Below are 288,358 nucleotides of genomic sequence, written 5' to 3' on the forward strand. Positions count from 1 at the left end.
AATCCAGTAACTGACACCAAAACATTCAGACCACCAAACAGATGTCAGATTATGTTAGCAAAACGATGGTTTCTGTTAAATGGAGATGCATTTTTTCAGTTTTCTACATTAAATCTCTTCCTTTATCTATGAAAAAACCATGCAGACCCTTCAAACACTGGCCATTTTTTTTGGTCTCAGATCAGATCCTGCAGCAGTGAGCATAGACAGGTCTGACTCAGCCTGAAGAGAAGTGTTTTTCAAATTCTTTGCACATTTTTGCGCTCCTCCAACTCTGCCATACATCATTCTGAATGCATACTGCAGTAATGTTATGACTTCTCTGTAAAATGTAAGCCTTTCATGCCAATATTTATCATATCAGACGATAGACAGCGCCGTGTTTAGCCATGTTTAGCTGGAATACTTGTTCAGGTTCAGAGGAATACTTTCATACGCACGAAAATTGAGCTCTAATTTAGTAATTACATTTGTGCCGCCAAAATACACCAAATCCTGATGATAGAGTAAACATTGACTTCACTGCAAGCGTATGGAGAATAGAACGCATATGTTTCGTTGTGTACCGAGACGCAGCTTGTTTCAGTTCCAATAAATCTTGTTTGTTCAGCCATTCTTCCAGGGTTTGCAGCCAAAAGATGATCAAAAGAGATTTTTAAATGTATTTTTTAATTTAGTTTAGTCAGGTTGTTTTTTTTCCCTACAACCCTCAGTCATTTAGAGCACCAATATTGCCCATAATCAGTATTGGAAAGTGTTCAATTGTGAAGCATTTAAAAATGATTCAAACACATGTAAACACATTTATTTATTTATTTTTATTTTATTATGTATTTTCTATTTTATTTTATTTTTATTGCCACTTAGAATCGCACTAATTAGCAAATATTTCCATTATTAATTTAATATGGTGAAATGTGATCATTTTCAACTCACACCCTAAACAGATTTTATACTATGTTTTTTTATATTTATATGTTTGCAATATTTTAGATGTTTACAACAATAATAATAATAAAATAATAATAATAACAATAGTAGTACTAGTACTACTAGTAATAATAATAATAATAATAAATAATCAATGAATCTATAAAGTAACCAAAGCTATTCTATAGAAATGATCAGTTGATAATATAACAAAGTGATTCTTTCCAATGCAGAATAATTAATTCCCTTTTATGATATTTCCAGTTTTCAGAATCCACCATTGAAACTCTCCAAAAATTCTAATAAAATTAATAAATAAAATGTATATATTTTTTCCTCTCTAGTTGTTCAGTTATGAACAGCTATCACTGAAAAGCAATGCTTTCTTAAGACCTGTGATGGCTCTTAAACGCTGTAATTAAGACCAGTAATTATGTATATAGCATGGTTTCAAACATCACCACATACTGGATGATGAGGGTGTATGCGGGCACTCCGGGCCTCATCCTTATGCTCTGCAGCGCTCCAGCTCAGTTTACTGCCACACTTTATTACAATCAGCCCAGTGATTAGAACACAGCAAGCCAGATATTATCAATCTTGTAAATTGTGGTGCTTCTGCAAAGCCAGGCCGGCTCTCTTTTGATGCTCTGACATGAGGTGCAACAGCAGGAATATGAAACAGAATGGTAAGACAATAACCTGTGAAAAATGAGCCAGCTGAAGATTCAATATGAGGAAAGGAAGCTCAAAATATATTTTCTATATATCTGTCAGTATACATTTTTGAATGTATTTTTTATATTTGTGGTTTGTCATTTGTTGTTTCACAATTATGTGGTAAACCTGCAGCTTTGAGTCTCATAATCAACATTCGACATTGACGAGAATCAAAAATTCACAGCTTAAGTTTATAATGTGCACCATTTTGTTGCACACAAGTCATTATCTCTCCATTTGAGTACAGCCAAAATGGGAATCAAAAATTGGGAATGTTTTTGCATCAAACTTGCAATCAGCAATTTTTTTAAGTTTACTCTGACCTGCATGTGCTGTAATTTAATGGTGTAAATAGCATGAGGCAGGTAAGTGCACTCACATGGAATCTGAATGCTCCTCTACACCTGTACCAAAATGTGCAAAAACAAAACTGGAACATTGTGCAAAATACTTTTAATGTAGCACTCTAAATGATTCAGGTTATCTGGCTTGTTAAAAAACAAATAATGTTATATCCAGTACTGTGCAAAAGTCAGTGAACACCCTTCATGCACAATATATATATATATATATATATATATATATATATATTGCTGCTGTTGGAGCAAAACCTTGTATCTCCATTTCTGTTATTTTTTCAGTTTTTTTACATAATTTGAAAACGTCTGTGGCTCAGAATTACTTCCACACAGTGGAAGGATGGGCAGCTGAAGCAAGAGTGGAGCCTGATTGTCTTCTCTCTCTCAAAGAAAAGCATTAATGTCTGTTTATCTGATGGCAACAGTTTTGGTGGTCTACCAGACCTTGCAGAATTTATATCACCCAAAAAAATACCAAAAATCCATAGACGTCTACTAGTTGTCTGAATAATCCGTGGATATATAACAACTTCGATGTGTACACCATTACAGGATTCAGGATTTTCATGCAGTGAAACTATGTGGATGTAATCTAATTCATATGAAAGGTCCACTCTCACCGCTCAGACCAGTAGCTGTCTCTCAGGATCTTTCTGATAGAAAACTTTTCTTTTCTGAGCTGCGTTTTTGGAGAGGTATCATGGCGCTAGCTATGTGACACATTTTGTCTGGAGGATCTTGCTCTGCCTCTAATGACAAGCTGCTGGTGAGATGTGATGAGACAGCATGAGACCACTCAGCAGAGATGGATGTGAGATATTAAGCTCGTGTCCCCACTGCTCCTGCCTCACCTTCCTTCATCTCTTTGTTTCTCATGCCAGTGTGCAGGGCTCATGCTCCACAGATCAGCTGAGAGGAATGGCTTCTGCGATTTCCTGCACTGTGGGACGGTAGATAATTTCCATTTGTGTAGCTGTAGAGGTGGAGCGCTGACCCTTCGTAAAACCATTCTGACCACTGCTGGTTTGCACTTGGGTTATATACAAAAACATAATGTGGATTAAGATCGAACAGTACATTGTTGCTGATTTAGCTCTATAGTGAAATACTGACTCAATTGAAAAGGAAAAAACACTCAGTAATCCAGCATCTGTCAACCCATCAACTGGAAACGTGTTTGACTCTGTTCTCTTTGTCTCTTTGTCAAGCAATATATATATATATATATATACACACACACAATATTCTTTCATTTTCATCAAGGCCCTGGGCTACTCAGCTATGCCATTATTTGACGTTTAGATGCTAAAAGATTTTAGATATCTTTGAAAATTTGGCTAATTTGCACCTCCTATTTTTTGCACATTTTGGTCAATACAGAAAAAACAAGCGTCACCTCTGATTCTGATTCTCTTTCTGGGAATTGTTTGTCTAGAGTGTCTGTTTATCGATTGTAAGAATTTTGATGGGGGCTCATTCTATTGCTTATTACTGAATAATGACACATAATTAGCATAAGGTAATCATGATTTTTGTTGATTTTTTTTGTCCTCTTGGAATAATGCTGAGTGCTAAAACTCACACAATAACACAGGCTTTACTTTTAATTTCACACTGAGCTGCATATTTACTATCATGACTGTCAATATCATGAGTACATGAGTTACTATAATGGTAGCAAGTCACAGTCAGATGGCATTGCTCTGGTTAGTGAGGTCAGAGTCTGCTGAGTGATCTGATATATGAATCATATTGAGGAGATATTTTATTACTATATGAACTTGCTGAAAAGACATTGTTGATTGTACAGTGTTGTCTCACATTTTTATTGTTGTTGTTGTTGCTGTTATCACTTCAAACAAACACAAAAAAATCAGAAGTGCAGACTTAAAGTTGCTGATACAAAATGTACAGAGAATGTAAATGTAATTCATTGTGATTTACAATGTAATTAAATATGACGTAATACCATAAGTTGTATTAAATATTATGAAGGCTAATTGCATGACTACTTTAGCAATAACGGCACGTTGATAAATGGAAATTCAGCTGTTTCAAATACACAAAACCCAACACATTCATATGCATTCACCAATAAAACCTACATTTGTTAAGCCCCGCCCACTCAAGTTAAAGTTCTATTGCATGTACCAGCCTGGACTGCTTTTTTAATGAGGTGCAATACAGGGCAACCAGTCAAACAGAGCTCATTTACATATGTCAGCCTCAAAGACGCAGTAACATAACCAGCCTGTTTAATTCTAAGGGATATAGAGAGGCTGGGAAGTGGTCATGTGAATGAATTATGAGTGTTTTTCATATATAAAACCACACGAATTTCATAAGTGGGCATCAGGGGAAAAATAAAACTACAAGAAAAATGTAGGAAGTAAAAATTCTCAACTTCTAAGGGTTAAAGTTGGTGGTAACACTTATTTCAGCTTATACACTTTCTGCAATGCTGGATTTCTTAAGCAGACCCAGTGATGATGCACCGCTCTGCCAGGACACTTCTTTTTCATTACATTACTCGTAAAATCACATTAATTATGAGCCACTTTGCTTCAAAAAGAGGTGCAGGCTTCTAAAAGTTCATAGACACATAAACTTTAGGGGGAACATGCAGCCAAGTATAAAATATTAACTACGGTAATTTTGAAAACAGTTAGAACTTTAGACCACTAAAGTGTGGTCGGTAATGCTTTACAGTAACTACATGTACATGAAACATTCATAATTTATAAACAGAACAGCAACCTTCCATTACGCTTACATAATGATTTTTGAATGTTATTACATAAATGTCTTGATATATAATAAGCATATAATGTAATATATAATGTAGTATGATTTGAAGCACACAATATTCAAAAGACCTCCATATTGTGTTCATTATTGTGCCTTAATTTTGTTCAGAAGGTGTTCATGATGATGCAAAAAGGTGCAACTAAATGACATTTCTTATACATGAACCAGTGTATGAGTTTAACATATTAATATTCATGATCATTTTGGAAACATGACATGCAAGAATAATTATTCTACTCCCCTATTTACATGATGATTTTAGTGCTAATTTGGCAAGAATAGATTTAATATATTCATGAACAGACAGTACTGCGCAAAAGTTGGTCAAATGACACATTTTGTTGATCTAAGTGAAATTAAGTTAACACATCATCTAAACATTTTTAAGTTCTTCAGTTTTCTGCAAAGTATGTATGTATTTGCTGAAAGATCAACTTTTGCACAGGTTACTTTTTCTGTTGAATTTATTTATTTCTTTTTTGTCATGTTACTTTCAGCAAATAAACAGTAATCTTGCATTAAAATGTGCAGAGGTGTGTTCTCTGTAGAGGATGTGACATCTTATATTCACTTAGAAAATCAACAAAACATTGGGCCCCATTCACCAACTGTTGTTAAGAAGAAATTTCCTCTTAAAACCCACTTACACAGTTTCCACAAAGATTCTGACCTCCACCAATGGGAACAGTTCTGGGGTTTAAGAACATAGACTTAAGAACGTAGACTTTTTCTTAGAACTTTTCTCGAAAACAAATTTAGGAAAAAACACATGAAGATATTGGTGAATGATGCCCAATTCCTTTTGGGGTGTGCAAACTTTTGTACGAAACAAGTGTATCTCAAATTATATGCAAAGCATCACTGAGTGTGATTTCAAATCATTACATTATCTGCTCACTGCTCATCAGTGAGTGTATTTACTGATTTACAATGTGTAACAGTAATGGAGAGTTATTATTGCACTGTTTCTGAATATGCCATTAAGGCTGCACATATAGCTCCTGTAAAGCAGTACTGCATGTTCATGTGACTGAATGACAACAATAGTGAGGTGTGTTTGCCCACAGCTTTGTGCATTTTCATGCTGACCCCAAAACACTGAACCCTTAACCCTTTATTGAATATAACAGAGTGGAGGATATTAGCTGGATCTGTAGTTATCTGAGACACTCATTTGTACCCCAAACATGAACACAAAGTTATACAGAAGCAGTAAAATGTGATCATCTACTGACCTTGACGCTGATGCTTGGAATAAATCTCTGGCAGCGGTTTACTATAGCGTTGGCCCTTCATTTGCATCTTCTTACCGCAGGCTAAACAAGATATGACTAAGGCTGTGTTGTTTGGCTAAAGCTGGGATCAGTTGTTCATGTCATAAAAATTGTTCTTCGGTTGCTGCCACAGCTGCTAGGCATCAGTGCGAAACACAAAGCGGCAAGCAGGTGGCAGACAATTAGAGACCGGGTAGTAACGTGGAGATAATGAAGACATACTGTCGAATGAAGAACTAATGGTATCTCCTCAGTTGTGGCCTTTAATGTGAGATTCCACCTGTACTTTCTGTGGAAATGTAGTGGCTTCCCATTTCTCCATTTCATGACTGACAATTGAACCGTAGGCCTCCTTATTTCCCCTTTTACTGATTCAGCCTCCAGACGAAAAGCAAGCATGCTAGCTACTGTGCTAGCCAAAAAAGAAAAGTCTATTAAAAATTCAGGGAAAAAAACAACTACTTAAAAAACAGTTTAAATGCATTCAGATAATTCTGTGATAGTTAACCCAGAAGAGCTCTAAAACAGATGTTGCATGAAATGCCACGTCGACTATCCGTGATCTGTTTTTAAGTGCCCAACCCCCCCAGCCCCCCCAACCCCACCTCCTCCAAGGCTCCTTTAGCTTTAGCCATGGCCTCCTCTAGAAGCATCACGGCTAATTTGAAGCCAGAGCACCGTGTTTTCCTTCCTAATTGTGATGACATAGCATTAGAGCCCCTTTTATCATCGGGGAAAAAACAATAAGCGGATCCACCGCCGTCAGGGCTGTGGAGATCTCTGCCTCCTCCACTTTCATCAGAGTAACCATCTCTGGCCTCACTAGATGACATGGAACATATGCTACTCCCTTTAGTTTTGGGCTGCTGAGGGCCTCTGGCTACAGGACCAAGGGTCAGCGGCGTACATGTGCTAGCCCTCGTTTGGCATGCGCACGCTCGGCTCCCTTCAGTTGTTTAAGTAAGCTGAGAAGAAGCCCCTGAGGTGATTAGTTCATTAGTGCGCAAGCCGCCATAGCAACCTGCTCGAACCTCGCGAGAGAAGAGCATGTGAGAAAAGTGCGCGCGCTCTGCTAGATGCTGATTGGCTGGTCGCTTCATCTCCTCTTTTTTGTGGTTGTTTGTTTGTGCTCACCAAAGACTGCAGAGAAAAAGAAGAAGAAGAAGAAGAAGAACCCAGTAAAAACTGTGGGGCAGCGAAGGGGGCGATATTAAGCTAGCAAATTATTTTCACCTTGATTAAAATCTGGAGCGGCTCAAATTCAGCTGGCCGCAGACCCAGGCTGGAAATTGGACGTCGCTGAGTGATGGTTGAATTGGAGGGAGTGTGAGGGTCGCTGTTGAAAAAGAAGGGGGGGTGATGGCAACATCTGTAATCCAGAGGGAACAAAGTAACACACATCATCCACATCATACGTAGCACCAAATGAAGGGTCAACTTACAGAAAAGTACAGCGAAGTCACTACAGTCCTGTTAGTGTAGTAGCTGTGAAGAATACAGCTTTAAATATGTTGACCTTTATTAATTTTTTTACATAATGAGACTTCTTTCCATAATATTATTCAGTAACTATTCTTAGGTTATAGAAGTGTGTAATAAAGCTTTGGACCCACTGGTAGGCGCTGGCAATTTAAGGGGTTAAAGCAAAAGGGGGACATACTGTGCCAAATACTAAAATTCCAAAATTCATATAAACATTCAAGCTTACTACTTTTCATTTGTTTTGCAGATAAGATCTTTTGGAAAAAATACTTTGTATACTGTACATGGACCACAGTGCAAGAGTTCTTCATACATTACAGCAGTGTATTATAAAAGTGCGTGTACTTTTTCCACAGTAGCCACAGTCTGTTTTGAGGGAGGTCCATCATGCAACTATGTATTTTATAGTAATTTCCAAGACCATAAGCAAACATTTTATATTGTGTTTACATTTTTTTATTGTGGCAGTTTTTTATATATAGGACACATCAGTTGACCATTTTGTCTCATCATGGCTGTGAACAATGTGAATTGTTTTCACAGCAGGGAGTTCTCATCCCTCTTCTTCTGTCCCTCATTGCTTGCTAACAGCTCAACACCACATTTCACACACAGACAGCTCCCAGGGAAAATGATTCTGATTATATGAATAAAAAATGTCCAGTCTATTTTCATTCCACTTGCAGACAGACCACTAGGGGGGCTGGTGAAGAAGGATAAGCACACCATTTACAGGGGCTCCCTGGTGGCATAGCACTATCATAGAGGTTTCCAGGATTCAAACTCATGATCTGCTGAGGCAGTTTGGGGCAGCTGGACACACTGGTGTCATAAAGTTGCCAAAGGAAAGAATAAAATCATTGAAATATTTAAAAACAATGCATGGTGGACCGTTTTATTCTTTCTTGGATAGGAAAATCATCAGGAGATCATAAGTTTGAATACTCAAATGCCACAGTTGGGAGCCCAGGAGAAGGAGTCCAAGCTCCTGGGTGGGAATTAGCATGGATGGCACTGATGGGAGTAGGAAAACAGTAAAATCCAACAAAAACTTAAGTAATTCAACTTTATAAGGCAGTCACATTTTTGAGTAAGCTCAAACTGTACTGTTTACATAACTACTTAAAATCCAGTTCTAAAAAATGTAACTTATTTTGACTCCATTTAGTTGAGATGAGTATAAGTCATTCTTCTTTGTACTTCTCTGTACGGTATAGATAATGTTCTCTGATTGTCAAAAGAGAAGATGCTATCACCATAGCTCTGCTTGACATCACTTCCAAATGGCCAGCATATCAATCACGAGAAAGTCCCCTGACGGAGCACCACTGGACAGACCTCCGTCTCGGCAGGGCCGCGCTGTATCTGCAATCATGTCTCGGGCCAAAGTCCATCTGTTCCCCATTAATGCGGTAATTCCAGCCTAGCTTGATTCCCCCTGTTTGGCTGTTCTCCATCTCGCCCTTACTCCAAACCCAGCAGACCTCCGCAGAGAGAAAGAGAGAGTGAGCGAGAGAGAGACAGAGAGTAACTACAGGCTCTGCGGTTGCTACCTCCCTGCGCTTTCCTCTCCTAGAAGCCAGGCTCTTCTGTAACACATCATTGTTGTCACTACAATCATTGCCAGAACTTGGCCATTCCTTAAGCCTTTCTCCTTTTTTAAGCTAATGATAAAATCAGCAGGCGTAATAAAAAACCATATTGCAAAGCATCTCAATGTTTCTCTAGGTGACTATGAGAGCCGGGGAAAGTTATTATGCTTTTGATCACCTGCCGTGAAGGGGGCACGGTATGGATAGTTAAGACACAGCATGACACGCCGTGTTTGTTGTTATTATTTTGCTCATTTTTTAAATCCCCCCCGACCTGATTTATGGCGCGATAAGGCGGCCGAACTTTTTTTGAAGGGCTAATTTCAATACGGCTCTTAGGCAGACTGTCTCAGTCTCAAGGCCCATTTCTTTATTGCCTCCTCTTGCCGTGGAGTTCATGAGTTGTGGCGTGTGCTTCTCGGGCAGCGGTGGGTCTCATATGTTTTCCACATTCTTCTTCTTTTTCTATTTTCTTTTTTTTTTTAAATGTGGTCTCTTTTCAAATGGAATTAAAGTAAGTTGCTCAAATCATCCTGTCATTGGTTTCAACAGAGAGGCCTCTGTAATGAAAAAATCAACAGCACCACATAAAGATCATTACAGGTTAAGATGTTTTTTGGATTTTGCCTCTGAATTATAGCAGCATTAAACAGAGACAGGCTTAAGTTTTTCCACAGACAACTTATATCTTTAACCCGTAAATGCTGAAAATGATTTTTGTCTTTTTCCTGCACTATTCATATGTAATTACATATTTAGGTGACTTATTACCTATTCATTACATAGTGAATTACATTCACATTTGATTACATTCTGTATCGACAGGTTTGAGTCTCCACAAGTTTTTTTATGTTTGCTTAAGTGTCAACAAATATGAAAACATTGCAAAAATTAAAAAAAAGTTTTTTCCCTGTCAAAGAAGACTGAAAGTATCAAAATATACCATTCACTCCCCAGTTCACACAGAAACTAACCTGTAAGAATGGCCTAAAACGAATAGTTTTTGTAATTCAATTACATACCGTGCAAAATTTCAAGGCACCTAAGCATATATATATATATATATATATATATATATATATATATATATATATATATATATATATATGCTTATATATATGTGCTTATATATATGCTTATATATATATATATATATATATATATATATATATATATATATATATATATATATATATATGTGTGTGTGTGTGTGTGTGTGTGTGTGTGTACACTGCATCTCCAAAATGATAACGAAGGAAAAAACACACTTTACTTTTAATGTAAGTCAATGGAACCAGAGTGTTTTCCAAGTAATTTTGGGATGTTTCTTTTAGTCCATTGATCATGAAATTTACACACAATGTACAGAACAACAGGCATTTTCAAATAATCTCAAAAACTGAAAAATGACCAAAATGGAGATATGAGGTTTTGTTCTGACAGCAACGATATCTCACTCTAACTCACTGGAACTTTAACACAAAGTACTAATCCGATAAACCCGGTGTTGAATGATAACCACAAACTTGAAAAGTGCTGTTCCAGAAGAAAGTGTAAAGTGACTGTGCAGCTTAAGCTTGTTGCTAGGCAGTTGCTAAAGTGTTGCTAGGTAGTTGCTATGGTGTGAGGAGTGTTCACTGGGTGGTTGTTAGGGGGTCATCTAGTGGTTGCTAAGTGTTGTTGAAAATGAACAGAAGTTAATTGGAGGAACCAGGGATGAAAAAACAACACATTGAGGAGTGCAGGATGGCTGTGGATTAGAGCTCGGAGACCTGCCCTGAGCAAGAACATGCTGTTTTGTTGCTCTCGGGCAAAAAAATAATAGGGCTTGTGTGGGGGCAAAAAGGAATGGGTATCGGTGGATGGAATGAGGGATGAAAAAATAACAGATGAGTGCCGGTCAGAACAACATTGAAATCATGCTCAACAACATGAAATGATGTCTTTCAGTCAATCAGAAGATTGTACAAAATGCATATGATCAAAAAACTATACAGTCACATCTTTCCCGATCAGACCGAATATTCCAGAGTTGTAACAGTGTTGATATCTTGAAATCCAGCAGAAAAAATTAAAGAAATAAATTCACTAAGTGCCCTGCGATGGACTGGCGACCTGTCCAGGGTGTATCCTGCCTTCCGCCCGAAGACTCCATCACCCCCCCCTCCGCGACCCTGACGGAGAAGCGGCTTAGAAAATGGATGGATGGATGGATGGATGGATGGATGGATGGAAATTCATTAAGTGTAATAAGTGTTCACTAATAATACTGGGCTTCCAAAGGAGAGGTCTGGAAATTGTTAAATGATCACAGCAACAAATGTAAAATCAATACTTATTGTATTATTGTTATTTGCATTAATTCTAATATGTTTTTAACAAGCTATGCTTACATACCAGATAAACAGCTTTTCATTCTAATCTTCTACACTGAAAAAAAATGGCTCATCAATTCAACCTAAAATCTTTTGCTAACAAGTAAGTTAACTAGTTTTATTCAACCTCAATACTTTGAATGAACGATTTGTTCAGGCAATGTCATTTTTTTAATTGAAAAGAAAAAAAACTAGTTCACTTGCTTATTACTACATGACGTCATTTTTAAGTTAATCTTATGAGCCCTTTTTCTCACTGTAGGGCGGCTAAAACTTTCATGAAGTACTATATATCTATCTCTTCACCCTCCAGTAGTTCAACTCCACCCATTCACACTGAAGTTATAAGAAGTGTTTCAGCCTGGGGTGCATTCAAATGAAGTGTAATACAGGATAGCCAATCAGAACACACAGAAGTCTTAAAGACACAGTAATAAAAAATCCTGTTTAATTCTGAGACATAACAAGAGGCTTGAAAATGCAGGACTGTTTTTGGTGCGCAAACCTTATAAGGGAAGAAACTAAATATAGGATATAGCCCATGTAAATAAGAAATACCCAAAGATTCAAAGACTTGAACCTGAATATGTACTTTTCTCTCGCTTCAGTATCCCTAGCTTTATTTACAACAGTAGAGCCACTGCTGGACGACTCGCAATGTTTACTACTATGTCATTTATTTCATCTGTTTCAAGTGAGCCGTGACTGCCTGACAGTCCGTCTGTATAATTGAAATGACCTTTACATGAGTTCCAACAGGCTTTTTTCGATATCTCTGCCTGTTTGCTATTCCCACGGCAATGTCAACTCTTGTCCTAAGCTTTCTGACATGGCACAACACAAAGAGACGGCTTTTTTAGTTGTTAATTACAGAAGATGCTCAGCTTTTTCATTGTTTCCATTTCCTGACAGAATTCAGCCTGTCAGGCTGTCAAGGAGTATGCGTGAAATCCAAGTCCGTGGCCAGCATGCAGATAGTCAACCTGGAGAAATCAACTCAATGCCTTGGTAATTAGGCACAATATATCTGATTAGAAGATGCACGGCTTTGATTCGCGCTCTGAGGAGAGGAGGAATGTGATATATCTGATCTTGTAGAGCTAATTAGGTTACTTCTTTTCCTGTAATGGCCATTTTGATACAGGAGAACTGGCGTGTCCTCCACCTAAAATGTCAGGATGGAGGCAGAAGCCAAGCTTTTATTTGAATTAGTGTAACATTAGATGTTACAGGCAAAACTAGACCTTCATTAGCAAGCCAACATGCAAATACTTTCAATTAGGTTGGAAAGGGGGCCATACAAAGCGAGTGCACAAAGATGAGAGCGGAACTTTTAACTGTTTTCCTGCAGCTTCAATCACGCTGTGGTAACCACGTTCATTAACATATACATATTTTCTTTTCTTTTCATATGTAAGGTGAAAGATATAGGTGCTTAATGACTGTAATTTGGGAAAATCCAGTGCTTCCTCATCATAACCCACAATGAGGCTGCGCTGACTATTACTTTGGTCATCAAATATGTGTAATTTCACATTATTCTGGTCGTTTCTTTTGCATTCTAAGAGTATTGCATGATATCATGTCCGGAAAAGATCTGCTCACTATAAATTGCCGGTTTAAACAGCATCTGCTTCATTTGAACCTCCCTCACTGGAATTGTGCCGAGCTCACCAGCGTATTCACAATAGTGATTATGCCGCTCGAACAGCTCTGAAAACAGTGATTTCTAGAAGTCCAAACAGACACAAAATCCACTGCTTCATCATAATGAGGCTGTGCTGACCGCTAACGAGGCCCTGCGTTTCCCAGCCAACCATTGATCTTACATATGGAACAAGTTTACAGACACAACAAACACAAGCACATAAACATAAGAAAAACAAGCCTGATGCATCCCACCCAGCTATCAGACGGTGGGATCATAGCACCAGGCAGTGCCTGACTACAGCTGAAGCAGCCAGTGGTGCTGCTAATGTGGCGGCAGCTAAACAAACTCTCAGTAAAACAGTGAAGTAATTAAGCATCGGGAGAACAACAGCGAGTATCCACAGCAGAATTATTACCTTATTAAAGTCAGAGGATCAGACATGGCTAATGGACGGTTGGCAAGGTTCAGGACCTTCCTTTAATGATCATTGCTGCTCTCTAACAACGTCCTGTTGATACCAATTAAAAGGCACAAGAAGTGAGAACTCTTGCTTTCATTTCGGAAAATCAGGCTTCGCTGATCATGCTTAGATAGGCTGCTCTTTGGCTTCATTGCTCTTTGCCTGTTTGCTTGTTTTTAGATATTCAGTTAGCTAGCAGTTAGTTAGTATTATTGAATTGCTGTATGACCTTTTTTTCCGAGCTGGTTTAGAAAGTGCAAATTAATTTCACACACTGAGACCTCACAAGCTCCTGTCTGGTGGTCAAAACAGGCTTGCATGCTTAGTTAACCTTTTATGAAAGCTTATTAATCAGGAACTACAGTGGAGTCCAAAAGCCTGAGACTGCACTGATAATCTGTCTTTGTTTTTTTTTTTTACCTTCAGGCCTGGAAATAAGCACGTTTTAAAATCATGAACAATGTTAACACAAAGAAACATTCAAAAACCTGCCCTTTTCTAGGTCACTATTAAACTGAAGTAAATTTGTGAAATTGAGCATGTTAAGGCCTTTGAGCACACAAGGCAGATGTTTTTAGTTGTATCCCTTCCATTGAAACAGGTGTTCAGACTCTTAGGTGGATTTGCTGTCATTAACCCTTTAACATCCCAGGCTTATTACACACTAAGGCTTATTGTTCAGTACCTACAGGGACTTCAGTGCAAACTAGCTGAGCTATTGTTATGTTATAGAAGTGTGTAATAAAACTCAGGGCCACTGGTGAGCTCTGGCCACTTCTAGGTGGCCAGAAGGTGGATATACTGTATCACATACTGAAAATGTTAAATTCAACTAAACATTCAAGGTTTCTACTTTTCACTCAAATTGTAATGCAGATCATATCTTTTGTGACAACACATTTTGTATAAGAAGGAATTTGAATTAGAAGCATTTTCACCAGTGGTCTCAGACTTTTGAACCCCACTGCACATGGACCACAATGCAGTTATTCTTACAGAAGTGTAGAATACAAGTCCTGGCCATTTAAGGGGCTACAAAATCAAGAAATCAAGAAATAGTTGTTCAAGTTTGTTTAAACTTTATAATAAAATGAATATTACACTGTTAATGGTTTCAAACTATAAAAATATTAGCCTTTTAAATTCTCAGACTTACATTAACATTACATTCTATTTGTCCTACTACAGGCTTATTATTCAGTAATTATAAGAAAAACAGTGCCTAGTGGCTGAGTTGAGACAAAGGTTAAGGCATTTATCCAGATCTCAAGACGTTAAACAGAACGCATGCATATCTGATGCCAAACACAATTTCCAGAGAGTGAAAATGTGGCATTTTATGTTACAAGCAACATGAGCTCACTTCACCAAACACTGTTGTCTCTGGCATTGACATGCTAACAATCCAGATGATCCACAACTAGAACATTTTCTGAGGAGCAAAACATTTTTGTCATTGCATTTTGCTTTTTCATGGTTCGAATGACACAATTGTCTTAACATGGTCTTGTGCATTGTGTATAACTTTGATGCCAAAAATATCTCAAATGATTTTGTTTTGTATTTCTCTCAGTTATTTGCTTCATGTTCACTGCAATGGCCTTTATCCTTCATAGGTGTGGAATAAAGGTTTGAACCTGCCAGGAGCCAAATGGTTAAAAGAAAGCAAATCAAATGAGTGACTAGCCTTTTAAATAGCCCTTATTATGGTTCAGTAAGCTTGATTAGGGGTCACAAAGCTACACCAGATCAAAATAATACCAAAAAGCTTCTTCTTACTATTGTACACTCTACTGAGCACTGCAGTTAGACCCCATTAACAAGCAGTAGAGCATTCAGACTATAGCACTCTTTACCTCTATTACAGCTTCAACATTCAACATTCTTCTCAGGAGACTTGCTTTCATTTTTTCAAAGAAATCTGTAGGGCTATTTTTCCACACCTCAAAAAGTTCAGTCTGTTTTTTCTGCTTCTCAGAACGCCAATTACAAATTTGTCCATAAAGCCTTACTGCACATCTGAAATGTCCAGCTGCATCCAAGTTCTAGAGCAAAGAGGTTTTCTTCTGTTTTGTCCATTTCCTTGTCTCAGTGAGGGCTTCTTGACAGCTACACCTCCTTTCCGACTCATAGCACTGAGTTGTCTTCTCACAGTGGAAGGATGGGCAGAAACACTTGTGGATGTGTGTTTTCAGATCTGAACCGAGAGTTGAGCTTGATTTTTTTTTTCCTTGGCTCAAAGACGAAAGCTTTAAGTGCTGTTTATCTGAAAGTGACAGTGGTCTACCTGTGTTGCTGTCTCTTATGGCAGTGGAGGGCCTCATATGGCTTCTACATTCTTTTTGTTTTTTTTGTCCATATGTGGTCTCTGTTCAAATGGAATTGGTCACAATAGACCAGGCCTATGTAATTGAAATATAAACCATTGAAATATGGTGATCGTCACCATATAAATATCATCAAAGGTTAAGATTTGAGGTGTTTTGATGGTTTTGTCATTGAGATATTAGCCGTTTTGTTATTTGGTATCGGTTTGTGAAAGAAAATCACTGGCATCGTCCATCCCTAGCGTGGAATTAAAACTCCACCTGGACCATGCCTGATTATTCAGCACTTGCACCCCACCTCTCTGTGTGTAATTTCCTGTAGCTCAGCTTCGGAAGGGATCCCAATAAACCAGCCCTGCCTCATGCATTTCCGCGCATAAGTGAACAACGCAAGCGGGCCACCAAGCAAAATGGCTTTAGCTGTTATCGCTATCTGGGCTGTTAGCACTACTGTTTTGGGCCATAACCCTTCGAAAACGTTGTATTGTGCTGTGACTAAACAGGGGTTTGACTGTGCGAATGGCTTCAGGACTGAAATGGCTTGGTAATATCAGAAATAAGGGGAGACATGCCTATTTAAGTCAAATCAAAACAAAGGTAGCTCCTGTTGCCTGAGTGCCGCTCTTGGGTGCAGTTTTCCCGCCTGCCAAAGCATTCGTGCCCCCCGTTATTTGCTGCAAATGAGAACGAGATGTAGTCGCTCCCCTACCGTGAGTGAATGCCTGTCGAGATGAGGAATAATCCGAGCGTCTCTCAGAGACTAACACGGCAGGCCACATGACATCACTTAGCGAAAATGCCTCACCTGCCAAAACACAGAACAATTCACTCAGTGTTTGTTGCCCCTCGCGAAATGGAGGCGATTCTTTCCCTGACATTTTTAATATCGAGTGCACTTTGTTTGTGTTGCTGAAGTGCAGAAGCTTTTTGAGTTTTGCGACCAGTGTTTTCCTTTTTTTTCTAGTTGCATTCCTCTAATTCGTGTGTTGGTTCCATTTGCTGATTATCTGCTAGCAGGGAAAGCAAGACTGGGTGCTTTCCTTTGCCTGTGGAAATTGGAAAAGGCTGCAGAAGTTTAGTACGTCATATCGGTACACTCGCTTTGTGTCAGGTTTTTTTGAGTCATGTTTTAGAGCAAATGAAACTATAGAAGGCTTCCATCCTCATCTCCACAACTCTGCTCCACTCGATTCCCCTTTATTATACACTGCAGTTCAAATGTTTGGAATCACTGTTTTCATTCATATCAAATCAACTGTGCAGGTACATGCATAAAACGACTCTATTAAGGTTCTCATATTATTGGAAAACTTTTCTCACGTGGTTTTTAATGAATAGATATAGCACATGGTTAAAGTTTTAAACCCACCATTCACTTAGTTCCATCCTTATGGAAACTAAGCTGGTTTTAATTCATTGTTTTTGTGATGTGATGAAAATCAATGCATTTAGCTGCACCCTTACTGCCCTGCCTGAACACTTAGGTCTTCCAGCATCATGGCCCCCAAACTATGGAACACATTGTCGCAATGTTGCTTCTTTAAAGCTTAACTTGACACCCACCTCTTTTCTCTGCACTTTCATTCTTCACCTCACTGATGTGTCCCATACCCCCATCAGCCCCTCCCCCTGGTTTGAGAAAGGTACTATATAACTGTGCTTAATATATTATTATTATTATTATCATGAGCATTATTATTATTGTAGTAGTAGCATTACTATTATTAGTACAAATATTCAGCCTGTATCAGTTTAGCTCCACCCTCAGCTCTACAACTTCAGAGCTCCCAACTGCTTTTTAGGAAGGTATAAAACGAGACTTGTTTGATGGGGTGCTTTTTAGCATTTATTTATTACGTATATAATAAAATCTAAAAAGATATATATTGCTACTTAAACTATGAATATGTATGTGTGTGTGTGTGTGTGTGTGTGTGTGTGTGTGTGTGTGTGTGTGTGTGTGTGTGTTTGTGTGTGTGTGTGTGTGACAGAGAGGCAGTTGTGGGCTGGAGGTTAGGGAACTGGCCCTGTGACTGGAAGGTCACTGGTTCGATCCCCAAGAGCTGACTTTACGTGACTGAGGTGCCCTTGAGCAAGGCACCTAACCCCCAACTGCTCCCCGGGTGCTGCGGATAGGGCTGCCCACCGCTCCGGGCAGGTGTGCTCATTGCCCCCTAGTGTGTGTGTTCACTAGTATGTATGTTTCACTTCATGGATAGGTTGAATGTCCCCATCGTGGGAATAATATGGGTCACTTAATAAAAAACTGAATAATAATAATGGTATGAGGCCATAAAGAACATTCCAAGGATTTACTTTTATATATCCATCCATCCATCCATCCATCCATCCATTTTCTAAGCCGCTTCTCTGTCAGGGGGGGGTGCTGGAGCCTATCCCAGCAGTCTTCGGGCGAAAGGTATATATATATATATATATATATATATATATATATATATATATATATATATATATATATATACATATATACTTTAACTTTGCTTTTTTAACTTAACTTTAACAAAAAGCAAAATTTTAACAAAATGAAAATATATATATATATATATATATATATATATATTTTTTTTTATTTTTTTTTTTTTTTCATTTTGTTAAAATTTTGTTGTTTGTTAAAGTTTTTTTTTTTTAATTCAATAACTTACTTTCAGACTTAAGAGGACTGAAAATTTTAAGAGGACTATAAAGAAAGCATCACTGAAATTCCTGGATGACTAACTGGTTCCAAATTTATGCTCTGTGTTGTTGAATGATGCGCAGGACCACAGGACCAGGCCTCTCAAGCAGCGTTGTGTTTTTTTCTTTCTCTTTTTATCTCGGCCCTTATGGGATTGTTATTAGTGGGGTGTCAGAGGTGGCTCAGGCTGGAGTGTGCGATTGGAGCGTGAGGGTGTGTGACCCCTTTGGTGAGCCGTCTGTGCAGCATACTGAGTGTGTTTGTTCTGGGTGTATTGCCTGACCCTGTACTTCATGCACACCCTGAGGCCATGAGGGAATCCCCCCATACCCCAATCTCCCCAACCTCTTGCTCTTTTGCTTTGAGGTAGCTGCTCCATTCCCAACCCCCATTCACTTTTTCTGGATCTTCTGCTTTAGATGGCTTCCAGAGCGCTTCTGCATCGTGGGACGTGAAGGTAGCCACACTGACATTTCTCATAAGGTGGGAAAGGTAACAAGAAAGAGCATTTTGCTTCTGTGTGTGCACCGCGGCTGCCAGAAGAGCTGAAACCTGATCGGCGAGGAGCTCCATCCGCATGTATATGAAAGGCAGAAAGGGGTTCCCTCCTCCTCCTCCTTCCCCCCAGAGTCAGCCTCAAAGCTGACCGCTATTCCTACTTGGTATGTGCCAGGTTGTTTCCTCCTATAAGCACTACAAGGTCAGAGCAATTTCCCAAAGTCAGAGCCAGGGTCGACAACACACTTCCCTCTCATATCATTTTCAGATGGCAAGAAAACAAGCCATGGCTGTTTGGAAATTATTGGCAGAGGAGGACGGGGAGGTATTAGAATTTGTTTGCGGTCTGCAGATGATTTTTCGCAGTGGGGAATGTGAATGCTTCTGCCAGAAGCACTGAAGTTGGTAGTTGATGGTTAAGATTGTAGTATATAGTCTATGATTTGCCTTCATTTATACATCTGTATGGTTTTATGTCACTGTATTTTCAAAGGTGTTCAAGAGGGTGTCTTGGCTATTCGTAAAACTGACAGAAATTACTACATGTTGGCAGCATTCCAGAGCTTTAGAGTTTCCAAGTATCTAAAAGTTCAGTGACACATTTAAAGCAGGAGATCTGAACATTCTACAACCCATTTCCAAATAAGTGGTGCACAGAATGTAAATATAAATAAATGTAATGATATGCAAAACGTGTTATCATATCTTTAGGAAAAAGACTACAAAGACAACACATCAAATGTTGAAACTGAGAAATTTTATCGTTTTTTTGAAAAATATATATTTAGAATTTGATGCTGATGACACATTTTTAAAAAGTGGAATGGGGGAATATTTACCTCTGTGTTCTATCACCTATTCTTTTCGAATTTCGAATGTTGATTTGTCGGACCACAGGACACTTTTCCAATTCCTCTCAGTCCATTTTAAATTAGCTCAGACCCAGAGAAGGTAGCAGCATTTCTGGATCCTGTTCATAAATGGTTTCTTCTTTTCTCTCCTTTTCTTCTGCGTTTTAGAGTTTCAACTTGCATTTGTGGATGAAACAACAAACTGAGACAAATAGACAGCGTTTTTCAGAAGTGTTTCTGAGCCCATGCAGTGATTTCCACTAGAGACTCCTGTCTGCTTTTAATGCAGTGCCATCTGAGGGCCCGAAGGTCATGACCAGAAAATACAGTTTTTTGGCCTTGTCCCTTGCATAAAAAAAATTCTCCAGGTTCTCTCTATCTGTTAATGATACTGTGTATTGTAGATGATGGAAAGCAAAAGTTTTACATTGAGAAACATTATTCTTGATTTGTTGCTCTATTTGCTCATGCAGCCTTTCACAGAGTGATGAACCCCTCATTACCTTTACTTCTGAAAGACTCAGCCTTTTTACACCCAATCATGCTACTGACCTGTTGTCAATCAACCACCAGGCATTACACAACTTTAACAGTCTTGTGTTGCCCCATCCCGACTTTTTTGGCACATGTTGTTGGCATCAAATTCAAAATGCAAATATTTTTCAAAAAACAAGAAATTTTCTGTTTCAACATTTGATTTATTGTCTTTGTAATGTTTTCAGTCAATATAGGGTTTAAGTGATTTGCACATCATCAAATTTAGTTTTTATTTACATTTTGCACAGCATCCCACCTTTTTTTTGGAAATGGGGTTGTAGATCATAGCTTCATACTGTATAAGACAATGAATGACTGAAATCCGTGACCCGTAGATCTTATAAGATGCTATCTTCTCTTATGACATTTTATTTAGCAACCATTTTCAGTTGCTTGTTACTTGCTTGTGTCTATTTTGCTTTATAGTGAGGGAAAACAACTCTTCAGATATTTTTGTTTTTGTCGTTTATTATGCAGCCACTTTAAATTTACACACATGTCTTTTGACTTAGTACTTAAAATATAAGTAAAAATATTTATTTTTAAGCACAAACATAGAAATACAATAGACAGGAATAGGAAAAAGTATTCAGGCACTATGTTATGTACACCTATATGTAAAAGTTTAAAAATAAAGAAAATGTAGAAAAGCTGTAGCAAAAATATTAACATTTTCTTGTAAATTGTACCTGGTGTCATTATTAAAGATGTTGCCATTGGCTGGGAAGATTTCACGCAACAAGTAACAATCATGACTAAGGTGAAGGAGCTTTCTAAAGTCCTGAGAAATAACATTAGAAAACAACACTCAAATAGAACAAGCTACCAAACTTGTCATTATAATTGGTTAAATTATTTGCATTTGGAAAGTTCATGGAACCACAAATCATCATCCATGGACAGGAGCACCATACAAGATTTTTCTCAGGGTAATAAAAAAGATGGTAAGAGAGAACAAGAAGAGTTGCAGGACAACCAGAGAGCAGCAGGAACAACAGTTATACAGAGAACACAATGCTCTGTACTCATCTCCATTCCTACAACACCCCCCCCCCCCCCGAACTCCTGAAAAGGAAGGTTGAAAATTCAAATTCGAACTCTTTTGGAACACTGTGTTCTGGACAAATGAAACAAAATAGAACTGTTTGGCAGTAATTCAGCTCACTGTGAAAGAAGGGTTGTGCTTATCATCCCAAGAACACCACAACTGCCATGAAGCATGGTGGTGGGAATATCAGGGTTTGGGGCTGCTGCTCTGCAAACTGTACAGGGACATTACACTTATTAGCAGACTTAAATCCCTATGAAAATGGATGGAAGACTTTGAAATTACAAGTCCATCAGAGGGACCCTTGTAACCTTGTGATTTGAAGATGAATTGTTAAGATGAATGTGCTAAAATTGAACCACAACATTGCAAAAAGTTAATTATTTCTTACCGTAGACGTTTCAGAGCTGTGACTGCAAACAACAGCTTTGCAACTACTAATGTTACTAATGCTATTAATTAGTTGGGTCTGAATACGTTTGCTTTTTAAACTTTTCTCTGCTTATGCTCATGAATACATACTTTTGTTGTCCATATTTTAAAAAAACTAAGTCAAAAGACATTATGAGTGTACATTTAAAGTGTATATACATGCACTGGAAGTATATTAAACAACAAAAAGTGTCTGAATACTTTTTTGCAGGTGTGGCCTTCAGTAAGTGAAATGCACGCTCAAGTATTTTTGAGCCTTGGAATATTTTGGAACATTCTATTTTTTGTCCCTGAAAAACTAACCAGTGTTTTTTTGCAGTATGTTTTGGGGCTTTACAATAAGGCAAAGAACCATCCATAGAATTCATTCTTCACTTTAGTGCACATTCCTGGAAGATGATCTCAATGTTTTCAGCAGGTTTTTTTTTTGGATTGATAGTTTGGTTATGTTTTTTGTGGTGGTCCTCTGCTGCAAGGCCGTTTGCTGTTGCTCAGCATACTAGTGTGTCCTCACTCTTTGACAGTGTAGCAAAGAACTCAATGTGATTTATGAATCTGACTTTTCATCTTCACGATGTCTTGCTTAACTGAGTATAATAATAATAATAATAATAATAATAATAATAATAATCTTTATTTGTATAGCACCTTTCATACATACATGCAACTCAAAGTGCTTTACAGAATAAATAAAAAGAAAACAAAGATAAGCAAAACACATTAAAAGAAATAAAGATAGAAGGAAACAAAATAAAATAATGAAATAAACTGAAAAAGATAAAATGAAAGAGATAGAACAGACAAAAGTTTCTTAACTAAAAGCAGATCTAAACAGGAAGGTTTTAAGATTACTCTTGAAGCTGTACAGGGATGTAATGCCTCTTAGCTCCTCGGGAAGAGAGTTCCAAAGCTTTGGGCCGTAGTGGCTAAAAGCACCCTCGCCAATCTTTAACCGGGTTTTAGGAATCACCAGTAGATTACTGTTTGAAGACCTGAGAGACCTGACAGGAAGTACACTGTTAATAATATTAGTAGACTTTATAGCAAAGTTTCAAGCAAATTTACAAATGTCTGAACAAATGTGATATTTTTCTCACATAATTTAAGTTGCCAGAAACTAAATGTGATTAAATGCCAAATATTAGCACAAAAATTGGGGTTTCCAAAACTGAAACTCAAAAAAAGATGAGAAAATGAGACTCCTAGCAACCACCTGCAAGACCTGGTAGAGTTTTCATCTTTGAAAAACAGGAGAAAAATATTTTGAATATTAAATGTGTTCTGACTTTTACAGAATACTGAACTTTATAATCATTCATGGTAATCAGGTCAACCTAAAAATGTGCTGCTGTCGGAAGAAAACCTTCTCCATTTTTGTCATTTTTCAGTTTTTAACAGAATTTCTAAAGGTCTGTTGTAAATTTAATGACTGGACCAAAAGAAACATCCCAAAATGTCTTGGAAAAAAACATCTGGTTCCATCGACTTACATTGAAAGTAAAGTATGTATTTTCCTTTTCCTGTAAAGTTATAATTTTGGAGATGTGAGGTTTTCTTCTGACCAGAGCAAATTATAAGACAAGTTCTATGGGTTTTGTGCCCTCACAAGCTGAGTTAGTTCAAAAGATATGCAATACTTATAATATTAAAACAACAATTCTAATTTTAAAACTAAAAAACTGTCCAAAAATGATGTCCAAACACTTTGCATTTTACTAAATACATATTCTTATTGCCATGTTGCACAATGCTGTATTAGCATCATGTGTACCTAATTGACTGTGCTCACTGAGATGGAACATAGTATATATTTATTGGCAGCCATATTAGCTCTACAATTTATGGACTAGTCTGACCGCTCTGATTTATTAGCTGAAGGTGTTCATCCAAAGCTGCCATGAGCAATGTCAAGAGACTTCATTTGGAGGATTACCGTGCTAATAAGTAGTCTGATCCCTCAGTTCTTATCTCTCTTTTGGAATGCAAAGTCTAGTTGAGGCTTTGCACATATTTCTGCAGACCAGGATATAATTAACAGATTATGATAGAAGAAGAAAAAAAAATCCTATGGGGTCAATCCAGCTCGGGGCCTCAAGCTTAGCAACCCTTAGGCATGCCAGCTTTGGGGTGAACTCAATAGGTTTATTGGAATTTGCAAGTAATTTGGGCTAAATCTTGAGGTGCTAAAAGTGCCACTGCAGTGAGTCGGTGGATATTGTAGTGCCTGTGTTATGACTGGATTCTGCATTATGTGACGTCAGCTCACTTCTTTGTTCTGCGGAGATAAAACTTCAGCAGATACGTGTGACCCACACACGTTTTCAAAGGCAAAAGTTTGAAGCATCCTAAATGACTCTTAAATTATTACTTGCTCCATTTGAAGGCTTCAGCAGAAAGTGTTTGCCGAGCTCTGCAATTAGCCGTGCCGTGAGTTTCTGAGGAGGTGCATGAATTTATGAGGCTATGTATAACATGCTATAAAATTAGACTGACAAAGCTCTCCAGCTGTGCTGAGTAATAGAGTGAGGCAGTGGCATGAAATGTGGTTTAGTTTATGTGTTTTCCTTTACATTCTATTCAGTATATATATATATATATATATATATATATATATATATATATATATATATATATATACGTGTGTGTGTGTGTGTGTGTGTGTGTGTGTGTGTGTGGTTACACAGGCCTGTGTAACCACACACACACACACACACACGTATATATATATATATATATATATATATATATATATATATATATATATACGTGTGTGTGTGTGTGTGTGTGTGGTTACACAGGCCTGTAACTATGTAGTTAAGCCTGTGTAACCACACACACACACACACACACACACACACACACGTATATATATATATATATATATATATATATATATATATATATATACGTGTGTGTGTGTGTGTGTGTGTGTGTGTGGTTACACAGGCTTAACTACATAGTTATTCCATTTACCTGCAATTGACATTCGGTATTGTCAGGTTTAAGTCTGGTCTTCTGATTTCTGTACTAAAATTCAAGTTATTGCTGAAGTTTTGCTACGCCATTCAAATCTCATTCCATTTACACTTAATTTACATTCTGCAACGTCAACTTCTGTTTTGATTGTTTGATGATCCAAAAAACTTTATTACCTACATTTTGCTATACTATTCAAATGTAATTACATATTTAATTACATGGAGAGTTTAATTAAATTACATTTACACTTAATTTACATTCTGTATCGGCCAAATTTCAGCAATTATAAATTTTTATGTTGATCACAAAAATGTACTTTGTTATATACGTTTTGCAACTCTATTCAAACATAAGTACATATTTAATTACACAGTGAGCTACTCAATGAATTACATTTACATTTAATTTACATTCTGTATCGTCAACGTGGCCAGGGTCTCTTTTTCGTTTGTTTGAAAAAAAATTCGTAATTAACTTTCTTAAAATTTCTTAATTTCTATTAACTACGTTTTGCTGTTCTGCTCTAATGTAATTACATAATTAATTACACAGTGATTTATACAATTATTTACATTAACATTTCATTTATATTCTGTATCAAAAGTTGTGATATGTTGTGATTTCAGGCATTTTTTTATTGAGTTTTTACTGAAAAGTTAGTACTAAAGTACTAAAGCTACACAATTTCAATGTAATAACTCATGTAATTACATAGTTAAGTACTGAGTTGCATCTGACTTGTGTTCTTTATTGAAAGATTTAAGTTTGTAGTTTTCTTTTTCAGTTTCATTCAATGCCACAAAATGACAAATGTATAGGAAAAATGTGAAGGATGGTTTTTCTTTCTGCAAAACGAGACCGAGCACCACAACAACGTTATCATATTTAAATAATAATAAAATACGTCACTTACAAATATGAATGTGGCATTGAAGTAAGTTTGAATCCACACTTTCGATGGAATGTTATAGCTGTTTCAATAAACTGCGAGTGAGAAATTACACATTAGCATGTCTCATATCTCTATTACTTATGCACAGTTTCATAACAGTCAATTAAACTCGTTTGTAATTTACAGCACCCTCTTAAAAACAAGGCAAACCGGTTTGGGTTCAGTAGGGAACCTTTCAAACTTTTAAATGAGATATGCACATGTGAAGAACCTTTTTAAAATGTAAAGTTTTAAGTTCTATTCAAATGAAAGGTTCTCTGTAGACCTGCATGTCCAGACAAGAACTAATTAGGAACTTCTCAGCTGTAATAACTGAACACTCAGCCTACGGTTTAAGGGTTAGTGAGTAAGTCAGCATGAACTGCTGGGACGTGTAAAGAGCTTTAGATTTTTTGGGCTGTTCTTTCAGTGATAACTCGTCCACCAGCCCCACCCCCTCCACTTCCCCCCGTCTCAGGGTCTCAGAGCCCCAGTGTGCTGGTGTCAGAGCTGGAATGTGACGTGGTAGTAGAGCTGGAGGTGTGTTGACAGGCGAGACGGAGGTGGCAGATGGCTGTGGGACCAGCTCAAGGTCATCTGGCCCTGTCACTGTCTAAGCACTGGATCTGAAACCCAACACTCTTCTCACTCATCTACCTCTCTCCCTCTTTACTCGCTTGCCTGTCTCTCTACCTCTTTCTCTCCCCCTTCTTCCTCTCTTTCTTCACTCTAACTTTTTTTTATCTCTTTTTTTTCTCTTTATGACTGTCTGTACTCTCTCCTTTTTGATCTCTTTCTCCCACTTTTTTACTTCTTCCACTCTTCCTTTCCTCTCTTTCTCTCTCTCTCGAAAACTTTTATCTTATATTTTTTACTTTCTATTGCTCTTCACCTCTCCATTTACTTTTTCTCTATATTGTCTCTCTTAAGCCTTTTCCTCACTTTCTCCCTCTCTTTCTCCTCCTTCATGCTCTCTGCTCTTTTCTTTCTCATGCTCAGTCTTTACTCTCTTCCTCCAACTCGTTTTTTGTCTTTTTCGACTCACTCTAGCGCTCTCACTCTCTTTATACCTATTTATTCTATTTACTCTCTTTCCTCTGTATTCCTCTCTCCCTCTCTTTTTCGCTCTCAACCCCTTCCTTTTTCTCTTTACTCTGTCCTTTCACTCTTTCTCCCTCTTTCTCTCTACTCTCTCCTCTTTCTTAGTTACAGAGACTGAAGAGTGTAAAGAGAATTACTCTTTCTCTCTATTCTCCTTCTGCTCTTTCGTTGTTCACTCTCTCTCACTCACTTTTTTCTCCTTGTCTCTCCACTCACTCTCTCTTTCTCTTTCCTCTCTTTTTCTTTCATCTGTGACACTCCTCTCCTGCTTCTCTCTCTCCCACTCATTTCATTCCTAACTGGTAATCTAGGTCAGAGAGAAGCAGCTGTACGGACCTCCTATCCTCACTTTAACTCCTCACTACTGCCCCCCCAAACTGCTACACACACACACACACACACACACACACACAGTCAGCGATGAGTCTGTGTAAATACTGTATTCTGCTGAAACGCGCTGCATGGCTGTGGAGGAATGCGCACAGGGCTGGAGAAAGATTGCTTTAATTACCTCTTGCAGGCACGTCTATGGGGTATAATAGTGAAAATCCCAGCCATGCTGTCGGAGCTGCAGCACACGATTCATATTCATATTTATATTCATGTGGTTGTGTGTCTTCCTGTCCTGAGAGACAAGAGAGACAGATGGACAAACACACACAGACAAATAGACAGAGATGACAGGAGGGCAGTGAGGAGAGAATGATCTGATCAAGAGATAGAGACGCAGAATGAGAGAGAGAGAGAGAGAGAGAGAGAGAGAGAGCGAATAAGATAGAGAGAAAAAAGAGGGAAAGAAAGAGAGAGAAGAAAAATAGAATATACGCAATAGAAAGAGAGATCTATACGCAGTAGAAAGAGAGATCAAGGTAGAGAGAAAAAGAGAACAAGGTAGAGAATAAGACAGACAGGAAGCAAACAAAATAGTGAGAAAGAGGAAGAATGAGACAGAGAGAGAGAATGAAATGGAGAGAAAGAGAGAGAACATCAGTGAGAGAGAGAGAGAGAGAGAGAGAGAGAACAAGACAGACAGAGAGAAAGAGCAAGAGTGAGACACATGGAATGAGAAAGAGGGAGAGAAAGAAAGAGAAAGAGAGGCAGAGAACAAAATAGTGAGACAGAGAGAGAAACAACACGACAGAGAGAAAGACAATGAAATAGAGAGAAAGAGAGGAAAGAGGAGAAAAAGACAACAAGACAGAAAAAATAACAGAAAGTGCAAGAGTGAGACACAGAATGGGAAAGAAAGAGAGAGAGAGAGAGAGAGAGAGTGAGAGAGAGAGAGAACACGATAGAGAGACAAAGAGAGAAAGAGAAGAAAAATAGAATGCAAGAGAGAGATCAAGAAAGAATGAGAGAGAACAAGATAGAAAAAGAGAACAAGACAGAAAGAATGAAAGGGAGGAGAAGAGAGAGAGAGGAAGAGAAACAGGATAAAAGAGAAGGAGAGAGAGAGAACAAGACGGAGAGCGAGAGAGCGATAGAGAGAGCGATGACTGCATGGGCCGACTGCATTAGCGTTTGGAGTGCGGTGCTGGAGCAGCGTCAGGCTTTGTAGTAAAATCCTTGGAAAATACTGACTCACCTAATAAGCAGCAGTGCGACCTGCCTGTCTTCCAGCAGCAGCTTCTACTCAAGCAGCTCCGCTTTGAACCAAACCCAGATCTACATCCACTTTTCTCACACGAAATCAAGCAAACGCTGGGAAAATCGCAAAACAGCAAACCTCTGGAGACATGGGGGTACATGGGGATGTTTTTTTGTTTTTTTTTTAAAAAACAGGTGAATTCAAGCCAAAAAACCCCCCAAAAAACAAAAACAACAAAAAAAAAAAAAAAACAGAGAAATAGCTGCTCTTATTGTGTCTGTTTAATGAACAGTTGTTGAATATAGACCTCCACAATATGGCACTGCTATATTCCTTTATAAACACATCTGTAAAAGTGCATTACAATAAATAATATATGCCATGTTTAGCCAGACAACATATTTAGAAAATTATGGCACTAAAATATAACATCACATATTGTATTCAACACTAGTTTTAGTTGTATTTTGATTGATTTATTCATCATTTTGTTTTGCTTTATTTTTTTCATATTTGTCAACCCACCAGCTTCAGCTAACATTATAAATACCTCCAGGAAAACAAGAACAGCAGCGTAAGCTTTGGTCAAGGATCGTCAACGTCCACCGATGAAATCTGTCAATCCTTCATTCAACACAAAGCCGTGCACATGAAAACAAAAAGAAAAGAAGAAAAGAAAAAGAAAAACAACCCAAACATCTCTCCAATCTTCCATCTATAAACATAGTTTCTGAAAAGAAAGTATTTCAGCAAAACCACATTTATTGCCTTGTATAGAAATATGCATGCCCACAACAGAAAGCATCTGGAAGCGTTTAGCCGCGCGCGCTCTTGTTATAGTGTTGAACACGTCCTGTTAAGTTCTAAAATTCCCTTTTCATGTGTTTTGGACTCACAGCTGGGTTTAGTATGGCGCACTGTACAATGAAATCGTGGATCGGCGTAATTTGTTATAATTTTAGAGGCTATAGGGCGTCTTTTGAAACTGAAGACTCCTGATTCACTCGCGCTGGAGCTCAATATAAAATCTCGTTGTTCATACTCACTTAATTAAAAAGCAGGCAGGAGTGGTTTAATCTTCAACAGGAACATTTTCAGGCACTGCACCAGTGACTTTTCTGCGAGTTTGCCACAACTTCGCATCTATTTATATCCTTTCCTGGAGGGGTTGGAATAAAGTTTAGACCGCTCATTGTTGCCGGCTGGAGCGGTGTGGAGCAGGCTGGTGCATGCCCTGCCAAAGACACCATTTTGTTTCTATGTGTATTCAGCGACTTATTCTTGAAAGTAGAGTGACACCTAAAGGCTACAGCCTTTCTCTCTCCTCCGTAGTGTGGACTTGAGTTAGTGAGTTTGTTCAAGGACGTGCTGATTTGCTGAGAAAGTGATGAGGTTTTGTTTTTTTTTACTGTAGGCCTACTTGATAGTGCTGGTAAGGGGCATCAAATTCCCCTCTTAATGACATGCCTCAGGCAGGCCTGAGGAAAAGCGGAAGTTTCATCTCCCAGTAGCGCGACCTGATTGGCCGGTGGGAATAAGGGTTATGTGGATTTCCTCTCCAATGTAGTCTCACTCGTGCCGCTATTGTGCTGCACGTTTGGGTTGAAAAAGAGAAATATGATGCATTTCACTGGGAAAGCCGGCAGCCTGTGGGACGGTAATATCGTAGGATGCGCGTGTGTCTAAGAGACGGTACTTTCCAGCTGGAATGTGGCTTTTTGAGTCACGGTAGAAATGCTCCTTTTGTGGTCTAAGGGTCTAAAGGGCTGCTCATGCTCAGGTATGACTAGCCTGTTAGTATTCGAGGTCATGTGAGCACCTAAAGGATGGTATACACTGAGATAATTTCTCTACCAGCCGGTTGGAAACATAAACCTTTCCACTGTTGTCGCTTTTTTTTTGTTTGTTACTTCTTTTACATCATTTGAAAACAGCTGACCTTTAAACTTTAAAAGGACGATGAACAGACCAATACGAATGAGCTTCCATTATACATTAAGAATGATTTTCTTTTTCCTGCATAGTTGCAATCTGCAACATGAGTATTGATATTTCATGGTTATGTAAGTGTCATAAAGAAGATGTAGATTTTCCTCTTTCCTGTCTGGGCTATGAGTATTTGAGTCACAGTAGGCATGTTGGTCTTTTTATATTAACTTCCATTATAAGTTAACCCCCTTAAAATCCCAGGGTTAGTATTACATACTAAGGCTTATTGTTCAGTAACTATGGGGACTTCAATGCAAACTGCTTGAGCTATTCTTTGGTTATAGAAGCATATAATAAAACTTTGGGAACAGGCCTTTTTAAGGGGTTAAGTGATGTTTTTTTTCCTTTTCCTGTAAAGTTATAATTGTGGAGATATGAGACGGTCATGTGACAGTGACAATATGCAACATAATTATTGGTATATCAAGGTCATATAGGTGAGTAAAAGATGCTGCATATTGGGCTGTTTTTCACCTTTTCCATCTGTAGCATGTCTATTTGTGGTTCAGTAGCGTTGCTGCTCCTATGTTGGAAAAGGGTCGAAATAGCAGCTTGTGTTCATATATTTGCATATATTGACATTTGTTGCCTACTCAGTGTCTGAAAGACAATATGTACTATGATATTTTTCCTTAACATAAGTATGGATATCTGTGGCTATATAAGTGTCTTGAAGATGCTGTGTGTTTTTTGTTCTTTTCCGTTTGTCACTTGGCTATTTGAGTCGTGGACGAAATGCTGTACTTTTTGTGGTGTTAAGTGTCTAAAGGGCAGCTTGGGTAAAGGTACTTTAACCTTTAACATGTGTAACATGACTAGCCTGTTGGTATTTGTGGTCATGTGAGTGTCTAGAGGACAATATATGCGGAGTTATTCCCTCTGCTGTCGGACCAAAATCTCATTTTTCAGTTTTTACATAATTTAAACTTACCTGTTGCCCTTTATTTTATGTGTATATTTTATGATAAAATGACCAAAAGAAACAGCCCGTAATTACTTCTGGTTACATTGACTTACATTCCAAATGAATTATGTTTTTTTCTTCTCCTGTAAACATAACATTTTGGTGATATGAGGTTTTGTTCTGACAGCAGTGATCTATAACATGATTACTGATATTTCATGGCCATATAGGTGGCTAAAAGACGCTGTATATTGGGCTATTTTTCCCCTTTCCTGTGTGTAACATGGCTATTTGTGGCTCAGTAGTGTTTCTACTTCTTTTGTGCTAAAAGGATCTAAAGGGCACCTTGTGTTCATATATTTCCATATATTAACATGCGACATATAACTTTTGATATCTGTGCCTACATGAGTGTCTTAAAGATGCTGTATATTGTGGTATTTTCCCTCTTCCCTATTTTTATTAACATGGCTATTTGCGTCGTGGTAGAAATGCGGTACCTTTTGCGGTGTAGGTGTCTAAAGGGCAGCGTGTGTAAAGGTACTTTAACCTTTAACATGTGTAACATGACTAGCCTGTTGGTATTCATGGTCATGTGAGTGTCTAAAGGGTGATATACTCTCCTTGTACAAATAAGTGCTATTAGTACAAAACCTTGTATATCCACTTCAGTTTTTTTTCCTTTTTGTATATTTTAAAAAGACCAGCCAAACGTCGTTTGTATTTTTATAATTCAAAAATTTAGATTGTGTGAAAAGTTCCTAATGAACAGAGGAACAGAAGTGGTTCAAAATAACCTGAAAAAGATATTTTTACATTAGCTTCCATTGTGAGATGAGAATGTTTTTCCTTCTCCTGTAAGTTACAACATGACTACTGATATTTGTGGCCATATGAGTGTCTAAAAATGCCATAGTAGTTAAAGGGGGAAACCTGTGACAGTATATATCAATTTTTTTCCCTAACTCTCGATGTTCATGGCCATATGAATGTATAAGAGATGTTGTATATTGTATTTTCCTTTAATATATGTGCAATATTACTATAAATGTTCTTCAAGGTCTTATATCCATATTGAGTATTTTCTATATTGAGTATTTTCCTTTGATGAGTATAAGATGGCTATTTTGGGTTCTACCATAGAAATGCTGCTTCTTCCGTTGCCAGGCAGACAGCGTTTGATGTAAGCGATTTCCGTTGCATGCACACGCGCATGCGCACTCTTCACTGAGGCCTTGTGCAGTCCTCAACAGCAAAGTTGAACTGAACTGTCATCGAGTGTTAATCAGCAGGATTACAGCAACACAACATGGGGCTTCATGGCAATTAGAGCTGTGGTGAAAAAGGTAAACAGGGAGAGGATACGTATCGGCCAGCCTCTCTTTGAACACCTCGGGTTTCCCTTTGTGCTCTTAATCTCATTTCATCACTTCCAAATATGTGATGCTGGGAGAAAACAGCTCCCGCTGCTTCAGGGCACTCAGACTAACGTGTGGGATTTTGTGCTGCCGCCTTGCTAAGGAACGATGTAGCGAGAAACGGCGGCCATTCCACACTGTGAACAGTGGTCAGTGTGGTGCAGGCGCTGCCCAGACTGTTCACAATGTCTAACTACTTCATTCCATGTAATTTTACACTGATATATTCTCCTTATATCACAGCTTTAATAATTAAGTGAATGGACCAGATTTAGCAATAATAATAATAATAATATGAATAATAATATAGAAAAGCTGCATATATTTCACGTGTGAAGTGTCTAAAAACCACATGATCACAAGTAAACATGCAACTTCTTGTGAATAATGTGATGATGTGACTTCATTACCTGGAAGAGCCAAAAAAGTGCTCAAATATGAAAAAAAGGTGTGATCTTGGCAAAAAAAGTGTGATCACACATTTATTCAGATTGGAGCACACGTTTTTCACGTTATTCACAAGAGCACAATTTTTCACAATATCTTTTATTTAAAGGGCCACATATTTTCCACATGTAAGCAGGCATTTTTGTCATGAGGTCACACGTTTTTTTCACCTGAGTGCATGTTTTCACGAGCACGCTTTTTTTTTTTCATGTGAGCACACGTTTTTTTTCACGTGAGCTCAAGTTTTCACATGATCTGTTTTTTTAAGGGGCCACACTTTATTCACATGTGAGCTCACATTTTTTGACAGTGTCTAAAGTGTTTTTTTTTCCTAACATTTTTATTCATATTGTTAGGGCTTGTTACAATTTTTTGTTGCTGTTATTAATTTATTTATTGATTTGCTTAATTAGTTTTAATTGGTCACAGGGGTGGTGTTAGTTCATAGTCTGTCAAATTCATTTATATTTTTATAGCTTTCAAATGACTAAATCAAAATTCTTGGTGGTGAGTCAGTGGGTATGATTCAGTGTGTGGTCAGATGTGAAGGATGGTATGCAATATAGCCTGAAAACATTTAGCATTAGGGGCATTTAAGGCTCATTTAGAGATGCCTGCCACATTTTAGGTTTCCGTCTTAGAGCTTTGTGTGCAGTTTATTTTCCCCTTTTAATTAAAGTGAAATTTGCAGATGGAGCTGGCCTTGTACATCTGCCAAGTAAAATTGAAATGATGATGCTGAATAATTAAGGAACCTTGTCAGCATTCACTGACTGTCAAAACTTAACCTCCGCACTTTGGGAAAATTTCATAGTTGTGCCCTAAAATTTCACTTTGCTCATCTTCATCTGAGCAGCTCCGGCTGCACCTCGGAACAGGCCATAATGAATATTTGAGTGGAAGACTGGATTTTTGAACCATTTTTACTATCAGTCAGCTGTGTAACTGATAACCTAATATACTGTCTCTGTGTCATTTTACTTGCTGGCACAGTAAGACATTCTTTTCAAATATGCCCATTACGGGTGTGAAAATGAGGTGGGAGTTGCATCTAATTGAAAATGGAACAATGCCTTTTTCCATGCTTCTTTAACACTGGAATAGTGACAGGTTTTCAAAACTATGAAGGAAAAATGCCTTAAAATGCCTTAATTCTCCAAACCTAGGGACTGTTAGGTTGTCCTAATGAGATAATTTCCATCTTTGATTTTAATTACAGACGTGTTTCTGCTCAGGGAAAAAAAACATTTCCCCTTATTTCAGGCAATTGCTCCTAGTTTCCAAATTTGTAAGTGATAGCTGAGGAGAACGTGAAATAATTTGCCTGTGTCGGAACAAAAACACCTAATCAACGTTAGCACTGGAGTGGTTTTGTGTCGGCATGAGGAATAAACAACAAACAGTCAGTGTAATGCATGAAAGCATCCAGAACAGGGTCTGTGGGATCTGCTTTCAGTGAAGAAAGAATCATTATCACAGTACTGAAGGGCTCTGTCAGCATGGATATGTGAGCACACGGAATACGTGAATGAATAGGTGCTTTATATTAACATTGTTAAGATGGGATGAGCCAAACTATTACAATGTCAATTACGCTACCTGCAAAAAAATCACAAGTTCTACAAAACTGAACCACTAAGATGTGACCAAAGTCATTCAGAGTGGGTTGACATGAAATACTCCATTCTATAGAAAGGATTGTTCACAGTGGTGGTGATGGGAACCAGATGTCTGAAGTTCTATGCTTCTAAACGCATGCTTACAAAATGTTATTAGATAAAACAAATATGCTGCCTGATGTCTGAGACATTGTTTTGTGATAGTTCTGAAGTAAGCTTGTGGCCTAGAAAGTATTTTTTTAAATGCATTTATAGTTGAGCGGTATATAAGATAAGAAAAGATGAGATAGACTTTTATTATCCCAGTGGGGGAAATTTACATTGTTACAGCAGAAGACACAGTAGTATTGTACACAGTACTATGTACTGTTAACATTGCATATCGCTGTTGTCGGGATAAAACATTGAATCTACATTTTTGGTGTTTTTCAGCCTGTTGCCTGTTGGCATTCATGAAGAATGGACCAAAAGAAATGGTCAAAAATGACCTGGAAAAATGTCTGGTTCCATTGACTTACATTCAAAGTAAAGGTTTTTTTCTTCTCCTGTAAAGTTACCATTTTGGAGATATGAGGTTTTGTTCCGAGAACAGTGATATATTATTACCACTGTAAAGAAATATTCATTTTAGAGAACTGCTGAAAAATCAGCAGACCATAAATTACAGGTTAATTACTCTGTTATTATTCGTGAATCATTTTTTAGCTTATTATTTCATAACATAAAACTAATATGTGTTGTGTCCTTATGAGTGAGGGACTGAAATATGGAATTAAATGCAATTTAAAGCTTAAGTACAGTAAAAAAAAAAATTAAAGCTATATCTCTTACACTGTGACTGACAGCTAATCTTATTAAAAGAATCCCCTAAAAAAAAGAGCAAAAACGTCCAATGTGGTGAACCTTGCAAGCTCATTTTGCTGGATTAAACTCAATTGAAAGTTTTTAAGTGGGCCACGACAGCAGCATTAAGGAGTCTAGACTGGAGGGGGACAGTCGAGTGTCTGCGGAATAAACACGGGATCAATTAATAATGCAATTTTCAGACCTCATCTGGCACGTACCAAATGGCTGGTATATCTACAGCTGTGCGCAACACAGCATTCGGCAGTCTCCAGCCACAGTCAGTGATGCTTGTGTTTGTGCTTTGTGAGACAAGCCTCAAGCTGTGTTCATATAAGGGAGTGGGTGGGGGGGGTATGGGGGGGTGTGCTGGCTGCTGCTTATGGTCTTAATAGGCCTCCGAAATTTGACGATGTGTTATCGATATCATGATAAAGTATGTTGTGATATGCTTTTATAAGTACTTTTAGAGCACAAGCAATTGCATGTCTTAGAAAATGGATTAATTTAGATCAATTATGGAGACTAAACAACAACAATCAGTGTATACAGTAACTGCATTAACTGCATAGTGACAAGAAGCTGATTGGATGTCAGGCCAACATGACATCATCTCATTTTCTCCATTCGTTCTCACCAGCTGTTCGATTTTGCTCATGTTGCATAGTTTATTTTTGCGAGGGTTGAATTTATGAATTACATTTTTACATTTTCCGCTTTTTTCGCATTTTTGTCCAGTCTAACTCGTCCTCAAACATCAAATTTGTGATACAACTTGTAGTTTTGCCCACCCTTACATTTGAGCTCTGATAATTCCGTAGGCATACTGTTTTCAGCAGCCCACGCAAATACAGGCATCTTTTCAAACAGACAGGCTTGATACAAACACTTTGTTTTCATGGACCCACTTTTAAGCCCACCTGTGTTATCTCTTACTAGTCTTAATGTAAACACCGACTTTAGTAAAAGTGACATGTTTTTATGACATGAGGTTGATAATATTCAAAGCAGCAGCCGTGTTTACACTGTACACAGCGTCTGTCTGTTGCGCGTCTAGCATATGCTCAGCCGACTACTTACTGTTTGTCTGCGCTGCCGCAGCTTTGAGGAGGTGATTGTCTTTGGTAGCGACATCAAAAAAAAAAAAAAGAAGAGATAAAAAGAAAAAGTGCATGTGGATTTGATCTGCAAATGAAATCTGCACTCCATACAAACAGGCCTCATAAGGAGATTAAAGCTCAGCCTCCAAAAAAATAAAAATAAGAAAAAAAATTTGTTATTTCATCTCATCAGCTAAAATGAAAAAGAAACGAGAGAAGACTCTGATAGACTGAACACTTTCTCCTTTCCTCCTCTATTGCACTCTCTCTCTCTCTCTCTCTCTTTTCCACATTCTCTCTCTCTCTCTCTGTGTCTCCCTCCCTCCCCATCCTTTTTTGTCATTGAGTGTTTAAAATTCTGGGCAGGGTGTGTGTGATTTTCACATCTGCATAAGCTCAAACTGTATGTTTCGTCTTACCAAAAAACACTGAACACAGAAACTCATCTGGCTGCCACACATTTTATATATATATATATATATATATATATATATATATTACTGATATCCCTTCATGTAATTTAATTTCCAGTTCAATTGTTATTAATTTCTTAGTGTAAGGAAAAAAGGAGAAACCATGTATTTGTATTAAGATTACATGGAATATCATTTTTACTGTACTGAGAGTGTCCATTGTTTACCTTTATTACAGCTTCCAATCTTTTCAGGAGACGCACTCTCAGAGCTATTTTTCCACACCTCCAAAGTTCAGTGTCAGAAGTTGGTTGCACTTTCAGCTTCATTCTGTGATGTTAAGAGGTGGACAGTCCATTTTTTCTGAGAACAACAGCAGCTTCATAGTTTTATTTGCAAATTTCCTTTTCTTAGTAACAGCTTCTTGACAGCTACACGTTGTTTTAGTATTGAGTTGTCTTCTCACAATGGAAGGTTGAATCTCAACACCAGTGGATGTTTTCAGATCATAAGCAGCTTGATTTCTCCTCTCTCTGAAAGATGAAAGCTTTAAGTACTTTTTATCTGATAAAGGGAGTTTTGGTGTCTACCAGGTCTTGCAGGTGGATGGTGGGAGTTCCATTGTTTCTATGTCTTTTCCATTTTTTTGATCTCCAGTTTCACTTTGACGTTACTTTTTTTTTAATCTGCTCAGAAAAAATATCTCTTTAAAAATGAATAACTTGCACTCCTTTGGCCATTTTGATATATATATATATATATATATATATATATATATATATATATATATATATATATATATATATATATACTGCCTGTGGAAATTGCTGGCTTTTAAGCATGCTGCTATGCATGTTTAATGTGTTTGCGACATAGTAGTCTGTATTTTTAGCCATAAATAGTTTGCATACATTCAGAAAAAGCAAGTCGTAGGAGTTGGGGCATCCCTGTCACGCTAAAGCATGTTAAATGGTGTAATTATAGTCATGCAATGAGCTGTGCAGTGTGTAAGGAAGCTGTGTGATCAAGGCTTTGACTAAGCGCAATTCACATTTTGTGCCGGCGCATAGAGCAAAACAAGAATATGTTAATGCATGTTTACCTCATTCACTGCAAGCCTATGTCTGTGTGTGTATGAAAGAGAAGGAGAGACAGAGAGCAGGAAAGGGAGATTAAGAGGGCTCACTAACCACTACAGCTTTTGGAGGACGTGCAGAGGCAGCAGGGAGAAGAGAGAATCGGGGGGGAGAGCTAGAGAGAAAGAGAGAGAGAGTAGGAAGGAGAAAGGGAGGGGATAAAATATATACATTATTAACTATGGCTTCATCACATGTTCCCCAGTTTCTTAGGGACTTATTATTCCAGGCCGCTTTAATGAATAACAAGAGAGAGAGAGAGAGAGAGAGATAGAGAGAGAGAGGGCAGATGAGTGGGTGATTTATGGAGCGAGAGCAGAGACCACCACCATCTGGTCCTCCCCAGTACTACATCAACACATGCACACACCCCAACCCTCTGCCCAAAAACTAAAAGCAGCCACAGCTCTCAACCTCCAGTGCTAGCAGCCCCAGTGTTAGCAGCTAAGTCTTCAGGCCATGACGGCACACACAGATCACCCCTCCTTTTGTCAAGGGTACATGTCAGACTCATGACAGCCTGGACGTCTCAGAAAGAAGAACACCATTAGGACCTTCTAGGCCCACATTCCTCCCTTTGCGCATTTTTGTTCCTCCCTGCGCTTTCTGTTCACTGTTATGAGCTGCCCTAGTTTCTTCTTGCGTGATCGGAATAGGCCTCTCATTCGAATTCTATAGCGCCGTGTCGAATCTCTCTCCTTTCCCTCTTTTTCTTCTGCCATGGTCCACCTTGACCTGTCACTTTGCGCATTTCCTTCCTGGCAAAGTCAGTCATTTCTATGAGCGAAAGCAGTCTGAGGGCTGTGCAGTTGCTAGCACCGGCGTCCTTGCCTTTCAGGGCTAGCCAGAACCATGGTCTTCAGGGGGAGTTGATGCAATATCAGAGGTTGTCAGGTCCATTTACGGAACAGAATGATTTGTGCTCGCGCTCTCTGTTTCCCTCTCTTTCATTTCTAGGAGGAGAGCAATAGGTAGTGAATGGGGGAGCCAAAGGGGAGGCTCGGAACACAATGGTGGTTTTAGCCATTCCCTGCTATTCTCTTTATCATACTCAGTAGGGTCCTAAGATGTCTTGCTTAGGCCATCCATGGCAAATAAATACAGGATTTCTCACTGTTAAGGTCCCGAGCCTGCCGAAAGGCCTAATGCTGAATTAATTGAACTGAATAATGCTGCTCCAACAACTGAAGTCTGATGTTTGATCTCGTAACAAATTTTGCAAGCGCTTATAAATTGCGGTGCTCCTTGACCACAATGTGAAGATTAATTTGAGAATTCATTCCACCATCAATATTTTTTCAATAGCTGACTCAGGGAGCGCTGGCTGGTTTCAAAATTGTTATTTTCATGCCTAAGGCTGTTTATGCTTATTGATCTTTGTGTACTGGAATCCAAAATTTGGACATTTTCTAACACCTGCAACTCTAAAAAAATCTTTGTAAATATCTATGCATTTGAAAGAATTGGAGGGAATGAGGAGAGCTTTTTTTTTTTTTTGCACATGGAGCACACTGTAAGATTCTCATTAATTTTTCTGGAAACATAAGCTCCCTATTGATGTTTTCTGTCATTCTGGGTCGGTTCATACTTTGTAACACAAAACCCATTTGCAGTTGTTTTTCAAGCTCTTTGATATTTCCCAAGGATCCTGCCAACTGCTCGCCAAATGTCTCGTGCGCCATTGCATGTCCAATCTCTGGATGACAGCTTAACTATTTCTTTAGCCCTGCCAGGCCTCCAGGGAATGCTAAGGACCATGTAAGTTGCAGGAACTGGGGACGAGCAAGCCGAACAAAAACTTTGCTAGTGAGCCTGGCAAATGTTTATCAACACAGTCTAAGGTTATGCCTTGCGATAATCTCGGACAAAGAAGCCCTGGTATTTTGCAGCTGATTGAGGGGGCAAGGTGGTATGCAGGGAGGCAGCTGTTTCTCCCTTTGTTGAGAGGAAGCGGCCGAAAGGGCAGTGGTGGGGGGAGGGTTGCACACCTGTAACTTGTCATTTAGAGTCTGTCATCACAAATCAGACTCATTAATCATGTTTAGAAAACCATTAATCTCATTCCTGACTCCGAGCGCAACTGCTAGGAAAGCCTGGAGAGAAGCCCTAAACAGGTTGGTGTAGATTTGGTAGTGAATTCTGTGGCTTTACTTAATGACCATGCTAATTTGAACAGTTTCTGTATTTTCTTTTTTCTTTTTAAAAAGTCAGATTGTCTTGTGTGTGAGTGTGTGTGTGTGTGTGTGTGTGTGTGTGTGTGTGTGTGTGTGTGTGTGTGTGTGTGAGACTTTTAGTCCTGGAGAATTTGTGGACGCGTCCTGACAGCCACATCACAACCGTAGACATTTAAAATCACTTGTGTTAAATTAACACTTACAGTGTACACTGAAGACCAGCTTAACTGCATAGTGTACCTCAGAGAGCAGTTTAACACCGTAGGCGTTATATTAACTCGGGTAATTTTGGTATGTACTAGCAATGAAAGACAAGCACTTTGCTATTGCTGGGAGGTATTTCTATATTTTATCACATGCCATCATGGCCTATCCCCATTTGTCAGAGCAGTAATCCTAGATAAAATTTCTTTCTCGCAGGATTACTATTTAGCAGGCTCTACTTTAGATCTAAAACAAATACTTTGGGCATTTTGGACATACCTGTCAAAAAGGAAAAAGTGAAACTATATCATGTTCCAGGCAGGATGCTGGTAAATACACTGCAATGAAATGGCCAGACGCATTAAAGTCAGTGTTTGTATACTGGGCTATCTCACTCACTGATCTCGAGTCGGCTTTATTACCCCTGGCAACTAATGAAGTTAGTTCTTCCAGTCCTTCACTTTATTGTCTCTTCCCTTTGCGAATGTGGATCTAGCTAAAAGGAGCGTGTAATATTGCTCTGGCTGAGTAAATATTTCTCTTCATAATTCAAACCTTATCTCCACACAAGTCCTGTAACAAAGTAATCTGCTCTATGGTTCAGGAGAAAAACAGAAGGGTCCTGTCTCTGAAGTAATAAAACTATTTTCAGAGTAGTTCTTAACATGTCACTGTTTGTCCTGCAGTATCGAATGAACAATGAAATTACAATGAACAATGAAAGATTTTAGTTTAGTAAAAACTGGTACGTCTGATGGTTTCTTAATTCTTGCGCATTCAAAGACTTTGGTGGCCTTTAAGAAACATGTAAGTTCAGGTCCAGAGTTCATATCTCCACCTCGCGAACTGGAGTTCCTTAAACTCTCGAAAACGTTGGTGGCCCACTTTTCTCCGGGGCCAAAAGAGAACTTAAACGGAATAACAAATATCCCAGTATGGATCCCTCCCCACATCGGGCCGTGGTGACCCTTCTCAGGACCCTCGAAGGAAGCAGGAAGTCGGCACGAGGGGAGTTGGCCCTCAGCACTCAGGTGACCAGGAAATGCCTGGCCAGTGTTTGTGACCATCTGTCCACCATGGTGGAGCTGAGCAACAGCAGAGCAGCCGGGCCACATAATGAGCACTGTGTTCAGCTCATTTGGTTTGCAATTTTTTGGCAGCCAAGTTCCCCGATTTCTCTGGAAAAGCTGTCAAATGGGATATATCAATCAAAAAAGAGTGAAATACTGTGAGCGCATAATTACAGCCCACTTCTTGTAGCCATGGCCTTGGTAAATGTTAAGCTGAAAAGCGTGTTTGCTTTTAAGTGTCAGTGGTAGAACAATTCAGAGGCAATGTTTCATTTCAGACGATAATTACTTAGCAACATCGAAGTGAGGAATGTCTTGCTCTCATGTTCACGGCATGCTGCTTTTTGGTGCTGGAAGTACAGATTAGGAAACAGTTGAAGCATGACGCTAACAGAAAACAGTCCTTGGAGCATGCAGTAAAGTGTATAACGGATCATCTAATGAGCTGACCTTGAGTTCCAGAGGCTTTTGGAGTTCGCTTAAAAAAACCTGCAACTGTAAGTGGATCTGGAGTGAAGTATTTAGTGAACTAAGTTAATGCCCATTATGAAGACAAGTATTTGATTTTGCAGGATATAAACATTGGCGTTCACTGTCCTTGCTGTAAAAGAGGCTAAGTCAAAGAGTGACGTCTCTGCTGTCCTTGACATCAAGCCGGTTTGAGTTCTTTTGATCTTTGGATGGGAAAAGGGCAATGCCAATACTCTTTCATTAAACAGTGCTTCAGCCACTGCTAGGTTGATAGCTTGAACAATTTGCTAAGCCTAGTGAAAACAATCCATGCGCAGACCAGCCGGACCCCGGAGGTTAATGAGAAGCGTAGGGGTGGGTGGGGTAAGAGAGGAGGCAGGGTGGGCTTGCAGCTGGGATCTTCTCAGGTTCTCTTTGACTTCGCCTGCACTTCTCTCACTCTTGCGCCGAGATCACAGCAGACTCTCTTTCCCTCCTCTGCTTTCTCTTGCTCCATCTCTCTGTGTGGGGTGTAGCAGCCCATGACCTGTCCACATCCCCAGCGCTCTCGCTGTGGGACATCTCGAGGTCGGACACAGCTGACCGCATCTCCAAACACCCTGTCTACAGGGGGGTTGTTTGTTTTACCGGATTTGTAGGAGGCTGAGCGCGAGTCAACTAGGGTCAAGGGAATATGAGTCAATTTCTGTACTGAGCCCCGCATGGCAGAACATCTGGACAAAGGCACAGTTGGATCAAACCATTTGTTTACATTAACACAGAATATGTGGGGATATACATATCATTTAACATGAGGTCTTTAGTGAAACACCATTTTGTAAATACTCTCCGTGAAATATGTGATATTAGCAGTGCAAAGCACTTCACTTTGGACTTAGATTGCGGATAATATCACTTCTCTTTTTTGCCCCAGGAGAGCATTAGGTTTTATAGCATTTCTAGACAGCGATGGCAGATGTGGGCAGCTGTGTTCTTGAAAAGGTCTGCAAAAAAAAGGGTCTTCCTGGTGTTGTAATCAGGATTTTAAAATCCTCTCTCCTTGCCTTAATCAGACCCTCGGCTATTTTTACCAACCCCAGGGGCTCTTGAGCCATTTCTCTTTGATTGCAAAGGAAGGTGTGCTTACCTCTCATACCGGCTGATAGCCTTTCCAAACTTCAAGCTGAACTAACCTTTACCTCGACTGTGGAAAATATTGCGCCCTGATTGAACATTAGGGATGTAATAATTATTGAACAGGATGTTTTCCTTTTTACCCTGCATTATGTATAGTGGCATGGAAAATGATCTGTGGATCTGTGGTTTGCTTTCTTTTTTAAAATCTATAATCCCCATACAGTGTTAGCACTGTGTACATGCATGATTGTTTTACTGTAAAATCACAGGTAAAACACCTTTGTGTGTAAATCATGAACTTCTGCCCGAAAGCTTTCGATCGTTTCAGGTTATTTTACAAGTCTCCTTTTAACGGCGTCTCTTCGGTGTTGGCTTAATTGATATGGCAGACTATCCGACTGTAGAGCTGGAGACAGAGCGGCATAAAAAATGGCTGCCTGGGTGCTTAGCTTCAGACAGACTTGCTTTCATGTGAGCAGGCGGGAGGCCACCTGACTGTCTCAACACTGTCGCAGCCCAGCGTCATTCTGCCACAGGGACTAGTGAATGCTTGACCGTCTGTTCCTTTACTGTCTCCTTACGCACACACATATATACCCCGAGTCAGAGAGTCAAGAACTCTTATTCCTTCTTCTTTTCTTATGTTTGGGCATGACATTCCCTCAGGCCTATGACTCGACATAGACAAAATTTTGAATTGGAGTCAGTGAGAGACGGCAGTATTTTTGTGCTGGAAGCGGAAGGAACATTTGTTCTCTGGTGGGACTTACTCCGAAGAACGATGAGATCAATTAAACATCAGTGGATGCCTTTAAAAATAATTTTCTCAACTCAAACAAATCCCCTCCCCCCTGCTTGTCCACTGAGCACTAGATTTGCGTTAGAAATGTGAGATTCTCTTCAGCATTTATGTCAGTGCATGGCTGAATGAACTTCTTGGCTTTACAGAACAAATGATGTGCACAGATTAAATGATTCTTCTTGCGCAGTGGTTTGTCTTTCGCAGCCTCAGTGTTTGGAGTTGTTTTCATCATGATCTCTCTGATGATTCTCCATCAAGGACAGGACTGCATCTGAGAGATATGTCAATACTGTACAAAAGAGAGGAGGTAGCTTAAGAAGAAAAAAGCTGAGATGGCTTTCACTGATGAATCGTCTTACATAATTACCACAAAAAAAAAACTGTTGGTATCTCTCATTTCATCAGAGAAAGAGCAGCTCTGAGACGTTTATTTGTACCTCGACAAAACTAGCATGTTCAGACTAAGCTGGCATATGCTCCTTACCTCGGTATAGCTGATTAGTTTAACATCTACAGCTGAAAGGAATAAACACTTCACGTTCTGTCCAAATATGTAAAATCCAAAGTCGGAAAGGTCCCTCTGAGAAACCTGCACAATATAACCAAAAATAGTAGAAAAGCCTCATAAAGCAACAGAATGCCATGGGACTGCATATCTCTTATAGCTAATGACAGTGTTGCGAGAAATATGGGCCCAGAGAATGTTAAGTGAACGTTAGCAAAGGTTGCAGGGAAAGAGTAATGTCCCCCTGTGGAAACATGAAAACATGTTTAGATGTTCTCTCCAGCAGGTTTAAAGCTTCTCAGTATAATTCCATCAGCATCAAGTATTTCTGCAGAGCTTTGAATACAGCCATAGTCTTATGGCGAAACCACAAGTGTCAAGGGACGAGGTTTTCCCCTCGTTTTGTGTCTGAACCCATTTTTGAACTCATTTTGAACAATTAGGGGTCTCGATGAAATCTACCCTTCGCAGCATATCAAATAATCCAGGATTAGTCTGACTGATGGGCATTCATTTAGTAAAATTCCAACATTTTAAGCACCCCAGAAGACCAAAATATCCAAGGAGTGAAAGGTAAGCATCTTCTAATCAAATTTCTGCAGACAACAACTATGATTTGCTTCAAAATCTAGTGTCTGAATGCAGCAAGAAATTAAATTACGATCGAAACTCTTCCTAAGGCATGTACTTATGCAGTATTTTGATCCAACTTTGCCCAGCCTGTGGCTCAAATGAAGTGAAGAAGAGAATGGTGGTCTGAGGGCACGTAGAGGGAAACCATTCATATCCTCCTCAGGCAACTCTCCCCAGAACGATTCCTTTTAAATCCTTCTCCCTCTGACTCATCAAATGGTAAAAGATAACAGACAGCTGTATTTACCAAACTGATTTCATGCTACATTACTGCACTACCCCTGTCATCAGAAAATTCTGGATGCCTTGGCCTCACCACCACACTAACATTTTCTATTCTGGGGAGACCGTCTGCTATATACCATTGCATAACTAAAGACATGAGGTGATCATAAGTGTTTGGCCCCATGTGAGAACGTATAAAAACAGAGCAGGCTTGAACGTTGAGCTGGGGCCCTAAAAAGTCATGCCAGGTTATGACATTTTTATGCTAAAATAATTTCGGTGAACAGCCAAGATTTATGTTTGGGTAGGTTTTTTATGCATTAAGCTATACATACATTAGGTAATACCACAACATTGAGAAATCAAAACTCATTGATTTTTTTTGTGGTCTTGCTTGTCAAAGGACCTCTGTTCTCCAGTGAAATGAGGTCACACACACACACACACACACACACCTGTTAAGCTAAGTCACATTTCCAAACTCTCGAATCTCCGGTTGGCACTGTTGAACTATGGCTCAAAAAGCCTCAAATCTTCTGTTTCTGGCAGACACTGAGCCCAGCTTAACCTATATTTCTGACTTCCAGTAGAGGCTGGCCAGATTAACCGATTGGCGCGAGTTCCAAAAGACAACCATGCAATGATCAGTGCTAAGGGGTTACCTCAGGTTAATGGAAAGAATAAATATCAGAAAGACCAGACTGTCCTAGTTTAACTTTAATATTTTTCCCTGTGTGTGGCTTAGATCTTTCTTCCCATATTGCATGAAGATCAGAGACAGACAAATAAAAGAAAATCAAAACAGATTAGAACAGACTGTGCTCTGCAAAATCTACAAGGTATTTGAGTCTTGTCTGGGCTAGAAGAAATGAAAGTAAAAAGGGAGAAAAATCAGTGTATATTTTGATAATAGTTTTGTTTGTGTTAAGATCACTGAAGATAATCTCTGCCTCTCTGTGTATCTTGATTTCAATAAAACCGAAATTGCAAAGAAGAATCATGACAGTCCATTAGAGGTTGTGCTTTTGAACAAGTCAAACATAAGAAGCTGGAGATTCTGATCACTAGCTCACCAAGCTCACTAGCTCACCAAGAAGAGTTTGCTTTAGTAAGATAGCAAGGTCTGTAGATGAATCAGTTTCTGACCAAAGTTTACACTGCAAGCACATGTTTGACCTTCCAACAGGGTCTACATTTTAGATATGAGGGTAAAGGGTCACAAAGGGGAATGAGCTCCAGCAAAGAAGCGAAGGTGTAAACGCTGGTTATATATTGTTTGTTTATGCTTCAGCCTTGCCCTTCTTATTGCGCTGACCTTGCAATTCCACTCACCTTCTTTGGAGATCCAGAGAACAGTATGACAGCCTCCATTGTGTATCGCTAGGTGAACAGAAGAAAGCAGGCGAGCTGCTGTGAATGACCGGTCAACTTAAGAAAGCATTTGGACTTTGGGCATCCTGCAGCTTTGAAAGAGTGAAAAAGACCATCTGGACTTGATTTCCATTACTGAGACTGATACAATACCAGTTTTGTATTTGGAAAATGTAATGTTTTTTCTCCGTAACTCTCATGTCGAACAGACCGACATGAAACCTTACAGAGCAAACACTGTAGTGTTCAACTTGAGTTATAATCATAATAACTATCAAAATAATTAACCCACAGTTAATTGCACTCAAAAGCAGAGAGCTACATGAAACAAACTAAGCTAATGAGTAGTCAGCAGAGCAAGCGTTTCGTAGCTCACGTAATCTAATCTTGAAGCTTTGAAAAGAAGTAGGCTTTATGAGACTATTTGGCAGGACTTTTAAGTTTATAGAAGTAGGACTTTTTCAAGTCATAAATACTGCATTCAGGTGAATGGAAAGAAGTGTCGACACCACAACTAAATGACGTTCTTGACACGCCGACAAGCATCCAATGGGTTGGTGGGATTGTTTTGCATCTTCAATAATTGAGTACTCCAGCTCGCAATCTGTCCTAGGCCTCTGGAGGTTAACTGATCATTGTGAGGTGGGGGAGACTCCTCACACTGAGGCTATTTGTGATCTTTAGATCAATACCTGCAGGTGGGTCAACATCAGCTGGATAGGAAACAGGCCAGAAAGTCTCGCGTTCTCTTGACAGCATGAACGGCACACCGCGAGGTGAAGTGGAGTAGTTGGTCAATGGATCAATCTATTTCTATTTAGGGAACTGTCCCTCATGTTGACACTGGAGCCAAAGGTACGCAGGCAAAATTACACACTCGAAAAACACCTAGCACTTCTAATTAGCCAAGATGGGTAAGCATTGTTCATTGGCATGCGACATCAGAGAGTGGGAGAGACAGGGTCTGTCTGGGGTCTGAGTAAGCAGACAGCTGTTTCAGTAGTCTCTGAGCTCAGCAGTAGACTAATGGGCAGAGCAGCCCTGTCTCATGTCTCCGAGCCTGGCTGGAGGGGATGTATTGATAATCTCCACCAGGATATCTCAATCCCCATAAGAACTACCAGACCAGTCCCCTGAGAGTTGTTTGGCTTTCTACTCTGACACTGTCACACAGCTGAGAAGGAAGAAGGCTCCATCTCACCCATTTGAGAGAGGCTCGAGTTGTGGCATGAGAGAAAGAGGAAGAGAGGCTTGCTGCTCTGTGGGTCCGAGCCTCGGCTCTGTCAGAAGTGCTAATCTGGCCCAGAGAAGGAGCTTACGAATTTGTGATTCTTCTTGTTACAGGGCAAAAGCAGGCAGGCTCAATCTTTAAACTATCACTTTTATTGAAAGCATGGTACATGAAGGTAGCTATTTCTGTGCTGCCATTGTCTCAGTGCACTCAGGAGAGGGTCTTTAGATGTCAGCGGTTCAGTGGCTGAAGCTCCATGCTGCCTGTCAGCCTGCTTGTGGAACAAAGGGCTGATGGCTCTTTGTGAGCTGAAACCCAGGGCACAGCGGTCCGTTCATGAGCGGGAATATTACTGTGTCGTGGATCACAGGGCCAACACAGTGCACATTCGCTTACAATACCCTCATAGATCTTATTCAGACAGAATCTGCACATTGCTGGATCCAGACGAGTGAGGTTAATGTTAAAGGTCGCCGCCACTCATACCACGAGAATTCGCTCACGCTTTCTATACCACGCTTTCTATACCATACCATTTCTATCCCATTCTTTTAATGCTGGTAAACAAAACTACATGATGACAAGAGGTGGAAATGTGTTGTAGGGGGTATGTGCTATGCTTGTTGCATAAAGCATATTTGTCTATTCATCTTCATTTTCAATATATTGAAGACAGGATCAAGGTCTTCTGGATCACAGAAGTCAATCAAAACTTTCCTGATCACAGGAAATCAGCAACTTTTTACCGAACAGTAGTTAAAAGAATATCTGTGGTAGATTGCATCACTACCACCAACAGCAAGAAAAGCTGTCTTGTTTCAGGATTTGATAAGTTGCTCATTTTATTCAGATTTCAGAAAACAGACTGGCTTGTTAACATCTGTTACCATCACATCTGTTTTGTTCTAACAAGCAGTGTCACATCCTGTCGCTCTTCTGTCTCAAATGTGGTACTCTATGTGAAGGCGATGATCAAGGACATGCATGCTAAAATCTCTCTCAATATCAAAATGTTATTAAGTCAGGCAAGTAACTGATTATGCTAAAAGGTTCTTTCTCTAATTTCACTCGTCTGCACTGGAAGTTGCAGTATTTCACCCGGTGAACAGACTTTAATAAGGCACGTGAGAAGGAAGGGAGAAATCAAGACTTGGCCAACAAGACCATTTCAAGGCCATGCGTAGGGATATGTGGACAACAGAGATGGCATAATATCAGCAGAAAATGCTGGACTGGATACAGGGAAGAATGAATTCGATCTAACGCTGTAACAAATCTAGCCTGAAACAGCATACTCACATTGTATCATCCCATTGTCAGCTGTGCATTCCTTGTAGATTTTGGAAGGTTTGAGTGTGACAACCTTTCTTTTGGGTACTTACCTTCAGTGAAGCATTGATTGGTGCCAGTACTCAATGTTTCAATACTGATAATGGAAAAGAGAAAGTGGGATCATGTCACCTCTTGAGGACAAACATGAAGGACAAATTCTACATTTTACTAGCTATAAGAAAGTCTTACATCACAGGCAGGGGACAGGGTTCCTTGTATGCTTTAGCCGGAAACCACACAGGACAGTGGATAGAGATGCTGAAAGTGTCTGTAGCCGATAATGGCATGTGAAGGATGTTATTTTCTAACATAAGCACGCTTCACGCACGCACACGGAATCGTCTTTCATGGCAGTAATCCAAAGTCACTGGCCACACTGTATATAGAGGCCAGGGTATATGCTGGAGTAACTAAACTCTTCAAAAACCACTCGGGCATGACTTTAAAATGTTTTTGTGTTTTCTTCTTTTTAAATAAACAACAGACATTCGATGGAGCTTGCTTAAATTAGGGCACTGATGGCTTATTTTGACAGTCCCTGATTAAAGCCCCTTGATTTCGTTCGTTTTGAAATGGAGGATTAAGACAAATAGGTTCTTTGAGAGCAGCCATCCCTTTGGCTTCTTCCAGAGTGAGTCAAAGACGTTATCACAGACAGACAGAGCTCGATGCCCATGGTGTTAGCCTGAAACTGTAAGTGGGTCAACTGCAGGGACCTATGTAGATGCACCTCTGTGACCACTGCAAGTGAAACTGGCCTCAGCGTCCACTAGATGACCACGCTGGGTGACAAGGATTTAACTGAGAAGGGCAGGGGTTAGACCTCAACTTTCCAAGTGTACTGGCTTGGAAGGCGCGAGCTTTGTTTAAGGAGGAATTTCAAGGTCATGCTCTACACCTCCACACTTGACAGATAGTAGAAGGGAGGGAGGAGGAGGGGAAAAGAGAAGAGGCTGAGACAAGAGGAAGCTGGCTGGCAGCCTGAAATGGAGAGAGGGAGTGTAAATAAGGGATAGGATCATCTCTATTCCCCCAGCCTTGGGTCAGGACAAGACACGACAAGGTTACCGAGGTTACACCTTTGAGTCTCACATGAGACAGGGTGGAATGACATGGAGTGTCACTTCTATACAGGTTGAGCTGCGTGCGTGTGTGTGTATGTGTGTGTATGTGTGTATTATCCATCGAGTCTCAAGACACCTCATGTTAAAACAACCTTTGAAGAAAGCTACTTACATTAATCAGAAAAAAGAAAGTGATGGCTTAATGATAAAAAAACAGATAAAATATATACAACCACCTGGGATGTTTTAAGTATTTTATTGCTATTAAACTTAAAAATCATTACCCAGAATGAAAATCCAGGCAAAAAAATAATATTTGGCATTGTGAAATGACACTAAAGGAAAAAAATGGTTTCTTAGCATAGAGTTATCATCATATTCATTAGAAAAAAAATTGTTGCATGGCAGAGAACACTGTTTCTGAGCCTGAAAAAAAAGCTTGCAGATTAGCATTTACAGGGACATATTCTACCTGAACATGAACTACTGGGAGCTTTCTCCAATTACAATTCTAACACTACCTACTGTGATATGGCGCATTCTGGTTAATTAGAAACCTCAAATAACAAATCATTAACACTTTACTGGTTGTGCTTAGTGTTGGCACGCCATGGTCTGCACTGGCACTTGCAAGTGGGCCAAAGAAATACAGGGGTATAGCTGCTAAAACACAAACATGGCAGTTTGGTTTTTTTTTCTTTTCTATTTAGATACAAAGCAAAGCTCTGCAGTTCATTTCCATACCTTTAAATGTAAGACTCTTTAATATATTACAAATAAAAAGTACTATTTCATAATAATTAATGAACACAAATTATAATAGATGTTTTAAAATCTTAAATTAGTAGTGTAAACCGAAACACATTTAAATAAAATAAATACAGCAGTATAAATAAATTCAAGTATTTCTGATGTGCAGTCATTCCCTCTTTGTCAGCTGTGACAGCGCGCAAGTTTCAAGGACTGTATCTAAGCATGCACAAACAAATGCTATCGGCTGCCGTGCTGGAGGACTGAAGGTGTCTGACTGCAGGGATGCATATCAAACACGACATTCACTGAGGTTAGGACTGGCTCATTATTACATGGCTAAAAAGCCAACTTGTAGAACAACAAGGGAAGCTTTACTCTCCTCAAAATACCAGACATAAAAAAATGCTTGAGCTGAGCTTTTGGCCTTTCAGAAAGAGACAAAATATTCCTCTACAGGTACTGTTTTCTGGACAAAACTGCATAAAACTATAAGAATAAAGTGACTAAGGAACAAAGATTAAAGCTCCACTATGCCAAACTTAAACGTATTTCAAGAAAAACTGAAATGTTTGCAAGTATCATAAGCCGCAGTGAAAAAAGAAAAAAACAGCATTTCAGGTTGGCTTTCATTAACAAACAGCATACGCACTAATCCCATTCCATCTAAATTTCACTGAAGCATTCACTTATTTATTCATGGAATTATTTTTCAGTCCTGGACTTGAGCCCAAATATGGTGAATAGGTATTTTACAGTATCAATAAGGGCGATCACTGTACGGCAGACAGCTATTTTACAGCAGCTCCACGGGGACGAACCGAGCTGGAGGGAGAGAGACTGCCTAATCGTCTGCATCAGATGCGCCAACAAACGCGAGCTAACGGGGCGGACTGGCAAATCCCTTTTCATATGCTTCCAGAGTTAGCGTGGCCCCCGTGGGGGAAGGGGTGGGGGTTAGGTGTGGAGGGAGGGATCCGGTCCCCTTTTCCTCCTCAGGAGGCAGTGAGAGGTCCAGCGGAGGATCAGAAGTGGCCCATGCGGGTGGTGAAGAGGCTGCGTGAGCGTGGCGCGGCAGAGGCCACACTCCGGCCAAAGCTGGAGGAAGGCCACTTGATGATGAACTGGGAGGTCACTGGCAGCAGATACCTGCACAGACGGAGATGGGGAAGAGGGACAAGGGGTTTGGACGGGAGACCGCGGGAGGAGGCAGGATTAGAGCCACAAAGGTCGTGCAAAGAGATCAGGCAGCATTAACCCGGCCTTGCAATCTGACACACAAAACAAACCTGCCCGCCCAGCCCACTCTTCCTTGCAACTACCCTCTCAGCCCCATACTGTCCAACATCAGTTAGGACACCCTCCCACCCCTTCCAGCCCACTCCAGCCCCTCTGCTTCCCCTCCTTGATCCCTTCTTGTAAACGCCGTCTGTTTTTAACGATGAGTGACACTTTGCATTTTCACTTGAGCAGCTAAACAAGGCCTTGCTTTGACAGATGGGTGAAGGAAGCTGTTTACAGCTGACACTGCTTAAATCTATCTGATAGGTTCAGGATGTCCGAGAGTGGATACAGGCTAAGATAATTAGGACCTAGAATGGAGACAAGAAGGTTAACCATTTAAGACAACGGATGACCCACATAAGATAATTGTAGGATATTCAGATCACAATACGGTTTACTAATGAGCGCTCTTAAACAGGTTATTCATTAGCTGCAAGCTAGCTAACACTATACCTTGCTTTAAACAAATGACCTGTTCTTGGTACAGAAAATGAACTGCAACAAAAAAAGAGACCTTTTGAACAGAATAACTGTAAAATAACCCTTGGGTTTGTGGGCATAACATGGTACTTGTGACAGTCTTCCTTGTACAATATCCCCAGGACAAATTAGTCGTGCTGCTTCTTCTAAGTATACTAAAAAAGATTTGCTCTGAGGGCTTCTGCTGCAATGCTGCTGTACCCAGGAGACTTGTGAAAAGTCAAATTAACTTCATTTAGTTCAAGAAGAATGTCCTTGAAACTGCTCAAGTGTACCATTGGTACTTGTCAAGCAGATATCTTAGAATGTAGATTAACTACCCACTGTACATTCAAACCGTTCACCAGAGTGCAGCAATGAAAGGAGGGAGGGGGAGGCCATTTTTTTTCCTGGATGCTCCTGCACAAGTGAAATGCTACAGCATTGTGAAAATACCAAGATATGAGCCAGATCCAACTCTCAACCTTCGCACATAAGCATGCATATTGAGTCATCTTCAAACTTATCCACATCTGATCTTTTATCATGTTCCTTTCATAGCAGCTTCCACTTTTTTGGTAGTTTTATTGGCTTATTCTTGGGGATCCATACTGGGGTTGGAGTTTTGCCTCATTACCATATTTCCCACTATATACTGCTCAGTTTGGTCAACGAAAGCAAATGTCATGGGAATATGAAATTCAAATATGAACCTATATGGAGAAGGATGACTCTCCTTTTAAATTATTCACAGAGGAAGTTTTGTCCATATGAGGAAGCCTGTAAAGAGGCTCCATCACTCAGGGTCCAATCAGGCTGCAGGCAATGTTTAATTGGACCTCTGTACCACTTCCACCAGGTCTTTAGCTTTTGATCATTGAGAAGTTCTTAGAAAAACCTGCCAGCGCAAAGCCCCCTGAGAGCCAGCAGCTGTCTAACTGCCGTTCCATTCGAGAATGTGTGGGCCTTACTAATTATACACAATCACTGGGAGATCTGCACACATCTCCAGTCAGTTTGCATGTTCAAAGTATACATTCAATAACCAAACTGCCACGCTGTGCCGTAAAACGTCTGGAGGAAATTGCCCCTCCTTCATGCAACAGCAGTGTTCCTTCTCAGAGCAGCATCATGCATTTAAAAAGTTTATTTCATTGAGCAGAAGGTTGATTGCATCAGTTTGAGGGGTTAAACTACTTCGACCACAAGAGTCCACATAATCTAAAAGTCCAGGGTTACACAATTCAGGGCCTGGTAACTTTTTTTTTTTTTTTAACAAATCTTAACTTTTGTTTGTGACATTAGTTGGCTCATAATTCGCAAGTTGAGTAGGGGAGATTTAGGGGAGCTATCTCCAACCCGGGCTGGACTGTGGCCTTCCAGATCCAGAGTTGGGTACCCCTTCATTAGTCTAAGCTAGTCCTGGAATAACAGTATTAGCTTGGCTATAACTTTAGTAGGTAAAAATCAGCTTTTACAGCTTGTGTGCATTTAGAAATGTTTCTGACACACTTGAGAGAGAGTGCTTGAGAGAGAGTGTCACTGGTACCCTGATGGCTCTCGACCCCGTGCCTCTCCACTGGCCAAGAGTGGCGGGTGGAGGTGGATGGAGGACATGCAGTGTATGGGTGCAGGTAGGGGGGCCAGACACATGCCAGAGAGGAGGATGAGTGGCTGTCAAAAGGGAAGGGGGGGTCACCGGCAATATGGTGCCTCGTTCCTACTCAGACATCATTTTCCTAACGAGGTAAAGCATACGCCGGCAGATTGAAAAGTCTAATCTGTCATCCCCCTGCTCCATTCTGCCACTGAGTCTGCAATGAGGCATGTCCCGGGAAAGATGTGGAAGCGAGTGTCATGCACCATGCAGTGAAACTGTTGTGATTCACTGTGACGAATGAGTGGGTGCTTGTTGCTGTGGTAAGTGGAAGGGAGATGGAGAAAATGGCTGGCGTCCTTGGAAACAGCTTTTTTTTTTTTTCCACAGTCAGTGCACCCTCCAGGACGCCATGTTCAGAGACAGAGAGCAAAAGTAGCAAGCAGGTGTACGAGGGTGGGTGGCTACAGTCTGGACAGACTGGAGACATGGGAGAGAGGGGTTTAATCCAAAATCGAGAGGAGAAAAGACCTGCTTCAAGGAGCGAGAGGGTAGAAGAAGAGGGGGTCGAGCCTCGAGAAGAGACTGGTCCAGCAGCCAAGGGAGCACTTCATCACGGATCCGGAAGTCAAAGTAGAGAGACAGGGTCATAGTTTAATGGAAGAGGAGAAACCACTACTTTTGGGCCCTGCCCACACAAAGCTACAGCAAGTTTAGTTACGAGGTCAGATGAGGATATGGATTTGCCAAGTCACTGACCATCTTTAATGCCTTAGCCTAAATAATAAGAGGGAGAAAATCAGGTTTTAGCCCCAATTTGGAATCAGAGATGTTTGGGGTTAGGCTGATTTGAGAAAGGCAAATTCATCTAATTGATACAGACATACAGTCATATGCAAAAGTTTGAAAACACTCCTTTCTGGTCACTCTTTATTTTGATGGCCCCCTATAGATAATGTACAGATGCTTAAATTATTACAAACTTTCTGGTGATATTTAGGACAAGGATTAGCTTTAGGAGAATGTGTAGGTTTTGTGCTGAAGTTAAGGTAAGGGTCAGGTTTAAGCTTAGGGTTAGACTATCACACTCAACTTCAAATTCAATTGCATCAAATGGATATTTAGTTGAATGTTAGTTAAAGACAGACTGATCATCTACAAAACATCTACAGTGAAAATAATTTTACACATCCTCTACAGGGAACAAACATCAATACAGCGTTTTACTGCAAATAATTTTTGTCTATAATTATATTATATTATCTATTTATGTGCCAAGTAAAGCATATTGGGGGGGGCAGGGGGCATAAAATATAAAATGTGCCACAACATTTGCAGAAGACACGTTTTATGTTTTTTCCTTCCCAATATGTTAAAATAAACTAATAAATTGTAACTGTGCATTAAAATGTGCTTCTTTTAGAGAATGTGTACTTATTTTCACTTAGAAAATCAACTAAAGACATAATTTTACCAGGGGTGCCAAAATGTTTGCATATTACTGTATGTATTTTAATGTAGTAAATAAATGTAATTCAGTGTTTTAACTAGGGATGCACTGATATAGGAATTGAAGGAACAACACAAACATTTATAAAATGTAGTAACTGAGACTACATCCACCTGGATTAGCATTACAGAGAAATATAACATTTGCTTTTGAGGGTTACAAATGCAAAAAAAATGATACTTTAATGTAATAGTCCAGTGTCAGCTAAATATTCTGCTATCCTACAATAAAGAGATAATCCATTATTGGTTTGAAATATCAGTCACATTAAAATATCTGTCCAGTGCCATATTTTTTAAAACAAATATTTGAATATAGAACACTGATATGAATCCGATATCATCGTGCATCACTAGTATTAACTAATTACATTTGAAGTCTGTGTTTTTTCTTCACATTGACTATCTAGTCATTTCAGAATGCAGGTGGATAGTATGGGCAGGGCCTTGGTGTAGACTTGAGTCAAGTACAGTGTACCAAATGTACAAGCTGGAATGCCCCCGTGTTCTTAAGAAATAAATGCATCTGACAATACCTATTTATTTATATGTAAACACTCAAAAATACTTCAAGTAACCCAGGTGACATCTAGATTACATCTAAAATATGCATTAGTCACAGTGCTGTTAGATAGATGATGCTGAAACCACATGCAAATGTCTCATTCTACAAGAATGAAACAAATGAAATGATCCTAAGTTGTTGACGCCCTAACACTATATCCTAAGAAATTTTCCTACAAGACAAAAACAATGTTCTATTTCTATATTACAACCAAATTCCTGTTTTCATATGTTGGGTCTATTGAATATTCTGCAGTTATGAATCATGGCTAGCAGGTTCTGCACAAGCTCCTAGGATCATTTAGCTCTGGCTCATCTCTTTTATAATTAAATTAAGCTGGGCCTCAGGGGGGCTACTAACCTATGCAATAAGCTGAGGGTCATCCTTTCCTGTTCACGGCTTCCCCTGTGCGTCCGAAAAGTCAAATATGCCCCTAACCAGCAACCTCCCACTGAACTATAAGAGAGCGCGCTGACGCGCAGGGAGTCGGAAGCCGAACAGAAGGAGCGGAGAGGTGTGGAGAAATGGGGGAGGGAGTTTACCTGGTGTCGTCCCACTCAGGGCTCAGGCCGGTCAGTGAACCGCGCGAGTCGGACACAAACTTGTAGACCACGAGCAAGCAGTCACGGCACAGCTGCACCAAACGCTGGCAGCACTGCAGCTCCTGTGCCGTCACCACCTCAGCGCTCTTGCTGAAGATGCTCTCCCATGATGACCTGCTACTAGCCCAGGCACACACACAAAAAAAATGGAATTACAAATATTAATTGGGCTGTATTCTGCATTTTTCATATTTTATTTAGATTACATATTTTTATTTTATTCTTTTCAGATATGAAAGGTGAAGTGTGAGTAATCATGTTATGGTTAATGACAATTAATTGCATTTGTCTTTTTCAGACTTGACCCTAGAGAAAGGTGTTTTTCATTTAAAAAGCAGTTTTGTTATAGCTTCATCAATATGTATTTATATATTTAATAATCATAGGAACACAGAGTACACATGAACCTTTCCACTAAAATCATGTGATTTCCATATTTCCAGTTTTTGTCACCAAGGCTCAGTGTGTGCAGGAGTGGCTGCGTTGTTTAAAAAAGCGTACATGCATGTCATATAGTGGATTTCAAGCCATCCTCCAGCCCCCACAGATGGTCCAACCCAACTCGCAGCACATAGGGATGAAGGAAAAATGTGGACCGTCTAGGGGGGCCCAAAGGACCGAGGCTGGGAACGACTGATATATATATAATGATTCCAACTCCTCTGTGGTTGTAGCATCTCGCTCTCATTCATAGAGCTCATGGACTCTTGTTACAATGGAGGCTCTCGAGGGGAAACTGTACCACTTTTCATTTTCCGTTTTTTTTAATTTGCAGCTCATGTTTCAGTTATATGACTTTTCATGTGCCATATTAATGACCGTGTCTAAAAGTGATTATCAGCACTGCAATAAACAGTGATATCATCAAAAAACTATAAAAAATAATTGGTCTTGATTCACTAGAGATTTGAACATCAGTCTTAATCATCACAGTGAACATACCATGCAACACACAAGAGAACAAATTTTCTTCCCTATTGAGACTCTAATGTTAATGTTACCGTTACAGCAATACAAGCCCTTTCGCACATTACATTCTCATAAGATTTTAAATCTCTATACATGGATAAAGGCATCTGCTAAGTGTAATGTGAGAGTGGGAATATATGACATTACATATGAATAAAATTCAAAACTATCACCATTCTCTTAGTTATCTAACATAAGGTAGATGTTATGCACAGCAAGTTGGTCAGTCAGATGAATTTAGAAGGCTTTTGAACAGTAAATGTTAATGATGTTCCTGCATAAACACTAATTAAACACTGTCATGTAAGCTTACAGAGGAAAGCAGTTCAACATTTAATTTCAATTTAATTTAAGGCTGTTCTTGCATTAATCTGTAAAGCATATGCAATATATTTTGATTTTGCTAATCATTCAAATAGCAGAGTGGTTATACAATGATGTCACATGAACATGAACGAACAGGTCTCTCGTGAGCACTGTCCAAGGTACTGCCATACAGTCTCCTGAAGGTACTGAAGGTGTCCTTTTAAAGGCCTTTTAAAATATGTATTTGATTGAGAGGGTGACAAGGGGATTCTATAATAGCAAGATACAGGGCATGCAGGTAGTTTGGCTGATGACCGCACTATTGTGTTAGTTTGAAGGGGCAAAACAAAAAAAAAATAAATAAATAAACAATTTACCATAAGATTTATAGCCCTAATCTTTTCTCCCTGGAGGTCCACGTATAACATCTGTGTGGGTTTATCTACTAAAAATAATTCATAACTCATTTTAACACAAACACTTTACAAACTCTCTTTATCTCTCGAAATTAACCATGTTGTTTTTGATAGTTTGCCTTTAAGCATCATATACACTTTCAGTGAACTGTTTAGACATCTACATCTCATCACAAATGTCTAGATATATCATAGCAAAGTTTTCCTTATTTTTAGCTTACTATTTTATTTATTTTAGAATAAAATTAACATATCAAACTATGAAATATCACACTTAGAATTATGCAGTTAAAATTCAAAATGGTCTTATATTTTATATACTCATATTCAAAATGGTCTTATATTTTATATACTCATATTCAAAACGGTCTTATATTTTATATACTCATATTCAAAACGGTCTTATATTTTATACTCTTAAAAGAAGTCCTTTTTGCACTGAAATCAGTTTTACATACTCTTGGGATTCTCTCCAGCAGCTTCATGTGTAGCTACATGGAATACTTTTCCATCAGGCCCGAAGAAGTTGTGAGATATTTTTGGAGGGAATTTCAAAAAGTAAACATTCAGAAATATTACTTTGAGGAATAAATTTGTACACAGATAACACATAAGCCTTAAAATACACTATATTTCCAAAAGTATTCAGTCACCCTTCCAAATCACTGAATTCCGGTGCATTGAATCCAGCGTGGTACCGTGATAGGACGCCACATGCAACAAGTCCAGTCATGAAAGTACAGTCAACTGTCAGTGGTATTATAACAAAGGGGATGCGTTTGGGAGCACGCCACGGATCAGCGGATGCTGAGGCGTATAGTGAGCAGAGGTTGCCAACTTTCTGCAGAGTCACTCACTACAGACCTCCAAACTTCATGTGGCCTTCAGATCAGCTCAAGAACAGTGTGTAGAGAGCTTCATGGAATGGGTTTCCATGGCCGAGCAGCTGCAACCAAGCCTTACATCACCAAGTGCAATGCAAAGTGTCGAATGCAGTGGTGTAAAGTGCCGCCACTAGACTCTAGAGCAGTGGAGACGTGTTCTCTGGTTGCCAGGAGAACAGTACTTGTCTGACTGCATTGTGCCAAGTGTAAAGTTTGGTGGAGGGGGGATTATGATGTGGTGTTGTTTTTCAGGAGTTGGACTCGGCCCCTTAGTTCCAGTGAAAGGAGCTCTTAATTCTTCAGCAGATCAAGAGATTTTGTGCTCCCAACTTTGTGGGAATGGTTTAGGGACGACCCCTTCCTGTTCCAACGTGACTGAGCACTAGTGCACAAAGCAAGGTCCATAAAGACATGGATGAGCAAGTTTGGTGTGGAAGAACTTGATTGGCCTGCACAGAGTCCTGACCTCAAACCAACAGAACACTTAGAGAATTAGAGCAGAGACTGTGAGCCAGACCTTCTCATCCAACATCAGTGTCTGACCTCACAAATGCACTTCTGGAAGAATGGTCAAAAATTCCCATAAACACACTCCTAACCCTTGTGGAAAGCCTTTCTAGAAGAGTTAAAGATGGGATGTCATTCAAGTTTATATGCGTGTGAAGGCAGGCAACCAAATACTTTGGGAAATATAGTGTATCTTCAAGATTGTGAAAAACAGACACTGAATCAGGTGGTACTGTAAGTAAATAATATCTGTTCTTATTGGTTGCTGCAAAAAGCACCCAGGTTTTAAACGTATGAGACTGAAATTCTTATGGACTTCAGGACAAATAAACTTCAGCCACTCCTTAAAGTTGTGGAAGGTTATGCAAAAATGCACTTGCTTCCTGACAGCCAGGAACAGCACAACGTTTAATCATAACTCGGCACCCCTTATCACTTCAGACAATGGGTGGGCTAAACTGCTGTATGATGAAGGGTGGTCACAGCTGTGATAAATTCAAGATTATATAAATGGACTCTGCATGGAGGGACTGAACAAAAAAGTTTTTGGAAACTTGAAGTTTTTACATAATACATTGAATTCTTATATTTAAAAAGGCAAGAATAATTCAGCTTTCCATGACACAGGCCCTTTAATGCAAAAATTAAGATGTTTGCAAAGGGGATTCAGTCGGCTCCCTAGGTCTTCCATCTCACCGGGTGCCCAGGCAACTGTCAGAAAATTTTAAGGGTCTGGTCTTGAATAAAAGAGAAAACACTGTGCTAAAATAAAGTCTTTTTCTTTTCAAAGTCACTGGATAGCAGCGGAGATTGCGTTTGATTGTGGAGATGAAGGAATATAATGGCTGGGGATCTGAGGGTACATTACAGGCGAGGAGGCCTTCACAATGCCCCCCTGCCGAGCTTTCCTTCAAACTTCGGCTGCCCACGGCCTCCTTCACGCACCGGCCCTGATTAAACGCCAGCAGCATGGGGTGCTTAGCACCATCACTAATCCCCCAGCACCACATACACTCTCATCAAGTTGAAATAAACCTGGGCGGTAACACATCTCTAAGTCTGTCAATTACACATACGAGTGGGCTGTACAAAAAACCTTGTGGACCCCCTGTGCTGCTTAGACAAGGAATAAATAGAGGGATAATAGTGATCACAGCTTCATCAGCATTGGTACAAGAGTGTTTTTGCAGCAGGTAGTTCTCGAAGGTGCTGTAATTACAATACATGTGATTCTACTTGTGTCTCTATGTTGAATTGAAAGTTTAAAAGAGGATAACTGTAATAACTGACCATTTACCAGCACAATTATGGAATTCAAATATGCTAAATCTGAAATACACTCAAAGAGAGATCCAATATTGCTAAACAGAAGGTTACAGTAGAGGTGAAGAAGCTAGGCTAACTGTAGCAAGAGTTCTGTCCTGGACATTTGTTACCTAAAACCTTGAAGGCACTTTATATTGGCAAGTTATATGGAAAAATATGTGTAAGAACTAATATGTGTATTCTATGATTCTCACTGCTTAGCAGTGGTCTGCTTTTATTGTTCCCTTTCCTTAATTTTTGCTAAATGTTGGCAATAAAATGTAAACCACATAGTCATATGCAAAGTTTGGGCACCCCTGGCCAAATGACATCTACAGAGAACACACTTCTCCAAATTTGAATACACAATTAATGTTTATTTGCGTAATATACAGTAAAGACTAAAACCAACATAATATATGGTCTGTGCAGAAGTTACTGGATATTTTATGTTTGTTTTACTATTTTCCAAAATGTTAAGAACATTTTTAAATGTTTAAAATGTCATATCTAAGTTTGTAATCTGAAGAGGATGTGTTAACTCATTTTCCTTGTAATGAACAAAACAAGGAATTTGACCAGGGGTGGCAGATTTTTAGCATGTTTTACTTGACCTCAATGCACCTGAGATGACAACTTCTATTAAGTTTTTTTTCTTCAGGATTTGGCCTCCTGTTAGGTCACATTATTTTATTGTCTTAATCATCAAGTGAGTGTTAGGTACAATACTGTGCAAAGGTTTTAGACACCTGAGAAAAGGTCTAATATGAAAATAAACACAAATAACACAACAAGCGGTGATTTTATTTATTAGAGGAAGTGTAACATGTCCAAACTTCAGTCAGTCACTTGTGTCAGTCGGTATTGGTATTATTTGAATTTATCATCCAAAATGTAGTTTTGCTAACCAATGCTTTACTGAATTAAAGCTGTAGAGCTAGGATCAGATTTGACAAATCTATGCAATGGATGGGGATGTCAAGGAAAAACCTGGAACCAAACTGCTTGTTTATTTATTCATTTATTTATTCAACTATTTAATTATTTAACTATTTTATTTATTTATTTGTTTTCATTTTTAGCTCTGTTTATCATTCTGGACACATTCACATTTCTTCATTTTTATAACTTCCTAAAAAATACTTAAAACCTGTAAAACTGTAGAGTAGTAGCACCTTAATAGAATGATTTTAAGTACAGTGGGGTCCAAAATCTGAGACTACATGGAAATGGAATTTTGGAAATTTTAAAGCAAAGAAAAAAATTAAATGAAGGGATAAATATTGAAGATTCTGCACTCTTTCTAGGTCACTGTTCAAATGTAAGCAAATTTGTAGCATTGAGCTTGCTAATGCCTCTGCACAAAAAAGGTCAGTTTCTCTTCCGCTGAAGGTCTCTTCCACAGAAGTATGTGTTTAGACAACTCTTCTGTAGATTTACATCAGATGTTGCACATTAAATTAAAAATGTTATTACAGCAAATGGGAGCATAACAATTAATAAGAAACGTTTCATATTCATTTAAAATCATACTCAATCATAAATCATTATATAATTTGTAATGAAAAAAACGTTATTAAACTAGACTGCGTTAAATTAGATAAGAAAGCAAAAGAGATGCATTTTCACTAGTGGGCTGAGACTTTTGGACCACACTGTATCGGCAAAAAAATGTATTATTTTTTAATGAAAAACAGAGATTCCACGCGTTTGAACTGTGATTCCAAACATCTGAATAGAACAGTATGAAAAAAAGGCAGGCAAGCTGCTTACCCAGAGCTGCAGAAGCAGTTCCACAAGCCTTGACCATGACTCCAGAGCAGGCGATTGAAGACACGGCTGAAAAGGCGATAGAGACGTAAACTGTCGACGTCGGGTTCCCTCCAGATTCTTTGCAGCACCGAGCGAACGTTAGTGCGGACGATGTCCAGGACCTTCACATGGAAAGCATATGGATGAGATGAGGATTAAACAAGCACAGCTTTAACATAACCTGCATAACTTCAGTGTTGTGGTAAAACTTTGTATCTCTAAAATCAGAACCGTCTATGAGAAGGGACAAACATTCTCTATTTTTGTACAGTTAGGCAATAAATATCTTCCAGGTCCTTTGGAGCATTTCTATTGGCCCATGATGAAATGTTCACACATAGTGAAGTGCAGCTTTTGTTTTAAAAGAGGAAAAAAAGAAATTGAGTTATGAGGTTTTGATATGACAGTGACATCAGTAACTGAGTTCTAAGTTCATTTGAACTCCTGTGGTTGCAATCATGCTCTATGCAAGGTCTAATGAAGACAGCACATCTGCAGTGACTTGAAGAGAGAGACAGAAAGAGAGGCAGACACTGAACCTTGTAGTTAGAAAGCAAAAAAGTGGTGGATGGAAACAGAAAGGCTGAAAGAGAAGCGGTAATTGCTTGCAGACGTCAGTCTCAGGCGAAAGTTCTTGCAGGTTGAAGGACCCTAACACCTCTTATCCAGCTAGTGGCTTGGAGCCTTGGACTCCTCACAGGTGACTGGTGACTGTCTGTCATGTGATACGCCAGATTTAATGGCCTTGTGTGGGATGGCAAAAACTCTTCTCGGAATGATTCCTCAAGCTTCAGCTGATAATCAGCTTGTGGGACACGACAATGCCTGCAGTCAGTCGAGCTTCATTATTGCACTGCCATGCTGATCCCTCAGTACAGATTCCACAGAGAAGGTACCTGAGACCCAATTCTAGCAAAAGACACAGCAGGCAACCAAGTGAACGACTCTCTTCTACTCAGTGCCAACTTGCTAAGCCAACCTCATCCGCCAATGGCGAAAGTATTTCCATCTTTTTCAGCCTCACGCCCAGTAGTATAAGTCATTGTGGGTTTATTATCCATGGCATATTGTGCAGAACACAAGAAGCTCAAAAAGAATGAGCTGCCTTTCCAAAAGTTGCATTGTAATGCACCACCACCAAGCATCCGAACCACATTTTCAGGATTCCACAAGTTCCACCACAAACCAACACTCAACAATCCACAACTAAGCTGCATTATTTTCAAGTTGCTGGCATAATGCGCACGGGAAGAAAACTAATGTCATCAGTCCTGGGGTACAAGGCTTTAGAAAGCTTTCTGTATTATACTGAATGACTAGCCAAGATTTAAAACTTAATGGTACAGCAGGTGTGTGTTCGGCTACATAACACCAAAGAAATTCACACATATCAAGAAACCACAGCTTCCTTTTTTGTGTCACAGCAAGGTAAAGTCTGCTGTACATACAGGCAAGACAGGAGAACACAGCACATACACTCCAGCCAATTGCAAAAAGTGAGTATCTGCAATGATCTGATAGCATGAAAGGTGAGCAAAGCTGCTACTTAGCAACACAGATGTGAAATTCTCACATTAATAATGCATTCCATTATTCTGAAAAAAAGGTGACATGAGTTGCACAAATTAAATTTAAGAAATGTGAGCACAAAATGTGTGAAGTTTTACAAGTACAAAATGATTTAATCATCTTCAAGATTTAAGTTATGTAGAGTTTAATGCAAAGGTTTTTTGGCATATTTGAAGTGAGAATAAGTGAAAATAATACATCCTTCTGCACGTTTTAATAGACAAAACAAAATGTGGAAAACAACACAAAAAAAAACATCTGACACAAAAGGTTATGAGTATATTTCAATACACATTTAGTATCCCAATATGTTAAATTTAGCAATTAGATGGAAAATGTGCTGTAAAATTAACAGAACATTGAAAGATTTATGTTCATTTACCACAGAGGATGTGGTATTTTATTTTAAACAATCTACAAAACATGTAATTTGACAAGGGGTGCCCAGAATTCTGCATGTTTATTTGAATAATTAAATAATTTGACCAGGGCCGCCAAAACCTTTGCATATGACTTTAAACTAGGTCATGCAAAATAATAATAATAATAATAATCATCATCATAATAATATGTGAACTCCTAAACCAAAGTACTACCATGACCAGAAAACATTAAGAACCTTAATGAAAAAGGAATATTTCATATAAACAGGACTGTAAATCAAGTTATAGATGATTGAGAAGATTACATTTATAATGCTATTAGTGTTCATGTGCTTAGAAAAAAAATACAATAAATACAAATAACATCAAAATAATAGATTGTGATTTTATGTATGTGTTCATTTAACTATTTCCAAACCTCTCCTCAAGGCAGCTCAGTATCATTTGTTGTTCAATCCAACACCTGTTTTGACCAATGCTAATTACATTAAATCAGGTGTGCTGGTGTTGGAATTTAACCAATCCACGCTATGGCTGGGGACTTCAAGAAGAAATCTGGGATAACAACTCCTTTTTTTTTAAAAATCACGCATTTGTGTTTATATACATTTATTGTAATGATATAGTGTGTTTTTACAAGCGAACACACTATCAAGGCAAATGGTTTTAAATAATGTACTTAGGGGGCAGCAGAGTGCAGCACTTCTCCACAGTACTATATGTATTAAAAATGATTTTAGCCGTACAACCTAAACAAGTGTACGTGAATCATTTGTGTTGGGGTTAAGAATCATACAAGAATCATAACAAATTTAATAACCTCCTATACCTCCTATTTTTCCTGTTAACTCCTGAACTGAAAAAACATCATCAAGCGCATGCAGTTAAAATCTCTAAAAGTAAAAAAAAGCCATTATTCAATGAAAAGCCATATTCACGTTCTCTAGATGGGATCAGACCCTTAAAACAGACTTCTTGACATTTCTCCATGATGTAAGACTGCTGATGCAACAATTTTAAAATCAATCAGCAAAATTTTTCATATTTTGACCTCATTATGCATAAAAAATGTCACTCTCACTTCTCAAACTCAAGTGTCAGTGCACTCAAACTTAAAAAAAGAAAAGAAGTTTTAATTGCATGCTCAATATTCCAAAGTGCTTAGCAGAGAGAAATGAGAACATGAAGTGATTCTAACCTGCTGATCCTTTATAAAGCAAGTCCACTGTCTACATCTCTCAATTCTCATACTCCATTAGACTTATTAATACAGAGTCAGCCTCTTGTAAATTAACATTTAATTAGTTGATTAATTATTATTGAGTATTGATTTTGTTTCTAATGGGACCCACGCAGAGCCACATTCACTTCAAGTAAAAATGACTCATTAAAAATGAATGATTTGCTGCCAAAAATATGGGTCAAATGTTCCTTTTACTGCACTCAATATCATGTTTATTGTAGCTTTACTCATTATTTCTAAATGAAACCTTGTACAATACTTCACCTTTCTTTGTTTGGTGGCATCTAACTTCACCAGCCAGTAAGAAGCCACTTTTGGTTTATGATACTTCCAGTTGTTCAAAATCTGTAGGAGAGAAAAACAAACAAAAAGAATATTATATTTATTTCGTGCTAAATGACAAAAAGACCAAATCTCTATTAGCCTTTCTCTATTAGTTACATTTATGTGAAAGTCAGAGACCCTTTAATATATTCAATTAGCAGCCAAAACAACAATTAAATCCATTTTAATTATTTCTCTGCATCAGAAAAAAGAAGAAAAAATACAGTACTGTGCAAAGGTCCTAGGCATATAAGCATATTGTTTAAAATCATTTATCTCAGCAGTGAGAGTATGTTTTCTTGGAAATGTTATCACCAGTATACTTAATTTACCAAAAAGATGCACTGATTAAACGAACTAGGCTTTTAATGATAACTACAAAGAATACTAGGCTGCCACAAGCACAGGTTTGGAAAGGGTTAAACAAATATATTAACATTAAAAACCCTACTTAGTGTATTAATATTACTTGTATTTATTCACATTAGTGTTTTTCTGTGCAAATTAATGCTTATCAGCCAGATTTAAATCTAGATGTAGGTGCCTGAAACATCTGCACAGTACTACATATTTACCAAAAAATACACAGAAAGTTCAAACATATACTACTAGTTTGGCTTTATTGCCCTTTGGCTTTAGTAAAGCCCTCCATTCTTTTTGAGTGACTCCAAAAAATCTCCAAAGTTCAGTCTTACAAACTGGTTGCACTTCATTTTTTCCACAATCCATGTAACCCAATTACAAACTGAGACTCATCATGTCTCATGTCATATTGTCTATTTTCCTTTTTCACAGCTTCTTGACAGCTTAACATCCTTTCAGACTCATAGCACCGAGTCGTCTTCTCACAGTGGAAGGATGGACAGAAACACCTTTTTCAGATCTGAACCAAGAATGGAGCTTGATTTTCTCCTCTCTCTCAAAGATGAAAGCTTATGCGCTGTTTGTGTTTAGTGGTCTATCAGGTCTTGATCAGTTGTTAGGACTCCTATTTTCTCTCTAACTTTGAATCATTTTTTAAAACTTAAAAAAAAATTTTTTTTACTTCCCCCTCCTTAAGTGGATTATCATAATGTCAGAGGAACATCTCAGAATACAGCTTTTGTTAGGAGCTGTAATTTGTTTTAAAGATTGAAAATGAAGAGTTAAAGTGCTGGTAGATGCTCAAAAGTAAAGAGAGGACAAATTAAATGCTGATAGATTTGATGATATAACTCAGTGTTGGAGGCTTTTGTATAGTTTTCTATTGAACATATTTTTCCTGTTGAAAGTGAAAAATGAACTTTCACTTAATGGCCATTTTGACAGCAAATTAAATGAAGTGTAGTTTCTGACGATTGCCCAGTACTGTGCATGACAGTATAACTGGTACATATTATTTCCAAGTTGATTCCAAAGTAAAGTTCAGCAAAGTTTTCACTTTCTTTCTGTTTTATTGTTCAGCACTTGACTGCACAGCAAAATCAATGCCTCTGCACCACACATGCATAAAGAAAGACAAAGCTTGATAATCAAAGAGGCCAGGCTAAAAGCTTCAACCAAAGGCATGTTCCAAAAAAGAAAGCTATAATACACAATGACCTTCCAAATCAAGCGCTGCACCCAAAAGAACAAAATAAATAAACACAATAGCACCGCTGTGTTCTTTCTCCTCGTTCATGCTGCAGAGAGAAATCTGTAAAGAAGGACCTTGAATTAAAACAACAGATCCAGATCCGCTTCACTGCCCTCTTTATTCATTTTTACTAAGCTCAACATTAGGTAGGTCATGGATCGATCTGAATGTGTGAATACATTGAGATTATTATAAATAAAAAAAGCTCTCTGCTTATTCTTGCCCCCCACATTGGCATCTTGCATACCTGAGTTCCTCAGCTAATATTCCTTTACCATTCTCCAGTGGATTTGCAAATCAAATGAGTCTCTGACTTGTTACTACACAGAGGAAACAAACCATGGGCATGTTTGGAATGGAGGATGATTGCAAAGCACTCAGGCATTTATATGGGCACAATCATTAAATTCATCTTCTTAGATAAATCATTAATAATTAATTTAGACCTATAGCTGCTCCATACAAATCGGCAGGCCGTAAGTTACACTGATGCACGTGGACATCTAAATTACTGTGTTCCACTTTCTAGCTTGCATTACTTGCAAGAGAGTTTTATAAATGTAATTAATGGACTTCCTTTTCGCAATAATTTCATTAGGAACTGGGAACCCTTTTGATTTACGTTCACTTCTGGAAAGACTTGGTTTTTGTTTCTCGTTCTGTGAGATGCACTGTAAATGTAAAAGTGGAGAATTTTTGGTGAAATGTCTCCCTTTTGAACTGCAAGTGTAATAACATGATATTGGAAATGGTCTCAAACAGGTGCTGTTGCCCAGCTGTGTTTCCGCGGCAACAGCTAATAGCTCTCATTAACCATACAGGTGGACGGCTAATGACGCCACGTACGACGAGAGACAGCACTAACAGTACGGGCACCATCCTCCACAAATGAGCAGAGGGAGCGAGGGGAGCAGGCAGAGAGCCAGCCGGAGGGGGTGTGGAGAGCCTGGGAGCCTGGGGGAGAATGAGGCCTGAATCCCACCTCCTCCTCTGGAGCTCTGAAAAGAGAGACGCAGTAACTCATCACGCTCAGAGCGGCAGAGATACTCATCTCGCTCAGAGTGATGCAATAACTCACCGCACTCAGTGGCATAAAATCTCACCTTACTGAGAGTAGCTCGGATGCCCACCCCATTTAAACTGGCAGAGAAACTTGCCTCACCCAGAGCTGCACAAAAAATTACCTTGCTGAGAGCAGTGCAGAAACTGACCTCGCACAGAGCGGCTCAGAAAGTGACTTCACTCAGAGCGGCCCAGAAACTGACCTTGCTCAGGGCGGCCCAGGAACTCAGCCTGCTCAGAGCAGCCCTGAAACTGACCTTACTCAGAGTGGCCCACGAACTCAGCTCACTCAGAGCGGTCTAGGAAATCAGCTTACTCAGAGCAACCCAGAAACTCAGCTCGCTCTGTGCAGCCCAGAAACTGACCTTGCTCACAGCAGCCCAGAAACTGACCTTACTCAGAGTGGCCCAGAAACTCAGCTCACTCAAGAGTGGCCCAGAAACTGACCTCGCTCAGAGCAATCCAGAAACTCACCTCTCTGACAGTGGCTGAGAAACTCACTCACTCAGAGTGGCTTACACCTCACTTGGAGAGGCACAGAAACTCACCTCTTCAACAGCGGTGAACTGACTCACCTTCCTCAGAACAGCGCACTAACTCACCTCATTCAGGACTGCCTCCGCTTCCTCCTCACTCTTCCCTGGGAATCGGATCCTCATCTCCCCCAGCGCGGCCAGTGTCTGCCGCGTCAGCTCCGCCTCCTGCTCCTTACTCCTCACATTCAGCAGGGACTCTCCCTGTGACGCACACACACACACACACACACAAACACACACAAGGCAACACAACGCAATGAAGATGAATTAGCGAGTGCTGTCTTTTCCCTTCCGTCATCAGCTTTTCCTTCCTTGCGCTCTCTGCAGGTCTGGCTGGTTGTGGAGCTCAGCGACGCGAGGATGAGGCCTCCGCAATTAGAGCTGCACGCCTGCTTCTCCAGCGGGGAGCGGCTATCGCTCAGTGGTGGCCCCAGGAGCTGCCTGGGCCTCGAGTGGCCTGCTGTGCTGGATGAGCCCAGGTGACTGGAGGCTGGCTCAGTGTGTCACAACTGTCAGGGTGTTAGACGGAGTGTGAAAGTGCTAGTGCTACTCTGACTGTGGGACATCTTAACCCTCAGCAAAAGAGTGCTTAAGCAGAGAAGCACCACTGGGCTGAGGTGGGGGCAGAGAGTTTGGGGGCAAGTCATACTGACATGGAGAAAACATTTGGAGAAGGTCATATCCTCATATTCTGCCGTAAGGCATTCACACCTAAGGAGATGTATTTAACTAATGATATCCTGACCTTGACCCCAATCCTGATTTGATATCAGTATTTTCACAGATAATACAGTTGCACATTGCACACTTCAAGTACATTAAAGCCTGTAAAAAACAATCCAATTTAAGTAAAATATACAAGATCGGGGGCTGGTTGAACCAGCTGTTCAGACGCAGTCCAGTTATAATGTATGTGTTTACTAAGTTCATGTTTATACATTACTAAATCAAATCAGGTTGCACTACAGACATGTGTTTCAATGTTGAGCTTATTAGATACCAAATATTTACTCCACCTAAGTTGGTGTAAGTGTTGGGGAACCAATGGAAACCACACAGGAAGCAGCCCTTTTTGGTGAACTAAACTGCCTAAACACTAAATGCTATTTGTTGTGATTTTACATACAGCTCAAATCATCACCCTGGCTTTAACTCCGGGCATAAAGCCAACAGCCCTAGCTCTCATTCGGCAAAGTTCTAAGCACCCGAAGTGGCACTACTGTTGCACTGGTTGGCCAGAAACTATTGTTTAAGAAAGTTCTGTATTTGCTTGTAATTGTACTTGATTGTATCTGTACTTCCATGACACATGTATTGCCCATTACACATCATTTATATTACTTGCGGCTTGTTTCTATACTATTTTATGTTTATAAACATATATTTTTCTATATTTTTTATTTATTTATTTAATATTATGTTTACACACGCACCAAGAGAAATTCCTTGTACAAGTGGTGAGTGGAAAATAAAGATTCTCTTTCTAATTTAAGTTTTCAGCTTACTTCAGTTTAACGTGTGCACATCACTCTCTTCTATAGTGGATATTTTTTCTATAGAAAACTGCTTTTCCATAGCAGCAGGCTTACGGATCATTTCTTCAAATGTTATTGTTATGTTAAAATGTTGTATACATGGGTTAGTTTTTACAAATAAGACATGATTAAAGGATCTGTAGTGCAGCTAGTCCAAGGATAGTTTGAAACTGACCAGTGTTAACTAAGCACTTAGTAAAGACTTTCTGCATCAGCTTAAGTAAATACTTACACAAAACAGGTGCAAGCCAATTCAGGGGTGCCCAAACTTTTTGTCTTAGGGGGCAAACGTTCAATGTTTAAAATGGGCCAATGGCTTACAAACAAACCAATATACAAATAATGAAGGTACTGTAGGTAGGTTTCGAATTAAGTTTTAGAAAAATTGCATCACACATTTTTATAAGGACAATAAGAATTCAATAAGCTACAAGTTGTATAAAATATATTTGCTCTTGGTGAAGGTGTGGAGTTGGGCATTGGGGCCACACTCTAGACAGTCTGTGCTAGACTACCTAGCACTTTAAAACGCCACATTAAAAAACACTTCATGATAGAATAAACATAGTGTGAAACTCGAAACGGCTTTTTTAAATGACAGGTTTGTGATGTCTACCATCATATAGAGTTGTATGCAAAAGTTTGGGTTTCTTTTATCAAATTATATTTTGCTTATTTTCACTTTGCTGACATCCACTAGAGAGAACACATTTCTGCACATTTCGATGCACAACTGTTTTATGTTTGTTAAATTTAAAATATTAGAATATATTAGATTTTTTCTAATATGTTAAACCCATCAAATCAATAACAGTTGTGCAGTGCAAGTACAAAAATATCATAGTTGAGTGTGCTCACTTATAGAGGATGGAAAAAGCAACAAAACATATCATTTGACCAGTGGTGCAAAAAACTTTTGCAAACATTCTTTTTTTAGCTTGGAACACAAGGTTCCTTTTACTGCTAAGTGTAAGATCTGATTAGTGTAAACGTTTTACCAAAATACAGCTAGCTTAGCAGAAGCTGAAACACTGGCATTACAATACTGCACATGTCGGATTGCTTCCAATCCAAACAGGGGTTTACAGACCCTCTCACATTGCTTTTCTCTCTGAAACCATCACTGCTGTCATAGCAGTGGCTGTTTTGAAAACTTCAAAACATTTTAAATCAGACATTTTTAAAACAAGACATTTTTCAAGATGAGTGCAGACTTCCTAGAAAAGGTTTTTATAGGCAGTAAAGACGAGGCCAGAGACACGTGAGAAATATCAGGATGTTTCTCTATAGATACTGCATGCTAGAAACACACACTGACAAATGGAAACAGACCTGTACACATTAACAACAGAGATTTCCAGTGACTTTCCTAAAATGATAAAGTGTTTGTTCGGATTATCACTTTGAATTGTTTTGTTTATTTTCATCAGCGTCCAAGTAAAAATGTGGAAAAAAGTTTTTTTTATGTAATTTTACATGTAAACTCTTAAACAGAAAAGTTGAGTTTGTGCTGAATCAGAGCATATGCATCTCTTGATAATGGTGGAATATACCACCAGGTTATAGCTGAAATATAAAGATATTCCCTGCCAGCCCCTTTTAAGTTTAGGTTCTAAAACAGGGCTGCACAAAGTGTAGCCTGCAGGCCAAAGTTGGCCTGTGAGGGTGTTTGACTTGGCCTGCTGAAAGAACCCCCCCTGCTTTAGCCAATGAAAGAACAAATATATATTTATATCATATATACTTACTAAATTTATATTGCCCTTGTAAAATTGTATTTTTAAGCGTTTTATCAACAAAATATGGTTTATTGTTACCGTTCTACCATCTTAATTTGCCACTGGCCCACCACAAACATTGTCCTCTGGCAAACACTGCACTTTGTTCTCAAAGACAAAGCATTTGGGCACCTCGTTCTGAAGGGTTAAGAAAGAGTCAAAGAGAACTTGACTGGGATTCACAAAGCTGATACTGATCCATCCATATATGTCTTGATTAGCTTGAAGACTCTTATCTTAAACTTCATGTACATGCTAGTCATCAGTCAGGCTGTGTGTGTGTGTGTTTGTGTGTTATACTTGCCATGTTGGAGTGGATGGTGCCCAGACTGCTGCTGTGGGGCACTCTGTGGGTGGAGCCGTTGCGGCTGAGAGAGTGTGAGCGTAGAGCTGTGTGTGGACGGACTGGTGGCGTGGGTGGAGCTGAAGCTGCAGCCTGGGCTACTGCCACACCACCACTGCCCTTTAGTACTGGACCTCTGCCCTCGCTGGTGGGAGACTGGGCGATCAAGGAGGAGATGGATCGTGGGCAGGAGACAGAGCGGCGTATGAGTCCCGAAAGAGCTGGAGAAGATGCTGACCCCGCTCTTGCTGGCTTAGGTGAAGGCTTCCAGTGAACACGACCTAGAAGAAACAAAAAAACAAAACAAAAAACTGTTTTGCAACAGCAGCAGCATCGAAAGTATGTTGCCTACATAAACTATATGACCAAAAGTCCGCAGACAGCTGCTCCTACGTTTCTTTTGAAATGAAGGGTATTAATAGGTCGTTTTCCCACCTTTGCTGGGGTAAAAGACTTCACTTCACAAAGCTTCACACTAGATATTCAAACATTGCTGTGAGGATTTGATTGCATTGAGCCACATTAGTGAGGTCAGGTACTTGAGTTTGATGAATTCTGAGCCCAATAAGGTCATCAGTGAATATGGCAATAGTTGTTTATCTTGAGACAGAGAGTATGAAGTGGTTGTTGTCATGATTTGCTCAGTCTTCTGCTGACATCATGGCATACAACATATTCTGCCCGCAGTGTTAGGACAGCATCTTGTGGATGTGTAGCATTAATTTCTGAGGATGTGCACAACCAATGCTTCAAATAGATGCACATGTTGCACACATGTATGTATAGTTATAATGAAGCATAACTGTGTCCTTAGGAATCAAATAGCTCTTATTGGTATAGCATATGGCAATACTGCTTGATCAAACTTTTGATCTTCCATGGGGCACTGGAGTTATCCACTATGCCATCTGACACAGCAATAAAGCATTTGACCTAAATAACTGAGCTCTGCAAGGGATGTCTGTGCTCTCAGACACAGACACATATGCTCTGAGAGGCCTGGACTGCTGCGTAAATAAAGTGTGGCATCAGAAATCCCCTTCTCTGACAAACTCACAAAGAGCATCGACTATGGCTTTCATTAATCACAAAAGCATGTGTCGCTCTTACTGGCCCGGGCTGCCGCCGTCTCTGCAGCTCCGGATTAGAACAGCGGCGGCTCTTGCCCACACACACAAACCCGGTGCACGCTCAAGCGTTGAACGACCTCCAGCTTGTCTGCCGGCCAGCAGGCCTCGCTGCTCCGCCCGTGAATCTTGAGGGACGGAAGTTGCCAAGTCGTACGTATTATAGGGGCTTAGCTTAGGCCACCCCCAGATGGGCATTGGAGGGGGGGTGGTTGGAGGGGGGTGAGGGTCAAAGTCACTCCAGTATAACTCGCACTCCTGACTCGCTCACCCGTCAAACCTCAGCCAAATCACTGCTTTGTCCTTCATTCTGGAGCTAATGGAAAAACTAGAGGGTTGGCCGCTTGTTCAAGCAAAAAAAAAAAAAAAAAGAATCTATATGCAACCCGCCCTGACTGCATGACACTTTAACACATTCAGACACATGGGGCAATACCAAGACCTGGGGGGAGAGAGAGAGAGAGAGAGAGAGAGAGAGAGAGAGAGAGAGAGACAGAAAGAGAGAGACAAAAAAGAGAGGCATGAAGAAAGAGTTAGAGACATGAAGATGAAGAGAATCAGATAAAGAGAAAAAGAAGAGAAGTATAGTCAGAAAAATGAAAAAGAGAGAGAGGAAGAAGAGTAAGACAGTTGGGGAGAAAGAGAGGGAGGCAGAGATGAACAGAATCAAAGTGAGAAAGAGATGAGAAATGAAGAAGAGGGAGAAAGAGCAATAGAGAGATAGATGGGGATGAGAGATGAACAACACTCAAAGAAAAGGAAGAGATAGTCAAAAGAGAGGAAGAAGAGACAGAAAGAAAGAAATAAGAGTGAAAAACAAAAACAAAGAGAGAGACGAGAGAAATTAAGAAGAGATGAAGAAGAGACAGGGAGAAAAACAGACAATAACAGAGAGAAAAGATACTGAGAAAGAGATGTACGAGAGAGAGAGTGAGTGAGTGATAGAGAGAGAGACAGAGACAGAGAGCAACAGAAAAAGACAGATAGAGACAAGAGAAGAACCAGAGAGACAGACAAAGACGAAGAAAAGAGAGGGAGGGAGAGAACAAAAAGAGAGGAAGAAAGACAGAAAAAGAGAGAAAAGAATGAAGAGAGTGACAGAAACTAAGAAATAAGAAAATAGTGAAATGCAAAGAGAAGCAGAGAGAGATATTTAGAAGAGATGAAGAAGAGACAGAGGAATAGATGAAGAGGACAGACAGAGAGAGAGGATAAGAGAGATAGTAAGAGAGAAAAGACAAAGACTGAGGCAGAGAACTGAGAGAAAGTGAGATGAAGAAAAGAGATGGAGGGAGAGGGAGAGTCAAAAGATAGAGCGGCGAGAGAGATAAAGAAGTGGTGAAGAAGAAAGATAGGGGGATAGATGAAGAAGAGACAGAGAGAAGAAGAGAGAGACAAAATATAAAGAAGGAGAAAGACTGAGGCAGAGATGAAGAAGAGAGAGAGGGTGAGATGATGCAGAGGGAGGGAGGAGGAGAGAGAGAGGCAAAAAGAGCCAAATAAAAGCAGGAAAGAGACGAGATAGAAGGAAAGTAAAGGAGAGAAATGGAGAAAGACAAAGAGGGTGCCAGGAGGGAGAAAGAGTGAGTGAAAAAGAGAGAGAGAGAGAGAGAGAGAGCAAGCAAGAGTTATACTATACTGTATAACTATACTGTATGTTTTCGATGGACTCTAAGGAATGCAGAAGTTTTAAACCTTTCTACCCGAGAAAAAAGTCACAGCTTTTAAGGGTTTGTTTTGCCCAGTTTTCAAGGTAAGCCAAAAGCCCTTCCCTGAAGATCTCCCTGAACTGCACTTCGCCCAAGCTGAGACCCCACTCTCCTTTTAGACTAGTGGACTGAAACACATCAAAAAAGCTCATTAAGGCTACTGTGTATGGGAGCCCAGAGAGCTCTCAAGCTATCACCCGCTACCGCCGGCCAGTCAAATTAAGAACCACTGCACTGCGCCATCAGATCCTGTGACCCTAATTAAAAAAGATGGATTTTGCCTGTTTCATGTATTAATTAGGTAAACAAACGCATTACACTAGATTTACATCTGTAATTTAAGGTTTTGCTGGGCAGCTGACGCCACTGAATTGCACAATTGCACCTACAGTTGGTCTGCCCGCTGAACAGCTTATGAGCATATGTGACAATAGCAGAAGTTTGTTTAAGTAATTAAGGACCTCTTGCGGTCATCTGGAAAGCATAGGGGGAAGATCTCTGATTGAGGACTGTGATATACAAGAAAGAGGAGAACAGTACATTGTTTTAGCAGACTGGGGACTATTCTAACTGGCCCCCATTGGGCACTAGAGGTGGGTGTGGTTATTTAAATATCAGAATACACTGACCTCTTTGTTTAATCAGGTTTTTGAATAAGGCATGTGTTACTGATGAGCTTAGAATAAAAAGACGTAAAAAGATCAAATAAACCTTGTTTTATCTTGGACGTATTTGAGCATGTAACACAGGACTGCAGGACATGAGTGGTTTGATATGGCACCACAAATTAAATAAACTGGCCACATTTAAGCAGACCTATATGTGCAAACCTTTCCAATTAATACAGCTGTACAAGTTACTTTGTGGGTCAATTGGTAGTATTACACTACCACAAACACATAAAAACAAATACAGAGAAAATGGTCAAAAAGAAGTGATAAAGCTACTATGTAAATGAGAAATAGTGATTAAAAATCACTATTTCTCACTGTTTGTTGCCTTCACTCATCCGCACCGGTCAGCACACACAGGTTTAAGTACTGTGAAAAGGGCAAACGTTAGACAAACCGTTCATAATCACTGTTCATGCCGAGTATTAAGAGGGGGTCAAGAACTTCTCTATTACGGATTTGGCACAACTTGAAAACATGACATCCTGCTCCATACGCACAATACAGCAAAAAAAAAAAAGACCCTGCCGGCACACAGATGCCATCTGTGGCCTTAGTTTTTGAAAGGATGCGTGCAAAGTATAAATTAAAAAATGAATTTCACTGCCTTGGAACACCAACTGTTTTCTGTAATTGAGGAGGTTGTATTTTTGTATATACTATAAAAAAAACAATAAATTAATTAAAATCTAAGTCAACTTAAAACGTCTAGGCTTACTTCATGGCTTTTTGTAGTTAAATCAACTTGAAAGTACTAGTGAACTGTTAACTCAAAACAGGTGTAGTACTGGCTTAAAATTTTAAGTAAAAATTTTTTTTATTTAAGTTTATTTTAGGTAAATGTTCTTTATTTATTGGCCAAGCATGCCCTGAATTTTAGTTACTTTTAGTTTTATTTATTTATTTTTTTCATTTGGTGCAATATGGTTAAAATGCACACTTTTACTTGGTAAAAATAAAGAGATTCAGAGTAGGGCGGCAGAATATATTGTTAATGGTTATTGTGATATTGGCAATACTGCAGTACTAATATCACAGAACGATACAATATGAGCTTCTGGGGGTCTTTCATCATAAGCATTTAGAATCTTGACCAAAGTCAACTAACTTTTTTTACTTATTTTTATGGCACTTGGCAAACAACTTCTATCCAGAGCGATTTACAATTGAATCCTTTTAAATAGGGAGGTGAAGGTAGTGTTAGGAGTCTTGGCCAAGGATTTTTATTGGTATAGTGTAGAGTGTCTGCCTAGGTGGGGTTACTGAACCCCAGTCTACAGCATAGAAGGCAGAGGTGTTAGCCACTACACTATACCAACTGCTTCAGATGAGTGTACGTGGATGTTATGATGAAACAAAGCATTCATGTAATCCAACAAATAATATGTCAAATAAATACTGTAAATCATTTTGGTCAATATAATCCAAATGTAGGCCAGTCTTTAATCCTGTTAAACACTTTATCTAGGTACACTGCTGACATTTTTTTTGGTTTGTTTTGAAATATCACATCATTTGTCATTTCATTAACCAGACTATCACACTGTTAACCAAAAATTTTTGTTGCACAAAAACATTGTATCCTTATTTTTGTCACTTGTTACTTTTTTTTCACACTTAAAATGTCCAGACCAATAGAAATGGTCCAAAATCAATTTGAAAAAATATAATTATATATATTATATATATAAATTTATATAAATATAATGTATAATTTAATTTACATTACAAGTCAATTGTGTTTTTTTCCTTCTCATATAAATTCTTTAGACAATTCTTTAGATGCAAGGTTTTGTTTGGACAGCTACAACCTTAATTTCCCCTTTAAATGCACGTTTTCCACAGATAAAGCAATAATTTGAATTCTAATTTAAGAACTGTTTCTCCAGGTAGACTTTTAGCCTGCTTTTTAACTAATTTTTAAAAACCTAAAATAGTGCAATATTATTCGACCCTACTTAACTGCACATGTTTCCTGGAGGCCTGCAGATTAGGACCTGAGGAAGACTTACTGGAGCGCTCAGAGGACTTCTGCTTGTTCTCTCCCACCTCCAGGGAAACCTTCTTCTCCTGGAGGTCGTTGGCGCTCTCCTCCTCTTCATCGGCGTCCGAGCCCGAAGTGCTGCTGCCATCGCAGCTGCCCGAGGTGTCCTCGTAGTCGCGGTGCCTCCTGGGCACCTGAGTGCTTTCAGGCATGGAGGACAAGGCCTACAGACAGGCAGACAGACAAGCCAGAGATGTCCAAGGGGGAAAAGATGATGTTAGACCATGTCAGAGTCGGGGCTGATACAGCCTTCAACCCGACTCCAATTAGCGTTTGTCATCGGCACTAGGTAAAGGTGAGGTGGGGGGAGAAAAGCGAAGTAGGAGGAGAGGGAGGGAAGGTGTGATTGTAACACAGCCCTTGGCGTGTGCGTCGCTGACAAGCACAATGTTGACTCAGTTATGATTAATGTCACGACAGAGACATGTTAATACAGTCTAAAGTGACTCTGCTTGGATAGCGCCTTTCACCGTTACACATTCGGAAAGCATTTCCTTTAAAAAATAATTGAAAAAAGAGAGAAATAAAGGTTAATTGAAGTGAATGCTTGCCCTCCTGCTCAGGAAGGAGTGCACTGTTAGTATTAATAAAGCATTTGAGTCAGTTATTCAACAGCTAATTTAGCTCACCTTTTCTTGTACAAAATGAACACTTAGCAAGCAATCACAACTGCAGGTTTAAGCAAATCAATTACTGAAAGCAAGAAGAAGACGCAGACAAAAAGAATGGAGATGCACTGAAATGTCTTCCTCCGTTTCATCGTGCTGCTCTCTGAACGGGGCAGCTTAAGACCCAATCCCATAGTATTTAAATTGCTTCATTTCTGCCCTCTCTGATTTTTCCAGATGGCCCATAATGCACCCCTGGGAGTCTGTCTATCCATCAGTGCACTCAGCGCTGTGTGTTGAAAGGTCGCCAAGAAAAAAAAAAAGAAAAAACACTCAGCAGAGTCAAGAGTGACAGGCGCAAATTAATTTCAACCGGAGCCAATTTTATAAGAAAGAATAGTTAGCCTTGTGAGCTTCACGTGGTTGAAAAGGCAGCTCCCGCTCATCATTCTGGGCCTTAGGAGGTGCCAGGACGGGGAAGGGGCTCACCTTCGGCCCTCTCTGCCTGGACGTCTTCCCCATCAGCTTCTCATCGTCCAGCTCACATTGCTCCAACAGGTCCAGGATGTCCTCTTCCTGTAGACGAAAAAAAAAAAAAAAAAAACAGACATGTTGTATTTACACTATTTAACTAGCCAACAGACCCTATGGCACATATGCCTCTTATTACATTTCCATTAACGACTTCTCAGGTTCAGCTCATTGAAACAAGAGGCAAAATTCAATCCAAAGTTCAGATTCTAAACTTTCAATTGTTACCACATCTGTGTTTGTCACTAGAAAATGTAACTTTTATTATGCTTTGAATTTAATAAAAAGATATCACTATTCAAACATATGTCTTGTTTTTGGGAAAGCAAATTGTCCTTTACATTTCTGCTTCATTTTGTTACAGTAAAACAAAAGCAGACCTGAATCTGTTGATACAGAATGTAAACAGAATGTGAGATGTAATTTATTACATATCTATTTAATTATTTATGCGCCTGTGGAACATATTCATAATCATTTCATGTAAACCAAAAGCAGAGCAAAATGACAACAATCCTTCTCAACATTACTTAAATATCTTGACTAGCCCCCATATTCTTGCATGCTGCCTTTGAGCAAGAACAATACTCGGATAAGCAGGAAAGAGATTTGAAAGTATGTGGGACAACATGGACGAGTAATTATGCCTCTAATCTGTGGCTAAGAAGGCGAAGGAGCAGACAAAGAGAGCAATTCATGAGGATTAAAAAGGCAAAAGAGTTTCAATGAGCAGGTCTTTAACTGTACTCTGTCAACAACAGGCAGGAGTGGTCAGTGTGGTGTATGATGGCTGCTGACCATCACCATGAAAAGCTAAAGCAATAGTTTGTTGGAAAAACATTCTTATGGTTACTTAACTCCTCATGATTTAAGGTCCCATTACTTGTTAGCTACAGAGTTCTAGAGCTTCAGAGTTCTAGTGCAACACTAGAACTCTAACAAAACATGTAAGGGGAAAATTGTTCTCTCTCTCTTTCTCTCCCTCTCCCTCTCTCTCTCTCTCTCTATCTACTAATGATATTAATACAACAAGAAGTGACTGAAGTACATCAGTGTTTACCATTTACAAAGCTCTCTTCATGGCCTCACAGTTACCATCCAACACCTAGATTTTCTAATCAATCTTTTATTAGATTAAATCAAGTGTTCTAGTCATGAAATATAATAAATTCATGCAATGGCCTTGAGGAGAATTCAGAAACCATTTGATTTTTGTTTTTCAATCTAGCTCACTACTTCAATACTACTCACTACAGATATCAACTACTTTTTGAAAACTAGAAATGTTTTTTTTTTCTCTGCGTTTATTTGTATTTATTTGAATGATTTTACATGCAAAAAATACATATTCATTGCTAAGATGGTATTAAATAATGTGTTTCAGTGTATTCCATGTCTGCATGGTAATATATAACCACTGATGGAACAAAAACTTTTTTTACAGAATTTAAAAAAGCGCCAGTTGTTGTTTAAATTCTATGATGAATTGGGTAATAGAAATAGCCCAAAATTATTTTGGAAAAAATCTTCATTTACTTCTATTTGAAGTTATGACCGTTCCTGTAAACTTACTATTTTGGAAATACAAGATTTTGTCATAAAAGCAAAGATACTGTTAGCGGTGCAAGTTTCTAAGCTCTAGTCAAAAGTTTGGAATCACTGTTTGCAGATGATTTTAGAGCAACTCTGTTGGTTGTAATTAGTAGAAAGCTACAAAAATGAAAAAAAGTTTGATGTGTTCAGAATGTTGAGAGGTTTACTGTGTAATGACTGAAAGAGCTGTACAACACTGAGAATGAAGTTTTAGTCAAGTTAACAACCAGACTGTCCTGTACTTGAAAAGCAGTGATCAAACATCAGACAGATAACTTATCAAGACATTCCTAGAAACAAATAACTACAGTATATTATTTGTCAATAAAGAAAATCGTGATGTTCCCAAATACTTAATTGAATAAAACACCTTTAAACACCTCCGGTGTACAGCTTATGTTATGCTGCATAACATGTTACTGAATAAAATAGCAATAGAGCAATTATTAACATGACAAGTGATTCCAAACATCTCAGTAGTAACATATATATCCAACTACAGGGAGTCTGTGAGAGACTGTTGTTACTCTTAAACACGAGTTATGCGGTTTCAATAAACTGCTTGATGAAGTGGAATGGATCTCCACTCTTTAGCTCTTCGTTGCGCCTTCAGTTTATCTCCTAAGAAACTGATTGAACACAGGCCTGACTCTGTGTTCCGACACATTCTTGTCATAGCAGACAATAAAAGCTCTCTAGTGAAGATTTGTCTCCAGCCGTCTCTGCAGTTTCATAATGAGAAATGCGGCACGCTGTTCCACAAGGAACACTATCACTGCGTTAACACCCAGTAAGCTCTCCATTGATCTGTTCTTCTAGCTCAAATGGAGATAAGTGTATTAAATTCCATCTTTTTTGTGCTCATTGCCTCCGCACATTGTTCTTCAAATCCAGATTAAAAAACGTCGTTCGGGCAACCAGCTGAGGAGAAAGTGGGCTGCTACAAGCTCACACTGAGAGCTAACGCTAGTTGTGCTTTTACTGTTTCGAACGATGCTGGGGCTTCATGGATCCAGTGACAGCCCTGATTCTTCGCTGAAAGAGCCAAAGCTGATGCTTGCATCTGAATGAGCACAAACAGGGAGGAAGGTCAGGGGCTAACGTGGCAATGGCACAAGCTCAGCAATCCTGAACCTGGCCCAAATGAGCCAGACCCACACTCTGCAGGATTCACCTTGCAGGCTCACCCAGCCACATTTATGCACGCCCCTCACAGAATGTTAGTGCTAGAGCTTTCACATTACATGATAAAACTCTAATTAAAATCATTGATTAAAATATATCCTCTTGATGAATTGCCAATGATTAAACGCCGTTTTACAATGCATATTCTAACTTCTAGTCTCGCTTACTGAGACAGAGATGGACACAGCCATTTATGTTATGTGTTATGTTTAATATGGTTCTCAAAGTTAATGCATTAATAATCCAGTAACTTGATAAATCATTAACGGCACTCATTTTCTTTAATCCATTTTAACATATTTTTCCTAGTTGCAGCCTTCAAAGCATCTGTTGTAGTGCAAGTCAAAACCCAGCTGCTCAAGACTGAATCTGTGACTGTAGCCCTCTCTTTCAAATAAAGCTTTTACATGACTTTTAAAGTGATATCCTGAGCATCTTCAATAGATTATCCAGAACTGTGCACGCAGGACAAATATGGATCGATCAACAAGCAACAAATGAGCAAGCAATAGCAAAGTAGAATGCTATATTTACCCTCAAGACCCAGTAACTGTGCATTAAAATGTGTTGTCTATAGAGGATGTGTACTTATATTCAGTTAGAAAGTCCACAAAACGTCCTATATTTTTGCACACTCGCTGATTGAACATGTAGATACTGTTGCACTCACTGGACGTTGTTGATGAAAATTGAGTTGAGGAAATTGTGATTTTCATCTGAAGCTTCATGTTAACAAGATGAAAATAACAGGCCTCATTCAGCAACATCTTCCTACGGTTTTTCTTAAATGCGTTCTTGAGAAATGTCCTAAGAAAAAGTCTGACGTCTTCTTAAACAGCAGAATTGTTCACACCTTTGTTCTCTGGAGTGTGTATAGATTCTGTTCTTACCTAAGAACAAACCCCAAATAAGAAAACACAGATGAATGTCAGACTCTTTGTGAAAACAGCGTGTGTAGTTTTTAAGACGTTTCCTCTTAAGGACGCCTGTGAATAAGGCCCAGTGTTACTGAATTAAAAGTAATAAATACATTGTGATTAAGCTATTTTCTATCTATTTCTTAATTCTATCCACTTTTAAATAAAAAATCTTGTGATTGTGATTAACCACAAGCAATATTTGAATCGCCGTTATTCTTCAATTAAGCCAATTTTATTATGGCCTTGTGGCCTCTAATGACTTATTTAATCCCTAAAATAATTAGTAAATTACTAATGTAATTGATACTAATGGTTGTGGTCAGCACTATCTTCCCTCCCAGAGAAAGACCCAGAAGCAACAGGAGCTGCTTTGTGATTTTCTCAATCCATATCCTCGCCAATCAGATTCCATCAAATGCCGGTATAAAGACAGGACGATCCTTAAAGAAGCATCTTCCAACAGAGCTGCACATTTATATGCATGGGATGATATATTCAGCCTTGAAAATCCTCTTCAAACATCCAGAGGCTTCTAAGAGGGAGGACGGCACAAATGATGAACTCAAGGCGAATAAAGAATGACGACAGAGGCCGGGTGGGGGTGGGGTGGGGTGGTTGATGGAGGTAAAACGGAGGCACGCTAGAGAAACAAAAGATGGGTTGCGCGAGGTTCATAATGTCTTCAAAACACTGCGTTCGCCATGGACCGAAGCTTTTAAGAATCAGGCAACAAGGTCGCTGTAGCAAATGCAAGGACGCTCTACTACGGTATACTGCAACACTTTCCTTTCTTCTCCTGTTATTCTCTGGCTGAAGAAAGATTCTAAATGTACAGAAAGGAGGAATGGGAGAGAGTGAGGGAGAGGTATGTAAGTAGAGAGAGAAAGAGAGAGGGAGAGAGAGAGAGAGAGCTGAGTTTGTTGCTAAGCACGAAAGCCAGCTGAGACTCAGGTACGTGCCTTCATTCGTTTCAGAGGATTATTCATTTCCTTTTGAAGTGAGGCTGCTCGCCCAGCGAGGAACGTCTGAAAAGCAACCGAGAGGAGACCCTCATACTTCTCCAAGAGCAGCTTGTCTTCTGGGGGGTAAATACGTCTGTAAGCAAAAAGAGAGAGGGAGAGAGAAAAGGCAAGAAAAAGACAGCATGAGTGGGGTAGACTGATCTGCATGGCTGCCTAGCGTGCCTGCTTTTCATATCAGCTAAACAAATCTCGCTCGCTCTTTTCGCACCGCCCTCGGTATTAAAGTAATGCACTTTTGTTGATATGTCTATTAGCACTTGTTGCGGCCCAGCTAATGCGCCAGCTCGCACGCTGGAAGGACTTCCAGGCCGAAGACTAAACTAACAGGTTTAATGTTTACGTTCAGACAAGAGGGACTAGCCAAATGTAAACTTCACATTTTATCTACGTAATATATCTTTAAATGACTTCACGACTTCTGGCCGTGCAGGCAATAAAAACAATGGTGGGACATTAATCTAAATAAACAAAAAACTAGTGGTGGGTGGTGATAAGTAATATCGGTTCTATTTACATATTTTCACCCAGTTCCCAACGTGCTAACAGAGCAGACGTTAGGAATGTATCGCTGACGTTTGAACATGCTCTTTAGTTAGAAGCTCAGCCAGCCATGGCATAATCAAGGGATCAAGTAATGTAAATGTTAAGATCTCAGGATAAATCCCTCAAATCCATTAAGAGCTACATATGTGCATTATAGTCAAACATGCATGGTGGCGAAAAAAAAAAAAAACCTATTACCAGCGCAAAGTGCTTTTGACACTTCTGGCCTTGTCTTGCACATATGGCATGTGTTTCAATCTCAGCCTGACCCACATATTTCCCACACTTTTTTTTTCATGTTTCAGCATCTTTTCGGGGGTGTTTTTATTAGGATAGAGATGTGGGGAATAGCAATTACATCAGCCAGAAAATGACCTATTTAAGAAGTAGCTTCATTTCCCATCATTCCTCTGAGCTCTTTTAAGTGCTTGCATTATTCCGGAGTGACTCGTCACAATTACTCATCGAGCAGTGTGATAAATGCTACAGATGCTAAATGGCTTTGGCTCCTCTTTGAAGCAGCCTCCTCGTACCTGAACTTCATTCTGGTTAAATGGGAAAGGTTAGTTAGGAGACTCGTCTAATGAGGGTACCTTAATCAAATCCCAATGTCGCATCCCAGTCAGAAGGTCTTCATTAGGGAGCGCCAGACGCTTTGGCGTTTGAGTGGAGCAAATGAGGAGCGGCCGTGGTAAAAAAGCCCAGGGTGCTGTTGTGACGCACAGTGAGTCCATCCTTTAAGAGCCCATATTCTACGTTTTCTTTGTATTTTTTTCCACTTGCATGCTCTACATATACCTTGCTTCTTTTTTTAATTTAAAGAGGTTGACATATTATGTAAACATTATTCCATTATTGCTATAATTACAGTGTCACAGTTTCAAAGGTTCACACCCGTCCGTACAGTCCATACAGTGCTAGAAATAAAGGTTCTGTGCAGGTACATTTTTCATTCATCAAGGAACAAATGATGTAAATGTTCCCTCAAAGGTACAACAATGGTTTTAAGGTCCAACTGAGTACCTTTATCACATTTCTCCTAGTGGAAATGTATTTGTACATTTTCTTAACCTAATGTTTTTAAACAGAGCACTGGATGATGCATAGATTATGATACAATTATGTTCCCTGACTAAAGGTACTGAGAGGTACCAGTGAGGGTACAACCCAACTGACAAGAGGGGTCCTGCCACAGTGACAATTTTATACCTTTTTCTGAGAGTGTATAAAGAAACTGAGCAAAATATGAGCTTATTTTCAATTCACTGTTTTTGTGTTACAAAAATCAACACAATGTATTTGACACTTCAGCCTACAGCAGTTTAGCCCTGATCATTGCTGAAGCAAAAACAGCAAAAAAATGTATATTTTATATGTATGTATATATATTTTATCAAATTACCTGCTTTTTGTATGGCTGCATTGTATAATATGCATCATACAAAAAGCAGTATGGACTGAAACACTTCAGCTTCAGTAAAAGCTGAATAGGAGAATGTATCCATCATTGTTCATGACATTGGAATATACTGAGTTCAATATGGGCTGTTCTGCAATTCAGTTTTGGTATATGGTTTGTACAGACTGGGTGGTGAACAGTACATCTTGAAACCTTAATATGTTTTATATGTTTATGTACTATCTCCTTAATTTTGAAGATTAAATGTTCCAGAATTTAGACCCTTTAACTTGATAATTGTCTCTATATAAATTATTTTTGCACTAAAAAACTGAGGAGACATGGTAAGTAGGTCTAATAGCCTCTCTTCTCTTAATCGTGTGAATAAAATATACCACTTGGGTAGCAAAAATATTGATTTACATGCCAGCAGGCATGTCTGGTGGGTTCCACAAGTGAACCCAAATTACAATTTGGAGAAATGCGCAAAATTCTGGTCAAATAGCACTGCATGGTTTAAATCAGAATTCAGACTGAATGAGCTTACACTTTATCCAAAAGAAGGAGCAAGATGAAAACTAGATGAAGAAGGTATGAATTCATTTGTCAGAAAATGCTAATTTTATTCAAGGAAATGACCCCCAAAAGTTCAATTATGTCTCTTATGCTGGGTCCCTTTACTCTTATGAGAGACCTGGGAAGTCCCCTCCTCCCTCCAGCTCCCCTTAATTCAAACCCTGTTACTGTCCCCTAATGGGCATTTTCACACTTGTCCAGAAGACTGGTCCAGGTTTGCCTTCACACTGTATTGAGACTGTATTGATTGTGTTGAACTACCTTATTTTCACTTAACAAAAAAATGACATAGGCCAAAACGCTGCCATATCTCGGCCAGTGGCCCAGCTCTGCTTTAGGACACGTGGGCCAAAAAGGTATGTTTTAATGTGGGCCAGTTTTGCAGTTGGCCAATTCTGACAGTGTGCCATGTGTTTGTTTAATGTATGTTTAAAGTCCCAGGGATCCTAACTGTGTGTTTTCCTTTTAATTACTACTAAGTATACCCTGTGAATAATGTTCCAATGACCAATAAATGATGGATATATTTCGCCATATTTCACTATCCGCAATGCAAACTGGGCAGTCCTAATCTTGCGTAAGGCTTCTGTAAGCATCCCCTTACCAATCACAAGGCGTCTATGGCCTTGCCCACACATAGCAGTTTCAAACTCAAAGAAACTAAAGCTAACCCAGTATAACCAAAAGCTTCCCAGCTAGACCACCTGTCTGTAGCTCAATCATTCGTTCATCCATACACAAAATTGTTCGTTCGTCCAGTTAAAGTTGCATAAATACTGGATAATAATATTAGTTCTGTGTGAGGGGTGGAGCAGGCTAGGAGAGCTGTCAATCAAGCTTCTCATTAGCTACACCCGCACAGTTCTCAGACAGTGTTTAAGCCATGTTTTGTCATATTTATAACTGATTTTTCATTCAAGCTTTGCTTGATGCTTAATATAAAATAAAATATATAATAATAAAATAACACTCAAGTTTTAGTATCATACAAGCATTTTTTATACTTTACTGTGTGCCCTGGGACTTTACTGTTTAGCATAGCAAGACACAAAATAACTTATTTCAAAAAAGGCAGAAAAATACATTTGTTTTGAAAACCAGGTTTTTCTTGAATTTAGTTTTTTTTCCCTTGAGGTCCCTATTATTGTTCTTTTTTTGTCACTAAAAATGGCCATAATTACGTTTTATTTGACCATTTCCAACCTATCTTTATCCCTCAGAATTAAGTAGTTATCTGTTTCTGTTACTTTTCCTTCAAGTTTTATATGAGATAAATTAGTTCTGATTGCTTGCTCTGTTTTGAGCCCATTCAAAAACTGAAACATTATAATTTCAATGTTAATGCGCAGGGCTAAACTGCTGTAGGCTAAATAGGTTTATATATGTAAACAAGTTGGTTCTTGTAACATCAATGCAGCCTGATTTCGCAGCATAGTTTCTATATAATACTCCATACATTCATTATATATTCAAACTGGGTAGTGGATGGTGCATTTTTAAATGTCAACAACATTTATATATTACTTTATTTAAAAAAACAAGGGAAATTCAGTTTTTCACGATATAAGCCTTTTAAAAAAAAGAAGCATTAGCAACGAGTAACGGACTAGTTGAAGCCAAACGGCCTCTGACTTATCTTCTGAAGTGGGCATCTGCTCGTCTGACAGGTGAGTATTAAAAATTGACGACCTCTGTTCTGCAAGGCCTCGCGTCAGAGAGAAGCTCAGCACGTCTAAAGCACGTGTATGTGTGTTTAAGTGTGTGTGTGCATACTGAGCAGCGCAGAACTCATGCCCTGACCGCTGTCTTTTCTCATTTGGAACACCACTTGCTTTCTCCTTCCCCTCCTCCTGACTCAGGCCGCTGTGCCGCTTTCTCTGCCGCCGTTTTCCTCCCGGGATCGCCCTGCTCCTTACATGACCCTGTAAATGTAAGTTGTGCCCGGGAGAGGCATCCCTCGGGAGGAGATGCTCCGAGCCTCTTCCTACCTGTAGTTCCCCAGATGACGCTTTTCATGCTCCTCCCGGGAGATCTGCTTGCGAACCTGGGCCAGTCGTTCTTTCTGAAACAAAAAAATAGGTGAGCGAAGTGAAAAAGAGAAGATCTGATTCTGTTCCTCCAGCACAGACACATCGTTCAAACAGGCCCCCTCCAACTAACGACGAATGACTCGTTAGCCTATTAGAGGTACCTTAATGAAGTCAGAGAGTTAGAGAGCGAACAAAGAGCTGCATGCAAAAATGGCCTCTCCCTTGCACTTGTTAATACGGAAAGCCAATTCATAATTCATATGGATTTAACTCCCACTTTCCCATTTTAATACATCAAAAACTGTAATTGTGAAAAGGTCAGCTGGTCAATTTGCAGCGGAGCAGCGGGGTGCCTCCAATTATAGTCACTGATCTCTGCTAAACACTAGAACATGCTCACTCACTCAACTCCCGATCCCACGCTCTCACCCTCTTATGCGCTTCTCGCCTTGCCCTTTGAAAATACCACCTACCTGCAGCAATTTTACATTCATTCATCACTTGATACAATAAAGCTTGACCAAAAGACCAATCAAGAGACGGACTGGAGTGCGGGGCACCTTCTCGCCGACCTGCCACTTAAAAGTTTGAAACACGTCGCCCCCGTAATTCCCGAACATGAATAATTAAATAACACATTGTTGCCCTGAAGTGCCAACAAAGCGCTATACTTGTGCTTCAAAAGAAGTTCTTGGAGAAAGTTTCCCAGCGGAGAGAAAAATTAAGTCGTACCAGTTCCTCTTTCCTCCGCTCCAGCGTGAGGCGCTGCTTCTCCCACTCAGAGGAGCCCGCTGACAGCTTCTTCATAGAACCTTGCCCGTAGAGACGCCGCTGCGCTTCGGCCTTCTGCTGGGCCAGATTCCGTCGCTTATCACTCGCTCTGTAATAGAAAAAAACAAAATACAGCATCAGTTATTCAGTATAAAATTTCAGATTGCAACATGATTCAACTGGTTTATTGTGGTACAATTCTTAATTATTTTTAATAATAAAATGAATACACAAGTATGACTGGAGTAGCCACTTACATATTAGTGGAATTTAGACAACAAAAATAATACAGTATGCTTTTTTTTATATACATTTGAACAGAATGACTGTCATGCTATTACGTACAAGTCCGTTACACATAAGTTATACATTTTTCAGCACCAGGAACAACCCAAAAAAAACACCCTTGATTTGTTTTAATTCTAAATCACCATTTAGTACAAGTTATTCTGTCAGAGGTTATTCAAGCAAAAAAGAGAAAATAAATATTTTACAGAAAACTACAAAGACGCCTGGGCAACAAAATACGATATCACATTTACAGTACTTAGCATGTTCTCCCTTTGCCTTCCAATGTTTCCATTTTTCATTATACTTGCTGTCAGTTTTTCAAAAATGTCTTCAAAAAAGGGTTTCATTTTCAGCGATTTGTGATCCAAGTAATCTCAGGTACAAACATCTGTGATATCCAGTTTCAGTCTTCTAGTGCAAATTTTCTCCTTTGTTTGTCTAGTTCCTTCTCTCAGTGAGGGCTTCTTGACGGCTACACATCCTTTCAGACCCATAGCTTCAGTTGTCTTCTCACGGTGGAAGAACGGAGAGTAACCCTTGTGAATATTTTTTTCAGATCTAAAGCAACAATGGAGCTTGATTTCCCACAGAAAAGAAATATTAAAAAAAGACATCTCCCTAATATCACTGTAGCATCTCCAAGACAATAACAAGATACGATGCACAGACTAAGGAGGTTTCTGCTTAAGCCTCCTGCTTCTCAGATATTTCTCCTGGGAAAATCTCCGTTTTCATGTGAAATATAGTAGACATCTCAACAAAATCACACACTGTGCTCAGATTTGTAAAGATAATAACACTCATTTTCTGTAAGTAAACACTCATTTCTCCTTTATCTCTTCTGTATCAAATATCTCCTGCGTCTTAAGCTGTATCTCCTAAGGAATTTTAGGAGAATCACCATTAAGTCTTCTGAGCCCTAAAAGCAATATTTAAACAATAAAATGTCTGTCTCTCAAAGATGAATGCTTTAAGTACAGCTTATCTGATGGTGACAGACTGGTGTTCCACCAGGTTTTTTGTTGTTAGGAGTCCCATTTTTGGAAAGTCTTGTTTTTCACTTAAACTCCTTTGGCTTTTCCCTTTCTTTATGCAAGATGATTATCTTACATCTAACATTGTCAGAAACTTGTCCCTGAGCTATTTTGGATGCACATGAGAAAGAAATCTGCAAGGCACTAATGGCAGCCACCAGTTAAATACTGACAGATTTGATATTATATTTATTGTTGGAGGGTAATGTGCAATTTTTCTGATCCAGAAAAATGAATACCTTGTATATAATGGCTGCAACTCACTGTAAATTAAATAAAAAGATGGTCTCTGACTTTTGCACAGTACTGTATTAATAATTATAATCTAATCTAATAACATAATTCCATAATTAATGCAGTTGCATCACTACCTTCAAAGATCAATCACAATACATCCTTTTACATAATAAAATAAAGAGAAGTAAATTAGAAAGCCTCCCAAACTTGCCCAGCTCAGCAGATTCATCATATGGGTTTTGCTGGAAAGGATTCAGCAGGGTTTTTTTTTTTTATTTCTACACTCACTGGCCCTTTAAATTTGCTGTTGTGCTGAGGCTGCCTAGGGTCACTGGGTGTCCTGAATTCTGAGGACTGGTCTCATTTTTTTCACTATACGGGGCTTCATGCTTTCTTTTATATCCGTGACACTGTGAGAAAGAGCCCGCAGAGCCGGTGTATTACAGCTTTCCAGCACTCAGGAGGACGTGCTAACTTTCCGGAATGGAGGAAACAGGAAGCGATAGGTCACTCAGTCACTGAGGATATAGTGCCTGTTTAATGGTGCACTACGCTGCCTGTCAGGCAGGATCAGGTCTCATGCTGGAGATCCGCCGGGCTGAGCTAAACATCTGGACAGACAGGGAGGCATTTGATGTGACAACAGGATCGCAATACATCTTTATACGTTTACACTTGAAACGTGATCCCGTGAGCCACCACGCGTTCATCTCCTCCTATGTCCTGATGTAGTGCCACTGTTACTTCTCTGGACTATATTTAGCCAGGCGGAGGACAGTCCAAGCTTGGAGGTCAGGTCCGAGATGATCAATCAGCGTGGCTCTGTGTACTGCCTGGGGACTGCTGTCCGCGTGCACACACAGGCAGGAGTGGCTACAAATCCACACATAAGCACTTACGGCACATGCTCCTATTTTTAATGCGCTCTATATCAAGATAGAAATGAATGTATACACTACCGCTGCCACATCTAAGTCAAGAAAATTAAGAAAATTAAACAAAAAATGTCAATCAAGTAACTGTACTAACATCATTATTTACGTATTTACTCATTTGTTTAATTTTTACAATTGAATTATTTCAACATGGCTATTTATCCAAATGGTTGTTAGGACCAAACAGCTATCACACTTTTAAAATAAAGGAGTTTGATATAGTACATAAAAAACTATTAAACGTTTCAAAACGCTCACTTCCAAGTTTGTACTACAGAAACAATACTGTAAAAACAACCTTTTAAATTCACTACTTTTTTCAATGCTACGCAAAGGTCGAAGACCACCCTTCATTTAATTTTCAGCCAGGAAAGTCAGTAAATACAAGATGATGTTTCTGAGAGGTTAGATGTAGGATAATCCACTTGCATAAGAAAGGGGGAGGTCAGTGAAAACCAGTGAGAAAACTGGAATTCAAAAAATAATAAAAAGATACAGAGAAAATGGAGCTTCTAATAATTGTGCAAGAACTGACAGACCACCTAAACTAGCATCTGATGAACAGTACATGAAGTCTTCATCTTTGAGAGAGAAGAGAAAATCAAGCTCTACTACTGCTTTAGATCTGAAGATTCCACAGGTGTTTCTGACCATACTTCCATAGTGCTAGAGTCTGAAAGGATGTATAGCTGTCAAGAAGCCTCACTGAGAAAAAAAATAGACACAAAAGAAGAAAAGCCCAGACCTAAACATCACTAAATGTGTCTAGGATTATTTGAACTGTAAGAACCAAATCAATGCAACCAACTTCCAAAACTGAACTTTGGAGACTTTTGGAAAAACATTTCAGCAGATTTCTTTGAAAAACTGTAAGCAAGTCTCCCAAAAAGAACAGAAGCTGAAATGAAGGCAAATGACAGACGCACTAAACATTGAAAAATTGAATAAAACTGAATTGTACTTAAAGGCTGTTTTGACTGGAAATTAAATACATGAAATGTGCCTTTTTATAGTACTGTACATATATCTGTCTATTCAGATTATAGATTAGCTCCAGTGTGTTTAGGCCTGGACTACTTTCTGGATGAGGCATCCAACAGAGGAGAGGTCATTTACATATATATCAGGCGCAGTAAGAAAAAAGCCTGTTAAATTCTAAAGAATAAAGTGACCTAATAATGCAGAGCTTGTGAGTTGGCAGATCTTGCACACTGCGTTTGGCATTTAAGCCTCAAGTCTGCAAAAACTATAGTGCTGTTTTTTTTTTGGCAAAACAACAAATAAACAAACACAAATAATAATACTTGTCATATAATAAAACTTGTCATTTTAACTCTGTAAAAAAAATACATAAAACATGTGAAGTTTATGTTTAGCTCATTCAAATGTACAAAATTATTTTCTCTACAATAATGTAAAATTGTTATTATTATTGCTGTTACCTTTATTAATGGTTTATTAAAGGTAAGCCTCTGTGTTATTTCATATGACATAGCAGAGGGTGCCTCAGCTTGTAAATCCTTGCTGCAATGTTACTGTGGATTTAATCCATGGTGTTTAAATTATCTGATGGATCACAACTACCATAAACAGAGAGATTAGGGCAGAGGGAAATGCGGTTCAATATAACACAGATTATATGGTGAAAAGATTTCATAAATAATTGAATACAACTTCCATGAACTTTAGGACTTGACAAAATAACTTAGTGGAGGTAAATACACATACATACTTCCTTCATACAAATGTGGCTATAAACTATTTTTGTCATTGCATAGAATTCAATCCCTTTAGCACATGCAACAACATTTTCCGACGAATAGCCCTAAACTTTATTTGAAAATCAGTCTTTTGCTTACTGAGAAAATTCCTGGATGTTCAAAACTATTCCTTGAACGTTCTCACATTTGAAGGGCCCATATGATGAAACAAACTCTTCTCACTTTTTTGATAATAAAAGAGCTTGAAGACTGTAAACATTGTTGAAGTCTTAAAATGTAGTACTCGCTCCCCAGTCTATATGGAAAAGATATATTTTTTTGTGATGTGATGAAAACATTTGCAAATATCCAGCTATTCAGTCTACAGCAGCGTAGCCCCGTAGTGTTTCAGCTCCGACTGCTTTTTGAATGAGGCGCAACCAGAACATCATTTATATCAGTCTTAATGACACAGTAGAAAAAACAGGATCAAACGAAGTTGAAAAATTATCCTGTGTAAACATGACTTATGACCGTTTTTTCCACATAAGACCACATGAGCTTCATAAGTGGATTTTGCCCAAAAGTAGAAAAAATAAAATGCAAGAAAACTGTAGAGACACACAAACAAGCCCATAAATACAAAAACATGTGAAGAAACACAAAATTGCAGGAGCACATGCACCAAACTTGACAGGACTAAATGAGTCCACAAAGCTGGGAGCACAGCTCACCCTCTTCCACTGATTCCTATCCATAATAAACAAGAATAAACAAGCACCTTCAACTAAGCGTGTCAAAAGATGTTCTCTCATAGGCTGTACCGCCCGAAATAACAAGGGGCGCTCCCACACATCAAAGACTCTCCAGTCTTCAGTGGTGAAATCAAGTGGATCGATGAGGCCTAAAACATTCAGAGGCCTTAAACATCCAGAGGTTGAACCTGTTCTTTCTGTTTAACTTCCTCCCCCCCTGTTCTAATGGGACTGCCAAGAGTAAAGGTTCTGGAAGGAGAGGAGCTTCAGAGCTCACCTGATGTTCAGCAGTTTCAGGGCATTGAGCAAGACCCCCTTCTTCACATCATAATCAATCTTCTGATCGGTCCCAAAACTCGGCGCTCGATTGATCTGGAAAGAAACACAAGAGTGAGATTTTTCACTTCTTTTTTTTGTGCTTGGAGGAGTTCTTTGCCTTCCTCGCTTTCCAAATGAAAAAACCTTCATACACCACAGTGTGGTTTATCAGAGCACTAATAAATTTATTCAAACATATATATAAATTAGTGTTGTATTATGCATCAAAGTTCAATGTTTCAGATCTACTTTAAGGTAAATAATTCAATATTTAGAGTGCTTGAAGAAGCACTCTATTGTTATCGCTCATACTTCTTATTCTTCTTCCACACTTTTCTGCGATTAATACAGCCTGAACCACTCCGTTCAAACTGCGTTTCGAAGGACTCTGCGCTGTATTTTTGGAGTCGATCGGATTGGTAGTTTTTAATAAAATTAAGTTTAAAAATTAAAAACCTCCCATAAGAATGAATGGCGGAATGTTCAAAACTTCAAATTCGAACTAACATTGATGTCACAGCAGGCCACTCAGTCTCACAGACACAGCTGTCATGCAGGGAATCCTTTAAAATCCTTAAACCTTCACCTAGAAACTCTATTTCAGTTTTAAATGGTAGAGAAATGTGTCCTTTCTGAAATCTCAAAATATCTCATCATTTTATCAATTAGTTTTAGAGTTATGAGCATTTGTTTGGCACTAGGCACAGTTAAGTGCCCCATTCGCTCCCATGTAAATTTCTCAAAATCAGAATTTGTCATAACTCAGACATTTTCTTCTCAATACACACATTACACCAAAATAATCCTCAAGGAGTCTTATCTCACACCATCTATTAAGCAATAGAGTAAACGTTTCCCGAGTTATGACTGTTCAGAGGGTGCAAATCGGACTCAAACAAGGCTTCTCCACTAAGAGCTGCATAATAACAGAGTGACAGTTCATTTCAATGACCCCCCCCAACACATACATCTCTCCCTCTAACACACACCACACAGGCACACACACACAGACACATACCTAAGGAGGGGTTGTTCACCTACACAGAAACACACAGAAACACACACACTTGCAGCTCTTTTCAAGCACTCTTGCAGTTCCTTCAGGAAGTGCACATCTAGTCTAACTTGCAATCCTTTTCAGTTCTTACACTATGTCTAAGAGTTTGTAATCACCTCCTTATCCAATGCTTCTTGTGAAAACAAGGGTATTACTAGGGAGTTTGTCCTCATTTGAAGCAGTAATAGCCTCAGCTCTTCTGTAAAGTCTCTACACTAGACACCAAAAGAGGATCTGACTGCATTCAAAACAAAGGCATTAGTATGGCCAGTTACTGATGGTCAGTCTGACAACTAGTTCAACACAATCATACATCACTCCAGAGAATGAAGTTCCATTGCTCCACAGCCCAATGCTTTACACCCCCTTATAGGCAATATATGGTACTGGGCATGGTTGCTAAGGAGCATCCTATTCTACTGACAGTGCTTTAATAGGGAGATTATATAAGATGTGTATCCACAAATTAATGCATGTGCCTGCAATACGTGCACCTCAAAGTAAGAGAATTTACTCATTAGAAGGTGTAGATACTTTTCATTGAAATAATTGTGTATAATACTTAATCAAAAATATAGTGTATATCAGACAAAGTTTCCAGTTAAAGAGCATGTAAATGTAAATGTATGTAAGGACTATTTCAAAGTTTCACCAAGCAGCCTGTATATAGAATTTAAGCAGTAAAAAACAGCCTGTTTTAAACTTACCGTCACAAAAATCAATACATCTACACTTCAGCTGATCATAATTTAGCTCCACCCATTCATTTTGAAGTTATAAGGAATGTTTCAGCCTGGACTGTTTTTTGAACAAGGCACAAAAAATCAAAACAGGCTAACACAACTTCTACACATACTGCATTCTATACTCTACTAAGCTACAACAATTTACTTTTTTGAGTCAGTCCAGTAAACACTGGGTGTTTTTTATGCCATAGTGGTATTGGGCATAGTGGTATACTTTGTGGTATTGGGCAATGGTATATTACATTTTGTATCAAAGTCAAAATTCTGATATCATGACAACCCTAATGATGATATTTTGTATACCAAGCGTGATTTTTCTAACTTGCATTATGATTCAGTGCCATATACTGTTTACTGAAGTAGCCTAGTAGGTATATCAACATCTTATGCAGTCAAAAACTAAACAGAAAATAAAATAGAGTACAATTAAGTAATATTTCAACAATATTTATTAGTGAAGAGGTTAACAGAACAGTATTCTGTGCTCCTCTACTTCAATAATGTGATTTCTCAAGTGTTCTAGCATGTGATGTGCAAAGAATATGACCAAATTCAGAAAAATAGATTTATTCTCACAAAGAAAGACATTTAAATGTAAACATTTCACATGACTGTACTTTGTGTAACTTACTATGTAATTAAATATGTAATGTAACGTAATTACATTTCAATAGTAGAGCAAAATGATAGCAGAAATTCAAGTCTTCTAGGGGTTAACACTCAAAATATCTGAAGAAAAGAAGAAAAAGAAAAAAGCACTGTTCAGAAAGAAGAAAGTAGTGAAGGAGACACTTTTGTGAGGGGGCAGTCTGAGTGGGGGTCACTGTGACCTTTGACCTTGATGTCTACTCATACATCCTGTTGGGCCGGGACAAGCTGCCACTTGATAAGATGTTAGCATCTCCTGTCAGACAGCACAGTCTCTCTCTCTCTCTCTCTCTCTCAATGTCACTTATCCCCTTTCCCTTGCACTCAGCTAAAGTGCCGCCTCCCACTAGCAGTCAGCATCCTCCTCCGTAACCCACTGTGGGAGTATTGCTAAGAACTAGAGAGTGTCATCTCTACTGCATGCTTACAGTGAAAGAGAATCTACTATGTCTGGAGAGTGGATCACGCTTTCTACTAATGAGTGTAGCCACTGAAGTTCATAACTTTCCTCACCACCCATTCCAAGCCCTCTGCCCTACCGCCCCTGAAACTCCTCCACAGTCTTATAATAATGCCCCCCTTTCTTTTTAGAAGGTAAACAGTTGTCAGGGGCACTGAATTCAGGTATCAAGTGTTATTTGTAACATGCCAAAATCAATCCTTTGCCCTGTCTCTCCAGATGGCCCGAGAGCTGCTCAGTGTAACAAAAGGACCTAAGCAGTGCACTGATTGAATTGCAGGCAATGGGAGAAAAGAAGAAGAAAAAAAAAAAGAAGCGAGGTCGAATAACAGTAGAAGTGGCACTTCTCGAAGGGGCGCATGCCTCTCAGGGAAAGAGCTAAGACATGACCATCGGATACATTCTTCTGGAACGTTCCCAGCAACTTGGTGCTGGCACGCTTTTATTTAGAAACAACATTTCTGTAAATAAAACAAGGCAATTCCAGCATTTGTCAGTGCAGTAAAAACCAAGTGTAGCAATAACGTCTATTCTCTTCATTCCTCTCACAACGTGTTACCATGGATAAGCCATCGTTTCCCTCACTTATAATAAAGAGCTCATATCCTGCATTTCTCATTTCATTTCCCCCCCCCACAAGCACCACTTATAAGGTTTGTGCACCAAAAAGAGTATAATTCATTCTTACTTGACCATTTTCTAACCTCCCTTTATTCCTTAAAATTAAACAGTCTGTTTTTGTTATCATGTCTGTAAGACTGATATATATATGTAAATGAGCTTTTTTTGTGATTGGCCAACCTCTATTGTGCATTATTCAAAAAGTAGTTTGCGCTCAAAAACTCTTCACACTTCGAACATGAATGCACAGGGCTTAACCGCAGTAGGCTGAAATGCTGGATATATAAAAATGCATGAGTATTCATGACCTCACAAAAACAAGATATTCAAAACAGGCTGTTTTTGCAGCTTTGTTTACATTTATTGATCACATGGACCACCGAGTAAATGGCTCGTTTTTTGAAACTTTAATGTTTACATGCATCAAAGACTGTTATTTTAATAAAGCAAGGAAACCTAGTTTTCAATTATGTGAGCCCTTTAAGTAGACAGGTTTAGTGTGGTTCTGAAGCTACAAGTTTTTTTAGTGACAGTTCAACAATAGAAATAGATAAAATAGACATAACAATTGCCTGTACTCCAAATGCAATGGAGCATGAAGTCAATTCGCCAAAACATGTCTGTTGCCTAGAGTGTGCTTTCTTAGTTTTAAAACTGTGAGGCTAATGCTGCTAACAAAAATGGACCCGCACCTCACACAGCATGAGCTGTTAAGTAAACTTTTCGGGCACTGTATTACTGATCTCCATATGAATAGGCAAAATTAGGGGAGAGCGGTTGGTTGTTTGGTACAGATTTTTTTTTTACTCTCCTGGATCTCTCATATATTTAGGATATCCCAACTAGCAGCAGTCAAGTCAGGTCAAAGTTTATTTATATAGCGCTTTTTTACAACAGGTGTTGTCAAAAAGCAGCTTTAGAGAAAAAAAATCTGGGTCCAAGCCCCCATGAGGGTTGCCAGTGCCAACAATGGTAAGAAAAAACTACTTAAGAGCAAGAGGAAGAAACCTGGAGAGGAACCAAGACTCAAAAGCCTTACTCCACTGGTTGACACAGGACAGCAAACAATAACAGCAGAGAACAAGGTTTGTCCATCAGTACACGGAAAAGGGGAAAAGCAGGAGAAGCAATGTCTATGATTAAAAATGCAGCAGTATCATCAGGAGGGTCAACGGCGAATAAAAGCTAATAAAAAGCAAATGAAAGCTAAACATCTCAGCTAGGAAACAAACGTATTCAATGAGAGAAAATATTAATGTAATGCATAAATGCATATCAGCCACGACATGGAGATGGCTGAAATAACATTAAAATGTTGAAACTTCAAAGAATGAAGCAACAGAACAGAAATAAGTAGGGCTTTTAATTTAAAGTAAACTGCAAACACCAACATTAAATAGTAAGCAAATAATGTTTTTCAATATTAAATTAATATTTAATGTCAGGAATGGGTCATTTGTAAAATGTACATTTAATATTCAATATAAACTGGCTGTGGTACATAGGAGGTGTTAAGTGTATATGTTTGTGACAACAGCTCTACATTCAGACAAGTTGACATACAGTACTAAGCAAAAGTCAGAGACCACCCTCCTTTTACATAATTTCTAGTCAAAATGACCATTAAGTACAAATGATTCATTATTAAGAAGAGGTGATTAGGACTTTTTTGGGGGTGATTTTGAGGTGATTAGGACTTGAATAGTGAAGGCGAAGGAAAATAAATTTAAAAAGTTGGAAATTAGAGTTTAAAAATAATTCAAAGATACAGAGAAAATGCGTCTCCAAGAACTATGCAAGGCCTGGTAGACCACCAACCTCTCACAATCAGATTAACAGCACGTTTATCTTTGAGAGATAGGACATAATCAAGCTCCACTCTTGCTTCTGAAAAATGCACAGGCATTTCTGTCCATCCTTCCACTGTGAGAAGACAACTCAACACTGTGAGTCTGAAAGAATGTGTAGCTGTGAAGAGGCCTTTACTGAGAAAAGGATAGAAAATAGCCACAAAATAAAAAAGACTGCAAATCAAGCAAAGGAGCTACTGGTGTTCTCATAACAATAAACTGTCCACTCCTCAACATCACTGCATCGGACAGTGCAACCAACTTCTAAGACTCAACTTTGGAAGTGGGCAAAAACATTGCAGCACATCTAAAACTAAGTCCCTGAAAAGAGTGGGTGGTCGCACTAAACACTGAAAAACTTGTACTGTAATTTGTGTGATTTTCTGTTCAATATTTCTGCTTTTTCTCCTCGTGCTGTAAAATTTATAACTTAAAAATAAATTTAAGATTACATCACAGTTTGATGTTTTTGGAGGCAAGTGAGCACAATGTCAACTAGTGTACAAAAGCATATATCACTAATCAGCAACATTAGCCGTGTAGCTCCAGTGCAAAAACTAAAAAAACTAACTATATACAAGCATGTGCTAGCTAAACAACTGCATGTGAGATTAAGAGGAATGCTGTATTCATTTTGTCACCAAACAATTCCTTTAAGAGCACTCAGGAGCTCGGGACCGCAGCACAGGCACACACAGGCGGATGGGGACGCGCAGCTGGAAGGAAAAAATAAAACAAAAAAAAAAGAGAGCAGTCTGACTGCACCCCTCCTCCGCCTCCACCGCAGCATCAGAGGCAAAGCCCTCACCGGGCCCAGGGTAAATCTAGCCCTGGCTGGATGTTAATCCCTCTCACAAAGGTGCTTACTGATGTGTGCCCGGCTTAGAAGCGAGCTGTAAGATAATATTTACATCACAACTGAACGCCGGGGGCGAATAATAGGAGGGGCCGGCAACAGTGGGCTAAATCAATGAATTTACTGTACCAGCCGTAACCCTAGCAGCAGTAGTTCTCTCTCTCTCCCGCTCTCTTTCTGGATGCTTTGAGCCATGCAACGTTACCCCTTGCCGAGAAGCTGCCCCGCAGATGGCCCGCCTCACAAAGCAACAAAGAGCGGCTCATCAAGTTCGGCGACCCAGGAGTTCCGCAGATTTAGCATGTCAGACATGTAACGGCTCCTTTTTTAACCCCTTAAACTGCAGGCTTATTATTCACTTATTAATCTTAAGACATATTATTCAGTAGCTACTATGAATTGTTGGGTAACTGCTGCGAAACTAATGTGTAAGTTATGTAGTTACGAAAGTGAGAAATTGAACTGTAGGCCCACATACAGAGCCGTAGGACTGAATCCCTTAAACTCTTCCCTTTACTATTCAACGAGTACACTTAAAAGACATATTATTCAGCAGCTATTATAAATGATTCAGTTACTACTATGAAATGAATACATACAAGGGTCCAATGGTCTGAATAGCTGAGATTTTTTTTTCATTTAAACTTTGAAATAAATGACAGATCATTTCACGATTTTGAACAAAAAAAGTAAAATATTTTAAATTCTGTACTATTTCTAGGTCATCACTCACAGTCTAAGCACATTTTGACCTCAGAATTGACCACATAATTGAATTTACTCACCTTAAATGGGTACATCAGAAATACATCAACCCAGTTACTGGCGTTTATTTTACACACTTTGGACAAGAACTGTGGAGATGTAACATATTGTATTCACATGGAAATGATGAGCCCATTTGAAGCAAGTAGATTCAAAGCAACACTTTTCAGTGCATGGTGATGCCTTCATACAAAGAAGTCTGACATGCCTTTAATTCCTTTCATTGTCACACACACTCAGATGAGGCTCAGGTGGATCTGATGTACTTATCAAAGCCTTCTTACAACCTGTGGAGTCCATACCAGCTTGACTGGTCACACTGTCATTAAAGCAAAAGAGGGACACAACAAATACAATTAAATGATCGATTTCATGTTAAAATTCCAATGATTTTACTTTTCATTCAAAAAAATTGTTATGATGAAAATATCATTTGTAAAGAAAAATATTGTATTCAATTAGAAAGCGCTGTATAATAACAGTACTTTCATTAGTGATCTCAGACTTCTGGACCCCACTGTACAATAGGAAGTTATGAAAAAAGGAAATGCAGAGAGGGCCCACATACAGGCCCTTAAGATTTCATTTCTTAAACTCCACACTCTTAATAATAAAAGTGCCAAATGGGTTCTTTGTAGTGATAGACCGCATTTGCTTCCCTAACGAAGCTTTCAGCTGACTGTTCTTTAGAGCACTATTATTATAAATGTGAGTGTGAAGAAGCTTTTTAAAGTTTAAAAAACCTTTATATAATTCAAAGCTCTGTACCAATTAAAGATTTTTTTCCAAGAATTACATGTCCATGCCAAGAACAATTTAGGAACCCTGGTTTTTTATTTAATGGTTGAGATGTAAACAAAGCCATTCAGCATGATTTGATGTGAAATGGTTCACTGCAGAGGAACTTTCTTTTTAATGGTGGTGAATGGAACCGGGGTCACAATGTCTACAATGCAAATATAGCCATTTTATTTACTATCCAACATGACCAGTGAACCTACTCCAAAAACAGTGTTGCTCTGAATTCACTTGATTCAAATACACATCAGTTCCACATGAAAAAAATCAACACAATTCTTGCCAAAAGTAAGACGGTAACTGTGTTATGTTGTGTTTAGGTAATATATTTTATGTATGTGGAGCCAGTGCACACATTTGAATCAGGTTAATTCAGTAAATGGTAAAACAGTGAGAAATCCCCCAAAAAAGTTTGATTACTATTTTGGCTGTATATACTCCTCTGTCATAAATGGACTTAAAAAAATAGGTTTTGGGCCTAAACTCTCTGATATAAGTATAGCAAAACAATATATCACACATTAAACACTATATTCATAACAATTCAATGTAACAATTCATAACAATTCAATGTAACAATTTTCTATTAGCTTGCTTTTAGAGGCATTAATGCTTGGGTGTTTGATTTCACTACTACTGTGAACAATTCTGATGTTGCCAGTTTCTTTAGAAAAATGCATTTAACACCAAACCACTCAGAATGACTTTGTTTACATCTTAACAGCAATTATACAACAATGCTTATTTATTATTTATTTAAAAAGAGCTTATTTATTAAGCTTTTAACAATGTATATTAGGATTTATCCCTCACTTACTACAATGGACTATTACAATAAAGCTAAAACAAAGTACGAGTAAAGTAATACGAACTTAAGCGTGGGGCATTTGGGATTAATTCTCACTCTTTTTTTTTCTTAATAATTCAAGCTGCGCTGAGACAAAACAGATTCCTCAGCAGGTCCTGAGTGAAGTAAGAATGGGATAGCAGTCACTGTTTTCCGGCAACCAGACTCTATGCCCATCAGCATTTGAAGCAGGCCAAGTGGCTCTGGGGTTAATGAACCCCTGTAGGCGCTAAAACCCCTCTGCTCATTTCCTTAAGGGTCTTTGGCAGGGGCTTTAAAGATCACGTTTAAAAAAAAAAAAAGGTAAAAATTAGCCTTACATTTCATTTCCATATAATCTGAAATCAGACATGGTCAGAGATGAACAATGTGTGTCCAAGGAAGCTTGAAAAAAGTGTAACTGAATACATTTCTTCCCCCCGTCCTGCATTTCTAAACAAGCCAATCCAATTAACAGCGTGCTTTAGGAGTACGCTATATTGATTCAGTCGTTAGCTTCCACCTCCCCACCTGAATATCTCTGGCTTTGATGCATAAATAACCTGTCAGTGGTCCCGCAGCCAGCGGTGAGAGATGAAGCCTCAATGATTCAATTTCTCCGCGCGATTAGTCCCACATGTATCAGCCATTTGGTTGGAGTTTACTTTGATGTACTAGTGGGCTAACGATCTTGAATGCTGCCCTTCAAGCTCAAACGTGCAGGCACAGAAGACCATTCCTGAAGACCATTCCAACGTTTCTGTCGAGGAAACGTGGAAGGCAAACGCACAACAGAACGTCCAAAAAAATATGTGGAAGGTCAAACAAAAGGTACAGAAGAACTGACTGATCTTTTTAGGATGCGAGAATCGTTTTTTATTATTATTTAGAAAAAAAAAACAGCTGGGATTTAGAACACTTCAGCATGATTAATCTTTCAGTAATATTAGTAGGCCACACTGTGACCACAGAAGAATAAACAAATATTGCTTTCTCAGGAGCTAAAAAAAAAAAAAAAAAAAAGCTGCTGCAAGGCCGGCCGCCAAAACAGACTGACCGCTGCAATGCAAATCAAGACAGAATGAGCAGGCAGCCACGGCTCCCCTTTCACGTCGTTATCAATCACTTTTTTGTTCTTTTTGTTGCATTTCGAGTAGCTAATTCCAGCGCTGAAACCCAATAGTCATCGCCATGCACTTTAAGGGTCAGAGAGCTAGCCAGCCCACGGCCCTCGAGGTCACCTACTCTGAGAAACTGGGAAGGCTTTCCATACACACACAAACACACACACTGTCAAGGCCAAAAACACACACACACACAGACTACCTCACGGGTTCCGTGATAAATGGACGAAGGACTGCTGCAGCTCTTCCACTGCCCGTCCTTTCTAAGGTACAGTAAAAATGTAATTTCGTTTTTTTTTGTCACGAAGGTATAGATAAAGACAGACAGACGAATGGATCGCTATAATCATTTTTTAATAAATCTCCCCCCACCGCCACATGGGAAAGCTAAACACTGCCATCTAGAGTTACCCAAGCCATCAAAACGCAGAAGAGAGAGTTGTACAGATTAATGAAAACCAGAGGAATCAAATGGACAGGCTTAATGGTAAACGTGCGGAGGGAGACTAAAGTGTGGCAAACTGTATATCTGATAATATGGTGCACTCATTGCATAATTCATGATTACACAGTGACAAATCCCATGCAAGTCAAAAACGAAAGTTTGACAGTTTGAAAATTCTGTTTCATGCATGAATTCCTGAGGCTCACAAAGCATGCATAACCAAATTCACACTGCCTTCAAAAAAAAAAAAAAAAAAAAAGTATGAAACTTATAACAGGAGGGCCATCACCTTCAAATATTTTTGGTCATATTTCGGGATTTCTCCCACCTGATTATGCTCTCTCAAATAAAATGTATACATACACATGCCACATTTTTGCAATTTATAAATATTACAATACTATTAAAATATGGGCTCAAATAAGCAAACAAATGCAATTCCAGAAAATCGCCCTCATTTTCTGAGGAGCGTGTTTGCAGATGCATGTCGTGCGAAGCATGCAGGTTGAGGCTGCATGTTGCAACAAGGGGGAAATGGCCGTCAGGAGGTTGCGGAGACGGCCGGGAGATCAAACGGGCACGTCTAAGAGCGCCTTCAAATGGGGCTCTGTTTGTGTACGCTCTCTGATGCAGATCACTTCCATTCATTCACTCGCTATGGAAGAAAGAGTTGAGGCCTGGCTTGTGTCAGCTTTCAGGGAAAACGACAACCAAACTCATCTTGAAATAATCGAGACGGAAGGAGAGAGTGTGTGTGTGAGAGAAATGCATGAAAGAAAGAAAGAAAGAAAGAAAGAAAGAAAGAAAGAAAGAAAGAAAGAAAGAAAGAAAGAAAGAAAAATAGGAAAGTGGTCGAAGGGTAGAAAGACAGGGAGTGTGTAAAGGGAAAAAGAAAGGATTAAACAGACATAAACAGGGATAAAGAGAAAGAATGAGATACAGGTTGAAAAAGAGATGATGGAAGAGAGAGACAGGAGAAGAACAAGAAGTGAGAGAGAAAAAGGTTGAAGGAAAGAAAAAAGACAGAGAGAGAGACAGACAGATACAGACAGAAAGAGAAAGAGAGAGAGAGAGAGAGAGAGAGAGAGAGAGAGAGAGAGAGAGAGAGAGAGAGAGTTATGCTACTGGCAAAGCATCTTCCAAACAAATCTTTCTTATTCATGGCTGTTTCGGTGGCTGCCAATCACCCCAGCACACACACACACACACTCACTGTGGCCCCCTCCTGCAGGGGGGCGATTAGGCTGCAGCTCCCAATAAACAAGCCCTAATGACTGTGCGTCTCACACGCAGCTCAAACACCAGCACTACACAGCCCTGTGTGTGTGCGTGCATGTGTGCGTGCGTACGTGTGTGTGTGCGCGTGTCAGTGATGTGACTATTTCTCTTTTTGTTCTTTTTCTTCTGCGAGACTAAAACAGCACAGCCCCCCTCCCTCCCCCTCACTCATGGGTGAGAGGGAGGGGCGGGTCTGTCCACTGGTTTCACTCAAAACCACTGTTTTTGCATGCGAGTGTGTGTGTGTGTGTGTGTGTGTGTGTGTGTGTGTGTGTGTGTGTGTGTGTGTGTGTTCCAACGTGCAGGTCAGTAGAAAACACACCCCAACCAACCCTCCTGTCACTGAGTACACAGCCCCCAGCAGCCCACCACTACAGGTCTAATTACTCTCTGACTGCTATTTCAGCTATAAAGTGGTGGTTTAGGTGAAAATTAAACAAAGTTTTTTTTTCTGATTTATCAAAATTAAATGTTTTTGCCAAAACTTAAACTGTAATTCAGGACATGGTGGCATAAAAACTGAAATCCCAAAAAGCTGAAGATAAATAAACAAAGTTTGGATAAAACAAACTTACATAAATGAGCACATACACTGCAGAATGAACCACAACATCCAACATCCTCAAAAGCAGAGAACGGCTGTAAATCTGTGTCTCCTTTTCATTACCATAGTTATTTGTAAATAAATCATTTTGGATGTTTTTTTACTTGGCTGAAAGTGTCACTTTTTGACCATTTTCAGCCAAAAAAATTTTGTCATCAAAATTTCAGGCATCCCTACAATTTTCCCCTTTATATAGAAAATGTAAAAAGTATAAAGATAAACAACAGTACTGACAAAATTCAGGCTTCTAGGTGGCTGATGCTGCTGTTTTGGCAAGATACTATCGTTCTGTTTAAGACTTCTGCATCAAGTCTATTTGAGTCTACTTAACTACATGCAGTTTGAGCTGTGTAAGTAATACATACTTCACTGCTTTTGGAATATTTTAAACATTGGCATAAATGTTCTTAATGTTTACATTTACATTTACAGCATTTAGCAGACGCTCTTATCTAGAGCGACTTACAAGAAGTGCTTTGTCTATCTAGAGAAAGTATCTTTGCTAGTTACCAATAGGTTCGAGAAAAAGACAGTCCTGAGCTCAGATACTGCTAGAAACAAAACGTCACTGTAGACACCCAGAAAAAAGGAACAGAGTTGAACACAGAACTCTGTGCCGTACAATGCAACACAATACCAGTAAACTACAATACACAGAGCATTCAACAATAAAGTAAACTATAATACACAGTGCAATAAAATAAAATATATAAGTGCAGCACAATATATTGCAAACAATACTTAATTCTATGTTGCATCTTCTCTGCCAGCTGAACTTTTAATTGGCTTGACTTGAAGCAGATTTGTTTAAGTCTTAAACAGGACGATACTATTTTGCTACAATAGCAGCAGCAGCCACCTATATGCCTGAATTTTGTCCATAGCTTCATCGCAAAAGTTCCGACATCAAACACTACTTGGCTGTTTGAGTATATTTAGATTCCATTACGATAAAAGCTTTAATCTGATTTCTGGTTTAGTCATCACTTAACTGAGCCTGAATTTTGATCAACACCCTGATCACCACCAACCGACAACTGAGTATCATTCTATATTCATAATGATATGTAAAGTTATCTTGCACCAATAAAGACAGTCATCAGCTCATTGAAAAGAATCACTGAAAAGAACCGCTTAATTAGAAAAGAATAGCTCAATTATCAACGTACCAAAATTAAGGGGGATAGGCTACAGTTTTGTTTTTTTTTTTAAACAAAAAACATTTTAATTCTTGAAAAAATAATATAGACTATGGAAATCAAAACTGTCAAATATTTTATGAATATTGCCAAAGCCGTAATTCTGTACGGATTAATGAAAACCTATATTGTAAATGTTTCTTTGGGAAAAATGAAATGTATTTACATGCAAATTTAGCTTCATGTAATAGATTTCCCTCATGCGCCTCTTACAACAAATCAACAGCAAGGCAGAGAGGAATAACTGGACCGAGGAGAAATCAGGAATATTTTTAACAGAAATGCTGCCACTTTTCAGCACTTACAGAGAGATGTCCAGAAATGACGACAACCTTTCAAAACAGAAAGTGCGCAACCAGCTCTATATTAGCGATGTGCAGATACTTGGGTACTCGGGTTAACCATTCCAAGGGCCAGTATTCTAATACTAATTCAAGTATTTGTTATGTTTGTAAAAGAAGGCAGAGAAAACATACAGACTAACAAATCAAATGACAATTTTATGCTTTAACAGTACAGAAGAACTTGCCGATTTTTCTCATATTTGCGAGTAAGTGCGTGCTAGTGTAAAACATAAGTGTCTAATCGTGAGGGTGTTGACAAGAACACATTGTTAAAGGCCTGAATGTGAAGGCAGACGTAGTGTCCAGCTCTGGTGCAGTTTTTGTGCTTAGTAGGAAAACCACTCTTGCTGATCTTAGCTGAATCCAGGAACAGTGAAAACATATTCTTCTGATAACCTGATACACTGGCAGTAGTTTTAGCTCATAGCTCCTCATCTGAAGATGCAGCCTCTGATACCCATCCAACATAAAGACCTACTGTGTTTTCAGCTATTCATTTATGTGCAACATCAATGCTTTCACCTAAAACTTATGCCCACAACCCATTCATTTCATCCAAGTTGATTATTCCCAGGGACTCGTTTTTGTTTTTTCTAACCAATTATCCAGCCATTAACCCTTGGATACTTGATTACCAAAATTAGCTGGAATACTCCATATGGCAGAACAACGTGATCTCTCCTGTAAGAGCTGTGATAGTAAAAAAATACTGATAGAAAAATAATAATAGTAAAATAAACAATAAAATAAAGAAAATTTCAGAAAGAAATTTATCAGTAAGAAACGAGGAAGTAAAAGAAGGCTTCACAAATGAAATTAGATCCCGAAACATGTCAAATCCAAGTTTTTATGGATAAATCACATTTTTTTCAGGAAATGAAGTCATTACATAAAGGACATCATTAAAAACTGATGGAAAGAAGCAGTTGGGCTGCAAAAAGCGCAATAATGAGTTTATGCATTTTCATTTTATGGCTTGCAATTTGCACAGAAAGTCGATGAAAACACAGCTAATGAGAAGCATCGAACATGAAATATGAACCCAACCTGAGCATGACAAATGTTTATCTGAACCTGACCACACATGCTGTGAATAGCCAGGTTTTGACAAGTATTTCAAGCTCTACTTCTTCTCTTTTTTTTGCTCTCTCAGTCAAGCAGCTGTATTTGTATGTGAGTCTGCACCTCCACGTGTGTGTGTGGGTGCGAGTAGAATCCACAAACAAGAAGTAAGCGGGGCTTTAATGAGGCCGAACGCGGCGAGCGGTCTGCCGCCCCTATACAGCTAGGCTAGCGAAAGCCACCACGCGAAATTCATAACCATAATAAACACCCTCCCAGCCAGAGTCCACCCTCACGGACGTTTGTTCAGCAAGATGGGCCTGGACATACATTTTACTCAGGTTTTCTCCCGTTCTCTCTCTCTCTCTCGGTCTATCTCTCTCTCCCGTCTCTCTATCTCTGTATGCCGCCCTGAATATCTCCCTGTCCTCTTGCCTTTGCATTATTCGTCATGCCAGCTTAACAGCTCCAGTGTGACCAGCTTCTGGAAAGACTTGAATAAAAAAGGGGGAGGAAAGAGAGAGAGAGAGAGACAGAGAGGGCCCGGGGGGCAATGATATCGGTGTTGCACCACAGCATTTGACTAATGGGTGTTTGTGTCCCTCTGGATTCCTCCTGACCTCTGGAGGGGGCTATCCTTCCTAGCAACAGTAGCCTCAGTCAAATCAGTAGGCGCACAATTAGCAATGCTAACACTAAGCGGTCACAAAAGCGCCAAACAAACGGCGCTAGCCGCATCTAGCGCAGATCGTGGGTGATGTGTGCGAGTGAAGGTTTCTCGAATTACATTTTGGGCATCACCCCCCTCAACCAGCTTGTGTAAATGGCCCAAATGTTTTGAATGTCAAAGGGAGGTAAAAAGCGGTGTTGAAAACCCGAGGAATTAAGATAAGGATCGCAACAAAAGCCACCTTTCTCTCTCCGTCGTGCCACAATGCTGTCTGTCTGACGAGCTCGAGCTGTATGCTGGAGCTCTTCCACCTCCTACCGTGTTCTCCTCACGCATCTGACGAAGAAAGAAAGAAAAGAAAGAAAGAAAGAAGCGCTAGGAATGGTTTCAGCAGGTGCATGCTAGGAAGCACCGCTCTAAGTATTATAGCATGATTTAACTAGCACTCTTTAGCCTGGTCTAGGTTTTTTCCACCTTCTTCTTGGCCTCAGCTCATGTGGTGTTTTTGTGGAGTTAATTGAGAGGCAGAGTAAGCTATACCGCTATGCGGGGGTGTTTTCTTTTCCTTTTTTTTCCTTGCGTGCCAGCGCATGCATGTGTGTCCCAAGCCAACGGTGTTCACCATAGAAAAATAAAGCAGCTTATTTTCACCAAAAAAAAAAAAAAAATTTCAACGTAATAACCAAACGTAAGATGCAATAAACTTTCCAGGAAACGTGCCATGCAAGAGGGAAAACAATCTTATTTTACATTTACACAATATATCATCCACCTTTCACATGGAGTGTACATATGTGCATGAAATTGATTTGAGACAAAGTTTCATTCCCTTGTTAGGTTTGCAGGCAATGGGTGGGGGTGGGTGTGGTGGTCGGGATGGGGGGTGTTGGCCCTGCTGTCTGAAGACAAGCAGGAAAAGGCCTTGCTAACACCATTAGAGGCTAAGGGCTGGGGCTGGCATCAGAGAAGCGGCCTAATCTGTGCTGACACAAATAAGGCAACCCAAGACTCTCTGATGTAAGCCATTTGTGCTGTTGTGTTTGGCAAAAAGTGAATTTTAATATTGCTTGGAAAGTAAAAACGCAGCGCAGATAGAATGTAAGTCATGAAATGTTTTGTGTTTTTGGGTCTTGAAATAATTACATTGTATTTCTATTGCCTGGCAGTGATTACTGATGAATTTCTGATGTTTATTTATTTTTTTGACCACATATTTTCTGTTTCATGAAACTTTCTGTATACATATTGATGCTATTTTCACCTACAAAGTGCAAGCCATAATAATAAAAATAATAATAATAACCTATTATTATTATTATTATTAAGGTTATGATTACTCATTTTATTACAAATACATATGTCACCTATCTACTTTTCTTATATATTTAAATTATATATATATATATATATATATATATATATATATATATATATATATATATATATATTATACACACACACACACACAAACAGAGACAATGTTGATATAGACATACGTATGTATATACATTAATTTTTTCCCAATATTTTAAACTGAGTACAAAATATAAAAATCTCTGTAAATGATATATATATATATATATATATATATATATATATATATATATATATATATAGAGAGAGAGAGAGAGAGAGAGACAGACAGACATACAAAAATAGGTATACATATTGAGAATATACACAATACAATAAAAGAATAAAAACAAACATCTGAAATTTGCAATATGTAAAACAGTGCTTAAGATTCTATGAAAGAGCCTATACTGCACCTAGACACGCCTCTCTCAATGCTCAAAGTTACTGTGAGTCCATGTTGCCTCTACTGAGACTGAGTTTGGAAATGTCTCTTGACTAATCACTCAAAATCGGAAATAAATGTTCGTTGCCGTAAATGTAGCGTGAAAGAGAAACAGCTTTTTTTCCCCCTCTGTGCGGAACTTGCGGGGATGTTAATTGATGGGAGTTTGTGGTGGGCTGCTAGTAGCACCGAGGGATCATTATCACTGAAGTGTAACGACTGCATCTACCACTGTTTGCATTCTTCCCTCAATTCGTCGAGACTCCGAAAAACCTGCACGGAGACAGCCGGAGAGCCGCGGAGAAACACCACTGTCATTCAGCGGCTGCTGCATTCAAACCCAGGTACAGCTGTGACAACTATCACTCCAGCAAACAAAGAAAGCAGAGGAGAAAAAAAATCCCTGTCCATTTAAACTTTCGAGCTGCTAGAAAGAGAAAGATTTACTCAGAGGGTTTACGCAATGGCAAAAACAAATAATTATCCCAAAGGCATTTCACATCCCAGAGTCAATTGGTAGGGAAAGGGGGGGTGCAAGTTGGAGGAAAAAAAACCCAGTACTTTGGGTTAAAGGATTTAGGTCATGCTTTAACTGGCTGACATCAGTGAGGGAGAGATGGAAAACCAGACATGGAACTTTCTGGAACAAGCACTCCATAATTTCTACCCGCCCCCCTCCCCTGCCCCCCTACACCTAAAAAAAAAAAAAAGAAAGAGTTCCAGCAATCGTGGGCCCCAGCCATTGCTGAACCTGCAGTCCTGACCTACATTTGCCTGAGTCTGAGAGACAGAGAGTGAAAGAGAGAGAGAGAGGGAGAGAGAGAGAGAGGGAGGGAGAGAGAGAGAGAGAGAGAGAGAGAGAGAGAGAGAGAGAGACAGCTTGCTGCGGAATGTAGCGTAAGCAAAATCAGCTTCATGTTTACATGATCAGTCAAACTTGAGTAGCATGTGGTATTTACACGTTTATCGCCACTGTCATACAAAAGACCCTGTTTTTGCACATGAGAGGCACCAGACAGCCTTTCTGATCACCAGCGTCCACTAGTCCAAAATATATGCTTAAGGGTGGGCAAAGTGACAATATGTTATCGTTACTGTGATAAATTACATCACAATCTGCCTTTCTGGGTATCGTCAGGAATTCTGGAGCACTGAATGACTGCATGTTTCACAAAAAAGACAGATTTAGTGCATTTCTAGAGAGCCTGTAAACAACATCAACTACTGTATAGTAACTGCATAAACTGCATAGTAACAAGAAGCTGATTGGACATCTGTCCATTATGACATCATCTCAGTTTATTCATTTATTTATCCACCAGTTGTTTGATTTCTCCTCATTCCTTCTCAGATAGTTTATTTCTGCAACCATCATAGTTTGTTCATGGCTTTGTTTAAACGTGAGGCTATAGCTTTGCAGGCACACGATGTCTGATCCAAGTTCACAACCTCAGTAATACTAACCTTTCATGGTTTCTATCATTTTCTGTATGATTGCTATATCGGTCATTTGTACATATGCTACACTTTTATTGCTTCAATATCTATTGCTCAAAGAAATATGCACAAAAATACAAAAAGAAAAACCCCCTCACAAAACACAAGAGTACGGATTGGCAAAGCCAAACAGGAATTATGCATGTTTATATGCTTTAAGGCCGAGCCAGATGTCAAAGTTTGTTCTCCATTCTCTCTATTCAATCTGTCGCTGGCTGTGAAATTACTGTTATTGTAGTTTCTTTCAATCTCAGCACAAACAATCCTTGAGACAAAAATGTCATTTGTGGTTACTCTTCCACAAACGGACTTTCTTTTATAAATAAGCAACTACATAAAAACAGAAAAAAGAGTAGCTCTCTTCAAATCTAAGATCAACAAAGTAGGATAAGGATTAAGAGTGTAGCACAGACACAGCAGTACCTCAAGTAGCCAGGGCTTGAGTTTGCGGTCCAGGATGATGTCAAAGCCCAGGACCTCGAAGCAGACACTGTCGCTCCCTGGTGGCTGTCCTGGGCGGCACATGCGGTAGGCGTGCAGGACATGAGGCTCAGCCACGATCAGCGTCTTCACCACCAGCTCCTGGCACAAAGCATAAAACACGCATACATTACGGCAAGCTGAAAATTTGCTGAATGTGATGAACATCCACATTTTTCTTGAATTTTATTTTTTTGTATAGGTCCACTTACTACATTTGTCTTTTTTTCTTATGTTAAACAAATTACAATCTTAGTAATTGCTGATGACCATTTTCCAAACTCAGTTCAGACTGGCTGCTCTCCACAGCACCTTGTTCACCATTTGAATAAAAGCAGACCATGTTGAAATAAACAGAATAACCTGTTAAAGCTGCCCTGTATAAGTTTTGGGGATTCGGAGACCTCTCTGGTGGATTTGTGTTATTACATGCAATGAGTTGGAAAATGTTGGTTGTGCTTCGGATTCCTTCTTCGAGTGGATGAAACTGATAATTGCGAGGAAGTTTCAATAATATTCCAAGAGAACTTGGCGAAGGACATGTGCTGTGAGAATGTAAGGGAATTATTTACTGGTGTCATCATATCTTTATCAGTATAATGCTGATACTGTATTTGAGTCCCAAAACCTTTTAAACTATTATTATAGGCTTTTCATGGTGAAGTAGTAGTTCACAGTAGTGCAATCACACCATGTTTTTTTCTCCTGACCTACTTCTTTCTAATTTAACATAAAATGACATAATGTAGCTTTAAGTTTGGACTAAAATCCTCAGGGATACCAACCAAAACTGACAACAGCCACTCACATTTAGACCCTTTGGACAGCTGCAATAACATTTTATGATAACACTCCACTCTGAAAATTGTCCCTGTAAAAACAAGCAGTAACAATACTTCTTATCATACAAGTGTGAATGAGTGGAGCTAAACTGCTGAAAGCTGAATGGTGAATATGTTCATGGTTGTGACATCATAAAATTATGAATTCAAAAAGGGCTGTTTTGGACTGCGTGGACTAAAGAAAGAACGGTATTTTTTAAGTTTAAAGTTAAACAGAAATTCCACTGATTTCTGTAATGGATCGAATGGTTCATGTAAACAAAGTAATTCAGAGTGGTTTGATGTGAAATTCCCCATTCCAGAAAATGTCAGAATTCTTCACAGTGGTGGTGATAGGAACCAGACGTCTGACGTGCATGAAATGAATCTAAAAGATCCCTCACAGAAAGGTATTACATGAAAAGATTATGAACATGCTGCCTTATGTCCGAGATACATTTTACAATGAAAATATTTAAAAACGGTGGAACTCTGCTTCACCATGGTACAACAAACTGTACTACTTCAAAAAAAGTAAGGAAAGATAAGCTTTCCATGATATGGATACTGTCTAATTAAACTTGAACTGCGTACAGCTGAATTACACTGTATTGAAATATATGATGGCCACTATGGCCTTCCCCCAGCTCCGATTCCCTCAGGAGTAGTAAAGCCTCCTTGTTCAATGTAGAGATCACTTTCGGCGCTGGGCCTGGGGGGATCTGCTCAGCTACGGTGCCGCTACTTGTGCACCCACTGAGTAATAGAGCAGCATTAGCGCCTGCGCTGCCTAATGGGACATGGTCAGCTTAATGTGTCGGGCAGACGAGCCGGTGCGGTAAGGCAGGGACGGAGTGCCTGCTCTGGGCTCTGCGCTTTCTTATCAGCGCTCAGGCAGGCGGGGGCTCTACTGGAGGAAGCAGGCAGGAGACTTGCAAGGGGGATGGAGGCCAGAGAGCAGGGCGTCCTGTGGGGGATCCTGAGGGCTTAAGGAGGCCCCAGTCCAATGCTGGCAGGTACTGAGAAGCAGGCCAGAACAACGTGAGCTCCACGGAGAACAGGGAGTAACAGAGCACGTGTGTGGGGGTGAGTGTGTGTGTATTTGTCTCTGTGTGAGCCCAGCATGCTTTCTCCACAGAGATAAATGACTGAGTTTATATAGGCCGTAGCCAAGCTGCAGCTTAACAAGTTTTTAGCTACACAAAAAAGGAAAGGAAAATAAAAATAAGAATATATAAGATCCTTTTTAACATGATTCACTAGGTAATTAAATTCTATATTGCAATTATACTGCAGTATACTTTCATTTAAGCTCAGTTACTAGGCTGAAGAAAAATTCTTTATAATTTAACTTCTCAAGTATGTATATATATATATATATATATACACACACACACACACACACATATATATCTCCAAAATGACAACTTCAACCTCACAGGAAAAGGAAAAAAAAAACAATTTACACACACACGCACACACATGAAAAAATAAAGAATAACCTCTTGTTGTTTAAAGGGGCAGCCACCCCCCCCCATTCAGCAAGATAGTGACAAACTTTTGTTCCATTTTATAGTTCACAGAAAACCATACTGTATCAAAGAACTGGATGCAGCTTGAGCCGTTTGAGAGAAATTTTGGGGATATGCTAACAGAAAAAATTTGGGTGACTATTGACTTCTAGTTTTTGTTTCAGTGCTAAGCTAAAGAAGCAAAATATGGACCCAAAAAGTGTCTTAACTGATTGACTATTTTTGGGGAAAGTGTAAAATTGTGTACGTTTGAAGTCTGTAAAGCAGTTTGGATGACAAATGCTTGTGGGAAAGGTGGTGTATAAACAAAGATTTGCTAAATAAAATAATTGATTGATTGACTGATTACTTGTAATCTTTAAAAGGCTATGCATGGTTTGTTCTTGTTAGTCAAGTTCTTTTGTAATGTTTGCCACTTGTGACTGTAATCAGCAGATTACTCAGGTATTAATACATCAGCAGCGACAGCCCTAGATATCTTATAGTGTATTAACATGTTTTTCTGAACCGCTGACATGATTACGCAAAACTATTCCCATTTATGGGATCGAGTGAATGTTGTGACTCATCCAAACACCCACAGAAACACATCAGAAACTGACTTGTCAGGATGCTCACGGCACACAAGAAAATATTTGTGATTTGTCGAGAGCTCATTTGCATATCCCCACCCATTTTGCAATGTCAGTATTACAAAGGTCAATAACAAGATAATGATTAACAATCTATAAATTGTGTAGCCCTGTAGAGCAGCTATGAAATCAAATGGGATGGAAAACAATAAAAGCATTGTGTTCAATAAAAATCAGGGCAGAGTAAGCCACTGGGGAGAATAAAGCTGTGGGTCTTATGTTTACAACCAGCGAGAAGAGCCTTATTTTCTGGAGGTAACAAACCTAGAGAAGCATAGAGAGTGAATGGACGCTTACGGCATGGATCTGGGATGAGAACGAGGGGTCAGCATGCTTAAGACGGAAAATAACAGAATGAACCAAACTGAGAAAGTGGAGGAAAAAACACACACACACAAAAACAAAAGTCAGCGGTAGAGGTGTCAACACACTGACAGGAAACAGAATCCTTCCGAGCTGGAGACACAGGAGAGGGCGAGGGTCAGAAGGAAAGGGCGGATGGAGGGATGAGTGAATGAGTGAAAAGGCGATGTCTTCGCGGTGGCGGAGGAGAAAAACGGGACAGCAGGATGGTTGTATAATCACAGTAATCGAGAGGGGTGTCAGGGAGGTGGAGGACGGTGAAACGACAGAGACAGGTTGAAGCCTCCTCTTAAAGAAAGGAAGGGTGTGCTGAGACATAACGGGAAGGAAGGGAAATGTCTGCTGAAGGATGAGCTAGTAAAAACACAGACAAAAATAGAGGCGGTGACAGAGGAGCAAAAGAATGACAGCTCAAACTGTAGCCTGAACTGAAAACACAGACCAAGGAAAAGTTCCCCTGTGGTGAAGTGGAATAGTGCAGCATATAGTGCACAATAAAATAACGATACATGCACATAGCAACAAATGAATTAAACAGCCATTCATTATATTTTGTACAGCATTTCTATAACTGAGTGAACATGTAATTTCAAGCAAGATCTGTGTATAGTTACTACACATTACAAAAATACTGTATGTGTGCATGTTAAAGGGATAATATAATTCAATAGTATTATAAAATTATAAATAATTTTTGAAGTTTCAAAGTTTTTTAGCATTATGAGCCATATAGTCTATACATGGACATGTAGTGCATAAAACAGACCATATTGAATTTGTGGCAAACCTTTGTGTCACAAAAACAAACAAATTAACATATTATCTCTTAATTAGCCTGTAGCAGTGTAGCTCCTACCAGTCATGACTGAAGTTATAAGAAGTGTTTTAGCCTGGACTGCATTGTTGAATGAGGCACACTACACGGCAGACCAGATGTCCTTTTATATATTACTCTTGAAGACACATCAACTAGCCTGTTTAATTCTCAGAGATAAAGAGAGGGTGGGATAATAATGTTCATGAAAAAATGAATGATGACTTTTTAGTAAATAAACTCACACAAATGTTTTAAGTGGAAAAATGTAGTGAAAATTGTCTTCATATTTCAAGACTTACAGATACATCTCCCCAGAATTTGGCAACGTCGTAGTCATTACAGCGGAGAAACTCTGTGAACCAGCCAATGGACCTCTTGCTGCCTTTGTCCACCGTCTCATCTCGCTCAAAGTTCTCGTTGTGTTTGTTTACAGAGTAATTGGTCAGGTGCATGTACAGTTGATTCTGGAAAGGCAAAGAGGAATCGGTTTAAGTATAAACTGAAAAAAAATAGGCATAAGTAATGTCTAGTATGAACCTACATTATGTCTCTTAATACTTAGGAGTCGCAGTTATCACCAGCCATAACACAAGCATGGCATAATGCCAAAATTCCACTAAAATCCACATTCAAAACCTTCAGTTGACCACACAGCATTTCTCATATCATAAAACAGACAAAAGCCTGGCTTGGATAAGAGGATGGAAATGGCAGGCTAACGTTTGCTTTGTTGAGTTCAGTTTTTATGTGGTGTGCATTATTTTAACCTGATGCATTATATATTTAATTATCTGTTTTTAGATGTAAAGCTGCACTAAATTCACACTCCAAGTTCCAGATCTGACTGTTGATACAGAAGCGAGCTGGTTTGTGCAGGAAGAGCAGCGTCTTCCCATTTAGGCTTTAATTACAGAATTTCTTGGTCCTTTTAGACACAGAGGTTTACTGCAAACTGAAATATTAGTTTGGAGTTGTTTTCTTGAAATATGGTGTTCAATAAATAGTGATCAAAGATATGAAGCCCAATTGAAGCGTTTCATCTTCACTGTTTTATTGACAAGCAACCTGCAGAGAGAGCAAACATTCCAGGCCCCAATGACCAAACACTGCTTAAAATAGCACCCTTGAAAATCTAATCACCCAACTTCCTCAATCTAGAGGAAACACTACCAAAGCTGTGTTTGTAAATTATTGTTGTGTACTGTCTTGTTTTGTAACTGTAAAGTTGTGTACTGTCTTGTTTTGCAGAAAGAAAAATATGTTTGACATTTGCCATGTTTTCTTGACACTGAAGTAAATAGAAATAATTTAGAAATGCAGCTGAAACCTGTCAAAAAAGAGCAAATAATGCAAATGCAATTCATGATGAATCTGTAATTACTTAGATAACTACAAAAATGCATTTATACATTATAGGAAAACTACAGTAGTAACTCAATACTTCTGGGGGTTAACAGCAAATAAGTTATCTTCTGCTTTTTATACTCAGATGACGTGGTAATAGCCTACTGACTTCTATTATGAGTATGTTTCAAGTTATAAAGTTTAAATGAATGTTTCATTCTTACAGAGATAAAAATGGTAAAAACTAACATCTGTGGTAACTGACTGCATGTTTCAGATCCTCTACAAAATTATGCAAAAGTGTGGACTGCTTTGTTTTCTATTAGTCTTAATGAGATATGGCCAGTGTTCTCACCAGGTTGGATTCGTTGGGGGTGTGGTACTTCTCTGTGCCCATCCGCACCAAGCCATCGTTGTACAGGAAAATGCGCAGGGGGTCACAGGAAGTGACCAGGATGTAGATGCGCAGGTCAAACTTGTAGCCCTCCATCAGGAATGGCTTGTCCAAGTACTCCTGCACAATGAAGTGGTCCTGCGCCGGGAGTTTCTCACAATTCCGAATCAACGATATCCTGGAAGGGGAAATTCATAAGATTCAAAGGGGAACCCATTCCAGAAATGTGCCACATACATATTTAAGAAGCTGTTAGGGTGTGTTGGTACTGAATATGAATCTCTGCACTATAACAGAAGGACTGGGCTTTATTAAGTTGACTGCCTCTGTTGCTGGTCTCCAGACCATGACTAGGCCCAGGTTAATAGGACCAGACGTCTTGGTCCATTTCAACCTCTGCGACCATTTATTTGCTTTGGGGTGCTTGTCGCCGGCACTCAGACGTTATGGTACACAGACGACGGTACATTTGCCAATGGACGAGCACATGAAGAAGTGAACTGGTGGGTGTTTTGCAAACAGGGGGCCTTAGCAAAACCTCTTCAGGCAGTAAAATATACTGCCATCAGGCAAAGTTAGCTTAATTGGTTATATACTTTTCCTACTCTGGTTTACATGAGTCTGAAATGTTTAGCCGAGGCTATAACTTTCCGGGTCCGTAGGCACTGAGCCCCTCACAAAAGAGGGAAGGGGAAGGGTTTGTGAGTTACAGTTCATTTGTTCTGGGACCTATTAGAGCCAGCCATGTCGCCCTCTCTGCACTGCACCTTCAAGTGACATACCAAAAAGTGCTCCTGCTCCTTCCTTTCCTAACATTTCCTAATAAAAGCAAAAGCATTTTATCAGGCAAATACTAAACTAATTAAGCAAACAGATCTCTTTTAATGCTGAAAAAACATGTACTTCTTACATGTTCACATGAATTACATTTAAATTACATCAAGACAAATTTGTCCTGTGATTTCCTTAAATATGGTGTTTGTCATATATTGTATTGATACAGAAATTCTGCTTCTATCCACATATGAGTGCTTAGGAAATCAGTAAAATCAGAACAATATTGTATAACTGTGCATGTGTATCTACATACATTATAGGAAAAAGCAGATAACAGATATTTTTAAAAATATTATACAAAGTATAACATTTCTGAGCTTTTTTTCTTCTTAGAAAACATGCACTCAGTTCTTTAAAGAAACCTGCAGGAATGCTTTTGAACACCAACAAAGTTCAGTCTTACAAGTTGGTTGCATTTTTTGGTTGTCACAATCTAAAAAAATCACAGTTACAAATTTAGACTCAACAGTTCATAAAGCCTTACTCTACATCTTAGATGTTTCAGTGCAAATAATCTTCTTCTTGTCTATTTTCTTTTCTCAGAAACAGCTTCTTGACAGCCACACATCCGTTCAGACTCTCTTATGAGATGGACAAAAATACCTGTGAATTTTTTCAGACCTAAATCAACAGTGGAGCTTAATTTTCTCCTCTCTGGCAAAGATATTTTCCTTTGACTTCCCCCTTCATTATGCAAGCAGATATACAATCTCCTCAGAAATGCTGCATCTCCTTTAGCCATTTAAAGTACACATAAAGAGTTTGAACAGTTGCGTGTGTGAATGCTACTGTCTTTCTTTGAAAGGGAACATGATGCCAGTGACTCATCTGGGAATTGCTTTTGTTGGGAACTGGTTGGTTTTAAGAGTGAACCCCTTAAATTCTTATTACACACTTGTATGGCCTAAGAATAGCTCAGCCAGGTTGCACTGAAGTCCCTCTAGTAACTGAACAATAGTGTTCATATGTACTACACCTGGGATTTTAAGTGGTTAAAGTGGCAACAAAGGTGCAAAAAATGAAAGACTGGACAAATTTGCTAGATTTGATATTATGAATGAAATCATACAGGCTTCTGTGTAATTTCCTGTTAAATATACAATTCCTGTATATTGTAACATTAAAAAATGACTAACTTGTACTTAGTGGCCACTTTGACTAGAAATAATTTTTTTCATTTTTGTGCTTACAAAATGATCTGATGCATAGTTGAACTCCTAAGCATCTCAAACTCTTTTAAAAAATAGAGCCCACATTTTAAGAAGTAGTTCACAAAAAAACTAATTACAAATGAACAAACACAGCAAACAGTGACAGCAAGTAACATTATAAAAGGCAGCGATAATTAAGGAGTGATAAAATGCCTCACATACATCTAAACAGCTTCGTTGTTCTTCAGAGAAATAAGACAAACACTTCAATAATCCACATTCCTCAATGGTTCTTCAGAAAACATCTAAAAACCCTGTTCTCCAGCATCAACATGCTGAAGAACCTTAAAAGGTTCTATTGGAAGTTTTTGTTTTTAACCAAACAGAAAAATACAGATAAATATCTAACCTCTACTGCTATTCATATTACACAGAAAAAAGCAATACACTGACTGTACTATTATTCCCACATGAATAAAATATATTACATTAATACAATTATCGCGAAAAGAAAATATCCTGAAAGAAGACAACTGTGTTGATGTAGTATCTTATATTAATGTGCAAATGATACACATTTGATTCAAGTAAATTCAAGGCACTACCATTTTTTCTCAGTGCAGCTGTCGTTTTGGCAAACTTCTCATTAAAAATCTGTGATGTGAAAATGCTGAAACATAAAGAACGATAGATCATAATCAAAAACCCTGAGTAGAGCCACTTATCCTGACCATAATGACATACTGCTGTTGACTGTATGTTTGCCATTCTGCAGTCTGGCTATGCTCCCCTGAGCTGCGCTGCATCCGGACGGGGGGTTAGAGTTGTTTGCGGCTGTGGCAGCGAATCATATGACATGATTGATGAGCTCTGATGGAGGGTAATCAAAACCCACTTTGGCCAACTGGTTAATATGGCACCAGTGGGGATCTCTCCTTTAAGCCTTTGCCGCTTTGTTTTTTGTTTTTTTTTGTTAGTTTTTTTTTTTTTAAACATGCCTAAGCTCAGACGCAAACAATAAGTTCATTTAGTTTTGAGACTGGAAAATAAATTACGGAGGAAGATATAACTTCATTTCCCACGTCACGCTGCGCGTTTTCAAATTTAATCTCCCGCCTCTCCCTCCTCCGAGTGGCCAAGTTAAACTCATCTTCCTTCACTTTCATAATGTGTCGCAATAATTCAACCTCTGATGACTTTTAGTTTTAATAAACACCGGCTCACTGTAGCACAAGACCATAAGTAATGCTCATATACCTGAAAGACAACAAAAAAGAAAGTAAAAAGGCCCCACTCGTCCTCTGCTGCTTACACATGTCAATACTCCCATCTGTTGGTGTTTGGGTGAAATACAGGCCAAAATTGGCGGAAGAATTCCTTTTCTTTATCTTCACACAGTCAAACGCGGCATCCGTTACAAAGATTATCAAAGGGGCTATCACTGAAAAGCGTTTTTACTTACTTATTTTAAAAATGTAAAAAAAAATGAGCAAACTAATCTGCAGTAACTTGATAATAATACATAGGGATAGGCATTTGTAGCCCATTATTAAAAAACAAATCAATTAATGAAAAATAAAAACAAATGAAAAGTCACATAGGAGTCTTAAAGCCGTAGGCTACCACGGACAAAATAAAGCATCCAAGGACAACATGCCACTCATCATCATGTATGTTATTAATATTAACTGAACTATATTAATACCAGACTGCAAAAATACACAGCTGGAAAACGTCCAAGGAGTTGGCTGATACCAAATCTTATTCCATTAAATCTAGGAATTGACTGTAAATTGAGCTTGATCTTGAAGTTTAACGGTACTTTCTATGTGTGGTAGGAGAATTTTGTAGTTTTAGCTATGCGCTACAGTGCAGCACTTCTCATTCGGTGTGAGGTAGGTGTTCTATTAAGTTCTATTACGTAGGTTGTTTCCTTCACTGGACTAAACAGTCAGGAACCTCTACGCAAAACGTAAGACACAGACGCTTCACTGCCCTCTGAGAGTCCAGATCTCACACATGAGAACATATAACAATTTAAAAATTAAAATCTTAATTACTAATATATTGCACACTCTCAGAAATAAAGGTACCAAACTGTTATTGGGGCAGCATCCCTCCCATTGGAGGGGTCCCCTCAAGGGTGAATCTTCAGTACCTTCAGTTAGGGAACATAGTTGTACCAAAATCCATTGAAATTATATATTTTTGATGTTTTGACTCACATATCGTGTCTCGTTTCCTGGCTTTTTATTGTTATGTTTTAAAACATTACATTATGAAAAGGTATGCACCTTTCCCCTGAGAAAAAACTCACTTAAGTTGCACAGCTGGATCTCAAGACTACCGCTGCACCTTACATTTACATTATTTGTTCCTTAATAAGAGAAAAATGTACCTGCACAGAACCTTCTTACTGACAGTGTTGAGTGAAAGTCCTAATAAAAATGCAGAAACATCACCTGTTGCTGTCCATGCCATCTGCTCAGAGAAACATGGACTATTTTTGCTTTTCTGCACTTGTGGCAATTACTGTATTCTATTAAACCCAGAGTACAAAACACAGCTGGAAAACAGTCTGTGGAAAATTAGCTGATACCAAACTTGATACACTGACTAAATGGTTAAAGTTTTATCTGATTAAATCTATACAAATAGCGTGTAAAATGAGCCCAAGCTTGATTTTATTTGGTAGTTCCTATGTGTCACAGCTGCACTCTGTACTTTCAGCTACAAAATCCGGTGCAGCACTTGTCATTTAGTGCAGTAGGTTTTAGACAGCTACAGTAGTCTTTCTATGTTTCCTTCACTGAACTAAAAAGACTAGAACCTCTGACCAAAACCAGAACCTCCGACTCTACACTCCCCTCTGGCGAAGCACTGAGTTTAGACCTTCTATCGTTATTAAAAATGAGAACATATATTGCTTTGAAAATTCTTACTCATCCCTTATTACTAATATTTTTTTATAGACACAGTTCTATTAAAAATAGTGTTTACCTCACAGTTGTGTGACAGTAAAATTTACAGATTTACGAAAGCTTTAAGAAAAAACTTGCAAAGGTTCTTAAGATGAGCACTAAGAAGTTCATAATGTTCTTAAATAGGAAAATTTCATTGTTTCTTATGTAGGCTACAAAAACATAATAATTGTGGGTGGACAAGGATGGGCAGGAGTAGCAGGAGGCAGCGTCTGTGATAAATTCTGATGCTTACCTTGTCAACCCTTAGAGCCTAAAACAAGTGTGAGGCTATCATAAGGTTAAGAAAACATGTAACATTCTCAAGAACACCACTTGTTCTTAAAACTACTCTTATGAAAATAGTTAAGAAAAGAAAATAAGTCATTCTTAAGAAGATTTGAAGAATAATGATTTCTTGTAACTTTTTTCTTAAGACTGAAGTTAAGAACAAACACGTTTAAGAAGATTTTCTTTCTTAAGACACTTCAGTGAATCTGGCACCAAGTCCTTGCATCAATTTATGAAATAAGTGAGACAAAGAGACACACAGATAGAAAGAGAGACAGACAGACATAGAGACACAGAGAAAAAGGCACTGGCAGACAGAGAGCACAAACTCTATTTGTAATCTATTTATAGTCACCCCAGGACTCTCAGGTACTACATGTGACTCCATAATCACTAGCCGGGACCTTGAGGAAAGTACAACCCGTCGGAGAATGTGCCCTTGGCGCCGATTTATGGAAGAGAGGTGAAATTAAAATGAGTTCCAGCATACGAATCGCTTTCGTCTTTGTACTAAACGATGCCATTTAGCCGCAGCTCACGAGGCATTTCCGTGGCAGCTTATGTCAGCGGCCATCTTTCACACCAGGGCCAAAGGGGAACGCGGTCATGCACAGAAAGAGCCACACACTAGCGCCTGGCCGCAGGGCCGGTGACCTACCCGTGACCCATAGCTCCGTTGGCAGGCTTGACGATGAACGTCTTCTGCTTACGCTTGCGTCGCAGCTCCTTCACGTAGTTCTGGAACTGAGTGTACTCAGCCGGGAAGATCCAAGTTTTGGGGATGAAGCTGTATTCCTGAGGCTGGATTTTAATCATCCTGACCAGAGGAGACCGAGGACAAAAGGTAAGAGAAACAGTCCCTGAACATCCATTGCTGATAGCAAATAAGTCGCTAATCAGTTGTTAGGATAGTTATGTGCAAAGTATAGCTTAGGTGAGAACAACTTACTTAGCCATGTTCCTCGCCAGACAGTCTTTCCGACAGATCTCCCCCATTCCTGGGAAATGGTTAATTCTCTAAGGGAAGACATGAGGAAAATAATAATAGTTAGAGGGCATTTCAAAGTTCACCTCCAAGAAGAAGAAAAAAAGGAAGCACATTAAAGCCAAAAACTTGAAGTGAGACTACTATGTTCTGACATTTATGCCCAATTACGGACTCAAAACAAAAGGTGATTGCAGGACCTTTCTTAACCCTTATTTAGTTTACCACATCATTTTTAATTTAAAACGCAAAAAAAGACTATCAATCTCGACTCCAAGAGCCAAAGTAATTGGTTCTGCATCAGAGCCCCTGCAATTGTAGGTAGTGACAGATGAATGAATTGCTTGAATGCAACAAGGGGGAGAAGGGAAGGAGTATAAAAAGTGGGTTTTTCTGTATTCTTTGAGCAAATGAGCCTGAACAGGGCCGTTAATTAGGCCCATATGAACTACAGCTTGACAGCAAACTTTCAGTGCAAATCACAGGAAAGGAGGAGGGGAGAAAAGCCAAGAATGTGCATTTTAGCAAGTGTGAAAGGAATCTGTGATTATCCGGATGAGACAGCCATAATGAGGACGGGGGCTGACTGGAAACGCTCGGCAGAAAGAATGCTGAGAGCACCGTGGCACACGAGAAGGATGTCACGAGCGCAAAAATCAAACCCGATTGTTCGGAGTATTTTTTGCCCGTCCTATAATCCAATGATATGTGAAACGGAGGAAGGGAATTCTCATCGCCAAGGGGAAGTCTGCTGACTGCAGCAGATGCATTCAGCTGCTTTATGAAGACCAAACCTGGGCCAAAGTGACAGAAAAGTGATGCAAAAATCTTACTTATAACATCCAAGAATAATATAAGAATAATTCAGGAAAACACAAAATGGAATTTTATACAAAATATGGATTTCATTTGATGAAAGACCTACTTTAGGTTAAGCAATTAAGCTAAGAAATAATTAAATAAATTAAATTAAAAGACTCGAAAGGTGTAAACCATCCTGAAAAGCTGCTCAAAGCTCAGCTATCTGAGTACTTGCCTTCTATCTCTAAAAACTCTTCTATCTCTAATTAAAAGACAGTGGAGCAGTCACATAGCAGCTGTGAAAGACTCCCACGTCACAGCTTCAAACCACATACTAACAGGGCATGGGAGGATCTTACGACATGCTGTAAGTGGAGTCATTTGTACCCAAGCTGATACTTTCATTTATCTACACTGTCAACCAGCAGTCAGCCTCAATATTATAACAGTATAACTAGTTATTTCTTATTCATCCTTGAACCTGTATCCTGTAGTCATTAATAGCATAATACAGTACTTGGACAGCAAGACTTTTCTGGTTGCTGGGGCTCAGGAGCAGCACGAACCACCCAGCGGATAATCAGACATACATTTAGACACACAAGTGAATAAAATAAAATAAAAACAGACAAGGTTCTGTCCCAAACTTTTCTGACAACTGACCAAGCAACCACAGCATCAGCCCTGGCAGAGGCTCGTTCCGGTACCAGGACATCTTAAGTGTACGCTCACTTATGCACAAAATTTCAAAATTGCTTTCTTCTCAGCTGTTAAAGAAGCCATTACCATTTTCTTTTGACAGGGTATCAAGTTAAAATGTTTGGCATTTGGACAGTATTTTTTGTTTTATTTGTTTCTAAAATTATTTTTGATCTCTTTAACATGAATGGTTGAATTGCTGTTTGGTAGATGTATTATTTATTTTATTTGTCGGAATGATGGCACTGACATTAGTTTCATCCATCTCCATATGTCACACTTGCTTTGTAGCTCTAGTGTAAATCTATAGAAGTAATGTTCAAACACCAAACACGTGGTGGTTGGCCAACTGCATTTGAGTGAAGGGGAAAGCTACATGAATTTGACTTTTTGAGCTGCATGCTCTCTTCATCACTCTGAGCACGGTTAAAGCACAGCGTCTGGACATTTCAGAGTGAATGGCACTTGGGCAGGCCAGGCTGACAGCGCTGCGGCTCTGAGAGGTCACATACCTACACAGAGTCAAAGAACCATCTCCTTCACTCTGCATATGGACAAACGGGTAGTATTGTGATTATACACTACACACTGTAATTACAATACAGCATGCAATGTATATTACAAGCAAAATGCTGAATCAACAATGGCACTGGCTTTGATTATTTTGACCCAAGTCAAATTTACTTTTGTTGGATTATATGAATGCTTTGATCAATCAAAATAACTATTCAATATTTCTCAATGTTCAACTCAATATTCAAGTATTCTAGAAGAATAAGAAAAGCTCAAAGGATGCTTCACTTTAATAAGAGAGTGAAAATGTTGGTTAAGATAATGAAAATGTTGAGTTTTATTATTATTACTATTAATATTAATAATAATATAATTCTCCGTTGCATAAATCTAGTTCATTTATTTACCTTCTCATTAAAATATAAGTAAAACGTATTTTTAAAAAGTATTTAAAATAATGCCACTGATAAACAATTATTTCCACTGTAAAATGCTAAACCAGGGATTCTGCCCGATATAGCAACCCTCAACAGGTTATTGGCTCGGTCTGAACAGCAGTGAGCAATGCAGCAAAGCTGTGAGCCACTTTTTAACCATCATCTTGGAAACAAAAACAACTTTTTGCTCAAGTTTGGAGAACTGGGCAGTGATCAAGGTTTTTCCCACTTCATATCAGAAGATGAGCTAAACTTCACTATGCTGGCTTTAACGACTGGTGCAGTCTGAATCATTTTTCTTACTGCTATAGACAGCTAGCCTGCACCCTATTATTTATTCTCTATACCAAATGCAACTGAGACCATGCCAACTAGGTAGAAATCCAGGGCAGTGGGAAACTTATCTGGACTTCACCCAGAGTTATGACCATGCCATCACTTCGAATTGCGAGAGCTGTGCCAAATCTCAATTTGAGATGAGTCGGAGGTGCAGAGCTGCCAACTTTGTGCCATTTGTGACACCCCAACTTAGAATGTGGCTTGATAAACAAACATATGTTTCCCCAAGGGATAAGCTTCAGTGATTTGGGAGAAAATATGTAACTGCGACTTTTTGACAAATATTGCAATTGTGATTGAAATCGCAATTATTATCTAGAAATAGGTGTCCAGTGGCCTTTTGCATAAAACATCTAAATTTAATTCTGGCCTTAAGTTTTCCTTTTACCTTAAGTGACCTCCAGAAACTCTCTGCAGGGAAATGTTTAGATGGAAATTGAATAAATGTCTCAAACCCAATTTATAAGTATGGACTTCAGTTTTTGACAGATGTAAAATTTATATTTAAAGTTGCTGCTTTAAATTTATCCTGTAGGCATTTAACTTAAGCTAAATACTCTTGACACTTTATGCAAGTAGCCACAGGCCTGTTTTTTGGCCAAGAAGGCCAGCATATCCACTTGAAGCTTGATGCTTGGACACCGAGTGGACAGTGTGCCAAAGGGGCAGTTAGTGGTGGCTTTTCTGTATGCAGCACATAGTTGCTTCTGAGTGGTCTACTCAACTACAGGTGGTTGCCAAGCTGAGCATTATTGGGTTAACTGTCCACACCTTAACCTTGCTTAGGTAATGTTGTCGATTATACTGGATATAATTAAAAGTGCAGCTCTTGTGATTTGAAACCTGCACTCCTTTAAATTGCAATTTAGACATAAAAAACGATTCATTTTTCAGCCTTAAACATGGGTTCATAAAAGAGGCAAATATCAGTGATTCAAATGGCTTTTCCGATTTTGAAACATTACTGAATTTTTTAATATTGTTGTATATTTGTTGCATCCCTAATCACAAACACTTAAAATAGAAAGGTATAGACCTGTGGACCTAGACTTAAGGAACTGTGATTGGTCAAGATGCTCAGAGCACAGTTAAAACGTTGAGATTGGTTACAGCATTCATTTGCATATTGCAGTCATACGCAGTATCATTATCCAAAGGCCAATACTGAGATAAGCCATTAGCAAATGCTATATTTTGCAGCCCTAGTGTGCAGTGTGTGCACGGAGTGGAGGAAAATCCAGCCATGAATCACCTGGACCTCATGGAGCTGTGCTCCCAGTTGAGCTGACCTTCAAACACATGCACGCACTCATACACGCACATAGTGTGCTTTCACTTTACCTCAAGTGACACTGCACTTCACAATCAGAGAGGCTACATGTTATACGTGAATTTAACATGACCTTCAAGGTCTCTTTGACTTCCCCTCCTTAGCCTCGTTTTACTCGAGCCTGTTTCCAGCTGACGTGTGGACGTGCGCAGACGGAACTGTACCTGGTAGTTCCTGAGCTCAGCGATTTTCTCATGCTGTACGGCGGAGTCGTTCCAGATGAGGTTAGCTGTTTCGTCCTCATCTCGCGTTTTATGGAAGGCCATCTCCCCGATAGCAATACGAACTGCAAGATAAAACCTCATGTCAACCAAAATCATATTATTTTAACATAGGTTAATTTTCCTGTCCAAAGTTTGGAGACAATACATTTTTCAGTATGTTTTTAATAAATGAGCATGTTTTCTTTGTAAGTTGGCAATAACTAAACATTTTATTTAGCTTTTTTCTGATATCCGCCTAGTGGCCATTCTGTCAGCTGAACAGAAGTTGACTCAAACATTTTGAATTTATGCGACTGTGAGACCATATGCTGGTGCGGTTGGCCCTGGGTTCCTCCTAATGCAGGACAATGCTAGACCTCACGTGGCTGGAGTGTGTCAGCAGTTCCTGCAAGATGAAGGCATTGAAGCTATGGACTGGCCCGCCCGTTCCCCAGACCTGAATCCGATTGAGCACATCTGGGACATCATGTCTCGCTCCATCCACCAACATCACGTTGCACCACAAACTATCCAGGAGTTGGCGGATGCTTTAGTCCAGGTCTGGGAGGCGATCCCTCAGGAGACCATCCACCACCTCATCAGGAGCATGCCCAGGCGTTGTAGGGAGGTCATACAGGCACGTGGAGGCCACACACAATACTGAGCCTCATTTTGACTTGTTTTAAGGACATTACATCAAAGTTCAGCAACACTACAGGATCAGCCTGTAGTGTGTTATATATATAATTTATACACACACACACAGGCCACGTTATTAGGTACACCTTGCTAGTAAAAGGTTGGACCCCCTTTTGCCTTCAGAACTGCCTTAATTCTTCGTGGCTTACTTTCAACAAGGTGTTGGAAACGTTCCTCAGAGATTTTGGTTGGTTATTTGAGTTCCTGTTGCCTTTCTTTCATCTCAAACCAGTCTGCCCATTCTCCTCTGACCTCTCACATCAACAAGGCATTTTCGTCCACACTACTGCTGCTCACTGGATATTTTCTCTATTGCGGGATCATTCTCTGTAAACCCTAGAGATGGTTGTGCATGAAAATCCCAGTAGATCAGCAGTTTCTGAAATACTCAGACCAGCCCGTCTGGCACCAACAACCACGCCACGTTCAAAGTCACTTAAATCCCCTTTCTTCCCCCATTCTGATGCTCGGTCTGCACTTCAGCAAGTTGTCTTGACCACCTCTACATGCCTAAATGCAGTGAGTTGCGGCCATGTGATTGGCTGATTAGCTATTTGTGTTAACAAGCAACTGAACTTGTACTTGTAATTGAACTTGAACTTGTAAATTGTACCTAATATAGTGGCCAGTGAGTGTAATGTGCATAAATTTAAAGTGGATGTATTCATCAAAAATATATTAATAACAAAAACAAAAGCATTTGACAACTTGTTTCCCCTCACTGTAAGTGTAAATAAAAGGCATCTACAAACTATATACAGGGGGCTATCATAATAAAGTGTTACCCAAAGTTATATTAAGATTCCACTTAACTCTGCAAGGTATCAGTCTATACATATATATATATAGTACATATATAGTACATATATATATTATATACACACACATATATACACACACACACACAGTTGTGGAAACTGCATGTATCTGACTGCTTTTGGAGTGCAGTATAATCAGAAACATTTCCATTTGTTAATACTAAAAACATATTTCAGCCATTCCATCATGTACATGGAATGACCCTCCATTATACGTGCAAGCAGCATCACTGTAGCTGCGAGAGCATTAGTTCTTGTGGATGAAATGTACAAACACTGTATTTACCACCAAAGCACCAGGTGCCATGTAGCCTGCAGAAATGCCTTTTTCAAAGAGATAAATGAATGGCCTATAATGTATTCAAATCCCGATGGTAGCTGAAAGCCTGAGATAGGTGGCGTATAAATTTGGACATTAATCCAATGACTATTCATTATTAAGCTACTAATGAAAAATTCATATGCCCTAACGAAACAGGGTATTACTTATTTCTCCAGTCCTCCACAACCTTAAAGATGCTACAGCTAATGTTGTGTAATCACACCTTTGCCTCAAAAAAAATTATTCCTCGCTTCAACCTCAATTGTTCATGGCAGTTAAAGTGCTATTGCGAACCGATGTTTGGCTCAATTAGCTCATTAGCCCAGGAATGTTAGTGCTAAAACCTGTTTTGGTTGTAATGTGATCTCTGCTTCTGCAATATAAACCTCATTCAGCTGATAAACCTCATTGTGTCATTACCACTTAGACTAAAACACTTTAAAGTCCAATTAGCGCTATGTCGAGGGATGTGACAGTGCTGATGGGTAAATCTTTGTTTGTTTAGGTGCCGATGTGCCTGAAGAAACAGCCCCAGCGAGTCCTGTGAAAAGGGCATGAACATGACATGCAAATAACTAACTACTATGGTGGTACTCTGCTAAATCTTTCAGTGGTGTAATTATACTCACTGTGGCTACACAGAAACAGTGTAGGCTTGCTATGCAACCAAGAACAATGGCAAAGAGTGTGTCTAGTCTAGAGCTTGAAATATTTGTATGAACATAATGGGGCCTGACTTCGCAGACATCACTTTTCAAATGTGTGTTAGGTGGGGATATTTCATGTTTGGATTCTCATAGCCCACAACTCAATCCGTTTTATTATTCCCTACTTTCACTACTTTGAAGTGTTTTTTTATCTGGCATGCTGGACTATGATGTAAGAACCGAGGTAAACAAGGTCCACACTCATGACAAAATGAATGTGTGGAAAATAAACAGCGATGGTGACCAGAGAATTACTGGGACTTCTACTTGTTTTTATCCGTTTAATGGAAAGCAGCAAAAATAAAGAATTCAATAGGAGATTTGACAATGAAAATACCTGATAGCTGCAGCATTAAAATAAAGCTAACATCCTACTACATAAGCGTGTATACAAAGTTTATCAAGACTTAAAAAGCATTAGAAATGTTGTTCAAAAGCATTGTTTGTTAAATAAATTTATATTTCACATTTTAATTTATATTTTTTATTTTATCATATTAACTTGTTTTGTCCTTTATTTGTTGGTGATCTAATGAAGGCCTTTTGCCCCTACACTGTCATTTAACCTATCCTGATGATGTTGTGTAACATTTGGACACCTATGACTTTTTAGGTGCACAATTACAATTTATTTGCTTTAACGTACTGAAAAAAAAAAACAAATAGAAACAAAACTTTGCAGAAAAATGCAATATTTAATTCTGTTCTCCTTAGAGGACGTGTTGACTTATTTGCAATTGAAAAACCAACAGGGTGCCCAAATGTTTTGATTGAGACTGTGTGTCATACAGAAACCACACAAACAGTTGAGTGTGATTTAGACCTTCAGTTTGCACAACATTAAGTGGTGGGGTATAAACTTCAATTACCTGTTAACCACATTGAGGCTACACTGCAAAACTAAAGAAACTTCTGACACCAAACATGACTTGGCAAATTTGATTTTAAAACACACGACGAGGACAATCAATTGAAAATTGGCAGAAGTGTTTTTACTAAAAATAAACTGCACAAAGTCACTGCTGAAATGTTGGCTTAGCTTTCGTACCTATCTCATATTTGGTTCCTGCCACATTGGCGGTGATGACGCCTTTCTTCTTCTTGGTGCGCACCTTCCTCTTCACGCCGTTCTGATTGGACAGTGCAGACGGCACGTTCACGGGGGACGTCCTTTGATCTTCTGTAGAAAAAAATCCAGTCATGATATTAGTAACAGAATAGGGGCGAAGAGGTGAGTTCACAATTCACAGCTTGCTGCTGGCATCACATCTGGAACCAATGTGAATGCAAATGACAGATGAGAGAAAAACAGAAGGCTCCTTTCTGCAGAAGATGACCTTCTGTTATCATTCAGCCTGCGTACGAATTGTCAGGGCTTTGCACTGTTTTCAGCCTCCCCTCTTCTCTATTTGGCTGCTGTGACCTAATGATCCATGTCAGAACAGAAGACTCTTGGCAATATGACAATATGTTACTGTTACTGCGATAAATTACACCACAATATGCTTTTCTGAGTACCGTATGTAATACAGTGTATAATTCTGAAACCCGGTAAATAATTAGTACATAGTATATAGTAAATCTGTATATAATTCTGGAGCACTGTATAAAATCAGTATATAATTCTGGAGCACTCTATATAATAACTACATGATTCTGGAGCACAGGTAAACTGCATGTATATAAAAAAGACAGATTTACACCAATTATAAAGAGACAACAAGTACATATTAACTGCATATTAAACATCACAGTAACAACTAGCTGACTGGATGTCAGCTCATTTTGCCATTATATTAACAATTTTACTCAGTTACTCTGTTTACTTTTTACTCTATTTCTTTTAAATTGTTTATTTATGCAAACATTAAATTAAAGAAAACAGTCATAAATTATAGTAGTAGGTTTTTATAGCCTTTTTAAAAGTGTTTTGCTCATGTAATTTGTCTGCTCCAACTTGAAAACTTTATTAGAACTGAATACAATGTTATATAACACTGAGCAAAAGTTATAGGCACCTGAGAAACTGTTTTAAAAAAGCTATTTATGTGAACAGTAAGCATTTGTGCCCCAACAAATATTTAAAATAACAACAACAATATATAATAATAATAATAAACAATGTTCATATATACCAATATGTAATTTAGATTTTATGGATGTTCATATTTTCAAACTTCCCAGTATTGTAGTAAGTACCTAATCTTCATGAAATTAAATGATGTGTTCTGTAAATCGTGTGTTCTGTTGACAGAATTTAAGAAATCCATACAGTGCCTGGGTGGATCAAGGAAAAATCTGGAACCAAACGTGTGCTTTTCAGTACAAGAAAATTACTTTCTTTGCGTTTATGTTATAGTGTAAGTAAAACCACAGTTATTGTTTAGATAAACGTGTGTAGCCTCTTTTTGCAGGATCCCTAGTAGCCATTCCACCAGTAAAAAAAAAAGTTTAGTTCAACTGAGGGACCTCCTCTAAAGATAAATAAATAAAAGCTTAAAAGGCTTGAAAAGGTGTTAAAACAATTTGCTTAAGCGCTTATGCCTTTCTATGCATGCAACTGTAGATTCTCCCTGCCTCTTTTTCTCTGTTTTTATTTAGTTAACTTCCATTTTTAGTTCATTTTTAAATGTCTGTTCTTTGTTATTGTTGGTGTCCATCTGGGCTCATCTATTTCTGTTTTATAGTACAAAACTCAACAAAAATACTAAAAAAGTATCATGATGTTATATTTTCCCCACACTGTCCACACTCACCTCCATCATTGGGGAGCGAGGGCATCTCAGGGGCAGGAGGGTCACAGCTCTCCTCTGCCAGGCCTCTGGGACTGGCCAGCACAGTTCTGCACAGGTCTACTTTGTCTGCCCTGTGTGTGTGGAATTTTGACCAGTGGGCCGCAGGATCATGAGGCCCTCGCTGTCTGTCTTTGTCCGGCTCTCTCTCTCACTCTCTGCTGGAGAAGGGAAGGGAAGGGGGGAGGAAGAGGAAGGAGGGAAGGGGGGTCGGGGCTTCTTCTCCCAGACAGCGTAGCCACAGTGCATTTATAAGGATGGACAGATGGATGGACGAGGTGTCTGTTGAGAGTCAGAGAAAAAGAGCATCAGCAAGGAAAAGAGAGAGAGAGAGAGAAAGAGAGAGAGAGAGAGAGAGAGAGATAACACATCGGTTGCATTTACAGAAGCAAGTGAAACTTTGGGATGGAGGGGGCAAGTGCAATGGCCAGACTGGTGTTTGATGCGCTGCTCGAGTTGTTCTGAAACATATCAGTCAACCTGACACGGGCGGTCTCGCCTGGCCGATCGCCCTCTGACACTGACGGGTGTCGACCGGAGCTGCAGCACTTGACTGAGGATTTCAGCAGTTGTTAAGAGCAGATGACAACTTTCTGTCTTCTGTCTGTCAAATGAAACATTAATGCGGCCGCTCTAATGAAGAGCTTTGGTTTTGCATTTTTCAGGCTGCGCAGCTCACTTTGTAGAACTGCAATCTGTGTCATAAATTCTGATGGTCTTTCATGACATGTTGAGAGTTTGTTTGTCTCAGTATCTTTTATCCTCATATTTGGACCTCGTTCAAAATTTTATTTGAAATATAATTATTTTAGACCATTAATCTTCTGCGTGAAATGCATTGGACAACACTGACCTCTAGTGGTACATTTCTGAAATGCTCTTCCATGTACCCCCCACATACATACTGAAACCATTTTGCAACAAATATGTACAGCAACTACACACAAGTGAAATCCGTTAAATCATCTTAAGAAAGCTTATTACGTACTCACACATCAATTATGTTAATGAAACATTTCATTCATTCATTCAACTTGCATTTCAGTATATGGGACGATTAAATAGGCCCAAATTGAAGACATATGGTCAATTATGGCAAAGCTACTTACACAGTAAAGTAGGGGTTGTTGCGACCCGGTCTAGGTCAGGCAGTAACAATATGAAAGAGTGAGATGTGGTGATCTGAGTGAAAGATGAAACACCAAATGCAACTATGAAGTTCAAGACTGTAACATGTGACTAAGACGAAAACAACAGTAGATTTACACACCGGCAAGAACCTCAGGAATGGCCCAGGCCAAAACAACAAACAAACCCACACTAACTTTATTATACAACACAATCTACCTTCCCTATAGACAAACAAAAAGAAATAAAAGACAGTGTTCTAACCTACCTCCCTGACTAACCATACACACAGACAAACCCGTTCCCGAACAAAATCACAAGGCGTAACAGGGTGAACACGACAATATTCTCTTATTACTACGATCTTTTACATCACAGCCTGTTCCGAGTGTACAAAGGGTTTTGTCAGAACATTGAACAACTGTAAAAAAAATTCACCATTTGAGTTTTGATCATGTGATGATCTACTTCTTTTTTCGGCTGCTCCCTTTAGGGGTCGCCACAGCGGATCATCTGCCTCCATCTTGCCCTATCCTCTGCCTCCTCTACTTTCACACCAACCATCTCCATGTCCACCTTCACTACATCCATAAACCTTCTCTGAGGTCTACCTCTTCTTCTGCCCGGCAGCTCCATCTCCAACATTCTTTGACCAATATATCCACTATTCCTCCTCAGCACATGTCCAAACCATCTCAACCTGGCCTCTCTGGCTTTATCTCCAACCTGCTCCACCTTCACTGTCCCTCTGATCTGCTCATTTCTAATCTTGTCCAGCCTTGTCACTCCCAACGAAAATCTCAGCATCTGATCATGTGATAATAATAAAAAATAATACATCTTCTTCATTTTGGTAACAAAATCTGAAAGTAAACCATTGGAAAGATAGACAGCAGTGTTTTTTAATAAAAAATAACAGCACCTTTCCAGACCACAAGGAAAAATGAGCTGCAATAGTCTGGATATTAGCTTAGATTATAATAGTCTGACCGTTTAAATTAAAGTTTAAATTAAAGTTTAAATTACTAAACTCGTTTGTTTAGATTATGTTTTTCCTTAGAATTAAAACATTGCACTACTTGTATCATTAGTCTGGAGTACCACATACATTTTTTTGCTCAAATAAAGTTTACATGTGGTATTAAGATCTTTAAATGTCCTCAAAGCGATACGCAATAAGCAGAAGTGGCTGAAATTGGGAGGCTGGCCAATGCTGAGGGGGTGTGATGTTAACTAGCTAAGTTAGCTTTTATTAACTTAGCTGTTGACAGTTAGCTTGATAGGTTAAACAGGACTGTACAGTGCTCACAATTACAAACACATTAAAGGCAGCTACCTTGTGCATAAGAAGAATTTTCCTGCTCAGGATCTAACAATGCACAGACTAACCCTAGTGTTAGAGTTAGTTCTTAGTGTTAGCTTTAGCATTAGCTCTTGTGAAGGTTGGGGCTGTTATAATCATGAAATTTTAGCTGAAAATTAACTGTCATGTAAATAATTGCAAATACCAACTGAATAGTCTTCTCTTGATCCTTCTATGCATCCAAGCCAAACTGCCTTACCTTTCCAAAATCTTTTTTTCTTTTGCTCTAAATTGCCACACATACAGTGGGTTGCAAAAGTATTCAGCCCCCTTGAACTTTTCAACCTTTTGCCACATTTCAGGCTTCAAACATAAAGATATGAAATTGATATTTTTTGTGAAGAGTCAACAACAAGTGGGACACAATCGTGAAGTGGAACGAAATTTGTTGGATATTTTAAACTTTTTTTAGAAATAAAAAACTGAAAAGTGGGGCGTGCAATATTATTCAGCCCCCTTGCTTTAATACTTTGTAGCGCCACCTTTTGCTGTGATTACAGCTGCAAGTGGCTTGGGGTACGTCTCTGTCAGTCTTGCACATCGAGAGACTGAAATTCTTCCTTGCAAAACAGCTCGAGCTCAGTGAAGTTGGATGGAGAGCGTTTGTGAACAGCAGTTTTCAGCTCTTTCCACAGATTCTCGATTGGATTCAGGTCTGGACTTTGACTTGGCCATTCTAACACCTGGATACGTTTATTTGTGAACCATTCCATTGTAGATGTTGCTTTATGTTTTGGATCATTGTCTTGTTGGAAGATAAATCTCCGTCCCAGTCTCAGGTCTTTTGCAGACTCCAACAGGTTTTCTTCCAGAATGGTCCTGTATTTGGCTCCATCCATCTTCCCATCAATATTAACCATCTTCCCTGTCCCTGCTGAAGAAAAGCAGGCCCAAACCATGATGCTGCCACCACCATGTTTGACAGTGGGGATGGTGTGTTCAGGGTGATGAGCTGTATTGCTTTTACGCCAAACATAAGTTCAATTTTGGTTTCATCTGACCAGAGCACCTTCTTCCACATGTTTGGTGTGTCTCCCAGGTGGCTTGTGGCAAACATTAAATGAGACTTTTTATGGATATCTTTGAGAAATGGCTTTTTCTTGCCACTCTTCCATAAAGCCCAGATTTGTGCAGTGTACCACTGATCGTTGTCCTATGGACAAAGTCTCCCACCTCAGCTGTAGATCTCTGCAGTTCATCCAGAGTGATCATGGGCCTCTTGGCTGCATCTATGATCAGTCTTCTCCTTGTTTGAGCTGAAAGTTTAGAGGGACGGCCGGGTCTTGGTAGATTTGCAGTGGTCTGATGCTCCTTCCATTTCAATATGATCGCTTGCACAGTGCTCCTTGAGATGTTTAAAGCTTGGGAAATCTTTTTCTATCCAAATCCGGCTTTAAACCTCTCCACAACAGTATCTCGGACCTGCCTGGTGTGTTCCTTGGTCTTCATGATGCTCTCTGCGCTTTAAACAGAACTCTGAGACTATCACAGAGCAGGTGCATTTATACGGAGACTTGATTACACACAGGTGGATTCTATTTATCATCATCAGTCATTTAGGTCAACATTGGATCATTCAGAGATCCTCACTGAACTTCTGGAGTGAGTTTGCTGCACTGAAAGTAAAGGGGCTGAATAATATTGCACGCCCCACTTTTCAGTTTTTTATTTCTAAAAAAAGTTTAAAATATCCAATAAATTTCGTTCCACTTCACAATTGTGTCCCACTTGTTGTTGATTCTTCACAAAAAATTACAATTTCATATCTTTATGTTTGAAGCCTGAAATGTGGCAAAAGGTTGAAAAGTTCAAGGGGGCTGAATACTTTTGCAACCCACTGTACATATTTTGTTAATTCTCAGAAATGTATGCCTTCAAACCTCAGAAAACCTTAAATGCCACTGAACCTATCACGATGTGATGTCCACGATCATGATGTTACATTTTTGCCATATCGCCCACCCTTAGTGCGAAGTGCCTTAAAGCTGGCCAGCCTAAAAAGTTGTACACTTTAACACTTCCTCCACTTCTCCCTTTCTCTAATACAATAATCAGGTCATGCATTATTGCTTTTATCCTCGTAGCAAATGCATCACCAGGTTGATAATCGGTCTATATAATTACACAGTGAATGCTTTTTGAAATTTCAATCGAGATCCATGCATCACTGAACAGGGAGAAACCAGAGAGGAGGTCGCAGGAGGCCTGAGGAGCCGCTGCTTGAGCTCAGCAGTCCCCAAGGTGGTGTACTGTTCAACAAGCTGAACGCACTGCCGTCTACAGCTTAATCCATTCACTCTGCCATGCCATTAACTCTGTGTGCTCCTGCTATCTATTAAGCACTCTCTCTCCCCCTCCCCCACTGCCCCCTCAGCCAATCTCACTCTGCCTATTCAGCAAGAAAAGCTTTCAAATTTGGGCTATGCCATTCCCCCAGAGGGATCCAGGCCGTCTGACAGATATTCAATACTGTACTCTCTATAATGATGCACCCATGCTCAATCGATTAAAAAGAAATATGTGGCGTGGCATAAAACTTGTCCCACACATATCCAAGCAGCAAATTCAACACAGGACCACACGTGGACTCACTTGCTACTGAGTTAGTTCACTGATGTATTTGTATTTTGTAATTGTATTTGTTTAAATGATGTTTAAGCTGTTATTATTTAGGGATGCACAATGATATTGGAATCATACCGGCATTGGCTGATAGTTGCTTTAAAATAAATAAATAAATAAATATGGACATTTACATTTAGACAATATTTCAATCTGATATTCCATGATGTTTTTATTGTACTCTGAAAATGCATGACATTTATGTGATGCTGGACTACTGCCCCAAAATGCCAGTATTTTATTTATTTTATTGCATTTATAACCCTTTCTGTTACTTATCTCTTTAATGCTAATTGAGGCGGAAGTTTCTATATTTTTATTAATGTTTAGATGTTAGCATCAGTATCAGCATCAGCAGATATGTACATGAAAAATATCAGATCAGCCCATAATTTCCATACTACTGCATCCCTTATTTACATTAGTGTGATGATAACTTGATAACTGATTTCACAAAACTAAATTCAAGTTTACGCATTAACACATTACTCGTAAAGAGTTTGCTTTTCAAATCAGGGTTAAATCAAAACTGGCCTTTTTACCTTTTTAGCTGATATTAAGTACAGTCCATTAAATTATATTACTTAAATCAAGACAACTGCCTTGTTTTCCTGTAATCTTGGCATATCAATCAATCAACCAATCAATCAATCAATCAATCAAGCAAGCAAGCAAGCAGGCAATGAATAAATAATGGTGATGCTACATAGTGAATAGCCATTCAGCTTAATACATGGTTTTTGAGCCATTATGCTTGGCAGTAAAATGTGGCCAGACAGTTAAACAAAACAAGCTTAAAAGGATCTTCAAATGAAATGATGCTTCTCTACAAACTAAAAGAAGAACTGTTCAGGCTGTGGTCCTTTCTGTGGTTCTGTATGGACAAGAAAAAAAGGAGGACAGAAAAAAAAAACTGATGCCTATGAACTGTTGTTTGCAAAGACTTGAGAATACCTTGGATGGCAAAGAAAACAAAAAAATTGGGTATTGATATTTATAGCCCATTTAATAAAGTAACTGAGAAACAAAGTTGCATCAAAGATCTCTCTGCAGTGTTGCTCCATATTTCTCAGAAATGTTTTCATGGACATTACATTAAGTTTGATTCCCTTGTACAGAGCTGATGGAACCTCAGTTTTATTCACATATTTTTTTTTCGGTTATTTGCTTAAAGTTTTAATTTTGTTGGTGGGGTGGAAGCCTGGCTATAGTGAATACTGTATTTTGACAGATTTTGACATATTATGCATTAAATGTTTGCTGCCCTCAAAACAGTAATATTAGTATGCAAAAAAATGGCAAAAAAAAAATAGTAGGTCACAGTTCATTAATAACATTATTATTTTACTACAGAAAAATATTATATAATTAATATAACAAAATACAAAATTATTTTTTCTTCATGTTTATACTACATTTAGAAGATTTTGTATTGACTATATCAGTCACCACAGATATCAATGTTTCCCATTTTTAGTTTTCTAAGAGAAAATCTTTTACATTGCTGTGAATGCAGAAGGGCACACTGTGCCATTGCCACTCATTGTCACAGAGAAGGTTTAACATTTGTCAAATTTTCTGTCTTATGATTTTGGATATCTAAATATTCAAATAACCTCTCCACCCCCTTCCCCACCAGCGCTCCCCTCAGGTTTGTTTCAGATCTGTGTGAAAAACTGGACATGTCTCATAGAGTGCATTCAAATACCTACAACTAGGGATACTGAGATTGATACTGGTATTGGGTATCAGCCCGATAATGTGCTTATTTACTCCTACTCGACCTCATAAACAAATGCACCAATGTCAACATCTGATACCACCTGATACCATGTGACATAAGCTGAATGTAGGCTGCCATGCTAATGAACAAGCGAACGAGGGTCTGCTCTGTCAGTGAAGCGCTGCTGATGCCACGAAAGTCGGACAACAAATTGTTGATCACTTTAAATATTCTGCCTTGGCATATTCCTGTTAAGAGACGCTCTGTGCAATTTTAGCCCCTTTTTAAGTGTGCACAATCACAACCACTTCCCCAATATGCTTGGACACATAAAAAAAGGTCAACACTTGACACCAACATCCACATTCATCAACTTTATTCTGTTTGACTGAATAGAACTGCCAGGTTTAAACATTAACATGTTCATTTTTTATATTTTCTTTGTAAAACAGGCTGTAGACTAGAGCTGGGCGTATATCGTATATCGATACATATCGCGATAATGTCAATTCATTATTTCTTTCAAGTTTGAAGGCTGATTTTTTACTCCTGGGTGATTAATTGCTGTTTTAAACTGTCCTTTATGGTCAGAACATGACAAACACTCACCAAACAGTGGAACGTTTCACAAATCTGTCATGGGACAGTGGAAGAAAGTGTCTGGTGAGCTGTTTTATCAGCTGGAAAAGCACAGCAGCAGTTTTTGTAAAAGTCATAATTTAAGAAAGAAAAAATTATTTTTAGCTGTCTGGTGACGAGAGCTTGGCTATCCTGTTACAAATGTTAAACAATTGGCCAACAACACTGCTAAACAGTTTCGTTTCTCAACAAACACCAGCTAGTAGACGACTGGATTTCTCTATACTATTGTAGTAGTTTGAGGGGTGAACTGGAATATCTCAACACCAGACAAACAGAGTCCTCCTTTTAGGTATGTTTAAACTGAAAGTGGTGCTTTTGTGTCGTGTTTGATCTACAATATCATCAGTTCGCCTGCTGTGAGAGTGACGGAGCGCTGCTTCAAGTTAGCCAGCTGCTAAAAACAGCTAGCCTGAAAAGATAGTGTTTTCTCTCTCCAGTGCCTCACAGTCTTCCTCAGTGTACTTTCATTTAAATCAAGGCTGTAACTGACAGGTACCCACTTCTTTCTTTCACTGCTGTTGCTTGGGAATGCAGTAATGCTCAAATATGACTTTTTGAGTGCTGTAACAACACTGTAGTTGTGAGAATGGTGATTTGACACAAAGAGGTGAGTTCAATCTAAGCCAGTGTGGTAACACCACTGATCTTGTCACTCACACTTGGTCACAGGAGAACAGATCACCAGTCGCACCACTCAAACAGGGAATGTGTGTATATATATATTGCATACGCTGAATGTTGAAGTGTAATGGAGTATTATATCGAAAATGTATTGAACGTCTTATCGCTCTATTGAGGAAATGTTGTATCGCGATAATTAGCATTACTGTTTTAGTGCCCAGCCCTATTATAGACAGACCATACTGTCCTACCCCTGTACATCACCGCCTGGTTTTAGTTTCTGTGTACAGTGTGGTACAAGTTAGCAAAGCTGGTGTAGCTCAGTTTCTTAGCATGTTTGCTCAGTACTCAGAAGCACAGAATGTTATTTTGACTGAAAAATCTTTATCGGAAGATGTTCACAGGCAGAGCTGTCTGTAAGGCGCTGCTTTTCACGTAGCATGTCAATCAGACCTAGCACTTACTTAGAGTTCTTGCATGCAACAAAACCCACTATTCTCCAATACAGTGCATTCCAAATGTTCCTTATTTAAAATTAGCTACATTTGAATAATTAAACTGTTCCGCTCCTTTACACTAACCACCACTTGGGGCAGACATGGGCTGGAGGTTAGGGAACCGGTTTTATCCCATTGGCTGACAGTCCATGACTGAAGTGCCCTCGAGCAAGGCACCTAACCCCCAATTGCTCCCCGGGCACTGTGGATAGGGTTGCCCACTGCTCCGGGCAAGTGTGCTCACTGCCCCCTAGTGTGTGTGTTCACTAGTGTGCATGTATGTGTGTTTCACTGCACGGATGGGATAAATGCAGAGGTCTAATTTCACAGTGTGCAAACACAGTGACAAATGGTCACTGGTGTCTCTCAGTCATTTTAAACTTTTAATATCAAACCACCTACAGACAGCCTGTACCTGTTTTACTTAATTATATTTATTCGTAACTTTTATTTTTGTATTAGTTCTCCTTAGGTTTTTTTTTTTTTTTTAATTATCTCTTTTTATTTATTTATTTATTTCCTCTCATTTTATTTTAAGTTTTTATGATTACTTTTTTTTTTTTAATTTGTGATATTGTACTATTACTTTACTAATTTATTATCTATTTTTGATCTTAATTTCTTACCATTTAAAATCTCAAGTTCTATTTTTATCTACTTTTATCTTTTATTCACTGTTATTTGAAATTTTCTTTTAATTTAAAATGATTAAATGTAGTTATTATTTTCTTTGTCATGTCAATCCCTGTTTTTGTAAATGCTCGGCTACATTGAAAATGAGGGTTGCCCTCAATGTACTTCCGAGTCAAAATAAAGGTTGATTGATTGAAATGGTTTTTAATTCTATTAAATTCTATCCACCCATCCATCCATCCATTTTCTAAGCCGCTTCTCGGTCAGGGTCGCGGGGGGGGTGCTGGAGCCTATCCCAGCAGTCTTCGGGCGGAAGGCAGGATACACCCTGGACAGGTCGCCAGTCCATCGCAGGGCAGACAGACACTCACACACTCACACCCAGGGGCAATTTAGCATGTCCAATTGGCCTGACTGCATGTCTTTTGACTGTGGGAGGAAACCGGAGAACCCGGAGGAAACCCACGCAGAGAACATGCAAACTCCACACAGAGAGGACCCTGGCCGCCCGGCCGGGGAATCGAACCCAGACCCTCCTAGCTGTGAGGCGACAGCGCTACCCACCACGCCACCGTGCCACCTCTATTAAATTCTATTCAATTCTTAATTTTAAGTAAGCTACTCATTACGGTATCAATGTCAGTAGTGCCAACTACTAAAAAACATAGCCATGTTCAGTCTGAAAACAAAATCTTCTGATGCATCTGTACCTACAACCAAGTCACATTCCATCAATAACTTACTGTAGCAACTGTTTATTGACAAACAAGCTATTTGTGCTTATTTGTCTGTTTACTTGTCCAAGCGAGGTATGCAAGGCAAACAGCTCTAGAATTGTCTCCCATATCTCAAAATCCACAAAAAAATAAATAAATAAAAACAACTGTTTGCAAATCAAACACTAAATATAATATTCAATCAGAAGCAACACAGTCCTGACTGGCCACATCTCTACCGCAGAAAAGATAACAGATGATATAAATCACCCTGACATACAAGCTCTGTTTTCACACTACAGCTCAACTGCAGATGTTTCTTATCGCTACTGATCTGAGAGCAGCTACACATCAGCACAAAAGAATCACATAAGGTGCTCAGTGAGTGATCCACAAAGGGTTCAGTGTGAAAGTAAGCTTCAGCACACAGTCTCTCTAATATGTTATCACACAGATCAACGCTCAGAATAAAGACAAAGCAGCACTGTCGCACTGATCTTATAACGTCACAGCATTCTAGCCTTGATGACAAACAAACGATGTGTGTGGTTGGGGGTCGTGCCTCAGCAGTGATCTCCAACCAGCTGATCCTAATTCATTTAACAAGAGAATATTTGCCTTACCATTACTATTATCTCTATATTAGGGATGCTTGACGTTGTCAGAATCATCTTAGTCATCAACTTATAGTTGTTAGTTGTTTGACTCATATTTCAAACCAATATTTGATGACATATTTATTGTATTCAGGAAGAGCAGAACATTTAGTAGAGGCTGGATTAGTAAATGTCTGAATTTTATTCCTTTTACTGCATTTGTAACCCTATAAAAATGTTATATTTCCCTGTGATGCCACAGGTAGATGTACAGATCTGCATTTCTCAAAGCTTTCGGTATCAGATATCAGCATCAGCCCACAGTTCCCTTATCGGTGCATCTCTAAACACATACTCATACATTTGTAATTGTGCATTACATCTCTGTTCACAGTACAAGACTGGTAATATACTAAGGTGTTGTTAAGGATACAGAGAGCATGTCTAATTTAAAATGCATATGATGCCACATGTTTGTGTTCTTTCTATCTACAGTATTGAGTATTGCACCAAAAAGCCACAAGAACACACATTAATTATACCCCTTGGGTGTAATTAACTTTGAAATTATGCTTTTGTTCTCTCTCACTTTTCACATAGTTGTCATTTTTTGTTATTTTGCATAAATGTTGCATGCAGCAGTGTCTGTTGTGAACTGCTGTGACAGTTTTGACTAGATATGCTGAAGCTGGCAAGCGAGCTTAATTGCAAAGATGCTGAGATTAGTCGAAATGAAAAGGCAGCTTAATTTGTATCTCCAAAAAGAAGGATAAAGATGCTGTGAGCAATAACAGAATTACAGTCAGTTTTATTTATTCAACACCAGAGGCCCCGCTCACACTTGGCATTAACATACCGTTCAAAAATTTGGAATCACTGGTTTGAATAATGTAAAAACAATTTAGGTACAAGGTACATGTGTAAAATCATACTAATATTATAATATGGTAATATTCCTTATTTGAGATCTTGAGTTTTTGATGATGAACAGAGCCATAGATGGTGCCATTATAACTGAGAAAGCTGTATAACATGGAAATGCCACGTAGAAATGGCTACAGGGCCTGTGATTGGACATGATTGGATCTCTTGAGACAAATGTTAATAGCAAAAGTGAACAGGACCAGAGTGAGTGACGACCCAGTTTGTATTACAACAATTAGCTGTCTATCATAATAGCTACTGCTGGAAAAATACTACAGCAACCGTAGTCAAGATGACTGCATAACAATGCAATACACACTGGTCCCCTTCCCCACCTGTTAGACCAAATTTCCAACCCCCAATAACCCACAGCAGCATATATGTGGCATGAACATCCACGTGTGACATCATTTAGAGTGATCTGCCTTCTTTCTTATGTTTTCTCTTTGATCATTTACATTAAACATAATGTCACAATGTGTACATTTACATATATGTGTATGTATGTGTGTGTATAGGAAAACAACTACCCTCACTGTGATAGCAAAACCATTTGGGGTTCAACGCCACTTATGAAATTGTGTTATTTTAATTTATTATTTAGCCAATTATTTGTTTAATTAAAAAAATGTGTGTTGTTGAGTTAAACATGTAAAATATGCCACAGTACAAAATAGTGCAATACTTGAAGACAATTTCACAAAACATGACATGGATCACAGGACTATTTGCACAGAGATTTACAAACAAGTTAGACAAACAGCAAAAAACGGAAAAGTGTTTTAAGAATAAAAACTATGTTCCTATGCAGTTACTAGAGGGAAGGAAAGTCAGTGCATTGCTCCCTGCTGTTTGAAACGTAGGCTAACAATGAACGGGAGGTGAGGCGCATACCATGCTGTCACCTCGTATCACTTGACACCATGTGATATACATTAGTACCTGATGGGAATAGGCCAGAAATATAGTTTTCACAGATGGTCTCCTTTAATGGACCTCAAAGTCACGCAGAAGACGTCACTATCACACATCCCATAAAGCGGGACCAGCACTGAGACGTAGGTTCCATAGTTTAACTGTATTTTAATCTTCACACACACACACACACATATATATACACACCCAGATACACACAAAAATTATATATATATATATATATATACACATATAGGTTTACAGGCGCTCCTTAATCGGTCTAATCTGCCTTTTTTTGATGAAAATCTCATGTAAGTTTTTGACCGCTCCTGGTTACTTGTCTGCTGATTTTCTAAGTGAAAATAAGTTGACACTTTCTCTACATAGAACACACTTCTGCACACTTTTAGTGCATGATTACTTTTTATTTACTTAACTTTTCATGTCATAAAAACCAAAATATTAAATATGGACTGTGCCAAAGTTATGGAAAATTTTATATGCTATGTTTTATCTTTTTCCAATTGATTAAATTCAGCAAATAAATATAAACTATGCACTATAATTTGAATAAAAATACCATATTTAAGTGTTCTCTCTGTAGAGGATATGTGAAGTTATATACACCTAGAAAATCAATGAAACATGCAATTTAACCGTGTTTAAACTTTTGTACATGTGTGTATTGGTTCAGTTCAAGAAGCACTGCCGATACTCAGATATACTATATCATGATAACGATGACATCATATAGCCCTCCCCTACCTAATATATCATAATATAATATAATATTATGAGATCTGCACGGTTATTATTCTATGTATTGCAATGCCACTGAGAATCAACAGACATCATGTACAGGTAGCAGTAACTGACACTGAACACTGACATTGAAATCATAGACACAGGGCATCCGTGTATCTAAATTTAACCCTGAAACATAACTCTTTGGCCACATTAAACCCTGATAGAAACTGGTACAAAATATAGACATAGCAGGAAACAGACAGCTGGGTATATGCAAGACAGCTTAGCCTCGACCTTATATGAATAAGCACTATTACTGCCAGTATTGCTTTCCAAACAATTATCACAGTCTGCTTGAGTTACTGAGCGATAATGAACAGGTTGCCCACCTTTTAAATGAGCTTAGAAGGCGCCGAGTTAAAAGAATTACAAATATAGAAAGAAATCAGTGGTAATCAAAACAGAAAACACAGAATCCGTCAGGACTTTCCTGGACCACATTTTGTAATGTTTAAGTAAAGGCCTTTCAAACAAGATCGCATTCATCCTTGGAGATATACTGTTTGCTGTTTGTTGTCTACATGATGCAGGATAATAGGATATGAATTACACAAGTATCTCAAATGCTATAACGCATTGTCTGTAATCCACTAACAGTTGTCAGATTAGCACTTCAGTCAATGAGTGGCTTTAGTGGAATAACCTAGTAAGAGGATTTAATGAGACAATTTCTGTGCATCTTCTAAGCTCTGCAGAGGTATAGCGTTCAGTAACATGAAGAACATTCTACGAATTGATAGAAAGTTAGGAATTTACCTATTTTGAGTTTCAATCTCCATTCAATTACTGACTCAATCTGCTGCTTTTTCAATTAGTTTAACAGTTTTCTGTATAACAATGGTCATTACACAAACGTTATTTCACTATCATTGCATATTATTGATTTTGGCTTGCTCTTTATCATTACCACCTATCAGATAAACAAACAAGCATCAACAACTGACCCAATCCTGCTCATAAATCCATGCCAGAATATTAGCCGGATTAAAGTTGCAGTGGGATTTGTTACACTTTGTTTTATTCCTCTAACACTGAATAATTGAGATCAACCCTCAAGTTAACAACTTTCATATATTTAATTTACCAATTACAATTCTGAAATCAAACCTCAAGCATGCCTTTGTTATTTACAAATATTTTCTTTAAACAAGGTAACAGGCAAATCGTTTTTCCGAATGGATAAAGCTAAAAATCATAGCGTGGAAAGACTCAGCATGGTAACAGGGTTTCATAAAATCTGCAATTAGCATAAAGTGATTCTTATACATTAACGCTTCAGGTTGTGACCTACAATTAACTTACTATAACAGTTATGGACAGACCACAGCACTAAGTCTTGAATATTATACCAATCTCTGTGAACTTCAAAACTACAAGTACTCCCAGTTTCATCATTTTATCAATATTTATGTATTGGCATCATCAACATGTGCAGACGTGTACAAGAAAAATATTCGGTATTGGAATCAGGCCACAATTCTCATTCCATTTTACACTGAGTAAAACATTAAGTCAAGCAGACCTAAACCAGGCAGTGCTAGGTGCACTGAGCTGTTTCCCTGAGCACCATTAGTGTCTATTGTTGGCGAGTCTAACATGGTCTTGGGCTTTTCCTATTAAAGGAGAATTCCTGCATTTTTTCTACATTTCTGAATAATTCAGTCCTTCAGATATAAACAGATTCATTCAGAGTGATTGAATGCAAATCTTACTGCAGAGAAACTTACAGACCCAGATTTCTGTACCGTGGTGATGATAGGAACCAGGGGTCACCACAACTACAACACAAATACAACCATTTTATTTTCTATCCAAAACCAGTAGTGAACCTACACGTGTCTTTTTGGTTCTATATGTAATGTTGATTATGGCAAAACAGGCACAAATCTGAAAAAATGTTTGCTTTGGGGACTATCTCCCCTCCACCATGAATGACTGAAAATACATTTAAAGCCAAAACTTTACTGCAAAAGTCTCGCAAAACTATGTGTCAGACATCAGGCAGCATCTCCATGATCATTTCATGTAATAACTTTTTAAAACACTTCGGACGTCTGGTTCCTATGACCACCATTACGAACACTTCTGACACTATGAAGTTTCACTATAATAGAAAATTTCACATCAAACAACTCTGAATGACTTTGAGAAATCGGTGGAGTTCTCCTTTAAAGGGAGACCAGGGTTATCCCTCAGGGCCCAGTGAGCATCCCTGCAGCAGCTGTAGGCCTACATAAGGGTTTACTTCAGGTCCTCGGTGATAAAACAGGCCGCAAGCATATGGATGCACAGATTCCACCGTTAACGGCCTGTTCTTCATATAATGAACACGGCCGACTGTTGTAATCAAGAGCAATGATAATGGAACGTCCTATTATTAATGTTGCTTACGTATGTCATTTAAATGCACCTTACAGCTCGTCGAGACCATCTTTCAGATCAGAAACGCTTCATGTGTCTGTCTATGGCCCAGATTCACACTGCGGAGAGTCTGTAAAGCTGCGAAAAGATGATTAGTGTCCTTTCTGGTGAAGGACGATGTAATGTAGCCTTAAATGCTGCCTGTATGCTTGCTAACGTTAGCTCTTTGCTCACTGTTTGCGCTCAGCATCTTTCGCTCCTCTCATTTCTCACTTCATCTATCCCACAATGCAGCGTGAAAGAGGCTGGTGGGCGATTTAATGCTGAGCACTTCAGTTTACATCTTTAGTCATGTGTACGCACCAAAATAATATCTTTTACATAAAGAAAACACTGTGCACGTGTTATTATCCATTCATTAACGCACAGTCATCTCGCTAGCGACCTAGCAAGTTAGCTCGCTAGCAAGTGCAAGAAAGAGAATGAGCAGTGATAAACGAAGCTAACGTCGGGGGCTGTTAACGTTACCTGAACACTTGCTCCAGTCTCTCTCTCTCTCTCTCTGCGGCCTTCTCTGGTTTTCTTTCTTTCTTTTTCTTTCATTCACTGAATATGCTGTTTTTTTCTGAGAGAGGTGCCTTTTATTTGCCTTGAGCTGACAATATTACAGCCACAGTGGTGTAAATGAACCTGTCCAGTGCCGTGTAGTCAACACAAGTGTATACAGTGAGGGGGTTAAAGCCTCGATGGACGGAACCATTACTAAAATGGGGGGATCTGTATGTTAGTATGCGCCGGTCAGTCATGCATAGAACATGTCCTCTATAAAAACGTTCAAAATGTCCAGTTTCGCTTTAAGCATTGCAATGTCGTCGCAGCGCTATGCAAAGCGCCTATATTTCTTTCTCCCTCTTTTCCAATACAACACCATCAAATAGTTACATACTGCCTTCCTTATAGCCAGTGGTAGTTTCCAGAGCAAAGTCTTAGCAACATAGACAAACTGACGTTACTAACCGGGCCGTGTTACTGTAAAAAGCAGAGTTTAAATAGATTGAGAGACAAGCACGAATATGTAATGTCAAGAGCAAATTAATTGCTACGTTACGTTTATTTTTATTTTATTTTAATAATATTATTTTTATTTTTGCAATTTTTGTGGTGACAGGGTGTAAATGAATGATATAGAATGGATGAATGAATGAAAGCATGACTGGATATATGAATTACCATCGCTCCTATTCATTTAGTTGGCTGTATACCTATAATATGTTGCATGAATTTGAATATATGTTGAATACATGTTGAACTGAATTTATAAAGATGCTTCCTTTCATGCAAATGACACACTAACCATGGTTTCATGATTGTAAAAATAATTAAGTTTTCTAATAACACTCTTAACAAGAAAATGATTTTTAAAAAAAATAAACGGTGATGGTGAAAGTTCACATTGGAAAGTTTTAATTAATTGGAAATACTGCCTGTAAGTATACATTCATTTAGGAAAATGTTACACATGTTGTCATATGTTTTATAACAATAGCCATTTTATTTAGTATCCAAAGCCACCAGCGAACCTACATGTGTCTTCTGATATTTTATATGTCATGTAGATGATGGTAAAATGGTCAATCTAAAAAAAAAAAACACTTTTCTCTGGGAACTATTTTGGGACCTTAGAACATTCTTCTTGTATCCCACCACCATGATTGGATTAAGATAAACTGATTAAAACACATTTCAGACCAAAACATTATCACAAAACTCATGTAAAACAAAAAACAATATCTCAGACATAAGCCAATGTTTTGATAAGCATTTCATGTAACATTTTATAAGGCAGCTTTTAGAGGCACTAATCTCTTCAAGACGCCCACTGTGAACAATTCTGCCTCTGTAAGTCTTTCCAGAACAAAGCATTTCACACCAAAGCACTTTGAATGGCTTGACAACGGATCGACATGTTGTGAACCATGTAATTATACAGAAATTTTGAAAACGTGGTGGAATTCCCCTTCAAGAACAGAGGCTCACGGAAAGAGAAATATTGCCTAATGAACTTCCCATGCTGCTAGTGTCAGATGGTGGATGTACTGTGGATTTGTAAGTTGCTCTGTAGTTTTTGTTGTTTGTTTGTTTGTTTGCCTTAATTCGAGCGGTTTTTTGGAAAGACACTTTTACTGGAGCAGTTATTTCACAAAACTAACACCACTTCACTTGAGAATGGGGTTAAGTTACCCAACCTAGCTTACCTCAGCTGACCATCGAGACTCGCTCCTGTAAGAAGCCTCAGGTCCCCTGTATGTTTGTCACTAGCTTGCTCTGTGTTGCTAAGTGAATAAATGGAGTAAGGTTATCGTCGCGGTGATAAACTGTACTATCAGAAGTAGATGTAACTCGTAATTTCATTTTTTATCCACTACATGGCGCCACGTTTACAACAGGACGCCTTTATCTACAGTAACGCCACATCCGGCTGATGGTTGGGATTTGTTTGTTTTTATTTTTGCTAGCAATCGGGTTCAGTCTGTCAGCGCCGGGCAGCGACACATTCAGATTAGAGTAATATGCCAGGACATAGATGTCAGCAGTAACTGATACATCTGTCGGCTGGTGAAAAGACCGATAATGTTAATGCGTCTATGAGACAACACGAAGTGTCCTCACTGTAGCTAATTAAAAGCTGTAAAATCGATTAGCTTGACGGTGTTGTGTACCGCTGACAGCTCGCTAGCTCGCTAATAGAAGCGCGATTGATGCGAGCTGTAAGCCGAGCTACAAAGCCCGCTAGCTAGCCAGCCAGCTAGCTACCTGCCTGGACTGGAGACGAGGAACACCGCTTGCTAGCTAGCCAGCCAACCAAGGACCCTCTCCATAAATCCTAATCAGCCTTGCCACCGCCTGTTCTTAAAACTGACATTTTTTCCCGTGTCTTCCTAACAATGGGAAACGCCGCCGCGGCCAAGAAAGGCAACGAATTAGAAAGCGGTGAGTATACTAAAAGCGCTAGCTTGCTATGCTAGGTTTAGCCAGCCAGCTAGCTAACCATAGCTTATATACCTCCCGTTGTATCGTCTTGTGGTTGAAGTGGAGGACATCAATAGGTTAACGCTAGCTAGCACCGCGCAGCTAAACCAGCTAAACACAGCACTCTGTCAGGTGTGGTAACGGTAACGTTAGCCTTCTGGCTGTCGACGAAACTAGCTGAGCAGGGTTAGCTGTGTTAACGTTACGCGTTGCGGATGACATCGTGCCGTTCAGTGGTTTGCTAGGGAAATGTTTAATAAGACTATTTTAAATGTGGTTTTATTTTGCTTGTTTAGTGTATTTCTGCAGGGACAGTTGCTCCAGCTAAGATCAGATATGAACTGTTCGACCACATATAGATTAATGAAGTGTTTGCTAGCCAGGCAGAGTGAGTGTTCATCATTCATCTTTCATTCATTCTGTCACCTTCTAAAGAAGCTGAATTTTTTGTCGAATAATACGTGGGACACAACTTGAACGAGACAGTGAATGCAGAAAACGACTTTAAACTGTCAGTTTAGTGAAAGTGCAAATGTATTTGTACATTTATTTCATCTTTCCATACAACATTTTCCCTCTGTGTACAAGACCAGTATTCTAATAATGAAGAGAATAATAATAGTAATAGTAATAAGCTTTATTTGCCTAGCATCGTTCATACGTCAATGCAAGTCTTTCACAGGGGATTAAAAGATAAAATAGAAAAAAGGTGTTCATTTAAATAACATCACGTAAACAAAAGTAAGAGAAAATGACATTTAAAAGGTAGTATCATAAAAAAGTGGTAATAGTAATTATAATAGTAGTAATAATAAAAACAATTATAGTAATAATATTCAAAATGTATTATAAATTAATAGCATTTCAAGAATAGTCCAAGAATAGACCCTTGTGAACTTCATAAGGCATGTCATTTTTTTTTTTTTGGAAATATGGTCATTTATAGCAACCAAGTGCTTTCTACCAGTAAAATAAGACTAATTCACTTAAGAACATTTCCTCACAGTCCAGCCCATTTTTAAGTCTATGTATTAATATTGTGTGGTCTACAGTGTGAAAAGCAGCAGAACAATCAAGCAGTATCAGAAATAGTAGTTCCCAGCAGTATTGACTCTGAGGTCACAAACTACAGCCTGACTAAAAGTTTTCCAAAAGTTTATTAGTGAGGAGAAAGATGTTAATTACTTTAGCACATTTGAACATTTTCTATTATTTTGCGTAAGAAATGCAGGTTGCATATTGGTCTCAAATTGGTCAAGACGCTATTATGTGTAGAGCTTGACTAAAGTAGTATTTCTATTTTACCATATTATGCACTGGAACAGTGGAGCTAGAGTTCTGGTATTTTAGCGAAATGTCAGCAAAATCAGCTGCGATTAATTCTTTAAAATAACGCTTTTTAACATTCTTTGATACTGCAATGTTAAGGTCTAATCTAATTTAACACTAAAACTCTAAATAAAATTGTGGTCTGCATGAAAGCGGTGTCATTTCCATATTACTGAAATATTTTATCGGTCTCATCAAACGTGACAGGTGGTTTTCACTAAAAGCTGAGATTGTCTTTCACACAGGAAATTTTATTAGCATCAAATGATCTTTTCTCATATCTAACAGTGGCCTTCTCTAGAATGACCTTATGCTACAATACAATGAACACAGCATACAGACTACATATCCTTTAGTAGATTCAATTAAAAAAATAATTAAATAAATCGCCACCTCAGACTTCAGAATTAGCATGAGGTCGATAAACGTTTTGGTAATAGTTATGTCTCAGTACCTTTTCAGTAGCAATGTAATACATTGATCAGTTAACTGTCAAAATAGTGGGATTACAGATTGCTACTTAGATTAATTTGATTGCTATTTTAGATGAATGGACCATTTAGCATGATTAGAACTCTAAACCCAAGCTGTATTTGTAAAATTATTGAAAGTTAAACGACTTGTGGGCCCATATATATTAAGCATCTAAGAGGGAAAACACTGATCTAAGATCAGGCCTTATTGGACCATATTCTGGGCAATGTTAAAGGGCACAAACTGATCCTAGATCAGCATTCTTACTGTTTAAAATACAGATTTTGGCTATTACAGGTGTACATTTCCCTTTGCGTTCAGTGAATATTACTGTAAATCAATTCCCAAAAGATTGTTTTGGTATCACTATCATTTCTAAATTGGTGTTTGTCATAGTAAGTTCTTATTGTAAGAGATCTTTGTAGTGTTAAAACCTCATGTCAGGTGATTTAAAACAATCTTTAAAAAAAAATAGTGAAAGCTTCTAGTAGTGAGAGGCATCGTCTGTCTAGTACATGTAATGTTAGTCTGCTTGAAACTTTTGCTCTCTTTTTCCCCCCAGTGCTAATTTTGGTTTATTGACTTCTCTGTCCCCAGTGTCAGCTGAGCATTTGAGGTTTTGGCCAAAATACAATTGCCTGCAACAAATAGGTTAAGCTGTCCTTTTCTAGAACCTAGTTGTCCAGCTTATTTTTGTTGTGTTTTCCAGTGGTTGGCTTGATAGATTGACTGGTTGAGTTTAAAGATTCACAAGAAAAACATCATATAGAGCAGCTGTCCCACAGTTACTGTGCAGCTATTAAGCTGGTTGTCTTTAACAGGAAGTGTAACTAGCTCTGTATGCGGTGAGACAAAGCAGTAGTGCGCTAAGCGAAGGCAAGCATCACAAACAGGAAGTGTCTATCATTCATCAGGACCTCGAAACCTATAGCTGAAGCAAATTGTGTTTACCAGTTGGCTGTAGCGCAGCTTGGTGCTAAAACCTATCAGCCAATGGCTCAGGGAAGGGATCAAAGCCAGTCTATGGGCACTCTCCAAAGGTTGGATACTTTGGCTAGTCGTTTTTTTTACAAGTATCGCAAGGGAAACCAAGAAAAATCTCAAGAGAGTGATGGGCCACACATCTCAGAGTACACCATCATTTGGGACGGAACAAGTAAGTGACTTGGTCACTTGGCAGGTTGATGTGTGTGTGATTTGACCATTAGTGTGATGATAAGCCGTGGAATAGTTCTACTGCTGTATTTAATAACTGATATTAGATTCTAAGGAGGTAATAAATCAGATTCCTATGTATTTCAGCTTAAGTGAAGGTGAGGTTGCCTCAGAACGGCTACTTCCTTACTAAAACTAAGGTTCGACTGTGCAGTGGAAAGGGAAACGAATGAAGTTCAGGGGTTTTTGCTTTCAAAGTTGTGCTTCTAATGAGTTGTCTTGGTTCATTCTTTTCTCTGTTTAGTTGATGTCTTATTAACCATCGTCTTTGCATATTATTTTAATCAGTCCGATTTGTACAGTGGGTTAAATTGCAAACACTTGAAGGTAAAACAAAGCTAATCTGGACATTCATTTACAAAAAATAATTTTAATGGCTTGTTCAAATCGGGTTTGTGATGCATATTAATATATTTTCTTGTTTCTCTTGTTTCTGCCTGTTCTACTGTTCATGCACCTTATAGGTTTGTTTTTTTTTTGTCTGTTTTTCGTCCGTTATCAAGCTATTACATAAGAAAGCTGAAAAATTCAAGGACTTGGAGTTAGTTGTAATGCGTATTTCTGTAGAAGTTGGTCTTTGGCTCTAGCACATGTGTGGTTAGTGCTGTGGTATCTGCTCATGGGCAGGAAGACTCGTATTTCCTTCTGGTGTGGTCACCGACCGTTATACTTACAGTTATCAGTAAAGGAGTTTCTTGTTTGTTATAGAGCAAGCATTTAAGAGACTGAAAAAAGTATCTTGATCAGGTCAAGCTGTTGGTTGTAAGGCACCAAAATATGGAAATAGCATATTGTGGTTGCTGCTGCATATTGTTCTACATATTGCTACATATTGTTGCTACGTTGCTTCATACTATTGCTGCATAAATTCCGAACGCCTTGCAAGATATTAAAACACAATTGAGGAAATTGACCCTCATTATTTTGACCAAATGCTTTTCATGTCTTTTGGTTTCATGTCTCAAATTCTTTTCATGTCTCCCACAGAAATGCTCATTGAAACTGTGATTGGCCACATTGCTCACACCATATAGCTGAATGTTTCTGATTTGTTACAGGCTTATTTGAATATTGCAGCTTTCTGCAATATCCGTATTGCAGGTGACAACATTTTCAGAAGAGTTAACAATACATGGTTCTCATAGGCACAATCTGAAGCCTTGTCAGACCTTAAGACAGTATAATGTTATAAACCATTTTTCTCTGTGATCCTGTGGAGCTCTATAAACCTTGACATGCTGGTTGTAAAATACATGAACTTTCCACTCTTTTTTTTTTTTCCCCCCTCTTCTCTTTTTCATCCACGTGGGTGAATGTTCCTGCAAACCTTGGTGAACTGTAGAAGCTTTTGGTATGCTCATGTTTCTTAAGATGCCCACTGTCTCAGAGAATGTGAAAGTTTTAATCACAGCCTAGTCCATTCCCAGATAATTGTGGATTGTGTGTTTTGATAACTGCCAACAATTAAATGTCTACTTGCTGCATGCAGACTACAGCATCAGCGGGATAAATACTTTTACTGAAAAATGAACTCTTAAACAACACATTATGTGGAAATATTCCTAGTGTCGTTTGGCTTGTTTTTATGGTGTTTTGACTAATGCGATTTTTTTTTCAAGATTACAGAAAGCAGACACAAAAAGTAATTGGTCAGCAAAAAATCGAATTTACACAGAATTTACACAATTTACGAACTTACCCCAGATGTAGTCAGTAAGCCAAGACATGTTTGGTGTCCAAATGTTGTTGTTTTTTTTTTTTGTGTGTGTGTGTGTTTTGTTTTGTGTTTTTTTTTTTTTTTTTTTTTTTCCCATTTAATTTGGAGCTAATAGGCTAGCATTGCTAACAAACACTAGAAGTCAGTAGTCACCTAAATCTTTTCAGTGAATACATCTCCAAACTTTCTCTCAATATGCATAAAGGTATTAAGTATAGTTGTACACACTTGTCAATGTGTTTTAGAGTACAGTGTGATTGTAAACTATAAAAATGTATAATTAGCTTCACCATGTAGCTAAAAATAGATTTTGTGCTGAAATTTGACTGCCAATCACAATTTTTGCTCTTTCTCTGTGTGTGTGTGTGTGTGTGTGTGTGTGTGTGTGTGTGTGTGTGTGTGTGTGTGTGTGTGTGTGTGTGTGTGTGTGTGTGTGTGTGTTAATCTTGAATTTTCTAACTGAGGTTATGTTTAAAAATATGATGTGCATGTGCAAAAAGGAATCGGATTCAGAGTGGAAGTCGGAATTCAGCACACTGTTGTCTAAAATGGCTGCAGCGTTCATCACACCAACAAATCTGTATGACCTTAATGAAGACCTGGATGCAGGTTTGAGTGGGTTGAGGTAAATTTTGGAAGATGTATTTGTAGAAGAGATTTGGGTGACTATTGACTTCTTTTGGCCTTGTAGCTCTTGTAACTTTAAAATGAAAGAAGCCAAATTTAGAGACCAAATGTTTCTTGGCCCATTGACCACAACTGGGTTAGAGGAAAACTTTTCACATATCCTTTCCTTTAAGTGTTAGAACCAGGTCAGAGCCATGTGTCTTGCACTGGACTCCAGTGCATGTTGTTAAGTCTTGTTGAGTTTCTGTCTGCTTTTCTTTCTCTAACATCTGCGTCAATGAGTAAATCATTACACTATCAATCTGCTGTGAGTAGTCAGTGCCAGAGTGGTACTATGTGATTTTGTCTCTACCAGTATAGCAGTATTGATGAATAGCAGAAATGTAGTTAACTGAAGTGTGTATCCTTTGCATGCGCTTCAAATTGTTTCGAAAGAACAGTTTAAAATAGTTCAAAACCAAATAAATAATCAGTCATTTCCTTTTTGGAGATGTGGTTTATGGCTGGTTAACATGCATAGTAGTGTGTTTAATTTGAAGTTTAATTTTAATTTCTATAGTGTATATAGTATGAAAAGATAATTAAATATTTGCAGAAATGTGAGGGGAGTACTCACTTCTGTGAGATACTGTGTGTGTTTGTGTGTGTGTGTGTATATATATATATATATATATATATATATATATATATATATATATATATATATATATATATATATATATATATATATATATATAAACCAACATGGTCTGAACAGGCGGAGATATATATATCCATTTATTCAGCCTGTGTTGGTTAGGCCCACCCATTCATGCTGAAGTTATAGAGTGTTACAGCTGTTTAGTTCTAAGGGATAAAGACAGGTTGGAAAATGCTTATGTAAAAATGAGTTTTGACTTTTTGAATTTTGTTTTTGGTGCTTAAAACCACAAATGTTATAAGAAAAACTGTAGGATTAATACAAACTTAAATATCACCAGTGCTGTAATGGCACAGGCGGCGTGGTGGGTAGCGCTGTCGCCTCACAGCGAGGAGGGCCTGGGTTCGATTCCCCGGCTGGGTGACCGGGGTCCTCTCTGTGTGGAGTTTGCATGTTCTCCCTGTGTCTGTGTGGGCTTCCTCCGGGTTCTCCGGTTTCCTCCCACAGTCCAAAGATATGCAGTCAGGCCAATTGGACATGTTAAACTGCCCCTGGGTGTGGGTGACTGTCTTTGTCTGCCTGTCTGCCCTGCGATGGACTGGCGACCTGTCCAGGTTGTATCCTGCCTTCTGCCCGATGACTGCTGGGATAGGCTCCGGCAGCCCCCCCCCTCTTTTCTTTTTAAACAAAATCAGTTATTCCTCCTTATGCAGCAGTGGAAAACTCTTTTAATAATACCCTAAAGCTCATAAGCGCAAAAGTTCCCATGCTTTTTAATTAGCTTACTTACTTGAGAATTTCTTTCGGTTTCCAGTGAAGTTTCAGTCTTGTCTTTTGCAGTCTCTTTGACAGTGGGCTCTCATGTTTGATGTCTAGAACAGCTCTGCTTGTATTGTGGTTTGTGCCTGCATTGAGTTTGCATGTATAGCACAGACCTTCCATTGCATAATGCATCCCTTGTTAAAGTGCCTTGGTTTTACTTTTTCTGTATTTCAGTATTCAGAATTTTTTTTTGTAATGTTATATACAGTACTGTGCAAAAGTCAAAGGTAGCATTTCATTTGTTTAATTTCCAGTCAAAAAACCTTTTAAACACAAGACACTTTTTTCAGAGGATATTTAAATAGCATAATCTACAACCTAGTAGATCAGCAGATAAACAGCACCTAAAGTTTCATCTTTAAGAGAGAGGAGAAAATTAAGCTCCACTCCTGCTTGAGATCAGGAAAAATCCACAGGTGTTTCTGTCCATCCTTCCACTGTGAGAGCTCAGCACAGCCCGGTGCTGTGAGTCTGACATTATGTGTAGTTGTTAAGAAGCCCTCACTGAGAAAAGGATATAGACAAAAACCGATGAACTTTTGCAGACTAAACAAAGAAACAGCCGGTGTTGTCAGAACAATGGACTGACCACCCCAGAGTGGGGGGGGGGTTACTTGAATTATAAGAATCAGAAAATCAGAATAAGAAAATGCAACCAACTGGTGTGGAAAAATATCCCTGCAGATCTCTTTGAAAAACTGAAAGCAAGACTCTTGTAATAAAGATAAAGAGTGGACACAGTAAATACTGAAAAATCTGATATTATGTTTAGTTGTTGAGGCATCTATGCAGTTTTCTTTTCTTGCTGCTGACAAATGAATAACATGTATTTCATGGCTGTAAATTGAATAAATGAAAGCTGATTCTCCAACGTTTGCACAGTATTGCATACAGTCTTTTATTTATTTATATATATATATATATATATATATATATATATATATATATATATATATATATATATATATATATATAAATTATTTATTTATTTATTTATTTATTTTAATTATTATTTATTTTATTTTTTTTTTGCTGCTGCTCTTAGAGGCCCATGTACCTCGCTGTTTAGTTTTGTGTGTTTTAGTACATTTTGCTACTGTAGCCTTAAAATAGTGCATGCTTCATAAATTCACAACATGGCCAGATCATCTTTGCTAATGTTTCTTTTTAATATGTTCCCTGTAGTGAAAGAATTTTTAGCCAAAGCCAAAGAGGATTTCTTAAGGAAATGGGAGTGTCCTCCACAGGTAAAAACAGAAAATCATTTTCTTTTTCTATTTTTCTTTTTCTTTTTCTCTTTTTACTTATATATCTCCTTCCCATTTTAAGCACTTCACTGCTGTTTTCTTTGGTATCTGCAGAGCACAACATGCCTTGATGACTTTGAGAGACTGAAAACTCTTGGTACAGGCTCTTTTGGAAGAGTTATGTTAGTGAAACATAAAGGAACAGAGCAATACTATGCTATGAAGATCTTGGACAAGCAAAAAGTGAGTACACAAGCAGGGGTGCTTGACCAGTAGACTTTGTTGTAACCAAGTGAATAGTGTCTATGTCTGCTTGTAACGGAAATGGAAACTTTCCATGTTCAGTGCAAAACCTCAAAGAATACACCTACACTTTGTTCCCCATCAGTTTGTGTTTGTAACACTCAGTACACAAGACCAGGTATGGTTTGAACATAGCCTCCGAAAAGTATTCACTCTGTTCATGTTGTGAAAATTGGCAGAAGGTGGAAAGCTGATATTAGAATGTTTGTCATCTTTGCCACATTGCAATTAGATTGTTATATATGATAGTTGACGGAAATGAGGAACTCATTAAAATATGATATATTCGATATTTGAGTCACTTTGTGTAAAGTTTTTCAATGTTTTTTTTTTTTGTGTGTACCAAAAACACATAACGGACATGGATTAAGGCTAGTCTTGGACTAAACTGCAATGCCCATGGTAATTCACCATTTAAAAAAATCTTAGTTAATTTAGGCGTAGGCTTAATCTGGGTCTGGGATTGTGCTTTACCACAACAAAAATATCCTTGCATAGCCTAAACATGTTAGATGCCTTTGAGTTATTACAGTTAAATTCAGTGGCGTGTGAGTACAAAAGTTACATATCATTAGAAGTTGTGTCTGTTTTAAGATTAAGATTACATTGCACTGATTTCCATTAACAGTCATTTCATTATAAGTATTTAATTCATTGTGCTGTCGAATTTGGAATCACAAAGCACTAAAAAAAACATACTTGGTCTAAAAAAAAAAAGTATCGATGCATCATTAGTGGAGTACCTCTGCTCAGATCTCACTGGTTGTGATAGGAGCAAGTGGTTGTGATGTATAATGCAAATGTAACCGTCATATCCACTACAGTATTTTTCATGTGTCATTCATTACTGTTTTAGCTTTGTCAAGGAACATGTGCTTACTTGTTAAGTTTCTTACTTAACACTTGTCACGTTAAATATCTGAGAATTTCTGGCACAATGTGCAGTTTGCAGCGAAGTGAGAATGAGAGTACAGCAAGAACAGGAATGTCACTAGCATAAACCTCTCAAGAAAGCACAAACAAAAGACCTACAAACCTGGTTTCATAATCTACTTGGAAAATCTCAGCTGTTATTGTTGGTATACATGCCCATTAAACATTGCTATGTAGTGCCTTTGCTTTATATCTGTCTGTACCTGACAGTGTAAACAGAATTTAAAGGTTGAAATGAAGTGATTTTATTACCATAAGTAATTAAACTAGGCTATAAATAGAATCCTCTGTCTAAAGCGTTTCTCGGACATGGATTCAGGTTTCTTGACCGATCAGTTACAAACACCAGAAAACAAGCATTTGAACAATCAAACAATAAAAATGATTTACATTTTCATTTATTCTCATGTTTCACATTCAATCATGTTATGCCTCCTTTAGCATTTAATATGATCTGTTTACCTTTCGCTGGAGTGCAAGAATAAGGTAGATCTGACAGTTAGCTCTGATGGCATATTCTGTTTGGTTTAGAAGCATTCTAACCATGTTGTTAGTATAACAGTTAGTTTCTGTTTCAGTGTGTCTGATTGGCCCTGTTTATACGTGGAATGTATTTAAACGTAGACTTACAAACAATAAAGAGCCCTTTGCCTTCTGCAGTATGTGGGTCTCCCACTGCTCCTTGCTGTAATTTTAATGCATTTCAACTGTGCTTCACTTGTGGGCGCTAATCAAAACAAACATAACATGCTACGTTTTCTTTCTCTGTAGCTGAAAATGCCTGGAGTGCTCCCAAATTGATTGCAAAATGTTCTCTAATGCACTAAACACAGCAGAGCCTGTATAGACTCTGCTCCAGCGACGCACAGCCTGATTTAAGATTTTAAATATTTGGCGAGGAAATTAGATTTAATTAATATCTGGATGCAGAAGCTACATTGGAAAAAAGGGCAGGTCTAAACATACCATGTCTTAGATTAGATTGAATGATTATTCAAGTACCACAATGATCAGATGCTAATGCTGAGTGTAAACAGGACCTAGAAAAGTATGACTGCAGGCCTTCTTTGAATCTTTTCAGCCGGCAGCTATGATCAGGCAACACTCAAACAAACTGGAATTCCCAAAAAACAGAATAAATTTCAGCAAACAAGACGGGCTGTGAAATAATTTGCAGACTGTCTGAAACAAAATGACGTCCAGGTTAATCTGGCAAGTAAAAGCTGAATTGAATGTGATATTGAAAGCTGAATTGAATGTGATATTATAAGAGCTTTATGGCTCTATCTGTAAAGCAAATTGCTACAGTTATTTATTTATTTATTTATTGTAATATTAAACCTCATTTGACCCAATGGTCAGGGCTTCTGTGCTTTATTTTTTTTTTTTTTTTTACTTTTCTGAAAAAGTTCCATAAAATCCATAAACTTTTATCGCAAACAACGTCATGGCTGTGATGATCTACAGTACTTACCTTTGGCTTGTGTGTGCAACCAGATCACAGCCGTAATGTTATGTCATAACACATTCCCTCTTCTGTTTTATTGCTTAGTTATGTGCTATCCAAAATGACCAGTGAACCTGAATGTGTCTTATGAGTTTTTATGTAATGTTTATAATAGTAAAACGTTTATAAATCTGAAAAAGTATGTTTTCTTTTGGGACTGTTATACCAGCAATGCCCTGCATGTACTTCCCCACCATGAACGTTGTAGGTCAGATTTTCAGACATGAAGCAGATTATTCATATCTTTTAATGCAATGACTTTCTGTACGTTAGCTTTTACAGGCAATAAATGCCCCTGATGTCTAGTTCCAATCACCAGCACTGCAGATCGTTGTGACTTTGCAATCAAAAGTTACTTTGCAATGGAACATTTCACATTAAATCACTCTGAATGACTTTGTTGACACCTTAACCATTTGATTTTGCAGAAATCGGAAAACACTTTAAAATGCAATGAAAGCACTTTAAATGTATCCTGTTCAAACCACTGCTTTTCAATAAAACCTTAAATTGTCAAAGTATTCTATTAAATAATGTGAATGAAAAGATAATGAAGTGAGTTAAATGTTTTTTTTTTGTACTTGCTTATTTTAAAGGTGGTGAAGCTGAAACAAATAGAACACACATTAAATGAGAAGAGAATATTGCAGGCGGTATCTTTCCCTTTCCTTGTCAGATTGGAATATGCTTTCAAGGTACGTTACTGATGGGCAGTTACTGTTGTTACAGTAGGGTGAGTGGCATCTCTCCATAGAGATTAGCATTTGTCCTCCAAGGATATTTTGTGTGTGTGTGTGTGTGTGTGTGTGTGTGTGTGTGTGTGTGTGTGTGTGTGTTTGGTGTAGTTTCTAAAGGATGAAGGTTGAGGGTTAATGCATTAACAATGTATGTATTTGTGCTAATATCTTTGTAGTTTACGATATCTTTGAGTTAATTTAACGTGTACATTCTGGCATTATAGGACAACTCAAACCTGTATATGGTTATGGAGTATGTCCCCGGTGGAGAGATGTTCTCACACCTTAGACGAATTGGAAGATTCAGGTGAACAAGTAGTATTTATTATTATTATTTTATATATATATATATATATATATATATATATATATATATATATATATATATATATATATATATATATACTGGTCTGCTTGGTCTTCGCTTATGTTTATAGCATATTAATTTATGTTCCAAATATTTCTACCCAAAGCGAGCACCATGCAAGGTTCTACGCAGCTCAGATTGTACTCACGTTTGAGTACCTCCACTCTCTAGACCTCATCTACAGAGACTTGAAGCCTGAGAATCTTCTCATTGATCAGCATGGATACATTCAGGTATAAAATTTGTTTCCAGCAGTATTTACACTCTGTATAAATGCTCACTCTGAATTTTCTGCATTTTTATCCTAAAGATTTTCCTCACCCTTTGAATCCTAGGCTCATCATCTAGTTTAAATCTTAACATATATTATTCAGTAACTAATATTAATTATTTGGTAACTGCCATGAAACCAATGTGAGAGTTATCTGGTTATAAGAAAGAGAGGAATTAAAGAGTAGGCCCACAAACAGACCCCTAGGACAAATGGGGATATGTAGGTGTGTACAATATCTAAGCAGACTTTTTCTGTATTTGTATTAGGTCACAGATTTTGGCTTTGCAAAAAGAGTAAAAGGCAGAACCTGGACGTTGTGTGGGACACCAGAGTACCTGGCTCCAGAGATTATCCTTAGCAAGGTTGAGTAAATAACCCATCCCTGTGATCCACGTTTTTATATCCGTAATTCTTTCAGCTGTATGTTATATAATGGATATTATTATGCTTTGTTTGTTTGTAGGGCTACAATAAGGCAGTTGATTGGTGGGCTCTTGGTGTTCTTATCTATGAAATGGCAGCTGGCTACCCACCCTTTTTTGCTGACCAGCCCATCCAGATTTATGAGAAAATTGTATCTGGCAAGGTAAATAGTTGTCTTGCATGCTTCAAATGATCTAGCAGATAACATTTCAGGAACTGTTTTTTTTTTTTTTTTTTCTTCTTCTTCTTCTTCTTCTTCTTCTCAAAATAACTGACAGGATATGAAATTAAATTACAGCCCCATATCCAAAAAAGTTGGGACGCTGTGCAAAATGTAAATTAAAAACAAAATGTGTGCAAATCATTTAAACACTACATTTTATTGAAAATAGTGCAAAGACAATATTTCAGATGTTGAAACTGAGAAATTGTGGGTTTTTTTTTTTTTTTTTAATATTTGCCCATTTTTTAATTTGATGCCAGCAACATGTTCCAAAAAAGTTTATATAGGGGCAAAAAAAAAAGCCTGGTATAGTAGTGTGAAAGCTCGTTTAAAAAGGATTGAGGGGAAGGGGAAAAGCGTACTGTGGTCCGACAAATCAACATTTTAAAGTGTCCTCCAGGATAGACACCACTCAGCTTGTTATCAGTGCACAGTTTAAAAGCCAGTATTGATGATGGTATAGTGGTGCATTAGTGCAATTGGTATGGGTGACGTGCATATCTGTGAAGACACCGACATTTAATATGTTGTCTTTTTACTATTTTTCATTTAAAAATGTGCCTTAGATGATTTGCACATCATTGCATTTTATTTTTATTTACATTCTGCCCTCCGTCCCAAGTTTTTTGGAAATGGGGTTATATTTAAAAGGAAGTTCAATTTAAAAGGATATTCAATATTTTTGTCTTTTTTGCCACAGGTCAGATTCCCCTCTCACTTCAGTTCAGACCTAAAGGACCTGCTGAGGAATCTTCTTCAGGTTGACCTCACAAAACGCTTTGGCAATCTAAAGAATGGGGTCAATGACATTAAAAACCACAAGTGGTTTGCTACGACAGATTGGATTGCCATTTATGAAAAGAAGGTATGCTTATTAACAGTATTGTACTAATTTCAGTGATGTTTGCAATTCTTTCACAATTCTAACATTAGCGTATTGATAGAATCTAAATAATAAAAGCAGGGAGAGCAAACACCCTTGAATTTATGCTTTTGAAACCTTTAGACTTTGTTTTTGTTTAGAGTTTGGTAGTTTGTGTTATAGGTTTACCACTTTTTAAAAAAATTTTTTTAACCTGGTATTTTTGCATAAATTGTTATGGCTGTATTGATACAAAAAACAATAATGCGGTGGGTCCACCAGACTGACTGAGTATCAAAAACATAGAATAAAATTTACAACCATTTGTCACTGTGAAATTAGACCTCTGCATTTAACCCATCCGTGCAGTGAAACACCCACATACATGCACGCTAGTGAACACGCCACACTATGGGGCAGTGAGCACACTTGCCCGGAGCAGTGGGCAGCCCTGTCCACGGCGCCCGGGGAGCAATTGGGGGTTAGGTGCCTTGCTCAAGGGCACTTTAGTCATGGACTGTCAGCCGAAGGGATCGAACCAGCGACCTTCCGGTCACAGGGCTGGTTCCCTGCCCTCCAGCCCACGACTGCCCCCAAACATGAACACCACACAAGGGTTAAATCACTTCTTGTAAAATAATAAAAAAGCTAAAACTTACTGTATGAAATCGGTCTGTAGGCTTCTATTATTGTAGCTTTCTTTTACTATTATATTGTATTATTAAGCTATAATTAACAACGGTAAGTTCTTTGCAGGGAATGCTGCAGCACGGTTTTATTAGTTTTACAACCATGCCCAAGGTAAAGGACAAACAAAATGAGCTCACGCTTATGCTGCTACAAAGTGTTCTGAAGTCAATCAACATATGTAGACTGGAATGGACATACAATATGAGAGATAGAAGATGAGAGAACATTTTCTGTGGTTGTGGTTCTACTGCTTAGACCAGTAGAAGACCCCATATATATATATATATATATATATATATATATATATATATATATATATATATGTATATATATATATATATATATATATATATATATGTGTGTATGTGTGTATGTGTGTGTGTGTGTGTGTGTGTGTGTGTGTGTGTATATGTAACAGATAATATATATAAGAAAAAAGCAGTGTTGCATGAGTTTTTAAACATTGTGTACTGTGTTAGAACTCGTAGCTCATACAGAATTTATGTCCGTCATCATGTAACCCTTGATCAATGTACCATTTCCAACTATAGTGCTGTGGTGATTTTTGCAGTGCACAACTGCTAACTGGATATTTTTGGTTCTTAGACTGTTTTCAACCCAGCAGTTACACTGATGTCTGTAAAAACCACAGCGAAACCGCTATGGCTGGTATATGCTTACCAACTCCACACATGCTACCATGTTGATACTGTGCTGCGAATGCTCCACCACCCAAAAAACATGTGGTCATTGGTGGGCAGAGGGTAGGGACAGATGGTCTGTAGTCACTATTTGTAAGCCTCCAAATTGCTCAACTGGAATTCCACCAATTTCAGAAAATTTGTGCACAATTAAATAGCTAAGATGTAAACCAGAGATCAACAATCTTTTCCATAAAGGGCAGATGTGGCTGCAAGTTTTCATTCTAGCCCAGAGTTAATGAGTGGATAATCAGTTATTAGGGGGTAGAAATTTTTTCAACAAAAAGAAACCAAAAAAAGTTTGATTTTAATGGTGGGCGGTAGACCTTGATTACTTAAAAACAGCCAGGAGAATTTGGTAGGTTTTCCTGTTGGATGGGAGGCTGCCTCTTCAGATGAGAATGCACTAGCAGTGTTGGATGCTAATGGAGACATATTGTCTTCTTTTTGATGGTGTTCCAACAATAGGTTTGTCCAATAAATATATTTTTACTGCTTCATCAGTTGAAGTATTTGCCCTTGTTGGCAAAAAGCCACACATGAGCCGAAGTGCTATCTCTGCCTTTTCAGTTACATCCTAAACAACAAGTTCTTGCCAACACGCTTACGTTGAGGTCGTGTTTCAGAAAAGCAAAGTTCAATATTATATGTATGTATTGTGTATTTGTGCTTAATTGCAAATACTAACTCAACTGTCACAAATTACAGTCCTGTTAAAACAAAACTGACTTCTCGCTAAATTGGTATATTTTCTCCAACCTCCTGTGACGAAAAAGCCAAGTAATATTCGAATACTAGCACCTTGAACAATTATATGGTTACTTGTGCATATCTAAAAAGGTCTGTTTAAATTCCAAATGGGTTGGTGTTCTTTTAAATGCTTTGTTTTTAGTATAAAACTAATGTTGCACACAGGCTTAACTGTAGAGGGCCCTGTACACTTTGCAAAGTTTTATGTCCTACCTTTTTTATTTATTTATTTTTGTTTTTTTGTTTTTTTTGAGAGAACCCATTGCTTATCTCAATACCATGAAATGTTGGCCTTTTATGATAATTTTCTGTGTAGCAAATATATAACGTCATCATCCTTGAAATTGCAGTTTTTAGGATTTAAAAATTAGTTGTATTTGAATTTATTCATCTTTAAGTGACCTTGCAACAACGCTAAAACACATCTGGGTAAGTAGTGTCGTGGCATGATAAGCCAAACAAATGTTATGGTCTGACAATCCCTTTGTTAACTTGCATATAAAAACGTGAGAGTAGAGCCAACATTTATTGGCCCAATAAATGCAGTTCAGACTTCAAAAATGAACTTGCTGCACTTCAGATTTATCTGAAAAAAGTGAATATGCACTGTTCACCTTTAGGTTCTGTCACTATGAAAGAGCAAAAACGCTGGTAGTATAAGTTCATTTCAATGTTGGCACAAAAGATATTCACTTGACTTTTAGAAAGTTACCATGAAATTTTTAGAGGAAGGAATTACATTAGAATATACATTGGACCAAATTCAGAGCTAGCCTGTTTAACTGCTCTATAAGTTAGATTTTTTTTTCTATCTGTCTGTGTTTAATACTTAAGGTTAAAAAAAAATAATAAAAATTTATCAGCAACATCATTTTGTTCTATGATGACCCAACAGAAACTTGGAACCCAGCCTCGCACAAAACCCACCAGACATTTCAGCAAGCAGTAGCAGAGCACTCAGAGTTTTGGAGCTGTGCTCCACCCCTTTGAAGTTACACCCCTCACATATGGAGTTTTTCCAGCATGCAGTAATACAGTACTCATATGATCAGAGAATTTGTGATCTGTCTTCTTGGTTTGTCAGGTTGTCAGCAAGTTTGTTAAAGAGTTCCTATAGAGCTTTTATAAATAGTTTATAGTAGTTTATAAATGCTTATTTTTTTATATATAGAAGAATGCTCTAATTTTCTAAATTGGAACAAATAACACTTTTGTTAGAACACTTCTGTACTCCAGTTGTAAGATTTTCTAATGCCTCATGTGCGTTCATGAGATCAGTGAGCACAAACTGCTTTATTCATCAGTTGATTATTGGGCTGATTAACTTGCCAACCAATCAGCACTCAGTAGCATTAATGCTAGCACTCTACTGCAGAGCCTGTCTGCTTTACAAAATCAAAAAAATTGAAAAACATCCTTCTGTTTTCCAGAATTAAAGGAAGGTCCTGCTCAAATGCTTAAAAACTTGTTTTTATTTATTTATTTATTTTACATTTAGCTCAGTTCATCCCCATTCATTCCCACTCACTGACACCCTCTGGTGTTTTTCAGTTGTGTTTTTTATATAAAGGGAGAAATAGGAAGTGGTCAGACTCCCCTTAAACTGACTCTGATGAGATATTGTCTTTCGTCTATTAAAGGTAGAGGCGCCCATCATACCAAAGTGCAGAGGGCCAGGCGACACAAGCAACTTTGACGACTATGAAGAGGAAGAGATCCGGATCTCAGACACGGAAAAGTGCGCAAAGGAATTCTTGGAGTTTTAGTGGGAGGGAGGATTCTCCTAGGGCTCTTACATTTTTGGATTTTTTTTTTCTTTATTTTGCACTCCTTTGAAGGTGAGAGTGAAGCTATGACCATCATGTGTTTAGACTATTTCACATTTCTTCATTCCATAAGGCTGAGAGAGATTCATGAGTGCCATGTTTCTCTGGGTGCAGTTTGCACTAAACTATACATAGACACGAGGTGCAGTTTCTCTTTTGGGCTGCAACACGAAGCACCAGACCACACCCTTAGTCTTGTTTTTTTTTTTTTTTTTCTTTTTTTTTTTTTTTCTATTCTGTTTCAAAATCATGTTAAAGAATGATGTGTTCTTCCTGTTGTTGTTATTATTGTGTTTTTTTTTTTTATATATATATTTATGAAAAGGGAAGAGGCCAGTTACTCTTATTTGTGGTGACGCAGTTGTTTTAATTTTAGTCTGTAATAATGCACTTTTTTTAAGGATTGGTGCTGCTTGTTCTTGCCAGCAACATCTTTTGTCTGTTACGTGTTCATTCAGTTTTTAAGCTTCACACTGTCTGATGCACCACAACTTTACGCCCCCTCTCTGTGTGTGTGTGTGTGTGTGTGTGTGTGTGTGTGTGTGTGTGTGTGTGTGTGTGTGTGTGTGTAAGAGAGAGAGAGAGAGACAGAGAAGAGTGAGTGAGCATGTGTATATGTGTGAAGAATAAAAACTGTTGAAGGCATTTCTTTTTAAAGGCAGAATAATCAGATAGGTACACAGTATCAGCCAGAGCACATACATGGCAACACCCTCAACTGCTAGCCCAATACATATCGTTAAAACATTATCATTCATGTCATTTTTAAGCACACTGTGCTTTGGTATTTTTATGATTAATGACCTAGAAATATTTATTTCCAGTAAAAGATTAATACACCAGCATGAAAATGGCAGGCTGTTACTCTGTGAAGCCATGTCATCTGGTTTAAGTCAACAGCTTAACTCATTGGGTTTTTTTGTTTGTTTTTTTGCAAAAAAATGTCATGAAGTGTCTGTTTTGTTTCTCTTCCCTCTTTTTGTCACCTTACATACTCAGCTGTATCACATATCCATTCAACATCCATTCAACTAAATTGCCATCAGAACTAGTATGTAAAGCCAAATGGTGGTTACAAAGTGGCATTCACATCCAGCACAAAAAAAATACAATGTTTTGCTGACTGGACCGTCAGCCTTACGGCTGTGTTTCATACGTCTGTTTCCTTTATGGATTTTATTTATAAATACGTTAAAGAGATGGCTTATATATGTAATGTTCTACTTGTCGAGCTGGCCTAACTGACATTTCAAGAAAATTGTCATTGAAGGTTCTTAACAAATTTCTAGTTGAAGGCGGTGTGTTTTTTATTTATTTCATTGGAATGTTTAGCACTTGACACTCCCAAAAATGATATTTAAAAAAATTATTTAGTTATTTCACTCGTCAGTGTGGGCTATAGTATGCAATGTCTGTATTTAGTTTGTATGATAATTTGCACAATGTCATTTAGAAAGCTGCCCCCCTTCCCCTGTATTATTACATGTATTTTTAAGGGACGTGTACACCTCTTCGCTGTAGCATATTTTATGTATCAGATGATATGTCACTGTAACAAATAAAAGAAAATGCTTTGTATTTTGGTGTTGTTTTTATCGTACTCTGCCATTGGCCTTTCTAGATTGGGGCATATTCCTCATAGAACAATCACATGCATTTCGTATGTCATCATATTCATACATACATATATACATAAATACATTTATTTATTTATACACACCTTCATACATACCCCATTCCCAAAAAAGTTGATCTGCTGTGCAGAATATAATCAAAATGCAATGATATGCAAATCATTTAAACCCTATATTGAAAATAGAATAAACGCATCAAATGTTGAAACTGAGAAATGTTGTTTTATAATTAGCCTTTGATTAGCCATTTTGAATTTGATGCCAGCAACATGTTTCAAAAAAAGTTTCAATATTTGATATGTTGTCTTTAAAATAATACAAACACATATACACACTACATTTCTGAAAGTATTCAGTCACCCATTCAAATCATTGAATTCAGGTGTTCCAATCACTTCCATAGCCACAGGTATATATACCTAACTAAAAAACGGATGCTGAGGCGCACAGTGCGCAGAGGTTGCCAACTTTCTGCAGAGTCAATTGCTACAGACCTCCAAATTTCATTTGGCCTTCAGATTAGCTCAAGAACAGCCTAGAGAGCTTCATGGAATGAGTTTCCATGGCTGAGCAGCTCCATTTAAGCCTTACATCGCTAAGCGCAATGCAAAGCATTGAATGCAGTGGTGTAAAGCGCCACTGGACTCTAGAGCAGTGGAGACGTGTTCTCTGGAGTGACGCATCACGCTTCTGCTTCTGGCAATCCGATGGACAAGTCTGGGTTTGGCGGTTGTCAGGACAACGGTACTTGTCTGACTGCATTGTGCCAAGTGTAAAGTTTGGTGGAGGGGGGATTATGGTGTAGGGTTGTATATCAAGTGTTGGGCTCGGCGTCTTAGTTTCAGTGAAAAGAGCTCTTAATGCTTCAGCATACCAAGAGATTTTGGACAATTTTGTGCTCCCAACTTTGTGGGAAAAGTTTGGGGAAGGCCCCTTCCTGTTCCAACATGACTGCACACCAGTGCACAAAGCAAGGTCCATAAAGACATGGATGAGAGAATTTGGTGTGGAAGAACTTGACTGGCCTGCACCTCAACCTGATAGAACATCTTTGGGATGAATTAGAGTGGAGACCTTCTCATCCAACATCAGTGTCTGACATCACAAAAGCTCTTCTAAACCTCGTGGAAAGCCTTCCCAGAAGAGTTGAAGCTGTTATAGCTGCAAAGGGTGGGCCGACATCATATTAAAACCTATGGATTAAGAATGGGATGTCAAACAAGTTCATATGTGTGTGTGTGTGTGTGTACATCTATCTATCTATCTATCTATCTATCTATCTATCTATCTATCTATCTATCGCTGTTGCCATAAGAAAACCTCATATCTCCAAAATGGTAACTTTATAGGAGAAGGAAAAAAAGAAAAAACATACTTCACTTTTAATGTAAGTCAATGGAACCAGACATCTTTCCAAGTAATTTTTTAATATTTCTCTTGGACCATTCTTCATGAAATTTACACGCCTTTGCATTCTGTTTTTGTTTACTTTTTGCACAGTGTCCCACTTTTTTTGAAAATAGGGTTGTACATACATACCTACCTATATACAATGGCTGATAGTGGGGGCCCTGTAAGATACACAGTAAAATGCAATTGTGTAATAAACAGAAATAAAGCAATATCTTTATCAACATTTAAATCTGCGTGAAACTAAAACAATATAAAAATATATGTGGCAAATACAGAAATGACAAAAATAAGATACAGGTTATTCAAAGTATTTTAAATTGACTAAAACATAAAATATGTATTTTAGCTCTCAGTTGAAAGCTACTCCACACTAATTGCATTGCATGGAAACACTGTCTAAGCAAATTCTGTAGGTGAGGCATATAGAGGGTACATTCAGAGCCAGCCAGTCTGTACATTATGTATGTAATATATCTTCATTTGTTCTGACTTTAAGGAAAGATGAGATGTAGGGTGGTAGCTGTTTCAATGGCGTTCTGTAAATAAAAAAACAATATATGCTGCTTCCTTCTTATGTACAAAGACGAGAAGCTGGCTTTGCAGCACAGCAAAGGTCACAAGCTATAAAATGAAGTGCTAGTGTCTAATGGTTTCAATGTTTTCATATAGAATACATAATCATAATCCAGTACTGGTGATAACATCTAGATGAACATTCAGCTTCATATGTAAAGTGTTGAAAACAAAACATGAGACATAACTTAATAATATATGAATTACACATGTGAAAAGTGCAAATGAATGAGTCATAATGTGGGAAAAGCAGAAATATGAACCACATGGGAACATGATTATTCCCAATGTCCTGTGGGTTTTCTGTGAGGGATGTTAATTGAATGTTGACGCTTTAAAATGCTTGTCCACTGTTTTGCGTTTATGAGAAGTTGCTATAGAAACCCCTAACGTTCATCCCTTGTTAGATATATCAAAACATTCACTATAACATTCTGCAACTACAGATATATAAATATACAGAGGCGGTAGTGAACATATGTCACTGTGCTTTTTTAAGGTGCTTAGCCTAACCAGCTAAAACACCAACAGTGGGGGGGTTAATTTCGTAAATCAAGTGGACCTGAGAAAAAGATTTGCGTCGAATTGTATTCATATCGGAATTTTATTCTTCGCGAAATATTTTTGTAGTGTATAAAATACATTTTAAAAAAAACACTACATTCCCCACAATTCAGTGCGGGCGCCCAGACTGTGTTTATCTGATTGGTTGAAGTGGTTGAGTGCGTAGGAGGATTTTGCCGGAAGGAAAGTCGGATTGTGTCAAATTTAGCAGAGCTGCAAGAGACAACCTCGCTTTCTTATTGATCTACGCGGGATATATTTTAAATAAAAGGTATGCATTCTTGTGGCAGTATTTTTATTGTTTTATGGTGGGGTGTGTTTTTCGGTATAGAGGAGAGTAACGCGGTCAGTTGAGTTTAATTAGCTGCCGTTACTAGTGAAGCAAAGCAGACAGCAATAAAGCTGAATGTAGCTTAGCTGGCTAACATCGTTATTCATGTGTTTCTAACCTGGCGAGCCGTTTCACTGTCACCACCTTCTTCTCTTGGCTGTTTATTCTGTGGCTGAGTTCGGCTCATTTTTATCTGTCAGACCCTGAAAAAGTTGACTCGGATGACACGTGGGTTTTATTACTGAGCTATACACAGTTATATTTACATTTTGAGATTCGAAAACGAACTAACTCCACATCAGGGACCGTCCTATCGCAGAAATAGTTGTGGAAGGTCTCTAATGAGTGTTGGTAGTGTTGCTGTATGTATGACGTGTATCATCTCAGTAGTTTTGATATTTCCGGTTATGTCCATTCTACCAGAGTAACGCTTTCTATTCAGTAATTTTTATTCATGAAATATACAGAATAATCATTCTGTAAACTTTACTATGATACATCTGTCATTTTTCTCGCTTCTCCCTTGACACACTTCTTCTAAGCTCACATAGTAGCCTTCAGTGTTGCAGTGTGCCCGGTCAGTGACTTCCTGCAGCTTTCTTTCATTCATCGCTCAAATTTGTATTTTAGGACATGCTGTGGCTGTACTTTGTATGTCCAAAAGTTTGTAGACCCCCTTTTTTAAGTGTGATTTCATCTACTTCAAGGGGCACCAATTGCTGACACAATTACACACACAAGGCTATAACCTGGATAGAAAACCACAGTCTGTAGATTGGGATGTAACCGGGATAGAAAACCAGTCAGTAGAATGGGGTATAACCTGGATAGAAAACCACAGTCAGTAGAATGGGATGTAATCGGGATAGAAAACCACAGTCAGTACAATGGGATATAACTGGGATAGAAAAACCACAGTCAGTAGAATGGGGTATAACCTGGATAGAAAACCACAGTCAGTAGAATGGGGTATAACCTGGATAGAGAACCAGAGTCAGTAGAATGGGGTATAACTGGGATAGAAAAACCACAGTCAGTAGAATGGGATGTAATCGGGATAGAAAACCACAGTCAGTACAATGGGATATAACCTGGACAGAAAACCACAGTCAGTAGAATGGGGTATAACCTGGATAGAAAACCACAGTCAGTAGAATGGGGTATAACCTGGATAGAAAACCAGTCAGTAGAATGGGGTATAACCTGGATAGAAAACCATAGTCAGTAGAATGGGGTATAACCTGGATAGAAAACCATAGTCATTAGAATGGGGTATAACCTGGATAGAAAACCATAGTCAGTAGAATGGGATGTAACCGGGATAGAAAACCACAGTCAGTAGAATGGGGTATAACCTGGATAGAAAACCAGTCAGTAGAATGGGGTATAACCTGGATAGAAAACCATAGTCAGTAGAATGGGATGTAACCGGGATAGAAAACCACAGTCAGTAGAATGGGGTATAACCTGGATAGAGAACCACAGTCAGTAGAATGGGGTATAACCTGGATAGAGAACCACAGTCAGTAGAATGGGGTATAACCTGGATAGAAAACCATAGTCAGTAGAATGGGATGTAACCGGGATAGAAAACCACAGTCAGTAGAATGGGGTATAACCTGGATAGAGAACCACAGTCAGTAGAATGGGGTATAACCTGGATAGAGAACCACAGTCAGTAGAATGGGGTATAACCTGGATAGAGAACCACAGTCAGTAGAATGGGGTATAACCTGGATAGAAAACCATAGTCAGTAGAATGGGGTATAACCTGGATAGAGAACCACAGTCAGTAGAATGGGGTATAACCTGGATAGAGAACCACAGTCAGTAGAATGGGGTATAACCTGGATAGAGAACCACAGTCAGTAGAATGGGGTATAACCTGGATAGAGAACCACAGTCAGTAGAATGGGGTATAACCTGGATAGAGAACCACAGTCAGTAGAATGGGATGCTTTGAGCAGCCACACATAAGCATAATGCAACGCATTAGCTAGAGGGGTATAAACCCTCCCAGCATTGGGCTGCATTCTCTCTAATGATGGTGCATTGCTCAGTGTCTTTAATTTTAATATATTTTTGTTACTGATTGTCTGTCATGTAATAGAATAACAATTAGCATTTCAAACTCCCTCTTTGACTTTAGGGTTATCTTCTCACAGTGACATATCTTGAAGACACCTGACAGCTGAGAACGCACAGAAAACAATGTCACTGATGAGGACTGCATACCATGAGGCTTGAGCTGAGGCCATCAAATGAAACATTGCATTCTTCGGTGACAAACAGGTAGCCAGTCAAAGTTCTCATTCAAATTGTTAGTATCTTCAATACCTCTTGCTACATTGTCACTTTCTTCTAACTTTTGAGTTTGGTGATGTAGAATGCACTTCCCTTCTTGGATGTCATTCAGTGCCACCACTGTTTAATGGTTTTACTTGACTGATATTTGTGTTTCAGAACTAACTAGAAAAATACAAGATGCTGCGCAACATTCTAAGTAAATGTTTCAAAATATGTGTATATTTAAAATAAGTATGTAAACAAAGTCATTCAGAACGTTTTGATGTGAAATGTTCCTTTGTTGAGAAACTGACCAAGATAAGAATCAGATGTCCGAATCATTTCATGCCACTAAACGCTACCTCACAGGAAGTTATAACATGAAATAGTTAATAATATGCTGCCTGGTCACAGGAATTGTTTTACAATAGTTTTGAGAGGTACATGCAGGATATTGTAAGGCAAAACAGTTTTTCATATTTACCACTCTTTTGGTGTTATCAACATTACATATAAAAACCAAGCAGACCGAATGTTTTGAATGTAGATGGTTATATTTGCGATGCCTGGAGTATATTTCTCTATAATGCACTCAGTTATTTAAAATCAAACTTCTTAATTATGTTTACATTTCAACAGTTGAATTATGCTGAAAGTTTGACAAATCACAGGAGTTCTCGCTTAACATGATTGAGATGGTTGGATTGTAGTGCTGCATGGGTCAGAGTCACAGTCAGAGACCTGAGAGACGGATGCTCGCTCACCTGACCCAGTTTAACAAAATGATAAAAATAATAAGTCCCACATTTTCACAATTTGCAAAATGTATGTGCAAACGTGTAATAATATACACAGTGTGTTAATGTAAATGACGCATACCTGCCCAGTGATCATTTGGTCAGCATCCTGCAATTAGTTTGAGAACAATGCAGCTTCACATTGCTGTGGATGTGACTGTGACCAGTGACTTCGCTACATAAATTCTAATGCAAAGACATTTAAACACATTGAAGAACATGACGGGGCATCATTAAAAATTGACCCACATTATTTTGACCAATGCTAATCACATTTCAGCTCACACACTATCCAGTGTTGAATTTTTCCATCAACTCGTTTGTCAAGAACATAAAACCAGCTAGTGTGCAATCAAACTAAACCCAGTTCCATTACTTCTTTTTGTTTACTGTTACTGTGGTGGTGCAGTACAGTATAGTACATATGGGAAAACTAGATTCAAAGGGCCCATATGGAAAACGTTCTTAAAATGTAGTGTAGTTTTTAAACACAGATTTTCAAAATGTACCATCCACTCCCCAGTTTGTACTGTCCATATGTAGAAACTAAACTGCAGAAAAGCCTCTTTGAATTTGTTACTTTTGTAAACAAACACATTCACATAAGTTCTATTCAGCTTACAGCAGTTTAGCCCTGACCCTTCACACTGATGTTATAAGGATTTTTTTTTTAGCTACAACTGCTTTGTGAATGAGGTACAATGCAGGGCAGCCAATTAGAAAAGAGAGAATGTACATATATATCAGCCTTAGAGGCGCAGTAACCAAAACAGCCTGTTTAGCTCTGTAGAATAGACATAAGTTAGAAAATGGTGGCAAATGAATTATGACTGTCAGAACTGTACAATGTTGTAAGTAATAGGTATCAGGAAGTGAGCAGCTATTAGAATAATATTACAATAAAAACACATAAGAATTATATAAATACAATAAGTAGTGATTTTATGTCTGTGTTTTCACTTTTCCAGACTTCTCCTTGTGGCAGGCTTTTATTAAGGACAACACATTTTATTTCACTTTCAACGCAAGCAGTATATAACAGTGGCTCAAACTGCAGCACCTTTCTATTTGAATTCTTTTCCATGTATACAACAACTGCTGATCAAACATGTTGCTAAGCAACTACTTGGTGTCAGTGTGTAAAACTGTAGATATGTGTTTAATGGAGTTGAGATTTTGAGTAGATTTCCAAGGCCAAAGGCATATCTGTCACAGATAAGGTTCCTTCCTGTGAGATGTCGTGCAACGGCAGTTTTGGTTTTAAAGCTACCTTCTGTATGAGTTTGTTTCCTTTGGTTGGAGTAGTTGCTAAGTTACCCTACTCTGTATTACCGTATTAACAGTTAAAATGAGCTCTGAAGAGTTTACATATAAAGACTATCACTGTCTTGCTTAGAAAACCATTTTTTTTAAAACATTGTTGACCAAATCAAGAGGAACAGAGGCACTAGTGCTTAGCTAGCGCCTGTTGGCCTCTGATCCAAGTGATTTTGAGTGCACTGAACAAAGTGTTGAAATTACCTGATTCAGTGTGTAAATTTCCACATGAATGAGTTATATTGCATCCACACAATTGCTTTTGTCCGTGTAACCCAGGCTTAAATCTGGCCGTTAGCAGTTGAGTGAAGAGACCGGCACATGTCACAGATCCTGTGCCGGGGACAAAGGGACACTGTTAATTTTCAGTCTTGGCACCTTCTTAATGGGCTGTTTGTGTTTTCCCAGCTGTCATGGAAACCAAGGCAAATGGATCAATGGACACCAAAAGGTATGTAAGTTGTGTCTCTCTCCTTAAAACTAAAAAGCCTTTTGAGAATCTCTTTCCTTTTTCCCTGTTTGCATGTTATTTGTGACTGATATGAAAACTTGTATCTCTGGGAATTTGGAATGAAGGTTAAAAGACAAAAAACACAACATAGAACCATTTTGTATACACTACTGTTAAAAGTTTGCATTCATGAATTAAATTCTATTAAATTGTAACATGATTCTAAAATTGTGTACGTTTCCAACAATTTGAAGAAACTTCAAAAGTATAATTTCCTGATAGAATGGAGCCAAAAATAATGATATAAAAATGGAAAAACTGTATAGAGTTGAGAATAAACCAATAATAAAATGAATATCTAGAATGCCTCATGTTCAGAAAGTGATCAAATAGCTGTTGATGGTCATTTTAAGTCAGGAGATTATTATAAATAGATAATAGTTGCTATGTTTACCATGTCAGCTTTTTTTTTGTTTCCAAAGGTTTTAAATTGTTAAAGGACTGACACTAAACAGCAAGGAGGATTTATGAACATAATGCTCACCTAATATTCCTTAATGCTGGCTTCACACGAGGCAAAATTAGAGGAGGAAATGAATCAGATTCGCAATATGCGATAAAAGCCGGATTGAAAAAAGAAGGTTAAATGCTGACACAAGCTACTTGTTGAAGCAGCTGTTTCATAAAAAAAACTTCCATGAAGTCCATTAAGAGGATTTTCTATTTTTTTTTTAGACATTTGCAACTGTTGCAGCTCAGTTTCAAATAAGTTGTAGCATACTTTAAATTGTGAAACTCGAGTGCAATCACTGACGTTGCATGAAAGTTTTGCCGTGCAAAGCCAGCCTAGTTTATGTCTGCAACTAGCCAGGTTATTCAGATCTTCAATATTGTGAGTAGAACCTGCATCCAACAGCTACTAGTTTAATTTCTAGAGAAGCTTTCCAAAAACAAGTCCCTGCACAAAGCATAACTCCCCCACAGAGCCCTGATAACTCTTCCAAAGGATGGCATCAAAAGATGTCTGAGGACATGAAGGAGTTGTAGTTGCTGTGGAGAAGAGCTGTGAAGTACGACCACTTACAGTGCCTTAATTTCCATTAATGCCAGTATCACAAAAGCAAAATGGCATTTAATATGTGCCTTTTCATCATATGTAATCTACACTACTTGAGAAATGGCTTTGCTTCAAATGAAGTTCCTTAGCTGCAATGGAAGAAGTACTTCAGGTTATGTGGAGTTATGTGGAGTCCTATTGTGCAAACAGTCATTCAGTTGTAGTAGCGTTGCATAATGGCTAGTTATTTAAATGCTTTCTTAAGCATTGTCATCCTTAATGGGTTTTGAAGTTGTTCATTGTATGGTTTCATTCAGGTTCATGAGTTGGCTAATGTCTTATACAGTAATTGATATGGTGTTAATCACAGTATTACAGTTAGTAATTTGTGCAGAAATAAAAAGATTACATAGAAATATTGATTATGCAAGCTTCTTCTTCTCTGTAGCTTATTAACATCCCCTTTCTTTAACAGTTCGGTGGAGAATGGGCAGCTTCCAGACCCAGCCCACTGGGCAGTAGCAGACGTCGTCAATTATTTTAAAGCTACTGGCTTTGAAGAGCAGGCAAATGCTTTCCAGGATCAGGTAGTAATAATAATATATTAATATATTTTATTTATAGCACCCTTAAAATGTATTTATTCATTTAGCTGTACCAAATTCCACAATTTCATAATTAATTATCATGAATTATGTGATGGATCTAATACACTAGACAGCCACTTCATGAAGTACACATTGTTTCCACATTCTTTGACCACTTTTTTCAGCTCCGCTTACTGTATAGGAGCATTTTGTAGTTTTGCAATTACAGACTGTAGGTCATGTGTTTCTCTGCATGTTTTGTTAGCTACTGTGTCAACATATTCAGTTCTTTTTCCATTTATTTCAATGTCAAGAAAACAGTATAAATGGAAAGAACATCAAGATTATGTGCACAATAACCTTTCATCATCTTGGCCAGTTGTACAGGATGGAGCAGTTTAGCTTCCAGTATAAGCAGCATTTGTGCACAAGTGCACAAAAAGCTTCTACACCAGCTTTTTGCAGGATCTACCAAAGAACGTGTTCAGTTATGTAAATCACATTATTCAAAAATCACAGAGGAGTAAAAGATAGAATCATGCGCCATCCAGGCTATTAGCCCATTAACTATGATGTACATATCCACGGTGTTGCTGCATTGCTTTATACAGTAATGACGTCTTGATTATGGCTGGCAAAGCCGAATGTTTGCGCTTATGTTTTTGTTTTCATAGTAAGTTTTTACATTGAAAGTGAAAGATGTCAAGGAATTGGATTTTGTACGTTTCTTGTAATATAACTTCCAAGAGAAGCGGAAAATCCATTTGTTCTTGCATGAGACCATGCTGCTACTGCGCAGAAGCAACAGCATGGCCAGAAAAGCAGAACGATTATTTGATGCATTCGTTTTTATAGTGAAGTCGTCTGCCTTTGCAAAAGACAAGTGTTTTGTACATGACAGAGCAGTGATGAAGCTGTTGGCCATCCCTGCTGAGGACATCTCATCCTATTCTCGGTGCTTTCATGGCAAATATGAACATGACCACCTGGTGGTAAAATACAATTTAAAGGCTTCAAATGGGAATAGACACAAAGCCAAAACATTACAGCTATGCTGATAATGCTCCAGGGCTTGAGAGTGAAAAAAACTATAATGAATTTTAGCTGCTTTTATTGTTGACATTACCACATAGCAGGAAGCCAGCAGCAAATTGTTGATTGATTTAGCTTACTTGGCTTCTCTTATTTACCCCATGGTGCTGATTACGATGTTTGAATGCTGTGATATGCGTAACTGGTTGTGATCTTTGGCAGATCCTGCAGAAATTTCCTTGCGTAGTAGTCGTCTTGTACATCTAGCCCATTCAAATCGTAATAAAATATCTCCTCTTCTACTTCTGAACACAAATGTGGTATCAGTTGAAAGTTCACACTTTCAAAATAATTTCTCTATTTCAATGAGCTACGAGTAAGAAATGATTATTGTTGAATAACAGCACGTTTGTTATTGCAGTAACTGTGACTTCTAAGTGTTAACAAGTACACATCATGTCTGAATTACAAATAAATTAAATTACAAAAATTTATTAATTTTTAATATTAAAAAATATATGTAAAAAGGTGGGAAAATTCAAAATGTAGGAAAAAACAGCAAAACAGATCAAATGTAATGGTAAAAATGATCTGTATGTTTTTATGCCATAGTCATTGTCATATCAAACCAGCATTGTTATTTGCATTTAATGACCTTTGATTTGGGGAGTGGGCTGAGTGCTGGGATGGACTACATCATATCCTCTTGCTAGTTAGCTACCTGCACTTTGTTTCACTTTCACCTCAACCATGAACCATTTGCATTTGCAGGAAATTGATGGCAAATCTCTTTTATTAATGACTCGTAATGACGTTCTGACTGGACTCTCGATAAAACTGGGCCCTGCACTGAAGATTTACGAATACCACGTGAAGCCACTTCAGACCCAACACTTGAAAAGCAATGCCTCATAGCACTGGGGACCGGCCAGCCCCCTTGGAAGACAATCATGCCATGGAACAGCAGGGTAACTGCAGACTGAAGCAAGGCCACGTCCTCACATGCATTTTATGCGTCTTTGAGAACGAGCAAAGAAAGAAAGAAACAAAAAAAACTTTAATGTGAATTTGTCTTTCTCAGTCTGAGTTTGTTGTACAGGTACATGTTACATTTGTCACATTGATTTAATGATCCTGAATGGTGTTAAGTTTGATTTTCTTTTTTTAATAGACCCTTTGTGAACTTGTATATATGTTGAAATATTCATTATTGTTTGCAATTTTTAAAGATTTTAATTGTATATGTAAAAGATTATGTGTGAATGTCACTGGCACTAAGATTTTAACACTATTGTGTAAGATGTTGCTAGGTAAGACTTGCATTACCCCTTCATATGGTTTAATGGGAAATTAAATCTGCATCATCGGCTTGTACATATGAGGAGAAAGTGGCTAAAGGAGGGGCTGGTAATTTATTTGTTGTTGCTTTTTTTTGTTGGTGCTTGTTCCTTTTTCTCCTGAAAGGTATTTAAGTCATGAATAGTTTTATTTAGGTTACAGATCAAAAGCTCAAGTGTTTGGCTCGGAGAGCTGTAACCGTCCTACAGCTGTGTGCAGTTTTATTAAGGTTTTATTTTGTTTAAACATACTAAACTAAGAACTCTCACAAAGCAGTTTAACAGGTAGCTAGAGTCTGGTATCTAAACCAAAACCAGACTCCGTTTTTTTGTGTGTTTTTGGTGCAACTAGCTTGATTAAGCCATGATTTGTCATAACTAATCTTTTAATGTTTTCATGTTCATTTTTGCTTGAGGTTGACAAATTGACATTTCTTTTAGAACAAACGAGTCTGTACATTGGCTTGGTTAATACCAGTTGTTGACGATGGACTTAAAATGGCAGTTATATGTCAGTTCCTAATCAGTGGTGCTTAAACAGATTTGAGGGGAGGGGGGCTTATTGTTCATTTTGACAAATGTCTTTTCTTGTCATCCTTTTGAAGTCTGTCTTGCAATAGAGGATTGAGATGTATGTCAGAGGTTTGCAATAAATTGTGCTTGAATTTAAAGAAAAATGTGTTGATTCAAAAGTAAAGATTTTGTTATGAAATATTAGGCTTGTAATACGTTAATAATCTCCTGCATGTTTACTTCATATCCAATATTGTCCACTTTAGCCCACTTTAATGCCCAGCTACTGTTACTGGGGTATAAAAAAAACATAGAATGTGTCCTGTACAAACGATTTGGCACATTTTATATTTTACATTTGTTCCAGCGTTTTAAATTCAGCAAATAAATTGTGCATTAATATTAGGAGAATTTAAGGTCCTTGTAGAGCATGGGTGGAGAACTGAAGGCCAGAAACCAGAATAGTTTGGTGGTTTCTCTGCTTTAGGACTCCAACTAAACTTGGCAACTCTTCAAATTCTGCAGCAATCCAGCCCTCCAGGATCAGAGTTCTCCACCCCTGCAGTAGAGAATGTGTTTACTTGTTTTCACTTTCTATATTTAGATTTATTTGTTGTCAGATTATCTGCCTTGAAATTTCTTCATAGTGTCGTATCAATTATTTAAAGCCTTTGAAGGTGCAAAGGACTGATATATTAGAATCATTTCATACACTTGTATGCAGTCAAACTGGTTTTATATTTTTAAAAACAGTCCAAACCTTCGAAACAGTAGTTTTCATAACATTGTCTAACTCATTACGTTCGAGACCAGCTGGGATGAATTGAGGCATGGCGGTGCCATTTTAATATTAATTCTTGATTTTCTTCATTTCATTTTCATTTCTGTTTTCAGGTAAACAGTAATGTGAATACACAGAGTGAGGTTTTTGTTTATTTGTTTGCAGGTGGTTACAGATCTGTCAGAATGCATTTGTTTTTGGATTCCCCTTCTTCCAATCAGTTTCAGAGTCTTGCCCGCGGCTTCCTGCGCACAGTCCCTGTGATGTTGCCAGCTGGATTATCAAGAGGTAGAAGAACCTAAAAGGCACAAACGAAAATGCAGCTTGCTGGCAGAACCATTTTGCATTTACTACACAGATGGCCTCTGCTCCATCATTTCATCATTGAATATTGTGTTATGTTAATGTGGAGTGGGGGGAGGGGGGTGTGAACCTCTTTTGGTTCCCAGAAGAACCTTTCAAAGGATGAAACGTTTAAAAGCATTCTGAAGCTTAAAGAACCCTAAATACTGAAATGGGCTGACAAATATGGCAATATCATTATTGTGATAAAATGTCATGTGCTTTTCTGATCATGTCATGGATAAGTAAGAGTAACGCTTGAACAGCAGGTTTCATTACAAAGAGTTCGGAAGGCCTGTTTAATTGGGTTTAGTGCAGCACAGTATGTGACATACTGAGTAAAAATAATTGTGTTCATAGTTTTTGGTAGCATATTTAAAGTGTGGCACTACTGGTTCTTTGAAAGATCTTGATGTGATATTTTTTCCATATCCCACCACTATTTATCAATTAATGTTTTTCCTAGAGCCACACATCTAAGCCATGAAGCGTTTAAAACATTCATTTTTAAAAGTTGACAACACTGATCTTCTCAGACTCTCAGACTTTTCCCCCCAGTTCTAGTCATGGCCTGCTTAACTAGCTTGTTCTCCTATCATATGATCCTACCAAGCATTAGCTTACATTGCACTGAATGATGCAAGTTGAGGGTGGGCCATGCTACCCACCCAGAGAGAGCAAGGCCAATGCATTCTTGAATCTGAAATGGCTTCCTCTGTCCTTTTGTGATGCACTTTGTAAAATAATGCCTCCACCCAAATAGTGCATAATATACCTAACAAAGGGCCATGGGGTGGGGGGGGTGGGGGGGGGTGCTAGACATATAGTGTACTATTTAGTGTAGCCAGAGTTTTAGAACTCACATAGTGCACTATAAAGGGAGCTATTTGAGCTTCAGGGCACAGATCAAACGTTCAGGAAAATTTCATAGACACTAACCTCATCCTTGTTGGAGATTCCCATTTTTGTCATGTCGATTGTAAAGTAGTGCTGGTTCGGCATCACTATTTCAATCTCCTCAACCTATAAGATGAGTTGCCATGACATAAAACTGTATTTTCAGCTTAAAATTATAATCACAATTATAGTCATATCAATTTTTACACCAAGATTATTGTGCAACATTCCACTCCATCAGCCTGACTGACCTCTGGCACTCTGTCAAGAACAAGACACTGTGTGTCATAGAGGGTCTTCTGAACAGAGGGTGAATACTCTCCGCGGTCATATGGTCCAGCAAACTTCTCGATGATGGTGTCTTTCACAGTTTTCCTGCAAGAAACAACACAAACCATCTTATACAAAGACAGCAACAACCGTCTTATATGATATCTTTCATGTATATATATTGATATATTTTATTAATCTATATTACCATGCAGTGTCAAAAGCTATGCCCTGGTGCTTGTTGTAGCGCCACCTAGCATAGACTGAGGTACAGAAGAACCTGTCCCTGGCTTCCTGCAGAGTGGTGAAGCGATCTCTCAGGAAGCCCTCGAAACCTGACTGCGTGGTCTTCAGGACCTTCATGTCTCTGATTCCACTGTGAATCACTGGGGGCTCTGAAAAGATGAATGGGATTGCAACTTCAAAGGACTAAATGAATGATTGCTACAGCTGTTGTAAAGGTGCCTACTGGCCTTGTACAGTGGCCCTGTAATAGTCTCTAGAGCAAGAATTCGTAACCTTTCATATGAATACCATCTCTATACGAACCTACAAACACATTCATAACATGTCATAATGCATTTAAAGCCATAAATATGGCTATGTAAATTATAAAAACGCAATACCTTTATAGCCATGCTTGTCATGCATTTTGAATTGTCAACACATAAGTAGTTTTTATAACGTTATATTGTGCCAAAGAAACCCCTAGTTTTTAGAGTGCATTGTGACTAACAAACCTGCCTACCCATAAGCATACACAGAATTTATAAACCTGTCGTTATGGGAATAGAATTTTACTACACATATTATATTAGAACCCCAATATAAGAGTCTGTAAATTGTATTCGTCAGCTCTAAGTAAGTTACATTACTGAGCAACTGCAACATACAAAGTAAAGGATGGTTTACAGCTTCAAAGGTCAGAGTTTAAACTAATGGTGCCTTGGGTAGTATTGTAACCAATGTGAGAAAGTCAACATACACCACTGTTAGCTTGGTGCAAACATACTGCAAATCCAATAGAATGCCAGCAGAAATTAGCATTACTGTAGTAGTAGTAATCGGACAAACAAAGGTCATTCACAAAGGTCGTTTACACAACAGTAACTTTATCGTCAGTTTGATGTCAGAGAGGGTTTCAGGGGAGAGGCCTGATGGGACCTTGGGTTGCTGAGATGTAAATTGAGAGCAGCACTTGAGTAAAGTGTATTGTATTAATGACTTTGGGCTGGACAACTTGCTCAGGGCTGGCATCAAATTATTCAGGACTTAAGCCCTGAAGGCCCATCCCTAACAACACATGTGGCTGAGAAACAAAATATTGGAAATGCTATAGTGAAAAAGAACTATGTCTCAGTTTACTAAGGCCCAATCCCATTTCTTATTTTTACCCCTACCCCTTGATTTCGAGTGTCACCCTAAACCCTTGGAACGGAGTTACAAGGGGTAGTGGTTGGAATCTTGCCCTGCGAAATGGGACAACCCTAAAAAAAGAAAAAAAAAAACAATTCTTCATTAACAGGCTACTAACAGTGCTCTGTAGGCGACCCCACCCGTCTTTAGTGAAAGCAGAGAAGGGAAAAGTGAAGTAACCTCACTGCTGTGCTTTAGTTATATTTATTACATCCTTGTAATAAGCCGTAACATCAGAGCCAGTCAGGATCTCTTTAGCTCCTGCACTAATGAATTGATGCTGGGTTTTGTAGTGAGAGAACATGGATGAAAGCAAACATTTAAAAAAAGAAATGTAAATTCTATCGAACTGATAAGGCTGGAGTATATAACGCCATGCTACAGAAAATCACAAAAATGCTAGTTTTAAGCCAGAATGCACCTTAAAGCCATTATGATTATCTTCACTAAAACTGTTGTTACTGTTATCATTAATACGAAAGGTGATATTCCCAGCTACAATTGCTCTGTTCTCTTTTGTTTTATGATGGTGAATTCTGTTCTAGCCTTCTTTTATGGCCTTGTCTTCACTCACCATTTAGATACTGTTCTACCTCACAGAAGCGCCAAGATTCTGGAGAGAAGATGAAGGCATGGGCATGCTCAACTCCGTTCTGTCAAACAGATATGAATAATGCACAGTTTTAAAGTTCAAGCTTCTGGTGAAAGACATAAACACAGTCATATGCACAAAGTTTGGATGCTTCTAGTCAGATTACAGGATTGGTTTGTTTTTTAACTGGTTTTTGTTTTTACATTTGTTTTTGCTATTTCATACACAATAACTCACAATGTTTAATTAAATATTCCAAACTAATACAATAATTTAAAAGAAAAATGTTTTATTCAATAGTTCAAGAATTATGTGATCAAGACATTATTCAGTAATAAATCATGTAATTATAATAATCTGCATTCATGTGGAAAAGTTTGGGCACTTCTGGTCAAATGACATGTTTTGTTGATTTTCTAAGTGAAAATAAATGAACACATCCTCTACAGAGAACATACTGCGGCACATGTTCTACACAAATGTGGCTTGTGTAAATGTTATGGCACATTTAATGTGTTTTTTTTTTTGTTGAACTAAAAAAAATAGAAATTGTACACTAAAATTTGCAACAAATAATTTATTTAAGTTTATTTATTGTAGGTTCACCAATATTCCACCTGGAGATCTTCTTTTAGTTTAGTACCAGCCTGTATCTAATATGCTGCCCTCAATCCTTCCCTAATGCTACTGTATCTGATCCAGCCAATCAGGGACTACTGATGATGTTCATTAGCTGGAGCAGATGTGTGGCAGATAGTGGCTGCAACTAGACTCTGCAGTACAGCATATCTCCAGGACTAGGGTTGGTGACCACGGCTGCAGAGACGGTGTTGACTTATTTTAGTTTTAACTCAAACATGTCATTTGACCAGGGCAGTGCAAACGTTTGCGTGTAACTGTATTTGAATTTATTTCTGAGATGGTAATACCTTTTCCAGTCTTTTCCAGGGGACTTCCTCAATGTCGACCTTTGCTCGTGTGACGTGCTTAAACGCTGTCAGGAAATGGTGGCAGATGTCCAAGGCAAGCCCCTCGATGGTTTTTACCTAGTTTAAGACAGAGTCAGGGTAAGTCTAATTACCGTGCTGAGATACTGAAAGGGCCTCAGAATGCCCCTGTGCTGAATTTTATCAAACTAGGAAACTTTTTACATGCTGTAAATAGAGCCAGCATCTACAAATATGAACCCATCACTCCTCTAATACTCATTTACAACAACTTGACTTGTCCATTGTCATTAAAGCCTATGTAGAATCATGTTTCTGGCCTTTTTCTGGGAATCCAGTAAACTGAAGCACAAATAAGAAACAAATACTGAAATGCATACACTTATACCGCCAGTCAACTGTCTGGACACATCTAATTGAACTTGCATTTTTCATAACATTAAAGACATTCTGATCTATAGATAACGTTGGCAAACGGAATTTGTTTCTAAGACAAATTCAAATAGTGAAATTACAACTTTCAAACATTAAAAAAAAAATTTTTAAATGCAGCTCATGCAAGTCATATTCAGTAGCCAGCAAGTTCTCAGCATATGTACAAAGTCTGAAGTTCTGTTGGAAAATGTTCTCAGGTGGTTCTTTATTAAGCTGCTTGAGAGAATGCAGAGTGTGCAAAGCCTGCATCAAGGCAACCCATCTTTGGGGGCTTCTTTCTATAAGAATTTATAGATTCTATAAGAATCTATTGGGCACATCACTGACATTTGAGGTTCATGTGATTGGTCATACCGGTGACTTTTGAAGTTTTTATGATTGGTCACACTGCTGAGGTCCATCCATCCAGCCATCCATCATCTTCCGCTTCTCCGGGGTTCGGGTCGCGGGGGCAGCATCCTAAGCAATGAGGCCCAGACCTCCCTTTCCCCAGCCACTTCCACTAGCTCCCTGGGGGGGATTCCAAAGCGTTCCCAGGCCAGCTGGGCGATATAGTCATGTCAGTGTGTCCTAGGTCTTCCCCGGGGTCTCCTCCCAGTTGGACTTGCCTGTGACACCTCCCAAGGGAGGCGTCCAGGAGGCATCCTAACCAGATGTCCGAACCACCTCAGCTGGCTCCTCTCGACGTTGAGAAGCAGCGGATCTACTCCGAGTCCCTCCCGGATAACCGAACTTCTCACCCTATCTCTAAGGGAGAGTCCAGACACCTCATCCACCTCATCCAGATGGATCTCATCCACCCCTGGAGCCCTGCCGCCAAGGAGCTTTTTAACTACCTTAGCGACTTCGGCCTCAGTAATGAACAAGCCTATTCCCGTGTCCCCAGACTCTGCCTCCTCACTGGAGAACGTGTCAGTGGGACTGAGAAGGTCCTCAAAGTATTCCTTCCACCGCCCAATGACGTCTTCAGTCGAAGTCAGCAGCACTCCACTATATACAGTGCTAGTGGCACACTGCTTTCCCCTTCTGAGTCGCCTGACAGTTTGCCAGAATCGTTTCGGAGCCGACTTAAAGTCACTTTCCAAGGCCTCACCAAACTCTTCCCACACCTGGGTTTTTGCCTTGGCAACGACTGAAGCCACAGATCACTTGGCCTGACAATGCCTGCCAGCTGCCTTTGGTGTCCTACAGGCCAACCATGCCCGGTAGGACTCCTTCTTCAGCTTGACGGCATCTCTCACCTGGGGTGTCCACCACTGGGGTCGAGGATTACCGCCCCGACAGGCACCAAATACCTTGCGACCACAGCTACAGTCAGCCGCTTCAACAATGGAGGAGCGGAACATGGCCCATTCTGAGTCAATGTCCCTCACCTCCCCCGATATCTGGTCAAAGGTCTGACGGAGGTGTGAGTTGAAGATCAATCTGAAGGGTTCTTCTGCCAGACGTTCCCAGCAAACCCTCACTATATGTTTAGGTTTGCCTGGTCTGACCGGCATCTTCCCCCACCACCTGATCCAACTCACCACCAGGTGGTGATCAGTTGACAGCTCAGCTCCTCTCTTTACCCGAGTGTCCAAAACACATGGCCACAAGTCCGATGACACGACTACAAAGTAACCATTGAAACAATCAATTCAAACAAACAATCATTGAACTGCGGACTAGGGTGTCCTGGTGCCATGTGCACTTATGGACATCCTTGTGTTCAAACATGGTGTTCGTTATGGACAAACTGTGGTTTGCACAGAAGTCCAAAAACTGAACACCACTCAGGTTCAGGTCAGAGAGGCCGTTCCTCCCAATCACACCCCTCCAGGTCTCACTGTCGTTGCCCACATGAGCGTTGAAGTCCCCGAGTAGGACAATAGAATCTCCAGGAGGAGCACTTTCAAGCACCCTTCCCGAGGACTCTAGGAAGGCTGGGTACTCTGAACTGCTGTTCGGTGCATAAGCAAAGACAACAGTCAGGACCCGTTCCCCAACCCGAAGGCGTAGGGAAGCTACCCTCTCGTCCACCGGAGAAAACCCCAACATACAGGCGCCGAGTCGAGGGGCTATGAGAAAGCCCACACCTGCCCACCGCCTCTCACCATGGGTAACTCCAGAAAAGAATAAAGTCCAGCCCCTCTCAAGGAGATTGGACCCAGAGCCTAAGCTGTGTGTTGTGGTGAGCCCGACTATATCTAGCCGGTATCTCTCAACCTCGCGCACCAACTCAGGCTCCTTCCCCGTCAGTGAGGTAACATTTCAAGTTCCGAAAGCCAGTTTCAGCAGCCGAGGATCAGAACGCCAAGGCCACCAGACGCATGCCAGTGAGCCCCTCCCCCAGGTTTATTATTTTATTTTAGAATAAGTTCCTATGCTGATAAATCCTGGATGTACTAAGATGTTTTTCTGCAGTTCTATACATTACTCTATATTTAAGTAGTTGTCTGACCTGGAACTTTTATACTTAATAAAAAAATTTGCTATTGTTAGTTATTAATTAAAGTTTTTTTTTGTTTTAAAGATATTTTTACTTTGCCTCAATATTTCCCTTTTGTAACCGTACTTTTACTTGAGTTTGTATTTAGGCTATTTTACCCACCTCTGGAAATAACAGTACATAACATTATTACAGCTTAGAGAAGGTAAAAATACTCTTATAAATTCATAGGCTACATGAGTTAATTAATGACTGATTTCCACTCACGATGTTGCACCTACCCCTTTTAGCTTTGCCAAAGCATGGACAGTGTTCTTGATGGTGTCAGTAGGAATTATGTCCGAGTTGTCTCCGTTCAAATAGTCCTTGCAAGAGTTCAGTGTCAGCTGGACGTTTGCTTTCATCTCGATTATGTAGTGGTGTGTCCCCTCCCGCCGTATATACATAACCTTCACTAGATTCTTTCCATAACCTGTTCTCACAAACTCCACATTCTACACAGAAGAAACTTTTCTGATTAAAATGCTCAGTAAGAAAAAAAATAACATTACATATAGAAAGACGTTATGCAGGTTTGATAACAGCCTAAATTCTTCATTCTTCTCTGAGAATGCAACCCATACCTGATTTGAGGTAGCCATATTTTTCAAATATGTGTTCAGAATCTGATGCCTTTACTCTCTGATTCTCCCCAGGAGTGAGACTTGGTGGGGACAGGGGATTATATTTGGGGGTGGTTTCACCTGCGTAATTTGGGTTTCGCAATGAGTCCAAATGGTCATGTTCATGTCAAAGGACGAACTTGTTTGGAACAAGGATTACTGTATGTAACCTCTGTGCCAAAATCATAAACTTTGTGTTACTTTTGAATAATGGCCTAGGCTCATATTCAGCCAGAGAACAAGTACAAATACTTTACATTTACATTTACAGCATTTAGCAGACACTCTTATCCAGAGTGGCTTACAAGAAGTGCTTTGTCTATCTAGAGAAAGTATCTTTGCTAGTTACCAATAGGTTAGAGAGAAAGCCAGTCCTGAGTTCAGGTACTGCTAGATACAAAAGTCACCGTAGATACAGAGAGAAAAAGGAACAGAGTTGAACACAGAACAGTGCAATACAATACAATACATTACATAAGTGCAGTACAATACATTACATAAGTGCAGTACAATACATTACAATCAATACTTAATTCATTGCTCATTTAAGTGCTTCATCTTCTTCTTCTTCTTTTTAAGTGCTATATATATATATATATATATATATATATATATATATATATATATATATATATATATATATATATATATCCATTCAGCGATCTTGGCCAATAGGACTCAATTAACAGTGCTCTGCAGTTTTATTTTAGTTCTACACACCAAAGTATTTACACTCGCGAGGAAAGAAAAAAAAATAAATAAAAGAAAAACAAAGGTATAACTGTATGACCCCACTGATTCCGCAAGCAGCATCCGGCAGCTATTTGTCACCTACAGAACTAAAACAATTCTGTGACATAGGGTCTGAGGCTCTAAAGCCACACAGACCTACCTTAAAACATCCTTCTCTCCCTTCTCCATTGTCCCCCATCCATTTTAAACTGGTAGCCCCACCCACCTTAATTCTGGGTCGTAACATTAGCCAGTCTGGGGTGACAATGGAACAAACAGTCCACACATTAAATTGCTTACAAAGAGACAATGGCCATTTCTTTAATCTATACACATGCATGTTTCAGTTGTTGAGCTAGCTGTATTTAACCTTACGTTTTTCTCTTTTACAGGTATCAACGACCTGGATCCCCCTGGACGTCAGGTAAGTAGAAGTTTAAATTAATGGTATTAAGTGTCTATCATATTAAAAGTCACCACAGTATTTATTGCAGTCTTGGTGATATGTTGGGGTAACGGGACATCATCACACATTCATTTACTAACTGTTTTATTTGAGTATGAGTTCAGGCTAGTCTACCCACTTTTGAGTGCAGCACATGGAGGTGTTACAGTAGCTTCATGAGTAGGCTGTACTACAGTGAAGGATCCATGGTCTAATATCTTATGCTTTTCATCATCAATTTATTAAAAGAAAAGAATAAAGTGAGACTTCTAACAACTGTGCAAGACTTGATACACCAGCAAAACCTTCACCATCAGACAAACAGCATTTTCATCTTTGAGAGAGACGAGACAATCAAGCTCCACTCTTGCATGAGATCTTTCTGTCCATCTTTCCACTGTGATAAGACATCTCAGCACTATGAGTCTGAAAGAAAGTGTGGTTGTCTTACTGAGAAATGGAAAATTGTAAATCAAATGTTCTCAAAATAATGGACTAGCCACCATCGAGTCCTCAACACTGGGATAGATTATGTCTTGTGCATCTTTGGAGACCTCCTCAACTTCAAACTCTGTCAGTACCACAATAGATCTGACAAATAACTTTAATAAATAACCTGCAAAAGTTATAAATAACTTGTAAAATGATTTTCTGCACAATTTTGGTGTTTGGGAGCTATTAGTAATTTATAAGGGACTTTAATTTCATTTCACTTTTATACTTTATTTCGTTTATTTAGCCATTGCATATTAAAGGGAAATTCATTTTTGCATTCGCAGTAGATAGTCTCCAAGTACACAGTGGAGTGAAATTACGTTTCTCCAGGAACATCACGGTGCAACAAGGAACAAAAGTACAAAGTGCAAATGTGCAGACATCATGTGCAAACAAAAAATTAAGCTAGAAACAGTAAATATGAGAAATTAAACAGACATTAGACACAGTAAACAGACAGGACAGTGCAGCACCGACACAGCACTCATTCTGGACATGAGGTATTCCGGAAATTATTGTATTCTTTTCTATTAAAAATGTTTAAGCATTTATAATAATATTACTGAAATGCTCCATCTTAACCCATTCATTTTGGACTCTCTTGGGAGCACCCTCTGATGTTTGAGAAGCCCAGAAGACATTACAGAATGGTAATTCTCCTCCCTACAAGTTCTCTGGTGAGTGCAAACCTGAGCTAATGCTAGAGCTAGCTGTTAGCCTACTGTCTTGCTTATTGAGCTTACTGAAAAGCAAACGTAACGGCTGTTTTGCCTGTACATTTAATAAATTTACAATTTACAACTTCTGCACAGTATGGCACTGTTTTTTAGCCACTGGACAAGCATTTATGTAAAGGCCATCCTGGTGTTTAATGGATGAAGCCTCTGCAGAGCTAAAGAAAGTTCCTTTTTTTCCTCCTAGCTGCCATGTTGTGTGTCATAAGACAAAGCACCCCAAACTTCCTCTTTCACACGCACACAGCTGCTCATACATAGTTTTACAGTCATCAAGTCATGAGGAACACTCAACAACACGCTAGTTTCTTTTTTTTCACATCCATGGTTTTCAGTCGGGAGGAAAAATGCGTCTGTTCTGGTGTTTCTGTTTGATTTTCCTTTATCTGTTCCCCTCAGGTTCCCTGTGTGTGGCAAACCTAACCTGCTTAAATGAAGAAGGAAAGCCTGTGGACTGGTAGATGATCTTTAAACTCGTTTTCTTGGTTCAATGAGTTTTTGAGCTAATGTTTGATGTGGGAGAGCTGTGCAGAAAAGTTGCTGATATTTTTGTATGTCTTTATAATTTTCTCTATGATATCAGGTTCATGATGTACAAGCTGCCCAAATATAAGAGGGGTGAGGTGGGAAGCGGAGTTGATTACATGTATTTGGATCCTTCTTTGCTGAATTGGCAGTTAAGTAAATATACGGTGAACATGAGTGAAGGGGCAGTGGGCAGAACACTGAGCCAGCTCTACCACAGATATGAGGTATGAACCTGTGTCGTGTCTGTTTTGCTGCTGCTTGTGTAGGTGAGATAGTAGTTCACTAAAAAAATTTAATTTACACAATTTTCTCTTTACTACAGAAGTCCGGAGAGGCCTTCAGTTGCTGCTATACTTTTCTGGATTGTTATCTTGAGATAATGAGTTAATTATCTTGTGAGCTCAAGAAAATTAACTTGTTATCTCAAGATAACAACTTTGTTATGCAGAGATAACAAGACAACTAAGTTGTTATTTCCAAATAACAACTTTGTTATGTAGAGATAACAAGAGAATGCATTATCTCAAGATAGCAACCTTTCTTATCTTGAGATGGCAAAATAACTAACTTGACATTTCAAGTTAACAACTTTGCTGTCTTGAGATAACAGAATAATTACTTGTTATCTCATGATAATAACTTTGTTATCTTGAGATCACTAGATAATTAACTCGTTATCTCAGATAACAACTTTTGTTATCTTGAGATAAAAAAACATAAATAATTTGTTATCTCGAGATAACAGTCCAAAAAATTATTACTACCTTATGGCCTCTCTGGAGTTCCGCACTTTACCCCAAGTGTAGTCATTCAGCCAAGATAGGTTTGGTATCTGACATCTGCTTCTTTAGTTAAGCTGTGGAACTTCAAGGCTAATATTATTATCAAGTAATGGAAGTCAATGTCACTCAAAACCTTTTACACTGGCCTCATAGCTGCTCATAGCTCAAACTTCAGACACCACATTTTATTTTTCTGTGAGCTATTCCTATTAAAAATCTGTCCATCATAGTCAGGTTTAAATAATTTGCTGAAGCGCTATTTGCATAAAGGCCTATAGTTCTTGCAAGACCATTAATGTAAACACTGATTGGTCAGTGTGCTCCTAATATCGTCACAATCACAAAAAAGACGGGACAGTACGTGAAATGCAAATAAAAACAGATAGCAGAGATTAGCAATCCGCTTTGATCTGTATTTAAATGCAACATGTGCTGCCTTTTAGATGCTGTTTTTTGAGGGTTTTTTTGTTTATTTCAGCATGACATGTATTTGTACTGTTTTCAATTTACTACAGATCAAGCTAATCACTGCTGTCTGTTTTTACACACATTTCACATACTATCCCAGCTTTTTGGAACTGGGTTGTACAATGCAGTGTTATGTGCAGCATTTTTTTCTTTGCTTTATTTCTGAAACATTATATATGATAAATATCCATCCATCCATCCATCCATTGCACTTTGAGAAATATTTTATGATATGTTTTAGTTCATTGTAGGCCAGTTTCACAGACATGGATTAAGCCTAACCTTAAATTGAATTTCAGTGTCAGTGGAGAATTACCATGGGAATTACTTACATTCAGGGTTATGCTTAGCATGCATCTGGGAAACTGGGCCTGAATATGTTTCATATCTATTAATAAGCAATCATCATTGTTTTAAAGTCAAACAGTTCTGCATACCTGCTCTACAACGACGCTCCTCCAGTGCTGAAGTACGAAAATAATTATGGACACACAAAAGGTACTTTTACAATATTTTGTGCTTTTGCAAATATTAAATCTGTATGAAGAAATGAACCTTCCACAATGGTAAGCAAAAACTAGTTTTATTCTGTATTTACTGAGGTCTGTTCATGTGAGTGAACAACAGTCCTATTTTTTGAAAGATGATTGTTAAACTTGTTGCTTTCAAAGAAGGTTCATCTAGTGCAAAGAGCACAGCTGATAACTGAAGTGTGCTGTTGACTGAGCATTGATTTCTCTCTTTGATGTTTTCAACATATTAGATAAAGTTTACATGCAGAGGTGCAGAGGGCCTATTGGTAATAGAGAAGCAGATATTTGGGAATGTGAATATTTTCCTCAGCTAATATTTTTATTTAGCACATAACTGTGCATTTTGGTAAAAATTTGCAACTTTGAATTTTGCTCTGTTTCTTTGTTTTATCCACATTGATGTTAAAGATGGCAGTTTAGGTCAGAGTTGGTCAAAAGATCTGCTTCCATGTGAAGTTAGCAGATATAATTATAATGGATTTAGCAGTGACTTTGACAAACCATTGTTCTTTAATACTGAATGATGTCACACATGACTGTATTGTGTGCTTTGTAGGGGCATTGCTGTTTGACCGGTCTCAGGGATTCTGGCTAACACACAGTGTTCCACACTTCCCTCCCTTCCCTGAAATGGGTTTTGGCTACCCTTCCACTGGTAAACTCTTCGGGCAGACTGTTCAGTGTACAACCTACAGCTACAAACAGTTCCAAAAAATATGTAAGCAAACAACACCAACATAATGCAAGACAACATATCTATCTATCTATCTATCTATCTATCTATCTATCTATCTATCTATCTATCTATCTATCTATCTATCTATCTATCTATCTATCTATCTATCTATCTATCTATCTATCTATCATACTTTGTGGTGCATACTAATCATTTATTTAATGAATGAATGAATGAATGAATGGAAGGCTCTGATGTGTATAACCTGACTCTGAATTTCTTGTTTGCAACAGCACAACAACTGGCATACATCAATCCCCGTGTGTATAACTGCTCAGTGCCAGCAGCATATGACACAGACATGGCAGCCATGGCACAGATCTGTGCTGGGAAGACCCCATTTGTAGCCCCAAGGAGAAAGCTGGAGAAGCTGGAGTCAGTCCAGGGAGAGATTTTCCTCAGTTTTGCCAAATCACACAGCTATGTTGATGGTAAGAATGTTTAAGTGTTCTGTAGTGCTTTAAGGTAATTAACAAGCACATTATGTGTTTTTGGAATAGACCTTGTCCATTGGGTAGTCACACCGGCACTTGTTGACTTTTGGTTATGCCAAAGTACAGTTCTGTTTTTGAGTAACTGTTGACATTGTTTATGTAACAGATTTGAAAACGTGCAGAAAACCATGTTTTATTGTGCATATGTCATGCATTTGTAATATTATTTGCATTACACTGAAAAAAGTGATGCATTGAATGATGCATATTGGATTTGATGGATACAGTTGTGTGCATCATTTCCTCATAAATAGAACACAGTTTTGTCTTTCAGTTGATTTACTTTTGACAATTACTGTGTTGATATACAGTGCTGTGCAACAGTCACTAACCACCCTTCTGCGGTTTAATTTACAGTCAGAATAGCTATTAAATATAATCTATTTTTAGGAGATTAGATATGAGATAATCCACTTGCATAGTGAAGGGAAAAACAAAGGAATTTTGTTCCAAAATTGGACTTGATTTAAAGATACAGAAGAGTGGAACTCCCAAGAGCCATTCAAGACCACCAGAACTGTCCCCATCAGATTAACAGCACTTAACACTTTCATCCTTGAGATATAGGATAAAATCAATGTGCTTCATATCTGAAAAAATCCACAGGTGTTTCTGTCCGTCTTTCCACTGTGAGAAGATAACTCAACACTAGTCAAGAAGCCTTTACTGAAAAAATGCTGAACTCTGGAGGAGTGTCCCAAAACTTTGGTCTATATGATGTGTATTACAATTATCAATTAAATCTTATCATTCAGTTTACAAAAATTTTACAACAATGTTTCTAATGCAACGTATTTTATTCATGTGGAAATAATAGATATTTGAATCAAGTAAATTTAATGCAGTCATTATTTTTGTATGGCTTATAATCCAAACTTTGGCTGTAACTGGAGTCATGCATGCATGCAGCAGATCAAGTACATTAGCAGATATAAATGTAAAAAGCAGATTTATCATCATACTAAAACATAACTGATCATTGTATAACTTTGGAGAATTGTTTTATTTGCTGCCTTTATTTGCTCTGGATGTTTTTCTGACTGGAGTCATCTTCTGTGTGTTGTCCATCAGACATTTACACAGGCTGGGTAGCACAGACACTGAAGACTGACCTGCTGGTGGAAACGTGGCAACGGGAGGCTCACCAGCTCCCATCCAACTGCTCACTTCCGTTCCATGTCATGAACATCAAGTGGGTCCGTTTACCAGAGAACGTCACTTTCAGCTCCTATGAAGATCACTCCAAGTGGTGTGTTGCCCTGGAATATAAAGCTCAGTGGACTTGTCTGGGTGACCTGAACAGAGAGAGCACACAGGCCTTTAGAGGTGGTGGCCTCATCTGTTCACAAAATCCAGCCATCTACAAAGCCTTCCGCCAAGCTGTGGCCTGGTTTAAAAGCTGTTAGAAGCACTGTATGAAGATGAAATGGGACAAGCAAACTTAATGGCCAGGGCCTGCCGGCAGGCCCAAGGTTTTATTACACAACTCTCAAACCGAATCACTTCACCTGTTTGCATTGACATCCCTGTAGTAACTGAATAATAAGCTTGAGTATGTAATAAGTCCAGGATTTTAAAAAGTTAAGATGGCTTCATTGAATCTTTTTCTTATTGTGAGTGAATGAAAAAAAAAACACATTAATAGTGAAACACTCTTAAAAATAAAGGTGCCAAAGAAGTTTTTGTTACAGTGTGTTAAAGAAAAATAAAGACAGACCACCTTTGGTTCCAAAAAGAAACCTTTCAATTTCATCAATTTCAACTTCTGTAACTGAAATGTGTCAGTGTGATTAACCTGATGTAAAGGTTCTAGACCAATTTCCTAGAACCTTTATAATTGGTAATGGGCCTCTTTTGAGAAAATCCACTTTGCTAATCAGAGCAATAACTAGGATTCAAATTTTAGTGAGGTCCATTTTTTTATCCTAGTTATGTATGTTTTTTATCCTAGTTACAATGTATGTATGTGTATATGTGCAAGAAACGTAATTGAAACCATGGAAGACAGAAATTAGACTTCTTGACATGAAAAAATTTATTTAGCACGTCTTTTTGGCACTGAACTCGTAGCTCTTGTAGGCTGATGCACCAAAATGTACCAAAATTTTGATGCACCAAAATGTCCCTGGCAGATCATTTATATCTGTGGAAAGTAATAAAAATATTATTTTTGTGATGAGGGGTGTAGATATAGGTCTGAACTCCTCCTTGCCGCTAGGGGGCGCGAGGAGAAAAACACGCAAGCAAAATCCGCCTCTGCATTTCCGGCTAAAAGCGTTTCTCAAAACACACGTGAACCGTGGCAAGTTGTTCACAACAGCTTAAAAATGGATTTTGTTGAGGTGCCAGTCTCTGAGGATGTACCCAGTAAGAAATGTAAAGGTAAAAAAGAAAAGAAGAAAGAAAAACGCGCGGAGGAAGCAGAAGAAAAGGGTCCGGAGTCTGAAAGTGCGGAGACCTCGTCTTCCACACGACCTGCACTGCCTCCCACTTTCAGCCTGTCTGAGATAAAGAACAAACAGCGCAGGCAGCTCATGTTCATGAAGCTGAAGCAGGAGAAACGCAAGGTAACTGTACAGAAGTACAAGAAGGGAAAACGGTAAAGAGGGGAAGCTAAAGAAGCGGTAACGTTACACAAGGTTTCTCGTCTACGTTTCAAACCGTATACTACCGTTCTCCAACATACTGTACTACAGTGCTGTAACATACTATACTACAGTGCTGTAACATACTATACTACAGTGCTGTAACATACTATACTACAGTGCTGTAACATATTATACTACAGTGCTGTAACATACTATACTACAGTGCTGTAACATATTATACTACAGTGCTGTAACATACTATACTACAGTGCTGTAACATACTATACTACAGTGCTGTAACATATTATACTACAGTGCTGTAACATACTATACTACAGTGCTGTAACATATTATACTACAGTGCTGTAACATACTATACTACAGTGCTGTAACATACTATACTACAGTACTGTAACATGCTATACGGCAGTACTGTAACATACTATACTACAGTACTGTAACATACTACACGACAGTACTGTAACATACTATGCTACAGTACTGTAACATACTATGCTACAGTACTGTAACATACTATATTATAATACTGTAGTATAGTATGTACTGTATATACTATACTACAGTACTGTAACATACTGTACTACAGTACTGTACATACTACAGTACTGTAACATACTGTGCTACAGTACTGTAACATACTGTACTACAGCACTGTACATACTGTACTACAGTACTGTAGCATACTATACTACATTACAATACTGTAACATACTGTTCTACAGTACTGTACATACTACACTTCAGTACTGTAACATACTCTACTGCAGTACTGTAACATAATATACTTCAGTACTGTAACATACTACACACTACAGTGTACTGCTTAGTATGGTAAAATGTGGTTCTAATCACAATGCATATTTTAGTTTTTCCTCCTCCTTTGTCATACCAGATTCAAGGTCATTTATAGTTAGCAAGCATCGTCTGCTGACCCAACTGTGTTAAAGCAGGGGAAGAGGTGTGCAGAGCATATGAGGGGACTCACTAACTAACTAACTAGGAACCGCTGCTTTATTGTTTTCTTTACTTCTCTGGCTCAGAGCTCTGCATAGTTTTGTGTTTTCTTTGCTCAAACACGGCATATTTCACCCCTGAGAGACCTGTCAGTCACCTGATGTTTGCTGGAAAAATGTACGATGGGAAAACATGCACATTTCGGTGTTTTCTCTGTATAAAGACACTTCAGCTCCCTAAATAATCAGATGTGCCAGAGCAGGAAAAGATAAAATTGAATATCTGAATGTCTGGCTAGTCATTTTAGCTTTTAATGCCTTTATTGATTTCATTTGATTTTGAAATTTAATTTGACCAAGTAAAAGTGTAATTAATATGTGTAAATAAATGAACTTCTGCATTCTAAGTTGTCGTATGAATTGTTACGTTGTTAGATGTGGGCAGAATATTAGATTATGATACTTAGACATTTTCACATTACATGATGTGCATCATGATATTTAGCTTTTCTAAGATTTAATAAGAGATAAGATTTAACTTAAAATTCTTGCATATATGAATAGAATGTTTTACTTTACCTGTTAGAAGTATGTTTATACTTGAAGTTTACTAGGAAAAAACGTCCATTTGAACATGTATTTAAGGTGTTAATGTCAAGTTAGATTTTTTTGTTAACACTGTATTAGTGTATGTTAACATGGAAGTCAGATTAGTAAAAGTTATTCCTCAGATTAAAATGATTTTAGAAAAGACGTGTTCTTACTAGTGAGAACTGAATTCAAAACTACCAGATACTAGAATATAATTTTTGTTATAATAAAAGTAGAATTTAGATTTTTTGCATGTTTACAATTCATTTCATGTACAGTACATATTAGTTTTCACTAATCATAAATGGGGAAAAAAGTAAGCTCATCACCCCATTCTTCCCCTCAAGGATAACTAGTGGTAAACGCACGTCCGGTGGACGTCCTTAAATGACTATAAATTAAGAATGACCTTCTCTAAAATAAATTAAGCAAGTCCTGATACGTTGGGATGGATGGGTACAAATCCAGCCTGTAATGGTGAAGTATAAAATATATAAAAAATGTAACCAGTTAACACTCCAACCATTTTCCCCTACTCCAGCAAAAACTGGAACTGAGGAAGAAAAGAAGAAAAGAGCGAGAAGCACTTGGTGACAAGGTATGTGAGTGTTTATTTCTTAACATTCTTGCTGACTTACTTGTTGGTTGACATGTTCCAAAAAAAGCTAATTGTTCTGCATACATGCTCTGTGCTTCTGACATCTACAGGCACCGCCGAAAGAAGTTCCGAAGACAATTGAAAACCAGAGAGTGTATGACGAGACGACAGTAGATCCAGAGGATGAGGAGGTATGAGTACCGTACTAGAGATGATTGTGGACTGATTTTGTATCTTTTTCCCAGTGTTAGTAATTATGTCAATGTGTTTGTCTGGAATACAGGTGGCTTATGATGAAGGGACAGATGAATTCTCAGCTTACTTCAACAAACTGATAAACCCCAAAGTTCTCATCACCACATCAGACAGACCAAGAGGAGTAAGTTCACTGTATTACCCCATCATAATAACAGTTTAGTGTAACAAGGGTAACTAGAAAAAAAAACCTGTCCATAGGAATTCCGCCATAGCATGCTGTTCTGCAATGACAAGAACATCAGTTTGCTGTAGTTGCAAACATGATACTTAATCAATTAAATTAGAATTTTCTTTACAATGCAATTCCTTCAGTGATTTTATTTCAGAGACACTGATTATGTGGGTTGATTTTCCATTTTTATTAAGATATATCAACAAATGAGCAAAAACAGTTAAATACTCTTCCACTGTCAGGGTAGACTTGTTGCTTAGTAACTTTAGTTTCCACAGCTATGGCATTCATAGACATTTATTTCTGGTTGCTGTAGCCATCAATACAGCAGTCTAAGCTTAAATAAATGGTTCAGTGAAAAATCAAAGTTGTGATTTTGGACAAGTGTTGTGGAAAACTCTGACTTTCTCACATGCATGTCAAGAACGCATCTGGAAGCATCAGATTAGTCATGATTTCTGCGGTTTCTGTTTTTAAACATATATCTTCAGCTTGAAAGTTCAAGATTAACAACTGTTTCCATAAAGAAAAATAAGTTCGTGAGCATAGCACCCGATATTTGATAGACCTTTATCTTCTAGTGTTTGTTAGGAACTGTAGCCTCAAACTCCCAGCACTGAATGGAAAACTGTGTTATCAATCCAGTTTTGAGGCAAACTCGTTATTCATGGAGAGAAATTTTTTGGCCTTTAGTTGAGATGTTTTTATGTAATGCATAGGAAGATAAGGTTTTGAGTGTCAAAATCCATTTATAGTGGAGACATTCTTGCACTGGATACAGGAGTGTTTACACTGTGTAGAACGCTTGTTTATTTGTTTTTCTGTGTTTTCAGAGAACTGTCCGGTTTTGTGAGCAGTTAGCGACAGTAATACCAAATGCACATGTGTACTACAGAAGAGGCCTTGCATTGAAGAGGGTCATTCCACAGTGCATATCACGGGACTTCACTTACCTCATGGTCATTAACGAGGACAGAAAAGTGCCAAGTATCCTTCACTTTGGGCATTTTTTGAAACTGTTCTGTACAGTTCAATATTGCTCTTTACTTTTCAATAAGATCTCTACCAGTTTATTTTGTGTAGTTTCTGTTATACAGTGTTGTGTATGAAAAGGACACACATGGTAGTACTCCTTAACTCGAGATTCTCAAAGATGGTATGATTCTGTGTCACCTTCCTGATGGACCGACTGCACATTTTAAAGTCAGCAGTGTTCGACTTCGCAAAGAAATGAAGGTTTGTTCCTTTTATTGTATATAAAGTTTGTAAAGTTCGTGGTAACATACATTATATTCATTGTAACGTCTATTTTAACGTATTTTCTATGCTATAACGCAGAGGAGAGGAAAAGACCCAACCGAGCACTACCCAGAGGTCATTCTGAACAACTTCACCACTAGACTGGGCCACAGCATTGGCCGCTTGTTTGCCGCATTGTTTCCTCATGATCCGCAGTTTCAGGGTCGTCAGGTTGCCACTTTTCACAACCAGCGAGACTTCATTTTCTTCAGGTTTCACAGGTATTGAAACCTTTACTTACATAACTACTGTAATCAGAGTGTATGAATATTCCACCGTGTATTCCCATCACGCTCTGTCATCATTTAAAGAAATTGTGGGACTGAAAAGCACAGACTTTCTTAATTTCTAATCAAGGAAAGTTATGGTTGTCAGTGTGCTTTTCTTGCCTTCTATATTATTCAAATTTACAACAGTTTATCCAGTTTAATGACTAGTTGACAATGCATCTCTGATTGTATTTGGTCTCTCTCGTAGATACATCTTCAGGAATGAAAAAAAAGTAGGCATTCAGGAACTAGGACCTCGTTTCACCCTGAAGTTACGCTCCCTGCAGAAAGGGACGTTTGACTCTAAGTTTGGGGAGTATGAATGGGTTCATAAGGTGAGTTCTGAAGCCTTTAATTGGGTTATGACTGTTTTTTCTGGTATTTAGAATTCTAGAGTTTTAGATGTCTTTTGCTCTTTTACCAATGAAAGCTGCCTTTTGTGTTTCAGCGTCATGAAATGGACTCCAATAGAAGAAAATTCCATCTCTGAGAATATGTGGGGGATGGAGAGAACCATGAAAATGACAACTTTCTCATTGTGTATTTGAACTACATTTTGCTATTTCTGTAAACAAAGCAACTATCGTTTCTGATAATCAGCCCTTCTGCAGATTTTTTTGAATAGATAAAATGCGAGGCCGTCTAAGAGCCTGATCAAAATCTGGCACGAGAAAGTAGATGTCAGAACTGTGCAGTGAATATGTAAATTAAAATATGTCATGTACCTACATTGTCTTGTTGCAGTTTTTTTTGTGGGGTGTGGGGGTGGGGGGCTAAAGAACATTAACACCTTTATAAAGCTGTACAAGAAATGTTTCAAAATCAAGGCTGCTAGGAGTATGCCACCTACTGGCCATGCATAGTGCCAACAGTAAGTTAAGTGAATGAGCGATAACGGCCTGGGCTGTTTTTCAGGCGTTCTTTGGGCGTCCTGGTTCCAGTGAAGGGTAATGTTAATGCTATATTTGTTCGTAGATATGTTATACATTTTATAGAGAATTTATATATATATATATATATATATATATATATATATATATATATATATATATATATAAACACAAGTTTTTTTTCTTCATCTGTGAAGTTACCAGTTCACCACTAATATGTTGTGTTTTGGTTGCTGATATGCTGGTCAGCAGAAATGGAAGTTGATAAGCTAATCACATCCAAAACCAGCGTATGTTGTCCTTTCAAACTGGTATGCTGGTCATCCAGCATGACCAGGCTGGGGTGACCAGCTAAACCCGCACAGACTAGGATGCATTTCATTCTGGTGTGTGTTATGTTTTTTTTTTTCAGCAGGGTTTACAGTAAATGGACACTTCTCTTCAGGGCCCTTCTCCAAAATCGAGCCTATTAGAGGGCATATTATTTCTTTGGTAGTTGGCCGTTTGTTAACAGGCCTACTCTGTTTTAAATACGGCTCGGCTCCGTTAAGCTAATCCGAGGCTGTTTGAGTACACAAGATTGTTACTTAGCAGTCTCCCCACTCCCACCTCAACACAGCCTGCAGTGCTCAGAGGGGGTTCTGCAGCCAGTCTGACCAAACAGCTCACCACTGTCCTGAGAAGAGGTTGTCCAGTACAGCGCGGGCTCTGGAGGGGAAAACCGCACGATGAGCTGTTTCGCTGGAGAGAGATCAGGAACTTCAGAGGTGCGTGTCATGCTTTACGTTAGATTGCGCTTGTTTTAACGGCTGTAGGTAAAGAGTCTCCTCAATGATGTTCAGCCGAGCACGACGCTCACAGCTTGTGCGTTACTGTGTGTGTGTGCTGTTCCCGATCGTGTGAGCAGTGTGTGGAGCTGCATGTGTTTCTTGTGCCTGATGAGCTGTGGAACTCGAGACTGAACACAGCGTCAGTGGAAGCCGTAGACAGATTCATATCAGCAGGCTTCATCAGGTGAGCAGGCAGGACATGAACATGGACACTGCTCTTACAATGTTACTTATCATTTCATCTTAAGTCATTAATGTACATAAACAGACAGTAGAAACCATATCACAAATTAAATGACCCTAATGGTTAAACAGGTGACCGATGGCTGATTTAAAATGCATCTGATGGTTTCCAAATGGAATCTAAAGCTATTCTACAGGACACTATTGGTCTCTATTGCAGCCCATTAAGCCAGTTATCCATTAGAAAGCAAAACCATACGGTTTTCATTCTAATTTCTAGTTTTTAATGGTCCCTTTTCAGCAGGGGAACAGTTAGTTTCCACATTATTAGATGCTTGAGATGTAAACAAACTCATTCAGAGTGGTTTGGTGAGAAATGCAGCAATCTGGAGAAACTAACCGAGTTAGAACGTGGTGGTGATAGGAACCAGACATCCTCCTCTGAAAGCTCCACCACAGAAAGTTGTTGCCAGAAATGGTTATGAATGCGCTGTCTGATGTCTGAAACATTGTTTTATTATAGTTTCTCCACAATGAGCCACCTGACATCAAACCACTCTGACTCCGTTTACATCTGAAGGGTTGAATAATTGGTGCATTTTGAACAAATGGTTGACTTTTCCTTTAAATCTAGTCTTCTGGATGCATGAAACTACTGAGTTGTGAAATTCTAAAACATTACATATACATATAATGAAAAGTACTTTAGTAAATCTTAATTTGGTTAAATTCTCTAAATTTAATCAGAGCATTCAACTGGGTGCTTAGATGTTCTATGCAAAGTCTCATCATTTTCGACCATTCAGAAGTTCAGTAGCAGTTTCAACCATTCAGAAGTTCAGTTGCATTTTCGACCAGTCATGGTAAATGTAATTGTTGGATGTGAATGGGTGAAATAATGCAGATATGTTAAAGGGGAGTTCCACTAAATCTTTTTGTCTCAGTGATGTTCAATGATGTGATTTTTGCTGATTCAGAATTGTTCTCAGTGGTGCTGATAGGAACCAGGTGTCTACGGGCACATTCATGGGCACTAAAAGCTACCTTATAGAACGTTAGTGCAAGAAATGGTTACAAATTCATTGTATAGTAGTTTTGAGATAAAAGTTCAGTCTAAAACTGCACCCACCCCATTCCTCATCCATTCATCTTGTTGAAGAGGACTAAGACAAAACAGTATTTTTTGCATTTATAACAATTTTGCATTACCGGCATTACATTTAATAACTCAGAAGACACATGTGGGTTTACTATTTATTTGGGATAGTAAATAAAATGGCTGTATTTTCATGGTGGACATCCCAACCCCTTGGTTCCATTTCACATCAAACCACTGTGAATGGCTTTGTTTACATTTCTGCAATATAATTTTACTGAAATGTTGAAAAATCTTTTAGCTAGTGTTCTGCCTTTTAGGGTGTATCCAGACACAGTTTTGAAAGCTGTACGAGATGAACTTGGCGTGTTACTCGGGCCAGAGAGGGTCGCTGACAGATACTTCTTTTTAAAATGTGTTGGTAGAAGCTTGGCACTGGTGAGTAGCCCCAAGTCATCTTTTTAAAAATATCTTTCTGGCTAATGAGTCAGATTTACCCATTTATATCTAGCCACTACGTTTTGTGTGATGAGGAAAAACCTGTTCTAATTGGCCCGAAGTGCCAAATATTTACATATGTAAATGAACGTTGAACAGTCCAATTTGATAGCTGTATTAATATGTCATTTTTCTACATCACAATCATCACAATCCGATTTGTTTTGTAGTCCCATGTGACCTGAATACTGACTTACAATAAAATAAGTGATTAAAACTCACTTTTCATCCATATGATTTGACTGATTCAAAAGATTCTTATATTTGTGCTTAGAAAAGCTCAGAGTACAGATATCAGATATGGACATCAGTGGGGGTAACGTCTGATTGTTTTGGTCTTTACATATTAGGTTAAACCCAGGCAAGAGAAAGACTTGAAAGCGAAATCCTTTGCTCCACCCTATGTAAGCATTTTTGTCACCAGCTCATTTTGATATACTGCGACCAGTTCTGAAGTCATCTTTTATTTAGCATTGTCGTTCTCATAATTCAGTCCCTGTACCCAGAGCTCTATCTGCTACCGGTGGAAGAACATGGCAGTAGCGTTTCCTCCAGATCATTAAGTCCAGACTTGGCCATTTACAACGCTGACTCCCAGACAGGCTACCCTCCTAGACCAGCTTTTGCACCTGGCCAGACAAAAGAGCCTACAAAATTTCCACTAATCAAACAAGGGCCCCAGCTGTCTGTCCTTGACCAGAGTCTGGAAGATGAGGACACCTCTAGTTCTCTGGAGGAGAGGGAGGAGGAGGACTCTGTGGGATGTGAAGATCCCATATGGACAGAGACTCATAACATGTGCAAAAGTGTCCAAGAGGAGCTCAGGGCAAAGCAAAGTGGTGAGAATCCAGCTGTAAATGAGAACTTTGTAGTCCTGACTCCAGATGCCATGTTAGATTAGGTTGCTTTGTGTTATAGTTCTATGCAGGATATTTTTAATTGTTTATGCAAAAGCTATAGGTGGAAAACAAAGGATGCCCAACATCAATCAATTGATTAGTGAATAAAAAACAATTTTAAAAGATATTAACCATTTGTAAACCGTATAGGGCTGTATAGGTAAACAATACACAATTACAAGTACAGCAGAACAGGAGTGTGAAGTATTTATTTATTTATTTTTGTAGTTGCAGAAATGCTACCCATTAAACAGAGTCTGACGAAAATGGAAAAAACTGAGAAAAAGACACATTACAAAAGAAACTTGACCAGAGATTCAGGAGTACCAGAGTCGCTGGAGGATCCAGACGCTGGGTTTTTCCTCTCACAAGCAAGGTACTGTTTTAAACACATATTTGTAAGTGAAACACAGTATCAGGCAGGATCTGAGATAGCTCTGCATTTTGTCTTAGTGGTTGGTAGATGTGGATGAAGAGGAATGTGAAACAGGACATTGGTTAATAATTAGGGCTAGCATGATACCATTTTTTCTCTTCTGATACAATATTGAAACCTTTAGTATTGGCCAGTCCTGATCCAGTATTTCCTCTGTAAAAATGGCAATTTTGGAAATGAGCTATTTGGAATGGAGGTATTTCACTTAAAATGACCATCTAAAAGTAGGCTATCCTGCTCAAACTACTCAAACACTGTCCTAACCCTCAGAAAGAAATACACAACTAAGAATCTCACGTTACGCAGTGTGAGCTATTTTAGGCTACATGTGTTACAGGATTGGATCAGATTTATTTTTTATTTTTTGGTGGAGAATTTCTGCTGATATGTGCCTGATAGGCCCTTCAATGTTTTCTGCTGGTCCACGATGACAATCTAAAATCAGTATATGTTTTAGAGGCTGGCACAAGCTAACACTTTGGATCACTAGAAAAAATAAGAATTTTGTCTCTTAAACGGAATAATTTGATGATTGTGCTTAAAGAGGAATTCCAAAAGTTTTTACTTCTAAGTCAACGACTGAAATGTAAACAATTGGTTTAATTGTGAAATGATTCTTTAGGGACTATTTTTAAGTTTTAAGCCAAAATCCTTTCTAAAGACTACTGTAAATCAATGTCTTAGGCATCCATTTATAGCTATTTGGTGTAATAACTTTCTATTAGGGTGCTTTTAGAGGCATTCCATGATATAACCATCTGGGTAACACTCCTGCCATGCTGCAGACTGGCGTTCACGTTCAGTCCCCCACCTGGGCATTCCTTGGGCAAGACTCCTCACTCCTCACCTACTCGTGTTAAATGATTAGGCTGTTTCGCTCTCGCTGATCACTTGCCACCTTACCCTACCCTACTTGTCACCCTACCAAAACTACCTGCCACCCTTTTGCCAACCCTGATAAATTTTCTAGATCAAAGTCTGAATGATTTTGTTAACAATTTAAATATTCAGAACATTTGAAAAATTGATAGAATTCCTTCTACCAAGGTAAAAAAAAGGTCAATTTTGACTTTAGGTTGACAGACATGCTATGAAAATGTCTATAATATGCATAATGTATAAATGCTATACTGCTTCAGAGAAATTCTTACCACTTTCTTTAATTTAGGAAATCCAAACTGTCTCAGACTTTAAAGCCAACTGGAAAGAAACCAAATGATCAGGTAAGAAAGTTTCAGATTGCCTGATAAAGTTATCTGGTATTCATTTTGTACGCCCACATTAATGCTTCCCAAGACAGTAATATTCAGAAATGCATTCCTAAAAGGAGCTGAATACTTAAAGATCTCTCATAAATAGGAAGTTTTGTGCTTGTAAATCGCTCCTCCTTGTAAAGACACTCTGACCTTTAGTGGCTGTCTAAAATGCCATGGCCAGTGGGGGGTGCTTTCCTGTCCAGAGTACAGTGAACAGTCATAAAGGCTTTATTGCAGGCCTTCGTTTTTTCTTTGCACTGCAGACACATGCGGGCAGACCAGAACCACTAGTTCCTGTTGAGTGTGAGGCAACTCCCAGTGCCCCTGCCCTGGCTGTACATATGCAAAAAACTAATGCAACTTCAACCAACAGTAAGACCACCAGTATCACCAGTGTTTGACAGTGAACTTCAGTGCATTAACAGATGACAGAAAAAGGAATCTGCTTTCTGTGTAGGGGATGAGCTGCTGAAGGAACTCAAGCTGGCCAAAGAGAAGAGACAACAGCTGGAAAGATCAAGGCAAGAGCTGCTGAGAAAGGGCAAGGATCTGCTAGCTCTAAATAGACACCGCAGGAACCAAGGTATCTACCTCGTGTGTTAAAGGGGCACCAAAATGAAAGGTGTAACGACTATTACATCTGTGGTAAACATACTTACTTGCCTCCTACAGCAGTCTCATGATGAATTAGATTTTCCATTAAGAAACTTGAAAAATCCCCCTTTGATGTTGATATCTTAAGAGTGGAAGGTAAAAAAAATACTTTGGGGTGGATCCTGGGTGGACTGTTTGAACCTTTTTTAGCTAATGTTGCTGCTAAGAAGCTGAATATCACATCTTAGCAAAGCATATTGTGACATAATTTATCATAATAACAATAAATATAGTCATATTGACCACCCCTAGTGAAACCATTAACTCTTAAACCCTCTCAATCAGTTCAGTATTTTTATATTAGTCTGCACATTGGGCATTTCTTTATCACCATGGAAGCAATTCCCAATAGGTGTAGGAGGTATTTGAGTATTATATTAGGTATTGTAGTGAAAGAACACTGATGGAGTAAATACAAAAAGGATACAAAATCATGAATTACATTAAAATGAGGCGACCTACTAAATATTACATAAAATGTATTACATGGCAAATATTTATTTTTATATGTTTATGTACAACCCCAATTCCAATGAAGTTGGGACATTGTGTAAAACATAAATAAAAACAGAATACAGTGATTTGAATTTGATTTGAACACGTTCCAATGAAGTTGGGACACTGGCAACAAAGACTGGAAAAGTTGAGGAATGCTCAAAAAACACCTGTTTGGAACATTCCATAGGTGAACAGGTTAATTAGAAACAAATGAGTGTCATGACCGGGTATAAAGTGAGCATTCCTGAAAGGAAGCATCCACTTTGTGAACAACTGCGTGAGCAAATAGTCCAACAGTTTAAGAACAACATTTCTCAATGTGCAATTGCAAGGAATTTAGGGATTTCATCATCTACAGTCTATAATATCATCAAAAGATTGAGAGAATCTGGAGAAATTTCTGCAAGTAAGCAGCAAGGCAGAAAACCAACACTGAATGCCCGTGACCTTCGATCCCTCAGGCGGCACTGCATTAAAAACCGACATCATTCTGTAATGGATATTACCACATGGGCTCAGGAACACTTCAGAAAACCACTGTCAGTGAACACAGTTCGTCGCTCCATCTACAAGTGCAAGTTAAAACTCTGCCATGCAAAGTGAAAGCCATATATCAACAGCACCCAGAAACGCCGCCGGCTTCTCTGGGCCTGAGCTCATTTGAGATGGACTGACGCAAAGTGGAAAAGTGTCCTGTGGTCTGACGAGTCCACATTTCAAATTGTTTTTGGAAATCATGGACGTCGTGTCCTCCGGGCCAAAGAGGAAAAGGACTGTCCGGATTGTTATCAGCGCAAAGTTCAAAAGCCAGCATCTCTGATGGTATGGGGGTGTGTTAGTGCCCATGACATGGGTAACTTGCACATCTGTGAAGGCACCATTAATGCTGAAAGGTACATACAGGTTTTGGAGCAACATATGCTGCCATCCAGCACCGACTTTTTCAGGGACGTCCCTGCTTATTCCGCAAGACAACGCCGAGCCACATTCTGCACGTGTTACAACAGCGTGGCTTCTTAGTAAAAGAGTACAGGTACTAGACTGACCTGCCTGCAGTCCAGACCTGTCTCCCATTGAAAATGTGTGGCACATTATGATGTGCACAATATGACAACAGAGACCCCGGACTGCTGAGCAACTGAAGTTGTACATCAAGCAAGAATGGGAAAGAATTCCACCTACAAAGCTTCAACAATTACTGTCCTCAGTTTCCAAACACTTACTGAGTGTTGTTAAAAGGAAAGGTGATGTAACACAGTGGTAAACATGCCCCTGTCCCAACTTCTTTGGAACATGTTGCAGGCATCAAATTCAAAAAGAGTAAATATTAGAAACAATAAAGTTTATCCGTTTGAACATTAAATATCTTGTCTTTGTAGTGTATTCAATTGAATATAGGCTGAAAAGAATTTGCAAATCATCGTATTCTGTTTTTATTTATGTTTTACACAACGTCCCAACTTCATTGGAATTGGGGTTGTATATTTAAGGGAGAATTAAGATAAAAATACTTTTAAACCCCTCCTCTCCAAACCACCCAGCACGGGACAAGTGGAAGAGAAAGTATTTTGACACCAAGAAAGCCACAGCACCGTTGGAGGAAGCTCTAAAAAGTCTTCGACAGGAACTGGAGGCATTTTATGACAAACTGTTTCAACAACTACAAGCTCGAGATGGAAGGAACAGACAAAAACGAGCAGGGAAGCCATCAAGCACAAAGGTCAGATCTACAACTTGCTGTCTACAAGGCTGGCTTGCCTTTCAGTGGAGGGAGACAAACAACTACTTTATAGCTAATAAAATGTTACACTGTGACCGTTTAGAGATCTGTGCTATACATTCAAAATGACCTAGACCGGTAATGAGTTGCTCATGATTATCATTCACAGAACGATCTTATAATCCAGATTATGACTGAGAGTTGCGAAATAGACAATCTGAAGAAAAATCTGGATGATGCCAAAATGAAACTTGCCACAGAAATCAAGGTATGTAATGTTCACTGTAGCTCAATAGTAATTATCTACATTCAGGCTTTCTTGAGTATAACCAAATATAATTTTTGCTATGAAAATTATTTCTAGCTGAGGAAGCAGGCGACCACAGAACTGCGAGCCCTGAAAGCAGAACTGTTGCAGAAGAAGTCTCAGTGCTCAGTCTCAGGGTCTCTTTTAAGTGCTGCTGACCTTGGATCACAGATAAGCACTTGAAAACCTGCTTAACCCAGTACTGCATGGTGTTAACATATGGCAACAAGTACTTTCTTTTCATTTTTTCTCTGCTTGATTACAGTATGCAGTTTCTTTCTGGATTCTTTCGGGAAAATGAAGGCTTCTCCTGTAACATGCTTCACTTTTCTTATGATTACATTCCTTCCTATTGCAGGCTTTGTTTTCCATACACACATCATATACACACATGTACACATTAAACAACATTAATGGATGCTTACAAGATCTTTTTCATAAATGAAAGCGCTTTAGATGCTAAGGGAGTTTGTATTAAATGATGAGACAGAATTGCAACAGCATGCGACAATGGAACTGCAATCTGCAGTGCACACAGTGGTTGCTTACATTCCAAATGTGTGTTTTTATCCTAATCATTTTTATAGTTAATAATTTTTATTCTGTGCTTATATGGATGTTTTGCATGTTTTTGTTCCAATTCATGGAACATTAATGTGGCCATGTCCAATGGCAGTGTTTTGCTTTACTCTTACTGTGGCAATGCACATTGCATTTCTATTGTCCCATGCCGTTTTCTTAATATTTATTATGAAATTAAAATAATAATTTCCTGAACTTAGAATGATTCATTCTTAATTTGTTTATGCAAATATTTATATTAATTTTATGCATCGTATTTATTTGCCATTTACCATTCTTTCAGCTAAAAGGCATATGACCATATATATCTAAAACATTAGATGGGACCTGTAACAACCATGCAAGGTCTGGTGGACCATCAGACAAACAATGCTTAAAATGTTCACCTTTGAAAGAGGAGATCAATCTTGATTCAGATCTGAGAAGAAAATCTGTTAATCAAACAAAGAAGCTGCTGATGTTCTAAGAACAATGGACTGGCTACTCCAAAGCAGAGACCTCATCACTGAATGTGTTTGGGATTACCTGGATCGACTGAACTTCGGAAGTGTGGAAAAATATCACAGATTTCTTCTAAAAACTGAAATATTTTGTTGTTGAGATGTCTAATTTTCTCTTAAAATTATATTTTCTGCTTTTTCTTGACATTGACAAAAGTTATCTTGTACGATTGTACTGTCATTTTGACTGGAAATCAAATAAATGGAGGTGGACTTTAAAAATTTACTGTAAAAACAACTTGCAGTCTGGAACCTGGCACATTGCGTGTTGTAGTGAAACTCATGTTTTTAAATGTAGGTAATGTCACTATATGAATAAGTACATTAAGTATGATGCTTGGTATAGTTGTGTAGTGTGATATGATAGACTCCTTGAAAACTTCTTACTGACTCTTTCTCATTTCTTTTTAAATATTCATTTATTGTGCAGTAAAGGTTTAAATCAGTCAGTGTAGAGCATATGAATATCACAGTTTTTAAGAATGACAAGCGGTTTTATTGACAATAAAAATCCAAATGGTTAGTTTTTCTACAAATCTCTAAATCTCTTCTCCCTTTATACCTGAGACCAAGTTTGGTTGTAGTTAAGGCTCTAGGACACCATCACAGATGGTTTCTGTTGATTTGGTATGAGGGCATTCCACATATCAGCACTTTGTTGCTTGGCGATAGGGTCATCGCTGTAGTCAAGGAGATTTCCATTCCACATGCCGATCCCTCTCAAGCCCTGCTGTCCCACATAGGCGGCCTTCAGGGAGATACTCTCTGGATCATCATACCACACCTGATGGACCTTCCCGTCTTTATCCTGTGAAGTTGAATAGAGGAACAGCTCGTAAATTCCATATGAAATTCCTCTGATTTCATTGTGGTTTTACTGATGGTCAAACTTTTGAAGCCACAGACCTTGTAATTGTAGTGGGAAGCCAGCTGGACCTCATCCCATAGCCTCCCAGATATGGAGCTGTTGATCTGTTTCATCATGGTCTTGTAAGGTATTTGTTTTCCAGATGCATCACTGCAAGGAGCCCCTCTAAAAGGCACTTTGGGAATTGTGCAGACCCCCTCCTATTAGAAATCAACAGTGGTAGTTGTATAGGTCTAATTGTCCAATTATACTAGTAATTATAATGACCAATATTGGCCAGTCCAGGTAGCAGACCACCATGAGATTCTTTATTTTTTATTTTACCTGTGAGAAGTTTAGGCACACATAGTCATAACCATACCACGGAACACCCATCACTAGTTTCTTTGGATCGATTTTCATCCCAATGTACTGATCATATGCTGTAAGATAAAAAAATAACTGTGGTTATGCAAGTACAACATACTCACTGATGGCAGAAAAGAAGGCCACAGAAGTTCTAAAGATAAAACTACTGGGCATTTTTCAAAAAGAACAATAACGCTACACTTGTTACCTGATAGCGTCTGATTGAAAGGTGCATTTGCCATCGCGATGCAGTCCCCCCAGATCTGACTTTGTTCATCATAAGACATTACAAAAAGAAGGTCGCAGGAATCTGCAATCGCCGTGTAGTCGTAGCAGCGCTTATCTATGCACTTGGGTGACCAAGCCACATCAAATGACACCTAAGATTCAACATCAAGGACATGAAAGGTTAGCAGCTATAATGCCAGGCAACGTTAAAAGGGAACTCCACCTATTTTGCAAAATTACTAAATCATTCAATGGTTTAGCTGTGAACAAAATCATGCAGAGAGGTTTGGTGTGATATGTGCCTTTCCAGAGAAGTTTAGAGTCAGAACCGTTTGCCATTATAGTACTAGGAACCAGGTGTCCGCAGCACTTAATGGCTCTAAAAGCTACATCCCGTTAAGTTATTACACAAAATGGTTATGAATGTGTTTCTTGATACATGAGACACAGTTTTCTGGTAGTTTTGTTATAACATTTTGGCTTAAAGTATATTTTTAGAATAAACCTTTATTCGAGGATTCCGTGTTTCCTTTCAAAGCCGCATTCTCAACTGTGATCAATGCTCGCAACCAACTGAGCTTTTGTTGTTACAGCCTGTAGCTTCAGCCAATCAACACGGCTACTGCCAGCAGCAGCTTTTGTTTAGTTTATTCGTACCGTTTTCTTACCAATTTTGTAAGACTGCAGAGTATGCGGAGGACTTTGAGGAAATCTATTTCCAAAATTTCATAGATCCATATCAATTTGAACAAGAATGCACAAAAAACAGAGAGAGAGAACCCAGTTGCAAGCTAACGCTGATATATGCACAGTGGCTAACGCCGACTATTTCACTCACCAATGTTTCCTACCTTGATTACCTTCTGATCTACCTTGCTGGAGTAAAGCTGCTTGTGTGGCTCTGCAGTCAGAGCCTTCTCTAAAACGCTTGAAGGGCAGAGAGGTACATGCAGGGCAGTTTATAGAAACAAATGTACCCCAAAAAGCACTTTTTTAGCATTATCAGCATGACATATAAAAACTTTAAAGACACATGTAAGCTTACTGGTCATTTTGAATAGTACATAAAGCGGTGATATTTGTAGTGTCAACTTACATTTACATTTATGGCATTTGGCTGACGCTCTTATCCAGAGTGACTTACAATTTGATCATTTTATACAGGTAGGCGAAGGTGGTGTTAGGAGTCTTGCCCAAGGACTCTTATTGGTATAGTGTAGGGTGTTTGCCCTGGTCGGGGATTGAACCCCAGTCTGCAGTGTAGAAGGCAAAGGTGTTAACCACTACACTAACCAACCACAACTTATTGACATCTGGTTCCTAGTACTATAATGGTAAACAATTTTGACTCTAAATTTCTTTTGAAAGGTGCACGCAAGGTCAATAACCTCTAAAACACTGAATGGTTAATTTAGCTAAATCTTTGGAGTTCCCCTTTAAAAATTATGCAACAGTTGTTTGTCATGCTTTAATCAACATTCTACCTGAGACCCTGGAATCTCTCTATGGAACATATCTGTGGTCTCCTTCACAAGAGCGGTCAAAGCATAGTATTCAGGCGAGGACTCTTCCACTTCCTGCTCAATGTCAAGGTTTATGCCATCCATAAACTGGCTCTTGGCCAAATTGACCTTGTCCTTGACCCAAGCACTCCTTTTGGCTTCATTCACCATATCACGAAGGGGCACATCACCTGTGAAGGCATGTCCACAGTTTGATAAAGAACGAGTTTAATAAAGGACGTAAACTTGCGTATACTTTGGAAGAGTAAGTCAGTTGTTGTCATTTCTCTGTTTGCAGGCTGCATATTTGCAAATGACCTCTACCTTTCAAAACGAGACGTGCTCCTTTGGAATGGGCATAACACATTAGCTCAGCGTCATACTTTCCAAAGGCAGCTACCGTTGTCACTTTTGACCAGTCATAAGATTTCCATGCCTTTCCCCCAACATCAAACACAAATACCTGTAAGAAACAGAAAATGAGGACAGATGTTAGACATACACTATACATCAAATGTAGATGTACTCCTTCTGTTTAGTGAACTAAGCTAACTGACCCGTACTGACACAAGCATTCAATTCCAGACACAAACATTGTGTAGCACTGACTAGAGGGATACACTATACTGGGCTGTGAAGCAGTTGAACCGGCCTTTTCAGAGTGATGAAGCATCGTCTAATATTTCTGTACAACCTGGAGTGGCGTTTCAGAATGAATCATCCTACATCAGTACCTGACCTCACTGATTCTCTTGTGGCTGAATCCAATAAACTCAACACATTCCAGTGTAAAACCTTTCCAGAAAAGTAGAGGCTGATACTGCAGCTAATCTCCATATCATTAATACCTTTAGTCATATAGCTTACCTTAAACTCTCCAAGATATCACCTGAGATCATTTTAGATATTATCCATCCATCCATCCATCCATCCATCCATCCATCCATCCATCCATTCATTTTCTAAGCCGCTTCTCTGTCAGGGTGGCGGGCATTTTAGAAATGATGCCATACTAATGCACCATGGTATGATAACCTCACTACTGCTTTGAAGTTCTTTAAAGAAATAGTTTTGGCTGCAGTACAAAAGGTTAACAGATAAGAGCTGTAACAGCAGGACATTTGTAACACAGTGAATATCTTCTTTGCATTGCAAGCTTCAGGTGCCACATTTGTACTGCAAATGCATCATAAAAACCCACTTTGAGCCTGGCAAGTTTCAACCATGTGTTTATCTCCACAACCCATAAAGGCCTGGGGTTAATTTTTCACTTTCTTACACTGCTTCTGCTCCCTGTGCTATAACTGTGATATAAACATATCGCTGTTGCTGGAACAAAATGTCGTATCTCCAAAATGGTAAACCTACTTCACTTTTTATGTAAGCCGAATGGAACCAGATTTTTTGGGTTTCTTTTGGTCCATTCATCATGAAATTTACACATGATGTAAACAACAACAGGCATTTTCAAATGACATCAAAAACTGGAAAACAATAAAAATGGAGATACGAGATTTTGTTCCAACAACAGCGATATGTTGCTGTTATCACTGATGTGTCTATTTAAAAAAATAAAAACATTTTGTATAGAATACTATGCAAACTATACTATACTATACTGGCTTTTTATGACACTCAGGGGCTCAGCTGTACCACAGTATGTTACTACTGTACTTACACTCAGGCGTTCCTAAGCTGGAATGAATAAAGGCAACCCCACATTCATTTTACAAACTGTCAAATACAAAATGTTCTATGACATTAAAATGCAAATTCCTTGTCTTTTTTATTATTGTTCAAACATTTCTTGTTTATTATTACTGTTGTTATTTTAGTTCAGTTCATTTTTATTGTTGTTATACTGTACGTATACAAGGTACAGTATAGGTACAGTAAGGAAACGTGTTCTGGCTTCTTTTCTGATGCGTAAACGTCTCCACCTATTCTTTAAAAATTCATAATCAGTTGATTCTTTAACATGTTCACAAAATCACTCCGAGCGGTTTGGTGTAAAATGCTCCATTCTAAAGAAACTTGCTGAGTCAGAATCGTTCACAGTGGAGATGATGGGGACCAGATGTCTGAGGATGTTAACACACCTAAAAGCTCCCTCACAGAAAGTTATTACATGAAATGGTTATGGATACACTACCTAATGTCTGAGACACTGTTTTATGGTAGTTATGGTCTAAAAAGTATTTTAAATCCACTCATGGTGGGATACATGAAGAGTGTTCTAGGGCAAGCCAGTCCCCAAAGAAAACTTTTCTTTTTCAGATTTTCCACTATTTTACCATCATCAGTGTTACATAAAACATAAAATACATAAAAACTCAGAAGACGTGTTCACGGGTGGTTTTCTAAAATTATTCAGAAATTTTGAAAACTTGGTGGAACTTCCCCCAAGACAAGGTCATGAGTGCACATGTGCTAGTGGGATGACAGACAATACATATATACACAAAATAAGTACAAAAACAATAAACAGACAATGACTACTGAATCAACTCGAGATGCAGAAGTGTTCTGGTGAATAGAAAGTGTATACATGTGCAATATGAGCAGCAATTTCAGAGGTCCTTCACCCCAAATGTGCAAAATGTGCGTGGCAACTTTTTAGGAGGTATGAATGTGTCAAAGTGTTCAGATTAAGTACATATAAAGTCAGCCAGCAGTTCAGAATAATATTAAAGTGCCATGCGCACACAGCTGAAGCAGCGTTTGTATTGATGATGATCCGGTGGGTGCTGTACTGTGAGCGTGATCACTTTCTGCCTCAAATGCTCTGATGTTCTGACATGTCATCCCAGGGAGATGTAGCCCAACTGCTGCCCGTCTCCAGCGCCCCCAGAAACAAGTTCAAATTGTGAACAAATTTCATTGGTTTAAATTACACACTTAATAAGGTGGTTCTTTAAGGGTTCTTTAGTAAAGAAAATGCTTCTCCATAGAACCACGAACACAAACATTCGCATCATGAAAGGGTTCTTCAGATTAAGGAGAATGTGCTGCAGATGGTTCTACATAGAGCCCAAAATGATTCTTCTATCATGATGCCAAGCTCGTAACTACACAATTCATTTTGGTGCTATAATGAACCCTTTTCAAAAAGGTGCTATATAGAACCATCTTTTACATCAATCTAAAGAACCCTTTCATGATGCATAAATGTTCTTTGAGTGTTCAGGATTCAATATACAATTTTTCTTTGCTGAAGAACCCTTGAAGAAGCATCCTTTTTAAGAGTGACCATATAAACAGAAATGTAGGTAACCTAAGAATCAGTAACTCGTATAAAATAATGAAGGCTGTTTGAGAAGTATGCCAAACGCATCACTTACCGACCAGGACATAAAATATATCAGAACACAAAAAAGAATCACTTCTGATGTTATTCTATAGGCCAGTTCACAGTATAACAGAGCGTTACTGCGGAACTGCAGCTGTTACTGGTAACTGGCGAAAGGACAACTGTAACAAATGAGCACCCTGTCTTGTGGTTATTGTGGGATATATGACCTATTATTGTGGGATATATGACCTATACGTGTGCCTATATGATTTCCAGCCGCAGGTTTTGTGTAGTTATGGGAGAAAAACTACTTTACAGCAGTGCTCGGTCTAATCTGTGTGAGTGTCACGTGATTTATTTTTTTATCCTGTTATTTCTCAATCAGTTTCACCCACAGGCTGTAGTTAATAAATTTACAGAAACTGGCCATGCAAAACATGGAAACAGCAACGTGAAGAGCAGCTTGTGCTTAAACAACATAACGGTTAAAGGCAGCGCGCTCACGCACCTCCAGCTCGCGCTCATGCTGGACCGGCTGACAGAGCTCCTCTCGCGCGCAGGGACAGGCGGCCGCCGCTCCGGCAGCAGACAGGCTCAAAACCACGACGAGAAACTCGGGAAGCCACATTGGTTATCTCCAGCGGGACGGACCATTAGAAGTAAATCACGAGACAATGAGATGTCTGGTCTTATACTTCCTCAGTATGGTGTGCGGGAGGGACAAGCAGAGTCGGAGTCTGACGACTTCATATTCCTCCTATTTCATCATAACGCCAGAGGGCGCCGGCGAGCGGGTCATGAATGAATGGCGGTGAACGGAGCTAAAGCAGAGGCTAAATTGCTCAAAACGAAAAGTAAATTAGTTTCCAATCGCTGGTCCATCACTTTTCTCTGTTTTGGAAAGTATGTAGTAATGTATTTCGCTAAAACAGTAATAAAAGCCTATCAGTTTATTGTTTTTTTTTCCACAGCAAACAAAAACCAAAAAACCAAAAATGGGTTGCTTTTAGGAGCTCAGTGAATTCCAGCGTGGTACCGTGACAGGATGCCATGTGTGCAACAAGTCCAGTCCACATTCCAGAGTCAACTGTCATGGTATTATAACAAAATGGAAGCGATTGGGAGCAACAGCAACTCAGCCACAAAGTGGTCGGCCACATAAAATGACAGAGAGAGGTCAGCGGATGCTGAGGCACATAGTCCGCAGAGGTCGCCAACTTTCTGCAGACTCAATTGCTACTGACCTCCAAACTTCATACGACCTTCAGATTAGCTCAAGAACAGTGCCTAGAGAGCTTCATTGAATGTGTTTCCAAGGCAGAGTAGCTGCATTCAGGCCTTACATCACCAAGCACAATGCAAAGCGTTGAATGCAGTGGTGTAAAGCACACTGTCAGTGGACTCTAGAGCAGTGAAGATGTCTTCTCTGGAGGGATGAATCACGCTTCTCCATTTGGCAATCCGATGGATGACTCTGGGTTTAGCGGTGACGAGAACTGTATTTGTCTGACTGCATTGTGCCAAATGTAAACTTCTGGCAGCAGACAATTTTATGTCATGTCAAAAAATAGTTATGTTTGAATAATGCCTCATTTTTTTGTAGATTTTGACTCTTTTTCTCAAACTTACTTGGTATTATTAAATCTCATATATATATATATATATATATATATATATATATATATATATATATATATATATATATAGTATCAATGTATCTCAGTATATGACATAATTAGTCAAAATGACTAATCTAAGCAAGTCATTATTGTGAAAATTTCACAATCTACCTTCAGCAAGAGAATGAAATCAACACTGTTCTTCTACTTGGTAGAAATTATCTTCCTTAAAATGAAGCATAAATCACGTTCTTCACACTTTTATTCATGTTTCTATTTGCTGTAAGGAGGGCTGGGTAAAGGTAAAAAACATTGATATAAACAATATTCTGAAAGTGTGACCTTTTTTGAAAGGTGGTAGATGGTTGAAGGTCATATTACTGTTTGGAAGGTGTGGATTTCATCCGTTACATTAATACTGCTTAAAATAGCACAAAGTTACTGGCCACTTTATAGTTAAAATCTTTTTCAATGCAGTTTATATTAGCCATTCTTTAGCCCTTCATCAATGATCAGTGAACCCTGAGCTTCTTCTAGCTGCATATTATCTACCACTGCTGACCAGACATTATTTAGGTGGTGGACCATTCTAGGTTGACAGTGGTCCACCACCTAAATAATGTCTGGTCAGCAGTGGTCCTCTGGTGGTCAGCAAGATGGAGCTGATAAATCGTGCACATTAAAGAGAGAAACTACCTAAATCACATTTCTTTACAGTGATGAGAGGAACCAGGGTTTGCAAATATAGTCATTTTATTTTCTATCCCAAATGACCACATGTGTCTTCTGAGTTTTTATACATCATGTTGATGATGGAAAAATAGAGATAAATCTCACAACACTTGGCAAGTGCCTCTCTGCCATGAATGTGTTTTAATTCTCTCAAAACTATGACACAATGTTTATAACGTGGTGGCGCGATGATGAGGTGGACGCATATGCATAGAGAAGCAAGATTTATTAGGGACAAATCCATAATCAGGGTCAAAATGGTCCAGGGTCACAAAGCCAACAAATACCAAACAATACCATACACTTCAAACAATTCTAACACCAGCGAGAGACTCTGGAAAACACAGGGCTTAAATACAGGGACAGGTAACAAGACACAAATGGTTAGCAAGAGGATAACAGGTGAAAACAATCAAAGGCAGGGTCTGGCCACAAGGGGGCAGGACCGGGAAGGAAGCAAAACAAAAGCACATGGACCAGACCAAAATCAAAACAAAAGCACATTGACAGGACTCGGAGGAGCCAATTGTGATAATGTTTGATCATTTCATGTAATAACTTTCTGTGAAGGAACTTTTAGAGGCACTAACCTCAGACATCTGTTTCCATTCACCACCAATGTGAACTGTTCTGACTCCGTAAGCTTCTCCTTAATGCAGCACTTCACACAAAATCTCTTAGAATGACTTTGTTTACATCTTAATAATTTGAATGCAGAAATTTTGTAAAATCTCTCTGACCTTTTGTAAGGGTTGAGCATGCTCCACCAGAGGGCGACGGCAGCAAGGTGCCCAGTCTGCACTGCTAGCTGCCAGCAGAGGGCAACGGCAGCAACGGATCATACGTTCAGGGAACTCTAATTCCCAGAAGCCCTCAGTCTTATTAGACCCAACCCGACACACTGTGGACTCCTCTACTTAAGGCTGTGGCAAACAGTAGCTCTTTGTCACACCTTTGTAGAGGGGTGACTGGTATGGTACACAGCCCAGGTGGGTATTTGAACAAAAAAAGGACTGAAAAAAGAAATTTCCCCAAAAGTACAGAAAGAAGAAAAAGAGGGCTAAAAGGAATAAACTGCCCCAAAATGACTGAAAATAAAAAAGAGGCTTGAGCTACAAACTGCTCCAAGCAATAGAGAAGGTGTTTGCTCCACCAAGAGCAAACAAATGAAACATAGTGTACCTTCCATTCATACTTAAAGTGGAAATGTATTTTTTTCCCATTATCTTTTATTTCACCTTTCTAGTTCCGCCTTTGTTTGAGCATGCTGCCTTTCTTTTGTTTGCTGGAGCTAAGTGGCAAAAATGGTCTGTTCAGAATTCATTATTTTTGTGATGTCACAAAACCACTGCATTTATGTACAGCCACATATTCAGCCTGACACTGAAGTTATATATAGTATTTCAGCCTGGACTGCTTTTTTCAGTGAGGCACAATACAGCAGACCCAAACAGAACAGAGCTTATTTACATATAACTTAGAGCCCATGTGTTATATGTATAACTTAGAGCCCATGTGCCAAACACAAGGCCCAGGGGTTGGATCAGGCCTGTCATCCTATCTGGCCTGCAAAAATGTTTTAATTTTCTAATAATAATAGCCAGTTTTAGAGTGTGCTGCTCTACAGTCCCCAGCATGCACTGCAAGGTAAAGTTCTCCAACACTCCTACCCCAACAACAGTCTATAGGACAGTGGTTACACCTCAATTCTACACAATTCTACACCTTTCCACACCAGTCATATCACCCCAAGAGCTGCAGTTCAGCCAATATAAACACGTCAGCTCAGTGGTACAGAAATTGAGCCCAAGTCTTAATGAAGGTGCAGCAAAGAAACAATGCCAGGTGTCAAGCAAACAGTTACGTCTGAAACATTGAGCTGCTGGGGAAGTTTAAATTTTGAATATTTAAAGAATTCAAGTAATATTTCAAGGTCTACTACATGTGTCTGTATTTTTCTGTTGATGTTTTTTTTCCATATTATAAATAAACACTGGCCAGTTCGGATTATAGTACAACATAAATTAAAAATTTAATAAAAGCTTTTTTTCTCTGGCCTACAGAATTGATAAGATTTTTTAATATGGCCCTTTTTGAGTTTGATACCCCTAACTTAAATGATCAAATAATATCAGTTGGTAAATCATCATTGTAAAAATTAATTATGAACGTTTTTGGTACAAAAACCCACACAAACATAGTAAGTGGAATTGTGGGATACAAGCTCTTTAAATTTAGGACCACAATAAGCATTTTTACAGAAATATCAAACCATTGTTACACAGATCAGACAAATCCAACAGAATGAGAAGTAAAACTATGAGCAGTTTGTGTGTTAAACACTTAAGCGAACCTCATCTGGACCTCCTGAGCTACTTTCTCCCGTTTGGAGTTGACAGCTTTCAGCTTGTCAGTCATGTGGTCTATGAATCGAATCAAATTCGGAATCAGAATGTGATACAAGACTCACTTCCATGTCTGTTGTCTACAAAAAAGCACAGAGGAACCATAAAGATCTTTGATACTGTGATATCAACCCATAGAAAAAAGTCAAAACACATTACAAAACCATCAGGATCCAGCAGCAACACTTAATGGTTTCTACGGGTTTTTCAGCAGGGGAGAAGTGGTGAGCTGTGACTGTTAAAGCTGGGCATTCAGTTTGGGCCATAAAGCCAAACCTCGGTCAGAAAAATGGCAGGAAACAAAAACATCTCTATGATAAGGCTAATTTTTGTTAGTGTTTCTATACGATTTTTAATAGAACATTAGCACTAAGCTAACACTGGTGTGTGCTAGGGTTCTTCTTGGTCTACATTAGAAAAATCACTTAGCTAACATGTCTCATTAGCAAAATACGCAGTAATCCTGACATACATTACTGTTGTTTTATGCAGTATTTACTTCTCAGTACACTTCACTGTGATTCATATTTGTGTAGTGTACATTAATATTAAAATAATATTCCTCACAAAGAGATGGTTTGTGGCATTAGTACAATGAAGACAAAGAAGTGAGAAAAAAGTGAAAACAAGAGAAACTACAGAAAGAGAAAGGGAGACAAGAGAGAGGAAAATGGGATAAAATAGAAAGAAGAGAGCGGGAGAAAGACTAAAGAAACAGGAAAAATGATTAATTATTAATTTACGCTTAGTTGTTTGTGCTGTGAAGCATGTGCGTGTGTATTAATCAGTGATTGAGAAACTAATAATTAGTAACACTAATTAACACTATTTATTAGTAATAATGATAATTTTACATGTTGTTGAGATAATCAGTCTGTCACATGTTTATTACTGGAGTTACCAGGAGCTGTTTTATAAGGAGCCTGGCCACTTTCTATTTCCCCCATTATATAAAAAACAGGACTGCAAAATGCCACAGCGCGCCCATAATAAGTCCTCAGTGAATGGGAATAAATGGAGCTCAACGGCTAAAAACTAAAAATTAAAACCGCTTCTAATTGCTTGCCCAGAACTTTAATTTTAGGAAAGCAAATAAAGTAATTAGTAAAAAAGCAAAGAAAACTTCTGTTTGTTTCTTTTTTTTCTACAGCAAATGGGTTTTGGGCAGCAGGATGCTAACAATACTGATACTGAGTGCTGATCTGTTGGCGAGCAGAGCAGCTCATTGGCTGTTCGCGCTCACTGACGTCATGGACATACATAAGGCACCTTTTTAAACTCCTATAATTCAAGTTTTAAAGCTTTTTAAAAATATAACACCGGTGTTAAAATGGTATGATGTTCATTGTTCAGGAAATGAATGTGTTCTGTTATATTAAAATGTTTAAGATAAGCTATGGTTTTGCTCAACCCATTCATTGTGGACTCGCTTGGAGCGCCCTCTAGCGTTTGAGAAACCCAGAAGACATTATGGAGTGGTATTTCTCCTCTCTAGAAGTTCTCTGGTGATAACTTATTATTATTATTATTCCTTATTATTATTATTATTATTATTAATAATAATAATAAAAAGAGAAGTAATATAAGAGAATAATATGAGTATATTACATGTATATGTGAGTTTGAATCTGCCAATCAGTTCGCAGTGGTTATTTACTTTACTCCAAGGGTTCAATTAACTGATTTTTATTATATTTTCTGATAAAAGAAGCTTCATTTCTCAGTGAAACACAAACAGAACTATTAGACCACCAGAAAATCATCATTAATAAACTCACTTTCGAGTCCGACTTTACGTAATTTTTGTGTCTGACTGATGTAATAGAATGTATTACATTGCATAAACATATATAGTCACACAGGAACACCAGCTGGAATATAAGAAAATAGTATAAAATCACAAAACGACAACATTTATAATAATTATACTACTACTACTACTAATAATAATGATTTAATATGAGAACTGTGCATTGTTAAGCCTCTCAATTCTTAAAAGGCTCCAGCAAATGTTCTACATTTTGTCATAATACATTAAATAAAAACAGAAATACCTGTGTATTTCATGTGGATGTCATTAAACACTGTACGATACACTTTAAACCCAGCAAAAACACCTTTTTAAAGTTTGTGGGTGAAATATGGAGTTTGTACTTGTACTATTCTAGTAGTGAAAGTGTGAGAGCTGAAATTTTCTCTCCTGAATCAGAAGGTGTGAATAAATGGAAACTCCTGAAGAACTATTAGCAAAGCTGTTTCCTTCCTAACCACCAGGGGGCGCCCTGCTCTTAACAATCAGTTGACTGGTCAGATTTTTCCTTAGTACTACACCAGGAAGCCAACTGATGCTGGTGCTCAGGTCTCTGAGGCTACAGCTGAAGAACTCCATCAGTTCTCTCCATTCAGTAATCACTGGAGCAGCCCAAATGAAGTCCAACTCATGCGAGCTGCTACATTTGGGAATATTCAGGCCATTTTCGGAAAAAACAAGACCAAATTTTGTTTTAACAAAATTACAGTACTGTTTGTACATTTCTTTTTCGGCAGATGATGGATTAAGGATGTTGTGGGTTCACCAGCAACTTTGAGATTCATCAAGGAAAAGTTTCAAGCTGATGAGTTCACCATCCTTGAATAAGCTCAGGCCCTTTGCACTCAGTAGCAAAAACAACCAGTCAGCGGTGATGCAAACGTCCTACTGCCTCAAAGAGTATAGAGACCCAAGAGACGAAACTCTGGTGCTTTTTTGACAACTGCCGCTAGATGGTGCTGCGGTAGGGCTGCTGCACAGAAGCACAGAACCTACAAACATCATGTCCCTTAACTCATTTATTTATATAAGTTAGATCATTGCTTGTTCCTAAACTATGATACTGATACAAGTAGAATAAAGGAGGTTATGAAACTATTAACCTTACTAAGCAAATTTCACATGCACAAATCCAGAGTGATGGCATTGGGGTTCCTGTTTTTAGGCTATTCCTTCAGTGACCTGAATTTTTTTTGTCATTGTCAATTACAAATGCAACAGAACAAGAACGCTAAAAGGACACCTTTTCTGTTCAATCAAATTATTAAAACACAGCTCAGATTGATTATCATTAACTTTAACATTTTATTTATTTTTCTGATCGATTTATCTTTTTATTTTATGTCATTTTTACATTTTGTGACATCGTTGTTTATGTGTGGGTGTATGTATGGTCATTTATTTGAATGGGTTTATTACAAATTTGTATGTTTTTTTTCTTCCAAGGTGGAACTGGAGCTGTACATACGTATCAGCTGCACAGTTAGTTTATTCACTTCTATAGGTTAGTGATTTGTGCTTTGTCCTAAATACACCTTAATTGAGGTATTGGTGTAGGTTAAGAGAAGTGCTGGTGATGTAGTTGTACTGAAACTATTTGGACTATTTGATATTTAAGAAAAGATTTTTTTATTATTGTGTATTCTCGTCTATTATTTTCAGGCTCCAGTGAGGATGGGCCAAGCCTGGATGAAAATCCAAGAAGGAATTTTCAGTTGCTGTTGCACTTATTGTTGGTGTGAGTGGGCAACTCACGCTGACTCACACGAAGTGTGTTGTTGAGCTTGTTTTGTTTGTTTTTTTTCAGTAAAGGTTGTATTTATTTATTTATTGGTATCAAATGTTTTCATGCTGTATTTTTATTTTATTCCAGATCCAAAGCCTGGAAAATGTATCACTGTCGATACATGATTTAAATAAAATAAAGCAGAACTGTGAAGTTAGAGTTTTTGAGTAATGTCATATCTTGGTGCCAGTTATTTGCCTTGAAATATTTATACATTAACAGCCTCTTAAAGTCACTAGATTATGTAAAATTACAATAATGCCCACTCCAGCATCCCCCCGCGACCCTGACGGAGAAGCGGCTTAGAAAATGGATGGATGGACAATTATGCCCAGACAGTAAAGTGCTGTAAAAGGCAAGCCAATACAGTAATTATACTGTAATAAGGTAATACAGTAGCACAATGTAAATTTAAATTAGAAACTGTAAATTTACAGTATTGTACTGGTGTCTGTGCTGCAGTAATTTACTCTAAAATACAGTAGGAAAACAAATACAGTAGTCAAGAAAATACAGTAATTTTACTGTAATGCAATAATACAGTATCAAGCTGTAAATTAAATTTACAGTTTCTACTGTTAATTTACAGTACTGTACTGGCATCTGTGTTGCCAGTAATTTACTGTAAAATGTACAGAAATTTTTTACAGTGTACATGATTGCTTGAGATGATTTATAAATAAAGAAATAAATGAACAGAACCTACATACAACATGATGGAGTAATAAGTGGGATCAAAGAAAACAACATTTGGTAATAAGCTGTAAAAGTTGCCAGTGTAACATTAAAAAGCCTTCTGCCATTTCTCCAAGACCCTGACAGCTAATTCACAAATGACTGAAATCATGACTCAAGTGCTTTCAAGTGGAAGCTTTTCAAGTCATCAGTTAATTGTATGAGAAGCAGTAATATTTCTGTGTAAGTTCATTTTTGTACGAGTTTCAAGCGTTAAAGTGTTTAAAACATTTAATAAAATCACTGAACTATTAAAGAAAGTCAACGTTTGGTGTTTATTCGAACACCATCGTCGGTTGTGTTTATAATAGGCTTGTTTATATTTTTCATGGTTCAACGCAGGCCGTATTGGTAGAGGCATTAAATATATGGCATCAGAACAGAAAGAGATATTTATTGTGCAAAGAACATGCATACATACAAAAATGTGCAATTTAAAAGAGTACTGCAAGTAAAGGAAAAGCAAACAGGATGGGTGCAACCAAAGAAGAGCATGAATAAATAGAGTACAGAAGAAAGGAAAAAGAGAAAAACATAACAGAGAGCTAGGGTTTAGATTCTAAATCATAATCTTCAATTCCTCTCCTTGGATCACCACCTTATCGTGGTGGAGGGGTTTGCGTGCTTGAATGATCTTAGGAGCTATGTTGTCTGGAGCAAAAGCTCCTGGTAGGGTCTCCCATGGCAAACTGGTCCTAGGTGACAGGTCAGACAAAGTGTGATCCATAATAACCCCTATGAAGACACAAAAACAGGACTTGTGTACCCTGCCCGGAACAGGGTTACCGGGGCCCCACCCTGGAGCCAGGCCTGGGGGAGGGGCTCGCCAGCGAGCATCTGGTGGCCGGGCATTTACTCATGGTGCCCGGCCGGGCCCAGCCCGAAGGAGTTACATGAGTCCCTCCTCCCATCGACCCACCACCAATGGGAGGGGCAGTAGTAGGGGTTCGGTGTGTTGTGGATCGGGCAGTGTCCGAAGGCGTGGGCCTTGGCGTTCTGATCCTCAGTTGCTGAAACTGGCTTTTGGAACTTGGAACGTTACCTCACTGGCGGGGAAGGAGCCTGAGTTGGTGCGCGAGGTTGAGAGATACCGGCTAGATATAGTCGGGCTCACCTCAACACACAGCTTGGGCTCTGGGTCCAATCTCCTTGAGAGGGGCTGGACTTTATTCTTTTCTGGAGTTGCCCATGGTGAGAGGCGGCGGGCAGGTGTGGGCTTTCTCATAGCCCCTCGACTCGGTGCCTGTATGTTGGGGTTTTCTCCGGTGGACGAGAGGGTAGCTTCCCTACACCTTCGGGTTGGGGAACGGGTCCTGACTGTTGTCTGTGCTTATGCACCGAACAGCAGTTCAGAGTACCCAGCCTTCTTAGAGTCCTTGGGAAGGGTGCTTGAAAGTGCTCCTCCTGGAGACTCTATTGTCCTACTGGGGGACTTCAACGCTCACGTGGGCAATGACAGTGAGACCTGGAGGGGTGTGATTTGGAGGAATGGCCTCTCTGATCTGAACCTGAGTGGTGTTCAGTTTTTGGACTTCTGCGCAAACCACAGTTTGTCCATCTCGAACACCATGTTTGAACACAAGGATGTCCATAAGTGCACATGGCACCAGGACACCCTAGGCCGCAGTTCAATGATTGACTTTGTAGTCGTGTCATCGGACTTGCGGCCATGTGTTTTGGACACTCGTGTAAAGAGAGGAGCTGAGCTGTCAACTGATCACCACCTGGTGGTGAGTTGGATCAGGTGGTGGGGGAAGATGCCGGTCAGACCAGGCAAGCCCAAACGCATAGTGAGGGTTTGCTGGGAACGTCTAGCAGAAGAACCTGTCAGATTGATCTTCAACTCACACCTCCGTCAGAACTTTGACCAGATATCGGGGGAGGTGGGGGACATTGACTCAGAATGGGCCATGTTCCGTTCCTCCATTGCTGAAGCGGCTGACTGTAGCTGTGGCCGTAAGGTAGTTGGTGCCTGTCGGGGCGGTAATCCTCGAACCCGGTGGTGGACACCCCAGGTGAGAGATGCCGTCAAGCTGAAGAAGGAGTCCTACCGGGCATGGTTGGCCTGTGGGACACCAGAGGCAGCTGGCAGGTATCGACAGGCCAAGCGATCTGCGGCTTCAGTTGTTGCCAAGGCAAAAACCCGTGTATGGGAGGAGTTTGGTGAGGCCTTGGAAACTGACTTTAAGTCGGCTCCGAAAAGATTCTGGCAAACCGTCAGGCGACTCAGAAGGGGAAAGCAGTGTGCCACTAGCACTGTATATAGTGGAGATGGTGTGCTGCTGACTTCGACTGAAGACGTCATTGGGCGGTGGAAGGAATACTTTGAGGACCTTCTCAATCCCACCGACACGTTCTCCAGTGAGGAGGCTGAGTCTGGGGACATGGGAATAGGCTTGTCCATTACTGAGGCCGAAGTCGCTAAGGTAGTTAAGAAGCTCCTTGGTGGCAAGGCTCCAGGGGTGGATGAGATCCGCCCTGAGTTCCTCAAGGCTCTGGATGTTGTGGGGCTGTCTTGGCTGACACGCCTTTTCAACATTGCGTGGACATCGGGGGCAGTGCCACTGGATTGGCAGACTGGGGTGGTGGTGCCTCTTTTTAATAAAGGGGACCGGAGGGTGTGTTCTACAGGGGAATCACACTCCTCAGCCTCCCTGGCAAGGTCTATGCAGGGGTACTGGAGAAGAGAGTCCGGCTTATAGTCGAACCTCGGATCCAGGAGGAACAGTGCGGGTTCCGCCCTGGTCGTGGAACACTGGACCAACTCTTCACCCTCTCCAGGATTCTGGAGGGTTCATGGGAGTTTGCCCAACCAGTCCACATGTGCTTTGTGGATCTGGAGAAGGCATTCGACTGTGTTCCCCGGGGTATTCTGTGGGAGGTGCTTCGGGAGCATTCAGGCCCTGTACAAACAAAGCTGGAGTTTGGTTCGCATAGCCGGCAGTAAGTCAGACTCGTTCCCAGTGAGAGTTGGACTCCGTCAGGGCTGCCCTTTGTCACCGATTCTATTCATAATTTTTATGGATAGAATTTCTAGGCGCAGTCAAGGGATGGAAGGTGTCCGGTTTGGTGACCTCAGGGTCACATCGCTGCTGTTTGCAGATGATGTGGTCCTATTGGGGACATCAGGCCGTGAACTTCAGCTTTTGCTGGATCGGTTTGCAGCCGAGTGTGAAGCGGCTGGGATGAGAATCAGTACCTCTAAATCCGAGACCATGGTTCTCAGGCGGAAAAGGGTGGAGAGCCCTCTCTGGGTCGGGGATAGGCTCTTGCCTCAAGTGGAGGAGTTCAAGTATCTCGGGGTCTTGTTCACGAGTGATGGTACAAGGGAGCGGGAGATTGACAGGCGGATTGGTGCTGGGTCAGCAGTGATGCGGTCTGTTGTGGTAAAGAAAGAGCTGAGCCATAAGGCAAGGCTCTCGATTTACCGGTCCATCTACGTTCCCACCCTCACCTATGGTCATGAGCTTTGGGTAATGACCGAAAGAATAAGATCGCGAATACAAGCGGCTGAAATGAGTTTCCTCCGCAGGGTGTCTGGACTCTCCCTTAGAGATAGGGTGAGAAGTTCAGTCATCCGGGAGGGACTCGGAGTAGAGCCGCTGCTTCTTCATGTCGAGAGGAGCCAGCTGAGGTGGTTCGGGCATCTGGTTAGGATGCCTCCTGGACGCCTCCCTCGGGAGGTGTCACAGGCGAGTCCACCTGGGAGGAGACCCCGGGGAAGACCCAGGACACGCTGGCGCGACTATATCGCCCAGCTGGCCTGGGAGCGCCTCGGAATCCCCCTTGGAGAGCTGGCGGAAGTGGCTGGGGAAAGGGAGGTCTGGGCTTCATTGCTTAGGATGCTGCCCCCACGACCCGAACCCCGGACAAGCGGAAGATAATGGATGGATGGATGGATGGATAATCTTCAATTGAAGAACAGAGCTGGTGGGCGTACCTGTTGTGCATCAGTCTAAGAGCAATACAAAATAAAGTCATTGTGAAAAACGCAGAACTTTGGCTTAACTTTAAAGTATTTGGCTTTGTGGATGAAAATCTTTCTCAGGATAATAATAGTGTTTATAAGGAAGTCATTGTCCGTAATAAGTCCGTAAATTATGTCTTTGTCCGAGAATACTTTGAGAAAAGGAACTTTGGAAAATAGCCAATCAAAGATATCAGAACACAAAGTTTCAACATGTATGCAGTGAAAAAATAAATGCTCAGTTATTTCAACGTCATCACAAAAGACACAGTTATCTGTTTCAATGCCAAATCATTGCTGAATAAAGTGACTGGCAGGACAGATTATATTTAAAGTTTTAAAGTGGGCTTCTCTGGCTTTCTCCTGCTCCATTCACTCCCATTTCTTTGGGACTCACTCGCGGGCGCCCTCTGGTGTCTAGCAGTCATGTTTCTGAAATAACGGGTGGAAAAGCAAAGGACCAGGCTCTGATTGTCTTGGGCTCAGCTAATCCTACGGGATCTATTCAGGTGTAAGCCAATCATGATCAGACCTGGGGTTAGACCTTATTCAGAAAGACTGAAATGGATCAGTCTTTACAGAGTGAGAAGGATTTACAGAGTGAACAAATCAACCTACAATATGGAACTGTGCAAATTGTGGTCGGTATAACTGGCTATCGAGCTTTAGCTGGTTGTTTGTTGGCTCGCTAAGTTAATGAGAGATAGATAAAAGGATCAGGAACATTAACTAAGGTCAGCTGAAGAGCCAGAGGTTTATTTCCCTGAATTCCTCTGTAGAGGTCATTAAGAGTTGGCGGCTCTGTAGAAGCCAGTCAGGTGAGAATATTTTTTTCTAGAGAAAGAGGCTGAAGGAGACTGACAGAGCTGAAGCAGCAGCTTGGATAAATGCTAGTGATCAAGATTAAAGCTAGTGCATGCTGTTTAAGCTTTCAGTTAAAGTTAATACTGAATTTCTGAAAATGTGATTCCTTTAATATATCCTCACATATGAGACTGAATAAATAAATAATAAAAAAAACAGTTGAGAATATTTTGTGCAGTCAAATGTCAGTATGACCTGGTCACTTAGACTATTAAACATGCAAGTGCAACTACAGAACAAAATCACACTGTCTGCTTGCACAATCTGAGACTGTGCCAATCTGTGTATCATATTTCAGACCTGCAGCTTACCTACGCATGGGTCCCCATTTTTTATTTTATAAAATAAAAATGAATTTGAATGTTTTGCAGTTGAATGCATGTTTTATTCATGGTCACAATTTTTTAATTCATTCCCTTGCTTAAGTTCTCTCTTTTCTTTTAATGATGTTCTCTTTAATTTGTGGGTACATTTTCTTTATTTAGGGCCACGACTAACAGTTTGTCCTTTCGTTTTCTTTTAATCTTCTGTGTACCAACTTGGCAAAATAGCCAATTTTATACATTTTCTGCCTACTACTAAAAGCTGGTGTTCAAATCTTTTGGGGCCATTAAAATCCCTTCACGAACCCACCAAACTAAGCTCTTGCAGTCTCCACCACCACCACCCCATCTCCTCCCTGTTCCTCAGTCGTATGAAGGTCCTACAACCCTACTGTCTCCTACAGACTTCTGGCTTCAGAGAGATTTATACTTGTATGGTAGAGTCTTTTATCTGAGGGACTGTATATTTAGATTCAACAGCTCATAAAATCAATAAGATATTTCTAGACTTTTTTTGGCAGAATAAGTCCCACAAACTTAAAAAATGCTGTGCTTTCTGTTAGGAGAGCAGGAGGTGGTTTGAAGTATTAGACTTGACACCCTCAGAAGGTATCTTACAAACCCAACCTCAGTGGTGATCTCACCTATCATCATAACTTTAACAAAACTGGTGTCTTTTCTTTTGAAATGTATTATTTGCCAAATAAGCTCCTAATTTCTCAAGTCTCATCAGCAGTCTCTCCTTGCCTTAGGGTTAGGGTAGTATTTATAGTTAAGGTTTGGGAAAGTCTCCAAGAAATTGATGGAAGTCTATGCAATGTCCCCACAATTTACAGAAACAAACATATGTGTGGGTATATGAGGGAGGCAGGAAGAGAGGCATGGAGAAAGAAAGAAACAGATAATGAAAAGCTGAGGTATAGTGCCAAGATGGTTATAACAGCAGAGAATATAAGACCATTTAAATTTGATTAGGCTAAACATACTCTCTCTTTCTTTTTTCCAGATTAATACCTAAACAACAAAAAGCCAAAGCAGTAGTTATGATATTTCTTATGTGTTTGGGTATCTTGCATGTGTTTCTGTTATTCTAACATCATAGAATGGCTCATGGTTTTTATGCATAGCCCAAGCAGCCATATCAGCCTCAACATGATAACATGCTAACACGTGTATGGCATGGCTAAGGACATTAAAAGGCAACATAACTAGTAAATTAGTTTTATTGTCATCTTTCTTTTTTAAATGTTACATTCAGTAGCTGATATGTTTGTAGCTTACATTACTCAACATATCCTTTTTTAATGATTTTTTATTATATACAAAATAAAATATTGTTTGTAAATCATGGTATGCAATAGTTTCAGTCCTGGCCACATTACATGTATTTTGTTGATTTTCTAAGTACAGATCATCTACAGAGAATATACTTTTCAACATACAATTGCTGTTTATGATGAATACATTTATTTAGAGTGAAAAAATTAGATTTTTTTTTCTATTGTGGATATTCAGTACATAAATGGTTTTGTTCATAAATTGTGCTGTGAAAGTGCTGAAAAGTGCTCTCTGTACTGGATGTGTTCACTGATTTTCATTTAGAAACTCAAAACATGTCATTTCACCAGGGGTGCTTAAAGTTTTGCTTATTAGACTATATTGGTTTCTGAAAAAAATGTGGTTCATCAGCACATTACTAAATCATCACCATCTAAACCATCATAACCGCAGAAGCTTTTGTTCCAGGAAAAAAAGGGCAGGAAAGGCATCTCCTCTTCTTTACATCTAAAGGTGTGCGTGACAGAGAACCTTAAAAAAGTGCCATTTGTGAAATAGTGACAACTTGGGCAAACACAAGCAAAGTCCAGAGAACAGCGGTAAGGTTCAGGTCACCCTATCCTAGATCATGACATACACCTGGTCAGCTCTTCTCATATTGTACGTTATACACTCCATTAATGCATAACTTGTTATGCCTTTTAACTTTTCTAACAGTGATTAAATATATTAAAAATTCATTTATGATATGTGGCTCCTCCGAGATTTTTAGTGATCACCTCAGAGGGCCAAAAAGGCTCCAAATAGGTGGATATTTTTTCATAAATTGTACAGCAATGCACTTTACTTAAGACTTTTATAGGTGGACATAATAAGCTGTTGAAATATGTACAACCAGATATGAGCTGTAATGCAGCTTTGGTTTGACAAAAGTCATGAGTGATTAATATTTTGTATGTCATCATCCATTGGCCTTTTTCATCAAACCACAAAGTTACTGAAAGGCTAAATTATATTGTATCTATTTAACATTAAAAATGCATTGTAATACTGTATGCTCATGTTGTTAACACAAGTTAATAAATTCTCAGGTGCCATAGTAATTATATTCTGAGATATTGTTTCTGTATAATACTGTAACAGTTGCCATTTATTTTTTATATTGGTTGGTGTAGTGTAGTGGGTAGCACCTTTGCCTTCTACATTGTAGACAGGGGTTCAAGACCACTGTACCAATAAGAGTCCTTGGGCAAGACTCCTAACACCGCCTTCACCTACCTGTGTAAATTGATCAAATTATAAGTCACTCTGGATACGAGTGTCAGCCATAAATGTTAATTTTTGGAACATTATAATTTCATTATAATGAAGATTTAGTCAAAGCCTGTACCACCCATGTGAAAAAGTCATTGCGCACCTAAACCTAATAAATGCTTATGGAACTCTTGCCAGTAAAAACTGTGCACATTTGTGATAACTTGTGATGGGTTTTCTACATCGCTGCGGAGGAATTTTGGCAGAATTGTTTTAATTCTACATCGCTGCTGTTGGATTAAAACCTCATATCCACAAAATGGTAACTTTATAGGAGAAGGAAAAAACACACTTTACTTTTAATGTAAGTCAGTGGAACCAGACTTTTTTCCATATAATTTTGGCCTGTTTCTTTTGCTCCATTAATCATGAAATTTACACACAATGTAAAGGGCGACAGATCATTTCAAATTATAGCAAAAACTGAAAAACATCAAAAATGATGATAAGAGGTTTTGTTGCAAAAAGAGCAATTATATTAAACATTCTCTGCCAAATATAATGTAACAAAATGCAATTTTCCATTTATACTGAAAAGCAGTGAAAGTGTCTTTAGGAAAACATGTCCTAAACACAACAATTCAGTATTGTGAAAACAAATTCTGTCCAGATTTAAAAATTTTATTAGCAAATATAGACAGCCAAAGTGCTTGTAGTGGTACAAACATGCATGTAAAGGAATTGCTGATGTAATGCTGTATTGTAAATGCAAAACTATTAATTGAAGACATTAATTTATTTATTCAACCTGTAGATTCAGTAAGAGATTATTGCATATTTGTTGGATTTATATGTAGCAAAACACTATGCTGGACATTGGATTTTTGTCAATATGACAAAAGGTTGTGTTACTCTGACCTAAACCTGTCAAGTGGCCTATCAGGGTCTTTGTACATCAGAATAAGCATGCAAGAGTTAATAATTCATTTTGAAGGACTGCTTAGTCAGCAAAAGTATTTCAATAAAAGAAGCAGCCACTCAGTGGATTTATCACAAACCAGCAGCCATGAGAGCTATTGTGCTTGCTCTGACTGTGGCCTTTGTGGGTAAGTGATGATTTGAACTTGATAGCAATGATTTAATTTTCTAAGCATTTTCAATTAAGTATTAAGGTGCAAGATTCTTAGAAAATGTATACAGAGAGTAAATGTAGTTTTTATTATGTTTTATTTCATTTAGCAAGTCAACAGACCAAGCTTGGTAAGTGATGTTTTTTTAAAGAAAAAACTGGGATAGTTTCATATTTCCTGTCAAAGAAACTTACTGTGAAATATTTCATTAGTTCCAGACTTTGGTGCTGGTAAGACCTATGTCTACAACTATGAAGGTCAGCTTTTGGGCGGTCTGCCCCAGGAGGGTCTGGGCAAGGCTGGTATAAAAGTCAGCAGCAAGGTTCTCCTCAGGGCTGAAGCACAGAATACCTTTGTCTTGAAGGTAAAGAAATTCTCCTTCACATGAAAGATGCAAATAATCATTTATACAAAAATAATAAGATGCTAGATAATGAAGTTAACTGTAGAATAATTTAATCAAATGTGCTGCATTTTGGGATGATTTTGCCCCTAGCTTGCAGACCCTCAGATCTATGAGTATGCTGGGATCTGGCCTCAGGATCGTTTTGCTCCTGCTGCTAAGCTCACCGAAGCACTGACAGCTGACCTTGCGACTCCCATCAAATTTGAGTATGCTAATGGTGCAGTTGGTAAAGTATTCGCCCCTGCCAGAGTGTCTGCTGCTGCCCTGAACGTGCACAGAGGCATCCTCACCATCCTTCAGCTCAACCTCAAGAACACCCAGAATGTCTATGAGATGCATGAGGTAAAAGAATATACATAAAGGACATTAAATATCAGTTACTATTCAAATCAGTAGTCTTAAAACTGGGGAGCTAAGGAGGCTGTAGAAAAATCTCAGAAGTTGTATTTATACTAAATAAGAATTTTTTTAGATTTTGTCAGTTCATTAATTTGGCTATAAAAAATGAAATGCATGCTAACCACCTAAATAAGGTAACTCTATTATCATATCAAGTCCGAATGATAGCTAGCAAAATGCACATTCACGAGATTACAAGGTCATGATCCTCTTTCATTAAGAGAAAATAATGAATGTCTTCCTCTAAGGCTGGACCTCATGGAGTCTGTAAGACCCACTATATGATCACTGAAGATGAAAAGACCCATGAGATTACTGTGTTAAAGTCCAAAGACTTGACCAACTGCCATGAGAGGGTGATAAAGGATACCGGTTTTGCTCATGCTGAGAAGTGTGTTGAATGCCAGCAGGTAAAATCAAATGCTGTGAACAAGTTGAGTTTTGTTTTTTACAAGTAAATGAAAGATGCATTCCATCTGTAACTGATTCTATCTTCAACACAGAGGCTTCAGAGTCTGACTGGAACTGCAACCTACAACTACACCATGAAGCCAACTGATGCCGGTGTTCAGCTCTCTGAGGCTACAGTTGATGAGATCCATCAGTACTCTCTATTCAACACAAGAACTGGAGCAGTCCAAATGAGGGTCAGGTAGGAGATGCTCCACTTGCTCTGATATTTAAAATCCTCTTGCAGCATTCAAACAATGAGAAGAGATTTGATGAGGTATTTTTAATTTCAGGCAAACTCTGCAACTAATGGAAGTGCAGAATACCCCCATTGCCCCTGACACTGCTCAGTATTCAGCTCGTGGGTCTCTGAAGTATGAATTTGGTGCTGAGCTTCTCCAAACTCCCATTCAGCTTCTAGAGATCAAGAATGCAGTGGCCCAGGTAACATGACTAATCTCCAGTAACATTAGTAAAATCTTTCCAGTCATTGCAACATCTTAACATGGTAGACGTGTCATTGTTTTAACCATTAAGAGTTCAAACATTACCACCTACTCCATTTCAGACTGCAGAGGTCTTGCAGCATCTGGCTGCAAACAATGTGGACATGGTCCATGAAGATGCTCCACTGAAATTTCTTGAGCTAATCCAGCTCCTGCGTGCTGCTACTTTTGAGAATATTGAGGCCATTTGGAATCAGCACAAGACCAAACCTCTTCACAGGTAAAATTCCCTTGAATATTTTCATGAAATTAAAATAAAAGATGTTTGTACTTTTCTAAAATCTTTATTCTGGCAGACAATGGATTCTGGATGCAGCCCCTCTTGCGGGTACACCAGCAGCTTTGAGGTTCATCAATGAAAAGTTCCAAGCTGATGAGTTCAGCGCCCCTGAATTCACTCGGGCCCTTCTGCTTGGTTTGCACATGGCCACCGCTGATCCAGAAGCTATTCAACAGGCTGCTGTGAGTTTATCATTTTACCATTTCAAGTACTTTAACACAGATGCTTGTAGACCTCATTCTAAATATATCAACTATTTACTCTGTTGAACAGAGTTTGGCACAGAGTCCCAAAATTAGTGCCATGCCAGCGCTGCGCGAGGTGATCATGCTTGGCTATGGTTCCATGGTTGCCAAATATTGTGCTGAAGTTCACACCTGTTCTGCTGATCACTTGAAGGTAACATTTTTGTTTATTCATTCACATTTCTCATAGGCTTTAATTATAGTTCAGGGTTCAAGCAGAAAGTCAGACAGCAGATATATGTTGAGATCCTAAAGAATTCCTCTTATATTCAGTGTGACAGTGCATGTTTAAATATAAATGATGAATGGTGTAATGAATCGTAGTAAAGAATGTTGATTAATAACTAATATTCCATAAAATTTTCCTTTCAACATTGGTCATCAGCCTGTCCATGACAATGCTGCAGAGGCCATTGCAAAGGGTGAAATTTCTGAAATCAGCCTGGCTCTGAAGGTTCTGGGCAATGCTGGCCACCCTGCTAGCCTTAAACCCATCATGAAGCTTCTGCCTGGATTTGGATCTGCTGCTGCAGCCATGCCCACGAGAGTCCATGTTGATGCCATCTTGGCCCTCAGGAACATTGCCAAGAAGGAGCCAAAGTTGGTAAGTATGAGATGATCTGTGAAACATCTGTTTTGGGTCATTTTATTTCAGAAGCTAAATCATCTTATTGGCCTGTGTAGGTCCAGCCAGTGGCACTGCAGCTTTTCATGGATAAGAATCTTCACCCAGAAGCACGTATGGTTGCCTGCATTGTACTGTTTGAGACCAAACCCTCAGTGGCTCTTATGTCCACTGTTGCTGGTGAAATAGAGAAAGAGCCCAGGAACGAAGTGGCCAGTTTCGCTTACTCTTACATCAAGTCTCTGACCAGAAGCACGGCCCCTGATATGGTGAAAGTGTAAGAATACTTTACCTGTTTATTTAGCAGATTAATTCTTGCTGCTGTTAACCCAAAGTGAGAAGTGACCATTTTATTTATTACAGAGCTGCTGCAGCTAATGTTGCTGTCAGAATCTTGAGCCACAAACTGGACAGACAGAGCTACTTTTCCAGCACTGCTTACCACTCGGACCTTTATGTGTGTAAGTTTCAATAAGATCTGATTTTCTCATGACGTTTATAAAATTACTAACAAAAGTCAGTGTATATGCTGTCATAGGGGTATGTATAAGTAATTGTAGCGTTATGGAATGGCTAAGATATCCAGACTACATGCGGCAAACTGGAGTTTGATATTGCACTGGGGCAAGCACTCCACACCATGTATATAAGAGTCTTTGGACACGACTTTTAAGACTACATTTGCCTACTTTATGACTTGATTAAACTGTATGTTGCTCTAGATAAGAGTATCTACCAAATGCTTTAAAAATAAATATCTTTTTTTCTGTAAAGCTCCTCTCATGGCTGGAGCTGCTGGTACTGCCTTCATCATCAATGATGCTGCCACCATTGTGCCCAGAGCAGTTGTGGCAAAAGCACGTGCTTACTTGGCTGGAGCTGCTTCTGATGTTGTAGAGGTATAAATATTTCTTTTCGAGGCTGTCAGCAAATTGGCTTACATCATGTGATTTTGTTTCTGGAATTTCCCTTTTTTTGTTAAATCTCAACCAGGTTGGTGTCAGAACTGAAGGTCTTCAGGAAGCCCTACAGAGAACTCCAGCTGCAGATAAGAATGCTGATCGCATTACCAAGATAAAGCACACCCTGCAAGCAGTAAGTGGTTAACACTGCGTTATTATATTCTACTAATGCACCATTTAATATATATTTGAAATTTAACATATCTTCATTTTCCAGCTGATGAACTGGAAGGCTATGCCAGCCAGTGAGCCACTGGGTTCCATTTATTTCAAAGCCTTTGGACAGGAAATTGCTTTTACCAACATTGACAAAACCTTCATTGACAATGCCATTGAGCAGGCAACACAGGTATTTCATTGATTCATTCCAGTGTTTGACAAGTCCTGTATCTGTTTTAATAATTGCATGTCAAATATAATGACATTTTATGCTCACTCTAAAGGCTGCCAAACCACGTGCACATCAACTGCTGAAGGAGACTGTTAAGGCCTTGCAGGCTGGCATTTCCTACCAATTTGCTAAGCCTATGCTGGGAACTGAGGTGCGTCGCATCATTCCCACTGCTGTTGGTGTGCCAATGGAGCTTGGTATTTACTCTGCTGCTGTTGTTGCTGCAGCTGTAAACGGTAGGGTTTTCACAGCTGTCTGACATGCTAGCATTAAATATGCTAATCATTGACAATAGAACATTGATTGTGTTATTTATTTATTTATTTAGTTAAAGCCACCGTTACACCCCCTCTACCTGAGAACCTAGAGACTGGCATTCTTGATCAGCTGAGGAAGACTGATATTGAGTTGCAAGCTGAGGCCAGACCAGGGTACTCTTCCTCATATACGCACAATGAGTAAACAATGAGTAAATGACCTTCCAAAGTCATTATGTAAATGTGTGCTTTTTCTTTTCAGTGTCGCCACACAGACCCTCGCTGTGATTGGAGTGAACTGGCCCTTGATTCAGGCTGTTGTCATGGCCAGAGGAAAGATTCACACTGTTGCGCCATTTAAAGTGGCTGCAAGAGCTGACATCCCAAGGGGCAACATCAAGGTGCAGATTCTGCCAGCTGCGGCTCCTGATCATGTTGCTGCTGTCAGGTAATGCAAGGAAGAGTGACAAATTTTATGTCTGCCTATAATTAAGTACTAGAATTGATGTCAAATTTGTGAAAGAAACTGACAAAAAGTACAGACTATACAATAGGCAAAGCCAGTTTTAACCCTCAGACTGTACCGTGATCTATGACCGTGTTTTCCTTTAATAGCTTCGACACTGTCGCTGTAGTCCGAAATTTGGAGGACCACCCTGCTGATAGAGAAATATCCCTGGCACCTGCAGCACCCTCTGGTGCTCAGTCCTTGATACCTGCTTCCATTCAGAAGTCCCTGTGTGGTAAAGTCCCTTACTTTCAAGTCAAGGGATGCATCGAGGTTGCCTCACGTAATGCCGGTTTTATGGGATACAATCCTATTTACTATGTTGTTGGACAGCACTCGGCTCGTATTTCAGTGGAAAGAGGTAAGTGGGAGGGTCACTAAGTTTGACACCAGCCGGGCTGCTTATTACTTGTAGTAAGAGTACAAAAATAATGAATCAACTTATGTTTTAGGTGATGGTCCTGCTCTTGAACGGGTGGAGTTTGAAGTTTACATTGCTCCTGAGAAGGCACCCGAGAAGTCTGTTAGGGAAACCAACCCTGCTTTGGGTGAAACTCAAGAAGAAAACATTATCCTGTTGAAACTGAGGGAATACCTGGAGGCTGGGCTGAAAAAATCCTCAAGCAGCTCTTCATCGTCCAACAGCACAAGCAGCAGCAGAAGCAGCAGCAGAAGCAGCAGCAGGAGCAGCAGCAGGAGCAGCAGCAGGAGCAGCAGGAGCAGCAGGAGCAGCAGCAGCTCTCAAAGCTCTTCCAGTGCTCGCAAGTCCAGGGTATGTCTTTAGCATGTGGCTATTTATGGTCAAGAATTATGATTTACATATGATTTAATTACTGATCGCATTACTGGAGAAGGTTATGTAAAATGGCAAAGCGTGATTAAGTTAATCTTCTTCTACTAGATGATAGCAATAAGGAATATCGAAAAAATCACATTTTATTGTTCCACACTGTAAAAATGTACATTTTCTCGCCGTAATTACAAGGCTTCTGAAATGGTATTGATATCGGTAGTGATTCTGCTATGGGAAGGGATCACTTCGTTCACTAGTTTACTATTGGACTCCTACTAATTGAACACCTACAAGTTACCACATTTCTCGTCTAAGATCTTTTTCATTTTCTCATTTTTCTAATTTTTTGTTTACACCTAGGGTAATTTTACATATGGCCCATTTGAGAAATTCCATAAGAATCAGGTGAGTTTGAAAGAATCCCTTAAAGGGATTTCTTTTAAAATTATACCGTTTTTCCTTTTAAATACATAAAACATGAAATGACGAAAGTACACTGACTTCTTTATTCATTTATTTCCTTTTTTCCTTTGAGAGAAGTAATAAGGTTTCTGTTTTTGTTGCAGTACTTGGCCACACAGATAACATCAAAGGCCAGCAGCTCATCTAGCATTGAGGCCCTTCAGAGACAGGTAAAATTAAATGTGCTGTGGTGTTTTTACACATGGTTGGCAAAAAAAGAAAAAGTGTACAATCTACCTGCCCACTAGCCACACATAACAAAATGAATGTACTTCATGAAAATTAACAAGTGCATGTTGACACTTTCAGGCTAAGCTGCTTGAAGATTCTATTGTACCTGCTTTTGTCATCATTGCTCGTGCTGTCAGAAGTGACCGCAAACTGGGATACCAGTTGGCAGCATACTTGGATAAGCCCAATTTGAGAGCACAGCTCGTGCTTTCATCCATTTCTAATGATCAATGGAAGCTGTGTGCTGATGGTGTCCTGTCGAGCAAGCATAAAGCCAGCGTAAGTCTGGCCTTCTACTGCAGCTTTCTAAGACCAGGTACTTTCTCAGTATTCAAACTTAGTATAGTATGCACTAAGCACTGACTCTCCTATTAGGCTAGGGTTGGTTGGGGTTCAGAGTGCCAGGACTCTTCTGCAACTGTCAAGGCTGAGACTGGTCTGCATGAGTCAAGCCCTGCTGCTCGTTTTCAACTGGACTGGGACAAAGCTCCAAGACTTGTAACCACTGCAGCAATGAATGCTATAAGGTACTTTCAGAAAATTCAAAACCACAAATATCATGTCAGGCTAAATCATACGTGAAGTTTCTTATAAGTCCTTATATGTATTTCTACCAACAGGATTTGTGAATACCTCCCAACGCAAATAGCAGCTCACCTGGCTGGAATTGCTGTCAACAGAGCTGAAAACAAAGCAAACAGTGTTGGCATAATTATAGCTCTACCAACTAAGAGGTCCGCGGACGTCATTGTGAAAACTCCAAGGGTGCGTAGTTTTTCTTGAGGCTTTGCATGATTTGACATTTTAACCAAAATTTCTTGTTTTAATATTGTTTTCTCTTACAACTAGATGACCGCTGCAAAGATGGCTATGCCTCTTCCTTTTGCCCTGCCTGTTGAAAAAGACGGAAGCATTCCAGCTCTTCAGAATTTGGACATTCAAGACGCAATTCAGAAACTGGACATCCGTGCTGCTATTCAGAACTTCGACGCTGCCGCTGCCGTGGAGAGAGCAATGGATGCTTTGACGAAAGTGCTGAATGAATTTGAGAAGGCACAGAATGAACAAGCAATATAAGGATGAATATCTCCAAAAATTGGACGTTCGCACCATTGTTGAGCAAATCCAGAATTTGGATATTCGTGCCCTGATTGAGAACATTCCGGATTCGGAAATTTGTGCCATCATTGAAAAATGGCTGAATGAATCCAAGGCCCAGAACTGGGACATATGATTGCAAATACATAATTGAAATAAATAAATATATTACAAGCATTCAAAAACAGAATATTGTGTTTTTATTGTGGCTTTTTAAAGATCTTTCTCAGCACAGCCTTCATTTTTTCAGTCATTTCATTTTTCTTTATTCGTTATGTCATTTTAATCAAAACATTATTTAAACAATCAATCTTATCTTTAGCTTGTGCTGAAAGTTAGAAAGTGCAGCATTGTGATAAGATTTTTGTTTTTTCTGAACAATACATGAATAATGAATAGAGAAATGCTCTGACAGATACATGTCTGGGAGAAATTATGCCATTACAACAGCAATAATACACATAATGACTATCACACACTGTTTTTATGCTCCACACATGCTATTACTTTTTAAACGTTTCAAACACAAGAATAAAATCCATAAGAAAAACGTATCAAAGTGTCCAAAAAATGTGCCAAATACAAATAATAGCCCTTATGCATTGAAACTGGGTGCTTTGGATCACCTTTAATTTCAGGCAAACTGCTCTGTACATGCATCTTGAAACATTTTTCTATGATGAGGAAATGAGTGTTGGTTTGAGGACAAATGATGAAGTTCAGTGCATGAAATCAACAGGAACAAACTCAAAGACCTATTAACTTACACTTACTAGCTGACTTTACTGCAGCGATAATGCTTTGAGCTTCATGTGGATTAGTCACTGATCACGTTTTTGACACTAGCAACACTGACGTTTCAGAGAGGATAACGTGAGGAATGTGGTAATTTTGGGTCTGCTTCAAAGACCAGATTTCGAATGTTGTTATCTCCAGTTTCATAAATACTACCATAAAAGTAATGCGTCTTTGGAAAGGGAGCATAACAGCTCAAAATAATCCTGCACAATCTGAAGTCATTTACTCTTATTTTTGAGCTCTCTAAATCTCTCTGTCTCTCCGGACCACCGGCACAAGTGACATCTCAGCAAGGACACGCACATTCTTGAAAAAGATGGTTCTACAAAGGTTCTGTAGTAAAGAAAATGGTTCTAAATAAAACCATGAACACTGAAAGACCCCTGTTCGTGAATTAAGAGTTCTTGCATGGTGAAATAGTTCTTCAGGCTGGTTCGAGATGAAGTGCGCCTCGCCTTGCTGGTCAGCGAGAGAAGCCGGTTGCAGTTGGAGGAGGAAGGTTTCTCTATGGCCAGAATGAATAGGGTCTCTATCGCAGCCTGCATTAAATAAAGATGTTCAGAACCCGATACATTTTGTCCTGTGCATGTTTTTCTCCAGAACACCACTGGATCCTCTGAATTACGAGGTCGTAAAGAGCTATAATACTAATATTTCTACATGTGATCTAAAGCTACTGCGTATCAATTTGATGCCGCTAAGCTGCACGAAATGAGGTGGGCTGTGGCGGTGTGCTATACTGTAGCGCATATTTACAGATATACCTGTAAATAAAACTTCTGGGTGGGATATTTTGATTGGCTAAAATGCCTTATCAAAAATACTGCCCTGTTAAAGCTACAAGGCTGAATTTAGCTTCTTTTTTTGCGGGCTTCTTGTTTGAATGTTCCAGTTCCACCTTAAATAGTGCAGCCGCTGTGAGTAGCTATCACAAACATTAGCAAACATGACGGGATACGAAAAATAAGTTAATGTTGCTCAGCTATTAAGCAGAAATAGCGAAACCTCGTCATATCATGCCTTTCAACCCTCCATGAGCTGCTTGTTCGAATTTTCCTATTCCACCTTAAATGGGAAAAGTCAGTCAAAAAGCTGGCAACTATGGTACTCACTCCCTACAGCCGGTTCACATAGACTATTTACAAACATACAAAATATATATACCCCCCCCCTCCTCCTCCTCCTCCTCCCCCTAAAGTGTGAACCCATTCTCACAACGAAACAAATCCTTGGCATCTACAGAGAGCATCAGCAACAGTCCCCTTCTTGTGAATGATAGTGAGATTAAAGCCTTGCATTATTAAGGACCAGTGCATCAGGCGCTGGTAGGCATTAGACATGCGCTGTAAGAATGTCAAAGGGTTGTGGTTGGTATAATCTCTGAAAGGGGGCTGAGCTGATGCCAATGTCTGCTTCAAAGTGTTGCAACGTTAAAAGAAGACCAAGTGCTTCCTTCTCAGTAGTACTATATGGCAGCTGATGTTTGAGGAATTTACTGGAAACATAGTAACTGGGACATTCGGTTCTTTGGGCGTCTGCTTGCAAAAGCGCCCAGCACCTGTTCCACTGGCATCTACCTCTAAACTAAAGGGTTTATTAAAGTCAGGTGTGGCAAGGACAGGGGAGCTGTTTACAAGGCCTTCACAGATTCGAATGTGGACTGGCACGCAGGAGACCAGACTAAGGCCACAGCGTTTCGTAGGAGAGAACTAAGTTGCAAAAGAACATCAGAGAAATTTTTTACTAAAACAAGCGGTCATACCTAAAAAAACGCTTATGTTCACGTTTTGTTTTTGGAATAGGGAAACAATTAATAGCTTGGACCTTGGCGTTCAGGGGGCGGACTGTATCTTTACGAACTGTTTTTCCAAGGTAAGTAACTTCACTCTTCCCAAATTCACACTTCTCAAGATTCAGCACAAGCGAAGCTTTTTGTAATCTGGAAAATATTGTTTCCAGCAGCTGCAAATGATGGTCCCACGTGTCAGAATAAACTACCACATCATCAAGATAAGCCTCGCAGTTTGGTACGTCACCTAAGGCGATATTCATTAGACGCTGAAATGTTGCAGGTGCGTTTCCGTGTGTCCGGTGTGGCGAAAGCGGAGATTTCAGAAGTGCGAGGAATGAGAGGAACTTGCCAATATCCCTTTAAAAGGTCAAGTTTACTAACATATTCGAGTTTTCATGACGTTTGAGCCAAACACATTTTGTTTAGCAAGATTGCGAGCAGAGCGCAGGAGTTCACAAAGTTTGTTTACTGTCACATTCTCTTGTTTAGGTGCGGAAGGAGGAGACATCCGCTGCTCATGTAAAATTTTGAGCGGAGCATGAACTGAGTGACCAAAAGGGAGGGCGTTCGGACTGAAACCAGTGGATTCCTGTGTCACGAATGGCAAATAAGAGTAAGGGAACACCTTCATCCCAGTCCTTATCGACCTCGGAACAGTATGCTTTCAACATGGTTTTAAACGTCTGGTGGAACGTTCAAGCGCACCTTGCGACTCTGGGTGATGCGCACTAGACACTTTGTGCTTAATGTTACGTTCGTGTACCACCTGAGAGAATATTCTTGATGTAAAATCTTACCCTTGGCAAACCAGAAGTTGTACAGAAGAGCAGGTGGTGGTTTGAAGTATTAGACTTGACACCCTCAGAAGGTATTGTCGTGTTCGTCTATCTCAGTGTCAGAGGAGGCATGGAAAGACTCACACAACGTCAAACTTTCAGTCAGATGGCAGATTTACTTGTTCTTGACAGCTTGCAACAAGCAGTATACAAAAATAGGTAAATGCTCTTTCTCGGTGCAGCAGGATAGGCTAACCCAACCGCACCGAGGAATATGAGCACTCAACTAACTAAAAAAAACTCTTCCCCTCAAAGAAACGTGTAATCATGCTATTGGCTAATGAAGGATTCATACGTAGAACACATCATTAAAAACACACTAACACAACACAACTAGATAGTTAACAAAATCACTATCATTACACTGCCCCCCTTCTAGCCCTGCAGAGTCCCTTCTGCATTAACTAAGCCACTACCGAACTAAAGATAACTGAACCGTCCTTAATCTGTATAGTGAGCGGGGATGAGAGCAGCTCTCCCACTTCGTGTGTGAACTTCCTCATTTTCAGCTAGATCCATGTCACTGCCGGAACCTTCTCTGACAGCAGTATTGCAACTTTTTTGACGCCGGCGCCGTGCCGTCAGCTGCCTTTTCTTCTTGCTTATCATGCTGAGCTGGAATCTGTTCCACTGCATCAAGCTGTTCTTTTTGAGTATAGTCTGAAGATTTATGGTCAAGATGGGTGTACTTATGTCTGAGACGTTGCACCCACAATGGTATGTCATCACTGAGATATGGCTGTAGATGATCATGGTGCAATACTCGCTCACCTCGACGATCTCCAACCTTGTACAGGACAGGCCCAAGACAGGCAATGATGATGCAGGGACCTCGCCATGGAGCTTAGGACTGTAGCCCTTTTTCTGGCTGTTGACCTTGACATAGACTAGATCACCCACACAATACGACTTTTCTTTTGCAAGCAAGTCATAGACCTTCTTCTGATAAATTTCAGAAGTTCGTAGGTTCTGTCGTGCCAGATGGTGAACTTGCTGGAGGTTGGACTGAAGTTCCTCCACATACGCTGGTGGTTCCTTTGCTCCTGGGGTGGCAATTGCTGTTCCCAGCCAGACATCATGGGGCTGAAACACTTCTCTACCCAGCATGAGTTGATTGGGAGTGAAACCAGTGGCTGAATGGACGGTACTGCGGTAAGCAGCTGTAAACAGGGGGAGATGTTCATCCCAATTTCGCTGATCCTGATCAACGTAGCATCTTATCCTCTGCAATAGTGTCCGATTAAAGCGTTCCACTTGACCATTGGAAGCAGGATGATATGGTGTGGTCTGGGTTTTTGTGACTTGCAGAAGACGACAGACCTTTGTGAACAAGACACTTTCGAAATTCCTGCCCTGGTCCGTATGAATCTCCAGTGGGGCCCCAAAACGAGATATGAAATCAAATACTAGTCTTTTCGCTGTGGTTTCTGCTCCTTGCTCCGGTATGGGGAATGCTTCCACCCACCGTGTGAACTGGTCGATAATTATACGGATGTATCTATTTCCAGCTCTGAATTCTGGAAAAGGGCCAAGGACATCAAGATGAAGTCTGTCCATTGGTGCGCCAGCTTGGTAATTTTGTAACTTAGCTCGACCAGTTGGGCTGGCCATCTTGCAGGACTTACATTGTGGACATTTTTTGACATACAGACGTATGTCACTTCCCATGTTATACCAATGGTAGCGTTGGCGCACTCGCCAAAGAGTCTTCTCTTCCCCCAGGTGACCGGCTTGAGATGGGTTATGAGAGGCCTCGGTCACCTCATTCTTGATTGAAGTGGGTATAAGAAGGTGGAGTGAAGGTGCCATTCTAGTGGCAGCATCCCAGCGATAATAGAGAATGCCATCATGCAGCTCAATATGTGACCAGCAAAGCCAGTACTTCCTGACAGCTAGGCTCTCTAACATCACCTCGTCTCTAGCAGGCAATCGACCTTCCGTCATCCATCATCGTGTAGGACTGAGAGGTCAGGATCAGCCAGCTGTCCCCTTCTGAGACTGTCTCTGTCCATTGGCTGTAGCCAGTTGCTAGAAGAACCGAGTGTCACTTCTCCACTTATACGAGTATCAACTGTCATACTAAGCTGTTCAGCATCTTGTGCATCTTTACTCTTCTCTTCTTATAGACTTGTACGTCTTACTGCTAGTGGAACTACGCCATCTACATCCTCTTCAAATCTGGCCCACTGATGCTGTAATTTCTGGCAGAAAGAACACCCTCTGCAAGGCAAACTATCCAGCTCTTTCCCCGCCTGATAGCAATCACAGAAGCCCTGGTCTTGTCCCTTCCGTGACAAAGCATCTGCATTGGAATGGCTAGTGCCTGCTTGATGCTGGATCACAAAGTTGTATTGGCTGAGTTCTTCGAGCCACCGAGCAAGCTGGCCCTCTGGCTGTTTGAATCTGAAGAGCCAGGCCAAGCTACTGTGATCGGTGCAGAGTAAGAAGGGGCGCCCCAAGAGATAGTGTCGGAATTGTCTTGTGAATTTGACAACAGCTAACAGCTCTCGGCGTGTTAAACAGTACTATCTCTGATAAGTGGGTGTGAGGCGACAGCTTGCAAAGGCAATGACCTTCTCTTCTCCCAACTGAAGCTGAGAGAGAACCGCCCCAATGCTGTAGTTGGAAGCGTCAGTGTCCAATATGAACTGACCCTCAGAGGTGGGGAATGCAAGAACAGGTGCTCTGACGAGACTCTCCTTGAGGCATTCAAAAGCACCTTGCTGTTCTTTGCCCTAAGTGAAAACCGCTCCCTTTTTTAGGAGACGTGTGAGTGGTGATGCGATGTCTTTTTTTTGACATTTCCAACGTATCCAACATTTTGCCACAAACTTCCTGTAGTAATTACAGAGGCCAAGGAATGCCTGAAGCTCCCAGAGGTTGGTAGGAAGCCTCCAATTTTGAAGATCTCTGACCAAAGCAGGGTTTGTCCGAATGCCTTCACCACTCACAATGTGGCCTAAAAACAAGAACTCATCTTTCAGTAGCTGGCATTTTGTCGGCTTTAGCTTTAAGCCAAAATTCTGTACCTGACTAAAGACCTCGGACAGATGTTGGATGCTCTGCTCTACACCTTCCCTCAAAATGATTACGTCATCCAAGTATATGAGTAATCTGTCCCAGTGTAAGTGTCACGGCCTAATTTAAAAGAATGGACAACAAAACCCTTTTTCCAATTAAAATAAATTTGTATACACCTTGGGGATCAGTGGAGTCGACAGTAATCACTCGGTAGAGGATAGAGTGTACAGTCTTTATTTAAAAACACCATAAACCACAAATTTAAAAAACAACAACTCCCGTTCAGACCCCGAATATTGATTTAAAAAAAGAATGGGGAGGAAGCAGTCCACAGTCCCTCTGGGATCCAGTCGGCGTCAACACTAGGAAAACAATAACAAAAAAAACAAACAAACTAGAGATCGAATTACAGCAATCTAAAAACAGCTAAAAAACCTAAACCTAAAGGTTTGTAATCTAGCCAGAAAGGTCTTAGGGGACGGTTTTATATATATGCACACACACACACTCTTCCACTAGCACTGGCAAATAAAATCCATTACACCACCCAACACACCGGTACCACCCCACATTCAAATTTCACACATTAAGGAAAAAAAAAACCCCAAAAAAAAAACCCCCACACTAATCAGAAAAATAAATATCAGGATTAAATTTAACCAGCAACCAGATAAATAAAACCAAATTCTCTAGGACTCATTTCTGCACTTGTGGTTTAAAAACCAACTATACTTAAAAAGCTTCCTACAAATAAAACAAAAACTGGTGATGAGCAGAAGGGTAAAAATAGTTCGTAGTTTGGGGACAGCACACTTAACTCTGGGAAGGGTGAGCGTTCTCACCCTTCCTTCTCTCCCACACGCCTTCAGATAATGCCACGAATGTCGGGTCTCTCGGGTTCCCTCCACACCTGCCTGCAGCGCCACGCAGATTCAAAAAGAACCAAGTCCACCTTCCCGGCCAACAGATCAAATCGGCAGTCCCTCGCTTCGCTCCACTTCCGGCCCGAGCAGCACAGTAAATTTGTCCAGTGAGTAACATCGCTCTGCTCTTTCAGTGTCCAGATCTAGCATGCCTTGTCCCACGTTCTTCTCGTCGCTCGCCCTCCTGCTCTCTAGTTGAGTCTCCATCTCCCTTAAATGAGGCTGTGCAGTCGTCGAAATTAGAGCGATCACAGCTGTCGCTTGTTTTGGTCCCACTAATCACTCTCCGGGCAGTTTCGGCAAACCAAAAGTCCCCTTTAAGCAGACATCGCCCTTTTTTTTTTCTTTTTTCTTTTTGACAATTCGCCTGTCACTCGTGACATCAGCCCCTCAGCACTAATTCCATGGCTCTTTGGAAGGTGCTGGGGGCATTACATAGACCAAAGGGCATCCTGGTGTACTCATATAACCCATATCTTTTGACAAAGGTTGTTTTGGAACGGTCCTCCTGACTCATCTCTATCTGCCAGTATCCTGACTGGAGATCCAATGTAGAAAAGATTTTTGCTCCACCCAGCACATCAAGGCATTCATCTATTCTGGGTAGTGGATAGGCATCCTTAATGGTAAGGTTGTTGAGTTGCCAATAATCCACACACCATCGCACTCCTCCATCTTTTTTGCTAACTAGGACAACTGGAGAGGCCCACTCTGAGCTTGAGGGAACAACAATGCCTGCATCTAGCATTTTTTGGAGATGATCTTCTTCCTCATTTTGAAACCCCAAAGGAGTGCGCCGTACTGGCTGCCGAACAGGCTTAGCATGTCCAGTGTCAATGCGGTGTTTAACTGCTGAGAACGTTCCCAGATCATCATTTGTGGCTGCAAAAACAGACTGATGCTCTATTAGTAAATTAATTAACTTCTGTTGCTGTGTTTCTGTTAAAGCTTCACTGGAGGCAGTATACAGCTCCTTGAGGTGCTCAGGAAGATCAAGAGAACTTATAGTCATTGCTCGTCTAATGCTGTGCTCATCCATGACCTCATGACTTGGGTACTGGGTATCTCCAAATGTCTCATGTATCAGACTGGGCTGGCTGATCAGCAATTCGTTAATTCCTATGTAGGGCTGGCTCTCAATGGACACCATGCAACTTTCCTCTTTACTCTGACTTGCATCAGGGTAGGCGGCCACCAGCAGCCCCAAAAAGGTTCCTCTTGCCAAGGGTTTGCTAGAAGCAGACACATTACACAGCCGTACTGGAATCCGGTGTTCCATCTTAATCATAACACTTCCAGAGGATAGTCCATCGGCCAGGCAAACAGGCTCCAAAACCGCGGGGACTTCTGGTTTCGGGTTATCCACTACCCCCACATCAGGTATTCACACTCTGCAGGAACTGTGGTATCTCTCTCTAGCGCTAATCTTGAAATTGCATATTCAGGTCCTTCTGTTAGATAGGCAGGTATAGGCTCTGCCACAATGAACACCTTACTGGAGGCATGTATAGTAAAGTCAGCAGCCTTGAGTAAGTCCAGGCCCAGCAGGAGTGCATCATGAATGGGTGCAACACATATGTCCCACTGTAGTGTTTTTGTTCCAATCTTAAACTCCACCGTAACACCACCTGTGGCTATCATCTCCTTGCCTGTCTCTGCATTGCGAAGCGACACTTTCTTTAGGCTTGTGTGATTCTTAACGGGAAGTGTGTTGAAGGTTTCCTCTGACATAAGTGTAGCCTCTGCCCCCGTATCAATACCTGCATTCACCTGTATGCCGTCCACACTTACTACAATGGGCAGGCTGAGGCCCCTGCTCTCAGCCCGTCCAACGTGGATAACATTTTCTCCAGAGACATTGTCTCCTGGCTTTAGGCAGGACAACTGATGCTGTACAGAGTCAACCACTTTTGGTTGTACTGCTTTCACTGGCTGTGAAGTCGAAGAGGGGCTAGGCGAGCGTGAGCAGTTCCTCCTAAAGTGTCCTTCCTCCCCACTCAGAAAACATGGACCCTTGTTTCTTCTTGTTGGACTAGGGGACTGTAGTCTGGTTTTATTCATACCCCAGTAGGGCTGCTTGGTGTTTCCACCTTCATGCCCAGCAGCTCCATGAGCTCCCTCTTGATGAGGAGATACAGTTGGAGGGGGCAGGATAGCATTTGAAGAGGGTGAAGGCAGGCGACCTAACACGAGCTGTAGTTTATTGACCTTGTCGATGAGTGTTTGTAGCTGGTTCTGTGTAACATAAGAGATTGAACTCTTCGTGACTGCATAGGTAAGTCCTTATTCACTAATTCTGTGTCTTGGTCAGCCCAAGAGACCCGTCGTGTTCTCCCACGCGGATCCAGATCACGGCCCAAGGTTGCCCTGAAATTATGTTCATAGGTAGCTACCAATCTCTGAGCTTCATCTAACGTTGTTGGGTCACGGTTCATCACTTCGTATGCAATCCTTTGATTTCGGAGGCCTTTAAGAAAAGCATCAGCAGCTATCTGTTCTTTGAGGTCCATGCCAACGCCTGGATAAGCCAGCATAATAAGCTTACGGACCTCCTCTGCAAACTCCATGACTGTTTCTTTAGATTGCCGTAGTTTTCCGAGTTGTCTTCGAGCTGTAGTTGGAGGTTCCTTCTGCCCAAAACGGAGAGCCAGTTGTTCTTTGAGTAGGAAGTAATCCTCACGAACATGCTCAGGAAGGAAACACAAGTACCGCACAGCTACTCCATGTAGACATTCATGCAATTTATCAACTCGATCGGCACTACTCCATCTATATATAGTAGCCTGGCGCTCAAAGGGAATGATGAAAGAATCCCAGTCCTCTTTACCATCGTAAGTATTGAGTTTAGCCTTTGGTCCTTCAGGTGCTCTGACACGAGGAGTAGGGTCATTCTGAGTAACAGAAAAAGCGTGTGAAACTGCACGTGCACTGCTATCATGGCAGTAAGTGTTTGAGCTAGCTGGTATGTGGTATGCTGTACGATGCTGTATGATCTTCCCTTACAGGGGTGATTGGAAATTGCTGTCCCAGGGTAAGAAAACCTGCCTCTGCTGCTTCTAGCCTCTGTACTTATGGGCTTAGGAATTGCTGTTTACCTTGTTGATCAAGTATAGCTTGGAGCCATTTTGGGGGTAAGTCTGACTCAGGAGGTGCTGTGGCCCCCAACTGCAAATCTGTGTTCCTCATGTCTTTATTTATTTATTTCAGATTTAGATTCAGATTCCTTTATTGATCCCAGGGGGAAATTATTATTATTTTTTTTGCAATTAAACTGCCTTATTAATGGTGTTAGCAGTTCAGTATTGAAGCTTTCAGGTTTGAGGTGAATTTCTGTTTAATACAGAAATATATTTTTTTTATGTAGCGCTGAGGGGATTCGCTGCGCTGGCGCAGTATCCAATGGAACTATTCTGCTGATGAGTAACAGCTGCCCTGCAGGTCTGCGTTGTTAGCCCCGTAGTTGCTACAGCAAGTGAGCACATGGGCAGCACATGCGGTGATTCGCACCATAACTAACTTTCACTTTCTCGCTTGTTAAATGTGTCGTAAAGAACAGAGTTAGTACCAGTCAGTTCCACTAATCACGCCTTAATACACAACTACAGCACTATATATAAATAGCCGGCTACTTCGGTCTCTCACACGTCGGGCGGCAGGCTGCTTTTCTTGTATGCATTTTGAATGCCTCCGATCTCTCCCTTTGCAGCGCATCAGGAACAAAGAGTGCATGAGCCAAGCAAAGATAAATGAGGATTTCTTTGATTTTGTAAATAGATTTTAGGCATTTTTAAACATTACATTTTTGAACTCTGTTTCTTTAAAATATTAAAAAGGTTTCTGTGCTGTTTCTGTAACTAAAGCACAATGTCCTTACCGCCAGTACATTTCATACATTTCAGTTCAGTTTCACATTTCATGGTATTGAACACCAGCCTGCAGATGATCCTCTGGAATAAAAAGTAAACAGAATGTAACAGAATGTTTGTTTGTACACAGGTATGCAATAGTTTCAGTCCTGGCCACATTACATGTTTTTTTGTTGATTTTCTAAGTACAGATCATCTACAGAGAATATACTTTTCAACATACAATTGCTGTTTATGATGAATACATTTATTTAGAGTGAAAAAACTTTTTTTTCTATTGTGGATATTCAGTACATAAATGGAAATTGTGCTGTGAAAGTGCTGAAAAGTGCTCTCTGTACTGGATGTGTTCACTTATTTTCATTTAGAAACTCAAAACGTCATTTCACCAGGGGTGCTTAAAGTTTTGCTTATTAGACTATATTGGTTTCTGATAAAAAATGTGGTTCATCAGCACATTATTAAAGGGCAGGAAAGGCATCTCCTCTTCTTTTCATCTAAAGGTGTGCGTGACAGAGAACCTTAAAAAAGTGCCATTTGTGAAATAGTGACAACTTGGGCAAACACAAGCAAAGTCCAGAGAACAGCGGTAAGGTTCAGGTCACCCTATCCTAGGTCATGACATACACCTGGTCAGCTCTTCTCATATTGTACGTTATACACTCCATTAATGCATAACTTGTTATGCCTTTTAACTTTTCTAACAGTGATTAAATATATTAAAAATTCATGTATGATATGTGGCTCCTCCGAGATTTTTAGTAATCACCTCAGAGGGCCAAAAAGGCTCCAAATAGGTGGATATTTTTTCATAAATTTTACAGCAATGCACTTTACTTAAGACTTTTATAGGTGGACATAATAAGCTGTTGAAATATGTACAACCAGATATGAGCTGTAATGCAGCTTTGGTTTGACAGAAGTCATGAGTGATTAATATTTTGTATGTCATCATCCATTGGCCTTTTCCATCTAACCACAAAGTTACTGAAAGGCTAAATTATATTGTATCTATTTAACATTAAAAATGCATTGTAATACTGTATGCTCATGTTGTTAACACAAGTTAATAAATTCTCAGGTGCCATAGTAATTATATTCTGAGATATTGTTTCTGTATAATACTGTAACAGTTGCCATTTATTTTTTTATATTGGTTGGTGTAGTGGGTAGCACCTTTGCCTTCTACATTGTAGACTGGGGTTCAAGACCCCTGTCTGGACAAGACCCTACACTGTACCAATAAGATAGAGTCCTTAGGCAAGACTCCTAACACTGCCTTCACCTACCTGTGTAAATTGATCAAATTGTAAGTCGCTCTGGATAAGAGCGTCAGCCATGAATGTTTTTTTTTTTTTAACTCCTGTACTGTTTTATAAATGCTTGTGGAACTCTTGACAGTAAAAACTGCACATTTGTGATAACTTGTGATGGATTTTCTACATCGCTGCGGAGGAATTTTGGCAGAATTGTTTTAATTCAGCTGTGCTGAGAGGTTTTCTCGAGCATTAACTGCTAATTTCTCTTGCCTTAGCAGCTCAATGAAACTGAAGTCAGGACTTTGACACTAAATCTTGTTTGGTTTCTTTTGAGTCTGTCAGAGGTAAACTTGCATGTGTGCTTCAGATAATTCTGCTACTGCATAATCCAACTGTGCTTGTACTTCTCCTTCAGGATTTTCTAGTTGTCCAGGTCCTGCAGAAGCAAAGCAGCCCCAGACCATCAGACTACCACCACCATGTTTGACTGGTGGTATCATGTTGGAAAGCGGTATTAGCTTTAAGCCAGATGTAACGGGACACATCTTCCAAAAAGTTCAGCTTTTTGAATCTTCTGTCCACAGAATATTATCTCAAAAGTATTTGGGGTCGTGTAAATCAGGATGGCAATGTGAGACAAGCCTTTGTGTTCTTTTTAGTCAGCAGGGATTTCCGACCTGGATGCCATTTTTGCCCAGTGTCTTTTTTAATGTGGAATCATGTACACTGACCTTAACTGAGGAATAGTGAATAGGCCGGCCACTCTTGGCAAGGTTAAGCACTGTTCAAAGTTTTGTCCATTTTTCGGATGATGGCTATCACTGTGGTTGTTAGAGTCTCAGAGGCTTAGCAATGGTGTTGTAACCTTTTCCAGGCTGGTAGATTTCAGTGACTTTGCTTCACACATGGACAGAAGTGTGGAAAGCCTAATCTAGGAATTTCTGAAGTCACTGAAAACAATTTTCACATTAAGTACTTCCTGCATGTCCTTCATGTAGTGTGTATAGCGAATATATTGATTACAATAGTTTAGACTTTTAAAACAATTTTATATTAATCTTAAATTCAAATATATCGCTGCTGTTGGATTAAAACCTCATATCCACAAAATGGTAACTTTATAGGAGAAGGACAAAACACACTTTACTTTTAATGTAAGTCAGTAGAACCAGACTTTTTTCCATATAATTTTGGCCTGTTTCTTTTGCTCCATTAATCATGAAATTTACACACAATGTAAAGGGTGACAGATCATTTCAAATTATGGCAAAAACTGAAAAACATCAAAAATGGTGATAAGAGGTTTTGTCACGAAAAGAGCAATTATATTAAACATTCTCTGCCAAATATAATGTAACAAAATGCAATTTTCCATTTATACTGAAAATCAGTGAAAGTGTCTTTAGGAAAACATGTCCTAAACACAACAATTCAGTATTGTGAAAACAAATTCTGTCCAGATTTTAAAATTTTATTAGCAAATATAGACAGCCAAAGTGCTTGTAGTGGCACAAAAATGCATGTAAAGGAATTGCTGATGTAATGCTGTATTGTAAATGCAAAACTATTAATTGAAGACATTAATTTATTCATTCAACCTGTAGATTCAGTAAGAGATTATTGCATATTTGTTGGATTTATATGTAGCAAAACACTATGCTGGACATTGGATTTTTGTCAATATGACAAAAGGTTGTGTTACTCTGACCTAAAACTGTCAAGTGGCCTATCAGGGATATGTCTTTGTACATCAGAATAAGCATGCAAGAGTTAATAATTCATTTTGAAGGACTGCTTAGTCAGCAAAAGTATTTCAATAAAAGAAGCAGCCACTCAGTGGATTTATCACAAACCAGCAGCCATGAGAGCTATTGTGCTTGCTCTGACTGTGGCCTTTGTGGGTAAGTGATGATTTGAACTTGATAGCAATGATTTAATTTTCTAAGCATTTTCAATTAAGTATTAAGGTGCAAGATTCTTAGAAAATGTATACAGAGAGTAAATGTAGTTTTTATTATGTTTTATTTCATTTAGCAAGTCAACAGACCAAGCTTGGTAAGTGATGTTTTTTTTAAAGAAAAAACTGGGATAGTTTCATATTTCCTGTCAAAGAAACTTACTGTGAAATATTTCATTAGTTCCAGACTTTGGTGCTGGTAAGACCTATGTCTACAAGTATGAAGGTCAGCTTTTGGGCGGTCTGCCCCAGGAGGGTCTGGGCAAGGCTGGTATAAAAGTCAGCAGCAAGGTTCTCCTCAGGGCTGAAGCACAGAATACCTTTGTCTTGAAGGTAAAGAAATTCTCCTTCACATGAAAGATGCAAATAATCATTTATACAAAAATAATAAGATGGTAGATAATGAAGTTAACTGTAGAATAATTTAATCAAATGTGCTGCATTTTGGGATGATTTTGCCCCTAGCTTGCAGACCCTCAGATCTATGAGTATGCTGGGATCTGGCCTCAGGATCGTTTTGCTCCTGCTGCTAAGCTCACCGAAGCACTGACAGCTGACCTTGCGACTCCCATCAAATTTGAGTATGCTAATGGTGCAGTTGGTAAAGTATTCGCCCCTGCCAGAGTGTCTGCTGCTGCCCTGAACGTGCACAGAGGCGTCCTCACCATCCTTCAGCTCAACCTCAAGAACACCCAGAATGTCTATGAGATGCATGAGGTAAAAGAATATACATAAAGGACATTAAATATCAGTTACTATTCAAATCAGTAGTCTTAAAACTGGGGAGCTAAGGAGGCTGTAGAAAAATCTCAGAAGTTGTATTTATACTAAATAAGAATTTTTTTAGATTTTGTCAGTTCATTAATTTGGCTATAAAAAATGAAATGCATGCTAACCACCTAAATAAGGTAACTCTATTATCATATCAAGTCCGAATGATAGCTAGCAAAATGCACATTCACGAGATTACAAGGTCATGATCCTCTTTCATTAAGAGAAAATAATGAATGTCTTCCTCTAAGGCTGGACCTCATGGAGTCTGTAAGACCCACTATATGATCACTGAAGAGGAAAAGACCCATGAGATTACTGTGTTAAAGTCCAAAGACTTGACCAACTGCCATGAGAGGGTGATAAAGGATACCGGTTTTGCTCATGCTGAGAAGTGTGTTGAATGCCAGCAGGTAAAATCAAATGCTGTGAACAAATTGAGTTTTGTTTTTTACAAGTAAATGAAAGATGCATTCCATCTGTAACTGATTCTATCTTCAACACAGAGGCTTCAGAGTCTGACTGGAACTGCAACCTACAACTACACCATGAAGCCAACTGATGCCGGTGTTCAGCTCTCTGAGGCTACAGTTGATGAGATCCATCAGTACTCTCTTTTCAACACAAGAACTGGAGCAGTCCAAATGAGGGTCAAGTAGGAGATGCTCCACTTGCTCTGATATTTAAAATCCTCTTGCAGCATTCAAACAATGAGAAGAGATTTGATGAGGTATTTTTAATTTCAGGCAAACTCTGCAACTAATGGAAGTGCAGAATACCCCCATTGCCCCTGACACTGCTCAGTATTCAGCTCGTGGGTCTCTGAAGTATGAATTTGGTGCTGAGCTTCTCCAAACTCCTATTCAGCTTCTGGAGATCAAGGATGCAGTGGCCCAGGTAACTTGACTAATCTCCAGTAACATTAGTAAAATCTTTCCAGTCATTGCAACATCTTAACATGGTAGACGTGTGTGGACGAAACCAGTCCTGCGTGTTCGTTGATGCAAAGTAAATGAGACAAGTAGATCAGACTGAAGTGAAACAAACGGTTTTATTACAGAATTCTGGAGAGGTTACAAACAGAGAACATGCATCATGTATCTCCCAAGTAAGCTCTGACCCCTTCTCATCTGACTCCCTTTTTTATAGTTGCATGACCGCTCCTTCCTTACCCCAGCCTCCAATATGTGCGTTAGGCCATCTCACTAATCCACATCATAAAAGTTTAAGGATGCGCTCGTGACATGAGTGCATCTGCAAGGTCAGCTTAAGGTATTTCCTGTGTTTATCAACTCCCCCCGTTTTCCAAACAATGGCTCTGCTTATCTGACCAGATGAACCACATGTGTGGTGTGCTAATCCCAGGGTCTACTACTATCAGCTTCGAGGTATTACCTGTTATCTGACGTCCTTGTGTATTCCACCATTAGTCAGCACACAGCCTTATGTGCTGACTCTTAGCTCTTAGAATAGCACAATATAACCATTAAGCTTTCTTTAATACATCTTAAAAGAGTAATATGAGCAATACTAAGGCTAATAATTCCACAATTCCCCCTTTTGACCTTTCACCCGAAAGGTCAACATTCAGACATAATATTTAAACATAAATTGTACCCCGATTTAGTTCCATGTTATTCTCCAGATCGCTATCCTGGTCACCAGAGCGGCCATTGCTATCCAGGAGAGGAAGCATAATGGCCCCCTTAGGCTCCTGTTTATGGAACATTGAAGTAATAAACCTCTCAGCTAATGTCCTAATACAAGGAACGCAGCAACAACCGCATATAATGAGGATGGCCAAAAACACAGCGATTGACATACATAGAGAGATAAACACGGCCTTCCATTTACCAAATACCTTATCCAACCACCCCGTGATGGCGTTGTCCAACCCAGAATTGTCATGCATTTCTTTAGAGAGAGCTTTGAGGCCCTCTAGGGCTTTAGTAACTGATCCATCCGGGGCGGTGTTGTTGGGGATGAATGTACAACACATATCACCAAACATGTGACAAACACCTCCCGTTTCCACCAAAAGCATGTCTAAGGCCATTCTATTTTGTATAGCCATCAAAGACGTGGCCGAGAGTTGTGCGCTGAGGCCCTCAACGGCTATCTTGGTTAAATTGGCAAGGCGCATGACTTGGTAATTAACATAATTGATGCGATCTACATTTTTGTTGGGGGTGACGGGGAAGAGGGCAGAGATAATAGGAATATTTTCAAATCCTGCGGCTATTTGATCAACTAACTTATATTCGTCGGGGACCCCCCTTGGGACCCCTATGGCGTCTATGTAAGTGAGTGAATTTTTGGTGAGATCAAAATGATCCTCTGTAGTTTCACGTTTTCGCCTATGCATAGTAATGTGTTTAGCCTATCTCTGACCTACTAACAATATTGGAGACACCAGCCTTACCATGGCACAGAGACCGAATGTGTGAATAGGCATCCGGACTAAAAGAATAGTGCCGCCGCAGTAATAATATAGCCCTGCTCTGGCCCATGGGCCTACGGAGGCATTCCCTGAGTATGTAATGTGACACCAATCAGGGTTAATCTGGCCTATCATTTTACCTCGGCCGGTGCCATCAACGTAAGTGTGATTAAAACAGGTGAAGTTGCCGCTAAGTGGTGCTCTAAATGGGCCCGTACCCGTCGTATTGGCTATAACTGGGAAAATATCGGCTAATGTAGTGCAGTTAATCGGGTTCGCTTGTTTTGTGAGCTCAATCATACATTTAAAGCCTGTCATATCTGTGTCTGGAAATAAAGGATCTGGGGCTAAGGAGAGCGGGGCACGAGCCTGTGAATAAGCCACGCAGTCCTCCATCCCAGCTTCCCCAGCCTGGGCTGCTAACCATTTGAGCCACAAATTATCCCCTACGTATCCTGTAGTTAATTTAACAATATCACCCGGTGACCACTTAGTATAGTCCGAGCCCTTAAGCCCTGGATCAGTCACCTCCTGGGTGGCGGGGGTAAATGTATTAGTCATGGTACTAACCGATGCTGATACAACTTTATTGTGCATATTTATTTTAATTAACCCTAAGGGGTCCTTGCCCGATACATCTACTCCTAATATGAGGTATGGAGAACGACCAGTCCTACCCCGATGCGCATCCATAATCGATTTCTCCCATTTAATAGATAAGGTCAATGGATTTTGAGTCCTACTAAAGTCTCGTTGAAATGACATATGTTCCCAATCTGTCTTATGAGTGTAAGCATCTCTTGCAGCTAAGGTGGGTTGCCATCTACCCGTATATTTTATCACTGAGTGCCAATACCTACACCACCTATCATCCCAGCCCCAACCAAACCCACACTTAGTCGTGACCTGCAGATCCCAGCAAAGATATACGTCATAACCTCTATATGTTGAGTTCTGACCTGCGCAGTTAATGACGTCACACAAATCAAAGGTCCATGCTGTGGAGCTGCCTAGGGTGTAGTCTAATTCTATTCCCCCGTATTTACTAATACAATGGTCTTTGTTTGTAGTTGATCGTCTACTTCTGATTTTAACTATGTCCGGTGGTGCTGTAACATGGTCGGAGTTAACGGAGGTGTTCATGTTAAGATACTGTGTTATCTGAGTGATATTATCATTTGTAGTATTGGGGAGGGAGGAGCTGTCATGCAAGGTGATCTGAGCGAAGCTTGCAAAACAGAGCATAAAAATACCAAACATACATAAAATAATCATGCCCCCATATAAAACACATTTCTCCTTTTCTTCAAGTCCCTTTCTGTCTTCTAAGGAGAGTCTCCTAAACCCCTGTGTTCTGTCATTTCCGAGGAACCACATGTTACCCCAAAAGCTAACGAACAATAATTAACTATATGTATATGTGTAAAGGTGCTCTTCGCCAGATGTTGGCCCTTCTGCGCTGGAGGCAGGGTAGACTTTCCCTGTTGTGCCTCTGTCCCCGGGGATTATTCTGCCCCGTTGGATGGGGACTCCTTTTCTGCCTTCGGTAGGTGCGCTGGTCTGCACTGGGAGAGATGGTACCAAGCAGGTCCTTTGCCACTAAGCCGAACGGCGTGAGACGTTCGCTCGACCACTCTGTAGGGTCCTGTCCACCTGGGCTCACACCACTTCCGCTTGATAACTTTCAGATAAACCCACTCAGCTAGTGCTACCTCCGGAGGGGCGTCAATTTCTGGTTCCCCCTTGGAGCGGACCTGCACAGAGTAAGCTTGACACAATGCTTTCAGCTCATTAAAGTAGGCTTGGTGAGATTTGTATTGTATGTCTTTACACGCTAGCGCAGTATGGGGCCCCGGAAAAGATCTACCTGTCATCAGTTCAAAGGGCGTGAACCCTGTAGCTCTGTTTACAGAGCTTCTGATGCTAATTAATACAATTGGTAGGGCATCCAGCCAATTTTGCCCTGTAGAATATACAACTTTGTTCAATTTTGATTTCAGTGTTTGGTTCATGCGCTCCACCTTCCCTTGAGACTGTGGATGGTACACTGATCCGTACGCATGTTTCAGGCCTAGTACTTGCTCTACCCATGCCAAGGCGTTACTTGTGAAGTGAGTACCATTATCTGAGTGTATTCTTTTGGGAAACCCGTGTTGGGGAATCCAGTGATTGATCAACATTTTACAGACTGATTTGCTGTCTTCCCTCATAGTGGGGAACGCTTCCACCCAACCCGAAAATACATCCACAAACATCAACAGATACCTGTACTTCCTGACTGTCTGAATCATATCTGTGTAATCTATCTGAATATGTTCCCCTGGGCCATTGGGCTTAGGGAATTTTCCTACCCCTGGTTTGCAAGTTTTACCCACATTATTTACATTACATACTTGACATTCTTTTACATGTGTGGCTATCATGGCAGATAGAAATGGGTGCCACCATCCTTTCAAGTTTTCCTTCATCTGTACCTTTCCTACATGTGCCAACCCGTGAGCTTCTCCCAGCACTGCTTTTGCCAAAGAGGCTGGAAGTATTGGGAGTCCATTGGGACCTTCCCAGACTAACTCACCCTTTGTACCACCTTTATCCAGCCAAATAGTCTTTTCTTCTGGGCTAGCCTGGTCCTGCAGTTGCCTGAGCTTTTCTCCTGTCGGAATTGGTTCCCATAGTTCACCTTCCTTCAACACCATCTGCAAACTTGATTCCTTATAACCTGCTGCTTCCTTTGCTGCCTTATCTGCTGCCTCATTACCTCTTTCTACCAATGAGTCCCCTTTCTGATGTCCCTTGCACTTTATGATGGCAACCTGTTTTGGTAGTTGTATCGCTTTCTCTAGTGCTAACAACTCCTCCTTGTGTTTAACGGGTTTGCCCACACTGGTGAGATAACCTGTCTCCTTCCAGTGGGGTAATTCAATGTGAGCTGCTCCCACTGCATAGGCTGAATCTGTGTAGATGTTAACTGCCCTGCCTTCTGCTAATTCGAGCGCTGCAATGACTGCCAATAGTTCCGCTTTCTGAGCTGAGGGACAATTCTTGACTTCTTTTGAGATCACTGTACAAAAATCATCTACTTCCCCATTCATTTCTTGTACTACCGCAAACCCTGCTTTTATTTCTCCCCCTTCTCCCCTATAACCACACCCATCTGTCCACAAATTCAGTGCCCCTTCTATTGGCGTGCCCTTGAGGTCTGGTCTTATTTTCCCTTCTATTTTTACCTTTCTCGCACACTCGTGCGGGGGTCCTTCTAACATGTTATCTGCCATGTTAATCCCATCATGAGTGTAAGTAATGTTGGGGGCCGTCAGTACTTTATGTATGCGTCTTTGCCTGAGGGGAGTGAGTGTGAACATCTGAGAATTTATATATGCTACCACTCCGTGTGTGGTCAGCACATGTAATGGATATCCTGCAAATATGTGTGCTGTTTTTTGTACTAATTTGGCTAGTCCTGCAACATGTCTGGTGCAACATGGTTGTCTTTTCTCTACTAATTCTAGAGGAATACTCAGATACATTAACACCTGTCTACCTCCCCCCTTTTTCTGAAACAACACCCCATTTACCAATGAGGGTGTATCAGAAACATCCAGGTAGAATGGAATGGTGTAATCTGGTCTAGCAAGGTCAGCCGCATGCGCTAGTTCCTGTTTTAGTTCAATGAACGCCTGCTCTAGTTCAGGTGTCCATGACAAAATGCCTGACAAATTTCTCATCCCTAATGTACTTATCATCTCATGAAGCGGTGCGGTGCGACCAGTAAAATCAGGTATGTATGAACGACTGTATCCTACCAGCCCTAAAAATGCCAACATGTCTCTGACCGTAATTGGTTTGGGATGGCTTAAAATAGAGGACCGGTGCTCAGGGGACATACCTGTACTCCCCTTAGTGACCACTCTGCCAAGAAAGGTGACTCTTGACCTACAAAATTGCAATTTTTGCTTCGAGACTTTATATCCGCACTCAGCCAGTTTCTCCAATAATGCTATTGAAGCCTCAATACAAGCCTGTTGGGTGTCTCCAGCAATCAGGAGATCATCCACATACTGAATTAAAATGGAACCTTCAGGGAGAGAACAAGTATCCAAACTCTGCTTTAATGCTTGGTTAAACAGGCCGGGTGAAAGTGCGAAGCCTTGTGATAAACGTGTGTACTGTCTGCCACGATGTGTAAACGCACAAATGTCTCTACACGCTTCATGTACCGGAACACAGAAAAAGGCATTGGCCAGATCTACACACGTGAACCAAGTTTTGTTGTGGTCTAGTTCAGATAGTGCGGTATATGGGTTAGGAACGGGGATGGTTTGGGTGGCCAGGGCTGCATTAATGGCCCTTAAATCATGTGCCATTCTGTAGTGCCCAGGTTCTTTCTTTGGAACTGGCAAAATGGGAGTGTTCCACCTAGACTGACATGGTTCTAGCACTCCAGCTCTAAGGAGTGCATCAATAGTTTGGTCTAGGGAGGCCATAGCCTCAGGTTTATGGCGATATTGGGGAAGCCAGATTGGTTGAGTCGAGGTCATATTAAATGAGACTGGAGTTTGTTGTATTTGCCCTACGTCATCGGGGCCCTCAGACCACAATCTATCCGGGAGATGTGACAAAAGGACAGGGGTGTCAATATGGTCAGCTGCCTCACAACCATGATGTCTAGTTAACAAATCATGTGTCAACGTGATGCAATTATGGGTCTCACCCCTTATGAAATATGTTTTTGTGGCTTCAGAAAAGGAAACATCAGGAATCTGCGTCTGTACCCAATCAGTGGCAGCGTTTGCCCTTTTGGTCATGCCCCCTAACTGCTTTGCCATATGGCCTGGATGTAGCGCTAACGAAATATGTGGCGCCGCTGAGGAAGACATTCTATACCACTGTGATTGTGCTGGTGTTAGTGTAATTGGAGCTGCCACACCCTCAGGCCCAACATATATACCCGGAGAAAAAACTTCCCACTCTGCATCTTGCAGTTCAGATTGGAATAAATCATAATAGGGCAAATCTGCCGAAGGGTCATAGTAGAGGGTGAGATGAGGGGGGTCGGGAGGAGGACCATAGGCTTCCAACCGAGATATCCATGGTCTCCACTGGATAAATAAATTCAACGCCCCTGTAGTTGTATCATTGATCAGGCCCCAATAAATATCCACCATGTCATCACTTGTGGCAGATATTAAATACATGCTTGGGCTGTTCTCACCATAACAGCTTGTGACCTGACCATTTGGCCAAGTTAAAGTCAGTCCTGTGGGGCTGCACAGAATGGAAGCCCCCATTTTCATCAGCAAATCTCGTCCACACAAATTCACTGGTGCTTGAGTTGCAATGATAAATGTGTGCATGACAGTCTGTGAGCCATTATAGACAACCAATGGCTTGGTTTTGGGCAGAGTCATTGAGTCCCCTGAGAAACCTCTGACTGAGAGATAGTTACTACTCATCATATCTGGTGGAAGTTGAGAGTTGATCGCAGAAAAGGTGGCTCCTGTGTCAATCAGGAATAGCAATCTCAGGTGCCCCACAGTCAGTGATAGCATGGGTTCTGCCATGGCCACACTATCAGGGTCCCCCAGTGGGCCCCGTCAGTGCTCTCCCCCCCATGGACTCATCTGGTACTGTCCCCCTGGGGCAGCACCTGGGTGAGGGGCCGGGTAGTAGGTGGCTTGGTGTTGAGGCTGAGGATGGTGTGGTGCTCCTACCAGCGGATGGGGGCATTGTCGTGCCCAATGATCCATGGCGCCACATCTGAAGCAGCCTAAATCATACTGCTGCGGACTACGGCCCCCGCCCCTGTAACCCCTCCCCCTGCCTCTGCCACGTCCCCTGTACAGACCCCCATATGGTGTGGGTTGATATTGAACCACAATTGACTGTGGTTGATTTGGCAACAGCTGGGTCTGGGGAGGCAGCGTCTGTGAAATGGGGGTTTGTGATTGTGGTTGCCTCCCTGCATAATTAACAGAATTGTCTTCATCAGCGGTAATCACCATATTGCCTGGGTTGTTCCTTTTCTTGTCCTCACCTAAAGTCTTTCGATCCTCTGCCAGTTGAGCTTTCATCAGCTCCAACTGCAGTTTGTCTACTTCACCTGTCCTGGTGTCTACCTGTCCCTTATGTTTGTTCATATAAAACAGAATAGTTTTCAACCATGAGTCATGTGAGGCGTCTGGTCCCATATTGGGATCATCTTCCATTTTTTTTCTAACATAATCTGGCATACCTTTTAGGATGGCTGTACGGAACCATATTTGCTGTACGCCCCCGTGGCCTGGGTGTGCGCTAGTTCTGTTGATCCAGTCCTCAGCTGCAAGACCCATATACTCAGCTGGGTTGGTCTTGCCATCCCACGGGTAGGAAGGGACAGTAGAGGAGGCCTGCACTGGCCACTTTTTTCTCATGACATCAGCAATGACGTCTGCGTGTCGGGTGAGACGCTCTGAATTATGTACATGCTCAATGTCTGCCTGTTTCTCTACGTCTGTGGCATCTAATACGGTAGTGGCGCGATTAAGGAGATTTCTGAAATCCCCTATAGCTAAACAAACTCCTCCTGTGAGTTTAGCCAATTGTTTTAACCATGGCCCTCCTCCTGCTGTTAAAGGTGGTAGTTGCTCAGCCAGTCCCGCCGCATCAGACAGGTTAAACGGGACGTATTTCATGTCGCCTTGTGAGGTGGCTAACAGGGGGGCCATTAAAGGGGTTTTATCGCCACAATTGTTACGTACGTGTGACCGAGTACGTGTGTGTATTCCCCTATCTTCCCGATCGACATCCTCCCTAATGTCTATTTCTAACTGTGACAATTGCTCACCCAAATTAACTCCCATCCGTTCTAAGGTTCTGAGCCTCTCGTCTATTTCTAAACTTGTTCTAACCGAAGCCTGGCTCGCAAGAGACCCGGAGGATACCTCTTTATCTTGATCTTTACGATATTTACCCTGAAATACACATGTGACCTCCACTGGTGTCTGCTCGAGCTGACACCGGGGATCAGTGGGAGGTGGGTGGGGCTCCTGTCCACCACACGTTTGGATGGCCTCCGGGGAACCCCCCGTTTCCATCACCAAGGGGCATGGCTCCGCATTCCCTTGTGCTCCACCTCCTACAACACGTAAGAGTGGGGAGGCACGTTGGGTCGGGCGCTGCTGACCGGCGGGGTCACCCTCAGACTTTGTGTATACGTTGGGTGGATTTGGTTTTTCATGTGCTATTCTGTTACAAAAGGGGTTATTAGGGTTAAAATTATATTCGAGCGAGGTGTTCTGGGCTGCATCTGATTGGTTCTGGGTTTGACACACCCACTCCCGAACACGCTCAGTAGATTGCGTCGAGGGGCCGGGCTGTTGCGGTCTTATGTCTATTGTGCCTGATTGTACGTTAATGACGGGGTATATGCCTGGCGTTAGGTTATCGTAGGAGGGTGGGGATACTTGGGCACCACTCCGCACCATTCTATCCAGGTTGCCATTATATGTGCACTTCAACCTTCTGACCTTAGCTATTTCCTGTTCTGCTTCTGATAACCTCTTCCTGGCTTTTCCTTTGTTAAACATTCCTGCCTTTTCATGTTCTGCCTTAGCCTCGTCTAATTCCTTTATTGCTCTAGTTGTAAAATCATTTAACGCCTGTCCCAAAGAAATCTGGTCATGGGGAGACAGTTCTTTATCCAGCATCCATTTTCTCAACAGTTTCTCCGTTTCTGCTCTCAGCCTTTTCCACTTTTTTGGATCTATTTCCAAGTCATAAACCGCTTTAGCCAAAATAATTATCTGTTCCTCCAATGTTTTCCATTGCCAATTCCCCACCCCAACTGTATTATCCAATTCTTTTTCTAAATCTCTTTTACTGTATTCAGGCATGTTGATCAAAAACTGGTACTCACCAAGACGTCTTCGAAGTTTTACTTGCTCAACTCACAATGCTCAGTTGTCACCGTTAGGTTTGCTGCATGTGAGGAACTTCAAACTTATCACGAATGGGCGCTTTAGAGGACCACCCTCAGGGACTCCAACCCGGTACTTTAGAGGACCACCCTCAGGGACTCCAACCCGGTACTTTAGAGGACTCAAACCTCAAGGACTCCAACCTGATACTTTTAGAGGACTTGAACCTCAGGGTCTCCAACCTGGTGCTTTAGAGGACTTGAACCTCAGGGACTCCAACCCTGTTTTAGGGAGAGCCAATCCCAGGGACTTTCAACCCAGTCCTTATCCCATTCACTCGTCAGATGACGGGAGGGGTTCACCAATTCCCGGCAAAAAACCACAGACCCAATACCTTATTAAACACTCAGTATATTTTTACCTTATGTTTGTTCCAATTCAGTCCTTTAAATTTAATTACCTGATCCAACCTCTTTTACCCATCTATAATTTAGCAGTTGTCAATATGCAGAATTTATTTAAATAGGTTTCTGCTTACCTTTTTTAAATGGCGCGCCTGTGATGAGTAATGGAGGAAGATCAAGCCTGTTTTTCTAATGGTCTCCTTTGCATCACGTCGGGGTCACCAAATTGTGGACGAAACCAGTCCTGCGTGTTCGTTGATGCAAAGTAAATGAGACAAGTAGATCAGACTGAAGGCCATCTCACTAATCCACATCATAAAAGTTTAAGGATGCGCTCGTGACATGAGTGCATCTGCAAGGTCAGCTTAAGGTATTTCCTGTGTTTATCAACTCCCCCCGTTTTCCAAACAATGGCTCTGCTTATCTGACCAGATGAACCACATGTGTGGTGTGCTAATCCCAGGGTCTACTACTATCAGCTTCGAGGTATTACCTGTTATCTGACGTCCTTGTGTATTCCACCATTAGGCAGCACACAGCCTTATGTGCTGACTCTTAGCTCTTAGAATAGCACAATATAACCATTAAGCTTTCTTTAATACATCTTAAAAGAGTAATATGAGCAATACTAAGGCTAATAATTCCACACGTGTCATTGTTTTAACCATTAAGAGTTCAAACATTACCACCTATTCCATTTCAGACTGCAGAGGTCTTGCAGCATCTGGCTGCAAACAATGTGGACATGGTCCATGAAGATGCTCCACTGAAATTTCTTGAGCTAATCCAGCTCCTGCGTGCTGCTACTTTTGAGAATATTGAGGCCATTTGGAATCAGCACAAGACCAAACCTCTTCACAGGTAAAATTCCCTTGAATATTTTCATGAAATTAAAATAAAAGATGTTTGTACTTTTCTAAAATCTTTATTCTGGCAGACAATGGATTCTGGATGCAGCCCCTCTTGCGGGTACACCAGCAGCTTTGAGGTTCATCAATGAAAAGTTCCAAGCTGATGAGTTCAGCGCCCCTGAATTCACTCGGGCCCTTCTGCTTGGTTTGCACATGGCCACCGCTGATCCAGAAGCTATTCAACAGGCTGCTGTGAGTTTATCATTTTACCATTTCAAGTACTTTAACACAGATGCTTGTAGACCTCATTCTAAATATATCAACTATTTACTCTGTTGAACAGAGTTTGGCACAGAGTCCCAAAATTAGTGCCATGCCAGCGCTGCGCGAGGTGATCATGCTTGGCTATGGTTCCATGGTTGCCAAATATTGTGCTGAAGTTCACACCTGTTCTGCTGATCACTTGAAGGTAACATTTTTGTTTATTCATTCACATTTCTCATAGGCTTTAATTATAGTTCAGGGTTCAAGCAGAAAGTCAGACAGCAGATATATGTTGAGATCCTAAAGAATTCCTCTTATATTCAGTGTGACAGTGCATGTTTAAATATAAATGATGAATGGTGTAATGAATCGTAGTAAAGAATGTTGATTAATAACTAATATTCCATAAAATTTTCCTTTCAACATTGGTCATCAGCCTGTCCATGACAATGCTGCAGAGGCCATTGCAAAGGGTGAAATTTCTGAAATCAGCCTGGCTCTGAAGGTTCTGGGCAATGCTGGCCACCCTGCTAGCCTTAAACCCATCATGAAGCTTCTGCCTGGATTTGGATCTGCTGCTGCAGCCATGCCCACGAGAGTCCATGTTGATGCCATCTTGGCCCTCAGGAACATTGCCAAGAAGGAGCCAAAGTTGGTAAGTATGAGATGATCTGTGAAACATCTGTTTTGGGTCATTTTATTTCAGAAGCTAAATCATCTTATTGGCCTGTGTAGGTCCAGCCAGTGGCACTGCAGCTTTTCATGGATAAGAATCTTCACCCAGAAGCACGTATGGTTGCCTGCATTGTACTGTTTGAGACCAAACCCTCAGTGGCTCTTATGTCCACTGTTGCTGGTGAAATAGAGAAAGAGCCCAGGAACGAAGTGGCCAATTTCGCTTACTCTTACATCAAGTCTCTGACCAGAAGCACGGCCCCTGATATGGTGAAAGTGTAAGAATACTTTACCTGTTTATTTAGCAGATTAATTCTTGCTGCTGTTAACCCAAAGTGAGAAGTGACCATTTTATTTCTTACAGAGCTGCTGCAGCTAATGTTGCTGTCAGAATCTTGAGCCCCAAACTGGACAGACAGAGCTACTTTTCCAGCACTGCTTACCACTCGGACCTTTATGTGTGTAAGTTTCAATAAGATCTGATTTTCTCATGACGTTTATAAAATTACTAACAAAAGTCAGTGTATATGCTGTCATAGGGGTATGTATAAGTAATTGTAGCGTTATGGAATGGCTAAGATATCCAGACTACATGCGGCAAACTGGAGTTTGATATTGCACTGGGGCAAGCACTCCACACCATGTATATAAGAGTCTTTGGACACGACTTTTAAGACTACATTTGCCTACTTTATGACTTGATTAAACTGTATGTTGCTCTAGATAAGAGTATCTACCAAATGCTTTAAAAATAAATATCTTTTTTTCTGTAAAGCTCCTCTCATGGCTGGAGCTGCTGGTACTGCCTTCATCATCAATGATGCTGCCACCATTGTGCCCAGAGCAGTTGTGACAAAAGCACGTGCTTACTTGGCTGGAGCTGCTTCTGATGTTGTAGAGGTATAAATATTTCTTTTTGAGGCTGTCAGCAAATTGGCTTACATCATGTGATTTTGTTTCTGGAATTTCCATTTTTTTGTTAAATCTCAACCAGGTTGGTGTCAGAACTGAAGGTCTTCAGGAAGCCCTACAGAGAACTCCAGCTGCAGATAAGAATGCTGATCGCATTACCAAGATAAAGCACACCCTGCAAGCAGTAAGTGGTTAACACTGCGTTATTATATTCTACTAATGCACCATTTAATATATATTTGAAATTTAACATATCTTCATTTTCCAGCTGATGAACTGGAAGGCTATGCCAGCCAGTGAGCCACTGGGTTCCATTTATTTCAAAGCCTTTGGACAGGAAATTGCTTTTACCAACATTGACAAAACCTTCATTGACAATGCCATTGAGCAGGCAACACAGGTATTTCATTGATTCATTCCAGTGTTTGACAAGTCCCGTATCTGTTTTAATAATTGCATGTCAAATATAATGACATTTTATGCTCACTCTAAAGGCTGCCAAACCACGTGCACATCAACTGCTGAAGGAGACTGTTAAGGCCTTGCAGGCTGGCATTTCCTACCAATTTGCTAAGCCTATGCTGGGAACTGAGGTGCGTCGCATCATTCCCACTGCTGTTGGTGTGCCAATGGAGCTTGGTATTTACTCTGCTGCTGTTGTTGCTGCAGCTGTAAACGGTAGGGTTTTCACAGCTGTCTGACATGCTAGCATTAAATATGCTAATCATTGACAATAGAACATTGATTGTGTTATTTATTTATTTATTTAGTTAAAGCCACCGTTACACCCCCTCTACCTGAGAACCTAGAGACTGGCATTCTTGATCAGCTGAGGAAGACTGATATTGAGTTGCAAGCTGAGGCCAGACCAGGGTACTCTTCCTCAGATACGCACAATGAGTAAACAATGAGTAAATGACCTTCCAAAGTCATTATGTAAATGTGTGCTTTTTCTTTTCAGTGTCGCCACACAGACCCTCGCTGTGATTGGAGTGAACTGGCCCTTGATTCAGGCTGTTGTCATGGCCAGAGGAAAGATTCACACTGTTGCGCCATTTAAAGTGGCTGCAAGAGCTGACATCCCAAGGGGCAACATCAAGGTGCAGATTCTGCCAGCTGTGGCTCCTGATCATGTTGCTACTATCAGGTAATGCAAGGAAGAGTGACAAATTTTATGTCTGCCTAAAATTAAGTACTAGAATTGATGTCAAATTTGTGAAAGAAACTGACAAAAAGTACAGACTATACAATAGGCAAAGCCAGTTTTAACCCTCAGACTGTACCGTGATCTATGACCGTGTTTTCCTTTAATAGCTTCGACACTGTCGCTGTAGTCCGAAATTTGGAGGACCACCCTGCTGATAGAGAAATATCCCTGGCACCTGCAGCACCCTCTGGTGCTCAGTCCTTGATACCTCCTTCCATTCAGAAGTCCCTGTGTGGTAAAGTCCCTTACTTTCAAGTCAAGGGATGCATCGAGGTTGCCTCACGTAATGCCGGTTTTATGGGATACAATCCTATTTACTATGTTGTTGGACAGCACTCGGCTCGTATTTCAGTGGAAAGAGGTAAGTGGGAGGCTCACTAAGTTTGACACCAGCCGGGCTGCTTATTACTTGTAGTAAGAGTACAAAAATAATGAATCAACTTATGTTTTAGGTGATGGTCCTGCTCTTGAACGGGTGGAGTTTGAAGTTTACATTGCTCCTGAGAAGGCACCCGAGAAGTCTGTTAGGGAAACCAACCCTGCTTTGGGTGAAACTCAAGAAGAAAACATTATCCTGTTGAAACTGAGGGAATACCTGGAGGCTGGGCTGAAAAAATCCTCAAGCAGCTCTTCATCGTCCAACAGCACAAGCAGCAGCAGAAGCAGCAGCAGAAGCAGCAGCAGGAGCAGCAGGAGCAGCAGCAGGAGCAGCAGCAGGAGCAGCAGGAGCAGCAGGAGCAGCAGCAGCTCTCAAAGCTCTTCCAGAGCTCGCATGTCCAGGGTATGTCTTTAGCATGTGGCTATTTATGGTCAAGAATTATGATTTACATATGATTTAATTACTGATTGCATTACTGGAGAAGGTTATGTAAAATGGCAAAGCGTGATTAAGTTAATCTTCTTCTACTAGATGATAGCAATAAGTAATATCGAAAAAATCACATTTTATTGTTCCACACTGTAAAAATGTACATTTTCTCGCCGTAATTACAAGGCTTCTGCAATGATATTGATATCGGTAGTGATTCTGCTATGGGAAGGGATCACTTCGTTCACTAGTTTACTATTGGACTCCTACTAATTGAACACCTACAAGTTACCACATTTCCCGTCTAAGATCTTTTTCATTTTCTCATTTTTCTAATTTTTTGTTTACACCTAGGGTAATTTTACATATGGCCCATTTGAGAAATTCCATAAGAATCAGGTGAGTTTGAAAGAATCCCTTAAAGGGATTTCTTTTAAAATTATACAGTTTTTCCTTTTAAATACATAAAACATGAAATGATGAAAGTACACTGACTTCTTTATTCATTTATTTCCTTTTTTCCTTTGAGAGAAGTAATAAGGTTTCTGTTTTTGTTGCAGTACTTGGCCACACAGATAACATCAAAGGCCAGCAGCTCATCTAGCATTGAGGCCCTTCAGAGACAGGTAAAATTAAATCTGCTCTGGTGTTTTTACACATGGTTGGCAAAAAAAGAAAAAGTGTACAATCTACCTGCCCACTAGCCACACTTAACAAAATGAATGTACTTCATGAAAATTAACAAGTGCATGTTGACACTTTCAGGCTAAGCTGCTTGAAGATTCTATTGTACCTGCTTTTGTCATCATTGTTCGTGCTGTCAGAAGTGACCGCAAACTGGGATACCAGTTGGCAGCATACTTGGATAAGCCCAATTTGAGAGCACAGCTCGTGCTTTCATCCATTTCTAATGATCAATGGAAGCTGTGTGCTGATGGTGTCCTGTCGAGCAAGCATAAAGCCAGCGTAAGTCTGGCCTTCTACCGCAGCTTTCTAAGACCATGTATTTTCTCAGTATTCACACTTAGTATAGTATGCACTAAGCACTGACTCTCCTATTAGGCTAGGGTTGGTTGGGGTTCAGAGTGCCAGGACTCTTCTGCAACTGTCAAGGCTGAGACTGGTCTGCATGAGTCAAGCCCTGCTGCTCGTTTTCAACTGGACTGGGACAAAGCTCCAAGACTTGTAACCACTGCAGCAATGAATGCTATAAGGTACTTTCAGAAAATTCAAAACCACAAATATCATGTCAGGCTAAATCATACGTGAAGTTTCTTATAAGTCCTTATATGTATTTCTACCAACAGGATTTGTGAATACCTCCCAGTGCAAATAGCAGCTCACCTGGCTGGAATTGCTGTCAACAGAGCTGAAAACAAAGCAAACAGTGTTGGCATAATTATAGCTCTACCAACTAAGAGGTCCGCGGACGTCATTGTGAAAACTCCAAGGGTGCGTAGTTTTTCTTGAGGCTTTGCATGATTTGACATTTTAACCAAAATTTCTTGTTTTAATATTGTTTTCTCTTACAACTAGATGACCGCTGCAAAGATGGCTATGCCTCTTCCTTTTGCCCTGCCTGTTGAAAAAGACGGAAGCATTCCAGCTCTTCAGAATTTGGACATTCAAGACGCAATTCAGAAACTGGACATCCGTGCTGCTATTCAGAACTTCGACGCTGCCGCTGCCGTGGAGAGAGCAATGGATGCTTTGACGAAAGTGCTGAATGAATTTGAGAAGGCACAGAATGAACAAGCAATATAAGGATGAATATCTCCAAAAATTGGACGTTCGCACCATTGTTGAGCAAATCCAGAATTTGGATATTCGTGCCCTGATTGAGAACATTCCGGATTCGGAAATCATAATTGAAATAAATAGATATATTACAAGCATTCAAAAACAGAATATTGTGTTTTTATTGTGGCTTTTTAAAGATCTTTCTTAGCACAGCCTTCATTTTTTCAGTCATTTCATTTTTCTTTATTCGTTATGTCATTTTAATCAAAACATTATTTAAACAATCAATCTTATCTTTAGCTTGTGCTGAAAGTTAGAAAGTGCAGCAATGTGATAAGATTTTTGTTTTTTCTGAACAATACATGAATAATGAATAGAGAAATGCTCTGACAGATACATGTCTGGGAGAAATTATGCCATTACAACAGCAATAATACACATAATGACTATCACACACTGTTTTTATGCTCCACACATGCTGTTACTTTTTAAACGTTTCAAACACAAAAATAAAATCCATAAGAAAAACGTATCAAAGTGTCTAAAAAATGTGCCAAATACAAATAATAGCCCTTATGCATTGAAACTGGGTGCTTTGGATCACCTTTAATTTCAGGCAAACTGCTCTGTACATGCATCTTGAAACATTTTTCTATGATGAGGAAATGAGTGTTGGTTTGAGGACAAATGATGAAGTTCAGTGCATGAAATCAACAGGAACAAACTCAAAGACCTATTAACTTACACTTACTAGCTGACTTTACTGCAGCGATAATGCTTTGAGCTTCATGTGGATTAGTCACTGATCACGTTTTTGACACTAGCAACACTGACGTTTCAGAGAGGATAACATGAGGAATGTGGTAATTTTGGGTCTGCTTCAAAGACCAGATATTGAATGTTGTTATCTCCAGTTTCATAAATACTACCATAAAAGTGATGCGTCTTTGGAAAGGGAGCATAACAGCTCAAAATAATCCTGCACAATCTGAAGTCATTTACTCTTATTTTTGAGCTCTCTTAATCTCTCTGGCTCTCCGGACCACCGGCACAAGTGACATCTCAGCAAGGACACGCACATTCTTGAAAAAGATGGTTCTACAAAGGTTCTGTAGTAAAGAAAATGGTTCTAAATAAAACCATGAACACTGAAAGACCCCTGTTCGTGAATTAAGAGTTCTTGCATGGTGAAATAGTTCTTCAGGCTGGTTCGAGATGAAGTGCGCCTCGCCTTGGTGGTCAGCGAGAGAAGCCGGTTGCAGTTGGAGGAGGAAGGTTTCTCTATGGCCAGAATGAATAGGGTCTCTATCGCAGCCTGCATTAAATGAAGATGTTCGGAACCCGAAATGTTTTGTCCTGTGCATGTTTTTCTCCAGAACACCACTGGATCCTCTGAATTACGAGGTCGTAAAGAGCTATAATACTAATATTTCTACATGTGATCTAAAGCTACTGCGTATCAATTTGATGCCACTAAACTACACGAAATGAGGTGGGCTGTGGCGGTGTGCTATACTGTAGCGCATATTTACAGATATACTTGTAAATAAAACTTCTGGGTGGGATATTTTGATTGGCTAAAATGCCTTATCAAAAATACTGCCCTGTTAAAGCTACAAGGCTGAATTTAGCTTCTTTTTTTGCGGGCTTCTTGTTTGAATATTCCAGTTCCTCCTTAAATAGGGCAGCCACTGTGAGTAGCTATCACAAACATTAGCAAACATGACGGGATACGAAAAATAAGTTAATGTTGCTCAGCTATTAAGCAGAAATAGCGAAACCTCGTCATATCATGCCTTTCAACCCTCCATGAGCTGCTTGTTCGAATTTTCCCATTCCACCTTAAATGGGAAAAGTCAGTCAAAAAGCTGGCAACTATGGTACTCACTCCCTACAGCCGGTTCACATAGATTATTTACAAACATACAAAATATATATACCCCCCCTCCCCCCTCCTCCTCCTCCCCCCTCTTCCTCCTCCCCCTCCCCCTCCCCCTAAAGTGTGAACCCATTCACACAACGAAACAAATCCTTGGCATCTACAGAGAGCATCAGCAACAGTCCCCTTCTTGTGAATGATAGTGAGATTAAAGCCTTGCATTATTAAGGACCAGTGCATCAGGCGCTGGTAGGCATTAGACATGCGCTGTAAGAATGTCAAAGGGTTGTGGTCGGTATAATCTCTGAATGGGGCTGAGCTGATGCCAATGTCTGCTTCAAAGTGTTGCAACGTTAAAAGAAGACCAAGTGCTTCCTTCTCAGTAGTAATATATGGCAGCTGATGTTTGAGGAATTTACGGGAAAAATAGTAACCGGGACATTCGATTCTTTGGGCGTCTGCTTGCAAAAGAACCGCCCAGCACCTGTTCCACTGGCATCTACCTCTAAACTAAAGGGTTTATTAAAGTCAGGTGTGGCAAGGACAGGGGAGCTGTTTACAAGGCCTTCACAGATTCGAATGTGGACTGGCACGCAGGAGACCGGACTAAGGCCACAGCGTTTCGTAGGAGAGAACTAAGTTGCAAAAGAACATCAGAGAATTTTTTTTACAAAAACAACCTAAAAAAACGCTTACGTTCTCGTTTTGTTTTTGGAATAGGGAAACAATTAATAGCTTGGACCTTGGCGTTCAGGGGGCAGACTGTACCTTTACCAACTGTTTTTCCAAGGTAAGTAACTTCACTCTTCCCAAATTCACACTTCTCAAGATTCAGCACAAGTGAAGCTTTTTGTAATCTGGAAAATATTGTTTCCAGCAGCTGCAAATGATGGTCCCACGTGTCAGAATAAACTACCACATCATCAAGATAAGCCTCGCAGTTTGGTACGTCACCTAAGGCGATATTCATTAGACGCTGAAATGTTGCAGGTGCGTTTCGTAATCCGAAAGTCGTTATACGGCATAAATGTGTCCGGTGTGGCGAAAGCGGAGATTCCAGAAGCGCGAGGAATGAGAGGAACTTGCCAATATCCCTTTAAAAGGTCAAGTTTACTAACATATTCGAGTTTTCATGACGTTTGAGCCGAACACATTTTGTTTAGCAAGATTGCGAGCAGAGCGCAGGAGTTCACGAAGTTTGTTTACTGTCACATTCTCTTGTTTAGGTGCGGAAGGAGGAGACATCCGCTGCTCATGTAGAACTGAGTGACCAAAAGGGAGGGCGTTCGGACTGGAACCGATGGATTCCTGTGTCACGAATGGCAAATAAGAGTAAGGGAACACCTTCATCCCAGTCCTTATCGACCTCGGACCAGTATGCTTTCAACATGGTTTTAAAGGTCTGGTGGAAGTGTTCAAGCGCGCCTTGCGACTCTGGGTGATGCGCACTAGACACTTTGTGCTTAATATTAAGTTCGTGTACCACCTGAGAGAATATTCTTGATGTAAAATCTTACCCTTGGCAAACCAGAAGTTGAATAGAAGAGCAGGAGGTGGTTTGAAGTGTTAGACTTGACACCCTCAGAAGGTATCTTACAAACCAAACCTCAGTGGGATCTAAACAACAACAACAAAAAGCCAAAGCAGTAGTTATGATATTTCTTGTGTGTTTGGGTATCTTGCATGCGTTTCTGTTATTGTAACATCTTAGAATGGCTCATGGTTTTTATGCATATCCCAAGCAGACATATCAGCCTCAACATGATAACATGCTAACACATGTATGGCATGGCTAAGGACATTAAAAGGCAACATAACCAGTAAATAAGTTTTATTGTCATTCAGTAGCTGATACGTTTGTAGCTTACATTACTCAACATATCCTTTTTTTTAATGATTTTTTCTTCGTATTGTTTGTAAATCATGCATCATCATATTTGAACTGCATCTCTCAGTTATTACAGCTGACAATTAGAACCAATAAGAAACCCGATATGCATTTTGAATGCCTCCGATCTCTCCCTTTGCAGCGCATCAGGAACAAAGAGTGCATGAGCCAAGCAAAGAAAAATGAGGATTTCTTTGATTTTGTAAATAGATTTTGGCTTTTTTTTTAAAACATGACATTTTTGAACTCTGTTTCTTTAAAATATTAAAAAGGTTTCTGTGCTGTTTCTGTAACTAAAGCACAATGTCCTTACAGCCAGTACATTTCAGTTCAGTTTCACATTTCATGGTATTGGACACCAGCCTGCAGATGATCCTCTGGAATAAAAAGTAAACAGAATGTAACAGAATGTTTGTTTGTACACAGGTATGCAATAGTTGCAGTCCTGGCCACATTACATATTTGTTTTTGTTGATTTTTCTAAGTACAGATCATCTACAGAGAATATACTTTTCAACATACAATTGCTGTTTATGATGAATACATTTATTTAGAGTGAAAAAATGTGTTTTTTTTTTTCTATTGTGGATATTCAGTACATAAATGGAAATTGTGCTATGAAAGTGCTGAAAAGTGCTCTCTGTACTGGATGTGTTCACTGATTTTCATTTAGAAACTCAAAACATGTCATTTCACCAGGGGTGCTTAAAGTTTTGCTTATTAGACTATATTGGTTTCTGATAAAAAATGTGGTTCATCAGCACATTACTAAATCATCACCATCTAAACCATCAGAACCACATGTAACGGGTTCAACACGGGTAGTGTGGTTCCGCATACTGTTTGGACCAGACCTAGGCTCGTGAAGGAGCTGGTCAGCTTTGAAGGACAAATTCAGTGACTGAGACCATGTTTTATTTAAAAAACTAGCACAATTGGCTGAGTTTAATTGGGGTCTTATGAAACCTGGAGATTACCAGCACATCAATAAACAATACACATGAATCAAATGAATGGACAAATAAAATTAAAAATGTGTGTGTGTGTTTCAGTTCAGGTGTTCTCTTCTGCATGCACTTGCTTTATTGCCTGTTTCAGAATTTGGCTCGCCACTCCTTACCGGAGAAATCAGAATTCAAAGAGGGCACCAGTGGATGGGGTGTCCTGCTATCAGAGCTGTTAGATCACTCAAGGTTCCACGTGTTCAAGAAACCTGACAGGAGGAATCAGGACCGTTTGAGTTGATGATGCCAAAGGAAAGGGATTCCACACTCTGACACTTAAGCTGTCTCAAGGCTCCAAAGGGGTCCAATAAAACCTGACCAAAGCTCAGTAAACGCGTTCAGTGTCAAAATGGAGTTCCAGGGCTTCTTGGATGTGGTATCTCACTCAGATAAAACTTAATATCTGGCAGTGTTCTAATTTAATTAGAACACAGAGCTTAGCTGCACGTCTGTGCTGAGCGAGCACAAAGAGAAAAAAAGGGAAGAGAAA

General features: G+C 39.4%; 10 protein-coding genes across 17 annotated transcripts; 7 read left to right on the forward strand and 3 right to left on the reverse strand.

Annotated features, from left to right (window-relative positions):
• Window positions 1-51,326: 51,326 nt before the first annotated feature.
• On the reverse strand, window positions 51,327-153,238 carry ttll7 (tubulin tyrosine ligase-like family, member 7). Of its 5 annotated transcripts, none has more exons than XM_037545515.1 (22): window positions 153,049-153,238; window positions 136,937-137,254; window positions 135,229-135,360; window positions 131,596-131,717; window positions 127,277-127,344; window positions 126,986-127,144; window positions 121,050-121,266; window positions 119,650-119,814; window positions 115,129-115,287; window positions 96,017-96,111; window positions 90,749-90,896; window positions 89,975-90,048; window positions 85,406-85,541; window positions 80,707-80,793; window positions 79,578-79,773; window positions 74,020-74,339; window positions 70,469-70,603; window positions 67,130-67,210; window positions 63,632-63,792; window positions 57,412-57,588; window positions 55,327-55,403; window positions 51,327-52,604 (listed from the first exon to the last, which is right to left on the reverse strand). In XM_037545515.1, exons 2-22 carry the CDS (start codon window positions 136,959-136,961, stop codon window positions 52,588-52,590), a joined length of 2,751 nt encoding a protein of 916 aa, XP_037401412.1. In that variant the 5' UTR covers window positions 136,962-137,254; window positions 153,049-153,238; the 3' UTR covers window positions 51,327-52,587. The 5 variants fall into 5 exon arrangements, with proteins under 5 accessions (XP_037401412.1, XP_037401411.1, XP_017557861.1 ...); XM_037545514.1 differs by having other exon boundaries at window positions 57,412-57,591; XM_017702372.2 differs by lacking the exon at window positions 55,327-55,403.
• Window positions 153,239-154,999: 1,761 nt separating this feature from the next.
• prkacba (protein kinase, cAMP-dependent, catalytic, beta a) lies at window positions 155,000-174,795 on the forward strand. Of its 3 annotated transcripts, XM_017702374.2 has the most exons (11): window positions 155,000-155,511; window positions 159,911-159,919; window positions 163,560-163,621; window positions 163,736-163,864; window positions 166,961-167,059; window positions 167,326-167,408; window positions 167,575-167,701; window positions 168,009-168,104; window positions 168,206-168,328; window positions 169,089-169,253; window positions 173,032-174,795. In XM_017702374.2, exons 1-11 carry the CDS (start codon window positions 155,466-155,468, stop codon window positions 173,155-173,157), a joined length of 1,065 nt encoding a protein of 354 aa, XP_017557863.1. In that variant the 5' UTR covers window positions 155,000-155,465; the 3' UTR covers window positions 173,158-174,795. The 3 variants fall into 3 exon arrangements, with proteins under 3 accessions (XP_017557863.1, XP_017557864.1, XP_017557862.1); XM_017702375.2 differs by lacking the exon at window positions 159,911-159,919; XM_017702373.2 differs by lacking the exons at window positions 155,000-155,511; window positions 159,911-159,919 and adding an exon at window positions 158,246-158,509.
• A 2,776-nt stretch (window positions 174,796-177,571) lies between these two features.
• On the forward strand, window positions 177,572-187,273 carry samd13 (sterile alpha motif domain containing 13). 2 transcript variants are annotated; one of them, XM_017702378.2, is made up of 5 exons: window positions 177,572-177,672; window positions 179,882-180,024; window positions 182,541-182,583; window positions 184,116-184,227; window positions 186,031-187,273. In XM_017702378.2, the coding sequence occupies exons 3-5, from the start codon at window positions 182,546-182,548 to the stop codon at window positions 186,172-186,174; spliced, it is 294 nt and encodes a 97-aa protein (XP_017557867.1). In that variant the 5' UTR covers window positions 177,572-177,672; window positions 179,882-180,024; window positions 182,541-182,545; the 3' UTR covers window positions 186,175-187,273. The 2 variants fall into 2 exon arrangements, with proteins under 2 accessions (XP_017557867.1, XP_017557868.1); XM_017702379.2 differs by having other exon boundaries at window positions 177,578-177,672; window positions 179,898-180,024.
• A 747-nt stretch (window positions 187,274-188,020) lies between these two features.
• On the reverse strand, window positions 188,021-195,927 carry uox (urate oxidase). The gene is made up of 8 exons (XM_017702377.1): window positions 195,841-195,927; window positions 195,499-195,711; window positions 192,337-192,453; window positions 191,390-191,468; window positions 189,608-189,794; window positions 189,381-189,504; window positions 189,172-189,255; window positions 188,021-188,188 (listed from the first exon to the last, which is right to left on the reverse strand). Exons 1-8 carry the CDS (start codon window positions 195,856-195,858, stop codon window positions 188,114-188,116), a joined length of 897 nt encoding a protein of 298 aa, XP_017557866.1. The 5' UTR covers window positions 195,859-195,927; the 3' UTR covers window positions 188,021-188,113.
• Window positions 195,928-198,527: 2,600 nt separating this feature from the next.
• On the forward strand, window positions 198,528-203,516 carry dnase2b (deoxyribonuclease II beta). Its single transcript, XM_017702257.2, has 6 exons — window positions 198,528-198,742; window positions 198,869-199,037; window positions 200,483-200,561; window positions 201,153-201,314; window positions 201,566-201,763; window positions 202,898-203,516. Exons 1-6 carry the CDS (start codon window positions 198,633-198,635, stop codon window positions 203,230-203,232), a joined length of 1,053 nt encoding a protein of 350 aa, XP_017557746.2. The 5' UTR covers window positions 198,528-198,632; the 3' UTR covers window positions 203,233-203,516.
• Window positions 203,517-204,066: 550 nt separating this feature from the next.
• rpf1 (ribosome production factor 1 homolog) lies at window positions 204,067-209,303 on the forward strand. The gene is made up of 9 exons (XM_017702258.2): window positions 204,067-204,393; window positions 206,521-206,577; window positions 206,688-206,768; window positions 206,861-206,956; window positions 207,841-207,994; window positions 208,161-208,243; window positions 208,346-208,527; window positions 208,784-208,910; window positions 209,024-209,303. Exons 1-9 carry the CDS (start codon window positions 204,154-204,156, stop codon window positions 209,063-209,065), a joined length of 1,062 nt encoding a protein of 353 aa, XP_017557747.1. The 5' UTR covers window positions 204,067-204,153; the 3' UTR covers window positions 209,066-209,303.
• An 808-nt stretch (window positions 209,304-210,111) lies between these two features.
• On the forward strand, window positions 210,112-218,917 carry spata1 (spermatogenesis associated 1). Its single transcript, XM_017702242.2, has 12 exons — window positions 210,112-210,232; window positions 210,373-210,479; window positions 211,895-212,012; window positions 212,423-212,476; window positions 212,566-212,911; window positions 213,200-213,347; window positions 214,576-214,630; window positions 214,927-215,035; window positions 215,121-215,246; window positions 217,357-217,535; window positions 217,705-217,803; window positions 217,900-218,917. Exons 1-12 carry the CDS (start codon window positions 210,194-210,196, stop codon window positions 218,023-218,025), a joined length of 1,506 nt encoding a protein of 501 aa, XP_017557731.2. The 5' UTR covers window positions 210,112-210,193; the 3' UTR covers window positions 218,026-218,917.
• Window positions 218,918-219,324: 407 nt separating this feature from the next.
• On the reverse strand, window positions 219,325-225,897 carry ctbs (chitobiase, di-N-acetyl-). Its single transcript, XM_017702259.2, has 7 exons — window positions 225,671-225,897; window positions 222,195-222,333; window positions 221,853-222,061; window positions 220,349-220,520; window positions 220,117-220,214; window positions 219,831-219,992; window positions 219,325-219,732 (listed from the first exon to the last, which is right to left on the reverse strand). The coding sequence occupies exons 1-7, from the start codon at window positions 225,788-225,790 to the stop codon at window positions 219,517-219,519; spliced, it is 1,116 nt and encodes a 371-aa protein (XP_017557748.1). The 5' UTR covers window positions 225,791-225,897; the 3' UTR covers window positions 219,325-219,516.
• Window positions 225,898-242,992: 17,095 nt separating this feature from the next.
• Window positions 242,993-250,657, forward strand: LOC108430067 (vitellogenin-like). Its single transcript, XM_037545448.1, has 27 exons — window positions 242,993-243,041; window positions 243,175-243,195; window positions 243,278-243,429; window positions 243,562-243,813; window positions 244,119-244,280; window positions 244,374-244,522; window positions 244,614-244,764; window positions 244,889-245,046; window positions 245,123-245,288; window positions 245,380-245,505; window positions 245,737-245,955; window positions 246,036-246,253; window positions 246,340-246,437; window positions 246,751-246,875; window positions 246,970-247,071; window positions 247,156-247,287; window positions 247,382-247,565; window positions 247,658-247,760; window positions 247,849-248,034; window positions 248,202-248,455; window positions 248,547-248,866; window positions 249,248-249,292; window positions 249,454-249,519; window positions 249,659-249,859; window positions 249,956-250,107; window positions 250,201-250,345; window positions 250,430-250,657. The coding sequence occupies exons 1-27, from the start codon at window positions 243,002-243,004 to the stop codon at window positions 250,655-250,657; spliced, it is 4,155 nt and encodes a 1,384-aa protein (XP_037401345.1). The 5' UTR covers window positions 242,993-243,001.
• A 14,368-nt stretch (window positions 250,658-265,025) lies between these two features.
• Window positions 265,026-288,109, forward strand: LOC119265255 (vitellogenin-like). Its single transcript, XM_037545450.1, has 29 exons — window positions 265,026-265,074; window positions 265,208-265,228; window positions 265,312-265,463; window positions 265,596-265,847; window positions 266,153-266,314; window positions 266,408-266,556; window positions 266,648-266,798; window positions 277,344-277,501; window positions 277,578-277,743; window positions 277,835-277,960; window positions 278,192-278,410; window positions 278,491-278,708; window positions 278,795-278,892; window positions 279,206-279,330; window positions 279,425-279,526; window positions 279,611-279,742; window positions 279,837-280,020; window positions 280,113-280,215; window positions 280,304-280,489; window positions 280,657-280,910; window positions 281,002-281,330; window positions 281,712-281,756; window positions 281,918-281,983; window positions 282,123-282,323; window positions 282,420-282,571; window positions 282,665-282,809; window positions 282,894-283,076; window positions 286,203-286,376; window positions 287,963-288,109. Exons 1-29 carry the CDS (start codon window positions 265,035-265,037, stop codon window positions 288,107-288,109), a joined length of 4,440 nt encoding a protein of 1,479 aa, XP_037401347.1. The 5' UTR covers window positions 265,026-265,034.
• Window positions 288,110-288,358: the final 249 nt, after the last annotated feature.

Source organism: Pygocentrus nattereri, chromosome 15, assembly GCF_015220715.1.
Source record: "Pygocentrus nattereri isolate fPygNat1 chromosome 15, fPygNat1.pri, whole genome shotgun sequence".
Taxonomy (NCBI): Eukaryota; Metazoa; Chordata; class Actinopteri; order Characiformes; family Serrasalmidae; genus Pygocentrus; species Pygocentrus nattereri.

What these genes read in the sequence shown, in the direction of transcription:
- LOC108430067 (XM_037545448.1), top strand. Translation starts at nt 243,002, where the DNA reads ATGAGAGCTATTGTGCTTGCTCTGACTGTGGCCTTTGTGG. An exon ending in AAGCTATTCAACAGGCTGCT is followed by an intron (nt 245,289 to 245,379) that starts GTGAGTTTATCA and finishes TCTGTTGAACAG; the next exon opens with AGTTTGGCACAGAGTCCCAA. An exon ending in GCAGCAATGAATGCTATAAG is followed by an intron (nt 250,108 to 250,200) that starts GTACTTTCAGAA and finishes TTCTACCAACAG; the next exon opens with GATTTGTGAATACCTCCCAA.
- spata1 (XM_017702242.2), top strand. Translation starts at nt 210,194, where the DNA reads ATGAGCTGTTTCGCTGGAGAGAGATCAGGAACTTCAGAG. An exon ending in ATATCAGCAGGCTTCATCAG is followed by an intron (nt 210,480 to 211,894) that starts GTGAGCAGGCAG and finishes TCTGCCTTTTAG; the next exon opens with GGTGTATCCAGACACAGTTT. An exon ending in GGAAGCCATCAAGCACAAAG is followed by an intron (nt 217,536 to 217,704) that starts GTCAGATCTACA and finishes TATCATTCACAG; the next exon opens with AACGATCTTATAATCCAGAT.
- prkacba (XM_017702373.2), top strand. Translation starts at nt 158,347, where the DNA reads ATGGCTCAGGGAAGGGATCAAAGCCAGTCTATGGGCACTCTCCAAAGG. An exon ending in AATGGGAGTGTCCTCCACAG is followed by an intron (nt 163,622 to 163,735) that starts GTAAAAACAGAA and finishes TGGTATCTGCAG; the next exon opens with AGCACAACATGCCTTGATGA. An exon ending in GATTGGAATATGCTTTCAAG is followed by an intron (nt 167,060 to 167,325) that starts GTACGTTACTGA and finishes CTGGCATTATAG; the next exon opens with GACAACTCAAACCTGTATAT.
- uox (XM_017702377.1), bottom strand. An exon ending in CCTGGAAAAGACTGGAAAAG is followed by an intron (nt 191,469 to 192,336) that starts GTATTACCATCT and finishes TCTGTTTGACAG; the next exon opens with AACGGAGTTGAGCATGCCCA. An exon ending in GGTAGAACAGTATCTAAATG is followed by an intron (nt 189,795 to 191,389) that starts GTGAGTGAAGAC and finishes TCATCTTTTCAG; the next exon opens with AGCCCCCAGTGATTCACAGT.
- dnase2b (XM_017702257.2), top strand. Translation starts at nt 198,633, where the DNA reads ATGCGTCTGTTCTGGTGTTTCTGTTTGATTTTCCTTTATCTGTTCCCC. An exon ending in GAAGGAAAGCCTGTGGACTG is followed by an intron (nt 198,743 to 198,868) that starts GTAGATGATCTT and finishes CTATGATATCAG; the next exon opens with GTTCATGATGTACAAGCTGC. An exon ending in ATCACACAGCTATGTTGATG is followed by an intron (nt 201,764 to 202,897) that starts GTAAGAATGTTT and finishes GTTGTCCATCAG; the next exon opens with ACATTTACACAGGCTGGGTA.
- samd13 (XM_017702378.2), top strand. Translation starts at nt 182,546, where the DNA reads ATGGAAACCAAGGCAAATGGATCAATGGACACCAAAAG. An exon ending in GGATCAATGGACACCAAAAG is followed by an intron (nt 182,584 to 184,115) that starts GTATGTAAGTTG and finishes TTTCTTTAACAG; the next exon opens with TTCGGTGGAGAATGGGCAGC. An exon ending in CAAATGCTTTCCAGGATCAG is followed by an intron (nt 184,228 to 186,030) that starts GTAGTAATAATA and finishes TTGCATTTGCAG; the next exon opens with GAAATTGATGGCAAATCTCT.
- ctbs (XM_017702259.2), bottom strand. Translation starts at nt 225,790, where the DNA reads ATGTGGCTTCCCGAGTTTCTCGTCGTGGTTTTGAGCCTGTCTGCTGCC. An exon ending in GAGAGATTCCAGGGTCTCAG is followed by an intron (nt 220,521 to 221,852) that starts GTAGAATGTTGA and finishes GTTGAATCTTAG; the next exon opens with GTGTCATTTGATGTGGCTTG. An exon ending in CTTCCCACTACAATTACAAG is followed by an intron (nt 219,733 to 219,830) that starts GTCTGTGGCTTC and finishes TCAACTTCACAG; the next exon opens with GATAAAGACGGGAAGGTCCA.
- ttll7 (XM_017702371.2), bottom strand. Translation starts at nt 136,961, where the DNA reads ATGCCCTCGCTCCCCAATGATGGAG. An exon ending in AACGGAGCTATGGGTCACGG is followed by an intron (nt 121,267 to 126,985) that starts GTAGGTCACCGG and finishes TTCCCCTTCCAG; the next exon opens with GATATCGTTGATTCGGAATT. An exon ending in CGTCATCTGGGGAACTACAG is followed by an intron (nt 85,542 to 89,974) that starts GTAGGAAGAGGC and finishes TTTTGCTTACAG; the next exon opens with ACGTATTTACCCCCCAGAAG.
- LOC119265255 (XM_037545450.1), top strand. Translation starts at nt 265,035, where the DNA reads ATGAGAGCTATTGTGCTTGCTCTGACTGTGGCCTTTGTGG. An exon ending in AGTGTGTTGAATGCCAGCAG is followed by an intron (nt 266,315 to 266,407) that starts GTAAAATCAAAT and finishes TCTTCAACACAG; the next exon opens with AGGCTTCAGAGTCTGACTGG. An exon ending in AGAAATTCCATAAGAATCAG is followed by an intron (nt 281,757 to 281,917) that starts GTGAGTTTGAAA and finishes TTTTTGTTGCAG; the next exon opens with TACTTGGCCACACAGATAAC.
- rpf1 (XM_017702258.2), top strand. Translation starts at nt 204,154, where the DNA reads ATGGATTTTGTTGAGGTGCCAGTCTCTGAGGATGTACCCAGTAAGAAA. An exon ending in GAGAAGCACTTGGTGACAAG is followed by an intron (nt 206,578 to 206,687) that starts GTATGTGAGTGT and finishes TGACATCTACAG; the next exon opens with GCACCGCCGAAAGAAGTTCC. An exon ending in CATCAGACAGACCAAGAGGA is followed by an intron (nt 206,957 to 207,840) that starts GTAAGTTCACTG and finishes CTGTGTTTTCAG; the next exon opens with AGAACTGTCCGGTTTTGTGA.